This window comes from Panulirus ornatus, chromosome 25, assembly GCF_036320965.1.
Source record: "Panulirus ornatus isolate Po-2019 chromosome 25, ASM3632096v1, whole genome shotgun sequence".
In the NCBI taxonomy this organism is placed as follows: domain Eukaryota; kingdom Metazoa; phylum Arthropoda; class Malacostraca; order Decapoda; family Palinuridae; genus Panulirus; species Panulirus ornatus.
Window position 1 is genome coordinate 21,924,201 of NC_092248.1, and position 286,291 is coordinate 22,210,491.

The 286,291-nt window shown below is 42.0% G+C and overlaps 1 protein-coding gene across 3 annotated transcripts; it reads left to right on the top strand.

Annotated features, from left to right (window-relative positions):
• Window positions 1-38,279: 38,279 nt before the first annotated feature.
• LOC139757314 (gametogenetin-binding protein 2) lies at window positions 38,280-197,108 on the top strand. 3 transcript variants are annotated; one of them, XM_071677713.1, is made up of 11 exons: window positions 38,280-38,767; window positions 49,010-49,206; window positions 84,115-84,258; window positions 98,710-98,947; window positions 99,065-99,249; window positions 117,624-117,795; window positions 139,494-139,646; window positions 149,271-149,369; window positions 151,315-151,659; window positions 169,246-169,506; window positions 195,285-197,108. In XM_071677713.1, the coding sequence occupies exons 1-11, from the start codon at window positions 38,678-38,680 to the stop codon at window positions 195,537-195,539; spliced, it is 2,139 nt and encodes a 712-aa protein (XP_071533814.1). In that variant the 5' UTR covers window positions 38,280-38,677; the 3' UTR covers window positions 195,540-197,108. The 3 variants fall into 3 exon arrangements, with proteins under 3 accessions (XP_071533814.1, XP_071533816.1, XP_071533815.1); XM_071677715.1 differs by having other exon boundaries at window positions 151,420-151,659; XM_071677714.1 differs by lacking the exon at window positions 149,271-149,369.
• Window positions 197,109-286,291: the final 89,183 nt, after the last annotated feature.

Below are 286,291 nucleotides of genomic sequence, written 5' to 3' on the forward strand. Positions count from 1 at the left end.
AGAGCGGGATAGCCAAGGCTGTGGGGCCCAGCACCGCTCGGCAATATTAGCGTCGTTGACGGCATTTTAACACGATATATTCGGTTGCCGTTACCGACCCTTTAAGCACTTATAGTAAAATAAAACCTACGTCACCCCATTCTTTTATATAAAAAAGTGGAATTTATTGAAAAAGTGGATTCTCCAATATTCCACCGATGAAAACATATTACCTTTTAGTCGTATTGTTACGAAAGGATTTGATCGTTCAGCCTTCCACCGTATTTCCAGCAAACCTGATTGGCTTTCTCCCGTCAAACATGGATCGAAATATTGATCGATTTACCTTTGCAGAAAAATAAGAAAATGGTGATTATTATTATCATTATAATTATCATTATCATCATTGTTATTACTACTACTACTACTACTACTGCTACTACTACTATCTAGTTATTATCATTATTACTATTATCATCATTATCATCACTATTACTATTATCATTATTATTATTATTATTATTATCATTATTATTCACAATCATGAAACTCACAGAGGGAATGATTGGTCTTACATTTGAAAGTATTAAATGAACGTCTTCAAAGTCTTGTTTTCTTACGTGTATGATATCCATGTTCCTTTAGGCTGTATTCAGCAGTTCCACAGACCACAGAAACTACATGAAATCCCCCCCCCCTCTCTCTCTCTCTCTCTCTCTCTCTCTCTCTCTCTCTCTCTCTCTCTCTCTCTCTCTCTCTCTCTCTCTCTCTCTCTCTCTCTCTCTCCCGTCTGCAGCATCAAGGCATTTCAATAGCAGCGAAGACAGAGCATGAAACAATAGCATCTTTGCAGAAAGCAAATTGTCACTTCATAAAGGTGTACCAGGTAATGAAGCCTCAGTTATAACAGTGACGTCAGACATCGAGAGAGGAGAGAGAATGAAGTCAAGTGTTTGGCTGATGACACGACAGGGAGCACAATACGATCTGAGGCTGATCGAAAAAAAGAAAATTGATGAACAAAAGAGCCTCAGCTGAAGACAATCCAGTACAATTGGGCAGAAGTGAACCAGACGGAATTTGACGAAGATAACTTTGCGTAAATAAGTTACTTAACTGTTGAATAGATGTTGACGACATGTCACCAACGACCTGACAGGGAATGGAGAAGAAAACGAAACAGACACGAAGACTACATGTCGTCATAAACGGGTAACTAGTTTCCAAAGAACATATCTAGACGGTAGCACTTTCGAACCAAGAAATCAGTGATAATAATATGGTAATGAAGACTTTCACAATAGTTATCTTTCTCTTACAACAAAGATAACCAATGATGAAAATGTCTAATGTATACACAAGAAGAAAAACTGAACACTGCTTTGTTGTATGGTCAACAACCAAACCAATGATCAAAGACAAGTTAGAGAGAATGAAAATGACACTACTCGAGTTTAATGGAAGACATGGAACACATGAATGACCATACGAGGCTGAAAAAACAATACGGCCTGAAAAGGAAAAGACCCATAATGGCTTACTAGTAACGAATATTGAAGGGATAAAAGACACTATTATGAACTTGAGGAACCATGGTCATCAAATCTGCAAGAATATGATGGAAGACAGTGAGATGATATCAAATGGAAGTACAATATAAGAGTCCTGCAGGAAAGCGAGAAAGACTGTTCAATATACAGCCGGGAACAATATGATGCACGCGTGGAACAACCACAACAACGTTCAAGAGAAAACCTCATACACGGTTGAAGTCATTCCCAGAGGAATCCAGGAGAGATGATTACGGAATGAGCTAGTAACGGGAGAGAGAAATAGTTTTGTGTATCAAGCAAGAGGTGTCGTGAGCGATACGCGCCAGCCCTGCCCTCTCGAAAAGTCTCGTCGCATGCAGCCATGCACACGTAGGTAGATGGGTACACATGTTCTAAAAAAAAGTAACTCAGTTCCACGCAGAACGAACAATTGATTCATACTGCGAAGACAGCTGAAATTTGCTGCCCATCTTTATTTGACAGTTAACTCTTGATGGAAGTGGCACATCAACTGCTTAGCATTACATACAGCGATAAGTGGAATGTAGTATGATACTTGCATACATGTGCATACCACAGTCGAGGATATATATATATATATATATATATATATATATATATATATATATATATATTTGGAAAATTAAAAAAAAATGATGAGGGGAGGATTTCCAGCCCCCCGCTCCCATCCCTTTTAGTCTCCTACGACACGCAGGAAATACATGGGAAGTATTCTTTCTCCCCTATCCCCAGGGATAATATATACATATATATATATATATATATATATATATATATATATATATATATATATATATATATATATTTTTTTTTTTTTTTTTTTTTTTTTTTTTTTTTTTTGCCGCTGTCTCCCGCGTTTGCGAGGTAGCGCAAGGAAACAGACGAAAGAAATGGCCCAACCCACCCCCATACACATGTATATACATACGTCCACACACGCAAATATACATACCTACACAGCTTTCCATGATTTACCCCAGACGCTTCACATGCCCTGATTCAATCCACTGACAGCACGTCAACCCCGGTATACCACATCGCTCCAATTCACTCTATTCCTTGCCCTCCTTTCACCCTCCTGCATGTTCAGGCCCCGATCACACAAAATCTTTTTCACTCCATCTTTCCACCTCCAATTTGGTCTCCCTCTTCTCCTCGTTCCCTCCACCTCCGACACATATATCCTCTTGGTCAACCTTTCCTCACTCATTTTCTCCATGTGCCCAAACCATTTCAAAACACCCTCTTCTGCTCTCTCAACCACGCTCTTTTTATTTCCACACATCTCTCTTACCCTTACGTTACTTACTCGATCAAACCACCTCACACCACACATTGTCCTCAAACATCTCATTTCCAGCACATCCATCCTCCTGCGCACAACTCTATCCATAGCCCACGCCTCGCAACCATACAACATTGTTGGAACCACTATTCCTTCAAACATACCCATTTTTGCTTTCCGAGATAATGTTCTCGACATCCACACATTCTTCAAGGCTCCCAGGATTTTCGCCCCCTCCCCCACCCTATGATCCACTTCCGCTTCCATGGTTCCATCCGCTGCCAGATCCACTCCCAGATATCTAAAACACTTTACTTCCTCCAGTTTTGCTCCATTCAAACTCACCTCCCAATTGACTTGACCCTCAACCCTACTGTACCTAATAACCTTGCTCTTATTCACATTTACTCTTAACTTTCTTCTTTCACACACTTTACCAAACTCAGTCACCAGCTTCTGCAGTTTCTCACATGAATCAGCCACCAGCGCCGTATCATCAGCGAACAACAACTGACTCACTTCCCAAGCTCTCCCATCCCCAACAGACTTCATACTTGCCCATCTTTCCAAAACTCTTGCATTCACCTCCCTAACAACCCCATCCATAAACAAATTAAACAACCATGGAGACATCACACACCCCTGCCGCAAACCTACAGTCACTGAGAACCAATCACTTTCCTCTCTTCCTACACGTACACATGCCTTACTTCCTCGATAAAAACTTTTCACTGCTTCTAACAACTTGCCTCCCACACCATATATTCTTAATACCTTCCACAGAGCATCTCTATCAACTCTATCATATGCCTTCTCCAGATCCATAAATGCTACATACAAATCCATTTGCTTTTCTAAGTATTTCTCACATACATTCTTCAAAGCAAACACCTGATCCACACATCCTCTACCACTTCTGAAACCACACTGCTCTTCCCCAATCTGATGCTCTGTACATGCCTTCACCCTCTCAATCAATACCCTCCCATATAATTTACCAGGAATACTCAACAAACTTATGCCTCTGTAATTTGAGCACTCACTCTTATCCCCTTTGCCTTTGTACAATGGCACTATGCACGCATTCCGCCAATCCTCAGGCACCTCACCATGAGTCATACATACATTAAATAACCTTACCAACCAGTCAATAATACAGTCACCCCCTTTTTTAATGAATTCTACTGCAATACCATCCAAACCTGCTGCCTTGCCGGCTTTCATCTTCCGCAAAGCTTTTACTACCTCTTCTCTGTTTACCAAATCATTTTCCCTAACCCTCTCACCTTGCACACCACCTCGACCAAAACACCCTATATCTGCCACTCTATCATCAAACACATTCAACAAACCTTCAAAATACTCACTCCATCTCCTTCTCACATCACCACTACTTGTTATCACCTCCCCATTTGCGCCCTTCACTGAAGTTCCCATTTGCTCCCTTGTCTTACGCACTTTATTTACCTCCTTCCAGAACATCTTTTTATTCTCCCTAAAATTTAATGATACTCTCTCACCCCAACTCTCATTTGCCCTCTTTTTCACCTCTTGCACCTTTCTCTTGACCTCCTGTCTCTTTCTTTTATACATCTCCCACTCAATTGCATTTTTTCCCTGCAAAAATCGTCCAAATGCCTCTCTCTTCTCTTTCACTAATAATCTTACTTCTTCATCCCACCACTCACTACCCTTTCTAATCAACCCACCTCCCACTCTTCTCGTGCCACAAGCATCTTTTGCGCAATCCATCACTGATTCCCTAAATACATCCCATTCCTCCCCCACTCCCCTTACTTCCATTGTTCTCACCTTTTTCCATTCTGTACTCAGTCTCTCCTGGTACTTCCTCACACAAGTCTCCTTCCCAAGCTCACTTACTCTCACCACCCTCTTCACCCCAACATTCACTCTTCTTTTCTGAAAACCCATACAAATCTTCACCTTAGCCTCCACAAGATAATGATCAAACATCCCTCCAGTTGCACCTCTCAGCACATTAACATCCAAAAGTCTCTCTTTCGCGCGCCTGTCAATTAACACGTAATCCAATAACGCTTTCTGGCCATCTCTCCTACTTACATACGTATACTTATGTATATCTCGCTTTTTAAACAAGGTATTCCCAATCACCAGACCTTTTTCAGCACATAAATCTACAAGCTCTTCACCATTTCCATTTACAACATTGAACACCCCATGTATACCAATTATATATATATATATATATATATATATATATATATATATATATATATATATATATATATATATATATATATATATATATATATATACGGCGTCACAGTACCCTGAGGCTACGGTAGCAACATCAAACATGTTGCACTACATAAAGCAAGTGGAACAAATGGCTTCCCAAGAGCAGAACGTATCTTTATAAAAATTTTCAACTGCTTTTAACCCCACACAAACACGGATCCAGCTGACACCCTCTAGTCACCTCGGCTGGATAATCTCTCCCACTGACCAAAGCACCAACCATTCTAGGTATCACGTACGACACACTGACACACGACATTCTCTCCCCACAACGAAAACATTAACACAAAAACAATACACAAACTAAATGCCATCAGAACACTGTCAACAGATCTGGACAAGAAATAGAATCCTTTAACGACATCCTTTACAAACAGCTCATTTGCTCCACTTTATGCCCCACCTGCCTTATCTTCCAGTCTCTCAAAAATGATATAACAAAGCTGAAAATCACACAAGATAGTGCAGTCAGAAGAATCACTGGCTGTCTGGCAACCACAGTGCACACAGAAGAATCACTGGCTGTCTAGCATCAGCAAGCACTCAACACTTTCACAGTGAAGCAAAGATCCTCCTGATACAGTCCCACCTCAACCTACTCGGCACACAGTTCTGAGCGAGATAACCCCCAGCCGAAGCACTTACCGTCCTGAAGTAAGTTGAAACACATAAACAAAGCTTTACAGATGAAAGCATAAGTGTGATTAGTTGAACTGCGTCTTCCTGATCATGTTTCAGAGGCGAGGCTTAGTCACAGCTGGAGCACGTGGCTGGCCATAATCATGAGCCAGTCTCTCTTGCCATGAGTTTCATGGTAATCGTTGCAGAAAAGCCATCTTTATAGCGGTTAATGGGATGGAAGACTTCAGGGGTTCTGTGAGAAAGAATCGTGTATTCACCACCAACCTTTCGACAGAATACAAAGCATGCAAAGGAATTCAAACAGCAACAGACCAATGGGTCTTTTCGAGTCTGTTTGTGATAGCGAAAGATATCAGAATGTCACAGAATAGCGCGGTAAAAGTTAGAAGTCATACCATAGCTCACAGAGAATAACCAGCAAACGGTCATTTTGACTACAGAGGCGCACATAATGAAAGTCGTGGACCTGAAGCGAGATAGTTATCAAGTCTATTCGTAAACATACCTGCATACTGCTTTCAACCACTCTAATTGGTATACCGTTCCATATGTTAACAATTCTGTTGAAGAAAAGTACTACCCTTCATTCTCGGTAAGTCGCCTCATTCGAGGGAAATAGAATATCAAGTCAGAATCCTGAATATATCTTTATAACGCGATAATTTCCAGCAAGCCGAGGAGCTAGGCCTCTACCGTGACATATTGTCTTTGACGACTCCTTCCTCTATCGTGAATGATCTCAAAGTCAACACCTTCTATACCAATCAAGTATCCACAGATGGATTCTCATGGAAGGTAAGTGTAAATGCCGAAAAACATTAATAACAAATGGACACCTCTTCCGTCACCTCATTAGGCGTTATCAATTTGGGGAACATGGGGATATAAGCATCTTAAACTCTATGCCTGTGAGCCTAGAGCCTGTGAATGAAAAGCTTTACCCCACGGAAAAGGCTGAATTACTACCCGGAGGGATAATAATCCCAAGGTTAGTTATCTCTGCTTAAGAAGGATGTAAACTTATGGAACCATAATAGTATGAGCCTACCAGTAACGTTTTCTTTATAGGCTTTCACCAAAGAAAATGAATATCACTCGAACTCAGATTTTCATTGTGTTCACAGTTTTACGACATACTAAACTTATCATAACTGGAGATTGGTAAGATTTTGTGGTGTTCATCAAACTCTGTTGACTGTACGTGATGGATGAATTTCTTTTTTTCTTGATCAGGAAGAACATACGAAGTTGAAGGCTGAGTGCCGAACTGGTTGCTGCACAGTATTTCCGTAGCTATGAATAATAATCATAATAATAATAATAATAATAATAATAATAATAATAATAATAATAATAATGATAATAATAATGATAATAATAATAATAATAATTTACTTGAACATTCAACCAATTTCCCAAAAGTTTTTCTAAGTTGAGTATTATCATTATTATTATCATCATTATTATCATTATAATTATTATCATTATTTGTGTAAAACATAAGGAAACTTCTTCCATTATATTCGATATGCACGTTAAAGAATGTATTCAAAGCACAATGTTCCTACAGTTCCGTAATATTATCATCAAAGGAACATGCGAAAATTACGTGCACTGCAATAACCCCAAGCAAACCTAAGTGGCATGCATTCCAGTATCTCTAAACATACCATAACTGCGTGCCCTCCAGTGCCTTCCAATATACCATAGCCGTGCAAAAATACACACACACACACACACACACACACACACACACACCTTCATAAGACAAAAGGCCGAGCTAGGCCTACTGTTTCCCGGACGCATGAATTATATCTGAGGGATATCACGGGATGGCAGCGTCATATTGCTCTTAAGTTATTCATGACATGGAAAGTCCCCGCCCACAACCCCCAAACCCCCAACACACACACACACACACACACACACACCAACTGTCACCGTCTCCCATACGCGCTCCCGATCATATATATATATATATATATATATATATATATATATATATATATATATATATATATATATATATATATATATATATATATATATATTTTTTTTTTTTTTTTTTTCCAAAAGAGGGAACAGAGAAGGGGCCCAGGTGAGGATATTACCTCAAGGGCCCAGTCCTCTGTTCTCAACGCTACCTCGCTAATGCGGGAAATGGCGAATAGTATGGAATATATATATATATATATATATATATATATATATATATATATATATATATATATATTTTTTTTTTTTTTTTTTTTTTTTTTTTTTTTTTTTTATACTTTGTCGCTGTCTCCCGCGTTTGCGAGGTAGCGCAAGGAAACAGACGAAAGAAATGGCCCAACCCCCCCCCCCCATACACATGTACATACACACGTCCACACACGCAAATATACATACCTACACAGCTTTCCATGGTTTACCCCAGACGCTTCACATGCCTTGCTTCAATCCACTGACAGCACGTCAACCCCTGTATACCACATGACTCCAATTCACTCTATTTCTTGCCCTCCTTTCACCCTCCTGCATGTTCAGGCCCCGATCACACAAAATCTTTTTCACTCCATCTTTCCACCTCCAATTTGGTCTCCCTCTTCTCCTCGTTCCCTCCACCTCCGACACATATATCCTCTTGGTCAATCTCTCCTCACTCATTCTCTCCATGTGCCCAAACCATTTCAAAACACCCTCTTCTGCTCTCTCAACCACGCTCTTTTTATTTCCACACCTCTCTCTTACCCTTACGTTACTTACTCGATCAAACCACCTCACACCACACATTGTCCTCAAACATCTCATTTCCAGCACATCCATCCTCCTGCGCACATCTCTATCCATAGCCCACGCCTCGCAACCATACAACATTGTTGGAACCACTATTCCCTCAAACATACCCATTTTTGCTTTCCGAGATAATGTTCTCGACTTCCACACATTTTTCAAGGCTCCCAAAATTTTCGCCCCCTCCCCCACCCTATGATCCACTTCCGCTTCCATGGTTCCATCCGCTGACAGATCCACTCCCAGATATCTAAAACACTTCACTTCCTCCAGTTTTTCTCCATTCAAACTCACCTCCCAATTGACTTGACCCTCACCCCTACTGTACCTAATAACCTTGCTCTTATTCACATTTACTCTCAACTTTCTTCTTCCACACACTTTACCAAACTCAGTCACCAGCTTCTGCAGTTTCTCACATGAATCAGCCACCAGCGCTGTATCATCAGCGAACAACAACTGACTCACTTCCCAAGCTCTCTCATCCCCAACAGACTTCATACTTGCCCCTCTTTCCAGGACTCTTGCATTTACCTCCCTTACAACCCCATCCATAAACAAATTAAACAACCATGGAGACATCACACACCCCTGCCGCAAACCTACATTCACTGAGAACCAATCACTTTCCTCTCTTCCTACACGTACACATGCCTTACATCCTCGATAAAAACTTTTCACTGCTTCTAACAACTTGCCTCCCACACCATATATTCTTAATACCTTCCACAGAGCATCTCTATCAACTCTATCATATGCCTTCTCCAGATCCATAAATGCTACATACAAATCCATTTGCTTTTCTAAGTATTTCTCACATACATTCTTCAAAGCAAACACCTGATCCACACATCCTCTACCACTTCTGAAACCGCACTGCTCTTCCCCAATCTGATGCCCCCAATATATATATATATATTATTTTATTTTGCTTTGTCGCTGTCTCCCGCGTTTGCGAGGTAGCGCAAGGAAACAGACGAAAGAAATGGCCCAACCCACCCCCATACACATGTATATACATACACGTCCACACACGCAAATATACATACCTATACATCTCAATGTACACATAGATATATACACATAGACATATACATATATACACATGTACATAATTCGTACTGTCTGTTTTTATTCATTCCCATCGCCACCTCGCCACACATGGAATAACATCCCCCTCCCCCCTTATGTGTGCGAGGTAGCGCTAGGAAAAGACAACAAAGGCCCCATTCGTTCACACTCAGTCTCTAGCTGTCATGCAATAATGCCCAACCCCACAGCTCCCTTTCCACATCCAGGCCCCACAGAACTTTCCATATATATACATATACATATATATATATATATTTTTTTTTCTTTCAAACTATTCGCCATTTCCCGCACATGTATATACATGTATACACATGTATATACATACGTCCACACACGCAAATATACATACCTACACAGCTTTCCATGGTTTACCCCAGACGCTTCACATGCCCTGATTCAATCCACTGACAGCACGTCAACCCCGGTATACCACATCGATCCAATTCACTCTATTCCTTGCCCTCCTTTCACCCTCCTGCATGTTCAGGCCCCGATCACACAAAATCTTTTTCACTCCATCTTTCCACCTCCAATTTGGTCTCCCACTTCTCCTCGTTCCCTCCACCTCCGACACATATATCCTCTTGGTCAATCTTTCCTTACTCATTCTCTCCATGTGCCCAAACCATTTCAAAACACCCTCTTCTGCTCTCTCAACCACGCTCTTTTTATTTCCACACATCTCTCTTACCCTTACGTTACTTACTCGAGCAAACCACCTCACACCACACATTGTCCTCAAACATCTCATTTCCAGCACATCCATCCTCCTGCGCACAACTCTATCCATAGCCCACGCCTCGCAACCATACAACATTGTTGGAACCACTATTCCTTCAAACATACCCATTTTTGCTTTCCGAGATAACGTTCTCGACTTCCACACATTCTTCAAGGCTCCCAGGATTTTCGCCCCCTCCCCCACCCTATGATCCACTTCCGCTTCCATGGTTCCATCCGCTGCCAGATCCACTCCCAGATATCTAAAACACTTTACTTCCTCCAGTTTTTCTCCATTCAAACTTACCTCCCAATTGACTTGACCCTCAACCCTACTGTACCTAATTACCTTGCTCTTATTCACATTTACTCTTAACTTTCTTCTTTCACACACTTTACCAAACTCAGTCACCAGCTTCTGCAGTTTCTCACATGAATCAGCCACCAGCGCTGTATCATCAGCGAACAACAACTGACTCACTTCCCAAGCTCTCTCATCCCCAACAGACTTCATACTTGCCCCTCTTTCCAAAACTCTTGCATTCACCTCCCTAACAACCCGATCCATAAACAAATTAAACAACCATGGAGACATCACACACCCCTGCCGCAAACCTACATTCACTGAGAACCAATCACTTTCCTCTCTTCCTACACGTACACATGCCTTACATCCTCGATATATATATATATATATATATATATATATATATATATATATATATATATATATATATATATATATATATATTATATATATATATATATATATATATATATATATATATATATATATATATATATATATATATATATATATATATATATAAATATAAGGATGTGTGTGTATGTATATAAAATCACATAATACCCTTCACCAGCAAGTATTTGAGCGCCTCACCATTTATGTGAAAGCTAGGTACTCGCTCTACTCGGCTACTCTGCGTGTGTTAAGGAAAGTATACATTTACTTGTAATCGAATGCCTTTCGTCTCACGTGCGTGAGTAACGGGGTCTGGCCCGGTCTTATCCCCTCAGGCTCACATTACTAGCCATTTTACTATCAGTGTTTGCTTGTTGTGCCTGTTAGATTTATGAACCCGATGGATACTGTTGAACTTTGCATCAGTTGCAAACCAGCTGAATCTGTACAGTAACCAAGTTTGATGGTTCACTTCTTTCGTGTTCATACCAGACGCTACGTCTCCCAAAGTTCATGTATTTGTAGCATTCATTTCCGATTCTGAAGTTACTGTATTACATTATGAAGCCACTTATTGTACCTTTAGGAGTATCTCGTTCATGAAACAACGAGATGCTACAGTGCTGTATAACATGATAGGTCGTTACCCCGATGATTACACCACCGTGTGGGCGGTAACTTAGCTTTTGTGTGGACACAATAGCCTAGCCATACGTGTAGCAGTGTAGCAATAGTCAAGCCCCGGGTCTCTGCCAGCCGAGTGGACTTTGCGGACAGGGTGAAAATTGTCCCAGGTAACCGTTCCCTACCGTCCTTCATTAGCCATGATCTGAGCCACGCCCGAGGGCTCCTTGTTACAGCTGAAAAGCCTGAAATGATCTAATGGCACTTCCCCATCAGAAGGGTGATGGTAGAACTAGACATCCGAGGAGTGGGATTCGCTTGGACGGACAGCTATCGAACGAGATGGGAACGGAGAAACGCATGTTGGGAGAGCCATAAGCTGGGCTAGGGTGAGAGAAGGGGTATCTCAGGGCTGTGTTGGGATCTGGTTTTTTTTTCTGATCTAAGTATATTATTTACTGATGATGCCAGAATCTATGAAGGAAGTGCGAAGAGACAGTGACATTGGAATATTGCAAAGACGCCCAGACAAGATACAGGGGTGGAAAATGCAAATCTATAAAGTTTATAAGGGGTTTAAACAGACTAGGAGAAGAATACTATGTTGGTGGGAGTTAGAGTCGACATCAACCCCGACTTCTGACTAGGATTTCACGTTTTTGTCGAAGTGCCTTCCATCGTGTGGTCTGTGGGATGTTCATTCGACCTAAGTTGGAATATCCCTCAACAGTTTGGTCTACTCCCCCGAGGGGCCACACACAAGTGCGGGGCAGGGTCCAACGGAATGCAACAAGAATGGTACCAGACCAGAGTGGAATGAGCTACGAGGAGAGGGGAAAAGGTCTCAGTAAACCCATTCCCAGGAAAAAATGCTAAGGAAAGACATAACTGCACGTAGATTCGTAAGAGGCCATAGTGATATCTAATAAGACAGTTAGTTCTTTGAATTTACAAGAAAATCCAAAGGAAGAGAGCCAAGTAGAAGCTAGGCAAGATTAGCCTGCGGCGGAAAGAGAGAAGCTCGTAGAACAAACGAACCGAAGAGGAAGAAAAGCGATTTACCAAAGGAGATCTCGAAAACCTATATAATAGAAATGCAAAGGTAACAGTATAAAGCTAACCCCTTCCCATATATATATATATATATATATATATATATATATATATATATATATATATATATATATATATATATATATATATATATATATATATATAGATAGATAGATAGATAGATAGATAGATAGATAGATATATAGATAGATAGATACTGATAGTAGTAGTCAGGAAATAACATGAACGTCCCCTGATACAGCTGGACCAACGACCTAGACCACTCATTTACGTAGATCAGATAGAGTAGTGGTCCCAACACCAAGCCCTAGGGGATCCCACACGTTACTCTCGCCCAGCTTGAGAAGGGATTCCCCTGAACTCCAAGTCGCCAGACGATGATCAGTTAACTTTACTCTTCTTCATTATTATAATTTCCGTCTGATCTCACCCCAGTGTCCCCCTTTATCCACCAGAGTTGAGTAGAGGGACTGAGGCATTACGTCTTCGTGCTCACATCCCCCAACACACTGTCGCACTATACCACCATACACTCCAGCCCCACCAGACTACATCTTCGTGCTTACGGTCTTCCACACGTCCTAACACTCTTCCATAATCCCTCACACTACACCCTCTTACTCCAGACACCCTCACACTGCACCCTCTAACTCCAGACACCCTCACACTACATCCTCTAACTCCAACACCCTCACACTACAACCTCTTACTCCAGACACCCTCACACTACACCCTCTAACTCCAGACACCCTCACACTACACCCTCTAACTCCAGACACCCTCACACTACACCCTCTAACTCCAACACCCTCACACTACAACCTCTTACTCCAGACACCCTCACACTACACCCTCTAACTCCAGACACCCTCACACTACACCCTCTAACTCCAGACACCCTCACACTACACCCTCTTACTCCAGACACCCTCACACTACACCCTCTAACTCCAGACACCCTCACACTACCCCCTCTTACTCCAGACACCCTCACACTACACCCTCTTACTCCAGACACCCTCACACTACACCCTCTAACTCCAGACACCCTCACACTACACCCTCTAACTCCAACACCCTCACACTACAACCTCTTACTCCAGACACCCTCACACTACACCCTCTAACTCCAGACACCCTCACACTACCCCCTCTTACTCCAGACACCCTCACACTACACCCTCTTACTCCAGACACTCTCACACTACAACCTCTTACTCCAGACACTCTCACACTACACCCTCTTACTCCAGACACCCTCACACTACACCCTCTTACTCCAGACACTCTCACACTACACCCTCTTACTCCAGACACTCTCACACTACACCCTCTTACTCCAGACACCCTCACGCTAACCTACATACACAAAGATACACTTTCACTCCTCTAGTCCGCTCGCAGACCGTCTGTTCTCTTTCTCTGCCTCTCCATATGATTTCGTTGCCTCTCCATGTTTTTGTTCCAGTTCTTCAATGTAATCTTCCATCAGATTTTATGAGAAGTCTTTTTTTTTTCTCTTAATTACGCATATTGGAAACAAGAGTCTGTGCAAATGATATTATTTCTGCCGCAAATCTCAGAAGGTAAGATTCTGGGTCGCCTCTATCACTATGTCAGATCCTTAATTCAACGCGTATTCAGAATGTTAATCTCTCTCTCTCTCTCTCTCTCTCTCTCTCTCTCTCTCTCTCTCTCTCTCTCTCTCTCTCTCTCTCTCTCTCTCTCTCTCTCTCTCTCTCTCTCTCTCTCTCTCTCTCTCTCTCTCTCTCTCTCTCTCCTTCCTTCCTCATTACCGCTCAGGGTGAACTCGTCCGAACGCAATCATCAAGGTGCGGCAGCGGTAATGACAGCGGGTGATCGTGTGAGAATTTAAGAACACTTGCCACGAATTTCGTGCTAATTTTGCGTCACGATCACCACAAGGAAAATCTACGGTTACGACGAACGAGCTGTGTGACTTAACGTGTCGTCGAGTGTTATGAGTGAGAGACTGACTGAGTGCCAGTGGAAAGCACAGCCACCTGGACTAAGGAGTAGCACATGGTAGCCATTGAAGGGTTGGGCCACAACGCAGACGTCTTTAACCCTCCCCGATATCCAGGTGGGTCATGACAGCAATACACCTCCTGAGTCGATGGCTGCCTACCACCTACTACCCACGTAGAGAGAGAGAGAGAGAGAGAGAGAGAGAGAGAGAGAGAGAGAGAGAGAGAGAGAGAGAGAGAGAGAGAGAGAGTAGAACGAACGTGTTTTCGTCGTATTATGTTCCCTGACTGAACGCGCCTTATCTCCCTCTGTAAAACACCCGGTGTACTGGTGAGCGGCTCCGCGCCTCACTAAGATACGAAGGTGAAGGTAGGTCGAGCACTGGAAAGTATTAGGGGAGCTGCTCACACCTCTGCTTCGGTTCTTATAGTATCTCACTACCTCCTCCTTCTGCCCCGGGGTAGGCGACCGGCCTGTGAGGGAGGAACATCGCCACCACCGCGCCATCGCGCACTATTGTAGAAGGTTCCATCCTACCGCAGTTTACCCAGCCTTCCAGTGCTGTGCATCGTGAACATCTGGCGGACGCCATCTTTCCATCTCTCTCTCTAGGACTGCCTAATGTTTCCCCTTCTCCATCGGAGTCGTGAGTAGAGGTACTGAGGCATTATATTATGCTTACATTCTCCCTACATACCTTCGCACTATACCATCATATTTACACTCCCGCCATAGATATGAGGTGCTGTTTCAGGTATTCCTTCTTCATCCGTTTTCTCTAGATCTCCCAAATCATCTCAGCTCTTGTTCTGTTTCTCATTGCATATCAGGAGTAAACGTCCGTACGAGAAATGGAGAATGACACCAGAGCTCCTTCAGATGCTGCATGATGATTGCAAGAAGGCGTGTCGGTCAAGCACACCCTTTTATATATGTCAAATGAATTAGGAGCTGAGACGAAGTCAATGAGTTCCATTCTGGTCGTATCTTCATGATTTTATGTTGTCCTCAAGTTCCAACAGTTTACTGACTTTGGTTTATCGTGGTCGCATATATATATATATATATATATATATATATATATATATATATATATATATATATATATATATATTTTTTTTTTTATATACTTTGTCGCTGTCTCCCGCGTTTGCGAGGTAGCGCAAGGAAACAGACGAAAGAAATGGCCCAACCCCCCCCCATACACATGTATATACATACGTCCACACACGCAAATATACATACCTACACAGCTTTCCATGGTTTACCCCAGACGCTTCACATGCCTTGATTCAATCCACTGACAGCACGTCAACCCCGGTATACCACATCGCTCCAATTCACTCTATCCCTTGCCCTCCTTTCACCCTCCTGCATGCTCAGGCCCCGATCACACAAAATCTTTTTCACTCCATCTTTCCACCTCCAATTTGGTCTCCCTCTTCTCCTCGTTCCCTCCACCTCCGACACATATATCCTCTTGGTCAATCTTTCCTCACTCATTCTCTCCATGTGCCCAAACCACTTCAAAACACCCTCTTCTGCTCTCTCAACCACGCTCTTTTTATTTCCACACATCTCTCTTACCCTTACGTTACTCACTCGATCAAACCACCTCACACCACACATTGTCCTCAAACATCTCATTTCCAGCACATCCATCCTCCTACGCACAACTCCATCCATAGCCCACGCCTCGCAACCATACAACATTGTTGGAACCACTATTCCTTCAAACATACCCATTTTTGCTTTCCGAGATAATGTTCTCGACTTCCACACATTCTTCAAGGCCCCCAGAATTTTTGCCCCCTCCCCCACCCTATGATCCACTTCCGCTTCCATGGTTCCATCCGCTGCCAGATCCACTCCCAGATATCTAAAACACTTCACTTCCTCCAGTTTTTCTCCATTCAAACTCACCTCCCAATTGACTTGACCCTCAACCCTACTGTACCTAATAACCTTGCTCTTATTCACATTTACTCTTAACTTTCTTCTTCCACACACTTTACCAAACTCAGTCACCAGCTTCTGCAGTTTCTCACATGAATCAGCCACCAGCGCTGTATCATCAGCGAACAACAACTGACTCACTTCCCAAGCTCTCTCATCCCCAACAGACTTCATACTTGCCCCTCTTTCCAAAACTCTTGCATTTACCTCCCTAACAACCCCATCCATAAACAAATTAAACAACCATGGAGACATCACACACCCCTGCCGCAAACCTACATTCACTGAGAACCACTTTCCTCTCTTCCTACACGTACACATGCCTTACATCCTCGATAAAAACTTTTCACTGCTTCTAACAACTTTCCTCCCACACCATATATTCTTAATACCTTCCACAGAGCATCTCTATCAACTCTATCATATGCCTTCTCCAGATCCATAAATGCTACATACAAATCCATTTGCTTTTCTAAGTATTTCTCACATACATTCTTCAAAGCAAACACCTGATCTACACATCCTCTACCACTTCTGAAACCACAATGCTCTTCCCCAATCTGATGCTCTGTACATGCCTTCACCCTCTCAATCAATACCCTCCCATATAATTTACCAGGAATACTCAACAAACTTATACCTCTGTAATTTGAGCACTCACTCTTATCCCCTTTGCCTTTGTACAATGGCACTATGCACGCATTCCGCCAATCCTCAGGCACCTCACCATGAGTCATACATACATTAAATAACCTTACCAACCAGTCAACAATACAGTCACCCCCTTTTTTAATAAATTCCACTGCAATACCATCCAACCCTGCTGCCTTGCCGGCTTTCATCTTCCGCAATTTTTTTTTTTCAAACTATTCGCCATTTCCCGCATTAGCGAGGTAGCATTAAGAACAGAGGATTGGGCCTTTGGGGGAATGTCCTCACCTGGCCCCTTCTCTGTTCCTTCTTTTGGAAAAATCAAAAAAAAAATAGAGAGGGGAGGATTTCCAGCCCCCCACTCCCTCCCCTTTTAGTCGCCTTCTACGACACGCAGGGAATACTTGGGAAGTATTCTTTCTCCCCTATCCCCAGGGATATATATATATATATATATATATATATATATATATATATATATATATTCTTCTTTTTCTTTCTTTCAAACTATTCGCCATTTCCCGCATTAGCGAGGTAGCGTTAAGAACAGAGGACTGGGCCTTTGAGGGAATACAATCACCTGGCCCAATTCTCTGTTCCTTCTTTTGGAAAATTGAAAAAAAAAAAAAAAAGAAAAAAAAAACGAGAGGGGAGGATTTCCAGCCCCCCGCTCCCTCCCCTTTTAGTCGCCTTCTACGACACGCAGGGAATACGTGGGAAGTATTCTTAATCCCCTATCCCCAGGGATATATATATATATATATATATATATATATATATATATATACGTATATACTAACACTCACACACGCATGGATGAACACATAAACACATAGATCCTTACACATAGTGATCCACACACATAGTTACAGACACACAAACACACATCCCTCTACAACACGCAAAGTGAGAGCAACAGAGACCTCTCCGAGGGCCGTCGGAGGCGAGGCTATAAAATGTAGAAACTATCTTCCGTGATTGGTAAGTCCTTGGACAGCTGATGCAACAGTGTGTCGGGTGGACGAAGGTAATCCCACATATGGTACTTACGAAGGAAAACAAACACAGTATACGGGAAATGACTCAGTGAAGTAAACATTGGATTTTGGTTGTCGGAAGCACATGTAAGGTAACATGGGATCAGAAGACGCTAAGCAATGTACATTTCCGAGGATTCCACGTTCACTGTGTGGGAGATGGGTGGCAACGCCTTCCTCTAGATCCTCTCTCTCTCTCTCTCTCTCTCTCTCTCTCTCTCTCTCTCTCTCTCTCTCTCTCTCTCTCTCTCTCTCTCTCTCTCTCTCTCTCTCTCTCTCTCTCTCTCTCTCTCTCTCACACACACACACCTAGCATAGGCTAGTGTGTGTGTACGTGTACGAAGACATGTGATTGAATCACGTTTACCAAATGGCGTCCTAGCTTTGTCTCTTCGATGTACATCAACTGACTGTTATATTTCTCTCTTGTGTCTCCAATGATGATGTGATTATTACACGAAAGTGCACTTGGGAACTTTTCGTGTTTCATTTTCCCGGTTGACTCAAAGGAATATCTTGATCACGCGCAAAATTGTGATCCTTTCCCTTTATATATATATATATATATATATATATATATATATATATATATATATATATATATATATATATATATATATATATATATATATATATATATATATATATATATATATATATATATATATATATATACATATATATACATATATATATATATATATTTATATACAAGGTTAACAAAGAGGACAACACTCATGTAAAACTCTCTCCTCATAACACAATAATCATAAATAGTAATCATAACCATCCTCTCAAAATTACTCCATTGTTTTTGTGTGTCTTTCAGCGCATCAGTAAACCCACTCCAGACACATGTGATCCCAATCTCAGTCAAGATACTGAACCAGTTAGTGTGGTTGACAGTAAGCAGAGGGCGAGCTCATGCATCATATGGACATGTTCAGTAACCATCTCCGCCATTCCCAGCAGCCTCTAGCTTACCAGTGGTGCGAAAGCAAGTCATGAACCACCTTCAGGTCAATCACCACTTCAGTCATGGTCATCATGGGTTCCTGGGAGGAAGGTCTTCCTTGATTCAGTCATTGTGCCCAACGTGAGCGTCTCATCAGGGGATTCCAAAATGAACACAGTGTATACCTCTTCCTCGAGTTTACCCAGGCCTCCAACACGGGGGATCACAGGTTAGTGAGGCTATGGCGACACTGAGGAAGACAGGGTCTTGCGGGAGAGTGGGTCAATGGCACTGTCTTGTCCTTACAGGGAGGCGTCAGGTCGTCTGTGTGAGGTTCCCCAGGAATTTGTATTGAAACCAGCCTTCTTTCTTGTCACTGCCAACCACAAATACTTCCAGCGACACACATGAGGAAATTACTCATTCTTGCTCTCATTTACCGTTGACGCTTGCTAGAGGAAGGGAAGAGACAGCAGAGAATGTCCAGCGACTACAGGATAATGAAGACTGTCTGCACCTGAGATGATAACAACAACACGGCATTTAACTTTGCCAAGTGTTGGGTCATTCGTTATGGAGGCGGTGGCGTCCGAGTCCAACTCCACACACCATGATCTTGACCACAGAAAAGATAGACATGATGAAGAACCATGTATGTAAATATGGTTCATTCCTTCATCACGCGCATTATCATGAAGAACCATGTATGTAAATATGGTTCATTCCCTCATCACACTCACTATCATGAAGAACAATGTATGTAAATATGGTTCATTCCTTCATCACACTCACTATCATGAAGAACCATGTATGTAAATATGGTTCATTCCTTCATCACGCTCACTATCACCGCACACACACACACACACACACACACACACACACACACACACTGGCACCAAGGACCAGTTGTCTTGACTTAGTGGATCATGTGGACGTTCCCCACACAAGACGCGCGCGCCCCCACGGCTGCTCTGAGTAGATGAGTAAGAACCTCGTACCTTAGCTAGACCAGCCAAGGTAGGGAGGACTCATACCCCCAAGAAGAGGCAGGTTCGGCGAACTCCAGTCAGCCCCCACCCCCCTTCCCATCCCCCCCAGGGCAGTGTTCAGGGCTTCTCTACTGATGCTTTCAAGAGGCATTTAGACAGGTTCTTTCCCACCGTTGCCCGACAAACTTTCTCTGCTCCAGATTACTGTTCATCGAGGGATGGTGAACTGTAGATCGATATCTGTAGAAACGTCAAGATGCTGCTTGTCAATACTCTCCAAGCCTTAGCCCATCATGGGTGTATGCGTTTAGACAGCTCCTTCTTAGAGAGCAAAGTAGACACCATCCTTTAATATGAGCGTCGGGCAGGAACCTTCAACGCAAGTGAGGAGGTACTTCATGAGTTTCCCCTACAAACGTAAAAGCTGTATTGACTTGTTCCCATTTTCTATTCTTAAGGAGATTACTCACATCTTTACTTTGTGACTCTCTACTATATATCACTAAAACTACTGGAATATCTACTTTAAGCTGTTATGATTATATATGATAATACCATTTCATTATATAAAAATTTCAGTTCTTTGTCACTGAAATTGCTGAGCGAAACATGCAAGAACGAGACTGCTGACATTGCTCTGGAGCTGTAATCACATCACTGTCAAAACAGTAATTGGGTGTAAAGACATGGTACATACATACAGGGTTAAGAGACGGAGGCAGCATGAGTGTAAGACTCCCTCCCCGTAATGCACACACACACACACACACACACACACACACACACACACTTAACATTCAAGACCAGAAGAGAAATATGATTTTGGCGCAAAGATGAATGACATGGGCGTGGCACGTGAAGGATCACTCGCTGTGTGTCAACTGAATACAATTCCTCTTCCCAATTTTTAACTGTAACATCATAAACTCACAGGCTCTATAGTTAGTCCAAGTTTACTTTGTATTGGTTCTTTCCTTAAAATGAGTTGCATGCAACAGCGTTGCCATACGACCCAAATTCATTTCAGAGGAATTTTCAGCTTCATGTTACAGCCAAACTTTGTAATGACACAATGCTATGTGGTGTAAGTGTACCGAACTTTCCCTTCCACAGTACGAGTCCTTGAATTTTAACGAGTAATCAAAACACTCCAGAATCTTGGGGAACTCATGTTAAAGTTTTGATAACACAGTTGATTACTGTGAACCCCACGATCAGGTTCAGCTTCGAGAAGAAACATTTTGAACTCGAAAAAGTTTTCTCACTGTGGCAGCCGAAGAAAAGCTGTGTATACGGTCAGTGCAAGAGGCTTTCCATACGAGCTAGGAGTTACGTTGAATGATGTTACATCATCGTTAGCGGACGGTGGGGAGTACAGTCACCTCAAGGACCTTACGGTTTGAAAGAAGCCCACCTTACCCTGCTCATGTGTGACGTGCACAGCCTCGAAGGTGCATTAACTCAATATATGGTATCCTGAGGTTATATATTAGTTTTATATTTAAATCTCAGTTGAATCATCATCAGAAAGTGAACTAGAAGAATAAAGTTAGTGAGCATCGAGGCCCGTGTTTCATTGTAAAACAGTATGTATGTGTTTAAGGACTGGTATGTGTGTGATCCAATCAATGGAAGAGAGAACGGATTTAAAGATAATAGATGTGTTAGCTATTCATATGTTTGTCTTTAAAGATATTTCAGCTCTAATACTGAGCTGGGAAGTATTGCTGTAGATATTACAATCAGTTTCTGTATCTATTACCTTTTCTGTCCCACCAGTTATCTAAACTTCACTGACTAGGCTTTGCAATTAAACTCTTGTTACAAAATTTTCAAGAACAAAGTTCTTGCCTAGAGTTGGGTAATCCGTTACGGAAACGGCGACGTCCGACTCAAAATCACAACTCCATGTGTGATTCATATCTTTATCCATCGCTCAGCTATTTTGTTTGATCTCGGAATTATTGTAAATGCCATCACTTCTGGACTAGCGTCGCTGAAGTTTATAATAAAAGATGGAGTCTAAATTGTGCTTTATGGTGTTTGGAATATGCCTTTAACCTTTGCATTATGAAACGTAATCTTGGGTATTTTGTGTGCATCATAACTTGGACACTATAATGCCTAAAATGGACACTGAAATGGTCTCTCACGCCTTAAGTTGAATTCGGGAAGTTGTAAGACTTCTTGGAAATCATGTGTTTTGGTTGGTAAGGGGTAACTTACCCGAAGGACATCCTATTTCCTGAAATCAAATTAAACTTTCCTAAGCACGAAGTAACGTCATGTACGTTGTTCAGGCTCTGATCTTTACCCATGGATCTTGACCATGTGAGCATTTCGTAGGCCAGAACCAGGAAATGGGGATGTTATAGGCTTCTGTAGCAGGTAGTCGTAAACATGAACATCTACGCACAACACGATCCTTGGGGGAAAAAAGTCGCAACCCTTAAGAATGATGGTGATACCCTTGAGTACGGCAATACGACCCTTGAGCACGAAGGTACGACCCTAGGAAGGGAGGTACGACCCTTCAGCACGACAGGAAGACCCTTAGGTATAATGGCCTGGCCTATTACCTGATCTCAACGAGTTGACGAACAACGTCAATGGGCGTCACATCTTGTCAGAGGGCACCACAATCCCTCTCTGAGCAGGATGCTCTCTGATACATCCTGCGTCGTGGTTGATAACCCACCGGTTTATACTGGTCGGTCGGTGGGTTTATTTGGGCTTTAAGACCTAACGATTGCCGGGGTCAGCGAGACCGTCGGTGTCGTTATGACCACCGGTCGAAAAGTTTTGAGCACCTTCTTCAGATGTTGAGCATAAACGTCCTCATGGATGACTTTCGCTAAACTGGTCCCTTGCCACTCCTACAACAAATGAAAAGTTCAAGTTGGAAGAGGAACATGGTACTCTACTACCTGCTAAAGAGCCCCGAAATAGAAGAAAATACATTTCGAGCATTTCCTTACTTATCAAAATTTCCCTTCACGGTTCGCCAAGGGTGGCCGCCACAGAAGTTGTAATCAGTGATGATAAGACAAGTGAACTGAATAGCTACGAATACCAGCATTATCTCCGAGGCAGCTCCATACACTGATAATGAATCTTGCCATACATTTTGTAATCGCTGACGTAAAGCAAAGTTGTGCAACGACTGACCATGATTTGTCTATAAATAGGAAGAAAGTAGCTGTATTTTCTAGGCTGGGCAGGAAGAGAAACTCTCCCTTCCACAAATGATCGACGTTTGAATCCTAGGTCATTAAACACAAGTGTGGGTTTTCATAAGGACACACAAGGGCCATACATGCATGCAGAGAGCGTGTATGGTCTTAGAATAGTCTTGGCCACACTGGAGAAGGTGATTTCAGTCTTTGATCTTTGCGCGTGAACCTTGACCATGGCAGGCGTTCCGTAGGCCAGAACCCGGAAATAGGGATGTTATTGGCTTCTGTAGCAGAGACGGTAAACTGGACCATCTACGCATAACACGATCCTTGGAAGAAAACGTCACAACCCTTGAGAATAATGTTGAAGTCCATGAATACGGCGGTACGACCCTTGAGTTCGTACGAAAATGCGACCCTTCACTACGACAGTAACAGCTTTGGGTATAGTGTTTCTAAAATGACTGTCGGCCTTGGTGACCTCGAAGATCGATAAGTGAAAAGACAGAGAAACAGAGAAAAACATATTTCATAAGGACATCTTGAGAAAAACCTTGCAACCCCAACCGTTACTGATAGTCAAACGTAGTAACTGTTCAACTTGGACCAAAAAATGTATAATGATAAGATATGATTAAGGTGAAGTCCCTTCATTTACTCGTTCGTTCTGTAAAGGTTTAGACATAAGAAACCAAACGATTATTGATAGGCTGATTCAAGAAAACAGACAATTACTATTCATCAAAGTAATTTAAGTCTTGATAGGAGAATATAACGATAATGTAAAATACCTGTTTTCTGTGTGTCTGCGATGGTGTACAATTCGAAGAATGCGTAACAAGCGTTGGCTTGGGGAAACGCAAGAATCAATATTCCATTTCGTACACCAGTAATCGTGCAATGATCATCAACTAGAACGCCTGTCAGGGTCACTAACATCTGTTTGTGCGTCATTTCCCATAACGATATCTCATACACGACGTCGGTTCTAAAGTTTGTCATAGGCAGTGTTTCCTGCCTCACAGTACATCACACATTGACTATGCATCATATTCATAGTCAGCTGATGCACTTTGGACGTCTATATATTTACTTAAACTCTAAAGCACTAGTCATTCCTGTAACAAAAATAAATTGGTACATGACTAGAAGCCAGTGATTATCTGTTCTGAAACATTTATTGCGATTTTATTGCTTTTTTGTCATTTTTTGTTTGTACAATGATATGATTCCGGGAGACGATATTTGAACATCAGTTTCTTGCAGGTACGTTCTATGAACCCGAGACAATCATCAGTTTCGCAATATTTATGAGACACCCAATCACCTTCCTCCTTTTTCCCCAGTGGTGAGGGATAAGAGACTCTCGACAAGTCTACATCATCATTAGTAAACAAGCGTTAAAGGAAACGCTTGTTTACTAATAGCGTCTTAGCTACATTTCTTCCTTGTATATCAATTGACTGGTCGACGTTTTCTATCTCATTCTCGTCTCCCCTGACGATGTGATCATTACACGAAAGTGCACTCGGGAACTTACAGGGTTTCATTTTCTTCTTGGTTCTTAGTGCATACGAGATCACGCGCACCACTGTGACCTCTTGCAATATATAAGTATATATATATATATATATATATATATATATATATATATATATATATATATATATATATATATATATATCAGCGCTGGTGGCTGATTCATGTGAGAAACTGCAGAAGCTGGTGACTGAGTTTGGTAAAGTGTGTGGAAGAAGAAAGTTAAGAGTAAATGTGAATAAGAGCAAGGTTATTAGGTACAGTAGGGTTGAGGGTCAAGTCAATTGGGAGGTGAGTTTGAATGGAGAAAAACTGGAGGAAGTGAAGTGTTTTAGATATCTGGGAGTGGATCTGGCAGCGGATGGAACCATGGAAGCGGAAGTGGATCATAGGGTGGGGGAGGGGGCGAAAATTCTGGGGGCCTTGAAGAATGTGTGGAAGTCGAGAACATTATCTCGGAAAGCAAAAATGGGTATGTTTGAAGGAATAGTGGTTCCAACAATGTTGTATGGTTGCGAGGCGTGGGCTATGGATGGAGTTGTGCGCAGGAGGATGGATGTGCTGGAAATGAGATGTTTAAGGACAATGTGTGGTGTGAGGTGGTTTGATCGAGTGAGTAACGTAAGGGTAAGAGAGATGTGTGGAAATAAAAAGAGCGTGGTTGAGAGAGCAGAAGGGGGTGTTTTGAAGTGGTTTGGGCACATGGAGAGGATGAGCGAGGAAAGATTGACCAAGAGGATATATGTGTCGGAGGTGGAGGGAGCAAGGAGAAGAGGGAGACCAAATTGGAGGTGGAAAGATGGAGTGAAAAAGATTTTGTGTGATCGGGGCCTGAACATGCAGGAGGGTGAAAGGAGGGCAAGGAATAGAGTGAATTGGAGCGATGTGGTATACCGGGGTTGACGTGCTGTCAGTGGATTGAATCAAGGCATGTGAAGCGTCTGGGGTAAACCATGGAAAGCTGTGTAGGTATGTATATTTGCGTGTGTGGACGTATGTATATACATGTGTATGGGGGGGGTTGGGCCATTTCTTTCGTCTGTTTCCTTGCGCTACCTCGCAAACGCGGAAGACAGCGACAAGTATAAAATATATATATATATATATATATATATATATATATATATATATATATATATATATATATATATATATATATTCCCTGCGTGTCGTAGAAGGCGACTAAAAGGGGAGGGAGCGGGGGGCTGGAAATCCTCCCCTCTCGGTTTTTTTTTTTTTTTTTTTTTTTTCAATTTTCCAAAAGAAGGAACAGAGAATTGGGCCAGGTGAGGGTATTCCCTCAAAGGCCCAGTCCTCTGTTCTTAACGCTACCTCGCTATTGCGGGAAATGGCGAATAGTTTGAAAGAAGAAAGAAGATATATATATATATATATATATATATATATATATATATATATATATATATATATATATATATATATATATATATATATATATATATATATATATATATATATATTTATATTTTTTATTTTATTATACTTTGTCGCTGTCTCCCGCGTTTGCGAGGTAGCGCAAGGAAACAGACGAAAGAAATGGCCCCCCCCCCATACACATGTATATACATACGTCCACACACGCAAATATACATACCTACACAGTTTTCCATGGTTTACCCCAGACGCTTCACATGCCCTGCTTCAATCCACTGACAGCACGTCAACCCCGGTATACCACATCGCTCCAATTCACTCTATTCCTTGCCCTCCTTTCACCCTCCTGCATGTTCAGGCCCCGATCACACAAAATCTTTTTCACTCCATCTTTCCACCTCCAATTTGGTCTCCCTCTTCTCCTTGTTCCCTCCACCTCCGACACATATATCCTCTTGGTCAATCTTTCCTCACTCATCCTCTCCATGTGCCCAAACCACTTCAAAACACCCTCTTCTGCTCTCTCAACCACGCTCTTTCTATTTCCACACATCTCTCTTACCCTTACGTTACTCACTCGATCAAACCACCTCACACCACACATTGTCCTCAAACATCTCATTTCCAGCACATCCATCCTCCTGCGCACAACTCTATCCATAGCCCACGCCTCGCAACCATACAACATTGTTGGAACCACTATTCCTTCAAACATACCCATTTTTGCTTTCCGAGATAATGTTCTCGACTTCCACACATTCTTCAAGGCCCCCAGGATTTTCGCCCCCTCCCCCACCCTATGATCCACTTCCGCTTCCATGGTTCCATCCGCTGCCAGATCCACTCCCAGATATCTAAAACACTTCACTTCCTCCAGTTTTTCTCCATTCAAACTCACCTCCCAATTGACTTGACCCTCAACCCTACTGTACCTAATAACCTTGCTCTTATTCACATTTACTCTTAACTTTCTTCTTCCACACACTTTTCCAAACTCAGTCACCAGCTTCTGCAGTTTCTCACATGAATCAGCCACCAGCGCTGTATCATCAGCGAACAACAACTGACTCACTTCCCAAGCTCTCTCATCCCCAACAGACTTCATATATATATATATATATATATATATATATATATATATATATATATATATATATATATATATATATATATATATATTATTTTATTTATCTATTTTGCTTTGTCGCTGTCTCCCGCGTTTGCGAGGTAGCGCAAGGAAACAGACGAAAGAAATGGCCCAACCCACCCCCATACACATGTATATACATACACGACCACACACGCAAATATACATACCTATACATCTCAATGTACACATACATATACACACACAGACACATGCATATATACTCATGCACACAATTCACACTGTCTGCCTTCATTCATTTCCATCGCCACCTCGCCACATATGGAATACCATCCCCCTCCCCCCTCATGTGTGCGAGGTAGCGCTAGGAAAAGACAACAAAGGCCCCATTCGCTCACACTCAGTCTCTAGCTGTCATGCAATAATGCCCGAAACCACAGCTACCTTTCCACATCCAGGACCCACACAACTTTCCATGGATTACCCCAGACGCTTCACATGCCCAGATTCAATCCACTGACAGCACGTCAACCCCGGTATACCACATCGATCCAATTCACTCTATTCCTTGCCCGCCTTTCACCCTCCTGCTTGCTCAGGCCCCGATCACTCAAAATCTTTTTCACTCCATCTTTCCACCTCCAATTTGGTCTCCCACTTCTCCTCGTTCCCTCCACCTCCGACACATACATCCTCTTGGTCAATCTTTCCTCACTCATTCTCTCCATGTGCCCAAACCATTTCAAAACACCCTCTTCTGCTCTCTCAACCACGCTCTTTTTATTTCCACACATCTCTTTTACCCTTACATTACTTACTCGATCAAACCACCTCACACCACACATTGTCCTCAAACATCTCATTTCCAGCACATCCACCCTCCTCCGCACAACTCTATCCATAGCCCACGCCTCGCAACCATACAACATTGTTGGAACCACTATTCCTTCAAACATACCCATTTTTGCTTTCCGAGATAATGTTCTCGACTTCCACACATTCTTCAAGGCTCCCTAGATTTTCGCCCCCTCCCCCACCCTATGATTCACTTCCGCTTCCATGATTCCATCCGCCGCCAGATCCACTCCCAGATATCTAAAGCACTTTACTTCCTCCAGTTTTTCTCCATTCAAACTTACCTCCCAATTGACTTGACCCTCAACCCTGCTGTACCTAATAACCTTGCTCTTATTCACATTTACTCTTAACTTTCTTCTTTCACACACTTTACCAAACTCAGTCACCAGCTTCTGCAGTTTCTCACATGAATCAGCCACCAGCGCTGTATCATCAGCGAACAACAACTGACTCACTTCCCAAGCTCTCTCATCCCCAACAGACTTCATACTTGCCCCTCTTTCCAAAACTCTTCCATTCACCTCCCTAACAACCTTATCCATAAACAAATAAACCAACCATAGAGACATTACACACCCCTGCCGCAAACCTACATTCACTGAGAACCAATCACTTTCCTCTCTTCCAACACGTACACATGCCTTACATCCTAGATAAAAACTTTTCACTGCTTCTAATAACTTGCCTCCCACACCATATATTCTTAATACCTTCCACAGAGCATCTCTATCAGCTCTGTCATACAGATCCACTTGCTTTTCTAAGTATGTCTCACATACATTCTTAAAAGAAACACCTGATCCACACATCCTCTACCACTTCTGAAACCACACCGCTCTTCCCCAATCTGATGCTCTGTACATGCCTTCGCCCTCTCAATCAATACCCTCCCATATAATTTACCACGAATACTCAACAAACTTATACCTCAGTAACTTGAGCACTAACTTTTATCCCCTTTGCCTTTGTACAATGGCACTATTCAAGCATTCCGCCAATCCTCAGGCACCTCACCATGAATCATACATATATTAAATAACCTTACCAACCAGTCAACAATATAGTCACCCCCTTTTTTAATAAATTCCACTGCAGTACCAACCCAACCCGCTGCCTTGCCGGCTTTCATCTTCCGCAAAGCTTTTACTACCTCTACTCTGTTTACCCAATCATTTTCCCTAACCCTCTCACGTTGCACACCACCTCGACCAAAACACCCTATATCTATCACTTTATCATCAAACACATTCAACAAATCTTCAAAATACTCACTCTATCTCCTTCTCACATCACCACTACTTGTTATCACCTCCCCATTAGCCCCCTTCACTGAAGTTCCCATTTGTTCCCTCGTCTTACGCACTTTATTTACCTCCTTCCAGAACATCGTTTTATTCTCCCTAAAATTTAATGATACTCTCTCACCCCAACTCTCATTTGCCCTCTTTTTCACCTCTTGCACCTTTCTCTTGACCTCCTGCCTCTTTCTTTTATACATCTCCCACTCATTTGCATTTTTTCCCCGCAAAAAGTCGTCCAAATGCCTCTCTCTTCTCTTTCACTAATAATCTTACTTCTTTATCCCACCACTCACACCCTTTCTAATCTGCCCACCTCCCACGCTTCTCATGCCACAAGCATCTTTTGCGCAAGTCATCAATTCTTCCCTAAATACATAACATTCCTCACCTACTCCCCTTATGTCCTTTGTTCTCACCTTTTTCCATTCATTACTCAGTCTCTCCTGGTACTTCCTCACACAAATCTCCTTCCCGAGCTCACTTACTCTCACCACCCTCTTCACCCCAACATTCACTCTTCTTTTCTGAAAATCCATACAAATCCTCACCTTAGCCTCCACAAGATAACGATCAGACATCCCTCCAGTTGCACCTCTCAGCACATTAACATCCAAAAGTCTCTCTTTCGCGCGCCTGTCAATTAACACGTAATCCAATAACGGTCTCTGGCCATCTCTCCTACTTACATACGTATACTTATGTATATCTCGCTTTTTAAACCAGGTATTCCCAATCACCAGTCCTTTTTCAGCACATAAATCTACGAGCTCTTCATCATTTCCATTTACAACACTGAACACCCCATGTATACCAATTATTCTCTCAACTGCCACATTACTCACCTTTGCATTCAAATCACCCATCACTATAACCCAGTCTTGTGCATCAAAACCACTAACACACTCATTCATCTGCTCCCAAAACACTTGCCTCTCATGATCTTTCTTCTCATGCCCAGGTGCATATGCACCAATAATCCCCCATCTCTCTCCATCAACTTTCAGTTTTACCCATATTAATCTAGAATTTACTTTCTTACACTCTATCACATACTCCCACAACTCCTGTTTCAGAAGTACTGCTACTCCTTCCCTTGCTCTTGTCCTCTCACTAACCCCTGACTTTACTCCCAAGATATATATATATATATATATATATATATATATATATATATATATATATATATATATATATATATATATAACACGTATTCCTCGCGTGTCGTAGAAAGCGACTAGAGGGGACGGGAGCGAGGGGCCGGAAATCCTCCCCTCCTTGTATTAACTTTCTAAAATGGGAAACAGAAGAAGGAGTCACGCGGGGAGTGCTCATCCTCCTCGAAGGCTCAGAGTGGGGTGCCTAAATGTGTGTGGATGTAACCAAGATGTGAAAAAAGGAGAGATAGGTAGTATGTTTGAGGAAAGGAACCTGGATGTTTTGGCTCTGAGTGAAACAAAGCTCAAGGGTAAAGGGGAAGAGTGGTTTGGAAATGTCTGGGGAGTGAAGTCAGGGGTTAGTGAGAGGACAAAAGCAAGGGAAGGAGTAGCAGTACTCCTGAAACAGGAGTTGTGGGAGTATGTCATAGAATGTAAGAAAGTAAATTCTCGATTAATATGGGTAAAACTGAAAGTTGATGGAGAGAGGTGGGTGATTATTGGTGCATATGCACCTGGGCATGAGAAGAAAGATCATGAGAGGCAAGTGTTTTGGGAACAGCTAAATGAGTGTGTTAGCGGTTTTGATGCACGAGACCGGGTTATAGTGATGGGTGATTTGAATGCAAAGGTGAGTAATGTGGCAGTTGAGGGAATAATTGGTATGCATGGGGTGTTCAGTGTTGTAAATGGAAATGGTGAAGAGCTTGTAGATTTATGTGCTGAAAAAGGACTGATGATCGGGAATACCTGGTTTAAAAAGCGAGATATACATAAGTATACTTATGTAAGTAGGAGAGATGGCCAGAGAGCGTTATTGGATTACGTGTTAATGGACAGGCGTGCGAAAGAGAGACTTTTGGATGTCAATGTGCTGAGAGGTGCAACTGGAGGGATGTCTGATCATTATCTTGTGGAGGCTAAGGTGAAGATTAGTATGGGTTTTCAGAAAAGAAGAGTGAATGTTGGGGTGAAGAAGGTGGTGAGAGTAAGTGAGCTTGGGAAGGAGACCTGTGTGAAGAAGTATCAGGAGAGACTGTGTACAGAATGGAAAAAGGTGAGAACAATGGAAGTAAGGGGAGTGGGGGAGGAATGGGATGTATTTAGGGAATCAGTGATGGATTGCGCAAAAGATGCTTGTGGCATGAGAAGAGTGGGAGGTGGGCTGTTTAGAAAGGGTAGTGAGTGGTGGGATGAAGAAGTAAGAGTATTAGTGAAAGAGAAGAGAGAGGCATTTGGACGATTTTTGCAGGGAAAAAATGCAATTGAGTGGGAGAAGTATAAAAGAAAGAGACAGGAGGTCAAGAGAAAGGTGCAAGAGGTGAAAAAAAGGGCAAATGAGAGTTGGGGTGAGAGACTATCAGTAAATTTTAGGGAGAATAAAAAGATGTTCTGGAAGGAGGTAAATAGGGTGCGTAAGACAAGGGAGCAAATGGGAACTTCAGTGAAGGGCGTAAATGGGGAGGTGATAACAAGTAGTGGTGATGTGAGAAGGAGATGGAATGAGTATTTTGAAGGTTTGTTGAATGTGTCTGATGACAGAGTGGCAGATATAGGGTGTTTGGGTCGAGGTGGTGTGCAAAGTGAGAGGGTTAGGGAAAATGATTTGGTAAACAGAGAAGAGGTAGTAAAAGCTTTGCGGAAGATGAAAGCCGGCAAGGCAGCAGGTTTGGATGGTATTGCAGTGGAATTTATTAAAAAAGGGGGTGACTGTATTGTTGACTGGTTGGTAAGGTTATTTAATGTATGTATGACTCATGGTGAGGTGCCTGAGGATTGGCGGAATGCTTGCATAGTGCCATTGTACAAAGGCAAAGGGGATAAGAGTGAGTGCTCAAATTACAGAGGTATAAGTTTGTTGAGTATTCCTGGTAAATTATATGGGAGGGTATTGATTGAGAGGGTGAAGGCATGTACAGAGCATCAGATTGGGGAAGAGCAGTGTGGTTTCAGAAGTGGTAGAGGATGTGTGGATCAGGTGTTTGCTTTGAAGAATGTATGTGAGAAATACTTAGAAAAGCAAATGGATTTGTATGTAGCATTTATGGATCTGGAGAAGGCATATGATAGAGTTGATAGAGATGCTCTGTGGAAGGTATTAAGAATATATGGTGTGGGAGGAAAGTTGTTAGAAGCAGTGAAAAGTTTTTATCGAGGATGTAAGGCATGTGTACGTGTAGGAAGAGAGGAAAGTGATTGGTTCTCAGTGAATGTAGGTTTGCGGCAGGGGTGTGTGATGTCTCCATGGTTGTTTAATTTGTTTATGGATGGGGTTGTTAGGGAGGTAAATGCAAGAGTTTTGGAAAGAGGGGCAAGTATGAAGTCTGTTGGGGATGAGAGAGCTTGGGAAGTGAGTCAGTTGTTGTTTCGCTGATGATACAGCGCTGGTGGCGGATTCATGTGAGAAACTGCAGAAGCTGGTGACGGAGTTTGGTAAAGTGTGTGGAAGAAGAAAGTTAAGAGTAAATGTCAATAAGAGCAAGGTTATTAGGTACAGTAGGGTTGAGGGTCAAGTCAATTGGGAGGTGAGTTTGAATGGTGAGAGGCTGGAGGAAGTGAAGTGTTTTAGATATCTGGGAGTGGATCTGTCAGCGGATGGAACCATGGAAGCGGAAGTGGATCATAGGGTGGGGGAGGGGGCGAAAATTTTGGGAGCCTTGAAAAATGTGTGGAAGTCGAGAACATTATCCCGGAAAGCAAAAATGGGTATGTTTGAAGGAATAGTAGCTCCAACAATGTTGTATGGTTGCGAGGCGTGGGCTATGGATAGAGTTGTGCGTAGGAGGATGGATGTGCTGGAAATGAGATGTTTGAGGACAATGTGTGGTGTGAGGTGGTTTGATCGAGTAAGTAACGTAAGGGTAAGAGAGATGTGTGGAAATAAAAAGAGCGTGGTTGAGAGAGCAGAAGAGGGTGTTTTGAAATGGTTTGGGCACATGGAGAGAATGAGTGAGGAAAGATTGACCAAGAGGATATATGTGTCGGAGGTGGAGGGAACGAGGAGAAGAGGGAGACCAAATTGGAGGTGGAAAGATGGAGTGAAAAGGATTTTGTGTGATCGGGGCCTGAACATGCAGGAGGGTGAAAGGAGGGCAAGGAATAGAGTGAATTGGAGCGATGTGGTATACAGGGGTTGACGTGCTGTCAGTGGATTGAATCAAGGCATGTGAAGCGTCTGGGGTAAACCATGGAAAGCTGTGTAGGTATGTATATTTGCGTGTGTGGACGTGTGTATGTACATGTGTATGGGGGGGGTTGGGCCATTTCTTTCGTCTGTTTCCTTGCGCTACCTCGCAAACGCGGGAGACAGCGACAAAGTATAAAAAAAAAAAAAAAAAATATATATATATATATATATATATATATATATATGGGAGGGTATTGATTGAGAGGGTGAAGGCATGTGCAGAGCATCAGATTGGGGAAGAGCGGTGTGGTTTCAGAAGTGGTAGAGGATGTGTGGATCAGGTGTTTGCTTTGAAGAATGTATGTGAGAAATACTTAGAAAAACAAATGGATTTGTATGTAGCATTTATGGATCTGGAGAAGGCATATGATAGAGTTGATAGAGATGCTCTGTGGAAGGTATTAAGAATATATGGTGTGGGAGGCAAGTTGTTAGAAGCAGTGAAAAGTTTTTATCGAGGATGTAAGGCATGTGTACGTGTAGGAAGAGAGGGAAGTGATTGGTTCTCAGTGAATGTAGGTTTACGGCAGGGGTGTGTGATGTATCCATGGTTGTTTAATTTGTTTATGGATGGGGTTGTTAGGGAGGTGGATGCAGAAGAGGGTGTTTTGAAATGGTTTGGGCACATGGAGAGAATGAGTGAGGAAAAATTGACCAAGAGGATATATGTGTCGGAGGTGGAGGGAACGAGGAGAAGTGGGAGACCAAATTGGAGGTGGAAAGATGGAGTGAAAAAGATTTTGTGTGATCGGTGCCTGAACATGCAGGAGGGTGAAAGGAGGGCAAGGAATAGAGTGAATTGGATCGATGTGGTATACCGGGGTTGACGTGCTGTCAGTGGATTGAATCAGGGCATGTGAAGCGTCTGGGGTAAACCATGGAAAGCTGTGTAGGTATGTATATTTGCGTGTGTGGACGTGTATGTATATACATGTGTATGGGGGTGGGTTGGGCCATTTCTTTCGTTTGTTTCCTTGCGCTACCTCGCAAACGCGGGAGACAGCGACAAAGGAAAAAAAAAAAAAAAAATATATATATATATATATATATATATATATATATATATATATTTTTTTTTTTTTTTTTTTTTTATACTTTGTCGCTGTCTCCCGCGTTTGCGAGGTAGCGCGAGGAAACAGACGAAAGAAATGGCCCAACCCCCATACACACGTACATACACACGTCCACACACGCAAATATACATACCTACACAGCTTTCCATGGTTTACCCCAGACGCTTCACATGCCTTGATTCAATCCACTGACAGCACGTCAACCCCTGTATACCACATCGCTCCAATTCACTCTATTCCTTGCCCTCCTTTCACCCTCCTGCATGTTCAGGCCCCGATCACACAAAATCTTTTTCACTCCATCTTTCCACCTCCAATTTGGTCTCCCTCTTCTCCTCGTTCCCTCCACCTCCGACACATATATCCTCTTGGTCAATCTTTCCTCACTCATTCTCTCCATGTGCCCAAACCATTTCAAAACACCCTCTTCTGCTCTCTCAACCACGCTCTTTTTATTTCCACACATCTCTCTTACCCTTACGTTACTTACTCGATCAAACCACCTCACACCACACATTGTCCTCAAACATCTCATTTCCAGCACATCCATCCTCCTGCGCACAACTCTATCCATAGCCCACGCCTCGCAACCATACAACATTGTTGGAACCACTATTCCTTCAAACATACCCATTTTTGCTTTCCGAGATAATGTTCTCGACTTCCACACATTTTTCAAGGCTCCCAAAATTTTCGCCCCCTCCCCCACCCTATGATCCACTTCCGCTTCCATGGTTCCATCCGCTGACAGATCCACTCCCAGATATCTAAAACACTTCACTTCCTCCAGTTTTTCTCCATTCAAACTCACCTCCCAATTGACTTGACCCTCAACCCTACTGTACCTAATAACCTTGCTCTTATTCACATTTACTCTTAACTTTCTTCTTCCACACACTTTACCAAAATCAGTCACCAGCTTCTGCAGTTTCTCACATGAATCAGCCACCAGCGCTGTATCATCAGCGAACAACAACTGACTCACTTCCCAAGCTCTCTCATCCCCAACAGACTTCATACTTGCCCCTCTTTCCAGGACTCTTGCATTTACCTCCCTAACAACCCCATCCATAAACAAATTAAACAACCATGGAGACATCACACACCCCTGCCGCAAACCTACATTCACTGAGAACCAATCACTTTCCTCTCTTCCTACACGTACACATATATATATATATATATATATATTATCCCTGGGGATAGGGGAGAAAGAATACTTCCCACGTATTCCCTGCGTGTCGTACAAGGCGATTAAAAGGGAAGGGAGCGGGGGGCTGTAAATCCTCCCCTCTCCTTTTTTTTTTTTTTTCAAAAGAAGAAACGGAGAAGGGGGCCAGGTGAGGATATTCCCTCAAAGGCCCAGTCCTCATCCTCTGTTCTTAACGCTACCTCGCTAATGTGGGAAATGGCGATTAGTATAAAAAAATATATATATATATATACATATATATATATCCCTGGGGATAGGGGAGAAAGAATACTTCCCACGTATTCCCTGCGTGTCGTAGAAGGCGACTAAAAGGGGAGGGAGCGGGGGGCTGGAAATCCTCCCCTCTCAATTTTTTTTAATTTTCCAAAAGAAGGAACAGAGAAGGGGGCCAGGTGAGGATATTCCCTCAGTGGCCCAGTTCTCTGTTCTTAACGCTACCTCGCTAACGCGGGAAATGGCGAATAGTTTGAAAAAAAAAAAAAAAAATATATATATATATATATATATATATATATATATATATATATATATATATATATATACCTATATATATATATATATATATATATATATATATATATATATATATATATATTTTTTTTTTTTTTTTTTTTTTTTATACTTTGTCGCTGTCTCCCGCGTTTGCGAGGTAGCGCAAGGAAACAGACGAAAGAAATGGCCCAACCCCCCCCCCCATACACATGTACATACACACGTCCACACACGCAAATATACATACCTACACAGCTTTCCATGGTTTACCCCAGACGCTTATATATATATATATATATATATATATATATATATAGGTGTTGACGGTCTCCGCTTTCATGTGGTTGTACGACTATTGAAAAGTTATCTTTGTCGAGTTTGCGTCATTTGGATAACAGTCTTGTGAAAGAATTTCTCACCCCAACAAGGCAGTCCACATTTTCCGATTACTACAAGCATGTTAACCATGGGCTACAGTAGCATCAGGAGAGGCGTCGGATGTAGCACCAGAATTTTTTCAGGGGTTCTGGGGTACTTATCAAGAAATGAAAAAAAAGTGTATACTTATGCATATATATGAAATTTAGAAAGCCCGTATTGTATGCTATGCTTCTTTACGTTATGTAAAGTTTATGCAAGGCATTATCCCGTATAGCAGTTGTGTTCTATTTAAAACCCGTCGTATAGCGTCCTCTGCCATCACTTCACCTAGTGGTTGAATGTCCTGATATTGTATCTGTATTATGGCGTAACGGGATAGTATGACGGGGCGAAACAAGGAGTATAATATCAGCAGCCAGTATGTATATAGACGTGTACTTGCAGGGGGTCACAGTGTAGTGCGCAAGCGGCTGGGTGTTCTGGTGTAGGGTGTAATTTAGGTTACAGAATCGAGAGTCCTCGGTGGAACTGACATAAATCAGGAAGAGAAAATGTCGAAACTCTGTGTGGCATCGCAGTCATCTGATAGTTTTGAATATATCTTCACTCTTTCGGCATGAGTCTCATCAGTTGATGCAAGAATTGCGCAAAATGTTTGGATGTTCTTAAAAATACCCTGACAAGATTACAAATGACAAATGACAAAATTTATTTCCCGGAGGGATAGATGAGAACTATAGATTAAATAGGTATTGTTTTCATTAAGGAAAACTTGCCAGGCATCGGTAAAATTCCCTATTTTTCACTTTTCATAATTAATGATTAGTTGTTCGATAATATTTCAATACTTATATAGCAGTTCTTTCGTGATGATGAAAAAGTTTAAGGATTTGGCAGAGACATTCGCTTGATGTATCTTATATATAAAGAAAAAATAATAAGAGAAAAATATAACTTTCTTCTTTGAAATGTGTCTTAATTCTATTGATATTCATAGTGACATGATTTGCACGCATTTCTAGAATCCTAGTAAATATTAAATTTCGATCTCACCATAGAGCCTACCACATCTCCACTGCGCATGCTCCGAACCGGTCTGAGACCTCATCCGATTGACATCGTACCATATAATAAGTCATAATTTGCGGTAATATCTGGAAGAAATCTACATATAATCCAAAGTGTGATTACATTTTCTTATTATTTAGCCACTGGTATAACGTATGTCATCAAAACTTCATTCACAACACTAAATGATAGATGTCAATGGACAAACATAGAGAGGAATCGGACAGTTGCCATCAACGAAACCAATGTGAAATAGCAACTAAGATATTAGGCCACGATTTTTGTGAAAATTACGCCTCCCTAAAGCGCAGAAGGGGCATATGTGGTCATTGATGACATAAAGGGGGCCAGGTGAACGACGTTATTTTAAGTTCAGTTCCCAAAGATTTCGGAAATAGGTCAAAATGGCTAAGTTGGTTGGTGTTTACGATGATGATGAAGAAGTAACATTGGGACGAAGGCAACTTCCTCTCTCAGTATATGATAACAAAATAGTAAGTATAACAGTTCTGTATCAATTTATCTCTCAGAAATGGCCTCTGATTTCGCCATTTCATTTTTTTCAAGTAGGGAGCATTGATGGAGATAATGGGCGATGGCCATTTAAAACGCCAGACTGGAGAAGAGGAAAAAGTCGACCTTTACTCATCTAACTCTTCCATAAATATATATACGATTTTAAAGCCCCTCAGATATGTTTAGTGATGGAGGTAATTTCACCATCGATCATGGCAATGTCCAATCACATTAGAACCATAGTCTGGTATTTGATCATTCTAGGAATATCGTTATATTTTCACAAAGATTAATTATTAATTACTTTTTCTTGCCTCACGTATCAATCGATTTTTTTAATTATAGCTCAGTGTAAGTGATTAGATGGGTAAAGTGATAGTTAAACCATGTGCTACTAGTGGCTTTGAACGAATTGATGTGCAGTGTTAGTGTTGTGTTTACAGAAGAGTGATGGAGTGTGATTTGGAGCATTGTATTACAATTTTTAATATGTATGGCGATGGGGGAGAGGATTGTAAGCATAAGGGTAAGTGTGGGGTTAATGAGCATAAGAAGAGGTGAAATGCTGAAAAAACTACTGAGCATGTGAAAACCTCATTTAATAACCTAAAGCATCCGAGATATTTCTCAGTTTTCATCATTCAAGCCGAAATATGCCAGACACACCCATAATTATCATGCTAAGTGCCTGCAAACTTAAACAGGTGACAAACTTGGTTGCTGTATGTGTCAGCCTTACCAGTAGCAGCCTTACCAGTAGCAGCTGCACCATTTGGTCCTCAGTATCAGATTACATTATTGGTGGTATATTTTTTCCATGAATCTTGGCTGCCTAAGGACATGACAGTTTTCCTAGCTTTCACAACTCCCACTACTGTCACCATATTTGACTTTGTTTAATCAAATGCAATGCTCTAAATCATGTTCTACCATTCAAGATCAGTTTTTTTAAACATTAGTAATGAAGCAAACTGAATTCACACAGTTGCTTAGGCTATTAGAGCGATGGACAATGGACATCAACTGATACTTTATCCCATATATAGGCCCATCGCTGTAAACACTGACATTTTGGAAAAGGCACAAAAATACGAGATGATTGGGGTAGTGTCAGTGACATACACCTCTCTGCTGTAAGCCCTCATTGAAGTGCATGTATTCTTGTACTTTTTCTTTGCAGAATGTATTTTTAGCTACTGCCTGTTGAACAATCAGGGAAGGTATGGGGTTAGTGAGTGTAAAAGGAGATAATGCACATGCAAGATATCAACAGAACCAAAAAAAAAAGAAAGAAATCAGTCACTAAAATGGTAGTTGAAATATACCAACATTGTATTTGTCTCCTTACAAAGAGAGTGTATGATAGCATGATCATATGGGGTTGATGTTCGAGGAAGACTGCCTTTGACTTTGGAAAATAGTGTCGGGTACTGTAGGGAGAGAAATGGTAGAAGAATGCGTGGAATGGTGCATGTGAGAGAGGCATGTAAATATAGGGATAAGTGGAAAATGAGAGTTCCTTGGGGAATGCATATCAGGGATATAGGTAAACAAGGCTGCTTACTGTGTCTTTTGCTTGTTCATGTTTCGTAACATGTAGGTCATACATTTTCCTTAGTGTGACTGGTATATTTTGACTAGAAAATAGTAATGAACACTTAGATAATATCTGTAGTTTGTAAGGTTTAGTAAGGTTAAGTTCTTTTGATCTTTTATGTGTATTTACTTTTGCATTAGTACACCCCTCAGTTTCTCCCAGGCATATTACAATCACCTCATTTATTGTTGTTCAACATGTAAGATAAGATATATGGGGAGGTGATAACAAGTAGTGGTGATGTGAGAAGGAGATGGAGTGAGTATTTTGAAAGTTTGTTGAATGTGTTTGATGATAGAGTGGCAGATATAGGGTGTTTTGGTCGAGGTGGTGTGCAAAGTGCAAGGGTTAGGGAAAATGATTTGGTAAACAGAGAAGAGGTAGTAAAAGCTTTGCGGAAGATGAAAGCCAGCAAGGCAGCAGGTTTGGATGGTATTGCAGTGGAATTTATTAAAAAAGGGGGTGACTGTATTGTTGACTGGTTGGTCAGGTTATTTAATGTATGTATGACTCATGGTGAGGTGCCTGAGGATTGGCGGAATGCGTGCATAGTGCCATTGTACAAAGGCAAAGGGGATAAGAGTGAGTGCTCAAATTACAGAGGTATAAGTTTGTTGAGTATTCGTGGCAAATTATATGGGAGGGTATTGATTGAGAGGGTGAAGGCATGTACAGAGCATCAGATTGAGGAAGAGCAGTGTGGTTTCAGAAGTGGTAGAGGATGTGTGGATCAGGTGTTTGCTTTGAAGAATGTATGTGAGAAATACTTAGAAAAGCAAATGGATTTGTATGTAGCATTTATGGATCTGGAGAAGGCATATGATAGAGTTGATAGAGATGCTCTGTGGAAGGTATTAAGAATATATGGTGTGGGAGGAAAGTTGTTAGAAGCAGTGAAAAGTTTTTATCGAGGATGTAAGGCATGTGTACGTGTAGGAAGAGAGGAAAGTGATTGGTTCTCAGTGAATGTAGGTTTGCGGCAGGGGTGTGTGATGTCTCCATGGTTGTTTAATTTGTTTATGGATGGGGTTGTTAGGGAGGTGAATGCAAGAGTTTTGGAAAGAGGGGCAAGTATGAAGTCTGTTGGGGATGAGAGAGCTTGGGAAGTGAGTCAGTTGTTGTTCGCTGATGATACAGCGCTGGTGGCTGATTCATGTGAGAAACTGCAGAAGCTGGTGACTGAGTTTGGTAAAGTGTGTGAAAGAAGAAAGTTAAGAGTAAATGTGAATAAGAGCAAGGTTATTAGGTACAGTAGGGTTGAGGGTCAAGTCAATTGGGAGGTGAGTTTGAATGGAGAAAAACTGGAGGAAGTGAAGTGTTTTAGATATCTGGGAGTGGATCTGGCAGCGGATGGAACCATGGAAGCGGAAGTGGATCATAGGGTGGGGGAGGGGGCGAAAATTCTGGGAGCCTTGAAGAATGTGTGGAAGTCGAGAACATTATCTCGGAAAGCAAAAATGGGTATGTTTGAAGGAATAGTGGTTCCAACAATGTTGTATGGTTGCGAGGCGTGGACTATGGATAGAGTTGTGCGCAGGAGGATGGATGTGCTGGAAATGAGATGTTTGAGGACAATGTGTGGTGTGAGGTGGTTTGATCGAGTAAGTAACGTAAGGGTAAGAGAGATGTGTGGAAATAAAAAGAGCGTGGTTGAGAGAGCAGAACAGGGTGTTTTGAAATGGTTTGGTCACATGGAGAGAATGAGTGAGGAAAGATTGACCAAGAGGATATACGTGTCGGAGGTGGAGGGAATGAGGAGAAGTGGAAGACCAAATTGGAGGTGGAAAGATGGAGTGAAAAAGATTTTGTGTGATCGGGGCCTGAACATGCAGGAGGGTGAAAGGAGGGCAAGGAATAGAGTGAATTGGAGCGAAGTGGTATACCGGGGTTGACGTGCTGTCAGTGGATTGAATCAGGGCATGTGAAGCGTCTGGGGTAAACCATGGAAAGCTGTGTAGGTATGTATATTTGCGTGTGTGGACGTATGTATATACATGTGTATGGGGGTGGGTTGGGCCATTTCTTTCGTCTGTTTCCTTGCGCTACCTCGCAAACGCGGGAGACAGCGACAAAAAAAAAAAAAAAAAATGATGCTGATATACTTGATATCTGCTCTATTCTTGTAATCTCTCCTTATTTTAGTTAGGACAAGATTGCTGTATAATCTTACTGTAGTTATGATTCTTTTTATTTGTACGATTTTCCTCCTTCATATTTATATTTATTTCTTTTGCTTTGTCGCTGTCTCCCGCGTTAGTGAGGTAGCGCAAGGAAACAGACGAAAAAAATGGACCAACCCACCCACATACACATGTATGCACATACACGTCCACACACGCAAATATACATACCTATATATCTCAACGTATACATATATATACACACACAGACATATACATATATGCACATGTACATAATTCATTCTGTCTGCCTCTATTCATTCCCATTGCCACCCCGCCACAAATGAAATAACAACCTCCTCCCCCCCTCATGTGCACAAGGTAGCGCTAGGAAAAGACAACACAGGCCACATTTGTTCACACTCGGTCTCAAGCTGTCATGTAATAATGCACCGAAACCACAGTTCCCTTTCCACATCCAGGCCCCACAGAACTTTTCATTGTTTATCCCAGATGCTTCACATGCCCTGGTTCAATCCATTGACAGCACGTTGACCCCGGTATACCACATCGTTCCAGTTCACTCTATTCCTTGCATGCCTTTCACTCTCCTGCATGTTCAGGCCCCAATCACTCAAAATCTCTTTCACTCCATCTTTCCACCTCCAATTTGGTCTTCCACTTCTCCTCGTTCCCTCCACCTCTGACACATATATCCTCTTGGTCAATCTTTCCTCACTTATTCTCTCCATGTGACCAAACCATTTCAAAACACCCTCTTCTGCTCTCTCAGTCACACTCTTTTTATTACCACACATCTCTCTTACCCTATTATTACTTACTCGATCAAACCATCTCACACCACATATTGTCCTCATACATCTCATTTCCAGCACATCCACCCTCCTCCGCACAACTCTATCCATAGCCCACGCCTCGCAGCCATATAACATTGTTGGAACCACTATTACTTCAAACCTACCCATTTTTGCTTTCTGAGAAAATGCTCTCGACTTCCACACATTTTTCAACGTTCCCAGAACTTTCGCCCCCTCCCCCACCCTATGATTCACTTCTGCTTCCATGGTTCCATCTGCTGCTAAATCCACTCCCAGATATATAAAACACTTCACTTCCTCCAGTTTTTCTCCACTCAAACTTACCTCCCAATTGACTTGTCCCTCAACCATACTGTACCTAATAACCTTGCTCTTATTCACATTTACTCTCAGCTTTCTTCTTTCACACACTTTACTAAACTCAGTCACCAGCTTCTGCAGTTTCTCACATGAATCAGCCACCAGCGCTGTATCATCAGCGAACAACAACTGACTCACTTCCCAAGCTCTCTCATCCACAGCAGACTGCATACTTGCCCCTCTTTCCAAAACTCTTGCATTCACCTCCCTAACAACCCCATTCATAAACAAATTAAACAACTATGGAGACATATCACACCCCTGCCGCAAACCTACATTCACTGAGAACCAATCACTTTCCTCTCTTCCTACACTTACACATGCCTTACATCCTCGATGAAAACTTTTCACTGCTTCTAACAACTTGCCCCCACACCATATATTCTTAATACCTTCCACAGAGCATCTCTATCAGCTCTATCATATGCCTTCTCGAGATCCATAAATGCTGCATACAAATCCATTTGCTTTTCTAAGTATTTCTCACATACATTCTTCAAAGCAAACACCTGATCCACACATCCTCTACCACGTCTGAAACCACACTGCTCTTCCCCAGTCTGATGCTCTGTAGATCCCTTCACCCTCTGAATCAATACCCTTCCATATAATTTCCCAGGAATACTCGACAGACTTATACCTCTGTAATTTGAGCACTCACTTTTATCTCCTTTGCCTTTGTACAGTGGCGCTATGCAAACATTTTGCCAATCCTCAGGCACCTCACCATGAGACATACATACATTAAATAACCTTATCAACCAGTCAACAATACAGTCACCCCCTTTTTTGATAAATTCCACTGCAATACCATCCAAACCCGCTGCCTTGCCGGCTTTCATTTTCCGCAAAACTTTTCCTACCTCTTCTCTGTTTACCAAATCATTTTCCCAAACCCTCTCACTTTGCCCACCACCTCGACCAAAACACCCTATATCTGCCACTCTATCATCAAACACATTCAACAAGCCTTCAAAATACTCAATCCATCTCCTCACATCACCACTACTTGTTATCACCTCTCCATTAGCCCCCTTCACTGAAGTTCCCATTTGTTCCCTTGTCTTACGCACTTTATTTACCTCCTTCCAAAACATCTTTTTATTCTCCCTAAAATTTAATGATACTCTCTCACTCCAGCTCTCATTTGCCCTCTTTTTCACCTCTTGCACCTTTCTCTTGACCTCCTGCCTCTTTCTTTTATACATCTCCCACTCATTTGCATTATTTCCTCGCAAAATTCATCCAAATGCCTCTCTCTTCTCTTTCACTAGTAATCTTACTTCATCATCCCACCACTCACTACCCTTTCTAATCTGCCCACCTCCCATGCCTCTCATGCCACAAGCATCTTTTACGCAAGTCATCACTGCTTCCCTAAATACATCCCATTCTTCCCACACTCCTCTTACGTCCTTTGTTCTCACCTTTTTCCATTCTGTACTCAGTCTCTCCTGGTACTTCCTCACACAAGTTGCTTTTCTAAGCTCACTTACTCTCACCACTCTTTTCACCCCAACATTCTCTCTTCTTTTCTGAAAACCTCTACAAATCTTCACCTTCGCCTCCACAAGATAATGATCAGACATCCCTCCAGTTGCACCTCTCAGCACATTAACATCCAAAAGTCCCTCTTTCGCACGCCTATCAATTAACACGTAATCCAATAACGCTCTCTGGCCATCTCTCCTACTTACATATACGTATGTACATCTCTTTTTAAACCAGGTACTCCCAATCACTAGTCCTTTTTCAGCACATAAGTCTACAAGCTCTTCATTTCCATTTACAACACTGAACACCCCATGTACACCAATTATTCCCTCAACTGCCACATTACTCACCTTTGCATTCAAATCACCCATCACTATAACCCAGTCTTGTGCATCAAAACTACTAACACACTCACTCAGCTGATCCCAAAACACTTGCCTCTCATGATCTTTCTTCTCGTGCCCAGGTGCATATGCATCTGTCCATCCACTTTCAGTTTTACCCATATCGATCTAGAGTGTACTTTCTTACACTCTGTCACATACTCCTACCACTCCTGTTTCAGGAGTTAGTGCTACTTCTTCCCTTGCTCTCGTCCTCTCACTAGCCCCTGACTTTACTCCCAAGACATTCCCAAACCACTCTTCCCCTTTAGCTTTGAGCTTCGTTTCACTCAGAGCCAAAACATCCAGTTCCTTTCCTCAAACATACTACCTATCTCTCCCTTTTTCTCATCTTGGTTACATCCACACACATTTAGACACCCCAATCTGAGCCTTCATGGAGGATGAGCACTCCCCGCATGACTCCTTTTTCTGTTTCACCTTTTAGAAAGTTAAAATACAAGTAGGGAAGGGTTTCCAGCCTCCTGCTCCCATCCCCTTTAGTCGCCTTCTACGACACGTGAGGAATGCGTGGGAAGTATTCTTTCTCCCCTATCCCCTGGGATATATGAATGTATATTACGTGTATTTACTTTTGCATTAGTACACCCCATAGTTTCCCCTGGCATATTACAATCACCTCATTTATTGTTTTTCATCATGTAAGATAAGATATATAGGTCCTCTGCAGGTATTTTTGTAATCACAATGCTGATATACTTGATATCTGCTTTGTTCTTGTAATCTCTTCTTACTTTAGTTAGGACAAGATTGCTGTATAATCTTACTATAGTTATGATTCTTTTTATTTATATGATAGTTAGGACAAGATTGCTGTATAATCTTACTATAGTTATGATTCTTTTTATTTATATAATTTTCCTCCCTCATATATGAATGTATATTAGAATGTAGCATTGACTATTTATGATTGCATATTAAATGATATTAATTTGCAGAGTTTGGTGTCTTCTCTAGAAATATATTTTTTTCATTTGATATCTTCAGCATATGATCTAGTAAATCAGTGATTGTACATCAGCATACCCATAGTCACTTAGCTCTAGGGTACAATACATTGGCGTATAGAGACATTGGTGTATCTTAAGTCATTGCCATATATGTGAGTTACTACTTAAATTGATAGTGGGGAGGGCTGTGAAGATTAAGGAAAATTGAAGGGGTAATTAATGTAGAATTATGTGAAGCTAAAAAAAAATTACCTTTCCTTTGTAGCTAACTTTACCTAATATTCAGTGTTGTTTGAAAAGTAGGTGCTTGTTATTTCCTTGTGCTTCCATCCAGATATTGCTGGGCTCTATAGGTTTATGTGCATTTAAAGGAAAGCTGTTTCCATTATTTGAAAATGAGGTACTCTCCTTGTGCCTATTTATTAACTTTAAGAGCAAAATTTAAATGTTAAAGAATTAGAAATTAAATGGGGAGAAAGAACATGATTATTGTTAGTAAATTTTCACAAGTCAGGCATGATGATGCATGTTCCTGGGTTTATCTATTGGTTATGACATATAAATCAAACTCAGGCAGGAGCAGTCTTTCATTTTTCTTTTTACTCTCTTAGTGCTGTGGACATGTCTGCCCGGTAAATAATGTATTTTTCCTAAACTACCCATGATTTAACTTTTGATTCGTTGTGGTAGGGTTCAAAGATTAAAAGGAGTTCAAGTGTGTTAGAACAGTGGGCATGATGGTTGGGAATTTGGTTGAGATGTTTAATTAATTGTTGTAGATTGTTACTTATCTATCAGGATCCTTGTGGTGTATATTGAAATCCCTTACATAGAGGATCTCAGTGTATGGATGAGAAGACAGCAGATTCTCATGTCAAGAAGGCAAATGGCCAGAGTTGTTCATAATTGAAGGAACTGGGGAGGAAATAATTAGCTCACAAAAGCAGGGCAATAGAAGGGAGAAAGATTTTTGAGCCAGATAGCCTCAAATTTAGGAGACTCAAGATCTATGAGGTGAGCAGTAGGTGCTTTTGTATTAGTGGGCACAAACTCTGCCCTTAGAGTAGAAATGATGATGATAGAGATTTTAGTTGAAGATCTGATAGTGCAGAGGAGAAGCAGCTTTGAACGTTGGATTATTGAGATTAGTAAAAGATCGGGGCAGGAGGTAATGTTTGAATTAAAACCATAAAAGTAACAAATGAACTGAAAAAGAGCCAGGTCTAACAGCTGTATCTATAGAATTGAGATGGATCCCAGTGTCATGATGGCATTCAGGTGGGCTCTGTGGTCTGCCCTACCTCTTTAGACTAGAGTTATGGCTCAAAATCAGTACTGAAAAGTTTTGTAATGGTTGCACTGCCATGAATTATATAGTTTGCAAAGTGAGAAGAAAACAAGATAGAGATGCATGTGAGATTTGTATTAAGTGTTGCGTATGAGAAAAAGCGTGTGGAATTGGATGCCAGCAACCCAGGTGTGGTTGTGGCAAGAGAAAAATGACTGTGATCTTGTTCTGAAAGGTGGGTACTGAGCAAATGCTGCCTGTGGTCTTGGCTTACTGTGCCAAAGTGGCTATCCATCCCAAAACCCAGGTGGTAGGACGTCCTTGGTCAGTGAATGCCTGCCATCCGCTGCTACTAATATGGAATGGCAGCAGCAGTGGTTGCCACCAACTGCACCTATATGTATATTTCTGTGATTTACATGAGTGACCAATGGAACAACCTTATCAGTTTAATTTTTCTTTTTCTGCAAAAACATATTAATTTGTAACATAGAACAAAACTTAACTTGGTAGTTGCTATTGGCTGTTTTGTTTTCAGGTATGCATTTCTTTCTATCAAAACTGGTCACCAGTCACGTGATTTTATTTTGTGACCAGTGTACAGCAGTTGTATTTGATTTTTGAAATTTGACTAATAAAAGCGGTTAGATAAAACAATCTTATAACTCAAAAACTAATAAGTTCTCCAAGACAATGTTTTCTTACATACCACTCTTGTTTTGAACTTTTCATCATTGTCTTAGCAAATTCATAACCAGTCCTCCATGAAAGTTTATAATTTTCCTCCATTTGATCAAATCTTGGATACCTCTTTGTATTCTTTGCTGTCGAACTTTGAGAAATAAAGATTTTTTTGTAGTATTGAGGAATAACATCTTTTATTTCATCTTGGGACAATGTCATTTTGTATACAAATTTAGAATTCAGTAACATTTGGTACATTATTTGACTTTTTCATACATAAGTGAATCGGAGTATAAGAATTATCCTCTTAATTGTAGGATAGAGAGTTACTCTTGCAAAGTGTTCAGTATTGTGTATGGAGTTTATCTAAATTGTTATGTAGTGTGATTTTGTAAAAGAAGACAAGTTACAAAGAATCTTTATAGTTGTATATTCTTGAAATTTTGTTTTCAGTGTCAGTAAGTTGTGTGTTCTTTTGCTTCAGATGACAATGCAGCTTGGAGAATCATGTGATGGCTGTGAATATACTGGAGGCAATACAAAGCGGCGATGTGATGAATCATTCACAAGACAGTATAATACTTTGAGTAAGACTGAAGTAGAAGCTGCATTGATGGTTCCTTCAAAAGAGTTGTTTACAAGGTTGGCCCAGACTGTTGCATGTGTGGGCTGTCGGAGAAGGTTGGTCACTCTTAAGTTGGATGTTGACTTTCATGTTATACATACATGCTTTTTTTTATATTAATTTTAAAAGAATCATCTTCAAAATCTTCCAAGGCCATATATTCAGTGTTCTAGAAGGTAGGACTGTCACTGAATTATTTTCACCAGAGTTGTATGTGTGGCACTGCAAACTTGATTTCTTGAAAAGAGTTTCAAACAAATTCAGTTGACTGCCATAAGGAATATTAATGACAGGGATTGATAGTAAGGATGAAGAAGAATACAGATCACAAAGTGGAGCTGGGAAAATTTCCAAATGTTACTTTTTGCAGGGTACAAAAATGGAAGCATTTATTCCCTCTTCCTCCAAGATGATCTCTTCATCCAATCCATGGTTTAACTGTCTCTGTTCTGAGTCCATTCAAACAAGGGATCGGGCATGGAAAAACTTTCCTTCCTCTGGCTCCCATTCAGCTTTTATCACTGCCTGTAATTGCTGCAAGCACATTATCCATGAGGTGAAGCATTCCTTCATCCAGAGGAAGTGCGATAACCTCTCCTGATCATCCAATAATAGGTCTTTCTGGTCTTTAGCTAAGAGCATCTCTAACAACTTGTGTCACTCATCCACTAATAGGTCTATCTGGTCGTTAGCTAAGAGCATCTCTAACAACTTGTGTCACTCTAACTTTCCTGAACTTCTCCATTCTGATGTTACTATAACTCTCTCCCAGAGACAAAGTAACTCTCTTTAGTTCTTGTTTCTCTTCTAACTCCTCCTTGGATGACTCTGACATTCTTTCACCCCCCTGATGCTTCTCTAACTAATCCTATGCCTCTTCCTGTAATATCTTTTCAGACTTTGAAAAATGCTTCTTTCTCTGAACACAAGAAAGGCTTATGGTCCTGATGGCATCCATCCCATGTACTGAGTATGCTTCTAAACCTGCACCTGTGCTTGTTTGTCTGTTCTCTTTCTGTTTGTATACCCACACTTTTCCTTCTTGGAAGCATGCATTGATACATCCCATCCTTAGGAAGGGTGACCATTCTGACCCCTCTAACTATTGTCTTATTGCTTTGACATCTACCATTTCCAGAGTCTTTGAATCCTTCCTCAGCTCCCATCCTTAGACACCTCTGATCACCAGGCAAGATCCACTGGTGATTTTTTTCCTGTCTTACTAATGTCTGGTCATCATCCCTTGAGAGATATTGGGGAGTCAAGTGTAGTTGTCCTTGACATATCTATGGCTTTCGACGGTGTGGCATCGGGGTCTCATCTCTAAGCTCTCCTCTTTTGGCTTCCCTCCCTCACTCTGCACATTCTTATCTAGCTTCCTTTCTAGCTGATCTATCTCTGTGGTTATTGAATCAGCCTTCCCCCTTTTTTGTATCAAGAGTGGTGTCCCACAAGCTTCTGTCCTGTCCCCTACACTTTTTCTCCTTTTTTCAATGATTTTCTCTCCACAAATAATCCAGTGCACTCATACACTGATGACTCAGCACTGTTGATTTACATCCTTCAATTCTTCTCCCGTTTCTCTCACTAAATCTGCATGTTGTCATGACACAGCTTCCTCAATAAACTTAGACTTGGACAGGGTATCTCAGTGGGGTAGACAAACTCTTCTTAAGTGTAATGCCTCCAAGACCCAGTTTTTACCCATCTCTTTATCGAAAACTTCTTGCAACTCTCAATTTTCCTTTGACAGTTCTGTAATTCCACCTCAACTCAATGAACAAATTGGTATTACTGTAACATCCACTCTTTCTTGGATACCCCACATTACAGGAATAGCTAATCTGCCCCTAAGAAACTGTGTCCTGTTTAGATGTCGAGGTGTGCGAGGTAGCGCTAGGAAAGACACCAAAGGCCCCATTCGTTCACACTCAGTCTCTAGCTGTCATGTAATAATGCACCGAAACCACAGCTCCCTTTCCACTTCCAGGCCCCACACACTTTGCATGGTTTACCCCAGACGCTTCACATGCCCTGGTTCAATCCATTGACAACACGTCGACCCCGGTATACCACATCGTGCCAATTCACTCTATTCCTTGCACGCCTTTCACCCTCCTGCATGTTCAGGCCCCGATCACTCAAACTCTTTTTCACTCCATCTTTCCACCTCCAATTTGGTCTCCCACTTCTCTTCGTTCCCTCCACCTCTGACACATATATCCTCTTTGTCAATCTTTCCCCACTCATTCTCTCCATATGACCAAACCATTTCAAAACACCCTCTTCTGCTCTCTCAACCACACACTTTTTATTTCCACACATCTCTCTCACCCTTACATTACTTACTCGATCAAACCACCTCACACCACATATTGTCCTCAAACATCTCATTTCCAGCACATCCACCCTCCTGCGCACAACTCTATCCATAGCCCACGACTCGCAACCATACAACATTGTTGGAACCACTATTCCTTCAAACATACCCATTTTTGCTTTCCGAGATAATGTTCTCGACTTCCAAACATTCTTCAAGGCTCCCAGAATTTTCGCCCCCTCCCCCACCCAATGATCCACTTCCGCTTCCATGGTTCCATCCGCTGCCAGATCCGCTCCCAGATATCTAAAACACTTCACTTCCTCCAGCTTTTCTCCATTCAAACTTACCTCCCAATTGACTTGACCCTCAACAATACTGTACCTAATAACCTTGATCTTATTCACATTTACTCCTAACTTTCTTCTTTCACACACTTTACCAAACTCAGTCACCAGCTTCTGCAGTTTCTTACATGAATCAGCCACCAGCGCTGTATCATCAGCGAACAACAACTGACTCACTTCCCTAGCTCTCTCATCCACAACAGACTTCATACTTGCCCATCTTTCCAAAACTCTTGCATTCACCTCCCTAACAACCCCATCCATAAACAAATCAAACAACCATGGAGACATCACACACCCTTTCCGTAAACCTACATTTACTGAGAACCAATCACTTTCCTCTCTTCCTACACGTACACATGCCTTACATCCTCTATAAAAACTTTTCACTGATTCTAACAACTTGCCTCCCACACCATATATTCTTAAAACCTTCCACAGAGCATCTCTATCAACTCTATCATATGCCTTCTCCAGATCCATAAATGCTACATACAAATCCATTTGTTTTTCTAAGTATTTCTCGAATACATTCTTCAAAGCAAACACCTGATCCACACATCCTCTACCACTTCTGAAACCACACTGCTCTTCCCCAATCTGATGCTCTGTACACGCCTTCACCCTCTCACTCATTACCCTCCCATATAATTTACCAGGAGTACTCAACAAACTTATACCTCTGTAATTTGAGCACTCACCTTTGTCCCCTTTGCCTTTGTACAATGGCACTATGCAAGCATTCTGCCAATCCTCAGGAACCTCACCATGAATCATACATACATTAAATAACCTTACCAACCAGTCAACAATACAGTCACCCCTTTTTTAATAAATTCCACTGCAATACCATCCAAACTTGCTGCTTTTCCGGCTTTCATCTTCCGTAAAGCTTTTACTACCTCTTCTCTATTTACCAAATCATTTTCCCTAACCCTCTCACTTTGCACACCACCTCGACCAAGACATCCCACATCTGCCACTCTATCATCAAACACATTCAACAAACCTTCAAAATACTCACTCCATCTCCTTCTCACATCACCACTACTTGTTACCACCTCCCCATTAGCCCCCTTCACTGAAGTTCCCATTTGCTCCCTTGTCTTACGCACTTTATTTACCTCCTTCCAAAGCATCTTTTTATTCTCCCTGAAATTTAATGATACTCTCTCACCCCAACTCTCATTTGCCCTCTTTTTCACCTCTTGCACCTTTCTCTTGACCTCCTGCCTCTTTCTTTTATACCTCTCCCACTCATTTGCATTTTTCCCTGCAAAAATCGTTCAAATGCCTCTCTCTTCTCTTCCACTAATAATCTTACTTCTTCATCCCACCACTCACTACCTTTTCTAATCAACCCACCTCCCACGCTTCTCATGCCACAAGCATCTTTTGCGCAAGCCATCACTGCTTCCCTAAATACATCCCATTCCTCCCCCACTCCCCTTACCTCCTTTGTTCTCACCTTTTTCCATTCTGTACTCAGTCTCTCCTGGTACTTCCTCACACAAGTCTCCTTCCCAAGCTCACTTACTCTCACCACTCTCTTCACCCCAACATTCTCTCTTCTTTTCTGAAAACCCCTACAAATCTTCACCTTCGCCTCCACAAGATAATGATCAGACATCCCTCCAGTTGCACCTCTCAGCACATTAACATCCAAAAGTCTCTCTTTCGTGCGTCTATCAATTAACGCGTAATCCAATAACGTTCTCTGGCCATCTCTCCTACTTACATACGTATACTTATGTATATCTCACATTTTAAACCAGGTATTCCCAATCACCAGTCCTTTTTCAGCACATAAATCTACAAGCTCTTCACCATTTCCATTTACAACACTGAACACTCCATGTATACCAGTTATTCCCTCAACTGCCACATTACTCACCTTTGTATTCAAATCACCCATCACTATAACCCAGTCTTGTGCATCAAAACCACTAACACACTCATTCAGCTGCTCCCAAAACACTTGCCTCTCATGATCTTTCTTCTCATGCCCAGGTGCATATGCACCAATAATCCCCCATCTCTCTCCATCAACTTTCAGTTTTACCCATATCAATCTAGAATTTACTTTCTTACACTCTATCACATACTCCCACAACTCCTGATTCAGGAGTAATGCTACTCCTTCCCTTGCTCTTGTCCTCTCACTAACCCCTGACTTTACTCCCAAGACATTCCCAAACCACTCTTCCCCTTTACCCTTTAGCTTCGTTTCACTCAAAGCCAAAACATCCAGGTTCCTTTCCTCAAACATACTACCTATCTCTCCTTTTTTCTCATCTTGGTTACATCCACACACATTTAGACACCCCAATCTGAGCCTTCGAGGAGGATGAGCGCTCCTCGCGTGACTCCTTCTTCTCTTTCCCCTTTTAGAATGTTAAAATACAAGGAGGGAAGGGTTTCTGGCCCCCCCCGCTCCCGTCCCCTTTATTCGCCTTCTACGACACGTGAGGAATGCGTGGGAAGTATTCTTAATCCCCTATCCCCATATTTATACATATGTATATATTCTTTTCATACTATTCGCCATTTCCCGCGATAGCGAGGTAGCGTTAAGAACAGAGGACTGGGCCTTTGAGGGAATATCCTCACCTGGCCCCCTTCTCTGTTCCTTCTTTTGGAAAAAAAAAAATGATAAATGAATATATATATGAACATTGATTTGCGACAGGGGTGCCTGATGTCTCCCTAGTTGTTTAATTTGTTTATGGATGGGGTTATTAGGGAGGTGAATGCAAGAGTTTTGGAGAGAGGGGCAAGTGTTCAGTTTGTTATGGATTAGAGAGCTTGGGAAGTGAATCAGTTGTTGTTCACTGATGATACAATGCTGGTGGCTGATTCGGGTGAGAAACTGCAGAAACTGGTGACTGAGTTTGGTACAGTGTGCGAAAGAAGAAAGCTGAGAGTTAATGTGAATAAGAGCAAGGTTATTAGGTACAGTAGGGCTGAGGGACAAGTCAATTGGGAGGTACGTTTGAATGGTGAAAAACTGGAGGAAGGGAAGTGTTTTAGATATCTGGGAGTGGATTTAGCAGCGGATGGAACCATGGAAATGGAAGTGAATCATAGGGTGGGGGAGGGGGTGAAAGTTCTTGAAGCGTTGAAGAATGTGTGGAAGTCGAGAACATTATCTCAGAAAGCAAAAATGGGTATGTTTGATGGAATAGTGGTTCCGACAATGTTATATGGCTGCAAGGCATGGGCTGTAGATAGAGTTGTGCGGAGGAGGGTGGATGTGCTGGAGATGAGATGTTTGAGGACAGTATATGATGAGGTGGTTTGATCAAGTAAGTAATGAAAGGGTAAGAGAGGTGTGTGGTAATAAAAAGAGTTTGGTTGAGAGAGCAGAAAAGGGTGTTTTGAAATGGTTTGGTCGCATGGAGAGAATGAGAGAGGAAAGATTGTCAAAGAGGATATATGTTTCAAAAGTGGGAGACCAAATTGGAGGTGGAAAGATGGAGTGAAAAAGATTTTGAGTGATTGGGGCCTGATCATGCAGGAGGGTGAAAGGCTTGCAAGGAATAGAGCGAATTGGAAGGATGTGGTGTACTGGGGTCGACGTGCTGTCATTGGATTGAACCAGGGCATGTGAAGTGTCTGGGGTAAACCATAGAAACTTTTGTGGGGCCTTGAAGTGGAAAGGGAGCTCTGGTTTTGGTGCATTATATATGACAGCTAGAGATTGATTGTGAACGAATGTGGCCTTTGTTGTCTTTTCCTAGTGCTATCTCACTTCACATGCCCCGGTTCAATCCATTGACAGCACGTTGACCCCGGTATACCACATTGTTCCAATTCACTCTATTCCTTGCACGCCTTTCACCCTCCTGTATGTTTAGGCCCCAATCACACATAATCTTTTTCACTCCATCTTTCCACCTCCAATTTGGTCTCCCACTTCTCGTTCCCTCCACGTCTGATACATATATCCTCTTTGTCAATCTTTCCTCACTCATTCTCTCCATGTGACCAAACCATTTCAAACCACCCTCTTCTGCTCTCTCAAACACACTCTTTTTATTACCACTTATCTCTCTTACCCTTTCATTACTTAATCGATCAAAAAACCTTACACCACATATTGTCCTCAAACATATCATTTCCAGCACATCCACCCTCCTCCGCACAACTCTATCCATAGTCCATGCCTCGCAATCATATAACATTGTTGGAACCACTACTCCTTCAAACATACCCATTTTAGCTTTCTGAGATAATGTTCTCGACTTCCACACATTTTTCAATGCTCCCAGAACTTTTGCCCCCTCCCCCACCCTATGATTCACTTCCGCTTCCATGGTTCCATCCGCTGCCAAATCCACTCCCATATATCTGAATCACTTTACTTCCTCCAGTTTTTCTCCATTCATACTTACCTCCCAGTTAACATGTCCCTCAACTCAACAGTACACACTTTACACACTTTACCAAAGTCAGTCACCAGCTTCTGCAGTTTCTCACCCGAATCAGCCACCAGCGCTGTATCATCAGTGAACAACAACTGACTCACTTCCCAAGCTCTCTTACCCACAACAGACAGCATACTTGCCCCTCTTTCCAAAACTCTTGCATTCACCTCCCCATCCATAGATAAATTAAACAACCATGGAAACATCACGCACCCTTGCCGCAAACCAACATTCACTGAGAACCAGTCACTTTCCTCTCTTCCTACTCGTACACATGCCTTACATCCTTGATAAGAATTTTTCACTGCTTCTGACAACTTGCCTCCCACACCATATATTCTTAATACCTTCCACAGAGCATCTGTATCAACTCTATCATATGCCTTCTTCAGATCCATAAATGCTACATACAAATCCATTTGCTTTTCTCAGTATTTCTCACATACATTCTTCAAAGCAAACACCTGGTCCACACATCCTCTACCACTTCCGAAACCACACTGCTCCTACCCAATCTGATGCTCTGTACATGCCTTCACCCTCTCAATCAATACCCTCCCATATAATTTCCCAGGAATACTCAACAAACTTATACCTCTGTAATATATATATATATATATATATATATATATATATATATATATATATATATATATATATATATATATTATCCCTGGGGATAGGGGAGAAAGAATACTTCCCACGTATTCCCTGCGTGTCGTAGAAGGCGACTAAAAGGGAAGGGAGCGGGGGGCTGGAAATCCTCCCCTCTCGTTTTTTTTTAATTTTCCAAAAGAAGGAACAGAGAAGGGGGCCAGGTGAGGATATTCCCTGAAAGGCCCAGTCCTCTGTTCTTAACGCTACCTCGCTATTGCGGGAAATGGCGAATAGTATAAAAAAAAAAAAGAAAATATATATATATATATATATATATATATATATATATATATATATATATTATCCCTGGGGATAGGGGATTAAGAATACTTCCCACGTATTCCCTGCGTGTCGTAGAAGGCGACTAAAAGGGGAGGGAGCGGGGGGCTGGAAATCCTCCCCTCTCGTTTTTTTTTTTTTTTTTTTTTTTTTTTTTTTTTTTCAAAAGAAGGAAAAGAGAATTGGGCCAGGTGAGGGTATTCCCTCAAAGGCCCAGTCCTCTGTTCTTAACGCTACCTCGCTAATGCGGGAAATGGCGAATAGTTTGAAAGAAAAGATATATATATATATATATATATATATACTTTTTTTTTTTGTCGCTTTCTCCCGCAGTTGCGAGGTAGCGCAAGGAAACAGAAGAAAGAAATGGCCCAACCCACCCCCATACACATGTATATACATACGTCCACACACGCAAATATACATACCTACACAGCTTTCCATGGTTTACCCCAGACACTTCACATGCCCTGATTCAATCCACTGACAGTACGTCAACCCCGGTATACCACATCGATCCAATTCACTCTATTCCTTGCCCTCCTTTCACCCTCCTGCATGTTCAGGCCCCGATCACACAAAATCTTTTTCACTCCATTTTTCCACCTCCAATTTGGTCTCCCACTTCTCCTCGTTCCCTCCACCTCCGACACATATATCCTCTTGGTCAATCTTTCCTCACTCATTCTCTCCATGTGCCCAAACCATTTCAAAACACCCTCTTCTGCTCTCTCAACCACGCTCTTTTTATTTCCACACATCTCTCTTACCCTTACGTTACTCGATCAAACCACCTCACACCACACATTGTCCTCAAACATCTCATTTCCAGCACATCCATCCTCCTGCGCACAACTCTTTCCATAGCCCACGCCTCGCAACCATACAACGTTGTTGGAACCACTATTCCTTGAAACATACCCATTTTTGTTTTCCGAGATAATGTTCTCGATTTCCACACATTCTTCAAGGCTCCCAGGATTTTCGCCCGCTCCCCCACCCTATGATCCACTTCCGCTTCCATGGTTCCATCCGCTGCCAGATCCACTCCCAGATATCTAAAACACTTTACTTCCTCCAGTTTTTCTCCATTCAAACTTACCTCCCATTTGACTTGACCCTCAACCCTACTGTACCTAATTACCTTGCTCTTATTCACATTTACTCTTAACTTTCTTCTTTCACACACTTTACCAAACTCAGTCACCAGCTTCTGCAGTTTCTCACATGAATCAACCACCAGTGCTGTATCATCAGCGAACAACAACTGACTCACTTCCCAAGCTCTCTCATCCACAACAGACTTCATACTTGCCCCTCTTTCCAAAACTCTTGCATTCACCTCCCTAACAACCTCATCCATAAACAAATTAAACAACCATGGAGACATCACACACCCCTGCTGCAAACCTACATTCACTGAGAACCAATCACTTTCCTCTCTTCCTACATGTACACATGCCTTACATCCTCGATAAAAACTTTTCACTGCTTCTAACAACTTGCTTCCCACACCATATATTCCTAATACCTTCCACAGAGCATCTCTATCAACTCTATCATATGCCTTCTCCAGATCCATAAATGCTACATACAAATCCATTTGCTTTTCTAAGTATTTCTCACATACATTCTTCAAAGCAAACACCTGATCCACACATCCTCTACCACTTCTGAAACCACACTGCTCTTCCCCAGTCTGATGCTCTGTACATACCTTCACCCTCTCAATCAATACCCTCCCATATAATTTCCCAGGAATACTCAACAAACTTTTTTTTTTTTTTATATACTTTGTCGCTGTCTCCCGCGTTTGCGAGGTAGCGCAAGGAAACAGACGAAAGAATAATGTCCCAAAAAACCGCCCCCCCCATTACCCACAATGTACCCCTATTACCTATCTACCCGCAGCAACCGATACACAACAACTTTCACTCTCTTCCACCAAGTTCATCGCCTCCCTGTTCACATCCACGATCCGACCAGTATATACCCTGCTCAATTCCTATTCTTGCCCTCACTCACTCCTCAGTCCCCGATACCCAATATCCATCTTCCACACAACTTTGCCCTCTTTCCTGCTCTCTCCACCGAAAATCCACTGCATCTTTCCTCACCATCCTTCTTGCCCCCACTTCAAACATCTCTCTTACCCTTTTAACTTCTACTCACTTCATGATCAAACCACCTCACACCACACATTGTCCTCAAACATCTCATTTCCAGCACATCCATCCTCCTGCGCCACAAACTCTATCCTAGCCCAGCCTTTTTTTTTTTTTTTTTTTTTTTTTTTTTTTTTTTTTTTTTTTTTTTTTTTTTTTTTTTTTTTTTTTTTTTTTTTTTATATATATATAATATATATATATATATATATATATTTTTTTTTTTTTTTTTTTACTTTGTCGCTGTCTCCCGCGTTTGCGAGGTAGCGCAAGGAAACAGACAAAAGAAATGGCCCAACCCCCCCCCATACACATGTACATACGTCCACACACGCAAATATACATACCTACACAGCTTTCCATGGTTTACCCCAGACGCTTCACATGCCTTGATTCAATCCACTGACAGCACGTCAACCCCGGTATACCACATCGCTCCAATTCACTCTATTCCTTGCCCTCCTTTCACCCTCCTGCATGTTTCAGGCCCCGATCACACAAAATCTTTTTCACTCCATCTTTCCACCCCCAAATTTTTGGTCTCCCTCTTCTCCTTGTTCCTCCACCTCCGACACATTATCCTCTTGGTCAATCTTTCCTCGCTCATCCTCTCCATGTGCCTAAACCACTTCAAAACACCCTCTTCTGCTCTCTCAACCACGCTCTTTTTATTTCCACACATCTCTCTTACCCTTACGTTACTCACTCGATCAAACCACCTCACACCACACATTGTCCTCAAACATCTCATTTCCAGCACATCCATCCTCCTGCGCACAAACTCTATCCATAGCCCACGCCTCGCAACCATACAACATTGTTGGAACCACTATTCCTTCAAACATACCCATTTTTGCTTTCCGAGATAATGTTCTCGACTTCCACACATTCTTCAACAAACTTATACCTCTGTAATTTGAGCACTCACTCTTATCCCCTTTGCCTTTGTACAATGGCACTATGCACGCATTCCGCCAATCCACAGGCACCTCACCATGAGTCATACATACATTAAATAACCTTGCCAACCATTTATATATATATATATAATATATATATATATATATAATATTATATATATATATATTATATATATATATATATATTTTTTTTTTTTTTTTTTTTACTTTGTCGCTGTCTCCCGCGTTTGCGGGGGGGGGGGGGGGGGGGGGGGGGGGGGGGGCCCCCCCCCCCCCCCCCCCCCCCCCCCCCCCCCCCCCCCCCCCCCCCCCCCCCCCCCCCCCCCCCCCCCCCCCCCCCCCCCCCCCTTCCGACACATATATCCTCTTGGTCCAATCTTCCTCCGCACATCCTCTCCATGTGCCTAAACCACTTCAAAACACCCTCTTCTGCCTCATCTCAACACGCTCTTTTTATTTCCACACATCTCTCTTACCCTTACGTTACTCACTCGATCAAACCACCTCACACCACACATTGTCCTCAAACATCTCATTTCCAGCACATCCATCCTCCTGCGCACAACTCTATCCATAGCCCACGCCTCGCAACCATACAACATTGTTGGAACCACTATTCCTTCAAACATACCCATTTTTGCTTTCCGAGATAATGTTCTCGACTTCCACACATTCTTCAAGGCCCCCAGAATTTTCGCCCCCTCCCCCACCCTATGATCCACTTCCGCTTCCATGGTTCCATCCGCTGCCAGATCCACTCCCAGATATCTAAAACACTTCACTTCCTCCAGTTTTTCTCCATTCAAACTCACCTCCCAATTGACTTGACCCTCAACCCTACTGTACCTAATAACCTTGCTCTTATTCACATTTACTCTTAACTTTCTTCTTCCACACACTTTACCAAACTCAGTCACCAGCTTCTGCAGTTTCTCACATGAATCAGCCACCAGCGCTGTATCATCAGCGAACAACAACTGACTCACTTCCCAAGCTCTCTCATCCCCAACAGACTTCATACTTGCCCCTCTTTTCAAAACTCTTGCATTCACCTCCCTAACAACCCCATCCATAAACAAATTAAACAACCATGGAGACATCACACACCCCTGCCGCAAACCTACATTCACTGAGAACCAATCATTTTCCTCTCTTCCTACACGTACACATGCCTTACATCCTCGATAAAAACTTTTCACTGCTAATAACAACTTTCCTCCCACACCATATATTCTTAATACCTTCCACAGAGCATCTCTATCAACTCTATCATATGCCTTCTCCAGATCCATAAATGCTACATACAAATCCATTTGCTTTTCTAAGTATTTCTCACATACATTCTTCAAAGCAAACACCTGATCCACACATCCTCTACCACTTCTGAAACCACACTGCTCTTCCCCAATCTGATGCTCTGTACATGCCTTCACCCTCTCAATCAATACTCTCCCATATAATTTACCAGGAATACTCAACAAACTTATACCTCTGTAATTTGAGCACTCACTCTTATCCCCTTTGCCTTTGTACAATGGCACTATGCACGCATTCCGCCAATCCTCAGGCACCTCACCATGAGTCATACATACATTAAATAACCTTACCAACCAGTCAACAATACAGTCACCCCCTTTTTTAATAAATTCCACTGCAATACCATCCAAACCTGCTGCCTTGCCGGCTTTCATCTTCCGCAAAGCTTTCACTACCTCTTCTCTGTTTACCAAATCATTTTCCCTAACCCTCTCACTTTGCACACCACCTCGACCAAAACAACCTATATCTGCCACTCTATCATCAAACACATTCAACAAACCTTCAAAATACTCACTCCATCTCCTTCTCACATCACCACTACTTGTTATCACCTCCCCACTTGCGCCCTTCACCGAAGTTCCCATTTGCTCCCTTGTCTTACGCACTTTATTTACCTCCTTCCAGAACATCTTTTTATTCTCCCTAAAATTTAATGATACTCTCTCACCCCAACTCTCATTTGCCCTTTTTTTCACCTCTTGCACCTTTCTCTTGACCTCCTGTCTCTTTCTTTTATACATCTCCCACTCAATTGCATTTTTTCCCTGCAAAAATCGTCCAAATGCCTCTCTCTTCTCTTTCACTAATACTCTTACTTCTTCATCCCACCACTCACTACCCTTTCTACTCAACCCACCTCCCACTCTTCTCATGCCACAAGCATCTTTTGCGCAATCCATCACTGATTCCCTAAATACATCCCATTCCTCCCCCACTCCCCTTACTTCCATTGTTCTCACAATATATATATATATATATATAGTAACTATATATATGTATTAACTTTCTAAAATGGGAAACAGAAGAAGGAGTCACGCGGGGAGTGCTCATCCTCCTCGAAGGCTCAGAGTGGGGTGCCTAAATGTGTGTGGATGTAACCAAGATGTGAAAAAAGGAGAGATAGGTAGTATGTTTGAGGAAAGGAACCTGGATGTTTTGGCTCTGAGTGAAACGAAGCTCAAGGGTAAAGGGGAAGAGTGGTTTGGGAATGTCTGGGGAGTGAAGTCAGGGGTTAGTGAGAGGACAAGAGCAAGGGAAGGAGTAGCAATACTCCTGAAACAGGAGTGGTGGGAGTATGTTATAGAGTGTAAGAAAGTAAATTCTCGATTAATATGGGTAAAACTGAAAGTTGATGGAGAGAGGTGGGTGATTATTGGTGCATATGCACCTGGGCATGAGAAGAAAGATCAAGAGAGGCAAGTGTTTTGGGAGCAGCTGAATGAGTGTGTTAGTGGTTTTGATGCACGAGACCGGGTTATAGTGATGGGTGATTTGAATGCAAAGGTGAGTAATGTGGCAGTTGAGGGAATAATTGGTATACATGGGGTGTTCAGTGTTGTAAATGGAAATGGTGAAGAGCTTGTAGATTTATGTGCTGAAAAAGGACTGATGATTGGGAATACCTGGTTTAAAAAGCGAGATATACATAAGTATACTTATGTAAGTAGGAGAGATGGCCAGAGAGCGTTATTGGATTACGTGTTAATTGACAGGTGTGCGAAAGAGAGACTTTTGGATGTTAATGTGCTGAGAGGTGCAACTGGAGGGATGTCTGATCATTATCTTGTGGAGGCTAAGGTGAAGATTTGTATGGGTTTTCAGAAAGAAGAGTGAATGTTGGGGTGAAGAGGGTGGTGAGAGTAAGTGAGCTTGAGAAGGAGACCTGTGTGAGGAAGTACCAGGAGAGACTGAGTACAGAATGGAAAAAGGTGAGAACAATGGAAGCAAGGGGAGTGGGGGAGGAATGGGATGTATTTAGGGAATCAGTGATGGATTGCACAAAAGATGCTTGTGGCATGAGAAGAGTGGGAGGTGGGTTGATTAGAAAGGGTAGTGAGTGGTGGGATGAAGAAGTAAGAGTATTAGTGAAAGAGAAGAGAGAGGCATTTGGACGATTTTTGCAGGGAAAAAATGCAATTGAGTGGGAGATGTATAAAAGAAAGAGACAGGAGGTCAAGAGAAAGGTGCAAGAGGTGAAAAAAAGGGCAAATGAGAGTTGGGGTGAGAGAGTATCATTAAATTTTAGGGAGAATAAAAAGATGTTCTGGAAGGAGGTAAATAAAGTGCGTAAGACAAGGGGGCAAATGGGAACTTCAGTGAAGGGCGCAAATGGGAGGTGATAACAAGTAGTGGTGATGTGAGAAGGAGATGGAGTGAGTATTTTGAAGGTTTGCTGAATGTGTTTGATGATAGAGTGGCAGATATAGGGTGTTTTGGTCGAGGTGGTGTGCAAAGTGAGAGGGTTAGGGAAAATGATTTGGTAAACAGAGAAGAGTAGTGAAAGCTTTGCGGAAGATGAAAGCCGGCAAGGCAGCAGGTTTGGATGGTATTGCAGTGGAATTTATTAAAAAAGGGGGTGACTGTATTGTTGACTGGTTGGTAAGGTTATTTAATGTATGTATGACTCATGGTGAGGTGCCTGAGGATTGGCGGAATGCGTGCATAGTGCCATTGTACAAAGGCAAAGGGGATAAGAGTGAGTGCTCAAATTACAGAGGTATAAGTTTGTTGAGTATTCCTGGTAAATTATATGGGAGAGTATTGATTGAGAGGGTGAAGGCATGTACAGAGCATCAGATTGGGGAAGAGCAGTGTGGGTTCAGAAGTGGTAGAGGATGTGTGGAACAGGTGTTTGCTTTGAAGAATGTATGTGAGAAATACTTAGAAAAGCAAATGGATTTGTATGTAGCATTTATGGATCTGGAGAAGGCATATGATAGAGTTGATAGAGATGCTCTGTGGAAGGTATTAAGAATATATGGTGTGGGAGGAAAGTTGTTAGAAGCAGTGAAAAGTTTTTATCGAGGATGTAAGGCATGTGTACGTGTAGGAAGAGAGGAAAGTGATTGGTTCTCAGTGAATGTAGGTTTGCGGCAGGGGTGTGTGATGTCTCCATGGTTGTTTAATTTGTTTATGGATGGGGTTGTTAGGGAGGTAAATGCAAGAGTTTTGGAAAGAGGGGCAAGTATGAAGTCTGTTGGGGATGAGAGAGCTTGGGAAGTGAGTCAGTTGTTGTTCGCTGATGATACAGCGCTGGTGGCTGATTCATGTGAGAAACTGCAGAAGCTGGTGACTGAGTTTGGTAAAGTGTGTGGAAGAAGAAAGTTAAGAGTAAATGTGAATAAGAGCAAGGTTATTAGGTACAGTAGGGTTGAGGGTCAAGTCAATTGGGAGGTGAGTTTGAATGGAGAAAAACTGGAGGAAGTGAAGTGTTTTAGATATCTGGGAGTGGATCTGGCAGCGGATGGAACCATGGAAGCGGAAGTGGATCATAGGGTGGGGGAGGGGGCGAAAATTCTGGGGGCCTTGAAGAATGTGTGGAAGTCGAGAACATTATCTCGGAAAGCAAAAATGGGTATGTTTGAAGGAATAGTGGTTCCAACAATGTTGTATGGTTGCGAGGCGTGGGCTATGGATAGAGTTGTGCGCAGGAGGATGGATGTGCTGGAAATGAGATGTTTGAGGACAATGTGTGGTGTGAGGTGGTTTGATCGAGTGAGTAACGTAAGGGTAAGAGAGATGTGTGGAAATAAAAAGAGCGTGGTTGAGAGAGCAGAAGAGGGTGTTTTGAAGTGGTTTGGGCACATGGAGAGGATGAGTGAGGAAAGATTGACCAAGAGGATATATGTGTCGGAGGTGGAGGGAGCAAGGAGAAGAGGGAGACCAAATTGGAGGTGGAAAGATGGAGTGAAAAAGATTTTGTGTGATCGGGGCCTGAACATGCAGGAGGGTGAAAGGAGGGCAAGGAATAGAGTGAATTGGATCGATGTGGTATACCGGGGTTGACGTGCTGTCAGTGGATTGAATCAAGGCATGTGAAGCGTCTGGGGTAAACCATGGAAAGCTGTGTAGGTATGTATATTTGCGTGTGTGGACGTATGTATATACATGTGTATGGGGGGGGTTGGGCCATTTCTTTCGTCTGTTTCCTTGCGCTACCTCGCAAACGCGGGAGACAGCGACAAAGTATAAAAAAAAATATATATATATATATATATATATATATATATATATATATATATATATATATATACACACATATATATATATATATATATATATATATATATATGTATATATATATATATATATATATATATATATATATATATATATTTTTTTTTTTTATACTTTGTCGCTGTCTCCCACGTTTGCGAGGTAGCGCAAGGAAACAGACGAAAGAAATGCCCCTCCCCCCATACACATGTACATACGTCCACACACGCAAATATACATACCTACACAGCTTTCCATGGTTTACCCCAGACGCTTCACATGCCTTGATTCAATCCACTGACAGCACGTCAACCCCTGTATACCACATCGCTCCAATTCACTCTATTCCTTGCCCTCCTTTCACCCTCCTGCATGTTCAGGCCCCGATCACACAAAATCTTTTTCACTCCATCTTTCCACCTCCAATTTGGTCTCCCTCTTCTCCTCGTTCCCTCCACCTCCGACACATATATCCTCTTGGTCAATCTTTCCTCACTCTTTCTCTCCATGTGCCCAAACCATTTCAAAACACCCTCTTCTGCTCTCTCAACCACGCTCTTTTTATTTCCACACATCTCTCTTACCCTTACGTTACTTACTCAATCAAACCACCTCACACCACACATTGTCCTCAAACATCTCATTTCCAGCACATCCATCCTCCTGCGCACATCTCTATCCATAGCCCACGCCTCACAACCATACAACATTGTTGGAACCACCATTCCTTCAAACATACCCATTTTTGCTTTCCGAGATAATGTTCTCGACTTCCACACATTTTTCAAGGCTCCCAAAATTTTCGCCCCCTCCCCCACCCTATGATCCACTTCCGCTTCCATGGTTCCATCCGCTGACAGATCCACTCCCAGATATCTAAAACACTTCACTTCCTCCAGTTTTTCTCCATTCAAACTCACCTCCCAATTGACTTGACCCCCACCCCTACTGTACCTAATAACCCTGCTCTTATTCACATTTACTCTTAACTTTCTTCTTCCACACACTTTACCAAACTCAGTCACCAGCTTCTGCAGTTTCTCACATGAATCAGCCACCAGCGCTGTATCATCAGCGAACAACAACTGACTCACTTCCCAAGCTCTCTCATCCCCAACAGACTTCATACTTGCCCCTCTTTCCAGGACTCTTGCATTTACCTCCCTAACAACCCCATCCATAAACAAATTAGACAACCATGGAGACATCACACACCCCTGCCGCAAACCTACATTCACTGAGAACCAATCACTTTCCTCTCTTCCTACACGTACACATGCCTTACATCCTCGATAAAAACTTTTCACTGCTTCTAACAACTTGCCTCCCACACCATATATTCTTAATACCTTCCACAGAGCATCTCTATCAACTCTATCATATGCCTTCTCCAGATCCATAAATGCTACATACAAATCCATTTGCTTTTCTAAGTATTTCTCACATACATTCTTCAAAGCAAACACCTGATCCACACATCCTCTACCACTTCTGAAACCGCACTGCTCTTCCCCAATCTGATGCTCTGTACATGCCTTCACCCTCTCAATCAATACCCTCCCATATAATTTACCAGGAATACTCAACAAACTTATACCTCTGTAATTTGAGCACTCACTCTTATCCCCTTTGCCTTTGTACAATGGCACTATGCACGCATTCCGCCAATCCTCAGGCACCTCACCATGAGTCATACATACATTAAATAACCTTACCAACCAGTCAACAATACAGTCACCCCCTTTTTTAATAAATTCCACTGCAATACCATCCAAACCTGCTGCCTTGCCGGCTTTCATCTTCCGCAAAGCTTTTACTACCTCTTCTCTGTTTACCAAATCATTTTCCCTAACCCTCTCACTTTGCACACCACCTCGACCAAAACACCCTATATCTGCCACTCTGTCATCAGACACATTCAACAAACCTTCAAAATACTCATTCCATCTCCTTCTCACATCACCGCTACTTGTTATCACCTCCCCATTTACGCCCTTCACTGAAGTTCCCATTTGCTCCCTTGTCTTACGCACCCTATTTACCTCCTTCCAGAACATCTTTTTATTCTCCCTAAAATTTACTGATAGTCTCTCACCCCAACTCCCATTTGCCCTTTTTTTCACCTCTTGCACCTTTCTCTTGACCTCCTGTCTCTTTCTTTTATACTTCTCCCACTCAATTGCATTTTTTCCCTGCAAAAATCGTCCAAATGCCTCTCTCTTCTCTTTCACTAATACTCTTACTTCTTCATCCCACCACTCACCACCCTTTCTAAACAGCCCACCTCCCACTCTTCTCATGCCACAAGCATCTTTTGCGCAATCCATCACTGATTCCCTAAATACATCCCATTCCTCCCCCACTCCCCTTACTTCCATTGTTCTCACCTTTTTCCATTCTGTACACAGTCTCTCCTGGTACTTCCCCACACAGGTCTCCTTCCCAAGCTCACTCACTCTCACCACCTTCTTCACCCCAACATTCACTCCTCTTTTCTGAAAACCCATACTAATCTTCACCTTAGCCTCCACAAGATAATGATCAGACATCCCTCCAGTTGCACCTCTCAGCACATTAACATCCAAAAGTCTCTCTTTCGCACGCCTGTCAATTAACACGTAATCCAATAACGCTCTCTGGCCATCTCTCCTACTTACATAAGTATACTTATGTATATCTCGCTTTTTAAACCAGGTATTCCCAATCATCAGTCCTTTTTCAGCACATAAATCTACAAGCTCTTCACCATTTCCATTTACAACACTGAACACCCCATGCATACCAATTATTCCCTCAACTGCCACATTACTCACCTTTGCATTCAAATCACCCATCACTATAACCCGGTCTCGTTCATCAAAACCGCTAACACACTCATTCAGCTGCTCCCAAAACACTTGCCTCTCATGATCTTTCTTCTCATGCCCAGGTGCATATGCACCAATAATCACCCACCTCTCTCCATCAACTTTCAATTTTACCCATATTAATCGAGAATTTACTTTCTTACATTCTATCACATACTCCCACAACTCCTGTTTCAGGAGTATTGCTACTCCTTCCCTTGCTCTTGTCCTCTCACTAACCCCTGACTTCACTCCCCAGACATTTCCAAACCACTCTTCCCCTTTACCCTTGAGCTTCGTTTCACTCAGAGCCAAAACATCCAGGTTCCTTTCCTCAAACATACTACCTATCTCTCCTTTTTTCACATCTTGGTTACATCCACACACATTTAGGCACCCCACTCTGAGCCTTCGAGGAGGATGATCACTCCCCGCGTGACTCCTTCTTCTGTTTCCCATTTTAGAAAGTTAATACAAGGAGGGGAGGATTTCCGGCCCCCCGCTCCCATATATATATATATATATATATATATATATATATATATATATTTTTCATACTATTCGCCATTTCCCGCGTTAGCGAGGTAGTGTTAAGAACAAAGGACTGGGCCTTTGAGGGAAAATCCTCACCTGGCCCTCTTCTCTGTTCCTTCTTTTGGAAAATTAGAAAAAAAAAAAAAAAGAGAGGGGAGGATTTCCAGCCACCCGCTCCCTCCCCTTTTAGTCGCCTTCTACGACACGCAGGGAATACGTGGGAAGTATTCTTTCTCCCCTATCCCCAGGGATATATATATATATATATATATATATATATATATATATATATATATATATATATATATATAAGAGTGTGTGCTAAAATTACAGAGGTATAAGTTTGTTGAGTATTCCTGGGAAATTATATGGGAGGGTATTGATTGAGAGGGTGAAGGCATGTACAGAGCATCAGATTGGGGAAAAGCAGTATGGTTTCAGAAGTGGTAGAGGATGTGTGGATCAGGTGTTTGCTTTGAAGAATGTATGTGAGAAATACTTAGAAAAACAAATGGATTTGTATGTAGCATTTATGGATCTGGAGAAGGCATATGATAGAGTTGATAGAGATTCTCTGTGGAAGGTTTTAAGAATATATGGTGCGGGAGGCAAGTTGTTAGAAGTAGTGAAAAGTTTTTATCGAGGATGTAAGGCATATATACGTGTAGGAAGAGAGGAAAGTGATTGGTTCTCAGTGAATGTAGGTTTGCGGCAGGGATGTGTGATGCCTACATGGTTGTTTGATTTGTTTATGGATGGGGTTGTTAGGGAGGTGAATGCAAGAGTTTTGGAAAGAGGGGCAAGTATGAAGTCTGTTGGGGATGAGTGAGCTTGGGAAGTGAGTCAGTTGTTGTTCGCTGATGATACAGCGCTGGTGGCTGATTCATGTAAGAAGCTGCAGAAGCCGGTGACTGAGTTTGGTAAAGTGTGTGAAGGAAGAAAGTTAAGAGTAAATGTGAATAAGAGCAAGGTTATTAGGTACAGTAGGGTTGAGGGTCAAGTCAATTGGGAGGTAAGTTTGAATGGAGAAAAACTGGAGGAAGTAAAGTGTTTTAAATATCTGGGAGTGGATCTGGAAGCGGAAGTGGATCACAGGGTGGGGGAGGGGGCGAAAATCCTGGGAGCCTTGAAGAATGTGTGGAAGTCGAGAACATTATCTTGGAAAGCAAAAATGGGTATGTTTGAAGGAATAGTGGTTCCAACAATGTTGTATGGTTGCGTGGCGTGGGCTATGGATAGATTGTGCGCAGGAGGATGGATGTGCTGGAAATGAGATGTTTGAGGACAATGTGTGGTGTGAGGTGGTTTGATCGAGTAAGTAACGTAAGCGTATGAGAGATGTGTGGAAATAAAAAGAGCGTGGTTGAGAGAGCAGAAGAGGGTGTTTTGAAATGGTTTGGGCACATGGAGAGAATGAGTGAGGAAAGATTGACCAAGAGGATATATGTGTCGGAGGTGGAGGGAACGAGGAGAAGTGGGAGACCAAATTGGAGGTGGAAAGATGGAGTGAAAAAGATTTTGTGTGATCGGGGCCTGAACATGCAGGAGGGTGAAAGGAGGGCAAGGAATAGAGTGAATTGGATCGATGTGGTTTACCGGGGTTGACGTGCTGTCAGTGGATTAAATCATGGCATGTGCAGTGTCTGGGGTAAACCATGGAAAGCTGTGTAGGTATGTATATTTACATGTGTGGACGTATGTATATACATGTGTATGGGGGTGGGTTGGGCCATTTCTTTCGTCTGTTTCCTTGCGCTGCCTCGCAAACGCGTTAGACAGCGACAAAGCAAAAAAAAAAAGAAAAAAAAAATGTTGGAAGGGATCACAATTTTGCGTGTGATCAAGATATTCCTATGAGTCCAAGGGGAAAATGAAACACGAAAAGTTCCCAAGTGCAGTTTCGTGTAATAATCACATCATCAAGGGAGACACAAGAGAGGAATATAACAGTCAGTTGATATACATCGAAGAGACGAAGGTAGGACGCCATTTGATAAACATGTGATTGATCACATGTTTACCAAATGGCGTCCTACCTTCGTCTCTTCGATGTATATCAACTGACTGTTATATCCCTCTCTTGTGTCTCCCCTGATGATGTGATTATTACACGAAAGTGCACTTGGGAACTTTTCGTGTTTCATTTTCCCCGTGGACTCATAGGAATATATATATATATATATATATGGGGATTGGGGAGAAGGAATACTTCCCACGCATTCCTCACGTCTCGTAAAAGGCAACTAAAGGGGACGGGAGTGTGGGGCTGGAAACCCTCCCCTCCTTGTATTTTAACTTTCTAAAAGGGGAAACAGAAGAAGGAGTCACGCGGGGAGAGCTCATCCTTCTCGAAGGCTCAGATTGGGGTGTCTAAATGTCTCTGGATGTAACCAAGATGAGAAAAAAGGAGAGATAGGTAGTATGTTTGAGGAAAGGAACCTGGATGTTTTGGCTCTGAGTGAAATGAAGCTCAAGGGTAAAGGGGAAGAGTGGTTTGGGAATATCTTGGGAGTAAAGTCAGGGGTTAGTGAGAGGACAAGAGCAAGGGAAGGAGTAGCACTACTGAAACAGGAGTGGTGGGAGTATGTGGTAGAGTGTAAGAAGGTAAACTCTAGATTAATTTGGGTAAAACTGAATGGGGATGGAGAGAGATGTGTGAGCAAAGGTGAGTAATATGGCAGTTGAGGAAATAATTGGTGTACATGGGGTGTTCATTGTTGTAAATGGAAATGGTGAAGAGCTTGTAGATTTATGTGCTGAAAAAGGACTGATGATTGGGAATACCTGGTTTAAAAGAGAGATATGCATATTGGGAATACCTGGTTTAAAAGAGAGATATACATAAGTATACGTATGTAAGTAGGAGAGATGGCCAGAGAGCGTTATTGGATTATGTGTCAATTAATAGGCACGCAAAAGAGAGACTTTTGGATGTTAATGTGCTGAGAGGTGCAACTGGAGGGATGTCTGATCATTATCTTGTGGAGGCGAAGGTGAAGATTTGTAGAAGTTTTTAGAAAAAGAGAGAGAATGTTTGGATGAAAATAGTGGTGAGAGTAAGTGAGCTTGTGAAGGAGACTTGTGTGAAGGAAGTACCAGGAGAGAATGAGTACAGAATGAATGAGAAGCATGGGAGGTGGGCAGATTAGAAAGGGTAGTGAGTGATGGGATGAAGAAATAAGATTATTAGTTAAAGAGAAGAGAGAGGCATTCAGACAATTTTTGCGGGGAAATAATGCAAATGAGTGGGAGATGTATTAGAAAGAGGCAGGATGTCAGGAGAAAGGTGCAAGAGGTGAAAAAGAGGGCAAATGAGAGTTGGGGTGAGAGAGTCATTATATTTTAGGAAGAATAAAAAGCTTTTTTGGAAGGTGGTAAATAAAGTTCATAAGGGAAGGGAAGAAATGGGAACTTCAGTGAAGGGGGCTAATGGGGAGGTGATAAGAAGTAGTGGTGATGTGAGAAGGAGATGGAGTGAGTATTTCAAAGGTTTGTTGAATATGTTTGATGATAGAGTGGCAGATATAGGGTGTTTTGGTCGAGTTGGTGTACAAAGTGAGAGGTTTAGGGAAAATGATTTAAACAGAGAAGAGGTAGTAAAAGCCTTGCAGAAAATGAAAGCCAGCAAGGCAGCGGGTTTGGATGGTATTGCACTGGAATTTATTAAAATAGGGGATGACTATTATTGGCTGGTTGGTAAGGTTATTTAATGTATATATGTCTCATGGTGAGGTGCCTGAGGATTGGCAAAATGCTTGCATAGTGCCATTGTACAAAGGCAAAGGGGATAAAAGTGAGTGCTCAAATTACAGAGGTACAAGTTTGTTGAGTATTCCTGGTGAATTATATGGGAGGGTATTGATTGAGAGGGTGAAGGTATGTACAGAACATCAGATTGGGGAAGAGGAGTGTGGTTTCAGAAGTGGTAGAGGATGTGTGGATCAGGTGTTTGCTTTGAAGAATGTATGTGAGAAATACTTAGAAATGCAAATGGATTTGTATATAGCATTTATGGATCTGAAGAAGGCATATGATAGAGTTGATAGAGATGCTCTGTGGAAGGTATTAAGAATATATGGTGTGGGAGGCAAAATGTTAGAAGCCGTGAAAAGTTTTTATCGAGGATGTAAGGCATGTGTACTTGTAGGAAGAGAGGAAAGTGATTGGTTCTCAGTGAATGTAGGTTTACGCCAGGGGTTTGTGGTGTCCCCATGGTTGTTTAATTTGTTTATGGATGGGGTTGTTAGGAGGTGAATGCAAGAGTTTTGGAAAGAGGGGCAATTATGCAGTCTTTTGTGGATGAGAGAGCTTGTGAAGTGAGTCAGTTGTTCACTGATGATACAGTGCTGGTGGCTGATTCATGTGAGAAATTGCAGAAGCTGGTGACTGAGTTTGGTAAAGTGTGTGAAAGAAGAAAGTTGAGAGTAAATGTGAATAAGAGCAAGGTTAATATATTAGGTACAGTAGGGTTGAGGGTCAAGTCAACTGGGAGGTAAGTTTGAATGGAGAAAAACTGAAGGAAGTGAAGTGTTTTAGATATCTGGGAGTGGATCTGGCAGCGGATGGATCCATGGAAGCAGAAGTGAATCATAGGGTGGGGGATGGGGCGAAAGTTCTGGAAGCGTTGAAGAATGTGTGGAAGTCGAGAACATTATCTCAGAAAGCAAAAATGGGTATGTTTGAAGGAATAGTGGTTCCAACAATGTTACATCGTTGCGAGGCACGGGCTATGGATAGAGTTGTGCGGAGGAGGGTGGATGTGCTGGAAATGAGATGTTTGAGGACAATATGTGGTGTAAGGTGGTTTGATCGAGTAAGTAATAATAGGGTAAGAGAGATATGTGGTAATAAAAAGAGTGTGGTTGAGATAGCAGAAGAGGATGTTTTGAAAAGGTTTGGTCACATGGAGAGAATGAGTGAGGAAAGATTGACCAAGGGGATATATGATTCAGAGGTGGAGGGAACGAGGAGAAGTGGGAGACCAAATTTTAGGTGGAAAGATGGAGTGAAAAAGATTTTGAGTGATTGGGGCCTGAACATGTAGGAGGGTGAAAGGCGTGCAAGGAATAGAGTGAATTGGAATGATGTGGTATACCGTGGTCGACGTGCTGTCAATGGATTGAACCAGGGCATGTGAAGCATCTGGATGTGGAAAGGGAGATGTGGTTTTGGTGCATTATTACATGACAGCTAGAGACTGATTGTGAAGGAATGTGGACTTTGTTGTCTTTTCCTAGCGCTACCTCGCACACATGAGTGGGAAGGGTTTGTTGTTTGATGTGTGGCTGGGTGGCAATGGGAATGAATAAAGGCAGACAGTAGGAACTATGTACATGTGTATATATGTATATGACTGTTTGTGTATATATATGTATACATTGAGATGTATAGGTATGTATATTTGCGTGTGTGAACGTGTATGTATATACATGTGTATGCGGGTGGGTTGGGCCGTTCTTTCGTCTGTTTCCTTGCGCTACCTCGCTAATGTGGGAGACAGCGACAAAGCAAAATAACTAAATAAATAAATCATAGGGTGGGGGAGGGTGCGAAAATCCTGGGAGCCTTGAAAAATGTGTGTAAGTCGAGAACAGTATCTCCGAAAGCAAAAATGGCTATGTTTGAAGGAATAGTGATTCCAACAATGTTGTATGGTTGCGAGGCGTGGGCTGTGGATAGAGTTGTGCGTAGGAGGGTGGATGTGCTGGAAATGAGATGCTTGAGGACAATATGTGGTGTGAGGTGGTTTGATCGAGTAAGTAATGTAAGGGTAAGAGAGATGTGTGGAAATAAAAAGAGCGTGGTTGAGAGAGCAGAAGAGGGTGTTTTGAAATGGTTTGGTCACATGGAGAGAACGAGTGAGGAAAGATTGACCAAGAAGATATATTTGTCGGAGGTGGAGGGAATGAGAAGTGGGAGACCAAATTGGAGGTGGAAAGATGGAGTGAAAAAGATTTTGCGTGATCGGGGCTTGAACATGCAGGAGGGTGAAAGGCGTGCAAGGAATAGAGTGAATTGGATCGATGTGGTATACCGGGGTCGACGTGCTGGCAATGGATTGAAGCGTCTGGGGTAAACTATGGAAAGTTGTGTGGGGCCTGGATGTGGAAAGGGAGCTGTGGTTTTGGGCATTATTGCATGACAGCTGGAGACTGAGTGTGAGCGAATGGGGCCTTTGTTGCCTTTTCCTGGCGCTTCCTCGCGCACATGAGGGGGAAGGGGGATGTTATTTCATGTGTGGCGGGGTGGCGATGGGGATGAGTAGGGGCAGACAGTGTGAATTGTGTGCATGTGTGTATATGTGTGTGTCTGTGTGTGTATATATGTGTGTACGTTGGGATGTGTGGGTGTGTATGTTTGTGTGTGTGTGGACGTGTGTGTGTGTGTGTGTGTGTGCATGTGTATGGGGTTGGGTTGGGCCATTTCTTTTGTCTGTTTCCTTGTGCTACCTTGCAGGCGTGGGAGGCAGCGACAAAGCAAAATATAAATAGAAATAAATACACATTGAGATGTATAGGTATGTATATTTGCGTGTGTGGACGTGTATGTATATACATGTGTATGGGGGTGGGTTGGGCCATTTCTTTCGTCTGTTTCCTTGCGCTACCTCGCTAACGCGGGAGACAGCTAAAAAAAAAATATGTATAGTGGTGTAACTCATTTCTTTGGTGTGATATTACTGTTGAGAGTGCAATATTACTCCATTTAATGCTTAAACACTTGAGACTTAATGATATGAAAAAAAATGAGGTCATCAAAGTTACTGATTCTCATATAATTACATGGAAAGGTAAAGGATGTACAGGTTTTAAAAAGATGGTATGATGCAGCTTATATACATTTAGCCATGATACAATTCAGTGTTGAAGTGTACATGTAAAGCCCCCATTAAGGGTTAGTAGAGAAGGTGGAGGAGCGAAGAGCTAAGTGTGAGCCTCTTATGCAAATTTACTGGTAACTCTTTTATTTGTTTATGAAAGAAATAGATGTGAATGTAAAGGATGTGTGAACAAATATCATGAGATAACCTTAAATATATTGTGCATTTTCCCTTTAGAACATCAAATACATTGTGCATTTCCCCTAAAGGAATTAGAGGGTGTTGGGGTGAGGGGTGAGCCTTGTGATCCACATTCACTAAATGGCATATCCCCATTGCAGGTTACTTTTTACATTTTAGAAATGAAGTGTTTGTGGACAATATTTGGTGTGAAGAGGATTGATTGACTGAGAAATGACAAGGTGAAAGAGATATGGTACTAAAAGAAGTGTAAATGGTAGATCTAAAAAGGGTGTAATGATATAGTTGTCTTATGGAGAATATGACTAAGAGAGCATACATGTTGGAAGTAAAGGGAACAGGGAAAAACTAGAAAGGAGGTAGAAAGATGGAGTAAAAATGCTTTTTGAATTTTCAGGGCCCTGAATGTGCAGGAGGGTGTGAGGCATGTAGAGAATAGAGCAAATTAGAAAGCATATGATAAGGTTGATAGATATTTCTTGTGGAAGGTCATGTGAATATATGATGTGGAAGAGGTCACTTCTTATGTATAATACACAAATATATTTATTATTGTAGATTTATGTGCTGAAAAAGGACTGATGATTGGGAATACCTGGTTTAAAAAGCGAGATATACATAAGTATACTTATGTAAGTAGGAGAGATGGCCAGAGAGCGTTATTGGATTACGTGTTAATTGACAGGCGTGCGAAAGAGAGACTTTTGGATGTTAATGTGCTGAGAGGTGCAACTGGAGGGATGTCTGATCATTATCTTGTGGAGGCTAAGGTGAAGATTTGTATGGGTTTTCAGAAAAGAAGAGTGAATGTTGGGGTGAAGAGGGTGGTGAGAGTAAGTGAGCTTGAGAAGGAGACCTGTGTGAGGAAGTACCAGGAGAGACTGAGTACAGAATGGAAAAAGGTGAGAACAATGGAAGTAAGGGGAGTGGGGGAGGAATGGGATGTATTTAGGGAATCAGTGATGGATTGCGCAAAAGATGCTTGTGGCATGAGAAGAGTGGGAGGTGGGTTGATTAGAAAGGGTAGTGAGTGGTGGGATGAAGAAGTAAGAGTATTAGTGAAAGAGAAGAGAGAGGCATTTGGACGATTTTTGCAGGGAAAAAATGCAATTGAGTGGGAGATGTATAAAAGAAAGAGACAGGAGGTCAAGAGAAAGGTGCAAGAGGTGGAAAAAAAGGGCAAATGAGAGATGGGGTGAGAGAGTATCATTAGATTTTAGGGAGAATAAAAAGATGTTCTGGAAGGAGGTAAATAAAGTGCGTAAGACAAGGGAGCAAATGGGAACTTCAGTGAAGGGCGCAAATGGGGAGGTGATAACAAGTAGTGGTGATGTGAGAAGGAGATGGAGGGAGTTTTTTGAGGTTTGTTGAATGTGTTTGATGATAGAGTGGCAGATATAGGGTGTTTTGGTTGAGGTGGTGTGCAAAGTGAGAGGGTTAGGGAAAATGATTTGGTAAACAGAGAAGAGGTAGTGAAAGCTTTGCGGAAGATGAAAGTCGGCAAGGCAGCAGTTTTGGATGGTATTGCAGTGGAATTTATTAAAAAGGGGGTGACTGTATTGTTGACTGGTTGGTAAGGTTATTTAATGTATGTATGACTCATGGTGAGGTGCCTGAGGATTGGCGGAATGCGTGCATAGTGCCATTGTACAAAGGCAAAGGGGATAAGAGTGAGTGCTCAAATTACAGAGGTATAAGTTTGTTGAGTATTCCTGGTAAATTATATGGGAGGGTATTGATTGAGAGGGTGAAGGCATGTACAGAGCATCAGATTGGGGAAGAGCAGTGTGGGTTCAGAAGTGGTAGAGGATGTGTGGATTAGGTGTTTGCTTTGAAGAATGTATGTGAGAAATACTTAGAAAAGCAAATGGATTTGTATGTAGCATTTATGGATCTGGAGAAGGCATATGATAGAGTTGATAGAGATGCTCTGTGGAAGGTATTAAGAATATATGGTGTGGGAGGAAAGTTGTTAGAAGCAGTGAAAAGTTTTTATCGAGGATGTAAGGCATGTGTACGTGTAGGAAGAGAGGAAAGTGATTGGTTCTCAGTGAATGTAGGTTTGCGGCAGGGGTGTGTGATGTCTCCATGGTTGTTTAATTTGTTTATGGATGGGGTTGTTAGGGAGGTAAATGCAAGAGTTTTGGAAAGAGGGGCAAGTATGAAGTCTGTTGGGGATGAGAGAGCTTGGGAAGTGAGTCAGTTGTTGTTCGCTGATGACACAGCGCTGGTGGCTGATTCATGTGTGAAACTGCAGAAGCTGGTGACTGAGTTTGGTAAAGTGTGTGGAAGAAGAAAGTTAAGAGTAAATGTGAATAAGAGCAAGGTTATTAGGTACAGTAGGGTTGAGGGTCAAGTCAATTGGGAGGTGAGTTTGAATGGAGAAAAACTGGAGGAAGTGAAGTGTTTTAGATATCTGGGAGTGGATCTGGCAGCGGATGGAACCATGGAAGCGGAAGTGGATCATAGGGTGGGGGAGGGGGCGAAAATTCTGGGGGCCTTGAAGAATGTGTGGAAGTCGAGAACATTATCTCGGAAAGCAAAAATGGGTATGTTTGAAGGAATAGTGGTTCCAACAATGTTGTATGGTTGCGAGGCGTGGGCTATGGATAGAGTTGTGCGCAGGAGGATGGATGTGCTGGAAATGAGATGTTTGAGGACAATGTGTGGTGTGAGGTGGTTTGATCGAGTGAGTAACGTAAGGGTAAGAGAGATGTGTGGAAATAAAAAGAGCGTGGTTGAGAGAGCAGAAGAGGGTGTTTTGAAGTGGTTTGGGCACATGGAGAGGATGAGTGAGGAAAGATTGACCAAGAGGATATATGTGTCGGAGGTGGAGAGAACAAGGAGAAGAGGGAGACCAAATTGGAGGTGGAAAGATGGAGTGAAAAAGATTTTGTGTGATCGGGGCCTGAACATGCAGGAGGGTGAAAGGAGGGCAAGGAATAGAGTGAATTGGAGCGATGTGGTATACCGGGGCTGACGTGCTGTCAGTGGATTGAATCAAGGCATGTGAAGTGTCTGGGGTAAACCATGGAAAGCTGTGTAGGTATGTATATTTGCGTGTGTGGACGTATGTATATACATGTGTATGGGGGGGGTTGGGCCATTTCTTTCGTCTGTTTCCTTGCGCTACCTGGCAAACGCGGGAGACAGTGACAAAGTATAAAAAAAAAAAAAATATATATATGTATTTATGTATATGTTGAAATGTATAGGTATGTATATGTGTGTGTGTGTCATGTATGTATATACATGTGTATGTGGGTGGGTTGGGCCATTCTTTCATCTGTTTCCTTGCACTACCTCGCTAATGCGGGAGACAGCGACAGAGTATGATAAAATAAAGAATAAATATTTATTATACTTAATCACTGTTTCCTGCATCAGTGAGGTAGCACCAAGAAACAGATGAAGAATGGCCCATCCACTCATATGCACATATTTATTCATAAACGCCCATACACACACATATACATATATGTACTTATCAGCATATACATACATATACATACGCAGACATATACACATGTACATGTTCATACTTGCTTGCCTTCATCCATTCCTGTCGCTCCCCCTCTAGTCAGGAAATAGCTTCCATTCCCCTTCAGTGAGGTAGCGCCAGGAAAGGACAAAAAAGGCCACATTCGTTCACACTCGGTATCTAGCTGTCATGTCTCAATGCACAAATATTATCATATATTTTATACTTTGTTGCTCTCCCGCGTTAGTGAGGTAGTGCAAGGAAACGAACGAAAGAATGGCCCAACCCACCCACATACACATGTATATACGAACATGTCCACACACGCACATATATACCTATACATCTCAACATGTACATATATATGTATACACACTCAGACATATACGTATATACGTATGTACATAATTCATACCGTATGCCCTCATTCATTCCCGTCGCCACCCCGCCACATGAAATGACAGCCCCCTCCCCCTGCATGTGCGCGAAGTAGCGCTAGGAAACGACAACAAAGGCCACATTTGTTCACACTCAGTCTCTGGCTGTCATGTACAATGCACTGAAACCACAGCTCCCTTTCCACATCCAGGCCCTACAAAACTTTCCATGGTTTACCCCAGACATTTCACATCCTCTGGTTCAATCCATTGACAGCACGTTGATCCCGGTATACCACATCGTTCCAATTCACCCTTATTCCTTGCACGCATTTCACCCTCCTGCATGTTCAGGCCATCGATTGCTCAAAATCTTTTCCACTCCATCTTTCCACCTCCAATTTGGTCTCCCACTTCTTCTCGTTCCCTCCACCTCTGACACACATATCCTCTTGGTCAATCTTTCCTCACTCATTCTCTCTATGTAACCAAACCATTTCAAAACACCCTCTTCTGCTCTCTCAACCACAGTCTTTTTATTACCACACATCTCTCTTACTCTATTATTACTTGATCAAACCACCTCACACCACATATTGTCCTCAAACATCTCATTCCCTGCACAACTCTCTCTAAAGCCCACGCCTCGCAACCATATATCATTGTTGAAACTATTATTCCTTCAAACATACCCACTTATGCTTTCCAAGATAATGTTCTTGACTTCCACACATTTTTCAGTGCACTCAGAACTTTCGCCCCGTATCCCACCCTAAGATTCACTTCTGCTTCCATGGTTCCATCTGCTGCCAAATCTACTCCCAGATATCTAAAACACTTCACTTCCTCCAGTTTTTCTCCATTCAAATGTACCTCCCAATTGACTTGTCCCTCAATCCTACTGTACCTAATGACCTTTCTTATTCACTTTTACTCTCTGCTTCTTCTTTCACACACTTTACCAAACTCAGTCACCAGCTTCTGCAGTTTCACATATGAATCAGCCACCAACGCTGTATCATCAACGAACAACAACTGACTCACTTCCCAAGCTCTCTCATCCACAACAGACTTCATACTTGCCCCTCTTTCCAAAACTCTTGCATTCACCTCCCTAACAACCCCATCCATAAACAAATGAAACAACCATGGAGACATTACACACCCCTGCCGCAAACCAACATTCACTGAGAACCAATCACTTTCCTCTCTTCCTACACATACACAAGCCTTACATCCTCGATAAAAACTTTTCACTGCTTCTAACAACTTGCCCCCCGCACCATATATTCTTAATACCTTCCACAGAGCATCTCTGTCAACCCTATCATATGCCTTCTCCAGATCCATAAATGCTACATATAAATCCATTTGCTTTTCTAAGTATTTCTCACATACATTCTTCAAAGCAAACACCTGGTCCACACATCCTCTACCACTTTTGAAACCACACTGCTCTTCCCCAATCTGATGCTCTGTACATGCCTTCACCCTCTCAATCAATATTTTATTTATATATTTTGCTTTGTCGCTGTCTCCTGCGTTAGCTAGGTAGCGCAAGGAAACAGATGAAAGAATGGACCAGCCCACCCACATACACATGTATATACATACACGTCCACACAGGTAAATATACTTACCTACACCTCTCAACGTATACATATATATAAACACACAGACATACATATATACGTATGTACATAATTCATACTGTCTGCCTTCATTCATTCACATCGCCACCCTGCCACACATGAAAATAACAATGCACCGAAACCACAGCTCTCTTTCCACACCCAGGCCCCACAGAACTTTCCATGGTTTACCGCAGACGCTTCACATGCCCTGGTTCAATCTATTGACAGCATGTTGACCCCGGTATACCACATCATTCCAATTCACTCTATTCCTTGCATGCCTTTCACCCTCCTGCATGTTCAGGCTCCGATCACTCAAAATCTTTTTCACTCCATCTTTCAATCTCCAATTAGGTCTCCCACTTCTCCTCGTTCCCTCCACCTCTGACACATATATCCTCTTGATCTATCTTTCCTCACTCATTCTCTCCATGTGACCAAACCATTTCAAAACACCCTCTTCTGCTCTCTCAACCACACTCTTTTTATTACCACACATCTCTCTTACTCTATTATTACTTACTCGATCAAACCACCTCACACCACATATTGTCCTCATATATCTCATTTCCAGCACATCCACCCTCCTCCGCACAATTCTATCTATAGCCCACACCTTGCAACCATATAACATTGTTGGAACCACTATTCCTTCAAACATACCCATTTTTGCTTTCTGAGATAATGTTCTCAACTTCCACACATTCATCAATGCTCCCAGAACTTTTGCCCCCTCCCCCACCCTATGATTCACTTCTGCTTCCATGGTTCCATCCGCTGCCAAATCCACTCCCAGATATCTAAAACACTTCACTTCCTCCAATTTTTTCTCCATTCAAACTTGCCTTCCAATTCACTTGTCCCTCAATACCCTCCCATATGATTTCCCAGGAATACTCAACAAACTTATGCCTCTGTAATTTGAGCACTCACTTTTATCCCATTTGCCTTTGTACAATGGCACTATGCAAGCATTCCGCCAGTCCTCAGGCACCTCACCATGAGTCATACGTACATTAAATAACCTTACCAACCAGTGAACAATACAATCACCCCCTTTTTTAATAAATTCCACTGCAATACCATCCAGACCTGCTGCCTTGCCGGCTTTCATCTTCCGCAAAGCTTTTACTACGTCTTCTTTATTTACCAAATCATTCTCCCTAACTCTCACTTTGCACACCACCTCGACCAAAACACCCTATAACTGCCACTCTATCATCAAACACATTCAACAAACCTTTGAAATACTCACTCCATCTCCTTCTCACATCACCAGTACCTGTTATCACCTCCCTATTAGCCCCCTTCAATCATGTTCCCATTTGTTCCCTTGTCGTATGCACTTTATATACCTCCTTCCAAAACATCTTTTTATTCTCCCTAGAATATAATGATACTCTCTCACCCCAACTCTCATTTGCCCTCTTTTTCACCTCTTGCACCTTTTTCTTGACCCCTTGCCTCTTTCTTTTATACATCTCCGTCATTTGCATTATTTCCCTGCAAAAATTGTCCAAATGCCTCTCTCCTCTCTTTCACTAATAATCTTACTTCTTCATCCCACCACTCACTACCCTTTCTAATCTGCCCTCCTCCCATGCTTCTCATGCCACAAGCATCTTTTGTGCAAGCCATCACTACTTCCCTAAATACATCCCATTCCTCCCCCACTCCCCTTACATCCTTTGTTCTCACCTTTTTCCATTCTGTACTCAGTCTCTCCTAGTACTTCCTCACACAAGTGTTCTTCCCAAGCTCACTTACTCTCACCACTCTCTTCACCCCAACATTCTCTCTTCTTTTCTGAAAACCTCCACAAATCTTCACCTTCACCTCCACAAGATGATGATCAGACATCCCTCCAGTTGCACCTCTCAGCACATTAACATCCAAAAGTCTCTCTTTCGCACGCCTATCAATTAACACGTAATCCAGTAATGCTCTCTGAACATCTCTCTTACTTACATACGTATACTTATGTATATCTCTCTTTTAAACCAGGTATTCCCAATCACCAGTCCTTTTTCAGCACATAAATCTACAAGCTCTTCACCATTTCCATTTACAACCCTAAACACCCCATGTACACCAATTATTCCCTCAAGTGCCACATTACTCACCTTTGCATTCAAATCACCCATCACTATAACCTCGTTAATGAATGTTAATATAGTTGCCAGAAAGTAAAGATTATTGAATATTTCGTCCTCAGTCTTTCTGTGTGTGAATTTTTGCACAGGAATTGATTTGTGTTAGATGGCTCAAGCGGTAATTTTGCTTGTTTAGTGTAAAGCTTTTCAGTTATCATATTTTTATTCAGTTACCATATACTTTATTTTTCAACCCCTTTTATTATTCCTTAATGAATGATAGCATGCATGATACTATACTAATGAAATATGTTTCATTAATTGACAGTGTGGAGCGGCTCTTTAACCAACTGAAGGACTCGGGCCATCCTGCGTTGGAGCCACTAGTAATCACTAGCAATGGGATTCTTACTGTTCTTCGGAAATATGCTCTTCAAGCAAGGTCATTAGGGGCCTTATTTAGTGACCATGGGTGAGTGCTTTTTTTTTTGTTTATTGCACTGTCATGTTATATTAAAGATACCATTACTAAAACCATTTAAAGTACTACTTGTGTGTTATCTATAAATGTTCCATAAACCTTTGAATATACAAAGTGTGTTATTAGTGCTTGGCATTTTTGTAATGAAGTTTGTGATTGATCAAAAAAAAAAAAAAAACCAGCCCAATAAAACTATCCTTTTCCATACTTTAAGGTAAATTAGAGTATTTGTAAAACTTTTTCACAACCTGTGGTTGTAGGTGTTAATAGATTTCTTGCTGTTCAATGGCATGACGTATTCACCACTTCAAGGTTTAACTCTAAAGAATGATTCTTTAATGAGCAAGCAGGAGAGAAAGATGGTGATGGTTAGATTTTATGTCCCAAAGGAAAATGTCATTTGTGGAAGGATGTCTGTAATGTAAATGGTTCTTCAATTAAAAGATGTTTGTTATGCATAATCTTTAGTGTTAGCCAAGTTTGAATATAGCTTGGCATGATTTATTTGTGATAAAAGATAGAATTCCGGAGTATTCCTGGTAAATTATATGGGAGGGTATTGATTGAGAGGGTGAAGGCATGTACAGAGCATCAGATTGGGGAAGAGCAGTGTGGTTTCAGAAGTGGTAGAGGATGTGTGGATCAGTTGTTTGCTTTGAAGAATGTATGTGAGAAATACTTAGAAAAGCAAATGGATTTATATGTAGCATTTATGGATCTGGAGAAGGCATATGATAGAGTTGATAGAGATGCTCTGTGGAAGGTATTAAGAATATATGGTGTGGGTGGCAAGTTGTTAGAAGCAGTGAAAAGTTTTTATCGAGGATGTAAGGCATGTGTACGTGTAGGAAGAGAGGAAAGTGATTGGTTTTCAGTGAATGTAGGTTTGTGGCAGGGGTGTGTGATTTCTCCATGGTTGTTTAATTTGTTTATGGATGGGGTTGTTAGGGAGGTGAATGCAAGAGTTTTGGAAAGAGGGGCAAGTATGAAGTCTGTTGTGGATGAGAGAGCTTGGGAAGTGAGTCAGTTGTTGTTTGCTGATGATACAGCGCTGGTGGCTGATTCATGTAAGAAACTGCAGAAGCTGGTGACTGAGTTTGGTAAAGTGTGTGAAAGAAGAAAGTTAAGAGTAAATGTGAATAAGAGCAAGGTTATTAGGTACAGTAGGGTTGAGGGTCAAGTCAATTGGGAAGTAAGTTTGAATGGAGAAAAACTGGAGGAAGTAAAGTGTTTTAGATATCTGGGAGTGGATCTGGCAGCGGATGGAACCATGGAAGCGGAAGTGAATGATAGGGTGGGGGAGAGGCGAAAATCCTGGGAGCCTTGAAGAATGTGTGGAAGTCGAGAACATTATCTAGGAAAGCAAAAATGGGTATGTTTGAAGGAATAGTGGTTCCGACAATGTTGTATGGTTGCGAGGCGTGGGCTATGGATAGAGTTGTGCGCTGGAGGGTGGATGTGCTGGAAATGAGATGTTTGAGGACAATGTGTGGTGTGAGGTGGTTTGATCGAGTAAGTAATGTAAGGATAAGAGAGATGTGTGGAAATAAAAAGAGCGTGGTTGAGAGAGCAGAAGAGGGTGTTTTGAAATGGTTTGGGCACATGGAGAGAATGAGTGAGGAAAGATTGACCAAGAGGATATATGTGTCGGAGGTGGAGGGAACGAGGAGAAGTGGGAGACCAAATTGGAGGTGGAAAGATGGAGTGAAAAAGATTTTGAGTGATCGGGGCCTGAACATGCAGGAGGGTGAAAGGCGGGCAAGGAATAGAGTGAATTGGATCGATGTGGTATACCGGGGTTGATGTGCTGTCAGTGGATTGAATCAGGGCATGTGAAGCGTCTGGGGTAAACCATGGAAAGCTGTGTGGGGCCTGGATGTGGAAAGGGAACTGTGGTTTTGGGCATTATTGCATGACAGCTAGAGACTGAGTGTGAACGAATGAGGCCTTTCTTGTCTTTTCCTAGCGTTACCCCGCACACATGAGGGGGGAGGGGGATGGTATTCCATGTGTGGCGAGGTGGCGATGGGAATGAATAAAGGCAGACAGTGTGAATTGTGTGCATGGGTATATATGTATGTGTCTGTGTGTGTATATATATGTGTACATTGTGATGTATAGGTATGTATATTTGCATATGTGGACGTGTGTGTATATACATGTGTATGGGGGTGGGTTGGGCCATTTCTTTCGTCTGTTTCCTTGCGCTACCTCGCAAACGCGGGAGACAGCGACAAAGCAAAATAAGTAAATAATAAAAAAAGATAGAAATAGCACTTGCAGTGCAAGATTGTTTTTTCCATCTCAGTTGAAAAGTATTGCAGAAATCAATAAGGGCACTGCAAGTGTTTATGAACCTGACTCTTAGAAGTAGACAGGTTTTAAGAAGGAAAAATGAAAGCAGGAAAAAACTTCACAGCTTCTTGTTTGGGGGAAGAAAGAGGTACTATAATGGTCAGTCCATGTGGGGTTTGTCTCTACACACAAACTGTAGAAGCAGTAGCTAGACTGTTCATTTTCTGTAATTTGCAGATGTGTAGTGAGTTAACTCCAATTGAAATGAGAATTTTTTGCAACTTGCTAAATGTAGAACATTTAATTCACTGCGGACCCTGAAGTCTTCTCCAATTTCTATGAGATTTTTGAGTGATTGGAGTTGTTAGAGATATGAGAAAGAATTTGAAAGTTTTGATGAATTGTAGCCAGTAAGAACTTAGTCAGCCACTCCTGAAAAGAATCTTTAGGAAGGAACATACCATTAATTTATGCATTTTTTGACATGAAAAAGAAGAGTAGATTGTTGCTCATTTTAAGCTCATCTCTTTGTAATTATGTACAATACTTCTCAATGGGCACAAAAACAGTAGTACAGAAAGTGGAAGGGAAATACAAAATGATTGTGCATAAACTGAAAACTTTTGGCCTATTCTGAAATCTGTAACCACTCACAGGTGGTCCAGCAATCAATATTTATATCTGGCAGGTAGTTTTATATGAAAAGGAAGTACACATAGAAACTGTGCATTTTTAGCCCAGGTTTTTGGTGATTATACACATTATTACACAAAGAGATTGAGGAGACATAAGTGAAGGAAATCAGACATACTGTGAAAGTGAGAAATTTGTTTCAGTCAGCATAAAGCTTTAGTTCAAATGAACAGGCAGTGCCTGTTTTAGAAAGCCAGGATTTTATGTGAAAAATGAGGTATGCAAAGAAATTGTGTATAATCATGCTAAAGTTTTAGGTTCTAGATACACAACACTATGTAGTAAAGCAAGAGAGAATAATGGAAAAAGAAAGTTGAAAAATCATTCAGGGATAATGCATAAATTCTGGAAACTAGGTTTTGGAATGACAAGGGAAGCAGTGAGGAATGCTACCATTAAATCACAACCAAAAGCTGCCCTCATATTTCAACAAGCAGTTATTTCTAGTTTTTTGAAACCTTGATGATAGAGCTAACATTTTGTACTCATCACACATTTTGTTTGGGACTGATTTTAACATCATTTTTTTTTTTTTTTTATGTGTTTTTAGTTTTCCTTGCATGTTTTGTATTTTTCATGATAGCACCTTGACCCCATACCTATTCCACATACATAATTACTCAAGCTGAACAACTCCTCTAGTTGTAGATTTTCACTAGGTTTTCTGCTCCTATTTCATTGCTTCATTCCAAGCCTGGCTAAGTGACTGAGGCAGCAATTTATGACAGTTTTACCCCTTAGTCATCTTCCAGCCATGCCAGAGGGAGCACATTTTCTTCATTTTTTTTTAAGGAAACTTACTGGATTTTGGCTACATTTAGAGGCGATACAGATGATGACCCTGAATTACTTGATGATGGTGATCTGCCTTTGATCATGTGGAGTGTGATTTTTGGGGGGACAAGCTCTTCTAGGCCAGAAAGTTGACATAGATGAAGTAGGATAAGGTGTTTCTAGCAAAAGTTGAGGCAACTGCTGAACCTGAACAACACAACATTTCACTGGTGTGAATGGTAATTTTACAAGCCTCTATAAATTTGCTGCTACGAAAAAATTATCTGTGAATCGTGTTGATCATTACAATAGATATATTCTGTAAGGTTAAGTATAATTGTAATAACTTCAGTGTAGCTAAAATAAGTGATGAAAACATACACAGTGGCAACTTGCTTGACACACAGGCCTTACTCCTGAACTTTTTAGCATGTGCCGAAGCATCTACAAAAGTTGTGCATTTTGTTAAAATGAAACCAGAGGATGAAAAATACTAATTTATTTTTTGATGAAAATGTAATTCCGCTTAGTGTTTTTTAAGCTCTCACCGACTTGCTGCTGCTACACATTATCTTTCTAGTGTCCCTGTCACTGCTGTCATTTATACAGTTTATTTGTGGCATTTTTCTCAGAATATACCTGAATTCATAGAATATTTATTTAAACGACTTTTGAGTGTATTTATACTCCTAGCATTCACTGCATCTGATGGTAATGTATTCCAGTGCTCAGCACGTGTATAGAAAATGCATTTTCCCATGTCTGTGCTACATCTTTTAGCTTTTGAGTTTTATTCCATTTGTCCTGGTAACTGTATTATCTTGTATTTCGAAAATATGTTTTTGATTTACTTTCATTAAATTTGTTCAGAATTTTGAACACTGATTAAATCACTGCAAAGTCTACATTTTTAAGGAAGAGATCCAGTCATTTTAGCCCCTCTTCGTATGCCAGATTTCTAGGGGGTGAGATCAATTTTGTCGTATGTCTTTATTATTTTTTTTTGTACATAATCGCTGTTTCCTGCGTCAGTGAGGTAGTGCCAGGAAACAGGCAAAGAATGGGTCATCCACTCATATACATGTATGTTTTTTTTTTTTTTTTTTTTTTTTTTTTTTTTTTTTTTGCCGCTGTCTCCTGCGTTTGCGAGGTAGCACAAGGAAACAGACGAAAGAAATGGCCCAACCCACCCCCATACACATGTATATACATACTTCCACACACGCAAATATACATACCTACACAGCTTTCCATGGTTTACCCCAGACGCTTCACATGCCTTGATTCAATCCACTGACAGCACGTCAACCCCGGTATACCACATCGCTCCAATTCACTCTATTCCTTGCCCTCCTTTCACCCTCCTGCATGTTCAGGCCCCGATCACACAAAATCTTTTTCACTCCATCTTTCCACCTCCAATTTGGTCTCCCTCTTCTCCTCGTTCCCTCCACCTCCGACACATATATTCTCTTGGTCAATCTTTCCTCACTCATTCTCTCCATGTGCCCGAACCATTTCAAAACACCCTCTTCTGCTCTCTCAACCATGCTCTTTTTATTTCCACACATCTCTCTTACCCTTACGTTACTCACTCGATCAAACCACCTCACACCACATATTGTCCTCAAACATCTCATTTCCAGCACATCCATCCTCCTGCGCACAACTCTATCCATAGCCCACGTCTCGCAACCATACAACATTGTTGGAACCACCATTCCTTCAAACATACCCATTTTTGCTCTCCGAGATAATGTTCTCGATTTCCACACATTCTTCAAGGCTCCCAGAATTTTCGCCCCCTCCCCCACCCTATGATCCACTTCCGCTTCCATGGTTCCATCCGCTGCCAGATCCACTCCCAGATATCTAAAACACTTCACTTCCTCCAGTTTTTCTCCATTCAAACTCACCTCCCAATTGACTTGACCCTCAACCCTACTGTACCTAATAACCTTGCTCTTATTCACATTTACTCTTAACTTTCTTCTTTCACACACTTTACCAAACTCAGTCACCAGCTTCTGCAGTTTCTCACATGAATCAGCCACCAGCGCTGTATCATCAGCGAACAACAACTGACTCACATCCCAAGCTCTCTCATCCCCAACAGACTTCATACTTGCCCCTCTCTCCAAAACTCTTGCATTCACCTCGCTAACAACCCCATCCATAAACAAATTAAACAACCATGGAGACATCACACACCCCTGCCGCAAACCTACATTCACTGAGAACCAATCACTTTCCTCTCTTCCTACACGTACACATGCCTTACTTCCTCGATAAAAACTTTTCACTGCTTCTAACAACTTGCCTCCCACACCATATATTCTTAATACCTTCCACAGAGCATCTCTATCAACTCTATCATATGCCTTCTCCAGATCCATAAATGCTACATACAAATCCATTTGCTTTTCTAAGTATTTCTCACATACATTCTTCAAAGCAAACACCTGATCCACACATCCTCTACCACTTCTGAAACCACACTGCTCTTCCCCAATCTGATTCTCTGTACATGCCTTCACCCTCTCAATCAATATCCTCCCATATAATTTACCAGGAATACTCAACAAACTTATATCTCTGTAATTTTAGTACTCACTCTTATCCCCTTTGCCTTTGTACAATGGCACTATGCACGCATTCCGCCAATCCTCAGGCACCTCAACATGAGTCATACATACATTGAATAACCTTACCAACCAATCAACAATACAGTCACCCCCTTTTTTGATAAATTCCACTGCAATACCATCCAAACCTGCTGCCTTGCTGGCTTTCATCTTCCGCAAAGCTTTTACTACCTCTTCTCTGTTTACCAAATCATCTTCCCTAACCCTCTCACTTTGCACACCACCTCGACCAAAACACCCTATATCTGCCACTCTATCATCAAACACATTCAACAAACCTTCAAAATACTCACTCCATCTCCTTCTCACATCACCACTACTTGTTATCAACCCCCCAATTTGCGCCCTTCACCGAAGTTCCCATTTGCTCCCTTGTCTTACGCACTTTATTTACCTCCTTCCAGAACATCTTTTTATTCTCCCTATAATTTAATGATACTCTCTCACCCCAACTCTCATTTGCCCTTTTTTTCACCTCTTGCACCTTTCTCTTGACCTCCTGTCTCTTTCTTTTATACATCTCCCACTCAATTGCATTTTTTCCCTGCAAAAATCGTCCAAATGCCTCTCTCTTCTCTTTCACTAATACTCTTACTTCTTCATCCCACCACTCACTACCCTTTCTAATCAACCCACCTCCCACTCTTCTCATGCCACAAGCATCTTTTGCGCAATCCATCACTGATTCCCTAAATACATCCCATTCCTCCCCCACTCCCCTTACTTCCATTGTTCTCACCTTTTTCCATTCTGTACTCAGTCTCTCCTGGTACTTCCTCACACAAGTCTCCTTCCCAAGCTCGCTCACTCTCACCACCCTCTTCACCCCAACATTCACTCTTCTTTTCTGAAAACCCATACAAATCTTCACCTTAGCCTCCACAAGATAATGATCAGACATCCCTCCAGTTGCACCTCTCAGCACATTAACATCCAAAAGTCTCTCTTTCGCGCGCCTGTCAATTAACACGTAATCCAATAACGCTCTCTGGCCATGTCTCCTACTTACATAAGTATACTTATGTATATCTCGCTTTTTAAACCAGGTATTCCCAATCATCAGTCCTTTTTCAGCACATAAATCTCCAAGCTCTTCACCATTTCCATTTACAACACTGAACACCCCATGTATACCAATTATTCCCTCCACTGCCACATTACTCACCTTTGCATTCAAATCACCCATCACTATAATCCGGTCTCGTGCATCAAAACCACTAACACACTCATTCAGCTGCTCCCAAAACACTTGCCTCTCATGATCTTTCTTCTCATGCCCAGGTGCATATGCACCAATAATCACCCATCTCTCTCCATCAACTTTCAGTTTTACCCATATTAATCGAGAATTTACTTTCTTACATTCTATCACATACTCTATCACATATACATCGCTCCAATTCACTCTATTCCTTGCCCTCCTTTCACCCCCCTGCATGTTCAGGCCCCGATCACACAAAATCTTTTTCACTCCATCTTTCCACCTCCAATTTGGTCTCCCTCTTCTCCTCGTTCCCTCCACCTCCGACACATATATCCTCTTGGTCAATCTTTCCTCACTCATTCTCTCCATGTGCCCAAACCATTTTAAAACACTCTCTTCTACTCTCTCAACCACGCTCTTTTTATTTCCACACATATCTCTTATCCTTACGTTACTTACTCGATCAAACCACCTCACACCACACATTGTCCTCAAACATCTCATTTCCAGCACATCCATCCTCCTGCGCACAACTCTATCCATAGCCCACGCCTCGCAACCATACAACATTGTTGGAACTACTATTCCTTCAAACATACCCATTTTTGCTTTCCGGGATAATGTTCTCGACTTCCACACATTTTTCAAGGCTCCCAAAATTTTCGCCCCCTCCCCCACCCTATGATCCACTTCCGCTTCCATGGTTCCATCCGCTGACAGATCCACTCCCAGATATCTAAAACACTTCACTTCCTCCAGTTTTTCACCATTCAAACTCACCTCCCAATTGACTTGACCCTCAGCCCTACTGTACCTAATAACCTTGCTCTTATTCACATTTACTCTTAGCTTTCTTCTTCCACACACTTTACCAAACTCCGTCACCAGCTTCTGCAGTTTCTCACATGAATCCGCCACCAGCGCTGTATCATCAGCGAACAACAACTGACTCACTTCCCAAGCTCTCTCATCCCCAACAGACTTCATACTTGCCCCTCTTTCCAAGACTCTTGCATTTACCTCCCTAACAACCCCATCCATAAACAAATTAAACAACCATGGAGACATCACACACCCCTGCCGCAAACCTACATTCACTGAGAACCAATCACTTTCCTCTCTTCCTACACGTACACATGCCTTACATCCTCGATAAAAACTTTTCACTGCTTCTAACAACTTGCCTCCCACACCATCACATATACATGTATATATATATAAATGCCCGTTTATGCACATACATATCAATATATACATACATATACATACACATACACATATATACACTGTGTATATTCATACTTGCTTGCCTTCATCCATTCCTGTCTCTACCATGCCCCACAGGTAACAGCATCACTGCACCCCACTTCAGTGAGGAAAACAGACAAAAAAGGCCTCATCTGTTCACACTCTGTCTCTAGCAGTCATATGTAATGCACCAAAACCACAGCTCCCTATCCACATCCAGGCCCCACAGACCTTTCCATGGTTTACCTCACACATTTCACGTGCCCTGGTTCAGTCCATTGACAGCATGTTGACCCAGGTATACCACATTGTTCTGGTTCACTCTGTTCCTTGCATAGCTCTCACCTTCCTGTGTTTTCAGGCCCCATTCGCTCAAAATCTTTTTCGCTCCATCCTTCCGCCTCCAGTTTGGTCTCCCGCTTCTCTATGTTCCTTCCACCTCTGACACATATATCCTCTTTGTCAACCTCTCCTCACTTATTCTCTCCAAACCATTTCAACACGCTCTCTTCTGCTCTCTCAACCACACCATTTCCACACATCTCTCTTCCCTTTTCATTACTTAAACGATCAAACCACCTCACACCACCTATTGTCCTCAAGCATTTCATTTCCAACACATCCACCCTCCATTGTCCAACCCTATCTACAGCCCATACCTCACAACTGTATAACATTGTTGGAACTACTGTTCCTTCAAATATACCCAATTTTGCTCTCCGAAATGATGTTCTCTCTTTCCATGCATTCTTCATTCTTTCCAGAACCTTTGCCCCCTCCCCCACCTCATGACTTGCTTCCGCTTCCATGATTTCATCCGATGCTAAGTCCACTTCTGGATATAGACTGACAAAAGATGAGAGCAAATGAAATGGTTGGGTGAGGAATGAGATGTATTTAAGGAAGCAGTAATGCATGTGGCCTGAGAAAGGTGGGAGGTGCTAAGATTAGAAAGGATAGTGAGTGGTGGGATGAAGAAGTAAAGTTGTTAGTGAAAGAGGAAAGGGAGGCATTTGGACAATACTTACAAGTAAGGGGTGCAAATGACTGGGAGATGTATAAAAGAAGGTGGCTGGAGGTCAGGATGGAAGGTGCCTGGGTTGAAAAAGAGGACAAGTGAGAATTGGGGTGAAAGAGTATCATAGATATTATGTAGAGTAAAATGATGTTTTGGAAGGAGGTAGATAATGTAAGATGGGAAAAATGGGAACATCAGTGAAGGGGGCTAATGGGTAGGTAATAACAAGTAGTGGTGATGTGAGGAGATGGAGTATTTTGAAGGTTTGTTAAATGTGTCAAATGATAGAGTGGCATATATAGGGTGTTTGGGTCGAGGTGGTGTGCAAAGTGAGAGGGTTAGGGTTAGATGATAGAGTAGCAGATATAGGGTGTTTGGCTCGAGGTGGTGTACAAAGTGAGAGAGTTAGGGAGAATGATTTGGTAAACAGAGAAGAGGTAGTGAAAGCTTTGCAGAAGATGAAAACCGGTAAGGAGGCGGGTTTGGATGGTATTGCAGTGGAATTAATTAAAAAAGGGGGTGACTGTGTTGTTGACTGGTTGGTAAGGATATTTAATGCATGTATGACTCATGGTGAAGTACCTGAGGATTGGCGGAATGCATGCATAGTGCCATTGTACAAAGGTAAAGGGGATAAAGGTGAGTGCTCAAATTACAGAGGTATAAGTACGGTTAGTATTCCTGGAAAATTATATGGGAGGGTATTGATTGAGAGGGTGAAGGCATGTACAAAGCATCAGATTGGGGAAGAGCAGTGTGGTTTCAGAAGTGGTAGAGGATGTGTGAATCAGGTGTTTGCTTTGAAGACTGTATGTGAGAAATACTTAGAAAAACAAATGGATTTGTATGTAGCATTTATGGATCTGGAGAAGGCATATGATAAGAGTTGATAGAGATGTTCTGTGGAAGGTATTAAGAGTATATGGTGTTGGAGGTAAGTTGTTAGAAGCAGTGAAATGTTTTTATCGAGGATGTAAGGCTTGTGTATGAGTAGGAATAGAGGAAAGTGATTGGTTCTCAGTGAATGTAGGTTTGCGGCAGGGGTGTGTGATGTCTCCATGGTTGTTTAATTTGTTTATGGATGGGGTTGTTAGGGAGGTGAATGCAAGAGTTTTGGAGAGAGGAGGAAGTATGCAGTCTGGTGTGGATGAGAGGGCTTGGGAAGTGAGTCAGTTGTTGTTCGCTGATGATACAGCTCTGGTGGCTGATTTGTGTGAGAAACTGCAGAAGCTGGTGACTGAGTTTGGTAAAGTGTGTGAAAGAAGAAAGCTAATGTTAAATGTGAATAAGAGCAAGGTTATTAGATACAGTATGGTTGAGGGACAAGACAATTGGGTGGTAATTTTGAATGGAGAAAAACTGGAGGAAGTGAAGTGTTTTAGATTTCTGGGAGTGGATTTGGCAGCGGATGGAACGATGGAAGCGTAAGTGAGTCACAGGGTGGGGATGGGGTGAAAGTTTTGGGAGTGTTGAAAAATGTGTGGAAGTCGAGAACATTGTCTTGGAAAGCAAAAATGGGAATGTTTGAAGGAATCATGGTTCCAACAGTGTCATATGGTGGGGGGGGGGGGGGGGGGGGGGGGGTTGTGCGAAGGAGGATGGATATGTTGGAAATGAGGTGCTTGAGGATATGTGGTGTGAGGTGGTTTGATTGAGTAATTAAATGATGTATGATAATAAAAAGTGTGTGTTTGAGAGAGCAGAAGAGGGTGTTTTGAAATGGTTTGGCCACATGGAGAGAATGAATGAGGAAAGATTGACAAAGAGGATATATGTGACAGAGGTGGAGGGAACGAAGAGAAGTGGGAGACCTAATTGGAGGGAGAAGGATGGAGTGCAAAAGATTTTGAGCAATCGGAGCTTGAACATGCAGGAGGGTGAAAGCTGTGCAAGGAGTAGAGTGAATTGGAACGATGTGGTGTACCAGGGTTGACATGCTGTCAGTTGATTGAACCAGGGCATGTGAAACGTCTGGGGTAAACCATAGAAAGTTTTGTGGGGCCTGGATGTGGAAAGGGAGCTGTGGTTCTGGTGTATAACACATGACAGCTAGAGACTGAGTGTGAACGAATGTGGCCTTTGTTATCTTTTCCTAGTGCTACTTCGTGCATGTGCGGGGGTGGGGAGGGTTGTCATCTCATGTGTGGCCAGATGGCGACGGGAATGAATAAAGGTAGCAAGTATGAATTTTGTGTATAGGTATGTATATGTGTGTGTGTGGATGTGTATGTGGGTGGGTTGGGCCATTCTTTCATCTGGTTCCTTGCCCTACCTTGCTAATGTGGGAGACAGCAACAAAGTATGATAATGAAAAAAAGAATGAGTGGGTGGGTCTTTCTTCATCTCTTTCCTGATGCTACCATGCTGACGATGATCAAATATGATAAATAGAAAACCTGGGGATAGGGGAGAAAGAATACTTCCCACGTATTCCCTGCGTGTCGTAGAAGGCGACTAAAAGGGGAGGGAGCGGGGGGCTGGAAATCCTCCCCTCTCATTTTTTTTTTTTTTTTTTTTTTCCCAAAAGAAGGAACAGAGAAGGGGGCCAGGTGAGGATATTCCCTCTAAGGCCTAGCTCTCTGTTCTTAACGCTACCTCGCTAATGCGGGAAATGGCGAATAGTATGAAAGAAAGAAAAAGATATATAACATTTGCTAGTTTCTGTTCAATTGGTCCCTGACCATCCAATAGAGATTTGTCGAATATTTTTGTTATGGGGTATATCAGCTGTCTCCTGACCTCTTTTAAAGTCAAAGTCATGGAACTAAGTTATCTGGGCTGTTGGATTTGTTAGGATTTGATTAATTCTGGTATTTAAGCACTCCAAAGCTCTTTATTTCTCTCACTTTCAACTCTTTTCATCAGATACTTGAAACATTTTCGTTGTTTGCAGTATTCGTGATGTCTTTTTCATTTGTGAATATGAAGTTAAAGGAATAATTTAGTTTTATAGCTATTTTCTTGTTGTCAGTAGTTCGTGTGCCGTGTTCGTTTCATAATGGTCCAATTCCTTCTTTTACTGTCTTCCTTTGTCTTATGAATTTGAAGAATTCCGTAGGAGTATTCTTGACTTTCAAGGAAATTCTTTTTCTTCCTCGTGATTACTGTGATCACCGTACACTCTCATTGGATTTTGATTAATTCCTGGCGATTTTCATCAGTTCCCGTTGATTTGAATTTCTTATGTGTTTTCTTTTGGCAAATTAGTCCTGTTATTCTCCTATTCATCCCTGATGTTTTTGAAATATTTCAAGTTCTTTTCTTGATTCATGGATTATGATCATTTTCAAATTCAAGTTGTGTGTTTTTAGAATTATTCCACATTTCCTCTACTGTTTGAACGTCAAGAACTTTTGTCTGTTTGGTAATGCAAATCTCATGTCTAATGTTTTCAAGATTAGCTCGTGTGTAACTTGGGATCAAGATTTTGTTGTCATTTACATCATTCTGAATTTATCTCTGATCTAATCAAACTGTGATTGCTGCATGACAAAGTCTCACTTACTTCGCATGAGTTGATTAAGTTTGTGTCAGTGGTGAGGACAAGATCAAGAATGTTTTTACCTCTAGTTGGTTTTTTAATAAATTGATATAGAAAAGTCTCTTCAATCAGTTCCGTTAGTTCCATTCCCTTTCTGTCACCTGTCAACGTGTTCCAGTATATGTTTGGATTGTTGAAGTGTCCTACTATTATAACTTCTTTACTGTTTACTATAGTTTCGATTATCGTCGTCATCTCTTTACTTAGGAGGTCTGGAAATTACACTGACGTAGTTTACTTTTGATTTTTGGTAGTGTCAGTATAGAGTAGTAAGTGTGTGTCTGCTTTGCGTATCTTAATAGCATTTAGATTGTTATCAACGTAGATCAAAAGTCCACCACCTACCCTGTATAAGCAGTCTTTCGTAAATAGTTTGTATCTAGGTATTGCAAACTCGATTAAGTGTTTATTCTCAGAGTTTACTCACTTTTCTTTATTGCAATAATATTTAGTTTTTCAGTAACTGCATAGGATATATTTTTCAGATGAAATATATAAATAATTTAATGTCTAATAGACATATTGAAAACACCTAAAACTCGCTACACTATACATGATAAGAATATTTCTATAGAAAAGTGGAAAATAACTCTGTCCAGATATTACAAGTGAATGTTTATTATTTTCAGTAATGTATTGATGGCCTGGGTAGTCTTGGGTTGTTACAAAAGAAAATTTAGAAGTTCTGTGTCTGAGGATAGTAGGTGTTCTAAATATTTAGAACAGGTTTCTACTTTGTCTAGAAGGTATGTCACTATGGAAGTGGAAGCCTTCTTTTAATGTATATCAAGCATCCATAGATGTAGAAATGTGTTAATTGCCTCTTTTGTTGAAAGGCATACTTCTTCAGTAACATTTTCATGCATTGTTATAGGTTTTGGCACCAAAAGGCATGGAGATAGTTGGTGGTCACCATTTGGTTAAGGAAAACAGTACTTTTTCCTTTCATTAGCAAATGCAGCAAGTGAACTGTTATATATACATAAATACAATTTTATGACAAAGTTATTTCTTTTACAAACAGGTTAGCTCTAAGTGTAGTGCTAGATAACATCCCTAAATTGAAGAAATCTGGGCGGTGTGTGCTTCACTCCATGGAAGGAGTCAGGTGTCGTCCTGGTGGGCGTTCATGGCGGGATGTATGGGAAGTGATGGATAGCACCTGTAGAGACACTGTTACTCTGGTCTGTGCTGACCATCTTTTGACCACCCTTGATAATTACCTCCGTAAACATCGATTTTGCCAAGAGTGTAAGAACAAGGTAAATTCATCTTAGTGTCTTCATTGTAGTGTTGATGTTATTCTTGAAAATTATGTTGAAGTTTTAACATTGGAAATGAATAATGCGTTGTTGTTAAATATTGTTTTTGTGTTCTAGGTGCATAGAGCATTTGACATCTTAGTTGGGCACATAACTATAGATCCAGCAAAGGAAAAGGGGTATGTTGCTTCCTTGTATGCGGGGATTCGCCGCTGTGAAAATAAGAGACACATTCATGTGCCTGCTGATACTGATTACATAACTCACATCATCACAAGAGCAGAACCAGAACTTCAAGGAAGGTGAGATTTTGGAAATAATCTTGATTTTTACTTGTACTCGTCATGATTATTTTTCCTGCAGATTTCATCTGGAATTATGTATATTTTAGTTTTATATCAATGTGGTAATAAAAAGAGTGTGGTTGAGAGAGCAGAAGAGGGTGTTTTGAAATGGTTTGGTCACATGGAGAGAATGAGTGAGGAAAGATTGACAAAGAGGATATATGTGTCAGAGGCGGAGGGAATGAGGAGAAGTGGGAGACCAATTTGGAGGTGGAAAGATGGAGTGAAAAAGATTTTTTGTGATTGGGGCCTGAACATGCAGGAGGGTGAAAGGCATGCAAGGAATAGAGTGAATTGGAACGATGTGGTATACTGGGGTCAACGTGCTGTCAATGGATTGAACCAGGGCATGTGAAGCGTCTGGGGTAAACCATGGAAAGTTCTGTGGAGCCTGGATGTGGAAAGGGAGCTGTGGTTTTGGTGCATTATACATGACAGCTAGAGACTGAGTGTGAACGAATGGGGCCTTTGTTGTCTTTCCTAGCACTACCTCACGCACATGCGGGGGAAGGGGGTTTTCATTTCATGTGTAGCAGGGTGACGACAGGAATGAATAAGAGCAGACAGTATGAATTATGTACATGTGTATATATGTATATGTCTGTGTGTGTGTATATATATGTATATGTTGAGATGTATAGGTATGTACATGTGCGTGTGTGGACGTGTATGTATATACATTTGTATGTGGGCGGGTCGGGCCATTCTTTTGTCTGTTTCCTTGCGCTACCTCGCTACTGTGGGAGACAGTGACAAAGTATAATAAATAAATAAATCAATGCTTTACCTACTTACCCACTTTACCTACAGTTACCAAACCATACAACTGCATGTCCAAGCTTGTGATGTCATGGCATGGCATTGAGTTGGTTCTAAGTAGCTCTCCTCTCAAGATTGGTTAATTGACCTCTGGCTTATGTATCTGGAATCATGAAGTGATTTTTTAAAAAGAAAATGGGAAGAGAAGGCAAGTAATGCTTATGTAAGGAAAAATGAACCAACATTATGGTGTAAGTCAACTTTTGAGTTTGCTTGGGAGAGTTGATAAGTCAGACCACTTTTGACTCAACCTTGTCCAGTAAGGATGCAGAGCCAGAACCACTTCAGATGTGAGAGCAGTACTTCATAGAGAGATGGATCAAACTTAGCTGTTCCTGTAATGTATATGCATTATGACAAAGCATGCCCAAAATAGTGATTAAACCATAATGGATGCTCAAAAGGAATTAGAGCACTGGATTTAAATGGATGCTAAGAACGCTGTGTTTCCGACTCACTCATGAAAAATCTCGTATATCTTTACTTAGTGCTAGTGAAAGAGAAAAGAGAGATATATGGGTGGTACTTACTGGAAAGGAGTGCAAATGATTAACAAAGGCAGAAGAGAAAACAGCAGGTCAAGATAAAGCTGGAGGGGTTGAAAAGAGGGCAAACTAGAGTTAGTGTGAGAGAATATCGGTAAACTTTAGGGAGGGTAATATATTTTGGAAGGAGGTAAGTTATGTGCAAAAACAAGAGAACAAATGGGGACATTGGTGAAGGGAGCAAATGGGAAGTGTTAACAGGCATTGATGAAGATAGGAAGAGATGGAGTGAGTCTTTTGAGGGATTGTCAAATGTGATTTATGATAGCGTGGCAGATGTGGGGTATTTGGTTCATGGTGTTATGCAAAGTGAGAGAGCCATGAGGTTTGGTGAAGAGAGAAGAGGTGGTGAAAACTTGGAATGTGGCAAGGGGGCTGGAGTGGATGGTATCACAGTTGAATTTCTTAAGGAAGGGGGTGACTGTTGTTGATTTGTTAGATGGGATTTTCAGTGTATATATGGATCATGGTGAGGTGCCTGAAGATTGATGAAATGTATGTATAATGCCAGTGCATAAAGGCAAGGGTGATAAAGGTGAAAGTTCAAACTACATAGATATAAGCTTGTCGAATGTAGCTGGTATGGGAGGGAAGTGTTGAGGGGATGGAGATATGTACAGAGCACATGCAAGCAATAATGCATTGTACAAAATAACAGTTGGATATCAGTCAGTTTCTGACCATTTTGCAGAAATGACCACATAAGTTGTTGCATAGTCAGTTTTACTGTCCGATCATATTTTTAGCTTGCGTAACCAAGCTAGTCCTTCTCCAAGGCCAGGCCTTCCTGAGGCTTCAAAAAGTCACTCAAAATTGTCATGTATAGAAGTGGATAAGAAATTACTAGTTCCCTTCCTTCTGTTGCTGTTCTTCAAAGTAGTAAAATTTGATTTACTAAGATTTCCTAGCGATGACAGATGAAGAGCAATAATGAAAATTTTGCCAGAAAAATTAAATCCTCGGCACATAAGCTACATCATCACATCATTTTATTTGTGCCTTGACCATTGGATAAAAATATTTATTTATTTTTTTTTTTTTGTTTTTTTGCTTTGTCGCTGTCTCCGCGTTTGCGAGGTAGCGCAAGGAAACAGACGAAAGAAATGGCCCAACCCACCCCCATACACATGTATATACATACGTCCACACACGCAAATATACATACTTACACAGCTTTCCATGGTTTACCCCAGACGCTTCACATGCCTTGATTCAATCCACTGACAGCACGTCAACCACGGTATACCACATCGCTCCAATTCACTCTATTCCTTGCCCTCCTCTCACCCTCCTGCATGTTCAGGCCCCGATCACACAAAATCTTTTTCACTCCATCTTTCCACCTCCAATGTGGTCTCCCTCTTCTCCTTGTTCCCTCCACCTCCGACATATATATCCTCTTGGTCAATCTTTCCTCACTCATTCTCTCCATGTGCCCAAACCATTTCAAAACACCCTCTTCTGCTCTCTCAACCACGCTCTTTTTATTTCCACACATCTCTCTTACCCTTACGTTACTTACTCGATCAAACCACCTCACACCACACATTGTCCTCAAACATCTTATTTCCAGCACATCCATCCTCCTGCGCACAACTCTATCCATAGCCCACGCCTCGCAACCATACAACATTGTTGGAACCACTATTCCTTCAAACATACCCATTTTTGCTTTCCGAGATAATGTTCTCGACTTCCACACATTCTTCAAGGCCCCCAGAATTTTTGCCCCCTCCCCCACCCTATGATCCACTTCCGCTTCCATGGTTCCATCCGCTGCCAGATCCACTCCCAGATATCTAAAACACTTCACTTCCTCCAGTTTTTCTCCATTCAAACTCACCTCCCAATTGACTTGACCCTCAACCCTACTGTACCTAATAACCTTGCTCTTATTCACATTTACTCTTAACTTTCTTCTTTCACACACTTTACCAAACTCAGTCACCAGCTTCTGCAGTTTCTCACATGAATCACCCACCAGCGCTGTATCATCAGCGAACAACAACTGACTCACTTCCCAAGCTCTCTCATCCCCAACAGACTTCATACTTGCCCCTCTTTCCAAAACTCTTGCATTCACCTCCCTAACAACCCCATCCATAAACAAATTAAACAACCATGGAGACATCACACACCCCTGCCGCAAACCTACATTCACTGAGAACCAATCACTTTCCTCTCTTCCTACACGTACACATGCCTTACATCCTCGATAAAAACTTTTCACTGCTTCTAACAACTTGCCTCCCACACCATATATTCTTAATACCTTCCACAGAGCATCTCTATCAACTCTCTCATATGCCTTCTCCAGATCCATAAATGCTACATACAAATCCATTTGCTTTTCTAAGTATTTCTCACATACATTCTTCAAAGCAAACACCTGATCCACACATCCTCTACCACTTCTGAAACCACACTGCTCTTCCCCAATCTGATGCTCTGTACATGCCTTCACCCTCTCAATCAATACCCTCCCATATAATTTACCAGGAATACTCAACAAACTTATACCTCTGTAATTCGAGCACTCACTCTTATCCCCTTTGCCTTTGTACAATGGCACTATGCACGCATTCCGCCAATCCTCAGGCACCTCACCATGAGTCATACATACATTAAATAACCTTACCAACCAGTCAACAATACAGTCACCCCCTTTTTTAATAAATTCCTCTGCAATACCATCCAAACCTGCTGCCTTGCCGGCTTTCATCTTCCGCAAAGCTTTTACTACCTCTTCTCTGTTTACCAAATCATTTTCCCTAACCCTCTCACTTTGCACACCACCTCGAGCAAAACACCCTATATCTGCCACTCTATCATCAAACACATTCAACAAACCTTCAAAATACTCACTCCATCTCCTTCTCACATCACCACTACTTGTTATCACCTCCCCATTTGCGCCCTTCACTGAAGTTCCCATTTGCACCCTTGTCTTACGCACTTTATTTACCTCCTTCCAGAACATCTTTTTATTCTCCCTAAAATTTAATGATACTCTCTCACCCCAACTCTCATTTGCCCTTTTTTTCACCTCTTGCACCTTTCTCTTGACCTCCTGTCTCTTTCTTTTATACATCTCCCACTCAATTGCATTTTTTCCCTGCAAAAATCGTCCAAATGCCTCTCTCTTCTCTTTCACTAATACTCTTACTTCTTCATCCCACCACTCACTACCCTTTCTAATCAACCCACCTCCCACTCTTCTCATGCCACAAGCATCTTTTGCGCAATCCATCACTGATTCCCTAAATACATCCCATTCCTCCCCCACTCCCCTTACTTCCATTGTTCTCACCTTTTTCCATTCTGTACTCAGTCTCTCCTGGTACTTCCTCACACAAGTCTCCTTCCCAAGCTCACTTACTCTCACCACCCTCTTCACCCCAACATTCACTCTTCTTTTGTGAAAACCCATACAAATCTTCACCTTAGCCTCCACAAGATAATGATCAGACATCCCTCCAGTTGCACCTCTCAGCACATTAACATCCAAAAGTCTCTCTTTCGTGCGCCTGTCAATTAACACGTAATCCAATAATGCTCTCTGGCCATCTCTCCTACTTACATAAGTATACTTATGTATATCTCGCTTTTTAAACCAGGTATTCCCAATCATCAGTCCTTTTTCAGCACATAAATCTACAAGCTCTTCACCATTTCCATTTACAACACTGAACACCCCATGTATACCAATTATTCCCTCAACTGCCACATTACTCACCTTTGCATTCAAATCACCCATCACTATAACCCGGTCTCGTGCATCAAAACCACTAACACACTCATTCAGCTGCTCCCAAAACACTTGCCTCTCATGATCTTTCTTCTCATGCCCAGGTGCATATGCACCAATAATCACCCATCTCTCTCCATCAACTTTCAGTTTTACCCATATTAATCGAGAATTTACTTTCTTACATTCTATCACATACTCCCACAACTCCTGTTTCAGGAGTACTGCTACTCCTTCCCTTGCTCTTGTCCTCTCACTAACCCCTGACTTTACTCCCCAGACATTCCCAAACCACTCTTCCCCTTTACCCTTGAGCTTCGTTTCACTCAGAGCCAAAACATCCAGGTTCCTTTCCTCAAACATACTACCTATCTCTCCTTTTTTCGCATCTTGGTTTCATCCACACACATTTAGGCACCCCAATCTGAGCCTTCGAGGAGGATGAGCACTCCCCGCGTGACTCCTTCTTCTGTTTCCCATTTTAGAAAGTTAAAAAAAAAAATGCAAGGAGGGGAGGATTTCTGGCCCCCCCTCCCATCCCCTCTAGTCGCTTTCTACGACACGCGAGGAATGCATGGGAAGTATTCTTTCACCCCTATCCCCAGGGATAATATATATATATATATATATATATATATATATATATATATATATATATATATATATATATATATATTTATATATATTTTTTTCATATTGTTTCATACTATTCGCCATTTCCCGCATTAGCGAGGCAGCGTTAAGAACAGAGGACTGGGCCTTTGAGGGAATATCCTCAACTGGCCCCCGTCTTTGTTCCTTCTTTTGGAAAATTAAAAAAAAAAAGAGAGGGGAGGGTTTCCAGCCACCCGCTCCCTCCCCTTTTAGTCGCCTTCTACGACATGCAGGGAATACGTGGGAAGTATTTTTTCTCCCCTATCCCCAGGGATAATATATATATATATATATATATATATATATATATATATATATATATATATATATATATATATCCCTGGGGATATTTTATCCCTGGGGATAGGGGATTAAGAATACTTCCCATATATATATATAATCCTATATAATATATATAATCCTCCCCTCTCAATTTTTTTTAATTTTCCAAAAGAAGGAACAGAGAAGGGGGCCAGATGAGGATATTCCCTCAATGGCCCAATCCTCTGTTCTTAACGCTACCTCGCTAATGCGGGAAATGGCGAATGGTTTGAAAAAAAAAAAAAAATATATATATATATATATATATATATATATATATATATATATATATATATATATATATATATATATATATATATATATATTTTTTTTTTTTTTTTTTAAACCATATATATATTATCCCTGGGGATAGGGGAGAAAGAATACTTCCCACGTATTCCCTGCGTGTCGTAGAAGGCGACTAAAAGGGAAGGGAGCGGGGGGCTGGAAATCCTCCCCTCTCGTTTTTTTTTAATTTTCCAAAAGAAGGAACAGAGAAGGGGGCCAGGTGAGGATATTCCCTCAAAGGCCCAGTCCTCTTTTCTTAACGCTACCTCGCTATCGCGGGAAATGGCGAATAGTATGAAAAAAAAAAAAAAAGAATATATATATATATATATATATATATATATATATATATATATATATATATATATATATATATATATAATATATATACATACACACACATACACATACATATGCACATATACACACACACACACACATACATATATATACATTTGAAAAAAAATAAGAAACACTTTAGAAAACTGAAACTTCTAGCTTGAAATGAAATGAAAAAATGAATGTCACATAATGGTTCAACCTCTGGCTATGGAAAACGAAATGTATAATTTATTTACACAAACGTCAGTAGTAGTTCTCATCAATTTAACCACTGTCTCAATAAGCTTCAATGTCTAAGCTACATTTTTTTCCAATTTCACTATTTTCTTGTCAAAGCACCATGTATGAAAACTATCACTCCAGTAACACAACTGGAGTGATTTTTTTTTTTTTTTTTTTTGTCGCTGTCTCCCGTGTTTGCGAGGTAGCGCAAGGAAACAGACGAATGAAATGGCCTAACCCACCCCCATACACATGTATATACATACGTCCACACACGCAATATACATACCTACACAACTTTCCATGGTTTACCCCAGACGCTTCACATGCCTTGATTCAATCCACTGACAGCACGTCAACCCCGGTTTACCACATCGCTCCAATTCACTCTATTCCTTGCCCTCCTTTCACCCTCCTGCATGTTCAGGCCCCAATCACACAAAATCTTTTTCACTCCATCTTTCCACCTCCAATTTGGTCTCCCTCTTCTCCTCGTTCCCTCCACCTCCGACACATATATTCTCTTGGTCAATCTTTCCTCACTCATTCTCTCCATGTGCCCGAACCATTTCAAAACACCCTCTTCTGCTCTCTCAACCATGCTCTTTTTATTTCCACACATCTCTCTTACCCTTACGTTACTTACTCGATCAAACCACCTCACACCACACATTGTCCTCAAACATCTCATTTCCAGCACATCCATCCTCCTGTGCACAACTCTATCCATAGCCCACGCCTCGCAACCATACAACATTGTTGGAACCACTATTCCTTCAAACATACCCATTTTTGCTTTCCGAGATAATGTTCTCGACTTCCACACATTCTTCAAGGCTCCCAGAATTTTCGCCCCCTCCCCCACCTTATGATCCACTTCCGCTTCCATGGTTCCATCCGCTGCCAGATCCACTCCCAGATATCTAAAACACTTCACTTCCTCCAGTTTTTCTCCATTCAAACTCACCTCCCAATTGACTTGACCCTCAACCCTACTGTACCTAATAACCTTGCTCTTATTCACATTTACTCTTAACTTTCTTCTTTCACACACTTTACCAAACTCAGTCACCAGCTTCTGCAGTTTCTCACATGAATCACCCACCAGCGCTGTATCATCAGCGAACAACAACTGACTCACTTCCCAAGCTCTCTCATCCCCAACAGACTTCATACTTGCCCCTCTTTCCAAAACTCTTGCATTCACCTCCCTAACAACCCCATCCATAAACAAATTTAACAACCATGGAGACATCACACACCCCTGCCGCAAACCTACATTCACTGAGAACCAATCACTTTCCTCTCTTCCTACACGTACACATGCCTTATTTATTATTATTTATTTATTTTGCTTTGTCGCTGTCTCCCGCGTTAGCGAGGTAGCGCAAAGAAACAGACGAAAGAAATGGCCCAACCCACCCACATACACATGTATATACATACACGTCCACCCACACAAATATACATACCTATACATCTCAATGTACACATATATATACATACACAGACGTATACATATATACACATGTACATAATTCATACTATCTGCCTTTATTCATTCCCATCGCCACCTCACCGCACATGGAATAACAACCCCCCTCATGTGTGCGAGGTAGCGCTAGGAAAAGACAACAAAGGCCCCCATTCATTCACACTCAGTCTTTAGCAGTCATGTAATAATGCACCGAAACCACAGCTCCCTTTCCACATCCAGACCCCACAGAACTTTCCATGGTTTACCCCAGACGCTTCACATGCCCTGGTTCAATCCATTGACAGCATGTTGACTCCGGTATACCACATCGTTCCAATTCACTCTATTCCTTGCACGCCTTTCACCTTCCTGCATGTTCAGACCCCAATCACTCAAAATCTTTTTCACTCCATCTTTCCACCTCCAGTTTGGTCTCCCACTTCTCCTCGTTCCCTCCACCTCTGACACATATATCCTCTTGGTCAATCTTTCCTCACTCATTCTCTCCATGTGAACAAACCATTTCAAAACACCCTCTTCTGCTCTCTCAACCATACTCTTTTTATTTCCACACATCTCTCTTACCCTTACGTTACTTACTCAAACCACCTCACATCCCATATTGTCCTCAAACATCTCATTTCCAGCACATCCACCCTCCTGCGCACAACTCTATCCATAGCCCACGCCTCGCAACCATACAACATTGTTGGAACCACTATTCCTTCAAACATACCCATTTTAGCTTTCTGAGATAATGTTCTCGACTTCCAAACATTCTTTAAGGCTCCCAGAATTTTTGCCCCCTCCCCCACCCTATGATTCACTTCCGCTTCCATGGTTCCATCCGCTGCCAGATCCACTCCCAGTTATCTAAAACACTTTACTTCCTCCAGTTTTTTTCCGTTCAAACTTACCTCCCAGTTGACTTGACCCTCAACCCTACTGTACCTAATAACCTTGCTCTTATTCACATTTACTCTTAACTTTCTTCTTTCACACACTTTGCCAAACTCAGTCACCAGCTTCTGCAGTTTCTCACATGAATCAGCCACCAGCGCTGTATCATCAGCGAACAACAACTGACTCACTTCCCAAGCCCTCTCGTCCACAACAGACTGCATACTTGCCCCTCTTTCCAAAACTCTTGCATTCACCTCCCTAACAACCCCATCCATAAACAAATTAAACAACCATGGAGACATCACACACCCCTGCCACAAACCTACATTCACTGAGAACCAATCACTTTCCTCTCTTCCTACACGTACACATGCCTTACATCCTCGATAAAAACTTTTCACTGCCTCTAACAACTTGCCTCCCACACCATATATTATTAATACCTTCCACAGAGCATCTCTATCAACTCTGTCATATGCCTTCTCCAGATCCATAAATGCTACAAACAAATCCATTTGTTTTTCTAAGTATTTCTCACATATATTCTTCAAAGCAAACACCTGATCCACACATCCTTTACCACTTCTGAAACCACATTGCTCTTCCCCAATCTGATGCTCTGTACATTCATTCACCCTCTCAATCAATACCTTCCCATATAATTTACCAGGAATACTCAACAAACTTATACCTCTGTAATTTGAGCACTCACTCTTATCCCCTTTGCCTTTGTACAATGGCACTATGCATGCATTCCGCCAATCCTCAGGCACCTCACCTTGAATCATATATATTTATTATTATACTTTGTCTCTGTCTCCCGTGTTTGCGAGGTAGCGCAAGGAAACAGACGAAAGAAATGGCCCAACCCCCCCTATACACATGTATATACATACGTCCACACACGCAAATATACATACCTACACAGCTTTCCATGCCTTGATTCAATCCACTGACAGCACGTCAACCCCAGTATATCACATCGCTCCAATTCACTCTATTCCTTGCCCTCCTTTCACCCTCCTGCATGTTCAGGCCCCGATCACACAAAATCTTTTTCACTCCATCTTTCCACCTCCAATTTGGTCTCCCTCTTCTCTTTGTTCCCTCCACCTCCGACACATATATCCTCTTGGTCAATCTTTCCTCACTCATCCTCTCCATGTGCCCAAACCACTTCAAAACACCCTCTTCTGCTCTCTCAACCACGCTCTTTTTATTTCCACACATCTCTCTTACCCTTACGTTACTCACTCGATCAAACCACCTCACACCACACATTTTCCTCAAACATCTCATTTCCAGCACATCCATCCTCCTGCGCACAACTCTATCCATAGCCCACGCCTCGCAACCATACAACATTGTTGGAACCACTATTCCTTCAAACATACCCATTTTTGCTTTCCGAGATAATGTTCTCTACTTCCACACATTCTTTAAGGCCCCCAGAATTTTCGCCCCCTCCCCCGCCCTATGATCCACTTCCGCTTCCATGGTTCCATCCGCTGACAGATCCACTCCCAGATATCTAAAACACTTCACTTCCTCCAGTTTTTCTCCATTCAAACTCACCTCCCAATTGACTTGACCCTCAACCCTACTGTACCTAATAGCCTTGCTCTTATTCACATTTACTCTTAACTTTCTTCTTCCACACACTTTACCAAACTCAGTCACCAGCTTCTGCAGTTTCTCACATGAATCAGCCACCAGCGCTGTATCATCAGCGAACAACAACTGACTCACTTCCCAAGCTCTCTCATCCCCAACAGACTTCATACTTGCCCCTCTTTCCAAAACTCTTGCATTTACCTCCCTAACAACCCCATCCATAAACAAATTAAACAACCATGGAGACACCACACACCCCTGCTGCAAACCTACATTCACTGAGAACCAATCACTTTCCTCTCTTCCTACACGTACACATGCCTTACATCCTCGATAAAAACTTTTCACTGCTTCTAACAACTTCCTCCCACACCATATATTCTTAATACCTTCCACAGAGCATCTCTATCAACTCTATCATATGCCTTCTCCAGATCCATAAATGCTACATACAAATCCATTTGCTTTTCTAAGTATTTCTCACATACATTCTTCAAAGCAAACACCTGATCCACACATCCTCTACCACTTCTGAAACCACACTGCTCTTCCCCAATCTGATGCTCTGTACATGCCTTCACCCTCTCAATCAATACCCTCCAATATGATTTACCAGGAATACTCAACAAACTTATACCTCTGTAATTTGAGCACTCACTCTTATCCCCTTTGCCTTTGTACAATGGCACTATGCACGCATTCCGCCAATCCTCAGGCACCTCACCATGAGTCATACATACATTAAATAAACTTACCAACCAGTCAACAATACAGTCACCCCCTTTTTTAATAAATTCCACTGCAATACCATCCAAACCTGCTGCCTTGCCGGCTTTCATCTTCCGCAAAGCTTTCACTACCTCTTCTCTGTTTACCAAATCATTTTCCCTAACCCTCTCACTTTGCACACCACCTCGAGCAAAACACCCTATATCTGCCACTCTATCATCAAACACATTCAACAAACCTTCAAAATACTCACTCCATCTCCTTCTCACATCACCACTACTTGTTATCACCTCCCCATTTGCGCCCTTCACTGAAGTTCCCACTTGCTCCCTTGTCTTACGCACTTTATTTACCTCCTTCCAGAACATCTTTTTATTCTCCCTAAAATTTAATGATATTGTCTCACCCCAACTCTCATTTGCCCTTTTTTTCACCTCTTGCACTTTTCTCTTGACCTCCTGTCTCTTTCTTTTATACATCTCCCACTCAATTGCATTTTTTCCCTGCAAAAATCGTCCAAATGCCTCTCTCTTCTCTTTCACTAATACTCTTACTTCTTCATCCCACCACTCACTACCCTTTCTAATCAACCCACCTCCCACTCTTCTCATGCCACAAGCATCTTTTGCGCAATCCATCACTGATTCCCTAAATACATCCCATTCCTCCCCCACTCCCCTTACTTCCATTGTTCTCACCTTTTTCCATTCTGTACTCAGTCTCTCCTGGTACTTCCTCACACAGGTCTCCTCAAGCTCACTTACTCTCACCACCCTCTTCACCCCAACATTCACTCTTCTTTTCTGAAAACCCATACAAATCTTCACCTTAGCCTCCACAAGATAATGATCAGACATCCCTCCAGTTGCACCTCTCAGCACATTAACATCCAAAAGTCTCTCTTTCGCATGCACCATGAATCATACATACATTAACCTTACCAACCAGTCAACAATACAGTAACCCCCTTTTTTAATAAATTCCACTGCAATACCATCTAAACCTGCTGCCTTGCCGGCTTTCATCTTCCGCAAAGCTTTTACTACTTCTTCTGTGTTTACCAAATCATTTTCCCTAACCCTCTCACTTTGCACACCACCTTGACCAAAACACCCTATATCTGCCACTCTATCATCAAACACATTCAACAAACCTTCAAAATACTCACTCCATCTCCTTTTCACATCACCACTACTTGTTATCACCTCCCCATTAGCCCCCTTCACTGAAGTTCCCATTTGCTCCCTTGTCTTATGCACTTTATTTACCTCCTTCCAAAACATCTTTTTATTCCCTTTAAAATTTAATGATACTCTCTCACCCCAACTCTCATTTGCCTTCTTTTTCACCTCTTGCACCTTTCTCTTGACCTCTTGCCTCTTTCTTTTATACATCTCCCATTCATTTGCATTTTTTCCCTCCAAAAATCGTCCAAATGCCTCTCTCTTCTCTTTCACTAATAATCTTACTTCATCCCACCGCTCACTACCCTTTCTAATCAACCCTCCTCCCACGCTTCTCATGCCACAAGCATCTTTTGCGCAATCCATCACAGCTTCCCTAAATACATCCCATACCTCCCCCACACCCCTTACCTCCTTTGTTTTCACCTTTTTCCATTCTGTACTCAGTCTCTCCTGGTACTTCCTCACACAAGTCTCCTTCCCAAGCTCACTTACTTTCACCACTGTCTTCACCCCAACATTCTCTCTTCTTTTCTGAAAACCTCCACAAATCTTCACCTTCGCCTCCACAAGATAATGATTAGACATCCCTCCAGTTGCGCCTCTCAGCACATTAACATCCCAAAGTCTCTCTTTTGCACGCCTGTCAATTAACACGTAATCCAATAATGCTCTCTGTCCATCTCTCCTACTTGCATATATATGCTTATGGATATCTCTCTTTTTACACCAGGTATTCCCAATCACCAGTCCTTTTTGAGCACATAAAGCTACAAGCTCTTCACCATTTCCATTTACAACACTGAACACCCCATATACACCAATTATTCCCTCAACTGCCACATTTCTCACCTTTGCATTCAAATCACCCATCACTATAACCCAGTCTCGTGCATCAAAACTACTGACACACTCGCTTAGCTGCTCCCAAAACACTTGCCTCTCATGATCTTTCTTCTCATGCCCAGGTGCATATGCACCAATAATCACCCATCTCTCTCCATCAACTTTCAGTTTTACCCATATCAATCTAGAGTTTACTTTCTTACACTCCATCACATACTCCCATCTCTCCTGTTTCAGGAGAAGTGCTACTCCTTCCCTTGCTCTTGTCCTCTCACTAACCCCTGACTTTACTCCCATGACATTCCCAAACCACTCTTCCCCTTTACCCTTGAGCTTCGTTTCACTCAGAGCCAAAACATCCAGGTTCCTTTCCTCAAACATACTACCTGTCTCTCCTTTTTTCTTATTTTGGTTACATCCACACACATTTAGGCACCCTGATCTGAGCTTTCGAGGAGGAAGAGCACTCTCCCGCGTGACTCCTTCTGTTTCCCCTTTTTTATATTTTTTTTATTATACTTTGTCGCTGTCTCCCGCGTTTGCGAGGTAGCGCAAGGAAACAGACGAAAGAAATGGCCCAACCCACCCCCATACACATGTATATACATACGTCCACACACGCAAATATACATACCTACACAGCTTTCCATGGTTTATCCCAGACGCTTCACATGCCTTGCTTCAATCCACTGACAGCACGTCAACATCGGTATACCACATCGCTCCAATTCACTCTATTCCTTGCCCTCCTTTCACCCTCCTGCATGTTCAGGCCCCGATCACACAAAATCTTTTTCACTCCATCTTTCCACCTCCAATTTGGTCTCCCTCTTCTCCTTGTTCCCTCCACCTCCGACACATATATCCTCTTGGTCAATCTTTCCTCACTCATCCTCTCCATGTGCCCAAACCACTTCAAAACACCCTCTTCTGCTCTCTCAACCACGCTCTTTTTATTTCCACACATCTCTCTTACCCTTACGTTACTCACTCGATCAAACCACCTCACACCACACATTGTCCTCAAACATCTCATTTCCAGCACATCCATCCTCCTGCGCACAACTCTGTCCATAGCCCACGCCTCGCAACCATACAACATTGTTGGAACCACTATTCCTTCAAACATACCCATTTTTGCTTTCCGAGATAATGTTCTCGACTTCCACACATTCTTCAAGGCCCCCAGGATTTTCGCCCCCTCCCCCACCCTATGATCCACTTCCGCTTCCATGGTTCCATCCGCTGCCAGATCCACTCCCAGATATCTAAAACACTTCACTTCCTCCAGTTTTTCTCCATTCAAACTCACCTCCCAATTGACTTGACCCTCAACCCTACTGTACCTAATAACCTTGCTCTTATTCACATTTACTCTTAACTTTCTTCTTCCACACACTTTTCCAAACTCAGTCACCAGCTTCTGCAGTTTCTCACATGAATCAGCCACCAGCGCTGTATCATCAGCAAACAACAACTGACTCACTTCCCAAGCTCTCTCATCCCCAACAGACTTCATACTTGCCCCTCTTTCCAAAACTCTTTCATTTACCTCCCTAACAACCCCATCCATAAACAAATTAAACAACCATGGAGACATCACACACCCCTGCCGCAAACCTACATTCACTGAGAACCAATCACTTTCCTCTCTTCCTACACGTACACATGCCTTACATCCTCGATAAAAACTTTTCACTGCTTCTAACAACTTTCCTCCCACACCATATATTCTTAATACCTTCCACAGAGCATCTCTATCAACTCTATCATATGCCTTCTCCAGATCCATAAATGCTACATACAAATCCATTTGCTTTTCTAAGTATTTCTCACATACATTCTTCAAAGCAAACACCTGATCCACACATCCTCTACCACTTCTGAAACCACACTGCTCTTCCCCAATCTGATGCTCTGTACATGCCTTCACCCTCTCAATCAATACCCTCCCATATAATTTACCAGGAATACTCAACAAACTTATACCTCTGTAATTTGAGCACTCACTCTTATCCCCTTTGCCTTTGTACAATGGCACTATGCATGCATTCCGCCAATCCTCAGGCACCTCACCATGAGTCATACATACATTAAATAACCTTACCAACCAGTCAACAATACAGTCACCCCCTTTTTTAATAAATTCCACTGCAATACCATCCAAACCTGCTGCCTTGCCGGCTTTCATCTTCCGCAAAGCTTTCACTACCTCTTCTCTGTTTACTAAATCATTTTCCCTAACCCTCTCACTTTGCACACCACCTCGACCAAAACACCCTATATCTGCCACTCTATCATCAAACACATTCAACAAACCTTCAAAATACTCACTCCATCTCCTTCTCACATCACCACTACTTGTTATCACCTCCCCATTTGCGCCCTTCACTGAAGTTCCCATTTGCTCCCTTGTCTTACGCACTTTATTTACCTCGTTCCAGAACATCTTTTTATTCTCCCTAAAATTTAATGATACTCTCTCACCCCAACTCTCATTTGCCCTTTTTTTCACCTCTTGCAGCTTTCTCTTGACCTCCTGTCTCTTTATTTTATACATCTCCCACTCAATTGCATTTTTTCCCTGCAAAAATCGTCCAAATGCCTCTCTCTTCTCTTTCACTAATACTCTTACTTCTTCATCCCACCACTCACTACCCTTTCTAATCAACCCACCTCCCACTCTTCTCATGCCACAAGCATCTTTTGCGCAATCCATCACTGATTCCCTAAATACATCCCATTCCTCCCCCACTCCCCTTACTTCCATTGTTCTCACCTTTTTCCATTCTGTACTCAGTCTCTCCTGGTACTTCCTCACACAGGTCTCCTTCTCAAGCTCACTTACTCTCACCACCCTCTTCACCCCAACATTCACTCTTCTTTTCTGAAAACCCATACAAATCTTCACCTTAGCCTCCACAAGATAATGATCAGACATCCCTCCAGTTGCACCTCTCAGCACATTAACATCCAAAAGTCTCTCTTTCGCACGCCTGTCAATTAACACGTAATCCAATAACGCTCCCTGGCCGTCTCTCCTACTTACATAAGTATACTTATGTATATTTCGCTTTTTAAACCAGGTATTCCCAATCATCAGTCCTTTTTCAGCACATAAATCTACAAGCTCTTCACCATTTCCATTTACAACACTGAACTCCCCATGTATACCAATTATTCCCTCAACTGCCACATTACTCACCTTTGCATTCAAATCATCCATCACTATGACCTGGTCTCGTGCATCAAAACCACTAACACACTCATTCAGCTGCTCCCAAAACACTTGCCTCTCTTGATCTTTCTTCTCATGCCCAGGTGCATATGCACCAATAATCACCCACCTCTCTCCATCAACTTTCAGTTTTACCCATATTAATCGAGAATTTACTTTCTTACACTCTATCACATACTCCCACAACTCCTGTTTCAGGAGTATTGCTACTCCTTCCCTTGCTCTTGTCCTCTCACCAACCCCTGACTTTACTCCCCAGACATTCCCAAACCACTCTTCCCCTTTACCCTTGAGCTTCGTTTCACTCAGAGCCAAAACATGCAGGTTCCTTTCCTCAAACATACTACCTATCTCTCCTTTTTTCACATTTTGGTTACATCCACACACATTTAGGCACCCCACTCTGAGCCTTCGAGGAGGATGAGCACTCCCCGCGTGACTCCTTCTTCTGTTTCCCATTTTAAAAAATTAATACAAGGAGGGGAGGATTTCTGGCCCCCCGCTCCCGTCCCCTCTAGTCGCTTTCTACGACACGCGAGGAATACGTGGGAAGTATTCTTTCACCCCTATCCCCAGGGATAATATACATATATATATACATATACACATACACACACATACACATACATACGCACATTTAAAATACAAGGAGGGGATGGTTTCTAGGCCCCCGCTCCCATCTTCTTTAGTCGCCTTCTATGACACGTGAGGAATGCGTGGTAAGTATTCTTTCTCCCCTATCCCCAGGGATAATAAAAGATATGATAGATTAAATGATGCACCCTCTAAAAAACCCTCCTCCTCTATTTCTCCAAAACTCCCCATGATGATTTATGCATCCATATGAGGTTTGTTAGATCATCTGCTTTACATATTCTTGATTTTTACTTGCTTTTCTTTTATTTTATAATGGGGCTGTTTGGTAGTTTTAGGGTTCTGTGATTGTGAAATTTTCTGTATGTGTGAGGACTTTTGCACTAGTCTGTGGAAAGTGATTGGAGTCATGTAATCAGAGAGAAAGTGAAGAGGGTTGGAGATAGAATTGTTTTGTGGAAAACTCCATTTCAGGGGTGATGGTTTAGGGGCTAAGCATTTGTGCGTGATGATAGATTGGCAGCCAGCTATGAAGGTGACCACCCATTTTTTGTTATATTGTCTAAACATGTGCCAAGGATGGTGTGGAATGTTACATTGATCTCTATTGCTAGTAATTTTGTGTAGAAGGGTGGTGGTTGGTTGAAACCATCCAGAATGTGTTTTGTGTAAGGTTTTTGTGCATTGCTGTAATGGTATGATGAAGTGAACAACATAATTTTTTTATGCATCTTTAAACAGATTTAAGGATTTACTGCTTAATTTATATTATATCCATCTGTTAAAACGAATTGCTCTACTTTTCTAGACGTGAGCGACATGCAAAAACATTAGAAATAGCACAAGAAGAAGTTTTGACGTGTTTAGGACTATTTTTGTATGAACGACTCCAGCGAATCCATACACGAATGCGTGAAGAAGAACAAACTTGGGATATCCTCTTCCATGTTGCTTTGGATACTCTAAAGAGGAATTTTGAGGTAAGAATTTCATAGTATGTTGTAAGGATTGAAAACCAATTGCTCCTGTACCTAATTACATTACCTGCAAATATTTTTTATCTATAAATTATAATTGATTGTTGTTTCCCACATCAGTGAGGTAGCACCAGAAGAAGAATGGCCTATCCACTCATATACACATGTATATACATAAATGCCCATACATGCATATATACATACATATTTTATTATACTTAGTCGCTGTGTGCCGCGTTACTGAGATAGCACAAGAAAACAGACAAAAAAATGGTCCAACCTACCCATATGCTCATGTATATACGTAAATGCCCTCACATGTACATATACATAAGTATACATTTCAATGTATACATACGTCTACATATATACATGTACATATTCATACTTGCTGCTTTCATCCTTTCCCATTGCCACCCTGCCACACATGAAATGGCACCCCCTCCCCCCATGCACGAGTGAGGTAGCGCTAGGAAAAGACAACAAAGGCCACATTTGTTCATACTCAGTCTCTAGCTATCATGTGTAATGCACCGAAACCACAGCTCCCTTTCCACATACATACACAAAATATACACATATACATACATACACATACATATTCATACTTGCTTGCCCTCTTCCATTCCTGGCGCTACCCATCCCCACAGGAAACAGCATCGCTACCCCCTGCTTCAGCAAGGTAGTGCCAGGAAAACAGACAAAAGAGGCCACATTTCACACTCACTCTCTACCTGTCATGTGTAATGCACCAAAACCATAGCTCCCTTTCCACATCCATGCCCCACATACCTTTCCAAAGATTTCACATGCCTTTCTTCAGTCCATTGACAGCAGGTTGACCCCAGTATACCACATTGTTCAGTTCATTCTACTCCTTGCGCGCCTCTCACCCTCCTGTATGTTCAGGCCCCGATTGCTCAAAATCTTTTCCACTCCATTCTTCCACCTCCAGTTTTGTCTCCTGCTTCTCTTTGTTCCCTCCACCTCTGACACATATATCCTCTTTGTCAATCTTTCCTCACTTGTTCTCTCCATATGTCTAAACCATTTCACCACACCCTCTTCTGCTCTCTCAACCACACTTTATTTCCACACATCTCTCTTACCCTTTCATTATTTACTCAATCAAACCACGTCACATCACATTGTCCTGAGACATTTCATTTTCAACACATCCGCCCTTCTTACAACCCTGTCTACAGCCCATGCCTCGCAACCATATGATATTGTTTAAACTACTGTCCCTTCAAACATATCCATTTTTGCATACATGAGGTTGAAAAGCTTTATAGTGTCGTAGGAATTGCACCTTTTTTAGTATGAATATGTAGATAAACCATTATGCTTCCCCTTGAATTACCAAAGTTGATGCTTTTTTTTTCGGATTGTATTTTTTATGTTTAAAACAAAAGATTGCATAACTAACTTTTTTTATTGCTGATTTCCTAAAGTAGATCTCATGATGTCAGAACTGTACTGGAACCAGATTCTAAGTTTTTGTGGGAAAGGTTCATGGACCTTTGAATTAATGGAAGGCAAAACACCAGGTTGATGGCTGAAGGTGTTGAGCTGTTGAGCTGTAACACATCTCAAGGTAAGGTTGTACCAGTGCGTATGTCTTAAGAAGGCTGATGAGCTATGGTTTTATGCAACAGCAAAACAGACAGGCAAGCACAGGTACAATCTCTGAGGCACATTTCTTTTGAATATAAGGAATACCATCCAATCCATATATCTTGCTTGTTTCCAAACAGGGAATGCTTAAGGTTTGAGAGAAGGGCATAGTTCATGTATAGGTTACAGCTGGCCATCTGTGCTGACAACTTCTACAGATCACCCTGCTAATCCATGTATTGTAGGTCACAGAAGTCATCCCCTTTTATCAATTGTAAGGGTTAGAATTTTTTGTTTTAAGAACATAAGTTGGGACCCAAGAGAACTTTTGCAAGTTCAAGAATTAAAGCATGAGGCCACAGAAGTGTGATGACCCAAAAGATAAAGCTGAAGCATTTGACATGTGAGAACATGAAGTCAATGGCTGAGCACTCTGGAAGAGGTCAGCTGAAAACACATGCAAATAAGCTGCTGCTGTAAAATTTGCCTATGTTTCTACCAAAATTAGCAAGCTGGGGAGTGATGAAAATGAATTTGCAATGTTGGACTGCTGCATCTAGGCATGACACCAAGGTGTGATACTTCAACAGAAACATATTTGTGGTAAAACCATGTCTCTTTATGAAAAGTTAGTCTACCTTAGTCTTAGTGAGTACAGAATATAAAGAGCTGTGCACATATATAGGCCTATTCACTCATTGCTGGCTGCTAATAGAATAGCATCGTAGCAGTTATATACGTATATGTCATAAGCTACTGTAAGAGAATACAGTCATATAATATTACAGTAAGATGATCTAACAGAGTTGTAAACGTTTTGCTGTGTTAGAGAGAGGCAGGGTTGGCCATGTAATGGATTTCTGGTTGGGGTGGTGACTCGTTAACCAGCCATGAGAGGTACCTGTCCTCTTAATGCCAGTTTGGTTTCATCATGCATATTGACCATGTCATTATAGTGGTTGATTGAGTGACTTGTGTATTCTCTAATACCCAGGTTAGCATTACTCCATAGAGCACTGTTTTGTTACTGCATTATAGCTTGCTTCTATGAGTTCTGGTTTTACCAGAAAAAAATGGTGGAAATTCATAAAAGAAGTCAAAAGTCATGAGTCCAAACACGCATAACACATTGAGAGCAGCTCTTTATGTTTATACTCACTTCAGAGCACCATATACATGTATGCTTGCATTCAGTCAGCACCAAGTGCTCTCCTCAGTTAGTACAATACAAATTTTGATCTACTTACATTCTTGCTAACTGACCAGCCTGTTTGTCTGGCATATGGCCTGCAAGTTATGGTTCTGCTGTTAATCTAAACTGTCTACGAGAAACCCCTCAGATATAGATTTAGAAGTGTTAAGGCAGTTGGAAGCTGGTGAGTGTCAGTTCGATGTTGGTGGTGCTTTCAAATTGGCCACATCAACTGTTAAAATTATTGTTAAGACTGCAGACTCTGCCATGATGAAGTTATCAGCAACATAGGTGACTTATTCAAGGAACATTTTGTTAGAAAAATGGAAGGCAGACATGGTGGTGGGTTAACCATCAGTTGTTTTGAAGAGCACTTTTCAGTGCACCCAATGTATGGTAGCACACCTTCCTACTTTCTCTCTTCATATTTTAAAATGTTATGTAATGTAATGTTGAAGGGATGCTTTTTTCCTCTTATACACTCCCACTAAATTCTGTGGGTAGACATTAATTGTTCAGTAGTGCATAACAGTGCTACCAAAGGAACCACAGTTTCCCCATCATCAGTACTATCTCTTTTATGACCACCTGAATCATTATTTCAGTGATGCAAAGATGGATTAGCTTCATTCAGAGTAGAGCTGTATGATATCCACTGCCTCCTGCCTCCCTCCCACCCACTGCGTCTGACTGACGTGTTGCCTATCACTCATTCGACTACAGTTATCACTATTCATCAAACGACTCTCTTTCATGACACAATAATGTACATTATTTATTTGTCATTTGTTGATTAGTGAAGATTATTTTAAAACTTGATCTCAGTTTCCCATGTTAGTTCCTGGGAACAGATGAAGAAAGACACTTCCACACATATACATATATGGCTGTAACCAAGATGTGAAGACCCTTAGTGGAAAAACAATCACTCTTGAAGTAGAACCTTCAGACACAATTGAAAATGTGAAGGAAAATAGTGAAATTAGAGAAAAATGTAGCTTAGACATTGAAGCTTATTGATACAGTGGTTAAATTGATGAGAACTGCTATTGATGTTTGTGTAAATAAATTATACATTTCCTTTTTTCCATAGCCAGAGGTTGAACCATTATGTGACATTCTTTTTTTTTCATTCATTTCAAGCTAGAAGTTTCAGTTTTCTAAATTGTTTCTTACATTTCTCATATGAATATATATGTATGTGTGTGTGTGTGTATATGTGCGTATGTATGTGTATGTGTGTGTGTGTGTGTATGTATATATATATATATGTATATTATCCCTGGGGATAGGGGTGAAAGAATACTTCCCACGTATTCCTCGCGTGTCGTAGAAAGCGACTAGAGGGGACGGGAGCGGGGGGCCAGAAATCCTCCCCTCCTTGTATTAACTTTCTAAAATGGGAAACAGAAGAAGGAGTCACGCAGGGAGTGCTCATCCTCCTCGAAGGCTCAGAGTGGGGTGCCTAAATGTGTGTGGATGTAACCAAGATGTGAAAAAAGGAGAGATAGGTAGTATGTTTGAGGAAAGGAACCTGGATGTTTTGGCTCTGAGTGAAACGAAGCTCAAGGGTAAAGGGGAAGAGTGGTTTGGGAATGTTTGGGGAGTAAAGTCAGGGGTTAGTGAGAGGACAAGAGCAAGGGAAGGAGTAGCAATACTCCTGAAACAGGAGTTGTGGGAGTATGTGATAGAGTGTAAGAAAGTAAATTCTCGATTAATATGGGTAAAACTGAAAGTTGATGGAGAGAGATGGGTGATTATTGGTGCATATGCACCTGGGCATGAGAAGAAAGATCAAGAGAGGCAAGTGTTTTGGGAGCAGCTGAATGAGTGTGTTAGTGGTTTTGATGCACGAGACCGGGTCATAGTGATGGGTGATTTGAATGCAAAGGTGAGTAATGTGGCAGTTGAGGGAATAATTGGTATACATGGGGTGTTCAGTGTTGTAAATGGAAATGGTGAAGAGCTTGTAGATTTATGTGCTGAAAAAGGACTGATGATTGGGAATACCTGGTTTAAAAAGCGAGATATACATAAGTATACTTATGTAAGTAGGAGAGATGGCCAGAGAGCGTTATTGGATTACGTGTTAATTGACAGACGTGCGAAAGAGAGACTTTTGGATGTTAATGTGCTGAGAGGTGCAACTGGAGGGATGTCTGATCATTATCTTGTGGAGGCTAAGGTGAAGATTTGTATGGGTTTTCAGAAAAGAAGAGTGAATGTTGGGGTGAAGAGGGTGGTGAGAGTAAGTGAGCTTGAGAAGGAGACCTGTGTGAGGAAGTACCAGGAGAGACTGAGTACAGAATGGAAAAAGGTGAGAACAATGGAAGTAAGGGGAGTGGGGGAGGAATGGGATGTATTTAGGGAATCAGTGATGGATTGCGCAAAAGATGCTTGTGGCATGAGAAGAGTGGGAGGTGGGTTGATTAGAAAGGGTAGTGAGTGGTGGGATGAAGAAGTAAGAGTATTAGTGAAAGAGAAGAGAGAGGCATTTGGACGATTTTTGCAGGGAAAAAATGCAATTGAGTGGGAGATGTATAAAAGAAAGAGACAGGAGGTCAAGAGAAAGGTGCAAGAGGTGAAAAAAAAGGGCAAATGAGAGTTGGGGTGAGAGAGTATCATTAAATTTTAGGGAGAATAAAAAGATGTTCTGGAAGGAGGTAAATAAAGTGCGTAAGACAAGGGAGCAAATGGGAACTTCGGTGAAGGGCGCAAGTGGGGAGGTGATAAGAAGTAGTGGTGATGTGAGAAGGAGATGGAGTGAGTATTTTGAAGGTTTGTTGAATGTGTTTGATGATAGAGTGGCAGATATAGGGTGTTTTGGTTGAGGTGGTGTGCAAAGTGAGAGGGTTAGGGAAAATGATTTGATAAACAGAGAAGAGGTAGTGAAAGCTTTGCGGAAGATGAAAGCCGGCAAGGCAGCGGGTTTGGATGGTATTGCAGTGGAATTTATTAAGAAAGGGGGTGACTGTATTGTTGACTGGTTGGTAAGGTTATTTAATGTATGTATGACTCATGGTGAGGTGCCTGAGGATTGGCGGAATGCGTGCATAGTGCCATTGTACAAAGGCAAAGGGGATAAGAGTGAGTGCTCAAATTACAGAGGTATAAGTTTGTTGAGTATTCCTGGTAAATTATATGGGAGGGTATTGATTGAGAGGGTGAAGGCATGTACAGAGCATCAGATTGGGGAAGAGCAGTGTGGTTTCAGAAGTGGTAGAGGATGTGTGGATCAGGTGTTTGCTTTGAAGAATGTAAGTGAGAAATACTTAGAAAAGCAAATGGATTTGTATGTAGCATTTATGGATCTGGAGAAGGCATATGATAGAGTTGATAGAGATGCTCTGTGGAAGGTATTAAGAATATATGGTGTGGGAGGAAAGTTGTTAGAAGCAGTGAAAAGTTTTTATCGAGGATGTAAGGCATGTGTACGTGTAGGAAGAGAGGAAAGTGATTGGTTCTCAGTGAATGTAGGTTTGCGGCAGGGGTGTGTGATGTCTTCATGGTTGTTTAATTTGTTTATGGATGGGGTTGTTAGGGAGGTAAATGCAAGAGTTTTGGAAAGAGGGGCAAGTATGAAGTCTGTTGGGGATGAGAGAGCTTGGGAAGTGAGTCAGTTGTTGTTCGCTGATGATACAGCGCTGGAGGCTGATTCATGTGAGAAACTGCAGAAGCTGGTGACTGAGTTTGGAAAAGTGTGTGGAAGAAGAAAGTTAAGAGTAAATGTGAATAAGAGCAAGGTTATTAGGTACAGTAGGGTTGAGGGTCAAGTCAATTGGGAGGTGAGTTTAAATGGAGAAAAACTGGAGGAAGTGAAGTGTTTTAGATATCTGGGAGTGGATCTGGCAGCGGATGGAACCATGGAAGCGGAAGTGGATCATAGGGTGGGGGAGGGGGCGAAAATCCTGGGGGCCTGGAAGAATGTGTGGAAGTCGAGAACATTATCTCGGAAAGCAAAAATGGGTATGTTTGAAGGAATAGTGGTTCCAACAATGTTGTATGGTTGCGAGGCGTGGGCTATGGATAGAGATGTGCGCAGGAGGATGGATGTGCTGGAAATGAGATGTTTGAGGACAATGTGTGGTGTGAGATGGTTTGATCGAGTGAGTAACGTAAGGGTAAGAGAGATGTGTGGAAATAAAAAGAGCGTGGTTGAGAGAGCAGAAGAGGGTGTTTTGAAGTGGTTTGGGCACATGGAGAGGATGAGTGAGGAAAGATTGACCAAGAGGATATATGTGTCGGAGGTGGAGGGAACAAGGAGAAGAGGGAGACCAAATTGGAGGTGGAAAGATGGAGTGAAAAAGATTTTGTGTGATAGGGGCCTGAACATGCAGGAGGGTGAAAGGAGGGCAAGGAATAGAGTGAATTGGAGCGGTGTGGTATACCGGGGTTGACGTGCTGTCAGTGGATTGAAGCAGGGCATGTGAAGCGTCTGGGGTAAACCATGGAAAGCTGTGTAGGTATGTATATTTGCGTGTGTGGATGTATTTATATACATGTGTATGGGGGGGGTTGGGCCATTTCTTTCGTCTGTTTCCTTGCGCTACCTCGCAAATGCGGGAGACAGCGACAAAGTATAATAAAAAGATAATAATAATGTATAAAAGAAAGAGACAGGAGGTCAAGAGAAAGGTGCAAGAGGTGAAAAAAAGGGCAAATGAGAGTTGGGGTGAGAGAGTATCATTAAATTTTAGGGAGAATAAAAAGATGTTCGGGAAGGAGGTAAATAAAGTGCGTAAGACAAGGGAGCAAATGGGAACTTCAGTGAAGGGCGCAAATGGGGAGGTGATAACAAGTAGTGGTGATGTGAGAAGGAGATGGAGTGAGTATTTTGAAGGTTTGTTGAATGTGTTTGATGATAGAGTGGCAGATATAGGGTGTTTTGGTCGAGGTGGTGTGCAAAGTGAGAGGGTTAGGGAAAATGATTTGGTAAACAGAGAAGAGGTAGTGAAAGCTTTGCGGAAGATGAAAGCCGGCAAGGCAGCAGGTTTGGATGGTATTGCAGTGGAATTTATTAAAAAAGGGGGTGACTGTATTGTTGACTGGTTGGTAAGGTTATTTAATGTATGTATGACTCATGGTGAGGTGCCTGAGGATTGGCGGAATGCGTGCATAGTGCCATTGTACAAAGGCAAAGGGGATAAGAGTGAGTGCTCAAATTACAGAGGTATAAGTTTGTTGAGTATTCCTGGTAAATTATATGGGAGGGTATTGATTGAGAGGGTGAAGGCATGTACAGAGCATCAGATTGGGGAAGAGCAGTGTGGTTTCAGAAGTGGTAGAGGATGTGTGGATCAGGTGTTTGCTTTGAAGAATGTAAGTGAGAAATACTTAGAAAAGCAAATGGATTTGTATGTAGCATTTATGGATCTGGAGAAGGCATATGATAGAGTTGATAGAGATGCAATGTGGAAGGTATTAAGAATATATGGTGTGGGAGGAAAGTTGTTAGAAGCAGTGAAAAGTTTTTATCGAGGATGTAAGGCATGTGTACGTGTAGGAAGAGAGGAAAGTGATTGGTTCTCAGTGAATGTAGGTTTGCGGCAGGGGTGTGTGATGTCTCCATGTTTGTTTAATTTGTTTATGGATGGGGTTGTTAGGGAGGTAAATGCAAGAGTTTTGAAAAGAGGGGCAAGTATGAAGTCTGTTGGGGATGAGAGAGCTTGGGAAGTGAGTCAGTTGTTGTTCGCTGATGATACAGCGCTGGTGGCTGATTCATGTGAGAAACTGCAGAAGCTGGTGACTGAGTTTGGTAAAGTGTGTGGAAGAAGAAAGTTAAGAGTAAATGTGAATAAGAGCAAGGTTATTAGGTACAGTAGGGTTGAGGGTCAAGTCAATTGGGAGGTGAGTTTGAATGGAGAAAAACTGGAGGAAGTGAAGTGTTTTAGATATCTGGGAGTGGATCTGGCAGCGGATGGAACCATGGAAGCGGAAGTGGATCATAGGGTGGGGGAGGGGGCGAAAATTCTGGGGGCCTTGAAGAATGTGTGGAAGTCGAGAACATTATCTCGGAAAGCAAAAATGGGTATGTTTGAAGGAATAGTGGTTCCAACAATGTTGTATGGTTGCGAGGCATGGGCTATGGATAGAGTTGTGCGCAGGAGGATGGATGTGCTGGAAATGAGATGTTTGAGGACAATGTGTGGTGTGAGGTGGTTTGATCGAGTGAGTAACGTAAGGGTAAGAGAGATGTGTGGAAATAAAAAGAGCGTGGTTGAGAGAGCAGAAGAGGGTGTTTTGAAGTGGTTTGGGCACATGGAGAGGATGAGTGAGGAAAGATTGACCAAGACGATATATGTGTCGGAGGTGGAGGGAGCAAGGAGAAGAGGGAGACCAAATTGGAGGTGGAAAGATGGAGTGAAAAAGATTTTGTGTGATCGGGGCCTGAACATGCAGGAGGGTGAAAGGAGGGCAAGGAATAGAGTGAATTGGAGCGATGTGGTATACCGGGGCTGACGTGCTGTCAGTGGATTGAATCAAGGCATGTGAAGCGTCTGGGGTAAACGTGGAAAGCTGTGTAGGTATGTATATTTGCGTGTGTGGACGTATGTATATACATGTGTATGGGGGGGGTTGGGCCATTTCTTTCGTCTGTTTCCTTGCGCTACCTCGCAAACGCGGGAGACAGCGACAAAGTATAAAAAAAAAAAAAAAAAAACACATACACATACATATTGATACATTTATTTATTTATTTATTTTGCTTTGTCGCTGTCTCCCGCGTTTGCGAGGTAGCGAAAGGAAACAGACGAAAGAAATGGCCCAACCCACCCCCATACACATGTACATACATACACGTCCACACACGCAAATATACATACCTATACATCTCAATGTGCACATATATATACACACACAGACACATACATATATACCCTTGCACACAATCACACTGTCTGTCTTTATTCATTCCCATCGCCACCTCGCCACACATGGAATACCATCCCCCTCCCCCCTCATGTGTGCGATGTAGCGCTAGGAAAAGACAACAAAGGCCCCATTTGTTCACACTCAGTCTCTAGCTGTCATGCAATAATGCCCGAAACCACAGCTCCCTTCCCACATCCAGGCCCCACACAACTTTCCATGGTTTACCCCAGACGCTTCACATGCCCTGATTCAATCCACTGACAGCACGTCAACCCCGGTATACCACATCGATCCAATTCACTCTATTCCTTGCCCGCCTTTCACCCTCCTGCATGTTCAGGCCCCGATCACTCAAAATCTTTTTCACTCCATCTTTCCACCTCCAATTTGGTCTCCCACTTCTCCTCGTTCCCTCCACCTCCGACACATATATCCTCTTGGTTAATCTTTCCTCACTCATTCTCTCCATGTGCCCAAACCATTTCAAAACACCTTCTTCTGCTCTCTCAACCACACTCTTTTTATTTCCACACATCTCTCTTACCCTTACATTACTTACTCGATCAAACCACCTCACACCACACATTGTCCTCAAACATCTCATTTCCAGCACATCCACCCTCCTGCGCACAACTCTATCCATAGCCCACGCCTCGCAACCATACAACATTGTTGGAACCACTATTCTTTCAAACATACCCATTTTTGCTTTCCGAGATAATGTTGTCGACTTCCAAACATTCTTCAAGGCTCCCAGGATTTTCGCCCCCTCCCCCACCCTATGATTCACTTCCGCTTCCTTGGTTCCATCCGCTGCCAGATCCACTCCCAGATATCTAAAACACTGTACTTCCCCCAGTTTTTCTCCATTCAAACTTACCTCCCTATTGACTTGACTCTCAACCCTACTGTACCTAATAACCTTGCTCTTATTCACATTTACTCTTAACTTTCTTCTTTCACACACTTTACCAAACTCAGTCACCAGCTTCTGCAGTTTCTTACATGAATCAGCCACCAGCGCTGTATCATCAGCGAACAACAACTGACTCACTTCCTAAGCTCTTTCATCCACAACAGACTTCATACTTGCCCCTCTTTCCAAAGCTCTTGCATTCACCTCCCTAACAACCCCATCCATAAACAAATTAAACAACCATGGAGACATCACACACCCCTGCTGCAAACCTACATTCACTGAGAACCAATCACTTTCCTCTCTTCCTAAACGTACACATGCCTTACATCCTCGATAAAAACTTTTCACTGCTTCTAACAACTTGCCTCCCACACCATATATTCTTAATACCTTCCACAGAGCATCTCTATCAACTCTATCCTATGCCTTCTCCAGATCCATAAATGCTACATACAAATCCATTTGCTTTTCTAAGTATTTCTCACATACATTCTTCAAAGCAAACACCTGATCCACACATCCTCTACCACTTCTGAAACCACACTGCTCTTCCCCAATCTGATGCTCTGTACATGCCTTCACCCTCTTAATCAATACCCTCCCATATAATTTACCATTTACATACATTTACATACATTTATATACATATATGAAGGTAGCTGGTGGTAGGCAGCCAATGACCAGGGAGGTATATCACCAGTAATACCTGTCTGGGTATCAGGAGGGTTAGTGACATTTGCTTAGTGAGCCAGCCCTTTAGGAGTTGTCAAGTTGTACTCCTCTTTCTTTTTTTCTGCCTCTCTAATATGTAATCTACTGGCATTCCGTCTACAACATACAATGTCTCCTTGTCATATATAGCACTTGATGACACTTGACTCGTGCAGCTTATTCTTCATTCTAGTTTTTCCTGCGTTGAGCACTGTGCAGTATCCCTGCCTATTGACAAAATGGTGGGATCAGTAGATAGTAGTAGTAGGTAGGATTATTAGGTAAAAGAAGTTGGGAGAAGCATTAGATAAAAGTAGTCATTAGGAACATTAGGTGAGAACCTCTGCAAACACTGTGCTAGACTTGCCCTGTTATTTAGTTATGGAGACACAGTTGTTGTAGCCACCCCTTTGAGGGAGTTCCAGTTGGAACAGGCATAAGAGAGATATACACATGTACATATTCATACTTGCTCACTTTTGTCCATTCCCAACACTACCCTGCCTCACAGGAAACAGCACAAATGCATGAAGGAAAATAAAAATGTTAACATATACATTGTCTTATACCCCACTCCCGATCTCTCCCTCCTGCTTCGACGAGGTAGCGTCAGGTAACAGACAACAAAAGGCCACATCTGCTTTCAGTCATTCTATAGCTGTCTTGTGTTAAAGTCATAATCTTTATTCATTAATACCTGTAATCTTCATATACAACACTCTATATATCTCAGTGAAAAAATAACATCATTAGAAATGTATCTATATATGCACTGGTGTAATGACCCCATAGAGAGCTGTTTTGCATACAACTCCATTTTACAGGAATGTATCCTGAGTTGTAATTGGAATATTAATGTACTTTTATGAGTGTTACAGGACTCTGCCTGCAAGTGGTTGCAATGCAAGTGAAAAGTCATCTTTAGCAAGGTTTTATCATGGTCAAGAGATGGAAAGGAGTAAAGTCTCATTAAGGAGCTTCTCACACCAAGGTGTCCATCATTTCCCTGTTCCTGTTTGGAGTGTAGCATAAAAGTTGTAGGGGCATCATAAAAGGGTTCCAGTAATGATTTTTTTTATTTATATATTTTACTTTGTTGCTGTCTCCCGCGGTAGCGAGTGGCGCAAGGAGACAGACGAAAGAATGGCCCAACCCACAGACTTACACGTCCACCCAAGCAAATATACATACCTATACATCTCAAGAGTGAATGTTGGGGTGAAGAGGGTGGTGAGAGTAAGTGAGCTTGGGAAGGAGACTTGTGTGAGGAAGTACCAGGAGAGACTGAGTACAGAATGGAAAAAGGTGAGAACAATGGAAGTAAGGGGAGTGGGGGAGGAATGGGATGTATTTAGGGAATCAGTGATGGATTGCGCAAAAGATGCTTGTGGCATGAGAAGAGTGGGAGGTGGGTTGATTAGAAAGGGTAGTGAGTGGTGGGATGAAGAAGTAAGAGTATTAGTGAAAGAGAAGAGAGAGGCATTTGGACGATTTTTGCAGGGAAAAAATGCAATTGAGTGGGAGACGTATAAAAGAAAGAGACAGGAGGTCAAGAGAAAGGTGCAAGAGGTGAAAAAAAGGGCAAATGAGAGTTGGCGTGAGAGAGTATCATTAAATTTTAGGGAGAATAAAAAGATGTTCTGGAAGGAGGTAAATAAAGTGCGTAAGACAAGGGAGCAAATGGGAACTTCAGTGAAGGGCGTAAATGGGGAGGTGATAACAAGTAGTGGTGATGTGAGAAGGAGATGGAGTGAGTATTTTGAAGGTTTGTTGAATGTGTTTGATGATAGAGTGGCAGATATAGGGTGTTTTGGTCGAGGTGGTGTGCAGAGTGAGAGGGTTAGGGAAAATGATTTGGTAAACAGAGAAGAGGTAGTAAAAGCTTTGCGGAAGATGAAAGCCGGCAAGGCAGCAGGTTTGGATGGTATTGCAGTGGAATTTATTAAAAAAGGGGGTGACTGTATTGTTGACTGGTTGGTAAGGTTATTTAATGTATGTATGACTCATGGTGAGGTGCCTGAGGATTGGCGGAGTGCGTGCATAGTGCCATTGTACAAAGGCAAAGGGGATAAGAGTGAGTGCTCAAATTACAGAGGTATAAGTTTGTTGAGTATTCCTGGTAAATTATATGGGAGGGTATTGATTGAGAGGGTGAAGGCATGTACAGAGCATCAGATTGGGGAAGAGCAGTGTGGTTTCAGAAGTGGTAGAGGATGTGTGGATCAGGTGTTTGCTTTGAAGAATGTATGTGAGAAATACTTAGAAAAGCAAATGGATTTGTATGTAGCATTTATGGATCTGGAGAAGGCATATGATAGAGTTGATAGAGATGCTCTGTGGAAGGTATTAAGAATATATGGTGTGGGAGGCAAGTTGTTAGAAGCAGTGAAAAGTTTTTATCAAGGATGTAAGGCATGTGTACGTGTAGGAAGAGACAAAAGTGATTGGTTCTCAGTGAATGTAGGTTTGCGGCAGGGGTGTGTGATGTCTCCATGTTTGTTTAATTTGTTTATGGATGGGGTTGTTAGGGAGGTGAATGCAAGAGTTTTGGAAAGAGGGGCAAGTATGAAGTCTGTTGGGGATGAGAGAGCTTGGGAAGTAAGTCAGTTGTTGTTCGCTGATGATACAGCGCTGGTGGCTGATTCATGTAAGAAACTGCAGAAGCTGGTGACTGAGTTTGGTAAGGTGTGTGAAAGAAGAAAGTTAAGAGTAAATGTGAATAAGAGCAAGGTTATTAGGTACAGTAGGGTTGAGGGTCAAGTCAATTGGGAGGTGAGTTTGAATGGAGAAAAACTGGAGGAAGTGAAGTGTTTTAGATATCTGGGAGTGGATCTGGCAGCGGATGGAACCATGGAAGCGGAAGTGGATCATAAGGTGGGGGAGGGGGCGAAAATTCTGGGAGCCTTGAAGAATGTGTGGAAGTCGAGAACATTATCTCGGAAAGCAAAAATGGGTATGTTTGAAGGAATAGTGGTTCCAACAATGTTGTATGGTTGCGAGGCGTGGGCTATGGATAGAGTTGTGCGCAGGAGGATGGATGTGCTGGAAATGAGATGTTTGAGGACAGTGTGTGGTGTGAGGTGGTTTGATCGAGTAAGTAACGTAAGGGTAAGAGAGATGTGTGGAAATAAAAAGAGCGTGGTTGAGAGAGCAGAAGAGGGTGTTTTGAAATGGTTTGGGCACATGGAGAGAATGAGTGAGGAAAGATTGACCAAGAGGATATATGTGTCGGAGGTGGAGGGAACGAGGAGAAGAGGGAGACCAAATTGGAGGTGGAAAGATGGAGTGAAAAAGATTTTGTGTGATCGGGGCCTGAACATGCAGGAGGGTGAAAGGAAGGCAAGGAATAGAGTGAATTGGAGCGATGTGGTATACCGGGGTTGACGTGCTGTCAGTGGATTGAATCAGGGCATGTGAAGCGTCTTGGGTAAACCATGGAAAGCTGTGCAGGTATGTATATTTGCGTGTGTGGACGTATGTATATACATGTGTATGGGGCTGGGTTGGGCCATTTCTTTTGTCTGTTTCCTTGCGCTACCTCGCAAACGCGGGAGACAGCGACAAAGCAAAAAAAAAAAAAGAAAAAAAAATACATCTCAATGTATACATATATATAGACACACACAGATATATACATATATACACATGTACATAATTCATACTGTCTGCCCTTATTAATTCCCATCGCCACCCCACCACACATGAAATAACAACTCCTTCCCCCCTCATGTGTGCGAGGTAGCGCTAGGAAAAGACAATAAAGGCCACATTCGTTCACACTCCGTCTCTAGCTGTCATGTAATAATGCACCGAAACCACAGCTCCCTTTCCACATCCAGGCCCCACAGAACTTTCCATGGTTTACCCCAGATGCTTCACATGCCCTGGTTCAATCCACTGACAGCACATTAACCCTGGTATACCACATCGTTCCAATTCACTCTATTTCTTGCAGGCCTTTCACCCTCCTGCATGTTCAGGCCCCAATCACTCAAAATCTTTTTCACTCCATCTTTCCACCTCCAATTTGGTCTCCCACTTCTCCTTGTTCCCTCCACCTCTGACACATATATCCTCTTTGTCAATCTCTCTTCACTCATTCTCTCCATGTGACCAAACCATTTCAAAACACCCTCTTTTGCTCTCTCAACCACACACTATTTATTACCGCACATCTCTCTTACCCTATTATTACTTGATCAAACCACCTCACACCACATATTGTCCCCAAACATCTCATTTCCAGCACATCCACCCTCCTGCGCACAACTCTATCCATAGCCCACGCCTCGCAACAATACAACATTGTTGGAACCACTATTCCTTCAAACATACCCATTTTTGCTTTCCGAGATAAAGTTCTCGACTTCCACGCATTCTTCAACGCTCCCAGAATTTTTGCTCCCTCCCCCACCCTATGACTCACTTCCTCCAGTTTTTCTCCATTCAAACTTACCTCCCAATTGACTTCACCCTCAACCCTACTGTACCAAATAACCTTGCTCTTATTCACATTTACTCTCAACTTTCTTCTTTCACACGCTTTACCAAACTCAGTCACCAGCTTTTGTAGTTTCTCACATGAATCAGCCACCAGCGCTGTATCATCAGCGAACACCAACTGACTCACTACCCAAGCTCTCTCATCCACAACAGACTGCATACTTGCTCCTCTTTCCAAAACTCTTGCATTCACCTCCCTAACAACCCCCTTCCATATACAAATTAAACAACCATGGAGACATCACACACCCTTGCCGCAAACCTACATTCACTGAGAACCAATCACTTTCCTCTCTTCCTACACGTACACATGCCTTACATCCTCGATAAAAACTTTTCGCTGCTTCTAACAACTTGCCTCCCACACCATATATCCTTAATACCTTCCACAGAGCATCTCTATCAACTCTATCATATGCCTTCTCCAGATCCATAAATGATACATACAAATCCATTTGCTTTTCTAAGTATTTCTCACAAACATTCTTCAAAGCAAACACCTGATCCACACATCCTCTACCACTTCTGAAGGCACACTGCTCTTCCCCAATCTGATGCTCTGCACATGCCTTCACCCTCTCAGTCAATACCCTCCCATATAATTTCCCAGGAATACTCAACAAACTTATACCTCTGTAATTTGAGCACTCACCTTTGTCTCCTTTGCCTTTGTACAGTGGCACTATGCAAGCATTCCACCAATCCTCAGGCACCTCACCATGAATTATTTTATTTATTTATTTATTATACTTTGTCGCTGTCTCCCGCGTTTGCGAGGTAGCGCAAGGAAACAGACGAAAGAAATGGCCCAACCCCCCCCATACACATGTATATACATACGTCCACACACGCAAATATACATACCTACACAGCTTTCCATGGTTTACCCCAGACGCTTCACATGCCCTGCTTCAATCCACTGACAGCACGTCAACCCCGGTATACCACATCGCTCCAATTCACTCTATTCCTTGCCCTCCTTTCACCCTCCTGCATGTTCAGGCCCCGATCACACAAAATCTTTTTCACTCCATCTTTCCACCTCCAATTTGGTCTCCCTCTTCTCCTTGTTCCCTCCACCTCCGACACATATATCCTCTTGGTCAATCTTTCCTCACTCATCCTCTCCATGTGCCCAAACCACTTCAAAACACCCTCTTCTGCTCTCTCAACCACGCTCTTTTTATTTCCACACATCTCTCTTACCCTTACGTTACTCACTCGATCAAACCACCACACACCACACATTGTCCTCAAACATCTCATTTCCAGCACATCCATCCTCCTGCGCACAACTCTATCCATAGCCCACGCCTCGCAACCATACAACATTGTTGGAACCACTATTCCTTCAAACATACCCATTTTTGCTTTCCGAGATAATGTTCTCGACTTCCACACATTCTTCAAGGCCCCCAGGATTTTCGCCCCCTCCCCCACCCTATTATCCACTTCCGCTTCCATGGTTCCATCCGCTGCCAGATCCACTCCCAGATATCTAAAACACTTCACTTCCTCCAGTTTTTCTCCATTGAAACTCACCTCCCAATTGACTTGACCCTCAACCCTACTGTACCTAATAACCTTGCTCTTATTCACATTTACTCTTAACTTTCTTCTTCCACACACTTTTCCAAACTCAGTCACCAGCTTCTGCAGTTTCTTACATGAATCAGCCTCCAGCGCTGTATCATCAGCGAACAACAACTGACTCACTTCCCAAGCTCTCTCATCCCCAACAGACTTCATACTTGCCCCTCTTTCCAAAACTCTTGCATTTACCTCCCTAACAACCCCATCCATAAACAAATTAAACAACCATGGAGACATCACACACCCCTGCCGCAAACCTACATTCACTGAGAACCAATCACTTTCCTCTCTTCCTACACGTACACATGCCTTACATCCTCGATAAAAACTTTTCACTGCTTCTAACAACTTTCCTCCCACACCATAAATTCTTAATACCTTCCACAGAGCATCTCTATCAACTCTATCATATGCCTTCTCCAGATCCATAAATGCTACATACAAATCCATTTGCTTTTCTAAGTATTTCTCACATACATTCTTCAAAGCAAACACCTGATCCACACATCCTCTAGCACTTCTGAAACCACACTGCTCTTCCCCAATCTGATGCTCTGTACATGCCTTCACCCTCTCAATCAATACCCTCCCATATAATTTACCAGGAATACTCAACAAACTTATACCTCTGTAATTTGAGCACTCACTCTTATCCCCTTTGCCTTTGTACAATGGCACTATGCACGCATTCCGCCAGTCCTCAGGCACCTCACCATGAGTCATACATACATTAAATAACCTTACCAACCAGTCAACAATACAGTCACCCCCTTTTTTAATAAATTCCACTGCAATACCATCCAAACCCGCTGCCTTGCCGGCTTTCATCTTCCGCAAAGCTTTCACTACCTCTTCTCTGTTTACCAAATCATTTTCCCTAACCCTGTCACTTTGCACACCACCTCGACCAAAACACCCTATATCTGCCACTCTATCATCAAACACATTCAACAAACCTTCAAAATACTCACTCCATCTCCTTCTCACATCACCACTACTTGTTATCACCTCCCCACTTGCGCCCTTCACCGAAGTTCCCATTTGCTCCCTTGTCTTACGCACTTTATTTACCTCCTTCCAGAACATCTTTTTATTCTCCCTAAAATTTAATGATACTCTCTCACCCCAACTCTCATTTGCCCTTTTTTTCACCTCTTGCACCTTTCTCTTGACCTCCTGTCTCTTTCTTTTATACATCTCCCACTCAATTGCATTTTTTCCCTGCAAAAATCGTCCAAATGCCTCTCTCTTCTCTTTCACTAATACTCTTACTTCTTCATCCCACCACTCACTACCCTTTCTAATCAACCCACCTCCCACTCTTCTCATGCCACAAGCATCTTTTGCACAATCCATCACTGATTCCCTAAATGCATCCCATTCCTCCCCCACTCCCCTTACTTCCATTGTTCTCACCTTTTTCCATTCTGTACTCAGTCTCTCCTGGTACTTCCTCACACAGGTCTCCTTCTCAAGCTCACTTACTCTCACCACCCTCTTCACCCCAACATTCACTCTTCTTTTCTGAAAACCCATACAAATCTTCACCTTAGCCTCCACAAGATAATGATCAGACATCCCTCCAGTTGCACCTCTCAGCACATTAACATCCAAAAGTCTCTCTTTTGCACGCCTGTCAATTAACACGTAATCCAATAACGCTCTCTGGCCATCTCTCCTACTTACATAAGTTTTTTTTTTTTTTACTATTCGCCATTTCCCGCATTAGCGAGGTAGTGCTAAGAACAGAGGACTGGGCGTTTGAGGGAATATCCTCACCTGGCCCCCTTCTCTGTTCCTTCTTTTGGGAAAAAAAAAAAAAAAAAAAAAAAAAAAAAAACGAGAGGGGAGGATTTCCAGCCCCCCGCTCCCTTCCCTTTTAGTCGCCTTCTACGACACGCAGGGAATACGTGGGAAGTATTCTTTCTCCCCTATCCCCAGGGATATATCTCGCTTTTTAAACCAGGTATTCCCAATCATCAGTCCTTTTTCAGCACATAAATCTACAAGCTCTTCACTATTTCCATTTACAACACTGAACACCCCATGTATACCAATTATTCCCTCAACTGCCACATTACTCACCTTTGCATTCAAATCACCCATCACTATGACCCGGTCTCGTGCATCAAAACCACTAACACACTCATTCAGCTGCTCCCAAAACACTTGCCTCTCTTGATCTTTCTTCTCATGCCCAGGTGCATATGCACCAATAATTAATTATACATACATTAAATAACCTTACCAACCAATCAACAATACAGTCACCCCCTTTCTTAATAAATTCCAGTGCAGTACCATCCAAACCTGCTGCCTTGCCGGCTTTCATCTTCCGCAAAGCTTTTACTACCTCTTCTCTGTTTACCAAATCATTTTCCCTAACCCTCTCACTTTGCACACCACCTCGAGTAAAACACCCTATATCTGCCACTCTATCATCAAACACATTCAACAAACCTTCAAAATACTCACTCCATCTCCTTCTCACATCACCACTACTTGTTATCACCTCCCCATTAGCCCCCTTCACTGAAGTTCCCATTTGCTTCCTTGTCTTACGCACTTTATTTACCTCCTTCCAAAACATCTTTTTATTCTCCTTAATATTTAATGATACTCTCTCACCCCAACTCTCATTTCCCCTCTTTTTCACCTCTTGCACCTTTCCCTTGATCTCCTGCCTCTTTCTTTTATACATCTCCCACTGCAAAAATCGTCCAAATGCCTCTCTTTTCTCTTTCACTAATAATCTTACTTCTTCATCCCACCACTCAGTACCCTTTCTAATCTGCCCACCTCCCACACTTCTCATGCCACAAGTATCTTTTGCGCAAGCCATCGCTGCTTCCCTAAATACATCCCATTCCTCCCCCACTCCCCTTACCTCCTTTGTTCTCACCTTCTTCCATTCTGTACTCAGTCTCTCCTTGTACTTCCTCACACAAGTCTCCTTCCCAAGCCCACTTACTCTCACCACTGTCTTCACCCCAACATTCTCTCTTCTTTTCTGAAAACCTCCACAAATCTTCACCTTCGCCTCCACAAGATAATGATCAGACATCCCTCCAGTTGCACCTCTCAGCACATTAGCATCCAAAAGTCTCTCTTTTGCGCGCCTATCAATTAACATGTAATCCAATAACGCTCTCTGTCCATCTCTCCTACTTACATACGTATACTTATGTATATCTCTCTTTTTAAACCAGGTATTCCCAGTCACCCGTCCTTTTTCAACACATAAATCTACAAGCTCTTCACCTTTTCCATTTACAACACTGAACACCCCATGTATACCAATTTTTCCCCTCAACTGCCACATTACTCACCTTTGCATTCAAATCCCCATCACTATAACCCAGTCTCGTGCATCAAAACTACTAACACACTCGTTCAGCTGCTCCCAAAACACTTGCCTCTCATGATCTTTCTTCTCATGCCTAGGTGCATATGCACCAATAATCACCCATCTCTCTCCATCAACTTTCAGTTTTAACCATATCAATCTAGAGTATACTTTCTTACACTCTATCACATACTCCCACCACTCCTGTTTCAGGAGTAGAGCTACTCCTTCCCTTGCTCTTGTTCTCTCACTAACCCCTGACTTTACTCCCATGACATTCCCAAACCACTCTTCCCCTTTACCTTTTAGTTTCGTTTCACTCAGAGCCAAAACATCCAGGCTCTTTTCCTGAAACATACTACCTATCTCTCCTTTTTTCTCATCTTGGTTACATCCACACACATTTAGACACCCCAATCTGAGCCTTCGAGGAGGATGAGCACTCCCCGCGTGACTCCCTCTTCTGTTTCCCATTACAGAAAGTTAAAATACAAGGAGGGGATGGTTTCTAGCCCCTCACTCCCATCCCCTTTAGTCGCCTTCTACGACACGTGAGGAATGCGTGGGAAGCATTCTTTCTCCCCTTTCTCCCCCTAGTAATGGTATCTAACTATAAACTATCATGTATTGGTTTTTACTAAGTGTATCCTAGGTGTTAATTTGGGTATTAACATAATATTATGGGTGTTACTGGACTGAGCCTGCAAGTGGTTACAATGCAAGTGAGAAATCATCTTTGGCAAGGCTGTATTGTCGTCGGTAGATGGAAAGGAGCACAGTCTCTTCAAGGACTTTCTTAATGAAAGGAGTCCATCATTTCACGGCTTTTGTGTGGATTGTAGTGTAGAAGCTGTGGGGGTATTATTAAAGAGGTCCTGTAATAATATATAACAATGCATTATTATGTATGTAGTATTACTCTTATAGATATGTGTATATTGTTGCAGCTGCATGTTGAAGACAAGCAGGGTTACTCAAAGTTTGAGATGCTTTGTGAAGAACTCCAGAGACAGGAACTCAGAGAGAAAGCTAAGAAAGAAAAGAAAAAGAAGAAAAAGAAGAACAAGAAGAATGAGGAAGGGAAGGAGAACACTTGTCTTGTAAGCATTATATTTAGTTTATTAATGTATAACAAAACTGCTTCAAGATTGGCATTTTTTTCTGAACCTAATAATGGTGATAATGAATAATTTGCAAATGAATATATGCTCAGAGTAAATTTTGTAGAAATAGGGAAAGGAGTAGTCATTTCTGTAAAAGAAGAATAATAGCAGTTTGTAGGAGTAATGAAAAAGTTTAATTGTTTAACTGAAATTTTAGGTAACCAAAGTATACAGTATGTAGCAGGATTTACACAGATAGGTGATGGTAAGGAAGAGCATGAGCGAATATTTTCGGTGTCAGATTTTTGCAAACTCTCAAGGATGATGATAAGCTATCATTAAGTGGTTTTCATGGTAGATTTATAATGGGAGACATAATCAGTAAGTACTGCTGAGTGGATAGGAGTAATATTTATTTGTTTATTTATTACACTTTGTCGCTGTCTCCCGCGTTAGTGAGGCAGTGTAAGGAAACAGACGAAAGAATGGCCCAACCCACCTACATACACATGTCTATATGTACACGTCTACACACGCACATATACATACCTATACATTTCAACATATACATATATACACATATACAAACATATACATTTATACACATGTACATAATTCATACTTGCTGCTGTTATTCATTCCCGTCACCACCCTGCCACACATGAAATGACAATCCCCTTCCCCGCATGCACGTGAGGTAGCGCTAGGAAAAAACAACAAAGGCCACATTCGTTCACACTCCGTCTCCAGCTGTCATGTATAATGCACCAAAACCACAGCTCCCTTTCCACATTCAGGCCCCACAAAACTTTCCATGGTTTACCCCAGATGCTTCCCATGCACTGGTTCAATCCATTGACAGCATGTCGACCCCAGTATACCACATCGTTCCAATTCACTTTATTCCTTGCATGCCTTTCACCCTCCTGCATGTTCAGGCCCCGATCGCTCAAAACCTTTTTCACTCCATCCTTCCACTTCAAATTTGGTCTCCCACTTCTCCTTGTTCCCTCCACCTCTGACACATATATCCGCTTTGTCAATCTTTCCTCAGTCATTCTCTCCATGTGACCAAACCATTTCAAAACACCCTCTTCTGCTCTCTTAACCACACACTTTTTATCACCACACATCTCTCTTACCCTTTCATTACTTACTAGATCAAACCACCTCACACCACATATTGTCCTCAAGCATCTCATTTCCAACACATCCACCCTCCTCCGCACGACTCTATCTATAGCCCATGCCTCGCAAGCATATAACATCATTGGAATCACTGTTCCTTCAAACATACCCATTTTTGCTTTCTGAGATAATGATCTTGCCTTCCACACATTCTTCAACGCTCCCAGAACTTTCGCGCCCTCCCCCACCCTGTGACTCACTTCCACTTCCATGGTTCCATCTGCTGCCAAATCCACTCCTAGATATCTAAAACACTTCACTTCCTTCAGTTTCTCTCCATTCAAACTTACCTTCCAATTGATTTGTTCCTCAACCCTACTGTACCTAATAACCTTGCTCTTATTCACATATATTCTCAGCTTTCTTCTTTCACACACTTTACCAAACTCAATCACCAGCTTCTGCAGTTTCTCACCCGAATCAGCCACAAGTGCTGTATCATCAGCGAACAACAACTGACTCACTTCCCAAGCCCTCTCATCCGCAACAGACTGCCTAATTGCCCCTCACTCCAAAACTCTTGCATTCACCTCCCTAACAACCTCATCCATAAACAAATTAAACAACCATGGAGACATCACGGACCCCTTCTGCAAACCAACATTCACTGAAAACCAATCACTTTCCTCTCATCCTACTTGTACACATGCCTTACTTCCTCGATAAAAACTTTTCACTGCTTCTAGCAACTTACCTCCCACACCATATATTCTTAATACCTTTCACAGAGCATCTCTGTCAACTCTTATCATATACCTTCTCCAGTTCCATAAATGCTACATACATATCCATTTGCTTTTCTAAGTATTTCTCACATACATTCTTCAAAGCAAACACCTGATCCACACATCTTCTACCACTTCTGAAACCACACTGCTCTTCCCCAATCTGATGCTCTGTACATGCTTTTACCCTCTCAATCAATACCCTCCCATTTTTCCCGGGAATACTCAACAAACTTAAACCTCAGTAATTTGAGCACCCACCTTTATCCCCTTTGCCTTTGTACAATGGCACAATGCATGCATTCCACCAATCCTGAGGCACCTCACCATGAGTCATACATACATTAAATAACCTTACCAACTAGTGAACAATACAGTCACCCCCTTTTTTAATAAGCGTAATGTAGATATTTTAGGTTTTAAGAAGGATGAAGTGTTAGGATTAGGGAGTTTAAAAGAAATTTGTTGGATATAAGTGTTGAATTTTTGCCTTACATTACAAAGCCAGATAGTATGATAAAAACCCATAATCTGTGGACCAGGAAGTGCACAAATTTTGGTTTTTGTGTAATTTGAACATATAGGCCCCAGATTGTGGTTTGAACAATAGTGTAGAATTTTTTGTATGTAATGCAGGTTGTGAGTGTTATTTGTTTGTAAGATATTCAAATGGAAATGGTGAAGAGCTTGTAGATTTAATCGCTGAAAAAGGGCTGGTGATTCGGAATACCTGGCTTAAAAAGAGAGATATTATTTATTTATTTATTTTGCTTTGTCGCTGTCTCCCGCGTTTGCGAGGTAGCGCAAGGAAACAGACGAAAGAAATGGCCCAACCCACCCCCATACACATGTATATACATACACGTCCACACATGCAAATATACATACCTATACATCTCAATGTACACATATATATACACACACAGACACATACATATATACCCATGCACACAACGCACACTGTCTGCCTTTATTCATTCCCATCGCCACCTCGCCGCACTTGGAATACCATCCCCCTCCCCCCTCATGTGTGCGAGGTAGCGCTAGGAAAAGACAACAAAGGCCCCATTCGTTCACACTCAGTCTCTAGCTGTCATGCAGTAATGCCCGAAATCACAGCTCCCTTTCCACATCCAGGCCTCACACAACTTTCCATGGTTTACCCCAGACGCTTCACATGCCCTGATTCAATCCACTGACAGCACGTCAACCCCGGTATACCACATCGATCCAATTCACTCTATTCCTTGCCTGCCTTTCACCCTCCTGCATGTTCAGGCCCCGATCACTCAAAATCTTTTTCACTCCATCTTTCCACCTCCAATTTGGTCTCCCACTTCTCCTCGTTCCCTCCACCTCCGACACATATATCCTCTTGGTTAATCTTTCCTCACTCATTCTCTCCATGTGCCCAAACCATTTCAAAACACCTTCTTCTGCTCTCTCAACCACACTCTTTTTATTTCCACACATCTCTCTTACCCTTACATTACTTACTCGATCAAACCACCTCACACCACACATTGTCCTCAAACATCTCATTTCCAGCACATCCACCCTCTTGCGCACAACTCTATCCATAGCCCACGCCTCGCAACCATACAGCATTGTTGGAACCACTATTCCTTCAAACATACCCATTTTTGCTTTCCGAGATAATGTTCTCGACTTCCACACATTCTTCAAGGCTCCCAGGATATTCGCCCCCTCCCGCACCCTATGATTCACTTCTGCTTCCATGGCTCCATCCGCTGCCAGATCCACTCCCAGATCACTTTCCTCTCTTCCTACACGTACACATGCATTACATCCTTGATAAAAACTTTTCACTGCTTCTAACAACTTGCCTCCCACACCATATATTCTTAATACCTTCCACAGAGCATCTCTATCCACTCTTATCATATGCCTTCTCCAGATCCATAAATGCTTCATACAAATCCATATATATATAAGTATACATATGTAAGTAGGAGAGATGGCCAGAGAGCGTTATTGGATTACGTGTTAATTGATAGGCGTGCGAAAGAAAGACTTTTGGATGTTGATGTGCTGAGAGGTGCAACTGGAGGGATGCCTGATCAATATCTTGTGGAGGCGAAGGTGAAGATTTGTAGAGGTTTTCAGAAAAGAAGAGAGAATGTTGGGGTGAAGAGAGTGGTGAGAGTAAGTGAGCTTGGGAAGGAGGCTTTTGTGAGGAAGTACCAGGAGAGACTGAGTACAGAATGGATAAAAGTTGAGAACAAAGGAGGTAAGGGGAGTGGGGGAGGAATGGGATGTATTTAGGGAAGCAGTGATGGCTTGTGCAAAAGATGCTTGTGGCATGAGAAGTGTGGGAGGTGGGCAGATTAGAAAGGGTAGTGAGTGGTGGGATGAAGAATTAAGATTATTAGTGAAAGAGAAGGAGAGGCATTTGGACGATTTTTGCAGGGGAATGATGCAAATGAGTGGGAGATGTATGAAAGAAAGTGGCAAGAGGTCAAGAGAAAGGTGCAAGAGGTGAAAAAGAGGGCAAATGAGAGTTGGGGTGACAGAGTATCATTGAATTTTAGGGAGAATAAAATGATGTTCTGGAAGGAGGTAAACAAAGTGCGTAAGACAAGGGAACAAATGGGAACTTTAGTGAAGGGGGCTAATGGGGAGATGATAACAAGTAGTGGTGATGTGAGAAGGAGATGGAGCGAGTATTTTGAAGGTTTGTTGAATGTGTTTGATGATAGAGTGGCAGATTAGGGTGTTTTGGTCGAGGTGGTGTGCAAAGTGAGAGGGTTAGGGAAAATGATTTGGTAAACAGAGAAGAGGTAGTAGAAGCTTTGCGGAAGATGAAAGCCGGAAAGGCAGCGGGTTTAGATGGTATTGCAGTGGAATTTATTAAAAAAGGGTGTGAGTGTATTGTTGACTGATTGGTAAGGTTATTTAGCGTATGTATGATTCATGGTGAAGTGCCTGAGGATTGGTGGAATGCTTGCATAGTGCCATTGTACAAAGGCAAAGGGGATAAGAGTGAGTGCTCAAATTACAGAGGTATAAGTTTGTTAAGTATTCCTGGTAAATTATATGGGAGGGTATTGATTGAGAGGGTGAAGGCATGTACAGAACATCAGATTGGGGAAGGGGAGTGTGGTTTCAGAAGTGGTAGAGGATGTGTGGATCAGGTGTTTGCTTTGAAGAATGTATGTGAGAAATACTTAGAAAAGCAAATGGATTTGTATGTAGCATTTATGGATCTTCTTTCACACACTTTGCCAAACTCAGTCACCAGCTTCTGCAGTTTCTCACATGAATCAGCCACCATCGCTGTATCATCAGCGAACAACAACTGACTCACTTCCCAAGCTCTCTCATCCACAACAGACTGCATACTTGCCCCTCTTTCCAAAACTCTTGCATTCACCTCCCTAACAACTGCATCCATAAACAAATTAAACAACCATGGAGACATCACACACCCCTGCCGCAAACCCACATTCACTGAGAACCAATCACTTTCCTCTCTTCCTACACGTACACATGCCTTACATCCTCGATAAAAACTTTCCACTGCGTCTAACAACTTGCCTCCCACACCATATATTCTTAGTACCTTCCCCAGAGCATCTCTATTAACTCTATCATATGCCTTCTCCAGATCCATAAATGCTACATACAATTCCATTTGCTTTTCTAAGTATTTCTCAAATCCATTCTTCAAAGCAAACACCTGATCCACACATCCTCTTCCACTTCTGAAACCACACTGCTCTTCCCCAATCTGATGCTCTGTACATGCCTTCACCCTCTCAATCAATACCCTCCCATATAATTTCCCAGGGATACTCAACAAACTTATACCTCTGTAATTTGAGCACACACTCTTATCCCCTTTGCCTTTGTACAATGGCACTGTGCAAGTATTCCGCCAATCCTCAGGCACCTCACCATGAATCATACATACATTAGATAACCTTACCAACCAATCAACAATACAGTCACCCCCTTTCTTAATAAATTCCAGTGCAATACCATCCAAACCTGCTGCCTTGCCGGCTTTCATCTTCCGCAAAGCTTTTACTACCTCTTCTCTGTTTACCAAATCATCTTCCCTAACCCTCTCACTTTGCACACCACCTCGACCAAAACACCCTATATCTGCCACTCTATCATCAAACACATTCAACAAACCTTCAAGGTTATTAGGTACAGTAGGGTTGAGGGTCAAGTCAATTGGGAGGTAAGTTTGAATGGAGAAAAACTGGAGGAAGTAAAGTGTTTTAGATATCTGGGAGTGGAGCGCATGGAACCATGGAAGCGGAAGTGAATCATAGGATGGGGGAGGGGGCGAAAATCCTGGGAGCCTTGAAGAATGTTTGGAAGTCGAGAACATTATCTCGGAAAGCAAAAATTGGTATGTTTGAAGGAATAGTGGTTCCAACAAAGTTTTATGGTTGCGAGGCGTGAGCTATGGATAGAGTTGTGCGCAGGAGGGTGGATGTGCTGGAAATGAGATGTTTGAGGACAGTATGTGGTGTGAGGTGGTTTGATTGAGTAAGTAATGTATGGGTAAGAGAGAAGTGTAGAAATAAAAAGAGCATGGTTGAGAGAGCAGAAGAGGGTGTTTTGAAATGGTTTGGTCACATGGAGAGAATGAGTGAGAAAAGATTGACCAAGAGGATATATGTGTCAGAGGTGGAGGGAACGAGGAGAAGTGGGAGACCAAATTGGAGGTGGAAAGATGGAGTGAAAAAGATTTTGAATGATTGGGGCCTGAACATGCAGGAGGGTGAAAGGCGTGCAAGGAATAGAGTGAATTGGATTGATGTGGTATACCGGGGTCGACGTGCTATCAGTGGATTGAATCAGGGGATATGACGCGTCTGGGGTAAACCATGGAAAGTTGTGTGGGGCCTGGATGTGGAAAGGGAGCTGTGGTTTCGGGCATTATTACATGACAGCTGGAGACTGAGTGTGAACGAATGGGGCCTTTGTTGGCTTTTCCTAGCGCTACCTCGCACACATGAGGGAGGAAGGGGATGTTATTCCATGTGTGTCGAGGTGGCGATGGAAATGGATAGGGGCAGACAGTATGAATTATGTACATGTGTATATATGTATATGTCTGTATGTGGATATATATGTGTACATTGAGATGTATAGGTATGTATATTTGCGTGTGTGGACATGTATGTATATTGATGTGTATGGGGATGGGTTGGGCTATTTCTTTCGTCTGTTTCCTTGCGCTACCTCACAAACGCGGGAGACAGCGACAAAGCAGAAAAAAAGAATTATGGATCTGGAGAAGGCATATGATAGTTGATAGAGATGCTCTGTGGAAGGTATTAAGAATATATGGTGTTTGAGGCAAGTTGTCAGAAGCAGTGAAAAGTTTTTATCGAGGATGTAAGGCATGTGTACGTGTAGGAAGAGAGGAAAGTTTTTGGTTCTCAGTGAATATAGGTTTGCGGCAGGGGTGTGTGATGTCTCCATGGTTGTTTGATTTGTTCATGGATGGGGTTGTTAGGGAGGTGAATGCAAGAGTTTTGGAAAGAGGGGCAAGTATGTTGTCTGTTGTAGATTAGAGAGCTTGGGAAGGGAGTCGGTTGTTGTTTGCTGATGATACAGCGCTGGTGGCTGATTCATGTGAGAAACTGCAGAAGCTGGTGACTGAGTTTGGTAAAGTGTGTGAAAGAAGAAAGTTGAGAGTAAATGTGAATAAGAGCAAGGTCATTAGGTACAGTAGGTTTGAGGGTCAAGTCAGTTGGGAGGTAAGTTTGAATGGAGAAAAACTGGAGGAAGTAAAGTGTTTTAGATATCTGGGAGTGGATCTGGCAGCGGATGGAACCATGGAAACGGAAGTGAATCATAGGGTGGGGGAGGGGGCGAAAACTCTGCGATCGTTGAAGAATGTGTGGAAGTCGAGAACATTATCTCGGAAATCAAAAATGGGTATGTTCGAAGGAATAGTGGTTTCAACAATGTTGTATGGTTGCGAGGCGTGGGCTGAGGATAGAGTTGTACGCAGGAGGGTGGATGTGCTGGATATGAGATGTTCGGGGACAATATGTGGTGTGAGGTGGTTTGATCGAGTAAGTAATAATAGGGTAAGAAATATGTGTGGTAATAAGAAGAGTGTGGTTGAGAGAGCAGAAGAAGGTGTTTTGAAATGGTTTGGTCACATGGAGAGAATGGATGAGTGAAGATTGACAAAGGGTATATGTATGTCAAAGGTGGAGGGAACGAGGAAAAGTGGGAGACCAAATTGGAGGTGGAAAGATGGAGTGAAAAAGATTTTGAGTGATCGGGGCCTGAACATGCAGGAGGGTGAAAGGCGTGCAAGGAATAGAGTGAAGTGGAACGATGTGGTATACCGGGGTCGACTTGTTGTCAATGGATTGAACCAGGGCATGTTTAGCGTCTGGGGTAAACCATGGAAAGTTCCGTGGGGCCTGGATGTGGAAAAGGAGCTGTGGTTTTGGTGCATTATTACATGACAGTTAGAGATTGAGTGTAAATGCATGGGGCCTTTGTTGTCTTTTTCTAGCGCTACCTCACACACATGAGGGGGAGGGGGTTGTTATTTCATGTGTGGCGAGGTGGCGATGGGAATGAATAAAGGCAGACTATGAATTATGTACGTGTGTATATATGTATGTGTCTGTGTGTGTATATATATATATGTATACGTTGAGATGTATAGGTATGTATATTTGCGTGTGTGGATGTGTATGTATATACATGTGTATGTGGATGGGTTTGGACATTTCTTTCGTCTATTTCCTTGCACTACCTCGCTAACGCGGGAGACAGCAACAAAGCGAAATAAAATAAAAGATAGGTTTAATAGGTGAAAAAAAAAAGATTAAGAAACTCAATGTATTGGCTCAACATGGGCTATACAGCAAGGGCAACATTATGTGAGGAAGTTACCTTTGCCATTCACAGTAACATATCCTTGGAAAAGGAGGAGAAGGGATCTTTGGCATTCATATACCCACTTCATTAGACAGAACAGCTTAAACATTGTGGATTTACTTTCTGTTACCCTGGTGATTCTCCTTCAGGAAAAACAGATTCTAGTGCATCCCTGATATACCATCAAAGGTTTTTAGTTCTGCCTTTGGGTTTAGTCTTCTCATATGAATTTTTTTCTTGAAACTCATTCTTTACACAGGTATACACTCATGCTTGTTGGACAGACTGCAGAAAATGCAGTGTTTGAAATTTGGAAAATTTTTCTATTCTCTTTGAGTTGGTGTGCTGTAGGCATTATTTCTGGAGTCTTTGCTGTGCCCTGCTTTCCCCTCCCTTTTTTTTCAATGTCTCTCTGTGCAATAACTATAATGCATTTTGGGTTGACACCTGTATTCTGGTAATTCATATCTCTGAGCAACCAGAAGACTGGGGGTTGATAACATTATCTCTTTAGCAGTGTCACATTAGCCATAGTGGGCCAGACACGATTTAGTTAGCATTACTAAGATGGTTTGATTGCAGTGCATAGCAAGCCAATGTTTCCCACTAGAATGACACAGGATTAGAAGGCCCTTATCACAGTTTTCCTTGATAATGTTTTTCGAGAATCCTACATACTCATGGTGCACCTGCTTGGAGAGAAATAGTTTTTCAAATTTCATACCCATCGTTTCTCTCCATCTCTACTTTATTTGTAAATATGTATAAGATTTCAGTATGTTATAAACAAGATCTTGAAGGAATGTAATTTTCTCAGTGTGAGGAAGAGGAAGGTGGGTGTCGGGAATGTGAATTAAACATGTCATCATCTTGCTCAAGCCATCGTGCAACTCTAATCAATGCCACCAACAAACAGGTGAGCTGCAGTTTTGCTTAATACACTATACATCTGACTATTTACTCCTAAAAATAAAGGACATACAGGAATTTTTCTCTCTTTAGTTTTCAGTCATGTAGAAAAGATATCAACAAAAAACCTTATAAGTGTTGTATATATCTTCTGTTTATTTATCTTTGTGTATCTTGTATGATGTCTCCTTCTCTACCTCAGGGCAGCTTGTGTAGAACTTTCTCCACAGAACATGATTGCACTTTCTTCTGATAGCTTCAAGAACACACCTCTTTCTTGCATATTTCTTTGCTTGGTAGATGGTTAGAAGGTTGAAAGCTTTGCCACTTTGTACTTCACTGAAGTTCTTCTAGATGGGAAAAATTAGGTTTTTGGAAAATATGTTAAACTTTTTAAGTTGCTTGTACAGTACTTTTAAAACTACTGCCTTCACATTCATGTGACAACTGATAGAAAAGAAAAAAGTCATTAGATTATCTGGCAGTGGAACATGTTTGGGCTTAATGAGTATATTACGGTCTCTTTGCCCTGACTTTCTGCCTTGACTTTTACCATTTACTCTTGACCCCAGATCTCTTATGTTGTAAAAAGTAAGGAATGATAGGGTAAGAGAGAGGTGTGTTAGTAAGAGAGTATGTATGAGAGAGCTGAAGAGGGTATGCTGAAATAATTTGGATATATGGAGTGGATGATTGAGGAAAGGATGACTTTGAGGGTACACATGTCAGAAGTTGAGGGAACAAGGAAAAGGAGGAAACCAAGGAAAAGGTGGTAGGGTGGAGTGAAAGATGCCTTGAAGGCTCAGGGCGTGAACATGGAGGAGGGTGTGTGTTATGCAAAGAATAGAGCAAACTAAAGCAATGTGGTTTGCAGTAGCCTGATTGTGGATGGTTTTGCTGCATTATACATGACAGCCAGAGAGTGGATGTCAGCGAATAAGGCCAATTCTTTATCTGTTCCTGGTGCTGCCTTTCTGATGCAGTAAGTGGCAAACATGTGTGAAAGAAAATATAGATGGCCATGTCTTTGCTCTATTATTGTGAAATATGAAGCACAGAGCATTCCATGTGAATCTTCATATTAGGCACAGAGCAGCTTAAGGGTTAAGATCTCCATAATCTCCATTGGTGCTAGCTCCTTTACCACCTCTTGCTAGCGCACACGCTCACTCTCTGACAGCAGTACCTCAGTGCCTCAGCAGTACCCCAGTTAGCTCATTAGTATTCAGTGATCCTATTCCCCACTTATTGTGATGATTATTGTGCCTACTGATGACCCAAAGCCAAACCTTTCTTCAAGCCATTTTCTAGTGCTTCACACTCGCCTTACACCATTTACTCCTCATGCTGAAACTACTGCATATATTGATATTAATCATTTGGTAGTTTCAGTAGTTCCAGATGCTTTAGATATATTCATTTCAGTGATTTTTATTGTTCTGAAATTTCTCAAATTGGAAACTTGTGGTCTTGGGGAGGGGGTTTAGCTTATCATCCCCGTTTTACTTTTACTGTCTTTGCTATGAATAACCTTTACAAGTGCTTCTCCTGTTCTTCAGGATGATGGCCTGTAAGGATACTCTTCTTTGAGCTTCTCTATTCTGTTCCAAACCCTGCTGGTCTGCTAACAGTTGTAGATTGATTTCCAACCATTATTGGTGAAAGCTGTGTGTAGATCATGGGTTGAATTAGAGAAAATTTGAAGAAATATGTCGGTGAACTAGTGTGTGATGAGATGAATGTGCCAGGTTGTACATGCTTGCATTACACAATTTGAAGCAGATTTATGAATATGGTTCTGTTTTAGTGTGATTATTAAGAATTATTTGATAGGAATATTTATGCATTCAAGGTTAGCACTTAATTCAAGCAATTTGAAATCTTTGTTTTTGCCATACTCTTGCTCCTTCAGCTTTTGATGATTGATCTTTTTCATTATCTTTATCCCTCAGGTTGGCACAGAAGTCTTCTGCCGAGGGGGCTCCCATTTAGGGCCTCCCTTAAGTAGCCCTCATTTAGGTGCTTCTTTAAGTAATGGCCACTTATCTCCTGATCAGGCAGGAGTTATGCCACGGTGTAGTAGTGAATGTGGAAGTATTGAGGCAAGTGATATAGGTAGTGAACGTGGTAGTAGTGAAGAGAAGGAAAGTTGTGATTCAAGTCCTGATCCCTACCACCATCACCATCACCCCCAACTTGACCATCATCATAGTCACCATCACCATCAGCATCGGAACTCTCCACACCCACTGGAATGCACTGCATCGACCGATTCACTTGTTTCTAGATGCTCGCAGGTAAATAGAAAAAAAGATATTTTGAATTGGTGTGTTTATAGCGAGTAACAAATTATATGTTGCATTTGGTAGCGAGCATGAACGTTGTTGACTTGGGAGCTCTTCATTAACCCATAAACAACAGCTTACAATGATTGATATTCTCCTAGAGAATGGTAATTCAACAATAATTGCATTGCTAATCATTACTGCCAGTTTGGTACCCAGCTGACGTATCCTACCATTAGTAGCCTTTGGCTTAGGCTTCATACTACCAAGCTTCCTTACCTCCTTCCAACCTATATCACCTCTGTCCTTAGCAGCAGATTCAAACAAAACTCATTCTCAACCACACAGCATAGCTTTAGACCCGGGCTCCCTGCCACCATACTAACCTCTTACAATGTATTCTAGATGGATTCACCCAACCACAACCCCCTCCTGTACAGTATTAGTGGCAATAGACATAAACCAAGCATTTACACCTCACTGAAAAAAGTGGCTGGTCACTTTCTTAGCTGGCTGACATGCTAGAGTTACTCACAGTAGCATCAGCTGGCTGTCATGCTAGAGTTACTCACAGTAGCATCACCTTTAAAACACTCAGACCCTAATGGAGCTCTCCAAAGAGCAGTTCTTTCTCAACTCTCTTCATTCTCTTCCTAAACAACCTCCCATTTCCCCAGGCAAACCTCAACATGAAGATCCTTTTGTAAGCAGACAACTTCACAGTCATATCATAACACCCTGGCACCACAGTAGCAATGCCAGAAATGCAGCACTACATTACATAATTGGAACAATAGCTTAACAAGAACAGAATGACTGCATTTCTACACAAGTCTTCTGTCACGCTTTTAACCCCAGATGCTCACAAATTTATCTTACTCCTCCAGTCGCCTCAAATGGACAGTCACTCCCACTGAACAAAACACCAGCCATTGTAGGCATCCCAGATGACACACACATGACATTTATTCACTACATCAGGAACTACATCAGCGGATGGAACCATGGAAGCGGAAGTGGATCATAGGGTGGGGGAGGGGGCGAAAATTTTGGGAGCCTTGAAAAATGTGTGGAAGTCGAGAACATTATCTCGGAAAGCAAAAATGGGTATGTTTGAAGGAATAGTGGTTCCAACAATGTTGTATGGTTGCGAGGCGTGGGCTATGGATAGAGTTGTGCGCAGGAGGATGGATGTGCTGGAAATGAGATGTTTGAGGACAATGTGTGGTGTGAGGTGGTTTGATCGAGTAAGTAACGTAAGGGTAAGAGAGATGTGTGGAAATAAAAAGAGCGTGGTTGAGAGAGCAGAAGAGGGTGTTTTGAAATGGTTTGGGCACATGGAGAGAATGAGTGAGGAAAGATTGACCAAGAGGATATATGTGTCGGAGGTGGAGGGAACGAGGAGAAGAGAGAGACCAAATTGGAGGTGGAAAGATGGAGTGAAAAAGATTTTGTGTGATCGGGGCCTGAACATGCAGGAGGGTGAAAGGAGGGCAAGGAATAGAGTGAATTGAAGCGATGTGGTATACAGGGTTTGACGTGCTGTCAGTGGATTGAATCAAGGCATGTGAAGCGTCTGGGGTAAACCATGGAAAGCTGTGTAGGTATGTATATTTGCGTGTGTGGACGTGTGTATGTACATGTGTATGGGGGGGGGGGGGTTGGGCCATTTCTTTCGTCTGTTTCCTTGCGCTACCTCGCAAACGCGGGAGACAGCGACAAAGTATAAAAAAAAAAAAAAAAAAAAAAAAAAAAAACTAAATGCCTTCAGAATGCCTAACTGGCACCGGATTTGGACAGGAAAAAGAATCTTAGCATCTTTTACATACAATTTATCCTCACTCTGAACAGTAATACACTTGCTTGACCTTCCACCACCTCAGAAGCAAACATAAAGTTGCAAACTTCACTGGATAATGTGCTCAGAACAATCACTGGCCACCTAGCAACCACAAATGCTCAACAGCTACACAATGACATAAAGTTCCATCCAGTACAATCACACCTCAGCATGTTGGTGCTCATATCTGTACAGCAGTATTGTACCCATTCTACTCAAACCACTATGTAACCAGCCACCAACCATGAAGTAGAAGTAAAAAACTTACCCCAGCCTCATGCTTCAGTAACATCTACTCTTAAATCCATTTACCCCCAACAAGTATCCCTCTACCCCCAACAAGTATAGCACTAACAAAACACCTGTGTATTGAAATAAGCGAACATGCACTAAACAAGCAATCTCCCAACTCAGTATTAAACTCCAACCCATCAGACATACACTCATCAGAAATCACACTCCCCAGACAAACACAAGTCATAGTATCCTGTTTATTCTCAGGACATTGCTATTACCATAAGAAATACACCAAGTTGTAGAAGGTGACAAAGGGGGACGGGAGCGGGGGGGCAAGAAACCCTCCCCTCCTTGTATCGTAACTTTCTTAAAGGGGGAACAGAAGAAGGAGTCATGTGGGGAGTGCTCATCCTCCTTGAAGGCTCAGATTGGGGTGTCTAAATGTGTGTGGATGTAACCAAGATAAGAAAAAAGGAGAGATAGGTAGTATGTTTAAGGAAAGGAACCTGGATGTTTTGGCTCTGAGTGAAACGAAGCTCAAGGGTAAAGGAAAAGAATGGTTTAGGAATGTCTTGCGAGTAAAGTCAGGAGTTAGTGAGAGGACAAGAGCAAAGGAAGGAGTAGCACAACTCCTGAAGCAGGAGTTGTGGGAGTATTTGATAGAGTGTAAGATTGTAAACTCTAGATTGATATGGGTAAAACTTGAAGGTGGATGGAGAGAGATGGGTGATTATTGGTGCCTATGCATGTGGTCATGAGAAGAAAGATCATGAGAGGCAAGTGTTTTTGGGAGCAGCTGAGTGAGTGTGTTAGCAGCTTTGATGCACAAGACCAGGTTATAGTGATGGGTAATTTGAATGCAAAGGTGATTAATGTGGCAGTTGAGGGTATAATTGGTGTACATGGAGTGTTCAGTGTTATAAATGGAAATGGTGAAGAGCTTGTAGATTTGTGTGCTGAAAAAGGACTGGTGATAGGGAATACGTGGTTTAAAAAGAGAGACATAAGTATATTTATGTAAGTTGGAGAGATGGCCAGAGTGTTATTGGATTACGTGGTAATTGATAGGCGTGTGAAAGAATGACTTTTGGATGTTAATGTTCTGAGAGGTTTAACTGGAAGGATGTATGATTATTATCTAATGAAGGTGAAGGTGAAGATATGTAGAGGTTATCAGAAAAGAAGAGAGAATGTTGAGGTGAAGAGAGTGGTGAGAGTAAGTGAGCTTGGAAAGGAAAGTTGTTTGAGGAAGTACCAGGAGAGATTTGGTAAACAGAGAAGAGGTAGTGAAAGCTTTGCAGAAGATGAAAGTTGGCAAGGTGGCGGGTTTGGATGGTATTGCCGTGGAATTTATTAAAAAAGGGGGGTGACTGTGTTGTTGACTGGTTGGTGAGAATATTCATTGTATGTATGGTTCATGGTGAAGTGCCTGAGGATTGGCAGAATGCATGCGTAGTGCCATTTTACAAAGGCAAAGTGGATAAAGGAGAGTGTTCAAATTACAGAGGTATAAGTTTATTGAGTATTCCTGGGAGATTATATGGGAGGGTATTGATTGAGAGGGTGAAGGCATGTACAGAGCATCAGATTGAGGAAGAGCAGTGTGGTTTCAGAAGTGGTAGAGGATGTGTGGATCAGGTGTTTGCTTTGAAAAATGTATGTGAGAAATACTTAGAAAAACAGATGGATTGGTATGTAGCATTTATGGATCTGGAGAAGGCATATGATAGAGTTGATAGAGATGCTCTGTGGAAGGTATTAAGAGTATATGGTGTGGGAGGTAAGTTGCTGGAAGCAGTGAAAATTTTTTACTGAGGATGTAAGGCTTGTTTATGAGTGGGAAGAGAGGAAAGTGATTGGTTCTCAGTGAATGTCGGTTTGCGGCAAGGATGTGTGATGTCTCCATGGTTGTTTAATTTCTTTATGGATGGAATTGTTCGGGAGGTATATGCAAGAGTTTTGGAGAGGGGTAAGTATGCACCCTGTTGTAGATTTGTAGATGAGGGGGCTTGAGAAGTGATTCAGTTGTTGTTCGCTGATGATACAGCTCTGGTGGCTGATTTGGGTGAGAAACTGCAGAAGCTGGTGATTGAGTTTGTTAAAGTGTGTGAAAGAAGAAAGCTGAGAGTAAAAGTGAATAAGCAAGGTTATTCGGTTCAGTAGGGTTGAGGGACAAGTAAATTCGGAGGTGTTGTGAATGGAGAAAAACTGGAGGAAGTGAAGTGTTTTAGATATCTGGGAGTGGATTTGGTAGCAGATGGAACCATGGAAGTGGAAATGAGTCACAGGGTGGGAGAGTGGGCAAATGTTCGTGGAATGTAAAAGAATGTGTGTGTGGAAGGCGAGAATGTTATCTCGGAAAGCAAAAGTGGGTGTATTTGAAGGAATAGTGGTTCCAACAGTTTTATATGGTTGTGAGGCATGGGCTATAGAAAGGTTGTGTGGAGGAGGGTGGATGTGCTGGAAATCAGATGTTTAAGGACAATATGTGGTGTGAGGTGGTTTTGATCTAGTAAGTAATTAAAGGGTAAGAGAGATGTTTGGTAATAAAAGGAGTGTGGATGAGAGAGCAAAAGAGGGTGTATTGAAATCGTATGGTCACCTGGAGAGAATGTGTGAGGTAAGACTGACAAAGAGGATATATGTGTCAGAGGTGGAGGGAATGAGGAGAAGTGGGAGACCAAATTGGAGGTGGAAGGATTGAGTGAAAAAGATTTTGAGTGATCGGGGCCTGAACATACAGGAGGGTGAAAGGCACGCAAGGACTAGAGTGAATTGGAATGATGTGGTATACTGGGGTCGACGTGCTGTCAATGGATTGAACCAGGGCATGTGAAGTGCCTGGGGTAAACCATGGAAAGTTTTGTGGGGCCTGGATGTGGAAAGGGAGCTTTGGTTTCGGTGCAATACACATGACAGCTAGAGACTGAATACGAACTAATGTGGCCTTTTGCCCTTTCCTAGTGCTACCTCATGGGGGGAGAGAGGGTGCTATTTCATTTGTGGCGGGTTGGCGACGGGAATGGATAAAGGCAGCATGAATTATGTTTATGTGATATATGTATATGTCTATGTATGTATATATATGTATATGATAAAATGTTATCCTAGGGGATAGGGGAGAAAGAATACTTCCCACGCATTCCTCTCGTGTCGTACAAGGTGACTAAAGGGGATGGGAGCGGGGGGCTAGAAACCCTCCCCTCCTTGTATTTTAACTTTCTAAAAGGGGAACAGAGAAGGAGTCACACGGGGAGTGCTCATCCTCCTGGAAGGCTCAGACTGAGGTGCCTGTAATGTGTGTGGATGTAACCAAGATAAGAAAAAAGGAGAGATAGGTAGTATGTTTAAGGAAAGGAACCTGGATGTTTTGGCTCTGAGTGAAACGAAGCTCAAGGGTAAAGGAAAAGAATGGTTTAGGAATGTCTTGCGAGTAAAGTCAGGAGTTAGTGAGAGGACAAGAGCAAAGGAAGGAGTAGCACAACTCCTGAAGCAGGAGTTGTGGGAGTATTTGATAGAGTGTAAGATTGTAACTCTAGATTGATATGGGTAAAACTTGAAGGTGGATGGAGAGAGATGGGTGATTATTGGTGCCTATGCATGTGGTCATGAGAAGAAAGATCATGAGAGGCAAGTGTTTTTGGGAGCAGCTGAGTGAGTGTGTTAGCAGCTTTGATGCACAAGACCAGGTTATAGTGATGGGTAATTTGAATGCAAAGGTGATTAATGTGGCAGTTGAGGGTATAATTGGTGTACATGGAGTGTTCAGTGTTATAAATGGAAATGGTGAAGAGCTTGTAGATTTGTGTGCTGAAAAAGGACTGGTGATAGGGAATACGTGGTTTAAAAAGAGAGACATAAGTATATTTATGTAAGTTGGAGAGATGGCCAGAGTGTTATTGGATTACGTGGTAATTGATAGGCGTGTGAAAGAATGACTTTTGGATGTTAATGTTCTGAGAGGTTTAACTGGAAGGATGTATGATTATTATCTAATGAAGGTGAAGGTGAAGATATGTAGAGGTTATCAGAAAAGAAGAGAGAATGTTGAGGTGAAGAGAGTGGTGAGAGTAAGTGAGCTTGGAAAGGAAAGTTGTTTGAGGAAGTACCAGGAGAGATTTGGTAAACAGAGAAGAGGTAGTGAAAGCTTTGCAGAAGATGAAAGTTGGCAAGGTGGCGGGTTTGGATGGTATTGCCGTGGAATTTATTAAAAAAGGGGGTGACTGTGTTGTTGACTGGTTGGTGAGAATATTCATTGTATGTATGGTTCATGGTGAAGTGCCTGAGGATTGGCAGAATGCATGCGTAGTGCCATTTTACAAAGGCAAAGTGGATAAAGGAGAGTGTTCAAATTACAGAGGTATAAGTTTATTGAGTATTCCTGGGAGATTATATGGGAGGGTATTGATTGAGAGGGTGAAGGCATGTACAGAGCATCAGATTGAGGAAGAGCAGTGTGGTTTCAGAAGTGGTAGAGGATGTGTGGATCAGGTGTTTGCTTTGAAAAATGTATGTGAGAAATACTTAGAAAAACAGATGGATTGGTATGTAGCATTTATGGATCTGGAGAAGGCATATGATAGAGTTGATAGAGATGCTCTGTGGAAGGTATTAAGAGTATATGGTGTGGGAGGTAAGTTGCTGGAAGCAGTGAAAATTTTTTACTGAGGATGTAAGGCTTGTTTATGAGTGGGAAGAGAGGAAAGTGATTGGTTCTCAGTGAATGTCGGTTTGCGGCAAGGATGTGTGATGTCTCCATGGTTGTTTAATTTCTTTATGGATGGAATTGTTCGGGAGGTATATGCAAGAGTTTTGGAGAGGGGTAAGTATGCACCCTGTTGTAGATTTGTAGATGAGGGGGCTTGAGAAGTGATTCAGTTGTTGTTCGCTGATGATACAGCTCTGGTGGCTGATTTGGGTGAGAAACTGCAGAAGCTGGTGATTGAGTTTGGTAAAGTGTGTGAACGAAGAAAGCTGAGAGTAAAAGTGAATAAGCAAGGTTATTCGGTTCAGTAGGGTTGAGGGACAAGTAAATTCGGAGGTGTTGTGAATGGAGAAAAACTGGAGGAAGTGAAGTGTTTTAGATATCTGGGAGTGGATTTGGTAGCAGATGGAACCATGGAAGTGGAAATGAGTCACAGGGTGGGAGAGTGGGCAAATGTTCGTGGAATGTAAAAGAATGTGTGTGTGGAAGGCGAGAATGTTATCTCGGAAAGCAAAAGTGGGTGTATTTGAAGGAATAGTGGTTCCAACAGTTTTATATGGTTGTGAGGCATGGGCTATAGAAAGGTTGTGTGGAGGAGGGTGGATGTGCTGGAAATCAGATGTTTAAGGACAATATGTGGTGTGAGGTGGTTTTGATCTAGTAAGTAATTAAAGGGTAAGAGAGATGTTTGGTAATAAAAGGAGTGTGGATGAGAGAGCAAAAGAGGGTGTATTGAAATCGTATGGTCACCTGGAGAGAATGTGTGAGGTAAGACTGACAAAGAGGATATATGTGTCAGAGGTGGAGGGAATGAGGAGAAGTGGGAGACCAAATTGGAGGTGGAAGGATTGAGTGAAAAAGATTTTGAGTGATCGGGGCCTGAACATACAGGAGGGTGAAAGGCACGCAAGGACTAGAGTGAATTGGAATGATGTGGTATACTGGGGTCGACGTGCTGTCAATGGATTGAACCAGGGCATGTGAAGTGCCTGGGGTAAACCATGGAAAGTTTTGTGGGGCCTGGATGTGGAAAGGGAGCTTTGGTTTCGGTGCAATACACATGACAGCTAGAGACTGAATACGAACTAATGTGGCCTTTTGCCCTTTCCTAGTGCTACCTCATGGGGGGAGAGAGGGTGCTATTTCATTTGTGGCGGGTTGGCGACGGGAATGGATAAAGGCAGCATGAATTATGTTTATGTGATATATGTATATGTCTATGTATGTATATATATGTATATGATAAAATGTTATCCTAGGGGATAGGGGAGAAAGAATACTTCCCACGCATTCCTCTCGTGTCGTACAAGGTGACTAAAGGGGATGGGAGCGGGGGGCTAGAAACCCTCCCCTCCTTGTATTTTAACTTTCTAAAAGGGGAAAGAGAAGGAGTCACACGGGGAGTGCTCATCCTCCTGGAAGGCTCAGACTGAGGTGCCTGTATGTGTGTGGATGTAACCAAGATGAGAAAAAAGAGAGATAGGTATTATGTTTGAGGAAAGGAACCTGGATGTTTTGGCTCTGAGTGAAATGCAGCTCAAGGGTAAAGGGGAAGAGTGGTTTGGGAATGTTATGGGAGTAAAGTCAGGGGTTGGTGAGAGGGCAAGAGCAAGGGAAGGAGTAGCACTACTCCTGAAAGAGGAGTGGTGGGAGTATATGATGGAGTGTAAGAAAGCAAACTGTTGATTGATATGGGTAAAACTGAAAGTTGATGGAGAGAGATGGGTGGTTATTGTTGCCTATGCACCAGGGCAACTGAGTGAGTGAGTGTGTTAGTAGTTTTGATGCACGAGACCGGGTTGTAGTGATGGGTGATTTGAACGCAAAGGTGAGTAATGTGGCAGTTGAGGGAATAATTGGTGTACATGGGGTGTTCACTGTTGTAAATGGAAATGGTGAGGAGAGTTTAGATTCATGTGCTGAAGGACTGGTGATTGGGAATACAGGGTTTAAAAAGTGATATACATAAGTATACGTATGTAAGTAGGATTACGTGTTAATTGAGAGGCACGCGAAAGAGAGACTGGAGGGATGTCTGATCATTATCTTGTTGAGATGAAGGTGAAGATTTGTAGAGGTTTTCAGAAAAGAAGAGAGAATGTTGAGGTGAAGAGAGTGGTGAGAGTAAGTGAGCTTGAGAAGGAGACTTGTGTGAGGAAGTTCCAGGAGAGACTGAGTGCAGAATGGAAAAAGGTGAGAGGAAAGGATGTAAGGAGAGTTTGGGAGGAATGGGATGTATTTAGGGAAGCAGTGATGGCTTGCACAAAAGATGCTTGTGGCATGAGAAGTGTGGGAGGTGGGCAGGTTAAAAAGGGTAGTGAATGTGGGATGAAGAAGTAACATTATTAGTGAAAGAGAAAAGAGAGGCATTTGCATGAGTTTTGCAGGGAAATGGTGCAAATGACTGGGATGTATAAATGATTGAGGCAGGAGGTCAAGAGAAAGGTGGAAGAGGTGAAAGAGAGGGCAAATGAGAGTTGGGGTGAGAGAATATCAGTAAATTTTAGGGAGAATAAAAAGATATTTTGGAAGGAGGTAAATAAAGTGCGTAAGGCAAGAGAACAAATGGGAACATCAGTGAAGGGGGCTAATGGGAAGGTGATAACGAGTAGTGGTGATGTGAGAAGGATTTAGAGTGAGTATTTTGAAGGTTTCTTGAATGTGTTAGATGATAGAGTGGCAGATATAGGGTGTTTTGGTGGAGGTGGTGTGCAAAGTGGGAGGGTTAAGGAGAATGATTTAGTAAATAGAGAAGGGATAGTAAAAGCTTTGCGGAAGATGAAAGCCGGCAAGGCAGCATATTTGGATAGTATTGCAGTGGAATTTATTAAAAATGGGGTTGACTTTGTTGACTTGTTTGTAGGGATATTTAATGCATGTAAGACTCATGGTGAGGTGCTTGAGGATTGGTGGGATGCTTGCATAGTGCCATTGTACAGAGGCAAAGGGGATAAAAGTGAGTGCTCAAATTACAGAGGTAAAAGTTTGTTGAGTATTCCTGGGAAATTATATGGGAGGTTATTGATTGAGAGGGTGAAGGCATGTACAGAGCATCAGATTCGGAAAGAGCAGTGTGGTTTCAGAAGTGGTAGAGGATGTGTGGATCAGGTGTTTTCTTTGAAGAATGTATGTGAGAAATACTTAGAAAAGCAAATGGATTTGTATGTAGCATTTATGGATCTGGAGAAGGCATATGATAGAGTTGATAGAGATGCTCTGTGGAAGGTACTAAGAATATATGGTGTGGGAGGCAAGTTGTTAGAAGCAGTGAAAAGTTTTTATTGAGGATGTAAGGCGTGAGTACATGTAGGAAGAGAGGAAAGTGATTGGTTCTCAGTGAATGTTGGTTTGCGGCAGGAGTGCACGATGTCTCCATGTTTGTTTACTTTGTTTTTGGATGGGGTTGTTAGGGAGTTAAATGCAAGAGTTTTAGAAAGAGGGGCAAATATGCAGTCTGTTGTAGATGATAGAGCTTGGGAAGTGAGTCAGTTGTTGTTCGCTGATGATACAGCGTTGGTGGCTGATTCGGGTGAGAAACTACAGAAGCTGGTGACTGAGTTTGGTAAAGTGTGTGAAAGAAGAAAGCTTAAAGTAAATGTGAAAAAGAGCAAGGTTATTAGGTACAGTAGGGTTGAGGGACAAGTCAATTGGGAGGTAAGTTTGAATTGAGAAAACTGGAGGAAGTGAAGTGTTTTAGATATCTGGGAGTGGATTTGGCAGCAGATGGAACCATGGAAGCGGAAGTGAATCATAGGGTGGGGGAGGGGGCGAAAGTTCTGGGAGCGTTGAAGAATGTGTGGAAGTCGAGGACATTATCTCGGAAAGCAAACATGGGTATGTTTGAAGGAATAGTGGTTCCAACAATGTTATATGGTTGCGAGGCATGGGCTATGGATAGAGCTGTGCGGAGGAGGGTAGATGTGCTGGAAATGAGATGTTTGAGGACAATATGTGGTGTGAGGTGGTTTGATCGAGTAAGTAATAATAGGGTAAGAGAGATGTGTGATAATAAAAGAGTGTGGCTGAGAGAGCAGAAGAGGGTGTTTTGAAATGGTTTGGTCACATGGAGAGAATGAGTGAGGAACGATTGACCAAGAGGATATATGCGTCAGAGGTAGAGGGAACGAGGAGAAGTGGGAGACCAAATTGGAGGTGGAAAGATGGAGTGAAAAAGCTTTTGAGGGATTAGGGCCTGAACATTCAGGAGGGTGAAAGGCATACAAGGAATAGAGTGAATTGGAACAATGTGTTATACCGTAGTTGACGTGCTGTCAGTGGATTGAACCACGGCATGTGAAGTGTCTGGGGTAAACCTTGGAAAGTTTGGTTGGGCCTGGATGTGGAAAGGGAGCTGTGGTTTCAGTGCATTATACATGACAACTAGAGACTGAGTGTGAACGAATGTGGCCTTTGTTGTCTTTTCCTTGCGTTGCCTCATGCACATGCGGCGGGAGGGGGTTGTTATTTCGTGTGGCGGGGTGGCGATGGCAGTGAATAATGGCAGGCATTATGGATTATATACATGTTTATATATGTATATGTCTGTGTGTGTATATATATGTATACATTGAGATGTATAGGTATGTATATTTGTGTGTGTGGACATGTATGTATATACAAGTGTATGTGAGTGGGTTGGGACATTCTTTCGTCTGTTTCCTTGCACTACCTCGCTAATGTGGGAGACAGCGACAAAGTAGAATAAATGAAAATGAATATATGAATATATCCCTGGGGATAGGGGATTAAGAATACTTCCCACGTATTCCCTGCGTGTCGTAGAAGGCGACTAAAATGGGAGGGAGCGGGGGGCTGGAAATCCTCCCCCTCTCGTTTTTTTTTTTTTTTTTTTTTTTTTTTCTCTCCAAAAGAAGGAACAGAGGGGGCCAGGTGAGGATATTCCAAAAAAGGCCCAGTCCTCTGTTCTTAACGCTACCTCGCTAACGCGGGAATTGGCGAATAGTTTAAAAGAAAGAAAGAATATATGACTCATGGAGAAGTGCGGATTGGCGGAATGCATGCATAGTGCCATTGTACAAAGGCAAAGGGAATAAATGTGAGTGCACAAATTACAGAGGTATAAGTTTGTTGAGTATTCCTAGGAAATTATATGGGAGGGTATTGATTGAGAGGGTGAAGGCATGTACAGAGGATCAGATTTGGGAAGAGCAGTGTGGTTTCATAAGTGGTAGAGGATGTGTGGATTAGGTGTTTGCTTTGAAGAATGTATGTGAGAAATACTAAGGAAAGCAAATGGATTTGTATGTAGCATTTATGGATCTGGAGAAGGCATATGATAGAGTTGATAGAGATGCTCTGTGGAAGGTGTTAAGAATCTGTGGTGTGGGAGGCAAGTTGTTAGAAGTAGTGAAAAGTTTTTATCAAGGATGTAAAGCATGTGTACGTGTAGAAAGAGAGGAAAGTGATTGGTTCTCAGTGAATGTTGGTTTGTGGCATGGGTGCATGGTTTGTGGCATGGTTGTTTAGTTTATTGTTTACTGATGATACAGCACTGGTGGCTGATTTGGGTGATACACTGCAGAAGCTGGTGACTGAGTTTGGTGAAGTATGTGAAAGTAGAAAGCCGAGAGTAAATTTGAATAAGAGCTATGTTTTTAGGTACAGTAGGGTTAAGGGACAAGTTAATTGGGAGGTAAGTTTGAATGGAGAAAAACTGGAGGAAGTGAGGTATTTTAGATATTGGGGAGTGGATTTGGCAGCGGATGGAACCATGGAAGCAGAAGTGAGTCACAGAGTGGGGGAGGGGGCGAAAGTGGGAGCATTGAAAAATGTGTGGAAGGCGAGAACATTATCTCAGAAAGCAAAAATTGGTATGTTTGAAGGAATAGTGGTTCCAACAATGTTATATGGTTGCGAGGTGTGGGCTATAGATAGAGTTGTGCGGAGGAGGGTGGATATGTTGTAAATGAGATGAGGACAAACCACGTCACACCATATATTGGTGTGAGGTGGTTTGATCGAGTAAGTAATGAAAGGGTAAGAGAGATGTGTGGTAATAAAATGAGTGTGGTTGCGAGAGCAGAAGAGGGTGTTTTGAAATGGTTTGGTCACATGGAGAGAATGAGTGAGGAAAGATTGACAAAGAGGATATTTATGTCAGAGGTGAAGGGAATCAGAAGTGGGAGACCAAATTGGAGGTGGAAAGATGGAGTGAAAAAGATTTTGAGCGATCAGGGCCTGAGCATGTAGGAGGGCGAAAGGCGTGCAAGGAATAGAGTGAATTAGAACGATGTGGTATATCGGGATCGACGTGTTGTCAATTTATTGAACCAGGCATGTGAAGCATCTTGGGTAAACCATAGAAAGTTTTGTTGGGCCCGGATGTGGAATGGGAGCTTTGTTTTCAGTGCATTATACATGACTGAGTGTGAACAAATGTGGCCTTTGTCGTCGTTTCCTAGCACTACCTCGTGCACATGTTGGGGGGAGGGGGTTGTCATTTCATGTGTGGTGGGGTTTCGACGGGAATGAATAAAGGCAGGAAGTATGAATTATGTACATGTGTATATATGTATATGTCTGTGTATGTATATGTATGTATACTTTGAAATGTATAGGTATTTATATGTGCGTGTGTGTACGTGTATGTATATACATGTGGATGTGGGTGGGCTGGGCCATTCTTTCGTCTGTTTCCTTGCGCTACCTCGCTAATGCAGGAGACAGCGACAAAGTATAATATGAATAAATAAGATGTATAGGTATGTATATGTGCGTGTGTGGACATGTATATACATGTGTATGTGGGTGGGTTGGGCCGTTTTGTCGTCTGTTTCCTTGTGCGTCCTTGCTAACGCGGGAGACAGTGACAGAGTATAATGAATATACTTACTACTGAATAGCTGTGCATTCTCTGCACATAGACACACACAAAATGATGACACTGTATGATTTATTGTCCCGACTGTTGGATATGGCTAGCCTTCTGAGTGCTGCTGGAACCTAATAAGGATAGAAGGGATTCCTTGCCCAGGAAGTAATTAGATAAGTATTTAGGCTTGAGAAAGTATTTTAAGGCCTGCATGTGGCTATGTTGTATGCGAAAAGACACCTTTGGCAACATTGTGTTGTATGGGTAAAAAGGACATTCTCAATGAAGAATAATTCACTGATGTGAAATCTTTGCTTTTCATGCTGCTGATAATAGCACATCCTTAAATCTGCAGGATTCCCATAGAAGGAGTTCTGGTTCTATGTAATTTAAGAATGTCTCTCTTGATGTTATAGTTTTTCATCACCACCTCTCACCTCATCACCACTTTTCACATGTAGCTGATATCACAATAACAGCAATCTAGCACTCCCTTAACAACAACACATGTGCAGCACTACATCACACAAGTAAGAGCACTTGCTTATGAAAATAGAATTCCTGCATCACTTCAGAACTCTAGAAGCAACTTTTTAACCCCATACACACATGAATTCAACCTTCACTTTTCCATCACCACTACTACTCAACAGAACTCCAGTTTTACTTGCATATCCTCTCTCCTAAACAAACACAATAGTGACAAAAGATTATTTATTTATTTTGCTTTGTCGCTGTCTACCGCATTTGCGAGATAGCGCAAGGAAACAGACGAAAGAAATGGCCCAACCCACCCCCATACACATGTATATACATACACGTCCACACACGCAAATATACATACCTATTCATCTCAATGTACACATATATATACACACACAGACACATACATATATACCCATGCACACAATTCACACTGTCTGCCTTTATTCATTCCCATCGCCACCTCGCCACACATGGAATACCATCCCCCTCCCCCCTCGTGTGCGAGGTAGTGCTAGGAAAAGACAACAAAGGCCCCATTTGTTCACACTCAGTCTCTAGCTGTCATGCAATAATGCCCGAAACCACAGCTCCCTTTCCACATCCAGGCCCCATACAACTTTCCATGGTTTACCCCAGACGCTTCACATGCCCCGATTCGATCCACTGACAGCACGACAACCCCGGTATACCACATCGATCCAATTCACTCTATTCCTTGCCCACCCTTCACCCTCCTGCATGTTCAGGCCCCAATCAATCAAAATCTTTTTCACTCCATCTTTCACCTCCAATTTGGTCTCCCACTTCTCCTCGTTCCCTCCACCTCCGACACATATATCCTCATGGTCAATCTTTCCTCACTCATTCTCTCCATGTGCCCAAACCATTTCAAAACACCCTCTTCTGCTCTCTCAGCCACGCTCTTTTTATTTCCACACATCTCTCTTACCCTTACATTACTTACTCGATCAAACCACCTCACACCACACGTTGTCCTCAAACATCTCATTTCCAGCACATCCACCCTCCTGCGCACAACTCTATCCATAGCCCACGCCTCGCAACCATACAACATTGTTGGAACCTCTATTCCTTCAAACATACCCATTTTTGATTTTCGAGATAATGTTCTCGACTTCCACACATTCTTCAAGGCTCCCAGGATTTTCGCCCCCTCCCCCACCCTATGATTCACTTCCACTTCCATGGTTCCATCCGCTGCCAGATCCACTCCCAGATATCTAAAACACTTTACTTCCTCCAGTTTTTCTCCATTCAAACTTACCTCCCTATTGACTTGACTCTCAACCCTACTGTACCTAATAACCTTGCTCTTATTCACATTTACTCTTAACTTTCTTCTTTCACATACTTTACCAAACTCAGTCACCAGCTTCTGCAGTTTCTCACATGAATCAGCCACCAGCGCTGTATCATCAGCGAACAACAACTGACTCGCTTCCCAAGCTCTCTCATCCACAACAGACTGCATACTTGCCCTTCTTTCCAAAACTCTTGCATTCACCTCCCTAACAACCCCATCCATAAACAAATTAAACAACCATGGAGACATCACACACCCCTGCCGCAAACTTACATTCACTGAGAACCAGTCACTTTCCTCTCTTCCTACACGTACACATGCCTTACATCCTCGATAAAAACTTTTCACTGCTTCTAACAACTTGCCTCCCACACCATATATTCTTAATACCTTCCACAGAGCATCTCTATCAACTCTATCATCTGCCTTCTCCAGATCCATAAATGCTACATACAAATCCATTTACTTTTCTATGTATTTCTCACATACATTCTTCAAAGCAAACACCTGATCCACACATCCTCTACCACTTCTGAAACTACACTGCTCTTCCCCAATCTGATGCTCTGTACATGCCTTCACCCTCTCAATCAATACCCTCCCATATAATTTACCAGGAATACTCAACAAACTTATACCTCTGTAATTTGAGCACTCACTCTTATCCTCTTTGCCTTTGTACAATGGCACTATGCACGCATTCTGCCAATCCTCAGGCACCTCACCATGAGTCGTACATACATTAAATAACCTTACCAACCAGTCAACAATAGTCACCCCCTTTTTTAATAAATTCCACTGCAATACCATCCAAACCTGCTGCCTTCCTGGCTTTCATCTTCCGCAAATCTTTTACTACCTCTTCTCTGTTTACCAAATCATTTTCCCTAACCCTCTCACTTTGCACACCACCTTGACCAAAACACCCTATATCTGCCACTCTATCATCAAACACATTCAACAAACCTTCAAAATACTCACTCCATCTCCTTCTCACATCACCACTACTTGTTATCACCTCCCCATTAGCACCCTTCACTGAAGTTCCCATTTGCTCCCTTGTCTTACGCACTTTATTTACCTCCTTCCAGAACATCTTTTTATTCTCCCTAAAATTTAATGATACTCTCTCACCCCAACTGTCATTTGCCCTCTTTTTCACCTCTTGCACCTTTCTCTTGACCTCCTGTCTCTTTCTTTTATACATCTTCCACTCAATTGCATTTTTTCCCTGCAAAAGTCATCCAAATGCCTCCCTCTCTCTTCCCTTTCACTAATAATCTTACTTCTTCATCCCACCACTCACTACCCTTTCTAATCAACCCACCTCCCACGCTTCTCATGCCACAAGCATCTTTTGCGCAATCCATCACTGATTCCCTGAATACATCCATTCCTCCCCCACTCCCCGTACTGCCATTGTTCTCACCTTTTTCCAAAATACCAAATACCAAAATACCAAAATACCAGAATAACCTGACACCTTCCTTGCCCAGTCATAAACATTGCTCTGTGAAATTTTATGCTTATCTGAAACTAGACACTCAAGACATAAATGATTTACCCAACACTAACAATTCAGCAGCAAGACAGTGAACGTTTACTCCTAAGTATTCATCCAACTGAGATGAACACATCATCAGACTTTATCATTTGCTGTTCAGCCTGTTGGATATTGCCAATTATCTAAGGGCGGTGAAAACTCCATAGGTTTTTTTTTTTGGGGGGGGGGTGGAAATTAAGGGTAAAATGTATGATTTGATTATATAAGCCTAGTAGTATTGAAGCTTCATTCCACACATGAGCTGAGAAATGGACTCATTTGGAGCAATGTCTTTGACAAGACTGTACTTCTTTCTGTCACTTGGAAATTTCAGATAGTATACCCAGTGTCACTGGTGTTATGTATTATATTTTAATGGATGCTTAAATGAGATATTTATGAGTGATTGCTGAATTTATTAGTTTGACATTTGTAAATGTTTATAGAGGCAACAGGTAACTTTCAACCCAAAAATACAGACTCAGTGTACTTTACATCATGTGGGACATTTCATTTTCCCCATGTAAAGAACAATAACCTTTCCATATTTTCCATAGCTGGACACCCAGTCTTACTAAGTAGTAATTTTAAAGCATGAAATAAGAAGTGTATACCCTTCCTTGAATTTTAGGGATCACGAGATGGTGGATATTGCTCAGCCCAGGGGTCAGGAGGCTCTTCAAGGGACTCCTCAGAAGTAGCGTGTGGTGAAGGCTTATGTTCTCACCACCATGATGATCATGTAGATGATGCTCTCCATCACCAAGACCATCACAACCACACAGATGACCTCCCAGATGATGGACAAGGGGACCACATACATCCACCTCTCTCACCATCACTGGCACGTCACTCGCAGCCTTTTACTCTGTCCTTACAACAGATGTTAGATGTAAGTATTAGTATTTATAATTGCTTTGCAACAGATGCAATGCCAATAGGATCCTCATGTGTATAAGGTACTCTGATGTGTAGATAATGAACAATGTGATTCATCCCTCATCTATTCCCAGCACTGAATTTTTATACAGTTTTCTGCTTATTGGTATGCCTAAGACTCATTGGCAATCATTTAAACATTTTGTTATTTTATTTTATACTTTGTCGCTGTCTCTCGCGTTAGCGAGGTAGCGCAAGGAAACAGATGGAAGAATGGCCCAACCCACCCACATACACATGTATATACGTACATGTCTACACACGTACATATACATACCTATACATTTCAATGGAGGAAGTGAAGTGTTTTAGATATCTGGGAGTGGATTTGGCAGCGGATGGAACCATGGAAGCGGAAGTGAATCATAGGGTGGGGAAGGGGGCGAAAATTCTGGGAGCCTTGAAGAATGTGTGGAAGCCGAGAACATTATCTCGGAAAGCAAAAATGGGTATGTTTGAAGGAATAGTGGTTCCAACAATGTTGTATGGTTGCGAGGCGTGGGCTATGGATAGAGTTATGTGCAGGAGGGTGGATGTGCTGGAAATGAGATGTTTGAGGACAATATGTGGTGTGAGGTGGTTTGATCGAGTAAGTAATGTAAGGGTATGAGAGATGTGTGGTAATAAAAACAGTGTGGTTGAGAGAGCAGAAGAGGGTGTTTTGAAATGGTTCGGTCACATGGAGAGAATGAGTGGGGAAAGATTGACCAAGAGGATATATGTGTCAGAGGTGGAGGGAACGAGGAGAAGTGGGAGACCAAATTGGAGGTGGAAAGATGGAGTGAAAAAGATTTTGAGTGATCGGGGCCTGAACATGCAGGAGGGTGAAAGGCATGCAAAGAATAGAGTGAATTGGAACGATGTAGTACACCGGGGCCGACGTGCTGTCAATGGATTGAACCAGGGCATGTGAAGCGTCTGGGGTAAACCATGGAAAGTTGTGTAGGGCCTGGATGTGGAAAGGGAGCTGTGGTTTCGGTGCATTATTACATGACAGCTAGAGACTGAGTGTGAACGAATGGGGCCTTTGTTGTCTTTTCGTAGCACTACCTTGCACACACGAGGGGTGAGGGGGTTGTTATTACATGTGTGGCGGGGTGGCGATGGGAATGGATAAAGGCAGACAGTATCAATTATGTACACGTGTATATATGTATATGTCTGTGTGTGTATATACATGTATACATTGAGATGTATAGTTATATATATTTGCGTGTGTGGACGTGTATGTGTATACATGTGTATGTGGGTGGGTTGGGCCATTCTTTCGTCTGTTTCCTTGCGCTACCTCGCTAACGCGGGAGACAGCGACAAAGCAAAATATATATTTTTTTTTCTTTATTTTGCTTTGTCGCGGTCTCCCGCGTTTGCGAGGTAGTGCAAGGAAACACACGAAAGAAATGGCCCAACCTACCCCCATACACAATGTATATACATACACGTCCACACACGCAAATATACATACCTATACATCTCAATGTACACATATATATACACACACAGACACATACATATATACCCATGCGCACAATTCACACTGTCTGCCTTTATTCATTCCCATCGCCACCTCGCCACACATGGAATACCATCCCCCTCTCCCCTCATGTGTGCGAGGTAGCACGAGGAAAAGACAACAAAGGCCCCATTCGTTCACACTCAGTCTCTAGCTGTCATGCAATAGTGCCCGAAATCACAGCTCCCTTTCCACATCCAGGCCCCACACAACTTTCCATGGTTTACCCCAGACGCTTCACATGCCCTGATTCAATCCACTGACAGCACGTCAACTCCGGTATACCACATCGATCCAATTTACTCTATTCCTTGCCCTCCTTTCACCTTCCTGCATGTTCAGGCCCCGATCACACAAAATCTTTTTCACTCCATCTTTCCACCTCCAATTTGGTCTCCCACTTCTCCTCGTTCCCTCCACCTCCGACACATATATCCTCTTGGTCAATCTTTCCTCACTCATTCTCTCCATGTGCCCAAACCATTTCAAAACACCCTCTTCTGCTCTCTCAACCACGCTCTTTTTATTTCCACACATCTCTCTTACCCTTACGTTACTTACTTGATCAAACCACCTCACACCACACATTGTCCTCAAACATCTCATTTCCAGCACATCTATCCTCCTGTGCACAACTCTATCCATAGCCAATGCCTTGCAACCATACAACATTGTTGGAACCACTATTCCTTCAAACATACCCATTTTTGCTTTCCGAGATAATGTTCTCGACTTCCACACATTCTTCAAGGCTCCCAGAATTTTTGCCCCCTCCCCCACCCTATGATCCACTTCCGCTTCCATGGTTCCATCCGCTGCCAGATCCACTCCCAGATATCTAAAACACTTCACTTCCTCCAGTTTTTCTCCATTCAAACTCACCTCCCAATTGACTTGACCCTCAACCCTACTGTACCTAATAACCTTGCTCTTCTTCACATTTACTCTTAACTTTCTTCTTCCACACACTTTACCAAACTCAGTCACCAGCTTCTGCAGTTTCACACATGAATCAGCCACCAGCGCTGTGTCATCAGCGAACAACAACTGACTCACTTCCCAAGCTCACTCATCCCCAACAGACTTCATACTTGCCCCTCTTTCCAAAACTCACCATATATATGTTCATTTATATATTTTGCACTCACTCCTATCCCCTTTGCCTTTGTACAATGGCACTATGCATGCATTCCGCCAATCCTCAGGCACCTTACCATGAGTCATACATACATTAAATAACCTTACCAACCAGTCAACAATACAGTCACCCCCTTTTTTAATAAATTCCACTGCAATACCATCCAAACCTGCTGCCTTGCTGGCTTTCATCTTCCACAAAGCTTTTACTACCTCTTCTCTGTTTACCAAATCATTTTCCCTAACCCTCTCACTTTGCACACCACCTCGACCAAAACACCCTATATCTGCCACTCTATCATCAAACACATTCAACATACCTTCAAAATACTCACTCCATCTCCTTCTCACATCACCACTACTTATCACCTCCCCATTTGCACCCTTCACTGAAGTTCCCATTTGCTCCCTTGTCTTACGCACTTTATTTACCTCCTTCCAGAACATCTTTTTATTCTCCCTAAAATTTAATGATACTCTCTCACCCCAACTCTCATTACAGAGGTATAAGTTTGTTGAGTATTCCTGGTAAATTATATGGGAGGGTATTGATTAAGAGGGTGAAGGCATGTACAGAGCATCAGATTGGGGAAGAGCAGTGTGGTTTCAGAAGTGGTAGAGGATGTGTGGATCAGGTGTTTGCTTTGAAGAATGTATGTCAGAAATACTTAGAAAAGCAAATGGATTTGGAAATGGAAGTGAGTCACTTGTTGTTCGCTGATGACACAGCGCTGGTGGCTGATTCATGTGTGAAACTGCAGAAGCTGGTGACTGAGTTTGGTAAAGTGTGTGGAAGAAGAAAGTTAAGAGTAAATTTGAATAAGAGCAAGGTTATTAGGTACAGTAGGGTTGAGGGTCAAGTCAATTGGGAGGTGAGTTTGAATGGAGAAAAACTGGAGGAAGTGAAGTGTTTTAGATATCTGGGAGTGGATCTGGCAGCGGATGGAACCATGGAAGCGGAAGTGGATCATAGGGTGGGGGAGGGGGCGAAAATTCTGGGGGCCTTGAAGAATGTGTGGAAGTCGAGAACATTATCTGAGAAAGCAAAAATGGGTATGTTTGAAGGAATAGTGGTTCCAACAATGTTGTATGGTTGCGAGGCGTGGGCTATGGATAGAGTTGTGCGCAGGAGGATGGATGTGCTGGAAATGAGATGTTTGAGGACAATGTGTGGTGTGAGGTGGTTTGATCGAGTGAGTAACGTAAGGGTAAGAGAGATGTGTGGAAATAAAAAGAGCGTGGTTGAGAGAGCAGAAGAGGGTGTTTTGAAGTGGTTTGGGCACATGGAGAGGATGAGTGAGGAAAGATTGACCAAGAGGATATATGTGTCGGAGGTGGAGGGAACAAGGAGAAGAGGGAGACCAAATTGGAGGTGGAAAGATGGAGTGAAAAAGATTTTGTGTGATCGGGGCCTGAACATGCAGGAGGGTGAAAGGAGGGCAAGGAATAGAGTGAATTGGAGCGATGTGGTATACCGGGGCTGACGTGCTGTCAGTGGATTGAATCAAGGCATGTGAAGCGTCTGGGGTAAACCATAGAAAGCTGTGTAGGTATGTATATTTGTGTGTGTGGACGTATGTATATACATGTGTATGGGGGGGGGGGGTTGGGCCATTTCTTTCGTCTGTTTCCTTGCGCTACCTCGCAAACGCGGGAGACAGCGACAAAGTATAAAAAAAAAAAAAGAAAAAAAAAAATATATGGTGAGAGTAAGTGAGCTTGGGAAGGAGACTTGTGTGAGGAAGTACAAGGAGAGACTGAGTACAGAATGGGAAAAGGTGAGAACAAAGGAGGTAAGGGGAGTGGGGAAGTAATGGGATGTATTTAGGGAAGCCGTGATGGCTTGTGTAAACGATGCTTGTGGCATGAGAAGCGTGATAGGTAGGCAGATTAGAAAGGATAGTGAGTGGTGTGATGAAGAAGTAAGATTATTAGTGAAAGAGAAGAGAGAGGCATTTGGAGGATTTTTGTAGGGAAAAAATGCAAATGAGTGGGAGATGTATAAAATAAAGAATCAGGAGATCAAGAGAAAGGTGCAAGAGGTGAAAAAAAGGGAAATGAGAGATGATGTGAGAGAGTATCATTAAATTTTAGGGAGAATAAAAAGATGTTTTGGAAGGAGGTAGATAAAGTGCGTAAGACAAGGGAGCAAATGGGAACTTCAGTGAAAGGGGCTAATGGGGAGGTGATAACAAGTAGTGGTGATGTGAGAAGGAGATGGAGTGAGTATTTTGAAGGTTTGTTGAATGTGTTTGATGATAGAGTAGCAGATATAGGGTGTTTTCGTCGAGGTGGTATGCAAAGTGAGAGGGTTAGGGAAAATGATTTGGTAAACAGAGAAGAATTAGTAAAAGCTTTGCGGAAGATGAAAGCGGGCAAGGCAGCGGGTTTGGATGGTATTGCAGTGGAATTTATTAAAAAAGGGGGTGAGTTTATTGTTGACTGGTTGGTAAGGTTATTTAATGTATGTTTGTCTCATGTTCAGATGCCTGAGGATTGGCAGAATGCTTGCATAGTGCCATTATACAAAGGCAAAGGGGATAAGAGTGAGTGCTCAAATTACAGAGGTATAAGTTTGTTGAGTATTCCTGGTAAATTATATGGGAGGGTATTGATTGAGATGGTGAAGGCATGTACAGAGCATCAGATTGGGGAAGAGGAGTGTGGTTTCAGAAGTGGTAGAGGATGTGTGGATCAGGTGTTTGCTTTGAAGAATGTATGTGAGAAATACTTAGAAAAGCAAATGGATTTGTATGTAGCATTTATGGATCTGGAGAATGCATATGATAGACTTGATAGAGATGCTCTGTGGAAGGTATTAAGAATATATGGTGTGGGAGGTAAGTTGTTAGAAGTAGTGAAAAGTTTTTATTGAGGATGTAAGGCATGCGTACATGTAGGAAGAGAGGAAAGTGATTGGTTCTCAGTGAATGTAGGTTTGAGGCAGGGGTGTGTGATATCTCCATGGCTGTTTAATTTGTTTATGGATGGGGTTGTTAGGGAGGTGAATGCAAGAGATATGGAAACGGGGGCAAGTATGCAGTCTGTTGTGGATGAGAGAGCTTGAGAAGCGAGTCAGTTGTTGTTCGCTGATGATACAGCGCTGGTGGCCGATTCATCTGAGAAACTGCAGAAGCTGGTGACTGAGTTTGGTAAAGTGTGTGAAAGAAGAAAGCTGAGAGTAAATGTGAAGAAGAGCAAGATTATTAGGTACAGTAATGTTGAGGGACAAGTCAATTGGTTGTTAAGTTTGAATGGAAAAAACTAGAGGAATTGAAGTGTTTTAGATATCTGAGAGTGGATTTGGCAGTGGATTGAACCATGGAAGCAGAAGTGAATCATAGGGTGGGGGAGGGGGCGAAAGTTCTGGCAGCGTTGAAGAATATGTGGAAGTCGAGAACATTATCTCGGAAAGCAAAAATGGGTATGTTTGAAGGAATAGTGGTTCCAACAATGTTATATGGCTGCGAGGCATTGGCTAAGGATAGATTTGTGCGGAGGAGGGTGGATGTGCTTGAAATGAGATGTTTCAGGACAATATATGGTGTGAGGTAGTTTGTTTCAATAAGTAATAATAGGGTAAGAGAGATGTGTGGTAATTAAAAGAGTGTGGTTGAGAGAGCAGAAGAGGGTGTTTTGAAATGGTTTGGGTCACATGGAGAGAATGAGTGAGCAAAGATTGACCAAGAGGATATATGTGTCAGAGGTGGAGGGAACGAGAAGAAGTGGGAGACGAAATTGGAGGTGGAAAGATGGTGTGAAAAAGATATTGAGTGATCGGGAAATTTTTTTTTTTTCTTTTGTGCTTTGTCGCTGTCTCCCGCGTTTGCGAGGTAGCGCAAGGAAACAGACGAAAGAAATGGCCCAACCCACCCTTATACACATGTGTATGCATACGTCCACACACGCAAATATACATATCTACACAGCGTTCCATGGTTTACGCCAGACGCTTCACATGTCTTGATTCAATCCACTGACAGCACGTCAACTCCGGTATACCACATCGATCCAATTCACTCTATTCCTTGACCTCCTTTCACCCTCCTGTATGTTCAGGCCCCGATCACACAAAATCTTTTTCACTCCATCTTTCCACCTCCAATTTGGTCTCCCACTTCTCCTTGTTCCCTTCACCTCCGACACATATATCCTCTTGGTCAATCTTTCCTCACTCATTCTCTCCATGTGCCCAAACCATTTCAAAACACCCTCTTCTGCTCTCTCAACCACGCTCTTTTTATTTCCACACATCTCTCTTACCCTTACGTTACTTACTCGATCAAACCACCTCACACCACACATTGTCCTCAAACATCTCATTTCCAGCACATCCATCCTCCTGCGCACAACTCTATCCATAGCCCACGCCTCGCAACCATACAACATTGTTGGAACCACTATTCCTTCAAACATACCCATTTTTGCTTTCCGAGATAATGTTCTCGACTTCGACACATTCTTCAAGGCTCCCAGGATTTTTGCCCCCTCCCCCACCCTATGAACCACTTCCGCTTCCATGGTTCCATCCGCTGCCAGATCCACTCCCAGATATCTAAAACACTTTACTTCCTCCAGTTTTTCTCCATTCAAACTTACCTCCCAATTGACTTGACCCTCAACCCTACTGTACCTAATAACCTTGCTCTTATTCACATTTACTCTTAACTTTCTTCTTTCACACACTTTACCAAACTCATGCACCAGCTTCTGCAGTTTCTCACATGAATTAGCCACCAGCGCTGTATCATCAGCGAACAACAACTGACTCACTTCCCAAGCTCTCTCATCCCCAACAGACTTCCTACTTGCCCCTCTTTCCAAAACTTGCATTCACCTCCCTAACAACCCCATCCATGAACAAATTAAACAACCATGGAGACATCACACACCCCTGCCGCAAACCTACATTCACTGAGAACCAATCACATTCCTCTCTTCCTACACGTATACATGCCTTACATCCTCGATAAAAACTTTTCACTGCTTCAAACAACTTTCCTCCCACACCATATATTCTTAATACCTTCCACAGAGCATCTCTATCAACTCTATCATATGCCTTCTCCAGATCCATAAATGCTACATACAAATCCATTTGCTTTTCTAAGTATTTCTCACATACATTCTTCAAAGCAAACACCTGTATGAAGAATGTATGTGAGAAATACTTAGAAAAGCAAATGGATTTGTATGTAGCATTTATGGATCTGGAGAAGGCATATGATAGAGTTGATAGAGATGCTCTGTGGAAGGTATTAAGAATATATGGTGTGGGAGGAAAGTTGTTTGAAGCAGTGAAAAGTTTTTATCGAGGATGTAAGGCATGTATACGTGTAGGAAGAGAGGAATGTGATTGGTTCTCAGTGAATGTAGGTTTGCGGCAGGGGTGTGTGATGTCTCCATGGTTGTTTAATTTGTTCATGGATGGGGTTGTTAGGGAGGTGAATGCAAGTTTTGGAAAGAGGGGCAAGTAGGAAGTCTGTTGGGGATGAGAGAGCTTGGGAAGTGAGTCAGTTGTTGTTCGCTGATGATACAGCGCTGGTGGCTAATTCATGTGAGAAACTGCAGAAGCTGGTGCATGAGTTTGGTAAAGTGTGTGAAAGAAGAAAGTTAAGAGTAAATGTGAATAAGAGCAAGGTTATTAGGTACAGTAGGGTTGAGGGTCAAGTCAATTGGGAGGTGAGTTTGAAGGGAGAAAAACTGGAGGAAGTGAAGTGTTTTAGATATCTGGGAGTGGATCTGGCAGCGGATGGAACCATGGAAGCGGAAGTGGATCATAGGGTGGGGGAGGGGGCGAAAATTCTGGGGGCCTTGAAGAATGTGTGGAAGTCGAGAACATTATCTCGGAAAGCAAAAATGGGTATGTTTGAAGGAATAGTGGTTCCAACAATGTTTTATGGTTGCGAGGCGTGGGCTATGGATAGAGTTGTGCACAGGAGGATGGATGTGCTGGAAATGAGATGTTTGAGGACAATGTGTGGTGTGAGGTGGTTTGATCGAGTGAGTAACGTAAGGGTAAGAGAGATGTGTGGAAATAAAAAGAGCGTGGTTGAGAGAGCAGAAGATGGTGTTTTGAAGTGGTTTGGGCACATGGAGAGAATGAGTGAGGAAAGATTGACCAAGAGGATATATGTGTCGGAGGTGGAGGGAACGAGGAGAAGAGGGAGACCAAATTGGAGGTGGAAAGATGGAGTGAAAAAGATTTTGTGTGATCGGGGCCTGAACATGCAGGAGGGTGAAAGGAGGGCAAGGAATAGAGTGAATTGGAGCGATGTGGTATACCGGGGTTGACGTGCTGTCAGTGGATTGAATCAAGGCATGTGAAGCGTCTGGGGTAAACCATGGAAAGCTGTGTAGGTATGTATATTTGCGTGTGTGGACGTATGTATATACATGTGTATGGGGGGGGGTTGGGCCATTTCTTTCGTTTGTTTCCTTGCGCTACCTCGCAAACGCGGGAGACAGCGACAAAGTATAATAAAAAAATAATAAAATAATTCTTCAAAGCAAACACCTGATCCACACATCCTCTACCACTTCTGAAACCACACTACTCTTCCCCAATCTGATGCTCTGTACATGCCTTCACCCTCTCAATCAATACCCTCCCATATAATTTCCCAGGAATACTCATCAAAGTTATACCTCTGTAATTTGAGCACTCACTCTTATCCCCTTTGCCTTTGTACAAAGGCACTATGCACGCATTCCGCCAATCCTCAGGCACCTCACCATGAGTCATACATACATTAAATAACCTTACCAACCAGTCAATAATACAGTCACCCCCTTTTTTAATAAATTCCACTGCAATACCATCCAAACCTGCTGCCTTGCCGGCTTTCATCTTCCGCAAAGCATTTACTACCTCTTCTCTGTTTACCAAATCATTTTCCCTAACCCTCTCACTTTGCACACCACCTCGACCAAAACACCCTATATCTGCCACTCTATCATCAAACACATTCAACAAACCTTCAAAATACTCACTCCATCTCCTTCTCACATCACCACTACTTGTTATCACCTCCCCATTTGCGCCCTTCACTGAAGTTCCCATTTGCTCCCTTGTCTTACGCACTTTATTTACCTCCTTCCAAAACATCTTTTTATTCTCCCTAAAATTTAATGATACTCTCTCACCCCAACTCTCATTTGCCCTCTTTTTCACCTCTTGCACCTTTCTCTTGACCTCCTGTCTCTTTCTTTTATACATCTCCCACTCAATTGCATTTTTTCCCTGCAAAAATCGTCCAAATGCCTCTCTCTTCTCTTTCACTTATAATCTTAGTGAAAAGTGGTGTGCAAAGTGAGAGGGTTAGGGAAAATGATTTGGTAAACAGAGGAGAGGTAGTAAAAGCTTTGCGGAAGATGAAAGCCGGCAAGGCAGCAGGTTTGGATGGTATTGCAGTGTATTTATTAAAGAAGGGGGTGACTGTATTATTGACTGGTTGGTAAGGTTATTTAATGTATGTATGACTCATGGTGAGGTGCCTGAGGATTGGCGGAATGCATGCATAGTGCCATTGTACAAAGGCAAATGGGATAAGAGTGAATGCTCAAATTACAGAGGTATAAGTTTGTTGAGTATTCCTGGTAAATTATATGGGAGGGTATTGATTGAGAGGGTGAAGACATGTACGGAGCATCAGATTGGGGAAGAGCAGTGTGGTTTCAGAAGTGGTAGAGGATGTGTGGATCAGGTTTTGCTTTGAAGAATGTATGTGAGAAATACTTAGAAAAGCAAATGGATTTGTATGTAGCATTTATGGATCTGGAGAAGGCATATGATAGAGTTGATAGAGATGCTCTGTGAAAGGTATTAAGAATATATGGTGTGGGAGGCAAGTTGTTAGAAGCAGTGAAAAGTTTTTATCGAGGATGTATGGCATGTGTACGTGTAGGAAGAGAGGAAAGTGATTGGTTCTCAGTGAATGTAGGTTTGCGGCAGGGGTGTTTGATGTCTCCATGGTTGTTTAATTTGTTTATGGATGGGGTTGTTAGGGAGGTAAATGCAAGAGTTTTGGAAAGAGGGGCAAGTATTAAGTCTGTTGGGGATGAGAGAGCTTGGGAAATGAGTCAGTTCTTGTTCGCTTATGATACAGCGCTGGTGGCTGATTCATGTGAGAAACTGCAGAAGCTGGTGACTGAGTTTGGTAAAGTGTGTGAAAGAAGAAAGTTAAGAGTAAATGTGAATAAGAGCAAGGTTATTAGGTACAGTAGGGTTGAGGGTTAAGTCAACTGGTAGGTAAGTTTGAATGGAGAAAAACTGGAGGAAGTGAAGTGTTTTAGATATCTGGGAGTGGATCTGGCAGCGGATGGAACCATGGAAGCGGAAGTGGATCATAGGGTGCTGGAGGGGGCGAAAATCCTGGGAGCCTTGAAGAATGTGTGGAAGTCGAGAACATTATCTCGGAAAGCAAAAATGGGTATGTTTGAAGGAATAGTGGTTCCAACAATGTTGTATGGCTGCGAGGCGTGGGCTATGGATAGAGTTGTGCGCAGGAGGATGGATGTGCTGGAAATGAGATGTTTGAGGACAATGTGTGGTGTGAGGTGTTTTGATCGAGTAAGTAACGTAAGGGTAAGAGAGATGTGTGGAAATAAAAAGAGCGTGGTTGAGAGAGCAGAAGAGGGTGTTTTGAAATGGTTTGGGCACATGGAGAGAATGAGTGAGGAAAGATTGACCAAGAGGATATATGTGTCGGAGGTGGAGGGAACGAGGAGAAGTGGGAGACCAAATTGGAGGTGGAAAGATGGATTGAAAAAGATTTTGTGTGATCGGGGCCTGAACATGCAGGAGGGTTAAAGGAGGGCAAGGAATAGAGTGAATTGGATCGATGTGGTATACCGGGGTTGACGTGCTGTCTGTGGATTGAATCAGGGCATGTGAAGTGTCTGGGGTAAACCATGGAAAGCTGTGTAGGTATATATATTTGCGTGTATGGACGTATGTATATACATGTGTATGGGGGTGGGTTGGGCCATTTCTTTCGTCTGTTTCCTTGCGCTACCTCGGAAACGCGGGAGACAGCGAGAAAGGAAAAAAAAAGAAAAAAAAATGTATATATATTTATTTATTTATCCCTGGGGATAGGGGAGAAAGAATACTTCCCACGTATTCCACTATGTCGTAGAAGGCAACTAAAGGGGACGGGAGCAGGGGGCTGGAAACCCTCCCCTCCTTGTATTTTAACTTTCTAAAAGGGAAACAGAAGAAGGAGTCATATGGGGAGTGCTCATCCTCCTTGAAGGTTCACATTGGGATGTCTATATGTGTTTGGATGTAACCAAGATGAGAGAAAAGGAGAGATAGGTAGTATGTTTGAGGAAAGAAACCTGGATGTTTTGGCTATGAGTGAAATGAAGCTCATGGATAAAGGGGAAGAGTGGTTTGGGAATGTCTTGGGAGTAAAGTCAGGGGTTAGTGAGAGGACAAGAGCAAGGGAAGGAGTACCACTACTCCTGAAACAAGAGAGGTGGGAGTATGTGATAGACTGTAAGAAAGTAAACTCTAGATTGATATAGGTAAAACTGGAAATGGATGGAAAGAGTTGGGTGTTTATTGGTGCATATGCACCTGGGCATCAGAAGAAAGATAATGAGAGGCAAGTGTTTTGGGAGCACCTGAGTGTGTGTGTTAGTAGTTTTGATGCACGAGATTGGGTTATAGTGATGGGTGATTTCAGTGCAAGGTGAGTAATGTGGCAGTTGGGCGAATGATTAGTGTACATTTTGTGTTCAGTTTTGTAAATGGAAATGGTGAAGAGCTTGTGGATTTATGAGCTGAAAAAGGACTGGTGATTGGGAATACCTAGTTTAAAAAGAGAGATATACATAAGTATACGTATGTAAGTAGAGAGATGGCCAAGGAGCATTGTTGGATTACGTGTTAATTGATAGGCGCACGAAAGAGAGACTTTTGGATGTTAATGTGCTGAGAGGTGCAACTGGAGGGATGTCTGATAATTGTCTTGTGGAGGCAAAGGTGAAGATTTGTAAAGGTTTTCAGAAAAGAAGAGAGAATGTTGGGGTGAAAAGAGTGGTGAGAGTAAGTGAGCTTGGGAAGGAGATTCGTGTGAGGAAGTACCAGGAGAGAATGAGCACAGAATGGAAAAACGTGGGAACAAAGGACATAAGGGGAGTCGTGGAGGAATGGGATGTACTTAGGGAAGCAGTGATAGCTTGCGCAAAAAATGCTTGTGGCATGATAAGTGTGGGAGGTGAGCAGATTAGAAAGGGAAGTGAGTGGTGGGATGAATAAGTAAGATTGTTAGTGAATGAGAAGAGAGAGGCATTTGGACGATATTTGCATGGAAATGATGCAAATGAATGGGAGATGTATAAAAGAAAGAGGCAGGAGGTCAAGAGAAAGGTGCAACAGGTGAAAAAGAGGGCAAATGAGAGTTGGGGTGAGAGAATATCAGTAAGTTTTAGGGAGAATAAAAAGATGTTTTGTAAGGAGGTAAATAAAGTGCGTAAGACAAGGGAACAAATGAGAACTTGAGTGAAGGAGGCTAATGGGGAGGTGATAACAAGTAGTGGTGATGTGAGAAGGAGATGGAGTGAGTATTTTGAAGGTTTGTTGAATGTGTTTGATGATAGAGTGTCAGACATAGAGTGTTTTGGTCAAGGTGGTGTGCAAAGTTAGAAGGTTAGGGAGAATGATTTGGTAAACAGAAAAGAGGTAGTAAAAGCTATGCGGAAGATGAAAGCCAGCAAGGCAGTGGGTTTGGATGGTGTTGTATTGGAATTTATTTTTGACTTGTTGGTAAGGTTATTTAATGTATGTATGACTCATGGTGAGTTGCTTGAGGTTTGGAGGAATGCTTGCATAGTGCCATTGCACAAGGGGAAAGGGAATAAAAGTGAGTGCTCAAATTACAGTGGTTTGTTGATTATCCCTGAGAAATTATATGGGAGGGTGTTGATTGAGATGGTGAAGGCATGTACAGAGCATCAGATTGGGGAAGAGAAGTGTAGTTTTAGAAGTGGTAGAGGATGTGTGGATCAGGTGTTTGCTTTGAAGAATGTTTGTGAGAAATACTTAGAAAAGGAAGTGGATGTGTATGTAGCATTGATGGATCTGGAGAAGGCGTATGGTAGAGTTGATAGAGATTAAGGTATTAAGAATATATGGTGTGGGAGGCAAGTTGTTAGAAGTAGTGAAAAGTTTTTATCGAGGATGTAAGGCATGTGTACGTGTAGGAAGAGAGGGAAGTTATTGGTTCTCAGTGAATGTTGGTTTGCGGCAGGGGTGTGTGATGTCTCCATGGTTGTTTAATTTGTTTATGGATGGGGTTGTTAGGGAGGTGAATGCATAGAGTTTTGGAAAGGGGGGCAAGTATGCAGTCTGTTGTGGATGAGAGAGCTTGGGAAGTGAGTCAGTTGGTCCCTGATGATACAGCGCTGGTGGCTGATTCGTGTGAGAAACTGCAGAAGCTGGTGACTGAGTTTGGTAAAGTGTGTGAAAGAAGAAAGCTGAGAGTAAATGTGAATATGAGCAAGGTTATTAGGTACAGTAGGGTTGAAGGACAAGTCAATTGGGAGGTAAGTTTGAATGGAGAAAAACTGGAGGAAGTGAAGTGTTTTAGATATCTGGGAGTGGATTTGGCAGCGGATGGAACCACGGAAGCGGAAGTGAATCATATGGTGGGGTAGGGGGTGAAATTTCTGGGAGCGTTGAGGAATGTGTGGAAGTTGAGAATATTATCTGGGAAAGCAAAAATGGGTATGTTTGAAGGAATAGTGGTTCCAACAATGTTATATGGTTGCGAGACGTGGGTTATAGATAGAGTTGTGCAGAGGATTTTGTATGTGTTTGAAATGAGATGTTTGAGGACAATATGTGGTGTGAGGTGTTTTGATCGAGTAAGTAATAATAGGGTAAGAGCGATGTGTGGTAATAAAAAGAGTGTGGTTGAGAGAGCAGAAGAGGGTGTTTTGAATTGGTTTGGTCACATGGAGAGAATGAGTGAGGAAGGATTGACCAAGAGGATATATGTGTCAGAGATGGGGGGAACGAGGAGAAGTGGGAGACCAAATTTGAGGTGGAAAGATGGAGTGAAAAAGATTTTGAATGATCAGGGAGTGAAAATGATTTTGAGTGAACGGGGACTGAACATGCAGGAGGGTGAAAGGCGTGCAAGGAATAGAGTGAAGTGGAACGATATGGTATACCGGAGTCAATGGGCTTTCAATGGTTTGAACCAGGGCTTGTGAAGCATCTGGGGTAAACCATGGAAAGTTCTGTGGGGCCTGGATGTGGAAAGGGAGCCATGGTTTCAGTGCATTATTACATGATAGCTAGAGACTGAGTGTGAATGAATGTTGCCTTTTTTGACTTTTCGTAGCGCTAACTCGTACACATGACAAGGGGGAAATTTTTTTTATTTCATGTGTGGCGGGATGGTGATGGGAATCAATAAAGTCAACCTGTATGAATTATGTACATGAGTATATATGTATATGTCTGTGTGTGTATATATATGTATACGTTGAGATGTATATGTATGTATATTTGCGTGTTTGGACGTGTGTGTTTATACATGTGTATGTGGTTGGGTTGGGCCATTCTTTTGTCTGTTTCCTTGTACTACCTCCCTAACATGGGAGACAGCGACAAAGCAAAATGATAATGATGAAAAAGAATTATTTAGTTTGCTTTGTTGCTGTCTTCCGCGTTAGTGGGGTAGCGCAAGGAAACAGAAGAAAGAATGGCCCAACTCACCCACATACACATATATATACATATACGTCCTCACACGCAAATATACATACCTATACATCTCAACCTATACATATATGTACACACACAAATGTATACATATATACACATGTACATAATTCATACTGTTTGCATTTATTCATTCCCATCGTCACCCCGCCACACATGAAATAACAACCCCTTCCCCGCATGTGCACGAGGTGGCGCTAGTAAAAGACAACTAAGGCCACATTTGTTCACACTCAGTCTCTAGCTGTCATGTATAATGCAGTGAAACCACAGCTCCCTTTCCACATCCAGGCCCCACAGAACTTTCCATGGTTTACCCCAGACACTTCACATTCCCTGGTTCAATCCATTGACAGCACCTCAACCCCGGTATACCACATCGTTCCAATTCACTTTGTTTCTTGCAGGCCTTTCACCCTCCTGCATGTTCAGGCCCCGATCACTCAAAATGTTTTTCACCCCATCTTTCCACCTCCAATTTGGTCTCACACTTCTCAGCGTTCCCTCCACCTCTGACACATATATCCTCTTGGTCAATCTTTTCTCACTCATTCTTTCCATGCGATCAAACCATTTCAAAACACCCTCATGTGCTCTCTAAACCACACTCTTTTTATTACCACACTTCTCTCTTACCCTATTATTACTTACTCGATCAAACCACCTCACACCACATATTGTCCTCAGACATCTCATTTCCAGCACATCCACCCTCCTCCTCACAGCTCTATCCATCGCCCACGTCTCGCAACCACATAACATTGTTGGAACCACTATTCCTTCAAACATACCCATTTTTGCTCCGAGATGATGGTCTCTACTTCCACACATTCTTCATTGCTCCCAGAACTTTCACTCCCTCCCCCACCCTATGATTCACTTCCACTTCCATGGTTCCATCCGCTGCCAAATCCACTCCCAGATATCTAAAACATTTTACTTCCTCCAGTTTTTCTCCATTCAAACTTACCTCCCAATTGACTTGTCCCTCAACCCTACTGTACCTATTCACCTTGCTCTTATTCACATTTACTCTTAACTTTCTTCTTTCACACACTTTACCAAACTCAGTCACCAGCTTCTGCAGTGTCTCACACGAATCAGCCACAAGGGCTGTATCATCAGCGACCAACAATTGACTCACTTCCCAAGCTCTCTCATCCACAACAGACTGCATACTTGCTCCTCTTTCCAAACCTCTTGCATTCACCTCTCTAACAACCCCATCCATAAAGAAATTAAATTACCATGGAGACTTCACACACCTCTTCCGCAAACCAACATTCACTGAGAACCAATCACTTTCCTCTCTTCCTACATGTACACATGCCTTACATCCTTGATAAAAAGTCTTCATTGCTTCTAACAACTTGCCTCCCACACCCTATATTCTTATACCTTCCTCATAGCATCTCTATGAACTCTGTCATATGCCTCTCCAGATCCATAAATGCTACATACAAATCCATTTGCTTTTCTAAGTATTTCTCACGTACATTCTTCAAAGCAAACACCTGATCCACACATTCTCTACCACTTCTGAAACCACACTGCTTTAACCCAATCTGATGCTCTGGACATGCCTTCACCCTCTCAATCAATACCCTCCCATATAATTTCCCCGGAATACTCAACAAACTTATACCTCTGTAATTTGAGCACTCACTTTTATCCCCTTTTCCTTTGTACAGTGGCACTATGCAAGCATTCCTTCAATCCTCAAGCATCTCATCATGAGTCATACATACATTAAATATCCTAACCAACCAGTCAATAATACAGTCACCCCCTTTTTTCATAAATTCCACTGCAGTTCCATCCAAACCCGCTGCCTTGCCGGCTTTCATCCTCCGCAAAGCTTTCACTACCTCTTCTCTGTTTACCAGATCATTTTCTCTAACCCTATCACTTTGCATACCACCTCGACCAAAACACACTATATCTGCCACTCTGTCATCAAACCCATTCAACAAACTTTCAAAATACTCACTCCATCTTCTCACATCACCACTATATGTTATCACCTCCCCATTAGCACCCTTCACTGAAGTTCCCATTTGTTCCTTTGTCTTATGCACTTTATTTACCTCCTTCCAAAACATCTTTTTATTCTCCTTAAAATTTAACGATACTCTCTCACCCCAACTCTCATTTGCCCTCTTTTTCACCTGTTGCACCTTTCTCTTGACCTCCTACCTGTTTCTTTTATACATCTCCCACTCAATTGCATTATTTCCCTGCAAAAATTGTCCAAATGCCTCTCTCTTCTCTTTCACTAATAATCTTACCTCCTTATCCCGCTACTTACTATCCTTTCTAATCTGCTCACCTCTCACGCTTCTCATGCCACAAGCATCTTTTGTGCAAGCCATTAATGCTTCCCTAAATACATCCCATTCCTCCCCCACTCCCCATAAGTCCTTTTTTCTCACCCTTTTCCATTCTGTATTCAGTCTCTCCTGGTACTTTCTCACACAAATCTCCTTCCCAAGCTCTCTTACTCTCACCACTCTCTTCAACCCAACATTCTCTCTTCTTTCCTGGAAACCTCTACAAATCTTCACCTTCGCTTTCACAAGATAACGATCAGATATCCCTCCAGTTGCACCTCTGAGCGCATTAACATCCAAAAGTTTCTGTTTAGAGTGCTTATTAATTAATACGTAATCAAATAACGCTTATATTTTTGTATATCTCTCTTTTTAAATCAGGTATTCCCAATCGCCAGTCCTTTTTCAGCACCTAAATCTACAAACTCTTCATCATTTCCATTTACAACACTGAACACCCCATGTACATCAATTATTCCCTCAACTGCCACATTACTCACCTTTCCACTCAAATCACCCATCACTATAACCTGGTCTCGTGCATCAAAACTACTAACACACTCACTCACCTGGTCCCAAAACACTTACCTCTCATGATCTTTCTTCTCATGCCCAGTTGCATATGCACCAATAATCACCCATCTCTCTCCATTCAATTTTAGTTTACTGATATCAATCTACAGCTTACTTTCTTACACTCTATCACGTACTCCCACCACTCCTGTTTCATGAGTAGTGCTACTCCTTCCCTTGCTTTAGTCCTTTCACTAACCTCTGACTTTACTCCCAAGACATTTCCAAACCACTCTTCCCCTTTACCCTTTAGCTTCGTTTCACTTAGAGCCAAAACATCCAGGTCCCTTTCCTCAAACATACTACCTATCTCTCCTTTTTTCTCATCTTGGTTACATCCACCCACATTTAGACACCCCGATCTGAGCCTTCGAGGAGGATGAGAACTCCCCGTGTGACTCCTTCTTCTGTTCTCCTTTTAGAAGGTTAAGATACAAGGAGGGGAGTGTTTCCAGCCTGCCACTCTCTTCTCCTTTAGTCGCCTTCTATGACCCGTGAGGAATGCGTTGGAAGTATTCTTTCTCCCCAATCCCCAGGGATATATGTATATTTATTTTATTTATTTTGCTTTGTCGCTGTCTCCCACGTTAGCGAGGTAGCGCAAGGAAACAGACAAAACAATGGCCCACCCCACCCACATATGCATGTATATACATACACGTCCACACATGCAAATATGCATACCTATACATCTCAACGTATACATATATATATACACACAGAGACATATACGTATATACACATGTACATAATTCATACTGTCTGCCTTTATTCATTCCCATCGCCATCCCACCACACATGAAGTAACAACCCCCTCCCCTTCATGTGTGCGAGGTAGTGCTAGGATGAAACAAAGGCCACATTCGTTCACACTCAGTCTCTAGCTGTCATGTAATAATGCACCTAAACCACAGCTCCCTCTCCAAATCCAGGCCCCATAGACCTTTCCATCGTTTACCCCACACGCTTCACATGCCCTGGTTTAATCCATTGACAGCACATCGATCCTGGTATACCACATTGTCCAATTCACTTTATTCTTTGCATGCCTTTCACCCTTCTCTATTTTCAGGCCCTGATCACTCAAAATCTTTTGCTCTCCATCTTTCCACCTCCAATTTGGTCTCCCACTTCTCGTTCATTCCACCTCTGACACACATGTCGTCTATGTCAATCTTTCCTCACTCATTCTCTCCATGTGACCAAACCATTTCAAAACACCCTCTTCTGCTCTCTCAACCACACTCTTTTTACCACACATCTTCTTTACCCTATTATTACTTACTCGATCAAACCACCTCACACCACATATTGTTCTCACACATCTCATTTCCAGCACATCCACCCTCCTACACACAACTCTATCAATAGTGCACGCCTTGCAACCATATAACATTGTAGGAACCACTATTCCTTCAAACATACCCATTTTTGCTTTCCTAGCTAATGTTCTCGACTTTCACACACTTTTCAGTGCTCCCAGAACTTTCGCCCCCTCCCCCACCCTATGATTCACTTCCGCTTCCATGGTTCCATATCCACTCTGAGATATGTAAAACACTTCACTTCCTCCAGTTTTTCTTCATTGAAACTTACCTCTCAATTGACTTGTCCCTGAACCGTACCGTACCTAATAACCTTGCTCCTATTCATATTTACTCTCAGCTTTCTTCTGTCACACACTATCAAACTCAATCACCTGCTTCTGCAGTTTCTCACATGAATCAGCCACCAGTGGTGTATCATCAGCGAACAACAACTGAATCGCTTCCCGAGCTCTTTCATCCACAACTGACTGCATACTTGCCCCTCTTTCCAAAACTCTTGCATTCACCTCCCTAACAACTCCATATGTAAACAAATTAAACAGCCATGGAGACATCACACACCCCTTCTGCAAACCTACATTCACTGAGAACCAATCACTTTCCTCTCTTCCTACACGTACACATGCCTTACATCCTCAATAACAACTTTTCACTGCTTTTGACAACTTGCCTCCCACACCATATAATCTTAATACCTTCCACTCTTTGCGAAGTGAGAGGGTCAGGGAGAACGATTTGGTAAACTGAGAAGAGGTGGTGAAAGCTTTGCGGAAGATGAAAGGTGGGAAGGCAGTGGGTTTCGATGGTATTGCAGTGGAATTTATTGAAAAAGGGGGTGACTGTATTATTGACTGGTTGGTAAGGTTGTTTAATGTATGTATGACTCATGGTGAGGTGCCTGAGGATTGGCGGAATGCTTGCATAGTGCCATTGTACAAAGGCAAAGGGGATAAGAGTGAGTGCTCAAATTACAGAGGTATAAGTTTGTTGAGTATTCCTGGTAATTTATATGGGAGGGTATTGATTGAGAGGGTGAAGGCATGTACAGAGCATCAGATTGGGGAAGAGCAGTGTGGTTTCAGAAGTGGTAGAGGATGTGTGGATCAGGTGTTTGCTTTGAAGAATGTATGTGAGAAATACTTAGAAAAGCAAATGGATTTGTATGTAGCATTTATGGATCTGGAGAAGGCATATGATAGAGTTGATAGAGATGCTCTGTGGAAGGTATTAAGAATATATGGTGTGGGAGGCAAGTTGTTAGAAGCAGTGAAAAGTTTTTATCGAGGATGTAAGGCATGTGTACGTGTAGGAAGAGAGGAAAGTGATTGGTTCTCAGTGAATGTAGGTTTGCGGCAGGGGTGTGTGATGTCTCCATGGTTGTTAAATTTGTTTATGGATGGGGTTGTTAGGGAGGTGAATGCAAGAGTTTTGGAAAGAGGGGCAAGTATGAAGTCTGTTGGGGATGAGAGAGCTTGGGAAGTGAGTCAGTTGTTGTTCGCTGATGATACAGCGCTGGTGGCTGATTCATGCGAGAAACTGCAGAAGCTGGTGACTGAGTTTGGTAAAGTGTGTGAAAGAAGAATGTTAAGAGTAAATGTGAATAAGAGCAAGGTTATTAGGTACAGTAGAGTTGAGGGTCAAGTCAATTGGGAGGTAAGTTTGAATGGAGAAAAACTGGAGGAAGTAAAGTGTTTTAGATATCTGGGAGTGGATCTGGCAGCGGATGGAACCATGGAAGCGGAAGTGGATCATAGGGTGAGGGAGGGGGCGAAAATCCTGGGAGCCTTGAAGAATGTGTGGAAGTCGAGAACATTATCTCGGAAAGCAAAAATGGGTATGTTTGAAGGAATAGTGGTTCCAACAATGTTGTATGGTTGCGAGGCGTGGGCTATGGATAGAGTTGTGCGCAGGAGGGTGGATGTGCTGGAAATGAGATGTTTGAGGACAATGTGTGGTGTGAGGTGGTTTGATCGAGTAAGTAACGTAAGGGTAAGAGAGATGTGTGGAAATAAAAAGAGCGTGGTTGAGAGAGCAGAAGAGGGTGTTTTGAAATGGTTTGGGCACATGAAGAGAATGAGTGAGGAAAGATTGACCAAGAGGATATATGTGTTGGAGGTGGAGGGAACGAGGAGAAGTGGGAGACCAAATTGGAGGTGGAAGGATGGAGTGAAAAAGATTTTGTGTGAACGGGGCCTGAACATGCAGGAGGGTTAAAGGAGGGCAAGGAATAGAGTGAATTGGAGCGATTTGGTATACCGGGGTTGACGTGCTGTCAGTGGATTGAATCAAGGCATGTGAAGCGTCTGGGGTAAGCCATGGAAAGCTGTGTAGGTATGTATATTTGCGTGTGTGGACGTATGTATATACATGTGTATGGGGGGGGTTGGGCCATTTCTTTCGTCTGTTTCCTTGCGCTACCTCGCAAACGCGGGAGACAGCGACAAAGTATAATAGATAAATAATAAATATATATATATATATGTATATATATATATATATATATATATATATATATATCTATATATATGTATATATGTACATATATGCGTTGAAATGTTATCCTGGGGATAGGGGAGATTGAATATTTCCCATGTATATCGTGCATGTTGTAGAAGTCAATAAGGGAGGGATCGGGGGAGCTGGAAATCCTACCCTCTCATTTTGAATTTTCCAAAAGAAGGAATAGAGAGGGTGGCCGGGAGATCATTTCCCTCATAGTCTCAGTACTTTGTAGTTAATGCTACCTCGCTGATGTGGGAAATGGTGAATTGTATGAAAAAAGAAATGTATAGGTACTTATATGTGCGTGTGTGGACTTGTATGTTTATACATGTGTATGTGGGTGGGTTGGGCCATTCTTTCATCTGTTTCCTTGCGTTACCTCGCTAATGCAGGAGACAGTGATAAAGTATAATAATTGATAAATATAGATAAAGATAAATAGTTTATGACAAAGAAGAGGTGACAAAGAGATGGGGTGAGTAATTGGAGGAACTGTTGAGTATGTTAGATAATAGGGAGACAGATATGGTTTGTAAAGGATGAAGTGGCATATACAGTGAGAAAGTCATGGTGATCAGTGTGGTGAAAAGAAGAGGTAGAAGATGAAATGTGATAAAGTGGCTGATTTGAATGTTATTGCAGTTGAGCTTCTCTTAAGTGGATTAGAATGCTATGATTGATCATTTAAGCTATGGCCAAACGGAAGGTCCATAAGGACTATGAGAGAAGTTTGGAAAAGTATGAGAGAGGAGAAATTTGAAAATGAACTTGGAAGACATGTAATGATGGGCAGCAAGGGGATTAGATTGGTTGGTCTGGATGTTAGTTTATTGAAGAGTACATGGAAAATGGGGGTTGCTTTAGGTATGTGGGAGTGGATGTTGCAGTAGATAGATTGAGGATGAAATGAGCCACATTGTATAATAGGGGGCTAAGGTCATGAGTTCATAAAAGTGCTTGTGTAAAGAGAGGTCATTGTCTTTAAGGGCAAAGATGGATATGCTAGAAGGTATAGTGGCTTTGACAATGGTGTGTGGATGTGAGTCATGATGTTGGAATGCGAAAGAAATAACTAAGAACCTCTTCATATACAGCCAGTCTCCACAGATTTTTCTAAAGTTTTCCCTGACAGCATCATTTTCCCTGGTTCAACCTCATTGACACAGGAAATGTGAATGTGTTATCATTACCTGCTTGAATAGAGGGTGAAGATTTGTAGAGGCTTTAGGAAAAGAGGAACTGACTGAGTGTTATGAGAGTGTTGGAAATATATGAGCCTGGAAAAGAGGCTTGCGTGAAGATATACCACGAGAAATAGAATGCTGAAAGGTAAAAGATGAGACTAAAAGCTAGGTGGGTGTGTGCGGAATGGGAATTATACATGGAAGTAATGTTGGCACTTGCAAGAAAAGTGTGTGTCATATGGTAGGTGGGAGGTCAGCAAGTGAGATAGTGTAGTGAATGGTAGGATGGCAACGTTGAGTCATTAGTGAGAGTAAAGAGAAGTGCACGGTTGATACTTACAGGGAAGGAGTGCAAGATGTTGGGTGATCTAGCAGTAACAGACTTCGGGAAGAAAAAGAAAATGTGTGGGAAGGAGATTAATAGGATGATATAGTGTCTGATGTTGGTGGAGCACAGAAGTGTGGGATGCGAGGTGTGCTGGTGCGGACTGGAAAGTACATTCCGGCATGTGAAAACCACCCTACTGTGAAACCCCATTTTATTGCCAACAATCTTTCAGAAGCTGTTGACTTAATCATTCAGGCTTATAAGAAAGGTTAATTGTTTATTGTGATTGCCTAATTGTGGAGCATGGGGAAGGAGTTGTACACTTTAAAGGCTCCATCTCTTAATGTAAACTCACTCTTCTGTTCTACAATTTTTTTAAAAAGCCATTATAGTTTCCTCATTTGTTCTGTTCATTTGCATCTTTAAGCATGGAAGTCCTATATCACTGAACTCTCCTTGCTAATTCTGAAGAACTTCTTACAATCAACTTTGTCAAATTAATTGTGGCAATTGAAAGTTGTTATTGTGGCTCACATCTTTCTTCTCTGTTACAATATAGTCTAAAATCATGGTTCCTATCCTCTCCCAGTAATTCATCTCTTGTATATGTGTCAGGTACAAACTTTCTTGCCCTCCATTAGACCTTCTCAATTTAATGTACTTGTTTCCTTATGTGTGGTGCCCTGGGGATAGGGGAGAAAGAATACTTCCCATGTATTCCCTGCGTGTCGTAGAAGGCGACTAAAAGGGGAGGGAGCGGGGGGCTGGAAATCCTCCCCTCTCGTTTTTTTTTGATTTTCCAAAAGAAGGAACAGAGAACGAGGCCAGGTGAGGATATTCCCTCAGAGGCCCAGTCCTCTGTTCTTAACGCTACCTTGCTAACGCGGGAAATGGCGAATAGTATGAAAGAAAGAAAAAGAAACAAGGTAACAAATGGGGACTAAACTAAAGGGTAAGTGGTAACAGGTAGTGATGAGATGAAAAGGAGATGGAGTAAGTACTTTGAAGGATTGTACAGTGTGTTTGATGAAAGGATGGGTGTTAGGGCCAGGATTTATGTTGCTTGAGAGAGTCATGGCAATAGATTTGATGAAAGGAGAGGAACTGGTGAAACCTGTGCATAAGGTGAAACCTGGCAAGGTTGCTGGAGCTGAATTCCTTAAGAAAGGGGTGACTGTTGTTGATTTGTGAGTTTGCATTTCCAGTGTATGTATGGATCATGTTGAGGTGCCTGAGGATTGTCAAAATGCATTCACTGTGTAAAGTTAGACAAAGGTGAGTGTTGGAATTGCATCCGTATAAGTTTGTAGAGTGTACCAGGGAAGTTGTATGAAAGAGTGGTGATTGAGAAGTTTGTGGCATGTAGAGAGCATCAGAGTAGGGAGAAAGAATGGGGTTTTAGTAGTGGAAGAGGATATATGTATTTTTTTCTTATATGAATGTGCATAAGAAATGCTTAGAGAAATGGAAGGATTTGTATGTGGCATTTATGGATCTGGAGTAAGTATATGGCGTGGTTGATAGATAGGCTTTGTTAAATGTGTTATAAATATATGGTGAGGGAGGAAAGCTGTTAGAAGCTGCCTGCAGTATATTGAATGCATCCTTGTCCATGCTCTTATACTTACATGTTTGTTTCTATCTCTTGTTTGTATCAGTTCCCATCTACTGATTTGCTACTTCTCTTTTGTTGTGGGAATGGGACAGATATTGTATTGACAGTAGTCAGAGCATTTGAACATTACATGAAAACAGTTACCCTCAGCTCAGATTTTGTTGGTTTACAAAAGAGTCACAATGATTGGAACTAATTTTTTATCCTAAACCTGTACATTTAACCTCTACCATTTCATTTTCTCCTGATAGTTTGCAACAGAAGCACTACTCTTTCTTTAACATCGCTCATCTATCACCACCACAGATACCATCACTACCTATACAGTTCTAACTCAGATTTGCACTATTGGCATAAGATATTGCTTTCATATTTGTCTTACAAAACAAGTGTATCACATGTCAACCTATATTACTGCCCCATTACCACTTTATTTGTTTGTTTTGTCCTGAAACAGTTAAAGATTTTTCCTTGTTTTTCAGGATTCTAGGTGTGAAGATGAAGAAATTCCTGAGGCGGAAGTGCGAGCATGGCGTGCCCGTTTGGGAATTGTGAAGCAAAAACGGGCTGAACTAAGGCAGACTCTTCGGCAGCGTTTTCAACAATTCTGTCATCGAGGTTGTGCTGTCGATTCAGGCACTTCAGGTACTGGACAGAGTCATCACTGTCATCACTACATAAACTCTCCTCATTGTGCTCTTCCTGTGCAACCACTCACTACCACCAAGCCTCGTTAATTCAGATATAACAAGCCCAAGAACAAGACACTTAATTGCTTCATGTGGTCAAAGTGGGTATTATCGTAAGTGATAGGAAAATACTGATGACCTCCATTCAAGCTTATAAAACTGGTCATTAGTTATGTATCTGAGGGTCAACATCTTTGGTCCTGATGTTTATAAGAATATTTATTCAGAGGAGGAATATTTAAAAGAATAAGAATCAGATTTTCAGTGTAAAGAGTCATAGTATTTGTACATTGTTGCTTCATCACCAGTTGCAGTCAGAAACAACAGTCAAAGATGCCATTGTACTGCAATAACTAATTTGATGTTAAGTTTAGCTGTCAGGATTTTATCGAGAAATGAAAAGTAGTCATTGTTTCTGATATAATACACAAGAAAACTAGTGGGAGACAGCACCTTTGATTTAGTTATTTTCAACAACGTATGTTCTACAGTAAACCTTTTTAAAGTAATCCCACTACCTAGAGCTTCTTTGTTTACAGCCTTCCTAGGACAGGGATTGCAGAGCTGCTGAAAGTGTTGCACGCATCAAGAGTATATTTTGATTATTCTTTTGTTTGACCATAAGATGAATTGTAGTACATTACTTTTTTCTTTTTCTTTTTTTTTCTGGTTCATTCATACTGTGAAACTCTCTCTATAGTTGGAAAATTAATATTCTTTATTTGTGAGGTAATTCTTCATTATAAATGATAATTTTGTAACATTCCTCCTCTTATATAGCATATGGATATAGAATATGTGAATATGTGCATGGAATTTTAGTGCATTTTGTGGGGTTAATTTTAAAGCTTTTTTATGATAATTTTGTCCGGGAATTGCCCAAGCAGATAATAAAGATTCATTTGTGATAAATCACAGGAAATAGAGTTGAAGGAAAAATAAGTTTTTGATTATTTTATTAGATAAGACCAACACAGCAAATACCTCTGTTTCTTTTCTATGATTACAAAGCAGTTCCATTTTCATTTGTTTTATGATGACTATCTTTAGTTCCCTATTGAAGGACCATCAAATTATACTTTGCAACCAAGTCCATATATGTATGGCTTTTGTATCTTATTTTTTTTATTTTCATGTCATCTTTCAGTTATTTTTAAGTCATACAAGGATAAAATTTGAGGTTTAGTATCCATGTTTATGTTCCCTCAGAATATGGCAGGAGATGAGTTCAGACTAAGTGCAACTTCAGCGGTAACATGGGAATAGATTTGTGATCATGAGCTTTAAAAATTAAAAAAAAAATGTGAAGCTCATTTTCTTTTATATCATGTTGAATTACAGTAACTTTGCCAGCTATGGTTATACATAGTTGACCACATATTTATCTGGTAAAGCACACAGGAGAGAGGCAAATGCCTCGTTGCCTTCTGTCCATCAGTGGCAGAACATAAGCAAGCGATGACCAAGATGCCCACACTTATAATTATCCCGCAGTTGGGTAACTAACACGTGGCTGTGTTGAATGACATCCTCTCATGAACGGCATGGGGGGTGTGGTGTTAGGTGTCGGGACAAAGAAATATGAATATCTATAATAAAGAAATGCTGTTGTATAAAGTTTTTGTTTACAGTTACCTACTCATTACTTTATGATCCACTTTGTAATTTAAGTTAAGTTATAGAACATAGCATCAGCAGATTGCTTGAACTCATGTAAGGCTTTTCTCATACATAGCAGATGGCATGTGCAGAAAGTTTTCGAAACTTCTTTGCAGATGAGCAACTTCATGCAAAGTGTCAGAGTTGCAACAACATTCTAAATACATGTTGAAAAATTCTACAGGTTGATTTGAGTATTTTGTGGCTGAATTAGGCATTGTTTTACATCAAGAAAAAAATATGGAAAAAGGATGAGGTTTACTTTAGAAAATACATGTAAGGGGCGATTTTTTTTTTTTTTTTTTTATACTTTGTCGCTGTCTCCCGCGTTTGCGAGGTAGCGCAAGGAAACAGACGAAAGAAATGGCCCAACTCCCCCCCATACACATGTATATACATACGTCCACACACGCAAATATACATACCTACACAGCTTTCCATGGTTTACCCCAGACGCTTCACATGCCTTGATTCAATCCACTGACAGCACGTCAACCCCGGTATACCACATCGCTCCAATTCACTCTATTCCTTGCCCTCCTTTCACCCTCCTGCATGTTCAGGCCCCGATCACACAAAATCTTTTTCACTCCATCTTTCCACCTCCAATTTGGTCTCCCTCTTCTCCTCGTTCCCTCCACCTCCGACACATATATCCTCTTGGTCAATCTTTCCTCACTCATTCTCTCCATGTGCCCAAACCACTTCAAAACACCCTCTTCTGCTCTCTCAACCACGCTCTTTTTATTTCCACACATCTCTCTTACCCTTACGTTACTCACTCGATCAAACCACCTCACACCACACATTGTCCTCAAACATCTCATTTCCAGCACATCCATCCTCCTGCGCAGAACAAAAGTATATGTATATAAAGGCTCACTCGTCTTTACTTAATGCTGCCTTGCTAATGCGGGATATGGCAAATAGTATAAAAGGGGAGAAAGAATACTTCCCATTCATTCCTCACGTGTCGTAGAAGGCGACTAAAGGGGAAAGGAGTGGGGGGCTAGAAGCCCTCCCCTCCTTGTATTTTAACTTTCTAAAAGGGGAAACAGAAGAAGGAGTCACGTGGAGAGTGCTCATCCTCCTCGAAGGCGCAGATTGGGGTGTCTAAATGTGTGTGGATGTAACCAAGATGAGAAAATAGGAGAGATAGGTAGTAGGTTTGAGGAAAGGAACCTAGATGTTTTGGCTCTGAGTGAAACGAAGCTCAAAGGTAAAGGGAAGAGTGGTTTGGGAATGTCTTGGGAGTAAAGTCAGGGGTTAGTGAGAGGACAAGAGCAAGGGAGGGAGTAGCACTACTCCTGAAGCATGAGAGGTAGGAGAATGTGATAGAGTGTAAGAAAGTAAGCTCTCAATTGATATGGGTAAAACTAAAAGTGGATGGAGAGAGGTGGGTGATTATTGGTGCATATGCACCTGGGCATGAGAAGAATGATCATGAGAGGCAAGTGTTTTGGGAGGAGCTGAGTGAGTGTGTTAGAAGTTTTGATGCATGAGACCGGGTTATAGTAATGGGTGATTTGAATGCAAAGGTGAGTAATGTGGCAGTTGAGGGAATAATTGGTGTACATTTTGTGTTCAGTGTTGTAAATGGAAATGGTGAAGAGCTTGTAGATTTATGTGCTGGTAAAGGACTGGTAATTGGGAATACCTGGTTTAAAAAGAGAGATATATATAAGTGTATGTATGTAAGAATTATGTATGTAAGAATTATGTACATGTGTATATATGTATATGTCTGTGTGTGTATATATATGTATACGTTGAGATGTATAGCTATGAATATTTGCGTGTGAGGACATGTATGTGTATACATGTGTATGTGGGTGGGTTGGGCCATTCTTTCCTTTGTTTCCTTGCGCTGCCTCACTAACGTGGGAGACAGCGATGAAGCGAAATGAAAATAGATATAACGTATGTAAGTAGGAGAGATGGCTAGAGAGCGTTATTGGATTACATGTTAATTGATAGGCGTGCGAGAGAGACTTTTGGATCTTAATGTGCTGAAAGGTGCAACTGGAGGGATGTCTGATCATTATGTTGTGGAGGCGAAGGTGACGATTTGTAGAGGTTTTCAAAAAAAGAAGAGAGAATGTTGGGGTTAAGAGAGTGGTCAGGATAAGTGAGCTTGGGAAGGAGACTTGTGTGAAGAAGTACCAGGAGAGAGTGAGTACAGAATGGAAAAAGGTGAGAAGAAAGGACGTAAGGGTAGTGGGGGAGGAATAGGATGTATTTAGGGAAGCAGTGATGGCTTGCCCGACAGATGCTTGTGGCATTAGAAGCGTGGGAGGTGGGCAGATTAAAAAGGGTAGTGAGTGGCAGGATGAAGAAGTAAGATTATTAGTGAAAGAGAAAAGAGAGGCATTTGGACAATTTTTGCAGGGAAATAATGCAAATGAGTTGGAGATGTATAAAAGAAAGAGGCAGGAGGTCAAGAGAAAGGTGCAAGAGGTGAAAAAGAGGGCAAATGAGAGTTGGGGTGAGAGAGTATCATTGAATTTTAGGGAGAATAAAAAGATGTTTTGGAAGGAGGTAAATAAAGTGCGTAAGACAAGGGAACAAATAGGAACTTCAGTGAAGGGGGCTACTGGGGAGGTGATAAAAATTAGTGGTGATGAGAAGATGGAGTGAGTATTTTGAACGTTTGTTGAATGTGTTTGATGATAGAGTGGCAGATATAGGGCGTTTTGGTCGAGGTGGTGCGCAAAGTGAGAGGGTTAGGGAGAATGATTTGGTAAACAGAGAAGCGGTAGTAAAAGCTTTGCGGAAGATGAAAGCCGGCAAGGCAGTGGGTTTGGATGGTATTGCAGAGGAATCTATTAAAAAAGGGGGTGACTGTATTATTGACTGGTTGGTAAGGTTATTTAATGTATCGATGACTCTTGGTGAAGTGCCTGAGGATTGACGGAATGCGTGCATAGTGCCATTGTACAAAGGCAAAGGGGATAAACATGAGTGCTCAAATTACAGAGGTAAAAGTTTGTTAAGTATTACTGGGAAATTATATGGGAGGATATTGATTGAGAGGGGTGAAGGCATGTACAGAGCATCAGATTGGGGAAGAGCAGTGTGGTTTCAGAAGTGGTAGAGGATTTGTGGATCAGGTGTTTGCTTTGAAGAATGTATGTGAGAAATACATAGAAAAGCAAATGGATTTGTATGTAGCATTTTTAGATCTGGAGAATGCATATGATAGAGTTGATAGAGATGCTCTGTGGAAGGTATTAGGAATATATGGTTTGGGAGGCAAGTTGTTAGAAGTAGTGAAAAGTTTTTATTGAGGATGCAAGGCATGTTTATGCACAGGAAGAGAGGAAAGTGATTGGTTCTCAGTGAATGTAGGTTTGCGGCAGGAGTGCATGATGTCTCCATGGTTAATTTGTTTATGGATGGGGTTGTTAGGGAGGTGAATGCAAGAGTTTTGGAAAGAGGAGCAAGTATGGAGTCTGTTGTGGATGAGAGAGCTTGGGAAGTGAGTTAGTTGTTCGCTGATGATACAGCACTGGTGGCTGATTCGTGTGAGAAACTGCAAAAGCTGGTGACTGAGTTTGGTAAAGTGTGTGAAAGAAGAAAGCTGAGAGTAAATGTGAATAAAGAGCAAGGTTATTAGGTGCAGTAGGGTTGAGAGACAAGTCAATTGGGAGGTAAGTTTGATTGGAGAAAAACTGGAGGAAGTGAAGTGCTTTAGATATCTGGGAGTGGATTTGGCAGCAGATGGAACCATGGAAGTGGAAGTGAATCATAGGGTAGGGGATGGGGCGAAAGTTCTGGTAGCGTTGAAGAATGTGTGGAAGTTGAGAATGTTATCTTGGAAAGCAAAAATGGGTATGTTTGAAGGAGTAGTGGTTCCAACAGTGTTATATGGTTGCGAGGCGTAGACTATAGATAGAGTTGTGCGGAGGAGGGTGGATGTGCTGGAAATGAGATGTTGAGGACAATATGTTGTGTCAGGTGGTTTGATTGATTAATGCAAGGGTAAGAGAGATGTGTGGTAGTAAAAAGAGTGTGTTTGAGAGAGCAGAAGAGGGTGTTTTGAAATGGTTTGGTCACATGGAGAGAATGAGTAAGGAAAGATTGACATAGAGGATATAAGTGTCAGAGGTGGATGGAATGAGGAGAAGTGGAAGACCAAATGGGAGGTGGAAAGATGGAGTGAAAAAGATTTTGAGTGATTGGGGCCTGAACATGCAGGAGGGTGAAGGATGTGCAAGGAAAAGAGTGAATTGGAACTATGTGGTATACCGGGGTCGACGTGCTGTCAATGGATTGAACCAGGGCATGTGAGGCGTCTGGGGTAAACCATGGAAATTTTTGTGGTGTCTGGATGTGGAAAGGGAACTGTGTTTTCGGTGCATTATACATGACAGCTAGAGACTGAGTGTGAATGATTGTGGCCTTTGTTGTCTTTTCCTAGCGCTACCTCGCGCACATGCGGGTGGAGGGGGTTGTCATTTCATGTGTGGCAGGGTGGGAAGGGGAATGAATAAGGGCAGACAGTATGAATTTTATACATGTATATCTATGAATATGTCTGTGTGTATATATATTCCCCCCTTATAGAAAGTTGAAATACAAGGAGGGGAGGGTTTCCAGCCCCCTGCTCCCGTCCCCTTTAGTTGCCTTCTACGACACGTGAGAAATGCGTGGGAAGTATTCTTTCTCCCCTATTACCAGGGTGGCAGTGTGTGATAGAGTGAAAGAAAATAAACTCTACATTAATATGAGTAAAACTGAAAGTGGATGGAGAGAGATGGGTCATTATTGGTGCATATGCACCTGGGCATGAGAAGAAAGATCATGAGAGGCAAGTGTTTTGGGAGCAGCTGAGTAAGTGTGTTAATAGTTTTGATGCACAAGACCGGGTTATAGTGATGGATGGTTTGAATGCAAAGGTGAGTAATGTGGAAGTTAAGGGAATAATTGGTGTACATGGGTTGTTCAGTTTTGTAAATGGAAATGGTGAAGAGCTTGTAGATTTATGTGCTGAAAAAGGACTGGTGATTGGGAATACATGGTTTAAAAAGAGAGATATACATAAGAATAGGTATGTAAGTAGGAGAGTGCCCAGAGAGTATTATTGGATTACGTGTTAATTGATAGGCGCGCAAAGGAGAGACTTTTGGGTGTTAATGTCTTGAGAGGTGCAACTGGAGGGATCCTTATCATTGTCTTGTGGAGGCGAAGGTGAAGATTTGTAGAGGTATTCAAAAAAAGAAGAGAGAATGTTGGGGTGAAGAGAGTGGTGAGAGTAAGTGAGCTTGGGAAGGAGACTTGTGTGAGGAAGTACCAGGAGAGACTGAGTACAGAATGGAAAAAGGTAAGAAGAAAGGACATAAGGGGAGTGGGGGAGGAATGATATGTATTTAGGGAGCAGTGATGGCATGCGCAAAAGATGCTTGTGTCATGAGAAGCTTGGGAGGTGGGCAGAGTAGAAAGGGTAGTGAGTGGTGGGATGAAGAAGTAAGATTGTTAGTGAAAGAGAAGAGAGAGAGGCATTAGGATGATATTTGCAGGCAAATAATGCAAATGAGTGGGAGATGTTTAAAAGAAAGGGGCAGGAGGTCAAGAGAAAGGTGCAAGAGGTGAAAAAGAGGGCAAATGAGAGTTGGGGTGAGAGAGTCTCATTAGATTTTAGGGAGAATAAAAAGATGTTTTAGAAAGAGGTATATAATGTGCGTAAGACAAGGGAATCAATGGGAACTTCAGTGAAGGGGGCTAATGGGGAGGCGATAACAAGTAGTGGTGATGTGAGGAGATGCAGTGAGGATTTTGAATGTTTGTTGAATGTGTTTGATGGTAGAGTGGCAGATATAGGGTGTTTTGGTTGAGGTGTTGTGCAAAGTGACAGTGTTAGGGAGAATGATTTGGTAAACAGGGAGGAGGTAGTAAAAGCTTTGTGGAAGATGAAAGCTGGCAGGGTAGTGGGTTTGGATGGTATTACAGTGGATTTTATTAAAAAAGGGAGTGAGTGTATTGTTAACAGGTTGGTAAGATTATTTAATGTATGTATGACTCATGGTGATATGCCTGAGGATTGGTGGAATGCTTGCATAGTGCCATTGTACAAAGGCAAAGGGGATAAGAGTGAGTGCTCAAATTACAGAGGTATAAGTTTGTTGAGTATTCCTGGTAAATTATATGGGAGGGTACTGATTGAGAGGGTGAAGGCATGTACAGAGCATCAGATTGGGGAAGAGCAGTGTGGTTTCAGAAGTGGTAGAGGATGTGTGGATTAGGTGTTTGCTTTGAAGAATGTATGTGAGAAATACTTAGAAAAGCAAATGGATTTGTATGTGGGATTTATGGATCTGGAGAAGGCATATGATAGCGAGTTGATAGAGATGCTCTGTGGAAGGTATTAAGAATATATGGTGTGGGAGACAAGTTGTTAGAATCAGTGATGTAATTATATGGGAGGGTATTGATTGAGAGGGTGAAGGCATGTACAGAGCATCAGATTGGGGAAGAGCAGTGTGGTTTCAGAAGTGGTAGAGGATGTGTGGATCAGGTGTTTGCTTTGAAGAATGTATGTGAGAAATACTTAGAAAAACAAATGGATTTGTATGTAGCATTTATGGATCTGGAGAAGGCATATGATAGAGTTGATAGAGATGCTCTGTGGAAGGTTTTAGGAATATATGGTGTGGGAGGCAAGTTCTTAGGAGTGGTGAAAAGTTTTTATCGAGGATGTAAGGCCTCTGTACGTGTAGGAAGAGAGGAAAGTGATTGGTTCTCAGTGAATGTAGGTTTATGGCAGGGGTGTGTGATGTCTCCATGGTTGTTTAATTTGTTTATGGATGGGGTTGTTAGGGAGGTGAATGCAAGAGTTTTGGAAAGAGGGGCAAGTATGCAGTCTGTTGTGGATGAGAGAGCTTGGGAAGTGAGTCAGTTGTTGTTCGCTGATGATACAGGTCTGGTGGCTGATTCAGGTAAGAAACTGCAGAAACTGGTGACTGAGTTTGGAAAAGTGTGTGAAAGAAGAAAGTTAAGAGTAAATGTGAATAAGAGCAAAGTTTTTAGGTACAGTAGGGTTGAGGGTCAAGTCAATTGGGAGGTAAGTTTGAATGGAGAAAAACTGGAGTAAGTAAAGTGTTTTAGATATCTGGGAGTGGATCTGGCAGCGGATGGAACCATGGAAGCGGAAGTGAATCATAGGTTGGGGGAGGGGGCGAAAATCCTGGGAGCCTTGAAGAATGTGTGGAAGTCGAGAACATTATCTCGGAAAGCAAAATTGGGTATTTTTGAAGGAATAGTGGTTCCAACAATGTTGTATGGTTGCGAGGCGTGGGCTACGGATAGAGTTGTGCGCAAGAGGGTGGATGTGCTGGAAATGAGATGTTTGAGGACAGTGTGTGGTGTGAGGTGGTTTGATCGAGTAAGTAACGTAAGGGTAAGAGAGATGTGTGGAAATAAAAGGAGCGTGGTTGAGAGAGCAGAAGAGGGTGTTTTGAAATGGTTTGGGCACATGGAGAGAATGAGTGAGGAAAGATTGACCAAGAGGATATATGTGTCGGAGGTGGAGGAAACGAGGATAAGTGGGAGACCAAGTTGGAGGTGGAAAGATGGAGTGAAAAAGATTTTTTGTGATCGGGGCCTGAACATGCAGGAGGGTGAAAGGAGGGCAAGGAATAGAGTGAATTGGATCGATGTGGTATACTGGGGTTGACGTGCTGTCAGTGGATTGAATCAGGGCATGTGAAGCGTCTGGGGTAAACCATGGAAAGCTGTGTAGGTATATATATTTGCGTGTGTGGACGTGTATGTATATACATGTGTATGGGGGTGGGTTGGGCCATTTCTTTCGTCTGTTTCCTTGCGCTACCTCGGAAATGCAGCAGACAGCGACAAAGCAAAAAAAGAAATATGTATTTATATATACATTATTTATTTCGCTTTGTCACTGTCTCCCGTGTTAGTGAGGTAGTGCAAGGAAACAGACGAAAGAATGGCCCAACCCACCCACATACATATGCATATAGATACACGTCCACACACGCAAATATGCATACCTGTACATCTCAAGGTAGACATATATATACACACGGAGACATATACATATATACACATATACATAGCTCATACTGTCTGCTCTTATTCATTCCTATCGCCATCCCGCCACACATGAAATAACAACCCCCTTCCCCCCTCATGTGCTCGAGGTAGCGTTAGGAAACGACAACAAAGGCCACATTCGTTCACACTCAGTCTCTAGCTGTCACGTAACAATGCACTGGAACCAAAGCTCCCTTTCCATATCCAGGCCCCACAGAACTTTCCATGGTTTATCCTAGACACGTCACATGCCCTGTCACATGCCCTGCGTCACATGCCTTTCACCCTCGTGCATGTTCAGACCCCGATCTCTCAAAATCTTTTTCACTCCATCTTTCCACCTCCATTTTGGTCTTCCACTTCTCGTCGTTCCCTCCACCTCTGACACAAATATCCTCATGGTCAATCTTTCCTCACTCATTCTCTCCATGTGACCAAACTATTTCAAAACACCCTTTTCTGCTCTCTCAACCACACTCTTTTTGTTACCACACATCTCTCTTACCCTATTATTACCTACTCGATCAAGCCACCTCACACCAAATATTGTCCTCAAACATCTCATTTCCAGCACATCCACCCTCCTCCGGAAAACTCTATCCATAGCCCATGCCTCGCAACTATATAACGTTCTTGGAACCACTATTCCTCCAAACACCCATATTTGCTCTCCAAGATAATGTTCTCGACTTCCACACATTCTTCAATGCTTCCAGAACGTTCACCCTCTCCCCCACCCTATGATTCACTTCCGCTTTCATGGTTCCATCCTCTGCCAAATCCACTCCCAAATATCTAAAACACTTCACTTCCTCCAGTTTTTCTCTTCAAACTTACCTCCCAATTGAGTTGTCCCTCAACCCTACTGTACCTAATAACCTAGCTGTTATTCACATTTACTCTCAGCTTTCTTCTTTCACACACTTTTCCAAACTCAGTCACTAGCTTTTGCCATTTCTCACATGAATCAGCCACCAGCGCTGTATCATCAGCGAACAACAGCTGACTCACTTCCCAAACTCTTTCATCCACAACAGACTGCATACTTGCATTCATCTCCCCAACAACCCCATCCATAAACAAACTCCTTCCGCAAACCTATAATCACTGAGAACCAATCACTTTCCTCTTTTCTTACATGTACACATACCTTACATCCTCGATAAAAAACATTTCACTGCATCTAACAAGTTGCCTCCCACATCATATCTTCTTAATGCCTTCCACAGAGCATCTTTATCAACTCTATCATATGCTTATGATATACCCTCCCATATAATTTCCCAAGAGAGAATGTTTGGGCGAAGAGAGTGGTGAGAGTAAGTGAGCTTGGGAAGGAGACATATGTGAGTAAGTATCAGAAGAGACTGAGTAAAGAAAGGAAAAAGGTGAGAACAAAGGATGTACGGGGAATGGGGGAGGAATGGGATGTATATAGGGAAGCAGTGATGGCTTCCGCAAGGGATGCTTGTGGCATGAGAAGTGTTGGAGGTGGGCAGATTAGAAAGGGTAGTGAGTGGTGGGATTAAGAAGTAAGATTATTAGTGAAAGGAAGAGATAGGCACTTGGACGATTTTTGCAGGGAAATAATTCAAATGACTGGAGATGTATAAAAGAAAGAGGCAGAAGGTAAAGAGAAAGGTGCAAGAGGCGAAAAAAGAGGGGAAATGAAAGTTGGGGCGAAAGGTGCAAGAGGCGAAAAAAGAGGGGAAATGAAAGTTGGGGCGAGAGAGTATCATTAAATTTTAGGGAGAATATAAAGATGTTTTGGAAGGAGGTAAATTAAGTGCGTAAGACAAGGGAACAAATGGGAGCTTCAGTGAAGGGGGCTAATGGGGAGGTGATAACAAGTAGAGGTGATGTGAGAAAGAGATGGAGTGAGTATTTTGAAGGTTTGTTGAATGTGTTTGATGATAGAGTTGCAGATATAGGGTGTTTTGGTCGAGGTGGTGTGCAAAGTGAGAGGGTTATGGAGAATGATTTGGTAAAAAGAGAAGAGGTAGTAAAAGCTTTGCAGAAGATGAAAGCTGGCAAGGCAGCAGGTTTGGATGGTATTGCAGTGGAATTTATTAAAAAAAGGGGGGTGACTGTATTGTTGACTGGTTGGTAAGGTTATTTAATGTATGTATGACTCATGGTGAGGTGCCTGAGGATTGGCGAAATGCTTGTCTAGTGCCATTGTACAAAGGCAAAGGGGATAAAAGAATGTGCTCAAATTACAGAGGTATAAGTTTGTTGAGTATTCCTGGAAAATTGTATGAGAGGATATTGATTGAGAGGGTGAAGGCATGTACAGAGCATCAGATTGGGGAAGAGCAGTGTGGCTTCAGAAGTGGCAGAGGATGTGTGGATCAGGTGTTTTCCTTGAAGAATATTATGTGAGAAATACTTAGAAAAGCAAATGGATTTGTATGTAGAATTTATGGATCTGGAGAAGGCATATGATAGAGTTGATAGAGATGCTCTGTGGAAGGTACTAAGGATATACGGTGTGGGAGGCAAGTTGTTAGAAGCAGTGAAAAGTTTTTATGAAGGATGAATGTTGGTTTGCGGCATGGGTGTGTTATGTCTCCATGGTTGTTTCATTTGTTTATGGATGGGGTATTTAGGGAGGTGAATGCAAGACTTGGAAAGAGGGGCAAGTATGCAGTCTGTTGTGGATGAGAGAGCTTGGGAAGTGAGTCAGTTGTTGTTCGCTGATGATATATCGCTGTTGGCTTATTCGGGTAGAAAATGCAGAAGCTGGTGATTTAGTTTGGTGAAGTGTGTGAAAGAATAAAGCTTAGAGTAAATGTGAATAAGAGCAAGGTTACTACGTATAGTAGGGTTGAGAGATAAGTCAATTGGGAGGTAAGTTTGAATGGAGAGAAACTGGAGGAAGTGAAGTGTTTCAGATATCTGGGGGTGGATTTGTCAGCGGATGGATCCATGGATGCGGAAGTGAATCATAGGGTGGGGGAGGGGGCGAAAATTTCTGGGAGCGTTGAAGAATGTGAGGAAGTCGAGAAGATTATCTCGGAACGCAAAAATGGGTATGTTTGAAGGAATAGTGGTTCCAACAATGTTACATGGTTGCGAGGCGTGAGCTATAGATAGAGTTGTGCGGAGGTGGGTGGGTGTGCTGGAAATGAGATGTTTGAGGACAATATGTGGTGTGAGGTGGTTTGATTGAGTAAGTAATGTAAGGGTAAGAGAGAGGTGTGGAAATAAAAAGAGCGTGGTTGAGAGAGCAGAAGAGGGTGTTTTAAAATGGTTTGGTCTCATAGAGAGAATGAGTGAGGAAAGAGATGGGAGAGCAGATTGGAGGTGGAAAGATGTAGTGAAAAAGATTTTGAGTGATCAAGGCCTGATTATGCAGGAGGGTGAAAAGCATGCAAGGAATAGAGAGAATTGGAACAATGTGGTATACCTGGGTCGACGTGCTGTCAATGGATTGAACCAGCGCTTGTGAAGCGTCTGAGGTAAACCATGGAAAGTTCTATGGGGCCTGGATGTGGAAAGGAAATTGTGGTTTCGATGCACTATACATGACAGTTAGAGAATGAGTGTGAACGAATGTGGCCTTTGTTGTCTTTTCCTAGCGCTACCTCGCGCACATGCAGGGGGAGGGGGTTGTTATTTCATGTGTGGCGGGGTGGCAATGGGAATGAATAAAGGAAGTCAGTGTGAATTATGTATATATACATTTTTTTTTTTTTTTTTTGCTTTGTCGCTGTCTCCCGCGTTTGCTAGGTAGCGCAAGGAAACAGACGAAAGAAATGGCCCAACCCACCCCCATACACATGTATATACATACACGTCCACACACGCAAATATACATACCTATACATCTCAATGTACACATATATATACACACACAGACATATGCATATATACACATGTACATAATTCATACTGTCTGCCTTTATTTATTCCCATCGCCACCTCGCCACACATAGAATAACATCCCCCTCCCCCTCATGTGTGCGAGGTAGCGCATAGGAAAAGACAACAAAGGCCCCATTCGCTCACACTCAGTCTCTAGCTGTCATGTAATAATGCCCGAAACCACAGCTCCCTTTCCACATCCAGGCCCCACAGAACTGTCCATGGTTTACCCCAGCAGCTTCACATGCCCTGATTCAATCCATTGACAGCACGTCGACCACAGTATACCACATCGATCCAATTCACTCTATTCCTTGCCCGCCTTTCACCCTACTGCATGTTCAGGCCCCGATCACTCAAAACCTTTTTCACTCCATCTTTCCACCTCCAATTTGGTCTCCCACTTCTCCTCGTTCCCTCCACCTCCGACACATATATCCCCTTGGTCAATCTTTCCTCACTCATTCTCTCCATGTGCCCAAACCATTTCAAAACACCCTGTTCTGCTCTCTCAACCACTCTCTTTTTATTTCCACACATCTCTCTTACCCTATTATTAATTACTCGATCAAACCACCTCACACCACATATTGTCCTCAAACATCTCATTTCCAGCACATCCACCCTCCTGCGCACAACTCTATCTATAGCCCACGCCTCGCAACCATACAACATTGTTGGAACCACTATTCCTTTAAACATACCCATTTTTGATTTCCGAGATAATGTTCTCGACTTCCAAACATTCTTCAAGGCTCCCAGGATTTTCGCCCCCTCCCCCACCCTATGATTCACTTCCGCTTCCATGGATCCATCCGCTGCCAGATCCATTCCCAGATATCTTAAACACTTTACTTCCTCCAGTTTTTCTCCATTCAAACTTACCTCCCAATTGACTTGACCCTGAACCCTCCTGTACCTAATAACCTTGCTCTCATTCACATTTACTCTTAACTTTCTTCTTTCACACACTTTCCCAAACTCAGTCACCAGCTTCTGCAGTTTCTCACATGAATCAGCCACCAGCGCTGTATCATCAGCGAACAACAACTGACTCACTTCCCAAGCTCTCTCATCCACAACAGACTGCATACTTGCCCCTCTTTCCAAAACTCTTGCATTCACCTCCCTAACAACCCCATCCATAAACAAATTAAACAACCATGGAGACACACACCCCTGCCGCAAACCTACATTCACTGAGAACCAATCACTTTCCTCTCTTCCTACACGTACACATGCCTTACATCCTCGATAAAAACTTTTCACTGCTTCCAACAACTTGCAACCCACACCATATATTCTTAGTACCTTCCACAGAGCATCTCTGTCAACTCTATCATATGCCTTCTCCAGATCCATAAATGCTACATACAAATCCATTTGCTTTTCTAAATATTTCTCACATACATTCTTTAAAGCAAACACATGATCCACACATCCTCTACCACTTCTGAAACCACACTGCTTCTTCCCCAATCTGATGCTCTGTACATGCCTTCACCCTCTCATTCAATAGCTTCCCATATAATTTCCCAGGAATACTCAACAAACTTATACCTCCGTAATTTGAGCACTCACTCTTATCCCCTTTGCCTTTGTACAATGGCACTATGCAAGCATTCCGCCGATCCTCAGGCACCTCACCATGAATCATATATACATTAAATAAACTTACCAACTAGTCAACAATACACTCACCCCCTTTTTTAATAAATTCCACTGCAGTACCATCCAAACCTATTGCCTTGCCGGCTTTCATCTTCCGCAAAGCTTTTACTACCTCTTCTCTGTTTACCAAATCATTTTCCCTAACCCTCTTACTTTGCACACCACCTCGACCAAAACACCCTGTATCTGCCACTCTATCATCAAACTCATTCAACAAACCTTCAAAATACTCACTCCATCTCCTTCTCACATCATCACTACTTGTTATCACATCCCCATTAGCCCCGTTCACTGAAGTTCCCATTTGCTCCCTTGTCTTACGCACTTTATTTACCTCCTTCCAGAACATCTTTTTATTCTCCCTAAAATTTAATGAGACTATCTCATCCCAACTCTCATTTGCCCTCTTTTTCACCTCTTGCACCTTTCTCTTGACCTCCTGACTCTTTCTTTTATACATCTCCCACTCATTTGCATTTTTTCCATGCAAAAATCGTCCAAATGCCTCTCTCTTCTCTTTCACTAATAATCTTACTTCTTCATACCACCACTCACTACCCTTTCTAATCAACCCACCTCCAACGCTTCTCATGCCACAAGCATCTTTTGCGCAAGCCATCACTGCTTCCCTAAATACATCCCATTCCTCCCCCACTCCCCTTACCTCCTTTGTTCTCACCTTTTTCCATTCTGTAATCATTCTCTCCTGGTACTTCCTCACACAAGTCTCCTTCCCAAGGTCACTTACTCGCACCACCCTCTTCACCCGAACATTCTCTCTCCTTTTCTGAAAACCCATACAAACCTTCACCTTCGCCTTCACAACATAATGATCAGACATCTCTCCAGTTGCACCTCTCAGCACATTAACATCCAGAAGTCTCTCTTTCGCGCGCCCGTCAATTAACACTTAATCCAATAACGTTCTCTGGCAATCTCTCCTACTTACATACGTATACTTATGTATATCTCTCTTTTTAAACCAGGTATTCCCAATCACCAGTCCTTTTTGAGCACATAAATCTACAAGCTCTTCACCATTATCATTTACAACACTGAACTTCCCATGTATACCAATTATTCCCTCAACTGCCACATTATTCACCTTTGCATTCAAATCGCCCATCACTATAACCTGGTCTTGTGCATCAAAACCACTAACACACTCATTCAGCTGCTCCCAAAACACTTGCCTCTCATGATCTTTCTTCTTATGCCCAGGTGCATATGCACCAATAATCACCTATCTCTCTCCATCAAATTTCAGTTTTACCCATATTAATCTAGAATTTACTTTCTTACATTATATCACATACTCCCACAACTCCTGATTCAGGAGTAGTGCTACTCCTTCCCTTGCTCTTGTCCTCTCACTAACCCCTGACTTTACTCCCAAGACATTCTCAAACCACTTTTCCCCTTTACCCTTGAGCTTCGTTTCACTCAGAGCCAAAACATCCAGGTTCCTTTCCTCAAACATACTACCTATCTCTCCTTTTTCACATCTTGGTTACATCCACACACATTTAGACACCCCAATCTGAGCCTTCGAGAAGGATGAGCACTCCCCACGTGACTCCTTCTGTTTCCCATTTTAGAAAGTTAAAATACATGGAGGGTAGGATTTCTGGCCCCCCGTTCCCGTACTCTCTCTCTCTCTCTCTCTCTCTCTCTCTCTCTCTCTCTCTCTCTCTCTCTCTCTCTCTCTCTCTCTCTCTCTCTCTCTCTCTTTCTCTCTCTCTCTCTCTCTCTCTCTCTCTCTCTCTCTCTCTCTCTCTCTCTCTCTCTCTCTCTCTCTCTCTCTCTATATATATATATATATATATATATATATATATATATATATATATTTACATATAAATATATATTATCCCTGGGGATAGGGGAGAAAGAATACTTCCCTCGTATTCCCCGCGTGTTGTACAAGGCTGCTAAAATTAAAGGGAGCGGGTGGCTGGAAATCCTCCCCTCTCGTTTTTTTTTTCTTTTTAATTTTCGAAAAGAAGGAACAGAGAAGGGGGCTAGGTGAGGATATTTCCTCAAAAGCCCAGCCCTCTGTTCTCAACGCTACCTCGCTAATGCGGGAAATGGCGAATAGTATGAAAGAAAAAAGATATATATATATATATATATATATATATATATATATATATATATGTGTGTGTGTGTATATGTGAATAAGAGTAAGGTTATTCGGTAAAGTAATGTTGAGGGTCAAGTAAATTGGGAGGTAAGTTTGAAAGGAGAAAAACTGGAGGAAGTAAAGTGTTTTAGATATGTGGGAGTGGATCTGGCAGCGGATGGAATCATGGAAGTGGAAGTGAATCATAGGGTGGGGGAGGGGTCGAATGTTCTGGGAGCGTTGAAGAATGTGTGGAAGTCGAGAACATTATCTCGGAAAGCTAAAAATGGGCATGTTTGAAGGAATAGTGGTTCCAACAATGTTATGTGGTTGCGAGGCTTGGGCCATGGATAGAGTAGTGCGCAGGAGGGTAGATGTGCTGGAAATGAGATGTTGTAGGACAATATGTGGTGTGAGGTGGTTTGATCGATTAAGTAATGTAAGGGTAAGAAAGATGTGTGGTAATAAAAAGAGTGTGGTTGAGAGAGCAGAAGAGGGTGTTTTGAATTGGTTTGGTCACATGGAGAGAATGAGTGAGGAAAGATTGACCAAGAGGATATATGTGTCAGAGGTGGAAGGAACGAGGAGAAGTGGAAGACCAAATTGGAGGTGTAAAGATGGAGTGAAAAAGATTTTGAGTGATCGGGGCCTGAACATGCAGGAGGGTGAAAGGCGTACAAGGAATAGAGTGAATTGGAACGATGTGTTATACCGGGGTCGACGAGCTGTCAGTGGATTGAACCACGGCATGTGACGCGTCTAGGGTAAACCATGGAAAGTTGTGGGGCCTGGATGTGGAAAGGAATCTGTGGTTTCGGTGCATTATTACATGACATCTAGAGACTGAGTGTGAACGAATGTGGCCTTTGTTGTCTCTTTCTGGCGCTACCTCGCGCACATGAGGGTGGGGAGGGGCCTGTTATTTCATGCGTGGCGGGGTGGTGATGGGAATGAATAAAGGGAGACAGTATAAATTAGTATATGCCCTGATTCAATCCACTGACAGCACGTCAACCCCGGTATACCACATCGATCCAATTCACTCTATTCCTTGCCCTCCTTTCACCCTCCTGCATGTTCAGGCCCCGATCACACAAAATCTTTTTCACTCCATCTTTCCACCTCCAATTTGGTCTCCCACTTCTCCTCGTTACCTCCACCTCCGACACATATATCCTTTTGGTCAATCTTTTCTCACTCATTCTCTCCATGTCCCCAAACCATTTCAAAACACCCTCTTCTGCTCTCTCAACCACGCTCTTTTTATTTCCACACATCTCTCTTACCCTTACGTTACTTATTCGATCAAACCACCTCACACCACACATTGTCCTCAAACATCTCATTTCCAGCACATCCATCCTCCTGCGCACAACTCTATCCATAGCCCACGCCTCGCAACCATACAACATTGTTGGAATCACTATTCCTTCAAACATACCCATTTTTGCTTTCCGAGATAATGTTCTCGACTTCGACACATTCTTCAAGGCTCCCAGGATCTTCGACCCCTCCCCCACCCTATGATACACTTCCGCTTCCATGGTTCCATCCGCTGCCAGATCCACTCCCAGATATCTAAAACACTTTACTTCCTCCAGTTTTTCTCCATTCAAACTTTCCTCCCAATTGACTTGACCCTCAACCCTACTGTACCTAACAACCTTGCTCTTATTCACATTTACTCTTACTTTCTTCTTTCACACACTTTCCCAAACTCAGTCACCAGCTTCTGCAGTTTCTCACATGAATCAGCCACCAGCGCTGTATCATCAGCGAACAACAACTGACTCACTTCCCAAGCTCTCTCATCCCCAACACACTTCATACTTGCCCCTCTTTCCAAAACCCTTGCATTCACCTCCCTAACAACCCCATCCCTAAACAAATTAAACAACCATGGAGACATCACACACCCCTGCCGCAAACCTACATTCAATGAGAACCAATCACTTTCCTCTCTTCCTACACGTACACATGCCTTACATCCTCGATAAAAACTTTTCACTGCTTCTAACAACTTGCCTCCCACACCATATATTCTTAATACCTTCCACAGAGCATCTCTATCAATTCTATCATATGCCTTCTCCAGATCCATAAATGCTACATACAAATCCATTTGCTTTTCTAAGCATTTCTCACATACATTCTTCAAAGCAAACACCTGATCCACACATCCTCTACCACTTCTGAAACCACACTGCTCTTCCCCAATCTGATGCTCCGTACATGCCTTCACCCTCTCAATCAATACCCTCCCATATAATTTACCTGGAATACTCAACAAACTTATACCTCTGAAATTTGAGCACTCACTCTTATCCCCTTTGCCTTTGTACAATGGCACTATGCACGCATTCCGCCAATCCTCAGGCACCTCACCATGAGTCATACATACATTAAATAACCTTACCAACCAGTCAATAATACAGTTACCCCCTTTTTTAATAAATTCTACTGCAGTACCATCCAAACCTGCTGCCTTGCCGGCTTTCATCTTCCGCAAAGCTTTTAGTACCTCTTCTCTGTTTACCAAATCATTTTCCCTAACCCTCTCACTTTGTAAACCACCTCAACCAAAACACCCTATATCTGCCACTCTATCATCAAACACATTCAACAAACCTTCAAAATACTGACTCCATCTCCTTCTCACATCACCACTACTTGTTATCACCTCCCCATTTGCGCCCTTCACTGAAGTTCCCATTTGCTCCCTTGTCTTACGCACTTTATTTACCTCCTTCCAGAACATCTTTTTATTCTCCCTAAAATTTAATGATGCTCTCTCACCCCAACTCTCTTTTGCCCTCTTTTTACCTCTTGCACCTTTCTCTTGACCTCCTGTCTCTTTCTTTTATACATCTCCCACTCAATTGCATATATATATATATATATATATATATATATATATATATATATATATATATATATATATATATATATATATATATTTTTTTTTTTTTTTTTGTCGCTGTCTCCCGCGTTTACGAGGTAGCGCAAGGAAACAGACGAAAGAAATGGCCCAACCCCCCCCCCCCATACACATGTACATACACACGTCCACACACGCAAAATATACATACCTACACAGCTTTCCATGGTTTACCCCAGACGCTTCACATGCCTTGATTCAATCCACTGACAGCACGTCAACCCCTGTATACCACATCGCTCCAATTCACTCTATTCCTTGCCCTCCTTTCACCCTCCTGCATGTTCAGGCCCCGATCACACAAAATCTTTTTCACTCCATCTTTCCACCTCCAATTTGGTCTCCCTCTTCTCCTCGTTCCCTCCACCTCCGACACATATATCCTCTTGGTCAATCTTTCCTCACTCATTCTCTCCATGTGCCCAAACCATTTCAAAACACCCTCTTCTGCTCTCTCAACCACGCTCTTTTTATTTCCACACATCTCTCTTACCCTTACGTTACTTACTCGATCAAACCACCTCACACCACACATTGTCCTCAAACATCTCATTTCCAGCACATCCATCCTCCTGCGCACAACTCTATCCATAGCCCACGCCTCGCAACCATACAACATTGTTGGAACCACTATTCCTTCAAACATACCCATTTTTGCTTTCCGAGATAATGTTCTCGACTTCCACACATTTTTCAAGGCTCCCAAAATTTTCGCCCCCTCCCCCACCCTATGATCCACTTCCGCTTCCATGGTTCCATCCGCTGACAGATCCCTCACTGTCTCCCGCGTTTGCGAGGTAGCGCAAGGAAACACACGAAAGAAATGGCCCAACCCACCCCCATCACATGTATATACATTACACTCCACACACGCAAATATACATACCTATACATCTCAATGTACATATATATACACACAACAGACACATACATATATATACCCATGCACACAATTCACACTGACTTTATTCATTCCCATCGCCACTCGCCACACATGAATACCATCCCCCTCCCCCCTCATGTGTCGAGGTAGCACTAGGAGAAAAGACAACAAAGGCCCATTCGTTCACACTCATCCTAGCTGTCATGCAATAATGCCCGAAACCACAGCTCCTTTCCACATCCAGGCCCCACACAACTTTCCATGGTTTACCCCAGACGCTTCACATGCCTTTGATTCAATCCACTGACAGCACGTCAACCCCTGTATACCACATCGATCCAATTCACTCTATTCCTTGCCCTCCTTTACCCTCCTGCATGTTCAGGCCCCGATCACACAAAATCTTTTTCACTCCATCTTTCCACCTCCAATTTGGTCTCCCTCTTCTCCTCGTTCCCTCCACCTCCGACACATATATCCTCTTGGTCAATCTTTCCTCACTCATTCTCTCCATGTGCCCAAACCATTTCAAAACACCCTCTTCTGCTCTCTCAACCACGCTCTTTTTATTTCCACACATCTCTCTTACCCTTACGTTACTTACTCGATCAAACCACCTCACACCACACATTGTCCTCAAACATCTCATTTCCAGCACATCCATCCTCCTGCGCACAACTCTATCCATAGCCCACGCCTCGCAACCATACAACATTGTTGGAACCACTATTCCTTCAAACATACCCATTTTTGCTTTCCGAGATAATGTTCTCGACTTCCACACATTTTTCAAGGCTCCCAAGAATTTTCGCCCCCTCCCCCACCCTATGATCCACTTCCGCTTTCCATGGTTCCATCCGCTGACAGATCCACTCCCAGATACTCTTAGTTTTTCTCCATTCAAACTCACCTCCCAATTGACTTGACCCTCAACCCTACTGTACCTAATAACCTTGCTCTTATTCACATTTACTCTTAACTTTCTTCTTCCACACACTTTACCAAACTCAGTCACCAGCTTCTGCAGTTTCTCACATGAATCAGCCACCAGCGCTGTATCATCAGCGAACAACAACTGACTCACTTCCCAAGCTCTCTCATCCCCAACAGACTTCATACTTGCCCCTCTTTCCAGGACTCTTGCATTTACCTCCCTAACAACCCCATCCATAAACAAATTAAACAACCATGGAGACATCACACACCCCTGCCGCAAACCTACATATATATATATATATATATATATATATATATATATATATATATATATATATATATATATATATTCATTTATTTATATTTATTTTGCTTTGTCGCGGTCTCCCGCGTTTGCGAGGTAGCGCAAGGAAACACACGAAAGAAATGGCCCAACCCACCCCCATACACAATGTATATACATACACGTCCACACACGCAAATATACATACCTATACATCTCAATGTACACATATATATACACACACAGACACATACATATATACCCATGCACACAATTCACACTGCCTTTATTCATTCCCATCGCCACCTCGCCACACATGGAATACCATCCCCCTCCCCCCTCATGTGTGCGAGGTAGCACTAGGAAAAGACAACAAAGGCCCCATTCGTTCACACTCAGTCTCTAGCTGTCATGCAATAATGCCCGAAACCACAGCTCCCTTTCCACATCCAGGCCCCACACAACTTTCCATGGTTTACCCCAGACGCTTCACATGCCCTGATTCAATCCACTGACAGCACGTCAACCCCGGTATACCACATCGATCCAATTCACTCTATTCCTTGCCCTCCTTTTACCCTCCTGCATGTTCAGGCCCCGATCACACAAAATCTTTTTCACTCCATCTTTCCACCTCCAGTTTGGTCTCCCACTTCTCCTCGTTCCCTCCACCTCCGACACATATATCCTCTTGGTCAATCTTTCCTCACTCATTGTCTCCATGTGCCCAAACCATTTCAAAACACCCTCTTCTGCTATCTCAACCACGCTCTTTTTATTTCCACACATCTCTCTTACCCTTACATTACTTACTCGATCAAACCACCTCACACCACACATTGTCCTCAAACATCTCAATTCCAGCACATCCACCCTCCTGCGCACAACTCTATCCATAGCCCACGCCTCGCAACCATACAACATTGTTGGAACCACTATTCCTTCAAACACACCCATTTTTGCTTTCCGAGATAATGTTCTCGACTTCCACACATTCTTCAAGGCTCCGAGGAATTTCGCCCCCTCCCCCACCCTATGATTCACTTCCGCTTTCATGGTTCCATCCGCTGCCAGATCCACTCCCAGATATGTAAAACACTTTACTTCCTCCAGTTTATCTCCATTCAAACTTACCTCCTAATTGACTTGACCCTCAACCCTACTGTACCTAATAACCTTGCTCTTATTCACATTTACTCTTAACTTTCTTCTTTCACACACTTTACCAAACTCAGTCACCAGCTTCTGCAGTTTCTCACATGAATCAGCCACCAGCGCTGTATCATCAGCGAACAACAACTGACTTCCCAAGCTCTCTCATCCACAACAGACTTCATGTATATATATATATATATATATATATATATATATATATATATATATATATATATATATATATATATATATATATATATATACTTTTTCTCTCTCTCTTTTCCTATTCGCTATTTCACAGTCCACACACGCACATATACATACCTACACATCTCAACGTATACATATACATACACATACAGACATATACATATATATATACACATGTATATAATTCATTCTGTCTGCCCTTATTGATTTCCGTCGCCACCCCGCCACACATGAAATGACAACCCTTTCCCCACGCTTGTGCGCGAGGTAGCCTTAGGAAAGGACAACAAGGGCCACATTCGTTTACACTCAGTCTCTTGTTGTCATGTATAATGCACCGAAGCCTCAGCTCCCTTTCCACATCCAGACCCCACAGAACATTCCATGGTTTACCCCAGCCGCTTCACAGGCCCTGGTTCAATCCATTGACAGCACGTCGACCCCGGTATACCACATTGTTCCAATTCACTCTACTCCTTGCACACCTTTCACCCTCCTGCATGTTCAGGCCCCGATCACTCAGAATCTTTTTCACTCTATCTTTCCACCTCCAATTTGGTCTCCCACTTCTCGATCCCTCCACCTCTGGCACATATATCCTCTTGGTCAATCTTTCCTCACTCATTCTCTCCATGTGACCAAACCATTTCAAAACGCCCTTTTCTGCTCTCTCAACCACACTTTTTATTACCGCACATTTTTCTTACCCTTTCATTACTTATTCGATATAACTACCTCACACCGCATATTGTCTTCAAACATCTTCCTAGCACGTCCACCCTCCTCCGCACGACTCTATCTATAGGCCATGCCTCACAACCATATAACATTGTTGGAACCACTATTCCTTCCAAAATACACATTTTTGCTTTCCGAGATAATGTTCTCGCCTTTCACACATTTTTCAACGCTTCCAAAACTTTCGCCCCATCCCCCACCCTATGATTTACTTCCGCTTCCATGGTTCCATCCGCTGCCAAATCCACTCTCAGATATGTAAAACACTTCACTTCCTCCCGTTTTTCTCCATTCAAACTTACCTTCCAATTGACTTGTCCCTCAACCCTACTGTACCTAATTGTCTTGCTCTTATTCACATTTATTCTCACCTTTTTTCTTTCAGTAGACCTGTAGAAGGAAAATCAAACTTTTAGCCGTTCAACCTATGTAATCGTCAATTGATATACTATTATCTGCTACAATTGTCAGTTAATGATTTATTGGTTCCAGCCCTTATTTGAATTCTTAGGTTATGTTTAATCTGACCATAGGTGTCACCGGTATTCTCCCATAATTGCTGGAAAAATGATAAAATGCTTTAGTCACCCAAATATATATACCTTACAAAAGTTGTATAAGCTCCCATCAATGAAAATTTGAATTTCAGGTAAGTGGAAAGGATATGGATGAAAAGAAGGTGGTGAAAGTACGTGAGCTGGGATGAGAGATGTGAAGAAATACTAGGAGGGATTGTGTAGAATGGCAAAATGTGAGTAAATGAAGCGAGGGGAGTAGATAAGGAATTGGAGATATTTGGAGAAACAGTATTGGGATGTGCGAGAGAAGTATGTGGTATGCATAAGGTTGGAGGAATTTGTTTTTTAGAAATTGAAATACAAGAAGGCGACGGCTTTCAGTCCCTTGCTACTGCCACTCTTAGGCACCTTCTGTGACATGTAGGGATTATGTAGGAAGTATTCTTTATTTATTGTCATCTGCCTGGACTTCCACCCTCTCAAAAATCTGTATAATGAAGCTGCAAACCACTTGAAATAGTGCACTAAGAACATTCATTGGCTGCCTAGCAACTACAAATACTCAACATCTCTCAATAGAAGCCTACCTCAACATGATTGGTATTCAGTTCTCTGCAACAGTACTAGATTCCTCCCACCCAAACCATATTATAACAAACTACTAATCTTCAGGTAAGCATACTCCTACCTCACACTTCAGTAACCTCTACTCATAGATCTCTCCATCTCCAGCAAATATAACTCATAAAAGTTAGCAAGGTAGCGCCAGGAAACAGATGAAGAAAGACCCATCCACACATGCAAACACACATAGACACACATACATACATACACATTTTTTTTCATACATATTCGCCATTTCCCGCATTTGCGAGGTAGCATTAAGAACAGGACTGAGGGAATATCCTTATTTGGCCCCCTTCTCTGTTCCCTCTTTTGGAAAATTAAAAACCATACACATACACATATGCTTGCCTACATCCATTTCTGCCATCACTCTACCCCACAGGAAACTGCATTGCCACCCCTTGTGACAGCAAAGTAGTGCCAGGGAACATGAAGAAAGGCCACATCCATTCTCTAACTGTCATGTGTAATGCACCAAAACCACAGCTTCCTATCCACATCCAGGCTCCACAGACTTTTTCATGGTTTACCCGAGATGTTTCACATTCCCTGGCTCAGTCCATTGACCGCAATATACCTCATCATGCCAATTCACTCTTATTTTTTGCATGTCTTTCACCCTCCTACTTGTTCAGGCCCTGATTGCTCAAAATCTTTTTTTCAATCCGTCTTTCCACCTCCAATTTTGTCTCCTGCTTCTTGTTCCCTCCTTTTCTGACACTTATATCCTCTTTGTCAACCTTTCCTCACTCATTCCCTCATCATGTCCAAACCATTTCAAAATACCCTCTTTTGCTCTTTCAACCACGCTCTTTTTATTACCACACATCTCTCTTACACATTGAAATAACCTAACCTCCTAACCACCAGACACACATCAGAAAATCAGAAACTATAGTCCTCCGTCAAACAAGAGTGAGAATCACACTTACCCTGTGTTAGATATCACACTTCATCATAACTGCAAACACCATTTCAAAATATCCCAAGATTCCTCATGCCCACGATGTGGCTACAGTGAAGAAGACCCGAAGAACTTTCCACTCATTTGCCCTACACTTTTTGCATATAGACGCACATACAACATCATAACACTGTATGACCTGTTTCCAACTAGTGGATGTGGCCAGTTTCCTAAGAGCTATAAGAGCCTCAAACGGATAATAGGGAATTGTAGGGTATAAGTCCATTTATAATGCAGTGAAACCTGAGCCCTTTACCTGCAACAATGCCCCACAGACCTGTCCATGGTTCCCTGACCATTTCGCATGCTCTGATTCAGCCCAATGGCAGCACATTTTCCTTGTAGACCACATAGTTCCAGTTTGTTCAGTCCCTTGCACACCTCACAACCTCCAGCATATTCAGACCCCAAATCTTCAAAGCATTCTTCACTCTAATTCTTATACCTACTCCTTGGTAACTCCCTCTTCTTTACTTCCTCGACTTTTGACAGTTATACCGTCACAGTTATCCTCTCCATAAGTCCAAACCATTTTAGCGCACCCTCCTCGGTTCTCTCTCGCCATAATAATCATTATTCAATCACCCCAACTCACACATGTCCTCAAACATCTCATTTCAAACACATCCTCCCTCTTCTATACATTTTTGCGTAAAGCCCATGCCTCCCGTCCATACAGACGGTTCTACTATACCTCCAAACATAATCATCTTGCGCTTAAAGACTAGATTCCTCATTGCTTGCAGGACCTTTGCCCCTTCACTTACCCTATGGTTCATTTCTGTTCTCATGATTCCATTTGCTGCTATGTCCACTTCCATGTATCCAAAATACTACTTCTTCCAGGTTCTCTCCATTCATACTCACTCTTCACATGATCTGTCTCTTTTCCCTGCTAAACCATTACCATAATTAACCTTGTTTATTTTCATATTTACTCAGCTTTCTCGTTTCATATGGTTTCTCATTGAAATATGCCACCATCGCCGTCATCAGCAAACAATTACTGTCTCACCTCCCGGGCCCCCGAGCCCCGACAAACTGCAAACATACTCCTCTGCCCAACATAAATTAAACAGCCTTGGTGACATCTCACACCCCCGCCGCATACTTATCCGTATGTGGAACACTCGCCCTCCTCTCTTCTTTCTTGCACATATGCTCTAACAAATGAATTAGTGTTTTCAATTTCTGTTCCTTTTCATATATGTTCCCTGGATGCCAGTAAGTGTACTGTGTGTGTGTTTGGTAAGTCACCTTTTTGAGAATGCCAGTTGAGTGGCATCTGTGTAGATCTCCAAGCTCATGTTCTCTTCTGGTGGAGGAATCTCAGCTGTGCAAGTTATGAACAGCGTTAAGTGATATGATGCTGGGGAACTCCACTGACCAAGGGAGAGTTTGGTGATGTTACAGAGTTGATGGTGATGTTGGCTGTACTGTATTTTCTCTGATTTTGTCATCTCTAGCTGTAATTACATTGCAGGCTGAACGCCCACAGATATGATACTGTTTTTGTATCTGCGCTTTTTCATATGGTCCGTACGGTGTCCAACCTAATGCTCTAATTTTAGCCTTGAACCCATTCAGGTTTGCACTGGGAATGTCATCGTTTATTATCGTTTACATTTCCATTCGGTTTACTGTTTAAGTTGGTAGCTGTTGTCTTGTGTTCCTGGACTGAGGATTGAGGCAGTTGATGCTATATCTACCACAGATTTATTTTCGTTGCTGGTAGGGCCACCTTGGCTGTTGTGGGTGTTATACAGAAACATTTCAAAAGAATTATATCAAGGGCAGTAAGGCCTAAGTGGCCTCAAAAAGTTCGAGAGTCTAACCTCGTGTTCCTGACTTTATCTTAAAGAGTTCATTAAACATCTGCTTGTGGTGTTGGCTGGAGCACCTGGCAGTAAAAGAAAGAAAAGGTTTATTGCTTAAAGGACGTACAGATAGATGCAGTGATGAGAATGGTTTGGATTGTAGTCTTTCCCAGATGTCAGAGGAAAAATTTGTGGTCGGGTTCAAATGGACCGTTTACTGTTGCGATCGTGGTGTGAATAACGTTTTGGCTCACGTGAATTAACTTTGTATAGAGAGTGAACAAGTAAGAAGCACTTGTATTAGTGTGGTAGATCATATCTCACAAGACACAGTGGGCATGGGTTTAGGATCAGTGAAGTAAGTGGCTGTGTGTCCCTGTTACACTTCAGGGAAATGGGAATGAAAGATTGCATTCAGAGATACAAACACAATTATCTTTCATTTCCATTATTAATGAAAATTGGTCGTAACGAAACATCATTTACGTTAGTGAATGGTCGGGAAGCTAAATATGTATAGTAACTGTAAGAGAATGCCTGGTAATGACATCTGTAAACAGTAAAACGTGTGAGGTGGTCACGTGTCACATGTTGGGTTGTTTCAGCATGATATTCTCAGTTTTGGTAGCTCTGGTGAGCGGATCATACTCAAGAAGACGACTGATTTTATTAGTAAGTCTCTGTTTATGTCACTAAATATGTAAATATCACAGTAGTGGTACTTGTAAAAGAAGGAACTAAAATTCCGTGTTAACTGGTTGATACCCGCCACTACTACGACAGTAGACCTGGTACTTTTAAAAGAACGAAGAGAAATTAAAAGTATCCTGTATTAATGTTAGCTTGATTCACTTAATAGGACATCAACTCTTTGAATATTCCAGCAGTTTGAAAATTAGGTGTTAAGCCTTTTGTAAGTGACAGATCTTTGGTGTCAATCAGCCGATTCCCCTATTTGCAGAAATACCTAGTGAGTTCGTCGGTATAAAAAAAAAATATGGGATAAAGCGTAGCAGTATCGATCGAAAAAGATTTGCCTCAGAATTTAGTATTATAATAAAAGTATACCAAAGACATTGTCGTTAACCTCCTGTCATATTAGCGGCATGCGATTGATTGAAGTAAACACACATTCATATTTTCTTTTTCAAATTCCTTGTTTCCGTAAATATAGGTTGCTGGAGGAAGTGAGTTGTGAAGTTTTCATTGATTCTGTTGATTTCTAATATTGTTTCCCGCACGTTATCCCAGATCATCATAGCCCTCCCCACTACCATAATCCATTACCTCAGGAGAGAGGAATGCTATATGCTTCAAATTGCGTTTACTGATCAAAATCCCTTCTGCTAACTGTAAGGATTTCATTAAGTGCATATTTCCCATATCCATAGTTTTCTAACCATAGATAAGGTAATAGAAATGTCATGATCAAGGCTATGATACTCCGGGGGAAATCTGACACGTAGAAACAAAACCTCAACAAATCAAGTTGCGTACTGTTCATTGCCTAAGTGACTGGTGGAAAAAAAGAAAAACGCTGACGATCCTCAGATGCTGAGAATAGAGCAACCAATGTGCTACAATAATGTATTACATACCTCATTTGCAGGAAATGGATGCATCCCTTTTGGAGTAAGAAGTTTACTTCGACGAAGATTGTTACTCCAGTTTGCAACGCCGCCGAAGCCTACTTTTCACTCGCGACATACCCGCGAGCAAGTTGAGTTTGGTAATGCTTAAGATTTCTCTCCCGTTGTTGTAGACTACTGGTTGCTCTCAGCCTCTATGATTACCATCCCACGTGTGCTGTCAGTGGGGTATTTGACCGATCAGCACAGGATTAACCAATACAGAACTCGATAGTAAACGCAATTTCACCATCCACTTACCATTTTATTTTGGTTACCTTATCACCGGAGAAGAAACATCGTCATCTGCATGATATAACAAACAGTGGAGGGAGTAAACCTTGCGATCCACTGAACCATTAAGGGTAATGGAGTGCTTCCTCCCCCAGCTAACATGTGGCCTCCCGGTTGAAGGGTGGGTAAATATTACATTCATGTACCGCCATCACACTAGGTTACGTTGAGTGGCTGTGTTTGAGGGGTCTCGGAGGCAGAGCTATCTATGTTCCTGCTTAGGTTTGTTTTGTTAGGTTCATTGGGATGGCTGCCTGTGAATATTATCTTAGATATCATTCATATCATCATATCATCCCAAGTATCTTAGATATCATACATATCATCATATCACCCAAGCCTCGATATCATTCATATTATGATATCATCCAGTTGGGTTCTGTTGCGTTAGCTTAGGCTTACTGATCTGGTCTGGGTACGCCTTACTGGTTTGATTAAGACTTACATCACATCAGAACATACGCATGGTGTTTAGCGGCGCAGCATTAACTGGTCCACTTCAGCAATTTGCTCAAGCACTCGGGAAGAGAGGCATCCCGTCCTAACCCAACAGTCAGGCAAAGAAGGGCTGCTTTCAAGCCAGTAACTGACGCTGCCGACCTTGGAATGATCAACAGATTTAAAACTGGATTTTATTGTAACATCTTTGAATCTTACGTTTGACGCACTGGTCCGATGCTGATCTTTTCCTCCACATTATACTCGTCGACCTTGTAATTTACGTGATTAATATTCTGTACCATGCAGTCTGATATTAGTTCCATTAGTAGTGACTGTTTTATTTTAATACGAAAGAACTTCAGCCTGGTCATTGCAAACGAAGTTTAGTATATGAGATTTTATATTTCAGCTGAGACTGCCTCAATCTAGATTTCATTAACGATATATATATATATATATATATATATATATATATATATATATATATATATATATATATATATATATATATATATATATATCTTCTGTTTCCCATTTTAGAAAGTTAAAAAATACAAGGAGGGGAGGATTTCTGGCCCCCCGCTCCCGTCCCCTCTAGTCGCTTTCTACGACACGCGAGGAATGCATGGGAAGTATTCTTTCACCCCTATCCCCAGGGATAATATATATATATATATATATATATATATATATATATATATATATATATATATATATATATATATATATATATATATATACACATACACACACATACACATACATACGCACATACACACACACACACACACACACACACACACACACACACACACACATACATATATATACATATGAAAAATGTAAGAAACAATTTAGAAAACTGAAACTTCTAGCTTGAAATGAAGGTATTAAGAATATATGGTGTGGGAGGCAAGTTGTTAGAAGCAGTGAAAAGTTTTTATCGAGGATGTAAGGCATGTGTACGTGTAGGAAGAGAGGAAAGTGATTGGTTCTCAGTGAATGTAGGTTTGCGGCAGGGGTGTGTGATGTCTCCATGGTTGTTTAATTTGTTTATGGATGGGGTTGTTAGGGAGGTAAATGCAAGAGTTTTGGAAAGAGGGGCAAGTATGAAGTCTGTTGGGGATGAGAGAGCTTGGGAAGTGAGTCAGTTGTTGTTCGCTGATGATACAGCGCTGGTGGCTGATTCATGTGAAAAATTGCAGAAGCTGGTGACTGAGTTTGGTAAAGTGTGTGAAAGATGAAAGTTAAGAGTAAATGTGAATAAGAGCAAGGTTATTAGGTACAGTAGGGTTGAGGGTCAAGTCAATTTGGAGGTGAGTTTGAATGGAGAAAAACTGGAGGAAGTGAAGTGTTTTAGATATCTGGGAGTGGATCTGGCAGCGGATGGAACCATGGAAGCGGAAGTGGATCATAGGGTGGGGGAGGGGGCGAAAATTCTGGGAGCCTTGAAGAATGTGTGGAAGTCGAGAACATTATCTCGGAAAGCAAAAATGGGTATGTTTGAAGGAATAGTGGTTCCAACAATGTTGTATGGTTGCGAGGCGTGGGCTATGGATAGAGTTGTGCGCAGGAGGGTGGATGTGCTGGAAATGAGATGTTTGAGGACAATGTGTGGTGTGAGGTGGTTTGATCGAGTAAGTAACGTAAGGGTAAGAGAGATGTGTGGAAATAAAAAGAGCGTGGTTGAGAGAGCAGAAGAGGGTGTTTTGAAATGGTTTGGGCACATGGAGAGAATGAGTGAGGAAAGATTGACCAAGAGGATATATGTGTCGGAGGTGGAGGGAACGAGGAGAAGAGGGAGACCAAATTGGAGGTGTAAAGATGGAGTGAAAAAGATTTTGTGTGATCGGGGCCTGAACATGCAGGAGGGTGAAAGGAGGGCAAGGAAGAGAGTGAATTGGAGCGATGTGGTATACCGGGGTTGACGTGCTGTCAGTGGATTGAATCAAGGCATGTGAAGCGTCTGGGGTAAACCATGGAAAGCTGTGTAGGTATGTATATTTGCGTGTGTGGACGTATGTATATACATGTGTATGGGGGTGGGTTGGGCCATTTCTTTCGTCTGTTTCCTTGCGCTACCTCGCAAACGCGGGAGACAGCGGCAAAAAAAAAAAAATATATATATATATATATATATATATATATATATATATATATATATATATATATATATATATATATATATATATATATATTTATTATTGTTATTATTATTATTATTATTATTTTGCTTTGTCGCTGTCTCCCGCGTTTGCGAGGTAGCGCAATGAAACAGACGAAAGAAATGGCCCAACCCACCCCCATCCACAACGTATATACATACACGTCCACACACGCAAATATACATACCTATACATCTCAATGTACACATATATATATACACACAGACACACATATATACCCATGCACACAATTCACACTGTCTGCCTTTATTCATTCCCTTCGCCACCTCGCCACACATGGAATACCATCTCCCTCCCCCCACATGTGTGCGAGGTAGCACCAGGAAAAGACAACAAAGGCAACACCCGTTCACACTCAGTCTCTAGCTGTCATGCAATAATGCCCGAAACCACAGCTCCCTTTCCACATCCAGGCCCCACACAACTTTCCATGGTTTACCCCAGACGCTTCACATGCCCTGATTCAATCCACTGACAGCACGTCAACCCCGGTATACCACATCGATCCAATTCACTCTATTCCTTGCCCTCCTTTCACCCTCCTGCATGTTCAGGCCCCGATCACAGAAAATCTTTTTCACTCCATTTTTCCACCTCCAATTTGGTCTCCCACTTCTCCTCGTTCCCTCCACCTCCGACACATATATCCTCTTGGTCAATCTTTCCTCACTTATTCTCTCCATGTGCCCAAACCATTTCAAAACACCCTCTTCTGCTCTCTCACCACGCTCTTTTTATTTCCACACATCTCTCTTACGCTAACATTACTTACTCGAGCAAACCACCTCACACCACACATTGTCCTCAAACATCTCATTTCCAGCACATCCACCCTCCTGCGCACAACTCTATCCATGGCCCGCGCCTCGCAACCATACAACATTGTTGGAACCACTATTCCTTCAAACATAGCCATTTTTGCTTTCCGAGATAATGTTCTCGACTTCCACATATTCTTCAAGGCTCCCAGGATTTTCGCCCCCTCCCCCACCCTATGATTCACTTCCGCTTCCATGGTTCCATCCTCTGCCAGATCCACTCCCAGATATCTAAAACACTTTACTTCCTCCAGTTTTTCTCCATTCAAACTTACCTCCCAATTGACTTGACCCTCAACCCTACTGTACCTAATAACCTTGCTCTTATTCACATTTACTCTTAACTTTCTTCTTTCACACACTTTATCAAACTCAGTCACCAGCTTCTGCAGTTTCTCACATGAATCAGCCACCAGCGCTGTATCATCAGCGGACAACAACTGACTCACTTCCCAAGTTCTCTCATCCACAACAGAGGTGGCCATGGGAATGAATAAAGGCAGACAGTGTGAATTGTGTGCATGGGTATATATGTATGTGTCTGTGTGTGTATATATATGTGTACATTGAGATGTATAGGTATGTATATTTGCGTGTGTGGACGTGTGTGTGTGTGTATACATTGTGTATGGGGGTGGGTTGGGCCATTTCTTTCGTCTGTTTCCTTGCGCTACCTCGCAAACGCGGGAGACAGCGACAAAGCAAAATAAATATAAAGAAATAAATATATAAATATACATATATATATATATATATATATATATATATATATATATATATATATATATATATATATATATATATATATATGTGTGAGAAACTGCAGAAGCTGGTGACGGAGTTTGGTAAAGTGTGTGGAAGAAGAAAGTTAAGAGTAAATGTGAATAAGAGCAAGGTTATTAGGTACAGTAGGGTTGAGGGTCAAGTCAATTGGGAGGTGAGTTTGAATGGAGAAAAACTGGAGGAAGTGAAGTGTTTTAGATATCTGGGAGTGGATCTGTCAGCGGATGGAACCATGGAAGCGGAAGTGGATCATAGGGTGGGGGAGGGGGCGAAAATTTTGGGAGCCTTGAAAAATGTGTGGAAGTCGAGAACATTATCCCGGAAAGCAAAAATGGGTATGTTTGAAGGAATAGTGGTTCCAACAATGTTGTATGGTTGCGAGGCGTGGGCTATGGATAGAGTTGTGCGCAGGAGGATGGATGTGCTGGAAATGAGATGTTTGAGGACAATGTGTGGTGTGAGGTGGTTTGATCGAGTAAGTAACGTAAGGGTAAGAGAGATGTGTGGAAATGAAAAGAGCGTGGTTGAGAGAGCAGAAGAGGGTGTTTTGAAATGGTTTGGGCACATGGAGAGAATGAGTGAGGAAAGATTGACCAAGAGGATATATGTGTCGGAGGTGGAGGGAACGAGGAGAAGAGGGAGACCAAATTGGAGGTGGAAAGATGGAGTGAAAAGGATTTTGTGTGATCGGGGCCTGAACATGCAGGAGGGTGAAAGGAGGGCAAGAAATAGAGCGAATTGGAGTGATGTGGTATACAGGGGTTGACGTGCTGTCAGTGGATTGAATCAAGGCATGTGAAGCGTCTGGGGTAAACCATGGAAAGCTGTGTAGGTATGTATATTTGCGTGTGTGGACGTGTGTATGTACATGTGTATGGGGGGGGGGGGGGGTGGGGCCATTTCTTTCGTCTGTTTCCTTGCGCTACCTCGCAAACGCGGGAGACAGCGACAAAGTATAAAAAAAAAAAAAAAAAAAAAATATATATATATATATATATATATATATATATATATATATATATATTTATATACGTTGAGATGTATAGGTATGTATATGTGGGCGTGTGGACGTGTATATATATATATATATATATATATATATATATATATATATATATATATATATATATATATATATATATATATATATTTATATATATATTATCCCTGGTGATAGGGGAGAAAGAATACGTCCCACGTATTCCCTGCGTGTCGTATAAGGCGACTAAATGGGAAGGAAGCGGGGAGCTGGAGATCCTCCATCTTTTTCTTTTTTTTTTATATTTTCCAATGAAGGAACCGAAAAGGGGGCCATGTGAGAATATCCCCTCAAAGGTCCAGTCATCTGTTCTTGACATTACCTCGCTAACGCGGGAGATGGCGAATAGTATGAAAGAAATATATTTTGTATCAAACTTTGTCGCTGTCTCCTGCATTAGCGAGGTAGCGTAAGGAAACATATATATATATATATATATATATATATATATATATATATATATATATATATATATATATATATATATATATACATACACGTGTATGTGGGTGGGTTGGGCCATTCTTTCGTCTGTGTCCTTGCGGTACCTCACTAACGCGGGAGACAGCAACAAATTATGATATATTTCTTTTTCATAATATTCGCCATTTCCCGCATTAGCGAGGTAGCGTTAAGAACAGAGGACTGGGCCTTTGAGGGAATATCCTCACCTGGCCCCCTTCTCTGTTCCTTCTTTTGGAAAAAAAAAGGGACAAAAAAAAAGAAAATATATATATATATATATATATATATATATATATATATATATATATATATATATATATATATTGACAGGCGTGCGAAAGAGAGACTTTTGGATGTCAATGTGCTGAGAGGTGCAACTGGAGGGATGTCTGATCATTATCTTGTGGAGGCTAAGGTGAAGATTAGTATGGGTTTTCAGAAAAGAAGAGTGAATGTTGGGGTGAAGAAGGTGGTGAGAGTAAGTGAGCTTGGGAAGGAGACCTGTGTGAAGAAGTATCTGGAGAGACTGTGTACAGAATGGAAAAAAGTGAGAAAAATGGAAGTAAGGGGAGTGGGGGAGGAATGGGATGTATTTAGGGAATCAGTGATGGATTGCGCAAAAGATGCTTGTGGCATGAGAAGAGTGGGAGGTGGGCTGTTTAGAAAGGGTAGTGAGTGGTGGGATGAAGAAATAAGAGTATTAGTGAAAGAGAAGAGAGAGGCATTTGGACGATTTTTGCAGGGAAAAAATGCAATTGAGTGGGAGAAGTATAAAAGAAAGAGACAGGAGGTCAAGAGAAAGGTGCAAGAGGTGAAAAAAAGGGCAAATGAGAGTTGGGGTGAGAGACTATCAGTAAATTTTAGGGAGAATAAAAAGATGTTCTGGAAGGAGGTAAATAGGGTGCGTAAGACAAGGGAGCAAATGGGAACTTCAGTGAAGGGCGTAAATGGGGAGGTGATAACAAGTAGTGGTGATGTGAGAAGGAGATGGAATGAGTATTTTGAAGGTTTGTTGAATGTGTCTGATGACAGAGTGGCAGATATAGGGTGTTTGGGTCGAGGTGGTGTGCAAAGTGAGAGGGTTAGGGAAAATGATTTGGTAAACAGAGAAGAGGTAGTAAAAGCTTTGCGGAAGATGAAAGCCGGCAAGGCAGCAGGTTTGGATGGTATTGCAGTGAAATTTATAAAAAAAGGGGGTGACTGTATTGTTGACTGGTTGGTAAGGTTATTTAATGTATGTATGACTCATGGTGAGGTGCCTGAGGATTGGCGGAATGCGTGCATAGTGCCATTGTACAAAGGCAAAGGGGATAAGAGTGAGTGCTCAAATTACAGAGGTATAAGTTTGTTGAGTATTCCTGGTAAATTATATGGGAGGGTAGTGATTGAGAGGGTGAAGGCATGTACAGAGCATCAGATTGGGGAATAGCAGTGTGGTTTCAGAAGTGGTAGAGGATGTGTGGATCAGGTGTTTGCTTTGAAGAATGTATGTGAGAAATACTTAGAAAAGCAAATGGATTTGTATGTAGCATTTATGGATCTGGAGAAGGCATATGATAGAGTTGATAGAGATGCTCTGTGGAAGGTATTAAGAATATATGGTGTGGGAGGCAAGTTGTTAGAAGCAGTGAAAAGTTTTTATCGAGGATGTAAGGCATGTGTACGTGTAGGAAGAGAGGAAAGTGATTGGTTCTCAGTGAATGTAGGTTTGCGGCAGGGGTGTGTGATGTCTCCATGGTTGTTTAATTTGTTTATGGATGGGGTTGTTAGGGAGGTAAATGCAAGAGTTTTGGAAAGAGGGGCAAGTATGAAGTCTGTTGGGGATGAGAGAGCTTGGGAAGTGAGTCAGTTGTTGTTCGCTGATGATACAGCGCTGGTGGCGGATTCATGTGAGAAACTGCACAAGCTGGTGACGGAGTTTGGTAAAGTGTGTGGAAGAAGAAAGTTAAGAGTAAATGTGAATAAGAGCAAGGTTATTAGGTACAGTAGGGTTGAGGGTCAAGTCAATTGGGAGGTGAGTTTGAATAGAGAAAAACTGGAGGAAGTGAAGTGTTTTAGATATCTGGGAGTGGATCTGTCAGCGGATGGAACCATGGAAGCGGAAGTGGATCATAGGGTGGGGGAGGGGGCGAAAATTTTGGGAGCCTTGAAAAATGTGTGGAAGTCGAGAACATTATCCCGGAAAGCAAAAATGGGTATGTTTGAAGGAATAGTGGTTCCAACAATGTTGTATGGTTGCGAGGCGTGGGCTATGGATAGAGTTGTGCGCAGGAGGATGGATGTGCTGGAAATGAGATGTTTGAGGACAATGTGTGGTGTGAGGTGGTTTGATCGAGTAAGTAACGTAAGGGTAAGAGAGATGTGTGGAAATAAAAAGAGCGTGGTTGAGAGAGCAGAAGAGGGTGTTTTGAAATGGTTTGGGCACATGGAGAGAATGAGTGAGGAAAGATTGACCAAGAGGATATATGTGTCGGAGGTGGAGGGAACGAGGAGAAGAGGGAGACCAAATTGGAGGTGGAAAGATGGAGTGAAAAGGATTTTGTGTGATCGGGGCCTGAACATGCAGGAGGGTGAAAGGAGGGCAAGAAATAGAGTGAATTGGAGCGATGTGGTATATAGGGGTTGACGTGCTGTCAGTGGATTGAATCAAGGCATGTGAAGCGTCTGGGGTAAACCATGGAAAGCTGTGTAGGTATGTATATTTGCGTGTGTGGACGTGTGTATGTACATGTGTATGGGGGGGGGGGTTGGGCCATTTCTTTCGTCTGTTTCCTTGCGCTACCACCCAAACGCGGGAGACAGCGACAAAGTATAAAAAAAAAAAAAAAAAAAAAAAAAAAATATATATATATATATATATATATATATATTTTTCTTTTTTTTTTGTCGCTGTTTCCCGCGTTTGCGAGGTAGCGCAAGGACACAGACGAAAGAAATGGCCCAACCCACCCCCATACACATGTATATACATACGTCCACACACGCAAATATACATACCTACACAGCTTTCCATGGTTTACCCCAGACGCTTCACATGCCTTGATTCAATCCACTGACAGCACGTCAACCCCGGTATACCACATCGCTCCAATTCACTCTCTTCCTTGCCCTCCTTTCACCCTCCTGCATGTTCAGGCCCCGATCACACAAAATCTTTTTCACTCCATCTTTCCACCTCCAATTTGGTCTCCCTCTTCTCCTCGTTCCCTCCACCTCCGACACATATATTCTCTTGGTCAATCTTTCCTCACTCATTCTCTCCATGTGCCCGAACCATTTCAAAACACCCTCTTCTGCTCTATCAACCACGCTCTTTTTATTTCCACACATCTCTCTTACCCTTACGTTACTTACTCGATCAAACCACCTCACACCACACATTGTCCTCAAACATCTCATTTCCAGCACATCCATCCTACTGCGCACAACACTATCCATAGGCCACGCCTCGCAACCATACAACATTGTTGGAACCACTATTCCTTCAAACATACCCATTTTTGCTTTCCGAGATAATGTTCTCGACTTCCACACATTCTTCAAGGCCCCCAGAATTTTCGCCCCCTCCCCCACCCTATGATCCACTTCCGCTTCCATGGTTCCATCCGCTGCCAGATCCACTCCCAGATATCTAAAACACTTCACTTCCTCCAGTTTTTCTCCATTCAAACTCACCTCCCAATTGACTTGACCCTCAACCCTACTGTACCTAATAACCTTGCTCTTATTCACATTTACTCTTAACTTTCTTCTTTCACACACTTTACCAAACTCAGTCACCAGCTTCTGCAGTTTCTCACATGAATCAGTCACCAGCGCTGTATCATCAGCGAACAACAACTGACTCACTTCCCAAGCTCTCTCATCCCCAACAGACTTCATACTTGCCCCTCTTTCCAAAACTCTTGCATTCACCTCCCTAACAACCCCATCCATAAACAAATTAAACAACCATGGAGACATCACACACCCCTGCCACAAACCTACATTCACTGAGAACCAATCACTTTCCTCTCTTCCTACACGTACACATGCCTTACATCCTCGATAAAAACTTTTCACTGCTTCTAACAACTTGCCTCCCACACCATATATTCTTAATACCTTCCACAGAGCATCTCTATCAACTCTATCATATGCCTTCTCCAGATCCATAAATGCTACATACAAATCCATTTGCTTTTCTAAGTATTTCTCACATACATTCTTCAAAGCAAACACCTGATCCACACATCCTCTACCACTTCTGAAACCACACTGCTCTTCCCCAATCTGATGCTCTGTACATGCCTTCACCCTCTCAATCAATATCCTCCCATATAATTTACCAGGAATACTCAACAAACTTATACCTCTGTAATTTGAGCACTCACTCTTATCCCCTTTGCCTTTGTACAATGGCACTATGCACGCATTCCGCCAATCCTCAGGCACCTCACCATGAGTCATACATACATTAAATAACCTTACCAACCAGTCAACAATACAGTCACCCCCTTTTTTGATAAATTCCACTGCAATACCATCCAAACCTGCTGCCTTGCCGGCTTTCATCTTCCGCAAAGCTTTTACTACCTCTTCTCTGTTTACCAAATCATTTTCCCTAACCCTCTCACTTTGCACACCACCTCGACCAAAACACCCTACATCTGCCACTCTATCATCAAACACATTCAACAAACCTTCAAAATACTCACTCCATCTCCTTCTCACATCACCACTTCTTGTTATCACCTCCCCATTTGCGCCCTTCACTGAAGTTCCCATTTGCTCCCTTGTCTTACGCACTTTATTTACCTCCTTCCAGAACATCTTTTTATTCTCCCTAAAATTTAATGATACTCTCTCACCCCAACTCTCATTTGCCCTTTTTTTCACCTCTTGCACCTTTCTCTTGACCTCCTGTCTCTTTCTTTTATACATCTCCCACTCAATTTCATTTTTTCCCTGCAAAAATCGTCCAAATGCCTCTCTCTTCTCTTTCACTAATACTCTTACTTCTTCATCCCACCACTCACTACCCTTTCTAATCAACCCACCTCCCACTCTTCTCATGCCACAAGCATCTTTTGCGCAATCCATCACTGATTCCCTAAATACATCCCATTCCTCCCCCACTCCCCTTACTTCCATTGTTCTCACCTTTTTCCATTCTGTACTCAGTCTCTCCTGGTACTTCCTCACACAAGTCTCCTTCCCAAGCTCACTTACTCTCACCACCCTCTTCACCCCAACATTCACTCTTCTTTTCTGAAAACCCATACAAATCTTCACCTTAGCCTCCACAAGATAATGATCAGACATCCCTCCAGTTGCACCTCTCAGCACATTAACATCCAAAAGTCTCCCTTTCGCGCGCCTGTCAATTAACACGTAATCCAATAACGCTCTCTGGCCATCTCTCCTACTTACATAAGTATACTTATGTATATCTCGCTTTTTAAACCAGGTATTCCCAATCATCCCAATCATTCCAATCATTCCCAATCATATATATATATATATATATATATATATATATATATATATATATATATATATATATATATATATATATATATGTATATATATATATATATATATATATATATATATATATATATATATATATATATATATATATATATATATATATATTAATTTTTCTTTGTCGCTGTCTCCCGCGTTAGCGAGGTAGCGCAGGGAAACAGACGAAAGAATGGCCCAACCCACCCACATGCACATGTTTATACATACACGTCCACACACGCAAATATACATACCTATACATCTCAGTGTATACATATATATACACACACAGACATATAAATATATACACATGTACATAATTCATACTGTCTGCCTTTATTCATTCCTATCGCCACATCGCTACACATGGAATAACAACCCCCTCCCCCCTCATATGTGCGAGATAGCGCTAGGAAAAGAAAACAAAGGCCACATTCGTTCACACTCAGTCTCTAGCTGTCACGTAATAATGCACCGAAACCACAGCTCCCTTTTCACATCCAGGCCTCACAGAACTTTCCATGGATTACCCCAGACCCTTCACATGCCCTGGATAAATCCATTGACAGCACGTCGACCCCGGTATACCACATCGTTCCAATTCACTCTATTCCTTGCATCCGTTTCACCCTCCTGCATGTTTAGGCCCCGATCACTCAAAATCTTTTTCACTCCATCTTTCCACCTCCAATTTGGTCTCCCACTTCTCGTTTCCTCCACCTCTGACACATATATCCTCTTGGTCAATTTTTCCTCACTCATTCTCTCCATGTGAACAAACCATTTCAAGACACCCTCTTCTGCTCTCTCAACCACACTCTTTTTATTACCACACATCTCTCTAACCCTATTATTACTTACTCGATCAAACTACCTCACACCACATATTGTCCTTAAACATCTCATTTTCAGCACATCCATCCTCCTGCGCACAACTCTATCCATAGCCCACGCCTCGCAACCATATAACATTGTTGGAACCACTATTCCTTCAAACATACCCACCTTTGCTTTTCGAGGTAATGTTCTCGACTTCCACACACCTTTCAAGGCCCCCTGAATTTTTGCTACCTCCCGCACCCTATGATTCACTTCCGCTTCCATGGTTCCATCCGCTGCCAGATCCACTCCCAGATATCTAAAACACTTCACTTCCTCCAGTTTTTCTCCATTCAAACTTACCTCACAATTGACTTGACCCTCAACCCTACTGTACCTAATAACCTTGCTCTTATTTACATTTACTCTCAACTTTCTTCTTTCACACACTTTACCAAACTCAGTCACCAGGTTCTGCAGTTTCTCACATGAATCAGCCACCAGCGTTGTATCACCAGCGAACAACGACTGACTCACTTCCCAAGCTCTCTCATCTAGAACAGACTGCATACTTGCCCCTCTTTCCAAAACTCTTGCATTCACCTCTCTAACAATCCCATCCATAAACAAATTAAACAACCATGGAGACATCACACACCACTGCCGCAAACCTACATTCACTGAGAACCAATCACTTTCCTTTCTTCCTACACGTACACATGCCTTACATCCTCGATAAAAACTTTTCACTGCTTCTAACGACTTGCCTCCCAAACCATATATTCTTAATACCTTCCGCACAGCGTCTGTATCAACTCTATCATATGCCTTCTCAAGATCCATAAATGCTACACACAAATCCATTTGCTTTTCTAAATATTTCTGACATACATTCTTCAAAGCAAACACCTGATCCACACATCCTCTACCACTTCTGAAACTACACTGCTCTTCCCCAATCTGATGCTCTGTACATGCCTTCACCCACTCAATCAATACCCTCCCATATAATTCACCAGGAATACTCAACAAACTTATACCTCTGTCATTTGAGCACTCACTCTTTATCCCCTTTGCCTTTGCACAATGGCACTATGCAAGAATTTCGCCAATCCTCAATCCCCTCACCATGAGTCATACTTACATTAAATAACCTTACCAACCCGTCAACAATACAGTCACCCCCTTTTTTTAATCAATTCCTCTGCAATACCATCCAAACCTGCTGCCTTTCCGGTTTTCATCTTCCGCAAAGCTCTGTTTTCCAAATCATTTTCCCTGATCCTCTCACTTTGCACCCCACCTCGACCAAAACACCAACATCCTATATCTGCCACTCTATCGTCAAAAGCATTCAACAAATCTTCGAAATACTCACTCCATCTCCTTCTCACATCACTACTATTTGTTATCACCTCCCCATTTGCCCCATTCACTGAAGTTCCCATTTGTTCCCTTGTCTCACGCACTTTACTTACCTCCTTCTAAAACATCATTTTATTGTCCCTAAAATTTAATGATACTCTCTCACCCTAACTCTCATTTGCCCTCTTTTTCACCTCTTGCACCTTTCTCTTGACCTCTTGCCTCTTTCTTGTATAGATCCACTCATTTACAATATTTACCTGCAAAAGTCGTCCAAATGGCTCTCTCTTCTCTTTCACTAATACTCTTACTTCTTCATCCCACCACTCAATACCCTTTCTAATCTGCCCACATCCCACGCTTCTCATGCCACAAGCATCGTTTGCGCAAGCCATCACTGTTTCCCTAAATACATCCCATTCCTCCCCCACTCCCCTTACCTTCTTTGTTCTCACCTTTTTCCATTCTGTACTCAGTTTCTCCTGGTACTTCCTTACACAAGTCTCCTTCCCAAGCTCACTTACTCTCACCACTCTTTTCACCCCAACATTCTCTCTTCTGTTCTGAAAATCTCTAGAAATTTTCACCTTCGCCTCCACAAGATAATTATGAGACATCTCTCCAGCACATATCATCCAAAAGTCTCTCTTTCACGCGCCTATCAGTTATAACGTAAATCAATAACGCTCTCTGGCTATCTCTCCTACTTACATACGTATACTTATGTATATCTCTCTTTTTATACCAGGTATTCCCAATCACCAGCCTTTTTTTAGCACATAAATCTACAAGTTCTTCACCATTTCTATTCACAACACTAAAACCCCATGTACACCAACCATTCCCTCAAATGCCACATTCCTCACCTTTGCATTCAAATCACCCATCATTACAACCCGGTCTCGTGCATCGAAACTACTGACACACTCACTCAGCTGCTCCCAAAACACTTGCCTCTCATGATCTTTCTTCTCATTCCCAGGTGCATATGCACCAATAATGACCCATCTCTCTCCATCCACCTTCAGTTTTACACATATTTATCTAGAGTTTACTTTCTTACACTCTATGAAATACTCCCACCACACCTGTTTCAGTAGTGCTACTCCTTCCCTAGCTCTTGTCCTCTCACTAGCTGCTGACTTTACTCCCAAGACATTCCCAAACGACTCTTCCCCTTCACCCTTGAGCTTCGTTTCACTGAGACCCAGAACATCCAGGTTCCTTTCCGCAAACATGCTGCCTATCTCTCCTATTTTCCTATCATGGTGAGATCTACACACACACACATTCATATATATATATATATATATATATATATATATATATATATATATATATATATATATATATATTATATTTTATATTTTTATTATACTTTGTCGCTGTCTCCCGCGTTTGCGAGGTAGCGCAAGGAAACAGACGAAAGAAATGGCCCAACCCCCCCCCATACACATGTATATACATACGCCCACACACGCAAATATACATACCTACACAGCTTTCCATGGTTTACCCCAGACGCTTCACATGCCTTGATTATATCCACTGACAGCACGTCAACCCCGGTATACCACATCACTCCAATTCACTCTATTCCTTGCCCTCCTTTCACCCTCCTGCATGTTCAGGCCCCGATCACACAAAATCTTTTTCACTCCATCTTTCCACCTCCAATTTGGTCTCCCTCTTCTCCTTGTTCCCTCCACCTCCGACACATATATCCTCTTGGTCAATCTTTCCTCACTCATCCTCTCCATATGCCCAAACCACTTCAAAACACCCTTTTCTGCTCTCTCAACCACGCCCCCAGGATTTTCGCCCCCTCCCCCACCCTATGATCCACCTCCGCTTCCATGGTTCCATCCACTGCCAGATCCACTCCCAGATATCTAAAACACTTCACTTCCTCCAGTTTTTCTCCATTCAAACTCACCTCCCAATTGACTTGACCCTCAACCCTACTGTACCTAATAACCTTGCTCTTATTCACATTTACTCTTAAATTTCTTCTTCCACACACTTTTCCAAACTCAGTCACCAGCTTCTGCAGTTTTTCACATGAATCAGCCACCAGCGCTGTATCATCAGCGAACAACAACTGACTCACTTCCCAAGCTCTCTCATCCCCAACAGACTTCATACTTGCCCCTCTTTCCAAAACTCTTGCATTTACCTCCCTAACAACCCCATCCATAAACAAATTAAACAACCATGGAGACATCACACACCCCTGCCGCAAACCTACATTCACTGAGAACCAATCACTTTCCTCTCTTCCTACACGTACACATGCCTTACATCCTTGATAAAAACTTTTCACTGCTTCTAACAACTTTCCTCCCACACCATATATTCTTAATACCTTCCACAGAGCATCTCTATCAACTCTATCATATGCCTTCTCCAGATCCATAAATGCTACATACAAATCCATTTGCTTTTCTAAGTATTTCTCACACACATTCTTCAAAGCAAACACCTGATCCACACATCCTCTACCACTTCTGAAACCACACTGCTCTTCTCCAATCTGATGCTCTGTACATGCCTTCACCCTCTCAATCAATACCCTCCCATATAATTTACCAGGAATACTCAAAAAACTTATACCTCTGTAATTTGAGCACTCACTCTTATCCCTTTTGCCTTTGTACAATGGCACTATGCACGCATTCCGCCAATCCTCAGGCACCTCACCATGAGTCATACATACATTAAATAACCTTACCAACCAGTCAACAATACAGTCACCCCCTTTTTTAATAAATTCCACTGCAATACCATCCAAACCTGCTGCCTTGCCGGCTTTCATCTTCCGCAAAGCTTTCACTACCTCTTCTCTGTTTACCAAATCATTTTCATTAACCCTCTCACTTTGCACACCACCTCGACCAAAACACCCTATATCTGCCACTCTATCATCAAACACATTCAACAAACCTTCAAAATACTCACTCCATCTCCTTCTCACGTCACCACTACTTGTTATCACCTCCCCATTTGCGCCCTTCACTGAAGTTCCCATTTGCTCCCTTGTCTTACGCACTTTATTTACCTCCTTCCAGAACATCTTTTTATTCTCCCTAAAATTTAATGATACTCTCTCACCCCAACTCTCATTTGTCTTTTTTTTCACCTCTTGCACCTTTCTCTTGACCTCCTGTCTCTTTCTTTTATACATCTCCCACTCAATTGCATTTTTTCCTGCAAAAATCGTCCAAATGCCTCTCTCTTCTCTTTCACTAATACTCTTACTTCTTCATCCCACCACTCACTACCCTTTCTAATCAACCCACCTCCCACTCTTCTCATGCCACAAGCATCTTTTGCGCAATCCATCACTGATTCCCTAAATACATCCCATTCCTCCCCCACTCCCCTTACTTCCATTGTTCTCACCTTTTTCCATTCTGTACTCAGTCTCCCCTGGTACTTCCTCACACAGGTCTCCTTCTCAAGCTCACTTACTCTCACCACCCTCTTCACCCCAACATTCACTCTTCTTTTCTGAAAACCCATACAAATATATATATATATATATATATATATATATATATATATATATATATATATATATATATATATATATATATATATATTTTTTTTTTTTTTATTATACTTTGTCGCTGTCTCCCGCGTTTGCGAGAAAGCGCAAGGAAACAGACGAAAGAAATGGCCCAACCCCCCCATACACATGTATATACATACGTCCACACACGCAAATATACATACCTACACAGCTTTCCATAGCTTACCCCAGACGCTTCACATGCCTTGATTCAATCCACTGACAGCACGTCAACCCCGGTATACCACATCGCTCCAATTCACTCTATTCCTTGCCCTCCTTTCACCCTCCTGCATGTTCAGGCCCCGATTACACAAAATCTTTTTCACTCCATCTTTCCACCTCCAATTTGGTCTCCCTCTTCTCCTTGTTCCCTCCACCTCCGACACATATATCCTCTTGGTCAATCTTTCCTCACTCATCCTCTCCATGTTCCCAAACCACTTCAAAACACCCTCTTCTGCTCTCTCAACCACGCTCTTTTTATTTCCACACATCTCTCTTACCCTTACGTTACTCACTCGATCAAACCACCTCACACCACACATTGTCCTCAAACATCTCATTTCCAGCACATCCATCCTCCTGCGCACAACTCTATCCATAGCCCACACCTCGCAACCATACAACATTGTTGGAACCACTATTCCTTCAAACATACCCATTTTTGCTTTCCGAGATAATGTTCTCGACTTCCACACATTCTTCAAGGCCCCCAGAATTTTCGCCCCCTCCCCCACCCTATGATCCACTTCCGCTTCCATGGTTCCATCCGCTGCCAGATCCACTCCCAGATATCTAAAACACTTCACTTCCTCCAGTTTTTCTCCATTCAAACTCACCTCCCAATTGACTTGACCCTCAACCCTACTGTACCTAATAACCTTGCTCTTATTCACATTTACTCTTAACTTTCTTCTTTCACACACTTTACCAAACTCAGTCACCAGCTTCTGCAGTTTCTCACATGAATCAGCCACCAGCGCTGTATCATCAGCGAAGAACAACTGACTCACTTCCCAAGCTCTCTCATCCCCAACAGACTTCATACTTGCCCCTCTTTCCAAAACTCTTGCATTTACCTCCCTAACAACCCCATCCATAAACAAATTAAACAACCATGGAGACATCACACACCCCTGCCGCAAACCTACATTCACTGAGAACCAATCACTTTCCTCTCTTCCTACACGTACACATGCCTTACATCCTCGATAAAAACTTTTCACTGCTTCTAACAACTTTCCTCCCACACCATATATTCTTAATACCTTCCACAGAGCATCTCTATCAACTCTATCATATGCCTTCTCCAGATCCATAAATGCTACATACAAATCCATTTGCTTTTCTAAGTATTTCTCACATACATTCTTCAAAGCAAACACCTGATCCACACATCCTCTACCACTTCTAAAACCACACTGCTCTTCCCCAATCTGATGCTCTGTACATGCCTTCACCCTCTCAATCAATACCCTCCCATATAATTTACCATATATATATATATATATATATATATATATATATATATATATATATATATATATATATATATATATATATATATATATATATCCATAGCGTGGGCTATGGATAGAGTTGTGCGCAGGAGGATGGATGTGCTGGAAATGAGATGTTTGAGGACAATGTGTGGTGTGAGGTGGTTTGATCGAGTAAGTAACGTAAGTGTAAGAGAGATGTGTTGAAATAAAATGAGCGTGGTTGAGAGAGCTGAAGAGGGTGTTTTGAAATGGTTTGGGCACATGGAGAGAATGAGTGAGGAAAGATTGACCAAGAGGATTTATGTGTCGGAGGTGGAGGGAACGAGGAGAAGTGGGAGACCAAATTGGAGGTGGAAAGATGGAGTGAAAAAGATTTTGTGTGATCGGGGCCTGAACATGCAGGAGGGTGAAAGGAGGGCAAGGAATAGAGTGAATTGGATCGATGTGGTATCCCGGGGTTGACGTGCTGTCAGTGGATTGAATCAGGGCATGTGAAGCGTCTGGGGTAAACCATGGAAAGCTGTGTAGGTATGTATATTTGCGTGTGTGGACGTATGTATATGCATGTGTATTGGTGTGGGTTGGGCCATTTCTTTCGTCTGTTTCCTTGCTCTACCTCGCAAACGCGGGAGACAGCGACAAAGCAAAAAAAAAAAAGAAAAAAAAAAAAAAAATATATATATATATATATATATATATATATATATATATATATATATATATATATATATATATATATATATATATATATATATATATGTATATATATATATATATATATATATATATATATATATATATATATATATATATATATATATATATATATATATATATATATATATAAGTATATATATATGTATATATATATATATAAGTATGTATATATAAGTATATATATATAAGTATATATATATATTTTTTTTTTTTTTTTTCCAAAAGAAGGAACAGAGGGGGCCAGGTGAGGATATTCCAAAAAAGGCCCAATCCTCTGTTCTTAACGCTACCTCGCTATCGCGGGAAACGGCGAATAGTATGAAGGATATATATATATATATATATATATATATATATATATATATATTTTTTTTTTTTTTTTTTTTTGCTTTGTCGCTGTCTCCCGCGTTTGCGAGGTAGCGCAAGGAAACAGACGAAAGAAATGGCCCAACCCACCCCCATACACATGTATATACATACGTCCACACACGCAAATATACATACCTACACAGCTTTCCATGGTTTACCCCAGACGCTTCACATGCCCTGATTCAACCCACTGACAGCACGTCAACCCCGGTATACCACATCGATCCAATTCACTCTCTTCCTTGCCCTCCTTTCACCCTCCTGCATGTTCAGGCCCCGATCACACAAAATCTTTTTCACTCCATCTTTCCACCTCCAATTTGGTCTCCCACTTCTCCTCGTTCCCTCCACCTCCGACACATATATCCTCTTGGTCAATCTTTCCTCACTCATTCTCTCCATGTGCCCAAACCATTTCAAAACACCCTCTTTTGCTCTCTCAACCACGCTCTTTTTATTTCCACACATCTCTCTTACCCTTACGTTACTTACTCGATCAAACCACCTCACACCACACATTGTCCTCAAACATCTCATTTCCAGCACATCCATCCTCCTGCGCACAACTCTATCCATAGCCCACGCCTCGCAACCATACAACATTGTTGGAACCACTGTTCCTTCAAACATACCCATTTTTGCTTTCGGAGATAATGTTCTCGACTTCCACACATTCTTCAAGGCTCCCAGGATTTTCGCCCACTCCCCCACCCTATGATCCACTTCGGCTTCCATGGGTCCATCCGCTGCCAGATCCACTCCCAGATATCTAAAACATATATATATATATATATATATATATATATATATATATATATATATATATATATATATATATTCTTTTTTTATACTATTCGCCATTTCCCGCGTTAGCGAGGTAGCGTTAAGAACAGAGGATTGGGCCTTTGAGGGAATAACCCACCTGGCCCCCTTCTCTGTTCCTTCTTTTGGAAATATTAAAAAAAAATGAGAAGGGAGGATTTCCAGCCCCCCGCTCCATATATATATATATATATATATATATATATATATATATATATATATATATATATATATATATATGGGCTACGGTCGAGCGTTGTGTGTGTCTGACCGGCCGGTAAACTTTTACGTTCTTTACATCACATCTGACTTTTTCTTTTTTTTTTTGCGTTTTACCAGTGCTGCGAAGTGCCGAAAGTCTGTTCTGCAAAATTTACACCGACAATATTAAAATAGAAATTCACAATATTTTTGAAAAAAATCTAAATTGACGATATTGGTGAGTAGCCCGCCCGCCAGAGAGATCCTGTGGTACGACGCAGCCAGGTTCGTATCCCACCACCAGACGTGAGAGGTAGACTCTGTGGGAGAAAGCAGCCACCTCACTGTCCCTTATGGTGGCCACGTCCACGGTCGACAGTCAAGATGCAGAGATCAACATTGATGGAGAATCCTTCACCTTTTATTCTTCACCGTATCATCTGCGGATCGTGTTATCCACCCGCGCCCACTCCGTCAGACCTTCTCCGTGGAACACGGTGGAAGAGAATCGCCGTGACGGGAACTGTGTCCTTCAGCATGGCAAGGAAATTGCCCATCGCTGAACAACACTTCCACTGGACCTCTATCATCACCTCGTTAAGATCATCGTGTGTCAAGACATCATATAAAGCGCCTCTTCGCAAACGGAACTACCTTGGCCCACCAGTGATGCTACTACGTTTGTGAATCGGGAACCATTGCAACACAAACCTCGCCAGGTGGTAGAGTTTCCCGCAGTGTATCGAGACAGACTTCCCCAGAACTTTTTTAAAGGGGAAGTAAGTGTTTATAGTTGTGTTACTGGAGTGATAGTTTTCATACATGGTGTTTTGACAAGAAAATAGTGAAATTGGAGAAAAATGTAGCTTAGACATTGAAGCTTATTGATACAGTGGTTAAATTGATGAGAACTGCTATTGACGTTTGTGTAAATAAATTATACATTTCCTTTTTCCATAGCCAGAGGTTGAACCATTATGTGACATTCATTTTTTCATTCATTTCAAGCTAGAAGTTTCAGTTTTCTAAATTGTTTCTTACATTTTTCATATGTATATATATGTATGTGTGTGTGTGTATATGTGCGTATGTATGTGTATGTGTATGTATGTGTATATGTATATATATATGTATATTATCCCTGGGGATAGGGGTGAAAGAATACTTCCCACGTATTCCTCGCGTGTCGTAGAAAGCGACTAGAGGGGACGGGAGCGGGGGGCCAGAAATCCTCCCCTCCTTGTATTAACTTTCTAAAATGGGAAACAGAAGAAGGAGTCACGCGGGGAGTGCTCATCCTCCTCGAAGGCTCAGAGTGGGGTGCCTAAATGTGTGTGGATGTAACCAAGATGTGAAAAAAGGAGAGATAGGTAGTATGTTTGAGGAAAGGAACCTGGATGTTTTGGCTCTGAGTGAAACGAAGCTCAAGGGTAAAGGGGAAGAGTGGTTTGGGAATGTCTGGGGAGTAAAGTCAGGGGTTAGTGAGAGGACAAGAGCAAGGGAAGGAGTAGCAATACTCCTGAAACAGGAGTTGTGGGAGTATGTGATAGAATGTAAGAAAGTAAATTCTCGATTAATATGGGTAAAACTGAAAGTTGATGGAGAGAGGTGGGTGATTATTGGTGCATATGCACCTGGGCATGAGAAGAAAGATCATGAGAGGCAAGTGTTTTGGGAGCAGCTGAATGAGTGTGTTAGTGGTTTTGATGCACGAGACCGGGTTATAGTGATGGGTGATTTGAATGCAAAGGTGAGTAATGTGGCAGTTGAGGGAATAATTGGTATACATGGGGTGTTCAGTGTTGTAAATGGAAATGGTGAAGAGCTTGTAGATTTATGTGCTGAAAAAGGACTGATGATTGGGAATACCTGGTTTAAAAAGCGAGATATACATAAGTATACTTATGTAAGTAGGAGAGATGGCCAGAGAGCGTTATTGGATTACGTGTTAATTGACAGGCGTGCGAAAGAGAGACTTTTGGATGTTAATGTGCTGAGAGGTGCAACTGGAGGGATGTCTGATCATTATCTTGTGGAGGCTAAGGTGAAGATTTGTATGGGTTTTCAGAAAAGAAGAGTGAATGTTGGGGTGAAGAGGGTGGTGAGAGTAAGTGAGCTTGGGAAGGAGACCTGTGTGAGGAAGTACCAGGAGAGACTGAGTACAGAATGGAAAAAGGTGAGAACAATGGAAGTAAGGGGAGTGGGGGAGGAATGGGATGTATTTAGGGAATCAGTGATGGATTGCGCAAAAGATGCTTGTGGCATGAGAAGAGTGGGAGGTGGGTTGATTAGAAAGGGTAGTGAGTGGTGGGATGAAGAAGTAAGAGTATTAGTGAAAGAGAAGAGAGAGGCATTTGGACGATTTTTGCAGGGAAAAAATGCAATTGAGTGGGAGATGTATAAAAGAAAGAGACAGGAGGTCAAGAGAAAGGTGCAAGAGGTGAAAAAAAGGGCAAATGAGAGTTAGGGGTGAGAGAGTATCATTAAATTTTAGGGAGAATAAAAAGATGTTCTGGAAGGAGGTAAATAAAGTGCGTAAGACAAGGGAGCAAATGGGAACTTCAGTGAAGGGCGCAAATGGGGAGGTGATAACAAGTAGTGGTGATGTGAGAAGGAGATGGAGTGAGTATTTTGAAGGTTTGTTGAATGTGTCTGATGATAGAGTGGCAGATATAGGGTGTTTTGGTCGAGGTGGTGTGCAAAGTGAGAGGGTTAGGGAAAATGATTTGGTAAACAGAGAAGAGGTAGTGAAAGCTTTGCGGAAGATGAAAGCCGGCAAGGCAGCAGGTTTGGATGGTATTGCAGTGGAATTTATTAAAAAAGGGGGTGACTGTATTGTTGACTGGTTGGTAAGGTTATTTAATGTATGTATGACTCATGGTGAGGTGCCTGAGGATTGGCGGAATGCGTGCATAGTGCCATTGTACAAAGGCAAAGGGGATAAGAGTGAGTGCTCAAATTACAGAGGTATAAGTTTGTTGAGTATTCCTGGTAAATTATATGGGAGGGTATTGATTGAGAGGGTGAAGGCATGTACAGAGCATCAGATTGGGGAAGAGCAGTGTGGTTTCAGAAGTGGTAGAGATGTGTGGATCAGGTGTTTGCTTTGAAGAATGTATGTGAGAAATACTTAGAAAAGCAAATGGATTTGTATGTAGCATTTATGGATCTGGAGAAGGCATATGATAGAGTTGATAGAGATGCTCTGTGGAAGGTATTAAGAATATATGGTGTGGGAGGAAAGTTGTTAGAAGCAGTGAAAAGTTTTTATCGAGGATGTAAGGCATGTGTACGTGTAGGAAGAGAGGAAAGTGATTGGTTCTCAGTGAATGTAGGTTTGCGGCAGGGGTGTGTGATGTCTCCATGGTTGTTTAATTTGTTTATGGATGGAGTTGTTAGGGAGGTAAATGCAAGAGTTTTGGAAAGAGGGGCAAGTATGAAGTCTGTTGGTGATGAGAGAGCTTGGGAAGTGAGTCAGTTGTTGTTCGCTGATGATACAGCGCTGGTGGCTGATTCATGTGAGAAACTGCAGAAGCTGGTGACTGAGTTTGGTAAAGTGTGTGAAAGAAGAAAGTTAAGAGTAAATGTGAATAAGAGCAAGGTTATTAGGTACAGTAGGGTTGAGGGTCAAGTCAATTGGGAGGTGAGTTTGAATGGAGAAAAACTGGAGGAAGTGAAGTGTTTTAGATATCTGGGAGTGGATCTGGCAGCAGATGGAACCATGGAAGCGGAAGTGGATCATAGGGTGGGGGAGGGGGCGAAAATTCTGGGGGCCTTGAAGAATGTGTGGAAGTCGAGAACATTATCTCGGAAAGCAAAAATGGGTATGTTTGAAGGAATAGTGGTTCCAACAATGTTGTATGGTTGCGAGGCGTGGGCTATGGATAGAGTTGTGCGCAGGAGGATGGATGTGCTGGAAATGAGATGTTTGAGGACAATGTGTGGTGTGAGGTGGTTTGATCGAGTGAGTAACGTAAGGGTAAGAGAGATGTGTGGAAATAAAAAGAGCGTGGTTGAGAGAGCAGAAGAGGGTGTTTTGAAGTGGTTTGGGCACATGGAGAGAATGAGTGAGGAAAGATTGACCAAGAGGATATATGTGTCGGAGGTGGAGGGAACGAGGAGAAGAGGGAGACCAAATTGGAGGTGGAAAGATGGAGTGAAAAAGATTTTGTGTGATCGGGGCCTGAACATGCAGGAGGGTGAAAGGAGGGCAAGGAATAGAGTGAATTGGAGCGATGTGGTATACCGGGGTTGACGTGCTGTCAGTGGATTGAATCAAGGCATGTGAAGCGTCTGGGGTAAAGCATGGAAAGCTGTGTAGGTATGTATATTTGCGTGTGTGGACGTATGTATATACATGTGTATGGGGGGGAGGGCCATTTCTTTCGTCTGTTTCCTTGCGCTACCTCGCAAACGCGGGAGACAGCGACAAAGTATAATAAAATAAAAAAAAAATATATATATATATATATATATGTACATATATATATTTTTTTTTTTTTTTTTTTTTTTTTTTTTTTTTTATACTTTGTCGCTGTCTCCCGCGTTTGCGAGGTAGCGCAAGGAAACAGACGAAAGAAATGGCCCAACCCCCCCCCCCCATACACATGTACATACACACGTCCACACACGCAAATATACATACCTACACAGCTTTCCATGGTTTACCCCAGACGCTTCACATGCCTTGATTCAATCCACTGACAGCACGTCAACCCCTGTATACCACATCGCTCCAATTCACTCTATTCCTTGCCCTCCTTTCACCCTCCTGCATGTTCAGGCCCCGATCACACAAAATCTTTTTCACTCCATCTTTCCACCTCCAATTTGGTCTCCCTCTTCTCCTCGTTCCCTCCACCTCCGACACATATATCCTCTTGGTCAATCTTTCCTCACTCATTCTCTCCATGTGCCCAAACCATTTCAAAACACCCTCTTCTGCTCTCTCAACCACGCTCTTTTTATTTCCACACATCTCTCTTACCCTTACGTTACTTACTCGCTCAAACCACCTCACACCACACATTGTCCTCAAACATCTCATTTCCAGCACATCCATCCTCCTGCGCACAACTCTATCCATAGCCCACGCCTCGCAACCATACAACATTGTTGGAACCACTATTCCTTCAAACATACCCACTTTTGCTTTCCGAGATAATGTTCTCGACTTCCACACATTTTTCAAGGCTCCCAATATTTTCGCCCCCTCCCCCACCCTATGATCCACTTCCGCTTCCATGGTTCCATCCGCTGACAGATCCACTCCCAGATATCTAAAACACTTCACTTCCTCCAGTTTTTCTCCATTCAAACTCACCTCCCAATTGACTTGACCCTCAACCCTACTGTACCTAATAACCTTGCTCTTATTCACATTTACTCTTAACTTTCTTCTTCCACACACTTTACCAAACTCAGTCACCAGCTTCTGCAGTTTCTCACATGAATCAGCCACCAGCGCTGTATCATCAGCGAACAACAACTGACTCACTTCCCAAGCTCTCTCATCCCCAACAGACTTCATACTTGCCCCTCTTTCCAGAACTCTTGCATTTACCTCCCTAACAACCCCATCCATAAACAAATTAAACAACCATGGAGACATCACACACCCCTGCCGCAAACCTACATTCACTGAGAACCAATCACTTTCCTCTCTTCCTACACGTACACATGCCTTACATCCTCGATAAAAACTTTTCACTGCTTCTAACAACTTGCCTCCCACACCATATATTCTTAATACCTTCCACAGAGCATCTCTATCAACTCTATCATATGCCTTCTCCAGATCCATAAATGCTACATACAAATCCATTTGCTTTTCTAAGTATTTCTCACATACATTCTTCAAAGCAAACACCTGATCCACACATCCTCTACCACTTCTGAAACCGCACTGCTCTTCCCCAATCTGATGCTCTGTACATGCCTTCACCCTCTCAATCAATACCCTCCCATATAATTTACCAGGAATACTCAACAAACTTATACCTCTGTAATTTGAGCACTCACTCTTATCCCCTTTGCCTTTGTACAATGGCACTATGCACGCATTCCGCCAATCCTCAGGCACCTCACCATGAGTCATACATACATTAAATAACCTTACCAACCAGTCAACAATACAGTCACCCCCCTTTTTAATAAATTCCACTGCAATACCATCCAAACCTGCTGCCTTGCCGGCTTTCATCTTCCGCAAAGCTTTTACTACCTCTTCTCTGTTTACCAAATCATTTTCCCTAACCCTCTCACTTTGCACACCACCTCGACCAAAACACCCTATATCTGCCACTCTGTCATCAGACACATTCAACAAACCTTCAAAATACTCATTCCATCTCCTTCTCACATCACCGCTACTTGTTATCACCTCCCCATTTACGCCCTTCACTGAAGTTCCCATTTGCTCCCTTGTCTTACGCACCCTATTTACCTCCTTCCAGAACATCTTTTTATTCTCCCTAAAATTTAATGATACTCTCTCACCCCAACTCTCATTTGCCCTTTTTTTCACCTCTTGCACCTTTCTCTTGACCTCCTGTCTCTTTCTTTTATACTTCTCCCACTCAATTGCATTTTTTCCCTGCAAAAATCGTCCAAATGCCTCTCTCTTCTCTTTCACTAATACTCTTACTTCTTCATCCCACCACTCACTACCCTTTCTAAACAGCCCACCTCCCACTCTTCTCATGCCACAAGCATCTTTTGCGCAATATATATATATATATATATATATATATATATATATATATATATATATATATATATATATATATATATATATATATATATATATATATTCATTTATTTTATATTTGTTTTGCTTTGTCGCTGTCTCCCGCGTTTGCGAGGTAGTGCAAGGAAATAGACGAAGAAATGGCCCAACCCACCCACATACACATGTATATACATACACGTCCACACACGCAAATATACATACCTATACATCTCAATGTACACATATATATACACAAACAGACACATACATATATACACATGCACACAATTCACACTGTCTGCCTTTATTCATTTCCATCGCCACCTCGCCACACATGGAATAAAATCCCCCTCCCCCCTCATGTGTGCGAGGTAGCGCTAGGAAAAGACAACAAAGGCCCCATTCGTTCAAACTCAGTCTCTAGCTGTCATGCAATAATGCCCGAAACCACAGCTCCCTTTCCACATCCAGGCCCCACAGAACTTTCCATGGTTTACCCCAGACGCTTCACATGCCTTGATTCAATCCATTGACAGCACGTCGACCTCGGTATACCACATCGATCCAATTCACTCTGTTCCTTGCCCGCCTTTCACCCTCTTGCATGTTCAGGCCCCGATCACTCAAAATCTTTTTCCCTCCATCTTTCCACCTCCAATTTGGTCTCCCACTTCTCCTCGTTCCCTCCACCTCCGACACATATATCCTCTTGGTCAATCTTTCCTCACTCATTCTCTCCATGTCCCCAAACCATTTCAATACACCCTCTTCCGCTCTCTCAACCACGCTCTTTTTATTTCCACACATCTCTCTTACCCTTGCATTACTTACTCGATCAAACCGCCTCACACCACACATTGTCCTCAACCATCTCTTTCCAGCACATCCACCCTCCTGCGCACAACTCTATCCATAGCCCACGCCTCGCAACCATGCAACATTGTTGGAACCACTATTTCTTCAAACATAGCCACTTTTTCTTTCGGAGATAATGTTGTAGACTTCCAAACATTCTTCAAGGCTCCCAGAATTTTCGCCCCCTCCCCCACCCTATGATTCACTTCCGCTTCCATGGTCCCATCTGCTGCCAGATCCACTCCCAGATATCTAAAAACACTTTACTTCCTCCAGTTTTTCTCCATTCAATCTTACGTCCCAATTGACTTGACTCTCAACCCTACTGTACCTAATAACCTTGCTCTTATTCACATTTACTCTTAACTTTCTTCTTTCACACACTTTACCAAACTCAGTCACCAGCTTCTGCAGTTTCTCACATGAATCAGCCACCAGCGCTGCATCATCAGCGAACAACAACTGACTCACTTCCCAAGCTCTCTCATCTCCAACAGACTTCATACTTGCTCGTCTTTCCAAAACTCTTGCATTCACCTCTCTAACAACTCCATCCATAAACAAATTAAACAACCATGGAGACATCACACACCCCTGCCAGAAACCTACGTTCACTGAGAACCAGTCACTTTTGTCTCTTCCTACACGTACACATGCCTTACATCCTCGATAAAAACTTTTCACTGCTTCTAACAACTTGCGTCCCACAACATATATTCTTAATACCTTCAACAGAGCATCTCTATGAACTCTATCATATGCCTTCTCCAGATCCATAAATGCTACATACAAATCCATTTGCTTTTCTAAGTATTTCTCACATACATTCTTCAAAGCAAACACCTGATCCACACATCCTCTACCACTTCTGAAACCACACTGCTCTTCCCCAATCTGATGCTCTGTACATTCCTTCACCCTCTCAATCAATACCCTCCCATATAATTTAACAGGAATACTCAGTAAACTTATACCTCTGTAATTTGAGCACTCACTCTTATCCCCTTAGCCTTTGTACAATGGCACTATGTACGCATTCCGCCAATCCTCAGGCACCTCACCATGAATCATACATACATTAAATAACCTTACCAACCAGTCAACATTACAGTCACCCCCTTTTTTAATAAATTCCACTGCAATACCATCCAAACCTGCTGCCTTGCCGGCTTTCATCTTCCGCAAAGCATTTACTACCTCTTCTCTGTTTACCAAATCATTTTCCCTAACCCTCTCACTTTGCACACCACCTCGACCAAAACACCTTATATCTACCACTGTATCATCAAACACATTCAACAAACCTTCAAAATACTCACTCCATCTCCTTCTCACATCACTACTACCTGTTATCACCTCCCCATTAGCCCCGTTCAGTGAGGGTCCTATTTACTCCCTTGTCTTACGCACTTTATTTACCTCCTTCCAGAACATCTTTTTATTCTCCCTAAAATTTAATGATACTCTCTCACCCCAACTCTCATTTGCCTTCTTTTTCACCTCTTGCACCTTTCCCTTGACCTCCTGTCTCTTTCTTTTATACATCTCCCACTCATTTGCATTTTTTTCTCTGCAAAAACCGTCCAAATGCCTCTCTCTTCTCTTTCACTAATAATATTACTTCTTCATCCCACCACTCACTGCCCTTTCTAATCAACCCACTTCCCACTCTTCTCATGCCACAAGCATCTTTTGCGCAAGCCAACACTGCTTCCCTGAATACATCCCATTCCTCCCCCCTCCCATTACCCCTTTTGTTCTCACCTTTTTCCATTCTGTCCTCTGTCTCTCCTGATACTTCCTCACACAAGACTCCTTCCCAAGCTCACTTACTCTCACCACTCTTTTCACCCCAACATTCACTCTTCTTTTCTGAAAACCCACAGAAATCTTCACCTTCGCCTTCAGTATGTAATGATCAGACATCCCTCCTGTTGCACCTCTAAGCACATTCACATCCAAAAGTCTCTCTTTCGCGCGCCTGTCAATTAACACGTAATCCAATAACGCTCTCTGGCCATCTCTCCTACTTACATACGTATACTTATGTATATCTCTCTTTTTGAACCAGGTATCCCCAATCACCAGTCCTTTTTCAGCCCATAAATCTACAAGCTCTTCACCATTTCCATTTACAACACTGAACACCCCATGTATACCAATTATTCCCTTAACTGTCACATTATTCACCTTTGCATTCATATATATATGTATGGTTGCGAGGCGTGGGCTATGGATAGAGTTGTGCGCAGGAGGATGGATGTGCTGGAAATGAGATGTTTGAGGAGAATGTGTGGTGTGAGGTGGTTTGATCGAGTAAGTAACGTAAGGGTAAGAGAGATGTGTGGAAATAAAAAGAGCGTGGTTGAGAGAGCAGAAGAGGGTGTTTTGAAATGGTTTGGGCACATGGAGAGAATGAGTGAGGAAAGATTGACCAAGAGGATATATGTGTCGGAGGTGGAGGGAACGAGGATAAGTGGGAGACCAAATTGGAGATGGAAAGATGGAGTGAAAAAGATTTTGTGTGATCGGGGCCTGAACATGCAGGAGGGTGAAAGGAGGGCAAGGAATAGAGTGAATTGGATCGATGTGGTATACCGGGGTTGACGTACTGTCAGTGGATTGAATCAAGGCATATGAAGCGTCTGGGGTAAACCATGGAAAGCTGTGTAGGTATGTATATTTGCGTGTGTGGACGTATGTATATACATGTGTATGGGGGTGGGTTGGGCCATTTCTTTCGTCTGTTTCCTTGCGCTACCTCGCAAACGCGGGAGACAGCGACAAAATATATATATATATATATATATATATATATATATATATATATATATATATATCTTTTTTTTTTCATACTATTCGCCATTTCCCGCGTCAGCAAGGTAGCGGTAAGAACAGAGGACTGAGCCCTTGAGGGAATATCCTCACTTGGCCCCCTCCTTTGTTCCTTCATTAGGAAAACTAAAAACGAGAGGGGAGGATATCCAGCCCCCCGCTCCGTTCCCTTTTAGTCGCTTTCTACGACACGCAGGGAATATGTGGGAAGTATTCTTTCTCCCCTATCCCCAGGGATTATATATATATATATATATATATATATATATATATATATATATATATATATATATATATATATATATATATATATATATATATGTATATTTCTCTCTTGTGTCCCCCCTGATGATGTGATTATTACACGAAAGTGGACTTGGGAACTTTTCGTGTTTATTTTGTCCCTGGACTCATAAGAATATATATATATATATATATATATATATATATATATATATATATATATATATATATATATAAATATATATATATATATATATATATATATATATATATATATATATATATATATATATATATATATATATATATATATATATATTTTTTTTTTTTTTTTTTCTTTTTTAATTTTTTTATTTTGCTTTGTCGCTTTCTCCCGCGTTTGCGAGGTAGCGCAAGGAAGCAGACGAAAGAAATGGCCAAACCCAGCCCCATACACCTGTATATACATACACGTCCACATACGCAAATATACATACCCATATATCTCAATGTACACATATATATACACACACAGACACATACATATATACACATGCACACAATTCACACTGTCTGCCTTTATTCATTCCATCGCCACCTCGCCACACATGGAATAACTTCCCCATCCCCCCTCATGTGTGCGAGGTAGCGCTAGGAAAAGACAACAAAGGCCCCATTCGTTCACACTCAGTCTCTAGCTGTCATGCAATAATGCCCGAAACCACAGCTCCCTTTTCACATCCAGGCCCCACAGAACTTTCCATGGTTTATATATATTTTTTTTTTTTTTTTTTTTCATACTATCCGACATTTCCCGCGACAGCGAGGTAGCGTTAAGAACAGAGGACTGGGCCTTTGAGGAAATATCCTCACCTGGCCCTCTTCTCTGTTCCTTCTTTTGGAAAAAAAAAAAAAAAAAAAAAAAAAAAAAAAAACGAGAGGGGAGGATTTCCAGCCCCCCGCTCCCTTCCCTTTTAGTCGCCTTCTACGACACGCAGGGAATACGTGGGAAGTATTCTTTCTCCCCTATCCCCTATCCCCAGGGTTTATATATATATATATATATATATATATATATATATAATATGAACACAATGGGGGTGGCCTGTACCGTTTCACCGGACATAAACAAAATTTACCGCTCAGTGATCTGATACAACTTAACATTACTGTCATATCGCTACGAAATCTATTCATAGCATTTTTTTTTTTTTTTACCAGTGCTATACTACTGTAATATCGACTATAGATAACATTCTCACTGATGAACACGTAACAAAAAATGATTGTATATATCTTTCTTTTCTTTTAAACTACTCGCTATTTCCCGCGTTAGCAAGGTAGCGACAAGAACAGAGGACTGGGCCTCTTTTGCATATCCTCACCTGGCCCATCTCTGTTCCTTCTTTTGGAAAATTAAAAAAAAAAAAACGAGATGGGAGGATTTTCAGCCCCCCGCTCCCTCCCCTTTTAGTCGCCTTCTACGACACGCAGGGAATACGTGGGAAGTATTCTTTCTCCCCTATTCCCAGGGATAATATATATATATATATATATATATATATATATATATATATATATATATATATATATATATATAATATAAAAAACTATTTTTCATATTTACTTAGATTCCTATATATAGGATACAGACAAACCAACTAAATTTTTGTTAAATTTTCAAAAAGCTATAAATTATCATAACAAATCTGAGTTACTTGATTTTACAATTTTTTTTTCAGCACTCACAATGACAGCATTATCAAAAGGACTGTATTCCAAGCATCATCACATTTCCTTGTAACATTAACAATAATACTTAACAACCAAAGTCATAAGAATAATATACATTTTTCTCACTTTGTGTTTCTGAGACACTGTTGTGCTTTACATATGCCTGACACACATTATATATATATATTATATATATATATATATACATATATATATATATATTATATATATATATATTGTGTATATATATATATATATATATATATATATATATATATATATATATATATATATATATATATTTTTTTTTTTTTTTTTTCATACTATTTGCCATTTCCCGCGTTAGCGAGGTAGCGTTAAGAACAGAGAACTGGGCCTTAGGGGGAATATCCTCACCTGACCCCCTTCTCTGTTCCTTCTTTTGGAAAATTAAAAAAAACAAGAAAGGGGAGGATTTCCAGCCACCCGCTCCCTCCCCTTTTAGTTGCCTTCTACGACACGCAGGGAATACGTGGGAAGTATTCTTTCTCCCCTATTCCCAGGGATAATATATATATATATATATATATATATATATATATATATATATATATATATATATATATATATATAAATATATAATCTCCCGAAAGATGTGTTAAGTGCCGGACAGTTTGCATAATAAAGGTATCTCGAGTATTAAAAGGTCTCGACTTCGGCCATGGAGGCAATCACCACACACTCTGGCCTGGGATGAGAGTACATTAATACGTGGAGCAGGAGGAGGAGGAGGTCCAGTGGTAATGTGGTGGCGGCCGTGGCAGTAGCAGCAAGAATGACCCACCCACACAGCAGGAGTAGTCCATGGTCTTGAGTGAGGGCGGCATCACTTGCCCTCCCTTATCAGTCGCTCGTTGCGCGCCTTCCCTCACCCTCTTCCCCCCAAGACGATCCCTATGGTGGTCTTTAAGGGTCTCCGTTAGTCCACTTTCAGGGTCACCTTTAGTCAACTTTCAGGGTCACTTTTGGTGCATTTTCAGGGACACTGTTCGTCCACTTCAAGGGTCACTGTTCGTCCATTTTGAGGGTCACTGTTAGTCTCATTACTGCGTCGAGCAGGGCAAGTCCTGGGATTGTGGTGGGGATTGGAACAGTACTGGGAAGAGGAGGAGGAGGAGGGATGCAGATCCGTGATCAGGGAAGGCAGGGGTTGTTGAGGCCAGGGTAGGACGCGACGAGGACTGGACACAAGACTGAAGGATGGCTAGGTTGGGTGTCAGAGGCGAGAGTGTAAGGAACGAGCCTGAGAAGGGAGTGTGTAAGCAACGAGTGTGAGAGGGGAGAGTATAAGCAACGAGTGTGAGAAGGGAGTGTGTAAGCAACGAGACGTGACACGGCGAGGGACAGGAGTGAGTGAGTGAGGAACAGATAATAAGGTCTCGGGACACTGGGAGGAAACTAGCACACAGAATCAGCAACCACAGGTGAACCCTTAGAACGAGAGGCCGGGGAGATCCGGCAGTGTCTATGGGGTGATTACGGTGAGAGGAGGGAGATTACGAGGGGAGAAGCTAAGAGGGCCAGGGCGCGGCTGGGGAGGAGAAGCCCTTCCGTAAAGCCTTAAAAAAAAAGGATATAACGACAAGGACTTTGAGAGGCGGAGGAAACCGGACGGCCCAACGGATTGGGTCTGAAATGGCAGGGTCGTGGTGGTCGCGGAGGTCAGAGCAGCCCTGGGGAGCTGACGGCCAGAGAAGATGGGTGCTGGGGGAGCTGACGGTCAGGGGAAATGGGTGCTGGGGGAGCTAACGGCCAAGGTAGATGGGTGCTGGGGAGCTGACGGCCAAGGAGGTGGGTGCTGGGGGAGCTAACGGCGAGGGGAGGTGGGTGCTGTGGGAGCTGACGGCCAAGGAGCGAGCTGACGGTCAGGGGAGGTGGGTGCTGGGGGAGCTGACGGTCAGGGGAGGTGTGTGCTGGGGAGCTGACGGTCAGGGGAGGTGGGTGCTGGAGGAGCTGGTGTGTGTGTGTGTGTGTGCAAAAAACCCAAGACGCCCTACGGTCTCGGCTAGTGTCTCTCCGGGAGGAGGAGGAGGAGGAGGAGGACACGAGAATGCCCGGCACGGTCGTAATTACCTGGGTAGGGAAAGGCGACGGAGGGAGGGAGGCAGCCAGGCAGCCCTCCTGGCGAGAGCTTGGCGTTGACAGACTCGAGGGTGACACATCTTAGCGATGGTGACTACCGCGAGCGTGAGGAAGGTGAGGAAGACAAGAGAAGATCACTTTCATGATGGCGATAATGAGGAGGGATACATATGGGGGGTGAAACAGAGAGATGATTACACCTAATGACAAGTGGCCATGATGACTGTGAGCTACGTGGATGACGTGGGGGCTGCAGGGATGAAATGGGAGGTACGCGGATGACGTGGAAAGTAAGTGTATGTATATACATTATCCCTGGGGATAGGGGAGAAAGAATACTTCCCACGTATTCCCTACGTGTCGTAGAAGGCGACCAAAAGGGGAGGGAGCGGGGGGCTGGAAATCCTCCCCTCTTGTTTGTTTTTTTAATTTTTCCAAAAGAAGGAACAGAGAAGGGGGCCAGATGAGGATATTACCTCAAAGGCCCTGTCCTCTTTCTTAACGCTCCCTCGCTAATGCTGGAAATGGCGAATTGTTTGATATATATTGTTTATGAGAAAACTTTGATTAGAGTATTCAGTTGCCCTTGCTGTGTTAGCTAACCTAAAAATGAAATACAAGAGAATAGAATCTAGTAAATAATGTAATTGCTTGTGTTGAGCAGAGTTTACGTGAGGCAGCTGTTTCCACCCGCCCGTACAACACTTACTGACAACATGTTGATGATGATGACTCATGTGTGAGAAGCAATACGATGGTGGACATGTCTGGTCATTCCTTGTTTGTCGAATGGCGTCATCATCATGGATCTTCCGGGGACTGTTTACCTCCATGATTCGTTCTTACACAACCCACCTCCCGTTACCCAACACATATTTTAAAGTGAATATAAAATGTAAATTGTTATAATCCAGTCAGTAATTTTGTGGATTGGTGTGGGTGGTGATGATATGGTCTGTTCTATCTACGGCCATGGTCATTCATGCCGTCAGCATCAAGCTTCACCCACCACCAGGAAAATCTTTTACGAATTATTTTCAGACCACCTACACTCTGGCTGTGTATGTGGGCCCTCGTCGAGATGCTGACAGATAACATTTACGTTATACAAGTACTGGAATTCTTATGAGGCGTATGTAAGCCCGCCAGCGTCACACTGTCACATTCTTTACAAGCAGAGGTTGGATGTGTTCGTCTAAGTGCGATCTGTGTGACTTGAGAAGGTGAGACACTGAACACAATAGAAAGAGTGACGTTTCTCATCCAGTACGCGCCACACAGTACCCGTCTTACTCTCTTTCTCTTAAAGAGCTCTTGGCCCGCTTATGGCGCATCATACTAACTTAGGAAAGAGTGTCTTTGAATCTTTACGAAACACGGAGATTGTGTCACACCTGGCCACCGTCATGGCGCAATCACAGGTAAAAGGGAGCAACGAAAATTGAAAAGCAAAAGCCAGGGAGAAATATATCATCTCCGACTAGTTTCCAGAACGTCCTCAGGCAAAATTAAAAGAGGAGTTTTCTTAGTTACTTTTTACCCATTTGCCACTATGGATTATACCCAGGGACGCTTCATTCTCCATGGTATGTGAGAACTCCCACCTCCCATCTCTGGTCACCTATCATAACCATAAGTTACTCACTCTCGCCCCGAATATTGTGTGTCCAGCCTCCTCACTGTGAATGCATCTCCTTTTAACGTCTTCTCTTCCTTACCGAACAAGATCATCCTCTGTGCCCTCTGTATCCATTCTCTATAACCAACAGAACTTGTGCCAGTGTATCTGTCTCGAACATTTGCCGCTCGTTCATGGGTCTCCATATCATCCATGGTAAATGTGACCTTCACTAAAATACAAACGTGCTTCGCCATGTTTACAGACATAAACAGCCGAAAGTGATTACATAACTGAATAGACTTTTTCACTTTAAAATTCCTTATGAGGGGACTTTTTTTTTTTTATTGATCATTAGATATATGGTAAATTACAGTGTACACAAACAGTGCTAAATCCAATTTCTGCAGTTTCAGTTGTTTAGGAATATATTACTAGATTTTACAAGAAGTAATGAACTACTTACTAAAGTGGAAGATACAACATGCCTGTATTAACAGAATTCTCCCTCATCTTTGACATAAGTAAAATCAGCTGTTACTTTGTGATCCTAGCTAGCAGACCCGAGCGATCATAATACAGACATGCCGTCCGACATGGCCAGTGAAGGCGCCGGCAAGACACATAATAGATTTCCTGTTTCTTACAGTCTCTTTCTCTTCTTAACTCTAGCTTTCCCTGTGGTAAGCGCTACACGCTAGACTTACTAAGAGACAGAATCTCGCAGTTGGTAATCATAGGTAGGTAGAGACTCACTCATTGTTAAAAGTCAAGATGAAAATCGTACGTTCATCATTAACCAGTATATTAACCAGTATATTAAGGATTAGTAGAGCTGGAATACGTCATAAATCCGTCAGCATATAATCAGCATGTAAAACTCAGCTTCGCATTGGCGCTGTCGTTATTTTGTTTGATGCCCAACAGCTCCTTTATTAGCGAGGTCGCGTTAAGAACATACAACCCAGAATTTCTTTTTAAGAAGTTCATCTGTTAGCAAGATCGTCTTTCGTGACGTTCCTGCAAGGCCAAGTTGCAGTACTTCCAGTAGCAGGGAAATGTGGACTCCCTTGGAATGAGAAGTTCGTTGAAGAGACTATACTTACAATGATACAACATTGCTAAAGTAACTCTTCATTCGCGTTGTAGATATAATGCAAGTGGAGACTGACCTTCACTGTGAACCAATCACTTTCCTCTCTTCCTACTCGTGCACATGCCTTATATCCTCGATAAAATCTTTTCACTGCTTCTAGCAACTTACCACACCTTATACTCTTAATACCTTCCACAAAACATCTCTATCAACCCTATCATATGCCCTCTCCTGATCCATAAATGCCACACACAAATCCATCTGTTTTTCTAAATATTTCTCACACATTCTTCAACGCAAACACCTGGTCCACAAATCCTCTACCACTTCTAGAACCACACTGCTCCTCCCCGATCTGATTCTCAATTAATGTCCTCACATACAATTTTCCAGGAATACTCAACAAACTTATACCTCTGTAGTCTGAACACACCTTTATCCCCTTTGACTTTGTGCAGTGGCACTTAACATGTATTCCGCCAATCCTCAAGCACTTCACCATGATCTATACACATACTGAACATCCTTACCAACCAATCAACAACGCAGCCAACCCCTATCTTGTATTCAATTGTAGTACCATGCAAACCTGCCGGATTCCATCTTCCGCAAGGCTTTCACCACCTATTTTCTCTTCACCAAACCACTCACCCTGAATTCTCTCACTTCGCACACCACATGACCAAAATTATTATGAGAGAATTGATAAAACATGAAAACATAAAAAAGTTGTTCAAGGCACACACACCTCAGGTCATACCCCTCCAAGTGACACCCCCCCCCCCCCCCCCCCCCGCCTTAACCACTCTCCCTTACAACGGTTACGCACAGACAAAGAAGACAGTACTTGGTCTATAAAGAATGGTGATGGAAGGCGGGAATCAAGTGAGATGTTGGGATTTAAATAACTTTGTTAAGTACCGACACCTGATGAGTTGGATTGTCTTTACAAAATATGTCGTGCCACATGTATAGAAAAATTGCGTATTGGATGAAACTGCATGAACCCTACTGAAGTGCGATTTCACCCTCAAACACACACACACACACACACACACACACACACACACACACACACACACACACACACACATATATATATATATATATATATATATATATATATTGGAAAGGATCACAATTTTGCGCGCGATCAAGATATTCCTATGAGTCCACGGGGAAAATGAAACACGAAAAGTTTTCGTGTTTCATTTTCCCCGTGGACTCATAGGAATATATATATATATATATATATATATATATATATATATATATATATATATATATATATATATATATATATATATATATATATATATATATATATATATATATATATATATATATATCTTTCTTTCTTTCAAACTATTCGCCATTTCCCGCATTAGCGAGGTAGCATTAAGAACAGAGGACTGGGCCTCTGAGGGAATACCCTCACCTGGCCCAATTCTCTGTTCCTTCTTTTGGAAAATTGAAAAAAAAAACCGAGAGGGAAGGATTTCCAGCCCCCCCGCTCCCTCCCCTTTTAGTCGCCTTCTACGACACGCAGGGAATACGTGGGAAGTATTCTTAATCCCCTATCCCCAGGGATATATATATATATATATATATATATATATATATATATATATATATATATATATATATATATATATATATATTCTTTCTTTCTTTCATACTATTCGCCATTTCCCGCATTAGCGAGGTAGCGTTAAGAACAGAGGACTGGGCCTTAGAGGGAATATCCTCACCTGGCCCCCTTCTCTGTTCCTTCTTTTGGAAAATTAAAAAAAAAAAAAAAAAAAAAAAAAAAAAAACGAGAGGGGAGGATTTCCAGCCACCCGCTCCCTCCCCTTTTAGTCGCCTTCTACGACACGCAGGGAATACGTGGGAAGTATTCTTTCTCCCCTATCCCCAGGGATATATATATATATATATATATATATATATATATATATATATATATATATATATATATATATATATATATATATATATATATATATATATATATATATATATATATTTGTTACGAAGACGTGTGTGTGTTGTATCTATTTCTTATCAGGGCGAGGAGTGATGCTTGAGGCTGGCTCGTAGTTTCTGTCCACCCAGCATTTTACGAGAGTGTAACTACGCCGAGACTCTGGGACCCTCCAACCAATAAGAATTGCTCCTATATTTCTATAGCCAATCGAAATGTAAGGTTTATAGCAGCAAGGTTGAACGCTTGTCTTCTTGTACCCACTACACCCGCTGAGATCTGATTCCTCTCTTCTAGCCCAGCGAGGTGGTTGGTGTCCCCTGCTCTAAGCCTGTAAACCTGTAAACCTGTAAACCTGTAAACCTGTAAACCTGTAAGCCTGTAAGCCCGTTACCCGAGTGCTGTGCTATAAAGCCGTTACTGCTATAAGCCCGTTACCCGAGTGTTGTGCTATGAGTGTTTACTGTGTTACATCAGATATAGCTAAGTGTTTACTGTGTTACATCAGGTTTAGATAAGTGTAACGATGAAGTTCATTGTGTCACGTCAAGCGTAACTAAGTGTTACAAGAAAGAGATCTCCTGGCTTGAAATCTTATCTGGAATATTGACTTATGTTCAGTGTTAACGTAATGTTTCATGCTTGATTTATGTGCTTATCTTTGTACACTTGAATTCTTTCATTATAAGTAGATTTAATGTAATGCTGGTCTTTAATTCAATCCCATAACTTTATCATTGTGTTATCCTGAGTTGTGCAACTTGACAAATCTAACGTCCTTGCAAGACGAGGACCAATATAGTATTTGTAACATATGTTACTGGCGACCTTGTTCGAATAAGTATTGAGTTCGTAACAATATATATTTATTTATTTTTTATTTATTTTACTTTGTCGATGTCTCCCGCGTTAGCGAGGTGGCGCAAGGAAACAGACGAAAGAATGGCCCAACCCACCCACATACACATGTATATACATACACATCCACACACGCAAATATGCATACCTATACATCTCAACGTATCCATATATATACACACACAGACATGTACATATATATATACATGTACATAATTCATACTGTCTGCCTTTATTCATTCCCATCGCCACCCCGCCACACTTGAAATAACAACCCCCTTTATGTGTGCGAGGTAGCGCTAGGAAAAGACACCAAAGACCACATTCGTTCACACTCAGTCTCTAGCTGTCATGTAATAATGCACCGAAACCATATGATGTGGAGTATGTGAGAGCTAATTTCAGAAGAGGCAGCTTATCTGCTGCATTACTTGGTTGAATCCATGCAGGTGCTAGCAGGCAACTAGCTAATGTTTGTGAGTGATAGTCGACATGGGTGAAGTATATGGAGATGTTGGAAGAGGTGCCTCTCCCTTCGGTCAGTAAGGTGCCGATGTAACACCATTTTACCTCATATCGGACAACAGCCCTATAAACAAAGCAAATGTCATCAAATACTGGTTTTAGGACCATCCAGAGATCATGCAGTTGCCACATCCTGAAAAATCTCCAGACCACAACCCCACAGAGCACATCTGGGAAGCATTGACCAGAAGGTGCACTTGTCACAACTTCATCCAGTGCAGCTGATAAGTTCTGGTCAACAAAGCATTGTTGGCTTGAGATGAAATTAGAGCGCCCGAGGGACAGGATTGGACAGTCGCTGGTGGCCTCTATAGCCCTACAAGCTGAATAGCGTCATTGATGCTGGGGGTGAATATAATAGATACTGAAACGAGACCCTCTCATTTAACAAGTAACAAAGATCTCGATGAATATTGGTATCATTTCCTTTAAGGCACAGCCTTATATATATACATATATATATATATATATATATATATATATATATATATATATATATATATATATATATATATATATATATATATATATATATATATATACACGTGGGAAGTATTCTTTGGGATAGGGGAGAAAGAATACTTCCCACGATGAATATTGGTATCATTTCCTTTAAGGCACAGCCTTATATATATACATATATATATATATATATATATATATATATATATATATATATATATATATATATATATATATATATATATATATATATATATATATATATATATTTTTTTTTTTTTTTTTTTATACTTTGTCGCTGTCTCCCGCGTTTGCGAGGTAGCGCAAGGAAACAGACGAAAGAAATGGCCCAACCCCCCCCCCCCATACACATGTACATACACACGTCCACACACGCAAATATACATACCTACACAGCTTTCCATGGTTTACCCCAGACGCTTCACATGCCTTGATTCAATCCACTGACAGCACGTCAACCCCTGTATACCACATCGCTCCAGTTCACTCTATTCCTTGCCCTCCTTTCACCCTCCTGCATGTTCAGGCCCCGATCACACAAAATCTTTTTCACTCCATCTTTCCACCTCCAATTTGGTCTCCCTCTTCTCCTCGTTCCCTCCACCTCCGACACATATATCCTCTTGGACAATCTTTCCTCACTCATTCTCTCCATGTGCCCAAACCATTTCAAAACACCCTCTTCTGCTCTCTCAACCACGCTCTTTTTATTTCCACACATCTCTCTTACCCTTACGTTACTTACTCGATCAAACCACCTCACACCACACATTTTCCTCAAACATCTCATTTCCAGCACATCCATCCTCCTGCGCACATCTCTATCCATAGCCCACGCCTCGCAACCATACAACATTGTTGGAACCACTATTCCTTCAAACATACCCATTTTTGCTTTCCGAGATAATGTTCTCGACTTCCACACATTTTTCAAGGCTCCCAAAATTTTCGCCCCCTCCCCCACCCTATGATCCACTTCCGCTTCCATGGTTCCATCCGCTGACAGATCCACTCCCAGATATCTAAAACACTTCACTTCCTCCAGTTTTTCTCCATTCAAACTCACCTCCCAATTGACTTGACCCTCACCCCTATTGTACCTAATAACCTTGCTCTTATTCACATTTACTCTTAACTTTCTTCTTCCACCCACTTTACCAAACTCAGTCACCAGCTTCTGCAGTTTCTCACATGAATCAGCCACTAGCGCTGTATCATCAGCGAACAACAACTGACTCACTTCCCAAGCTCTCTCATCCCCAACAGACTTCATACTTGCCCCTCTTTCCAGGACTCTTGCATTTACCTCCCTAACAACCCCATCCATAAACAAATTAAACAACCATGGAGACATCACACACCCCTGCCGCAAACCTACATTCACTGAGAACCAATCACTGTCCTCTCTTCCTACACGTACACATGCCTTACATCCTCGATAAAAACTTTTCACTGCTTCTAACAACTTGCCTCCCACACCATATATTCTTAATACCTTCCACAGAGCATCTCTATCAACTCTATCATATGCCTTCTCCAGATCCATAAATGCTACATACAAATCCATTTGCTTTTCTAAGTATTTCTCACATACATTCTTCAAAGCAAACACCTGATCCACACATCCTCTACCACTTCTGAAACCGCACTGCTCTTCCCCAATCTGATGCTCTGTACATGCCTTCACCCTCTCAATCAATACCCTCCCATATAATTTACCAGGAATACTCAACAAACTTATACCTCTGTAATTTGAGCACTCACTCTTATCCCCTTTGCCTTTGTACAATGGCACTATGCACGCATTCCGCCAATCCTCAGGCACCTCACCATGAGTCATACATACATTAAATAACCTTACCAACCAGTCAACAATACAGTCACCCCCTTTTTTAATAAATTCCACTGCAATACCATCCAAACCTGCTGCCTTGCCGGCTTTCATCTTCCGCAAAGCTTTTACTACCTCTTCTCTGTTTACCAAATCATTTTCCCTAACCCTCTCACTTTGCACACCACCTCGACCAAAACACCCTATATCTGCCACTCTGTCATCAGACACATTCAACAAACCTTCAAAATACTCATTCCATCTCCTTCTCACATCACCGCTACTTGTTATCACCTCCCCATTTACGCCCTTCACTGAAGTTCCCATTTGCTCCCTTGTCTTACGCACCCTGGTTTGGAAATGTCTGGGGAGTGAAGTCAGGGGTTAGTGAGAGGACAAGAGCAAGGGAAGGAGTAGCAATACTCCTGAAACAGGAGTTGTGGGAGTATGTGATAGAATGTAAGAAAGTAAATTCTCGATTAATATGGGTAAAATTGAAAGTTGATGGAGAGAGGTGGGTGATTATTGGTGCATATGCACCTGGGCATGAGAAGAAAGATCATGAGAGGCAAGTGTTTTGGGAGCAGCTGAATGAGTGTGTTAGCGGTTTTGATGCACGAGACCGGGTTATAGTGATGGGTGATTTGAATGCAAAGGTGAGTAATGTGGCAGTTGAGGGAATAATTGGTATGCATGGGGTGTTCAGTGTTGTAAATGGAAATGGTGAAGAGCTTGTAGATTTATGTGCTGAAAAAGGACTGATGATTGGGAATACCTGGTTTAAAAAGCGAGATATACATAAGTATACTTATGTAAGTAGGAGAGATGGCCAGAGAGCGTTATTGGATTACGTGTTAATTGACAGGCGTGCTAAAGAGAGACTTTTGGATGTTAATGTGCTGAGAGGTGCAACTGGAGGGATGTCTGATCATTATCTTGTGGAGGCTAAGGTGAAGATTAGTATGGGTTTTCAGAAAAGAGGAGTGAATGTTGGGGTGAAGAAGGTGGTGAGAGTAAGTGAGCTTGGGAAGGAGACCTGTGTGGGGAAGTACCAGGAGAGACTGTGTACAGAATGGAAAAAGGTGAGAACAATGGAAGTAAGGGGAGTGGGGGAGGAATGGGATGTATTTAGGGAATCAGTGATGGATTGCGCAAAAGATGCTTGTGGCATGAGAAGAGTGGGAGGTGGGCTGTTTAGAAAGGGTAGTGAGTGGTGGGATGAAGAAGTAAGAGTATTAGTGAAAGAGAAGAGAGAGGCATTTGGACGATTTTTGCAGGGAAAAAATGCAATTGAGTGGGAGAAGTATAAAAGAAAGAGACAGGAGGTCAAGAGAAAGGTGCAAGAGGTGAAAAAAAGGGCAAATGAGAGTTGGGGTGAGAGACTATCAGTAAATTTTAGGGAGAATAAAAAGATATATATATATATATATATATACACGTGGGAAGTATTCTTTGGGATAGGGGAGAAAGAATACTTCCCACGTATTCCCTGCGTATCGTAGAAGGCGACTAAAAGGGGAGGGAGCGGGTGGCTGGAATCCTCCCCTCTTTTATTCTTAATTTTCCAAAAGAAGGAACAGAGAAGGAGGCCAGGTGAGGATATTCCCTCTGTTCTTAACGCTACCTCGCTAACGTGGGAAATGGCGAACAGTATGAAAGAAAAGATATATATATATATATATATATATATATATATATATATATATATATATATATATATATATATATATATATATATATATATATATATATATATATAAACTCTTTTCTGGAGGCTAAGGTGAAGATTAGTATGGGTTTTCAGAAAAGAGGAGTGAATGTTGGGGTGAAGAAGGTGGTGAGAGTAAGTGAGCTTGGGAAGGAGACCTGTGTGGGGAAGTACCAGGAGAGACTGTGTACAGAATGGAAAAAGGTGAGAACAATGGAGGTAAGGGGAGTGGGGGAGGAATGGGATGTATTTAGGGAATCAGTGATGGATTGCGCAAAAGATGCTTGTGGCATGAGAAGAGTGGGAGGTGGGCTGTTTAGAAAGGGTAGTGAGTGGTGGGATGAAGAAGTAAGAGTATTAGTGAAAGAGAAGAGAGAGGCATTTGGACGATTTTTGCAGGGAAAAAATGCAATTGAGTGGGAGAAGTATAAAAGAAAGAGACAGGAGGTCAAGAGAAAGGTGCAAGAGGTGAAAAAAAGGGCAAATGAGAGTTGGGGTGAGAGACTATCAGTAAATTTTAGGGAGAATAAAAAGATGTTCTGGAAGGAGGTAAATAGGGTGCGTAAGACAAGGGAGCAAATGGGAACTTCAGTGAAGGGCGTAAATGGGGAGGTGATAACAAGTAGTGGTGATGTGAGAAGGAGATGGAATGAGTATTTTGAAGGTTTGTTGAATGTGTCTGATGACAGAGTGGCAGATATAGGGTGTTTTGGTCGAGGTGGTGTGCAAAGTGAGAGGGTTAGGGAAAATGATTTGGTAAACAGAGAAGAGGTAGTAAAAGCTTTGCGGAAGATGAAAGCCGGCAAGGCAGCAGGTTTGGATGGTATTGCAGTGGAATTTATTAAAAAAGGGGGTGACTGTATTGTTGACTGGTTGGTAAGGTTATTTAATGTATGTATGACTCATGGTGAGGTGCCTGAGGATTGGCGGAATGCGTGCATAGTGCCATTGTACAAAGGCAAAGGGGATAAGAGTGAGTGCTCAAATTACAGAGGTATAAGTTTGTTGAGTATTCCTGGTAAATTATATGGGAGGGTATTGATTGAGAGGGTGAAGGCATGTACAGAGCATCAGATTGGGGAAGAGCAGTGCGGTTTCAGAAGTGGTAGAGGATGTGTGGATCAGGTGTTTGCTTTGAAGAATGTATGTGAGAAATACTTAGAAAAGCAAGTGGATTTGTATGTAGCATTTATGGATCTGGAGAAGGCATATGATAGAGTTGATAGAGATGCTCTGTGGAAGGTATTAAGAATATATGGTGTGGGAGGCAAGTTGTTAGAAGCAGTGAAAAGTTTTTATCGAGGATGTAAGGCATGTGTACGTGTAGGAAGAGAGGAAAGTGATTGGTTCTCAGTGAATGTAGGTTTGCGGCAGGGGTGTGTGATGTCTCCATGGTTGTTTAATTTGTTTATGGATGGGGTTGTTAGGGAGGTAAATGCAAGAGTCCTGGAAAGAGGGGCAAGTATGAAGTCTGTTGGGGATGAGAGAGCTTGGGAAGTGAGTCAGTTGTTGTTCGCTGATGATACAGCGCTGGTGGCTGATTCATGTGAGAAACTGCAGAAGCTGGTGACTGAGTTTGGGAAAGTGTGTGGAAGAAGAAAGTTAAGAGTAAATGTGAATAAGAGCAAGGTTATTAGGTACAGTAGGGTTGAGGGTCAAGTCAATTGGGAGGTGAGTTTGAATGGAGAAAAACTGGAGGAAGTGAAGTGTTTTAGATATCTGGGAGTGGATCTGTCAGCGGATGGAACCATGGAAGCGGAAGTGGATCATAGGGTGGGGGAGGGGGCGAAAATTTTGGGAGCCTTGAAAAATGTGTGGAAGTCGAGAACATTATCTCGGAAAGCAAAAATGGGTATGTTTGAAGGAATAGTGGTTCCAACAATGTTGTATGGTTGCGAGGCGTGGGCTATGGATAGAGTTGTGCGCAGGAGGATGGATGTGCTGGAAATGAGATGTTTGAGGACAATGTGTGGTGTGAGGTGGTTTGATCGAGTAAGTAACGTAAGGGTAAGAGAGATGTGTGGAAATAAAAAGAGCGTGGTTGAGAGAGCAGAAGAGGGTGTTTTGAAATGGTTTGGGCACATGGAGAGAATGAGTGAGGAAAGATTGACCAAGAGGATATATGTGTCGGAGGTGGAGGGAACGAGGAGAAGAGGGAGACCAAATTGGAGGTGGAAAGATGGAGTGAAAAAGATTTTGTGTGATCGGGGCCTGAACATGCAGGAGGGTGAAAGGAGGGCAAGGAATAGAGTGAATTGGAGCGATGTGGTATACAGGGGTTGACGTGCTGTCAGTGGAGTGAATCAAGGCATGTGAAGCGTCTGGGGTAAACCATGGAAAGCTGTGTAGGTATGTATATTTGCGTGTGTGGACGTGTGTATGTACATGTGTATGGGGGGGGGTTGGGCCATTTCTTTCGTCTGTTTCCTTGCGCTACCTCGCAAACGCGGGAGACAGCGACAAAGTATAAAAAAAAAAAAAAAAAAAAAAAAATATATATATATATATATATATATATATATATATATATATATATATATATATATATATATATATATATATATATATATATTTGCATTGTTGCCATATATATATATATATATATATATATATATATATATATATATATATATATATATATATATATATATATATATATATATCTGGGGATAGGGGAGAAAGAATACTTCCCACGCATTCCTCTCGTGTCGCATAAGGCGACTAAACGTAACGGGAGCGGGGGGATGGAAACCCTCCCCTCCATGTATTTTAACTTTCTAAAATGGGAAACAGAAAAAGGAGTCACGCGGGGAGTGCTCATCCTTCTCGAAGGCTCAGATTGGGGTGTCTAAATGTGTGTGGATGTAACCAAGATGTGAAAAAAGGAGAGATAGGTAGTATGTTTGAGGAAAGGAACCTGGATGTTTTGGCTCTGAGTGAAACGAAGCTCAAGGGTAAAAGGGAAGAGTGGCTTGGGAATGTCTTGGGAGTAAAGTCAGAGGTTAGTGAAAGGACAAGAGCAAGGGAAGAAGTAGCAATACTTCTCAAACAGGAGTGATGGGAGTATGTGATAGAGTGTAAGAAAGTAAACTCTAAATTGATATGGGTAAAACTGAAAGTTGATGGAGAGAGATAGGTGATTATTGGTGCATATGCACCTGGGCATGAGAAGAAAGATCATGGGAGGCAAGTGTTTTGGGAGCAGCTGAGTGAGTGTGTTAGTAGTTATGTTGCACAAGACCGGGTTACAGTGATGGGTGATTTGAATGCAAAGGTGAGTAATGAGGCAGTTGAGGGAATAATTGGTGTCCATGGGGTGTTCAGTGTTGTAAATGGAAATGGTGAAGAGCTTGTGGACTTATGTGCTGAAAAAGAACTGGTGATTGGGAATACCTGGTTTAAAAAGAGAGATATACATAAGTATACGTATGTAAGTAGGAGAGATGGCCAGAGAGCGTTATTAGATTACGTGTTAATTGATAGGCGCGCGAAAGAGAGACTTTTGGATGTTAATGTGTGAGAGGTGCAACTGGAGAGATGTCTGATCATTATCTTGTGGAGACGAAGGTGAAGGTTTGTAGAGGTCTTCATAAAAGAAGAGAGAATGTTGGGGTGAAAAGAATGATGAGAGTAATTGAGCTTGAGAAGGAGACTTGTGTGAGGTAGTACCAGGAGAGACTGAGTACAGAATGGAAAAAGGTGAGAACAAAGGACGTAAGGGGAGTGGGGGAGGAATGGGATGTATTTATGAAAGCAGTAAGGGCTTGCGCAAAAGATGCTTGTGGCATGAGAAGCGTGGAAGATGGACAGATTAGAAAGGGTAGTGAGTGGTGGGATGAAGAAGTAAGAGTATTAGTGAAAGAGAAGAGAGAGACATTTGACCGATTTTTGCAGGGAAATAATGCAAATGAGTGGGAGATGATTATATTAAAGAGACGGGAGGTCAAGAGAAAGGTGCATGAGGTGAAAAAGAAGGCAAATGAGAGTTGGGGTGAGAGAGTATCATTAAATTTTAGGAGAATGAAAAGATGTTTTGGAAGAAGGTAGAAAAAGTGCATAAGACGAGGGAGCAAATAGGAACCTCAGTGAAGGGGGCTAATGGGGAGGTGATAACAAGTAGTGGTGATGTGAGAAGGAGATAGAGTGGGTATTTTGAAGGTTTGTTGAATGTGTTTGATGATTGAGTGGCATATATAGGGTGTTGGTGTTTTGGTCGAGGTGGTGTGCAAAGTGAGAGGGTTAGGGAAAATGATTTGGTAAACAGAGAAGAGGTAGTAAAAGCTTCGCGGAAGATGAAAGCCGGCAAGGCAGCGGGTTTGGATGGTATTGCAGTGGAATTTATTAAAAAAGTGGGTGACTGTATTGTTGACTGGTTGGTAAGGTTATTTGATGTATGTATGACACATGGCGAGGTGCCTGAGGATTGGCGGAATGCTTGCATAGTGCCATTGTACAAAGGCAAAGGGGATTAAAGTGAGTGCTCAAATTACAGAGGTATAAGTTTATTGAGTATTCCTGGTAAATCATATGGGAGGGTATTGATTGAGAGGGTGAAGGCATGTACAGAGGATCAGATTGAGGAATAGCAGTGTGGTTTTAGAAGTGGTAGAGGATGTGTGGATCAGGTGTTTGCTTTGAAGAATGTATGTGAGAAATACTTAGAAAAGAAAATGGATTTGTATGTAGCATTTATGGATCTGGAGAAGGCATATGATAGAGTTGATAGAGATGATCTGTGGAAGGTATTAAGAATATATGGTGTGGGAGGCAAATTGTTGGAAGCGGTGAAAAGTTTTATCGAGGATGTAAGGCATGTGTACGTGTAGGAAGAGAGGAAAGCGATTGGTTCTCAGTGAATGTAGGTTTGCGGCAGGGGTGTGTGATGTCTCCATGGTTGTTTAGTTTGTTTATGGATGAGGTTGTTTGGGATATGAAAGTTAGAGTTTTGGAAAGAGAGAAAGAGAGAAAGAGAGAAAGAATCCTTCCCACGCATTCCTCGCGTGTCGTATAAGGCCACTAAAGGGGACGGGATCGGGGGGCTAGAAACCCTCCCCTCCTTGTATTTTAACTTTCTAAACGGGAAAACAGAAGAAGTAGTCACGCGGGGCGTGCTCATCCTCCTCGAAGGCTCAGATTGGGGTGTCTAAATGTGAGTGGATGGAACCAAGATGAGAAAAAAGAGAGATGGGTAGTATGTTTGAGGAAAGGAGCCTGGATGTTTTGGCTTTCAGTGAAACGAAGTTCAAGGCTAAAGGGGAAGAGTGGTTTGGGAATGTCTTGGGAGTATAGTCAGGGGTTAGTGAGAGGACAAGAGCAAGAGAAGGGGTAGCACTACTCCTGAAACAGGAGTGGTGGGAGTATGTGATAGACTCTAGGAAAGAAAACTCTAGATTAATACGTGTAAAACTGAAAGTGGAGGGAGAGAGATGGGTGATTATTGGTGCATATGCACTTGGACATGAGAAGAAAGATCATGAGAGGCAAGTGTTTTTGGAGCAGCTGAATGAGTGTGTTAGTAGTTTTGATGCACGAGACCGGGTTATAGTGTTGGGTGATTTGAATGCAAAGGTGAGTAATGAGGCAGTTGAGGGAATAGTTGGTGTACATGGGGTGTTCAATGTTGTAAATGGAAATAGTGAAGAGCTTGTAGATTTGTGCGCTGAAAAAGAACTGGTGATTGGGAATACCTGGTTTTAAAAGAGATATATACATAAGTATACGTATGTAAGTAGGAGAGATGGCCAGAGAGCGTTATTGGATTACGTATTAATGGATAAGCGCGCGAAAGAGAGACTTTTGGATATTAATGTGCTGAAAGGTTCAACTGGAGAGATGTCTGATCATTATATTGTGGAGGCGAAGGTGAAGATTTGTGGAGGTTTTCAGAAAAGAATAGAGAATGTAGGGGTGAAGAGAGTGGTGAGATAAAGTGGGCTTGGGAAGGAGATTTGTGTGAGGAAGTACCAGGAGAGACTGAGTACAGAATGGAAAAAGGTGAGAACAAAGGACTTAAGGGGAGTGGGGGAGGAATGGGATGTATTTAGGGAAGCAGTGATGGCTTGCGCAAAAGATGCTTGTGGCATGAGAAGCGTGGGAGTTGGGTTGATTAGAAAGGGTAGTGAGTGGTGGGATGAAGAAGTAAGAGTTTTAGTGAAAGAGAAGAGAGAGGCATTTGGACGATTTTTGTAGGGAAATAATGCAAATGACTGGGAGAGGTATAAAAGAAAGAGGCAGGAGGTCAAGAGAAAAGTGAAAAAGAGGGCAAATGAGAGCTGGTGTGAGAGAGTATCATTAAATTTTAGGGAGAATAGAAAAATGTTTTGGAAGGAGGTAAATAAAGTGGGAACATCTGTGAAGGGGGCTAATGGGGAGGTGATAACAAGTAGTGGTGATGTGAGAAGGAGATGGAGTGAATATTTTAAAGGTTTGTTGAATATGTTTGATGATAGAGTGCCAGATATAGGGTGCTTTGATCGAGGTGGTGTGCAAAGTGAGAGGGTCAGGGAGAATGATTTGGTAAACAGAGAAGAGGTAGTAAAAGCTTTGCGGAAGACGAAAGCCTGCAAGACGTAGGGTTTGGATGGTACTGCAGTGGTATTTATTAAAAAAGGGGGTGACTATATTGTTGACTGGTTAGTAAGGTTATTTAATGTATGTATGACTCATGGTGAGGTGCCTGAGGATTGGCAGAATGCTTTCATAGTGCCATTGCACAAAGGCAAACGGGATAAAGGTGAGTACTAAAATTACAGAGGTATAAGTATGTTGAGTATTCCTGGGAAATTATATGGGAGGGTATCGATTGAGAGGATGAAGGTATGCACAGAGCATCATATTGGGGAAGAGCAGTGTGGTTTCAGAAGTGGTAGAGGATGTGTGGATCAGGTGTTTGCTTTGAAGAATGTATGTGAGAAATACTTAGAAAAGCAAATGGATTTGTATGTAGCATTATGGATCTGGAGAAGGCATATGATAGAGTTGATAGAGATGCTCTGTGGAAGGTATTAAGAATATATATAGTGTGGGAGGCAAGTTATTAGAGGCAGTAAAATGTTTTTATCGAGGACGTAGGGCATGTGTACGAGTAGGAAGAGAGGAAAGTTATTGGTTCTCAGTGAATGTCGGTTTGCGGCAGGGGTGTGTGATGTCTCCATGGCTGTTTAATTTGTTTATGGATGAGGTTGTTATGGAGGTGAATGCAAGAGTTTTGGAGAAAGGGTAAAGTATGCAGTCTGTTGTGGATGAGAGAGCTTGGGAAGTGAATCAGTTGTTGTTCGCTGATGATACAGCGCTGGTGGCTGATTCATGTGAGAAACTGAAGAAGCTGATAACTGATTTTGGTAAAGTGCGTGAAAGAAGAAAGCTGAGAGTAAATGTGAATAAGAGCAAGGTTATTAAGTACAGTAGTGTTGAGGGGACAAGCCAATTGGGAGGTAAATTTGGATGGAGAAAAACTGGAGAAAGTGAAGTGTTTTAGATATCTGGGAGTGGATTTGGCAGTGGATGGAACCATGAAAGCGGAAGTGAGTCATAGGGTGGGGGAGGGGGCGAAATTTCTGGAAGCTTTGAAAAATGTATGGAAGGCGAAAACCATATCTCGGAAAGCAAAAATGGGTATGTTTGAAGGAATTGTGGCTCCGACAATGTTATATGGTTTCGAGGCGTGGGCTATAGATAGAGTTGTACGGAGGAGGGTGGATTTGCCGGAAATAAGATGTTTGAGGACAATATGTGGTGTGAGGTGGTTTGATCGAGTAAGTAATAAAAGGGTAAGAGAGATGTGAGGTAATGAAAAGAGTATGGTTGAGAGAGCAGAAGAGGGTGTTTTGAAATGGTTTGATCACATGGAGAGAATGAGTGAGGAAAAATTGACCAAGAGGATATATGTGTCAGAGGTGGAGGGAACGAGGAGAAGTGGGGGACCATATTGGAGGTGGAAGGATTGAGTGAAAAAGATTTTGAGTGATCGGGGCCTGAACATACAGGAGGGCGAAAGGCGTGCAAGGAATAGAGTGAATTGGAACGATGTGGTATACCGGGGTCGACATTGTTTGAACCACTATTCCTTCAAACATACCCATTTTTGCTTTCCCAGATAATGTTCTCGACTACTACACATTCTTCAACGCTCCCAGAACTTTCGCCCCCTCCCCAACCCTATGATTCACTTCTGATTCCATGGTTCCATCCGCTGCCAAATCCACTTCCAGATATCTGAAACACTTCATTTTCTCCAGTTTTTCGCCATTCAAACTTACCTCCCAATTGACTTGGTCCTCAACCCTACTGTACCTAATAACATTGCTCTTATTCACTTTTACTCTCATCTTTCTTCTTTCACACACTTTACCAAACTCAGTCACCAGCTTCTGCAGTTTCTCACACGAATCAGCCACCAATGCTGTATCATCGGCGAACAACTGACTCACTTCCCAAGCTCTTTCATCTACAACTGCCTGCATACTCGCCCCTCTTTCTAAAACTCTTGCATTCACCTCCCGAACAACCCCATCCATAAACAAATTAAACAACCGTGGAAACATGACACACCCCTGCCGCAAACCAACATTGAATGAGAACCAATCACTTTCCTCTCTCCCTACACGTACACATGCCCTACATCCTCGATAAAAACGTTTTAATGCTTGTAACAGCTTGCCTCGCACACCATATATTCTTAATACCTTCAACAGAGCATCTCTATCAACTTCTCCAGATTCATAAATGCTACATACAAATCAATTTGCTTTTTTAAGTATTTCTCACATACATTCTTCAAAGCAAACACCTGATCCACACATCCTCTACCACTTCTGAAACCACACTGCTCTTCCTCAATTTTATGCTCTGTACATACCTTCACCCTTTCAATCAATACCCTCCCATATAATTTACCAGGAATACTCAACAAACTTATACCTCTGTAATTTGAGCACTCACTTCTATCCCCATTGCCTTTGTACAATGGCACTAAGCAAGCATTCCGCCAATCGTCAGGCACCTTACCATGCGTCATACATCCATTAAATAACCTTACTAACCAGTCAACAATATGGTCACCCCTTTTTTCTTTTTTTTTTTTAACAAATTCCACTGCCATACCATCGAGACCCGCTGCCTTGCCGGCTCTCATCTTCCGCAAAGCTTTTTCTACCTTTTCTCTGTTTACCAAATCATTTTCTCTAACCCTCTCAATTTGCACACCACCTTGACCGAAACACCCAATATCTGCCACTGTATCATCATACACATTCAACAAACCTTCAAAATACTCACTTCATCTCCTTGTCACATCACAACTACTTGTTATCACCTCCCCATTAGCCCCCTTCACTGAAGTCCCCATTTGTTCTCTTGTCTTACGCACTTTATTTACCTCCTTTCAAAACATCTTTTTTTTCTCCCTCAAATCTGATGATACTCTCACACCAACTCTCATTTTCCCTCTTTTTCACCTCTTGCACCTTTCTCTTGAACTCCTGCCTCTTTCTTTTATAGATTTCCCAGTCATTTGCATTATTTCTCTGCAAAAATCATCCAAATGCCTCTCTCTTTTAATAAACTAATAAACCTACTTCACCACCACTCACTACCCTTTGTAATCTGCCCACCTCCCACGCTTCTCATGCTACAAGCATCTTTTGCGCAAACCATCACTGCTTCCCTAAATACATCCCATTCCATTCCCACACCCCTTACGTCCTTTGTTATCACCTTTTTCTATTCTGTACACAGTCTCTCCTGGTACTTCCTCATACAAGTCTCCTTCCCAAGCTCACTTACTCTCACCACTCTTTTCACCCCAACATTCTCTCTTCTGAAAACCTCTACAAATCTTCACCTTTGCCCCCACAAGATAATGATCAGACTTCCCTCCAGTTCCATCTCTCAGCGCTTTAACATCCAAAAGTCTTTCTTTCGCGCGCCTATCAATTACCACGTAATCCAGTAACGCTCTTTGGCCATCCCTCTTATTTGCGTACGTATACTTATGTAGATATCTCTTTTTAAACCAGGTATTCCCAATTACCAGTTCTTTTTCAGCACATAAATCTACAGGCTCTTCACCATTTCCATTTACAACACTGAACACCCCATGTACACCAACTATTCCCTCAACTGCCACATTGCTCACCTCTGCATTGAAATCAGCCATCACTATAACCCGGTCTCGCGCATCAAAACTACTAACACACTCAGCTGCTCCTAAAACACTTGCCTCTCATGATCTTTCTTCTCATGCCCAGGTGTATATGCATCAATAATCACCCATCGCTCTCCATCCACTTTCAATTTTACCCATATTAATCCAGAGTTTACTTTCTTACACTCTATCACATACTTCCACCACTCCTGTTTCAGGAGTAGTGCTATTCCTTCCCTTGCTCTTGTCCTTTCACTGACACTTGACTTTACTCCCAAGACATTCCCAAACCACTCTTCCCCTTTACCCATGAGCTTCATTTCACTTAGATCCATAACATCCGGGTTCCTTTCCTCAAACATACTACCTATCTCTCCTTTTTTCTGATCTTGGTTACATCCACACACATTTAGACACCCCAATCTGAGCCTTCGAGGAGGATGAGCACTCCCCGCGTGACTCCTTCTTCTGCATATATATATATATATATATATATATATATATATATATATATATATATATATATATATATATATATATATATACATATATATATATATGTAGAAGGCGACTAAAAGGGAAGGGAGCGGGTGGCTGGAAATCCTCCCCTTTCTTGTTTTTTTTAATTTTCCAAAAGAAGGAACAGAGAAGGGGGTCAGGTGAGGATATTCTCTCTAAGGCCCAGTTCTCTGTTCTTAATGCTACCTCGCTAACGCGGGAAATGGCAAATAGTATGAAAAAAAAGAAAGAAAAAAAAAAATATATATATATATATATATATATATATATATATATATATATATATATATATATTTTCTTTTCTTTCAAACTATTCGCCATTTCCCGCGTTAGCGAGGTAGCGTTAGGAACAGAGGACTGGGCCTTTTTTGGAATATCCTCACCTGGCCCCCTCTGTTCCTTCTTTTGGAAAATTAAAAAAAAAAAAAAAAAAAAACGAGAGGGGAGGATTTCCAGCCCCCCGCTCCCTCCCCTTTTAGTCGCCTTCTACGACACGCAGGGAATACGTGGGAAGTATTCTTAATCCCCTATCCCTATATATATATATATATATATATATATATATATATATATATATATATATATATATATAGTGGTGTTGTGAGAAGATGGAGTGAGTATTTTGAAGGTTTGTTGAATGTGTTTGATGATAGAGTGGCAGATATAGGGTGTTTTGGTCGAGGTGGTGTGCAGAGTGAGAGGGTTAGGGAAAATGATTTGGTAAACAGAGAAGAGGTAGTAAAAGCTTTGCGGAAGATGAAAGCCGGCAAGGCAGCAGGTTTGGATGGCATTGCAGTGGAATTTATTAAAAAAGGGGGTGACTGTATTGTTGACTGGTTGGTAAGGTTATTTAATGTATGTATGACTCATGGTGAGGTGCCTGAGGATTGGCGGAATGCGTGCATAGTGCCATTGTACAAAGGCAAAGGGGATAAGAGTGAGTGCTCAAATTACAGAGGTATAAGTTTGTTGAGTATTTCTGGTAAATTATATGGGAGGGTATTGATTGAGAGGGTGAAGGCATGTACAGAGCATCAGATTGGGGAAGAGCAGTGTGGTTTCAGAAGTGGTAGAGGATGTGTGGATCAGGTGTTTGCTTTGAAGAATGTATGTGAGAAATACTTAGAAAAGCAAATGGATTTGTATGTAGCATTTATGGATCTGGAGAAGGCATATGATAGAGTTGATAGAGATGCTCTGTGGAAGGTATTAAGAATATATGGTGTGGGAGGAAAGTTGTTAGAAGCAGTGAAAAGTTTTTATCGAGGATGTAAGGCATGTGTACGTGTAGGAAGAGAGGAAAGTGATTGGTTCTCAGTGAATGTAGGTTTGCGGCAGGGGTGTGTGATGTCTCCATGGTTGTTTAATATGTTTATGGATGGAGTTGTTAGGGAGGTAAATGCAAGAGTTTTGGAAAGAGGGGCAAGTATTAAGTCTGTTGGGGATGAGAGAGCTTGGGAAGTGAGTCAGTTGTTGTTCGCTGATGATACAGCGCTGGTCGCTGATTCATGTGAGAAACTGCAGAAGCTGGTGCCTGAGTTTGGTAAAGTGTGTGGAAGAAGAAAGTTAAGAGTAAATGTGAATAAGAGCAAGGTTATTAGGTTCAGTAGGGTTGAGGGTCAAGTCAATTGGGAGGTGAGTTTGAATGGAGAAAAACTGGAGGAAGTGAAGTGTTTTAGATATCTGGGAGTGGATCTGGCAGCGGATGGAACCATGGAAGCGGAAGTGGATCATAGGGTGGGGGAGGGGGCGAAAATTTTGGGAGCCTTGAAGAATGTGTGGAAGTCGAGAACATTATCTCGGAAAGCAAAAATGGGTATGTTTGAAGGAATAGTGGTTCCAACAATGTTGTATGGTTGCGAGGCGTGGGCTATGGATAGAGTTGTGCGCAGGAGGATGGATGTGCTGGAAATGAGATGTTTGAGGACAATGTGTGGTGTGAGGTGGTTTGATCGAGTGAGTAACGTAAGGGTAAGAGAGATGTGTGGAAATAAAAAGAGCGTGGTTGAGAGAGCAGAAGAGGGTGGTTTGAAGTGGTTTGGGCACATGGAGAGAATGAGTGAGGAAAGATTGACCAAGAGGATATATGTGTCGGAGGTGGAGGGAACGAGGAGAAGAGGGAGACCAAATTGGAGGTGGAAAGATGGAGTGAAAAAGATTTTGTGTGATCGGGGCCTGAACATGCAGGAGGGTGAAAGGAGGGCAAGGAATAGAGTGAATTGGAGCGATGTGGTATATCGGGGTTGACGTGCTGTCAGTGGATTGAATCTAGGCATGTGAAGCGTCTGGGGTGAACCATGGAAAGCTGTGTAGGTATGTATATTTGCGTGTGTGGACGTATGTATATACATGTGTATGGGGGGGGGGGGTTGGGCCATTTCTTTCGTCTGTTTCCTTGCGCTACCTCGCAAACGCGGGAGACAGCGACAAAGTATATAAAAAAAAAAAAAAAATATATATATATATATATATATATATATATATATATATATATATATATATATATATATATATATATATATATATATGAGAGTGAAGTCGCAGTTCAGTAGTTCAGAGGTTAATTTTGCTATACATTCAGCAGTACGTGCTTCGCAGAGATAATCCGCCTCATCATGTGCAAACAATTCATAAAGTGATTATGGGTCTAAATATTTAGTGTTGCCCAATTTACCTAACTTAGCTAATGTAAGACAGGTAGTAAAAACAATGCTTTTGATGTTTCTTTCCAGTGTTATAACACTCAGTAAGGCCTTGATAAAAAGTACACCAAATTATTCAAAAAATTAGGAGTGTTTAGCAGTCAAATATAAGGTACGTAAGGATGTACACATTGGCCAGACTGGTAAAACAATTAACTGAGAAATGCTCTTGGCACCGTCATTCAGTGCGCAGGGATGACCACAAAAAATGCTATCGCTAGACACTGAAAACGATCTCCTTGTAGACCATAAAACCGTCACATTATACCCCACTTCTGATTATACTATCCGTATCGTCATTGAATCTGTCGTAATTGCTAATACTAATAGCTTTAATTTGTTCTCAGGTGATTTTAAAGCACATCTTATTATCAACCAAATCATTATGAAAGAATTATTAAGGCACGAAAATATGAGAAAAATAGTTGAACACACTTCCTATTATCCAGGCCAACCAGCCCCTTACACACACACACACACACACACACACACACACATACATACACACACACACACACACACACATACATACACCCGCCCTTAATCAAATGGCCCCCCCCCCCCTCCACTTTCCCTTTGACGGTCATACTAGAAACATCAATCCAGTGATGTAGAAAGATACGAGAATGTAGTTATATTCTTGGGTCACATACCACTATGCTAGAATTATTATTTGTCATCATTAAATTTAAGAAAGTATATCGTATATCATACAACTAAAGGGAGCGAGGAACCCCTATAGCCCCCCCCCCCCCCTTCATTAATACACACACTCTAAAGCCCTTACAACTTGCTAAAGAAGACATGGAACTGGAAGGTTGGCTGGAACCACCCGTACTGATATGCAAGAGGCTACATCATAGCTCGTTACGTTTTCATTCATTGAACATAAATCTTGCATTTTGCGATAGACGCGATGAAACTTTCCAGTGTGAGAACGAGCATCCGTATGGATGATGGACGCACACACGAGTCATAATGGTTGTAGCTGGTGTTAGACTGATCCGTCGTACGTAAAGGTGTTGGTAGATTTTTCCGTTGGTGGATGAACGTGACGCTGACGGCCTCAGTGACCCAGGCAGTTGATAGGGCTAAAAGCAAACGAACGATGGAAAATAGATAGCACTCCATTGCCACTGGTGGCGCGTTACTAATGGACAACAAAACTGTTACCGGCGACATGTATCGGAAAACCTGATTTCTAACGATTTTCCATATTACGGATCGATATTTCTGGTATTCCATACTAAGCAAGTAATGCTTTCACTATAATCGTAGGGAAAGGTGATGTATATAGTGTGTGTGATTTGTACAAGTACCTAGAAGTCAGGGACGACATAAGTCACCAAGCAAACAGCACACTTCCTCCTGCTGGATAAGTTTTCTGATGACGTCTCGTGCCGATAAGCAATCAGCTTCACATCTACGCGCAGGTTAGCCTAGTATGCTTCACATCTACGCGCAGGTTAGCCTAGTATGCTTCACATCTACGCGCAGGTTAGCCTAGTATGGTTCACATCTACGCGCAGGTTAGCCTAGTATGCTTCACATCTACGCGCAGGGTAGCCTAGTATACTTCACATCTACGCGCAGGTTAGCCTAGTATGCTTCACATCTACGCGCAGGTTAGCCTAGTATGCTTCACATCTACGCGCAGGTTAGCCTAGTATACAAAGCGGTTTGCCTATTAAGACTGACGTTAAGAGGTAATGGTTAGACGTGTTAGTAGTCCTTGTCTACCTTGGTCAGTATTATGATTATTTTTTTTCTCATGCAGAGGGATTATGGGTAACAGATTTCCAGTTATACACATAGGAAGGAACTTGAGTTGTTAGAGCATTTACTTGCAGTTGTCGTT

Excerpts from the sequence above, each read along its gene's own strand:
- LOC139757314 (XM_071677713.1), top strand. The coding sequence starts at position 38,678 with ATGGCTAAGTTGGTTGGTGTTTACGATGATGATGAAGAAGTAACATTG. Across the intron at positions 117,796-139,493 it reads CTCTAAAGAGGAATTTTGAG|CTGCATGTTGAAGACAAGCA; the intron begins GTAAGAATTTCA and ends ATATTGTTGCAG. Across the intron at positions 139,647-149,270 it reads GGAAGGAGAACACTTGTCTT|TGTGAGGAAGAGGAAGGTGG; the intron begins GTAAGCATTATA and ends TAATTTTCTCAG.